Source organism: Pieris napi, chromosome 5, assembly GCF_905475465.1.
Source record: "Pieris napi chromosome 5, ilPieNapi1.2, whole genome shotgun sequence".
In the NCBI taxonomy this organism is placed as follows: Eukaryota; Metazoa; Arthropoda; class Insecta; order Lepidoptera; family Pieridae; genus Pieris; species Pieris napi.
Genome location: NC_062238.1, coordinates 7,645,622 through 7,933,979, shown reverse-complemented (window position 1 = coordinate 7,933,979; position 288,358 = coordinate 7,645,622). Strand labels below are relative to the sequence as shown.

At 32.9% G+C, this 288,358-nt stretch overlaps 20 protein-coding genes, 3 long non-coding RNA genes and 2 other non-coding genes across 45 annotated transcripts; 10 read left to right on the top strand and 15 right to left on the bottom strand.

Annotated features, from left to right (window-relative positions):
• Positions 1–5,613: 5,613 nt before the first annotated feature.
• LOC125049493 lies at positions 5,614–47,079 on the bottom strand. Of its 5 annotated transcripts, none has more exons than XR_007117013.1 (5): positions 46,959–47,079; positions 13,368–13,412; positions 12,936–13,157; positions 12,347–12,513; positions 5,614–7,838 (listed from the first exon to the last, which is right to left on the bottom strand). XR_007117013.1 is itself a non-coding variant. In XM_047648830.1 (2 exons), exon 2 carries the CDS (start codon positions 23,849–23,851, stop codon positions 23,036–23,038), a length of 816 nt encoding a protein of 271 aa, XP_047504786.1. In that variant the 5' UTR covers position 23,852; positions 46,959–47,077; the 3' UTR covers positions 21,168–23,035. The 5 variants fall into 5 exon arrangements, 1 of the variants encoding a protein (XP_047504786.1); XR_007117012.1 differs by having other exon boundaries at positions 12,936–13,117; XR_007117014.1 differs by having other exon boundaries at positions 12,936–13,084.
• A 3,456-nt stretch (positions 47,080–50,535) lies between these two features.
• Positions 50,536–74,523, bottom strand: LOC125049822 (solute carrier family 23 member 2). Of its 2 annotated transcripts, none has more exons than XM_047649286.1 (14): positions 74,505–74,523; positions 73,549–73,606; positions 70,754–70,852; positions 70,192–70,312; positions 64,417–64,650; positions 62,949–63,084; positions 58,954–59,074; positions 58,396–58,537; positions 57,122–57,235; positions 54,284–54,423; positions 53,690–53,837; positions 53,111–53,332; positions 51,662–51,776; positions 50,536–50,736 (listed from the first exon to the last, which is right to left on the bottom strand). In XM_047649286.1, the coding sequence occupies exons 2-14, from the start codon at positions 73,597–73,599 to the stop codon at positions 50,649–50,651; spliced, it is 1,731 nt and encodes a 576-aa protein (XP_047505242.1). In that variant the 5' UTR covers positions 73,600–73,606; positions 74,505–74,523; the 3' UTR covers positions 50,536–50,648. The 2 variants fall into 2 exon arrangements, with proteins under 2 accessions (XP_047505242.1, XP_047505241.1); XM_047649285.1 differs by lacking the exon at positions 74,505–74,523 and adding an exon at positions 74,176–74,316.
• On the top strand, positions 68,017–68,088 carry Trnaa-cgc. Its single transcript has one exon. It is a non-coding gene; the product is annotated as a tRNA-Ala (tRNA).
• A 5,721-nt stretch (positions 74,524–80,244) lies between the features above and the next one.
• LOC125049658 lies at positions 80,245–84,371 on the bottom strand. 3 transcript variants are annotated; one of them, XM_047649053.1, is made up of 6 exons: positions 84,209–84,371; positions 83,935–84,072; positions 83,453–83,547; positions 82,768–83,306; positions 81,663–81,715; positions 80,245–80,438 (listed from the first exon to the last, which is right to left on the bottom strand). In XM_047649053.1, exons 2-6 carry the CDS (start codon positions 84,065–84,067, stop codon positions 80,386–80,388), a joined length of 873 nt encoding a protein of 290 aa, XP_047505009.1. In that variant the 5' UTR covers positions 84,068–84,072; positions 84,209–84,371; the 3' UTR covers positions 80,245–80,385. The 3 variants fall into 3 exon arrangements, with proteins under 3 accessions (XP_047505009.1, XP_047505011.1, XP_047505010.1); XM_047649055.1 differs by having other exon boundaries at positions 80,245–80,435; XM_047649054.1 differs by having other exon boundaries at positions 84,162–84,365.
• Positions 84,372–86,214: 1,843 nt separating this feature from the next.
• Positions 86,215–91,052, bottom strand: LOC125049585 (putative mediator of RNA polymerase II transcription subunit 26). Of its 2 annotated transcripts, none has more exons than XM_047648962.1 (4): positions 90,815–91,052; positions 90,442–90,599; positions 89,713–89,807; positions 86,215–89,230 (listed from the first exon to the last, which is right to left on the bottom strand). In XM_047648962.1, exons 2-4 carry the CDS (start codon positions 90,560–90,562, stop codon positions 88,502–88,504), a joined length of 945 nt encoding a protein of 314 aa, XP_047504918.1. In that variant the 5' UTR covers positions 90,563–90,599; positions 90,815–91,052; the 3' UTR covers positions 86,215–88,501. The 2 variants fall into 2 exon arrangements, with proteins under 2 accessions (XP_047504918.1, XP_047504920.1); XM_047648964.1 differs by having other exon boundaries at positions 90,827–91,052.
• Positions 91,053–93,077: 2,025 nt separating this feature from the next.
• Positions 93,078–94,775, top strand: LOC125049764 (autophagy protein 12-like). The gene is made up of 3 exons (XM_047649211.1): positions 93,078–93,320; positions 93,516–93,652; positions 93,783–94,775. The coding sequence occupies exons 1-3, from the start codon at positions 93,224–93,226 to the stop codon at positions 93,903–93,905; spliced, it is 357 nt and encodes a 118-aa protein (XP_047505167.1). The 5' UTR covers positions 93,078–93,223; the 3' UTR covers positions 93,906–94,775.
• A 1,221-nt stretch (positions 94,776–95,996) lies between these two features.
• On the bottom strand, positions 95,997–99,826 carry LOC125049838. The gene is made up of 2 exons (XR_007117060.1): positions 99,597–99,826; positions 95,997–96,033 (listed from the first exon to the last, which is right to left on the bottom strand). It is a non-coding gene; the product is annotated as an uncharacterized LOC125049838 (long non-coding RNA).
• Positions 96,036–99,585, top strand: LOC125049837 (zinc finger BED domain-containing protein 4-like). Its single transcript, XM_047649305.1, has one exon. It carries the CDS (start codon positions 97,348–97,350, stop codon positions 99,235–99,237), a length of 1,890 nt encoding a protein of 629 aa, XP_047505261.1. The 5' UTR covers positions 96,036–97,347; the 3' UTR covers positions 99,238–99,585.
• On the bottom strand, positions 99,584–99,777 carry LOC125050012. The gene has a single exon (XR_007117093.1). It is a non-coding gene; the product is annotated as a small nucleolar RNA U3 (small nucleolar RNA).
• A 1,052-nt stretch (positions 99,827–100,878) lies between the features above and the next one.
• Positions 100,879–106,804, bottom strand: LOC125049478 (spermatogenesis-associated protein 20). 2 transcript variants are annotated; one of them, XM_047648800.1, is made up of 6 exons: positions 106,542–106,804; positions 104,638–106,257; positions 104,061–104,269; positions 103,142–103,362; positions 102,458–102,572; positions 100,879–101,806 (listed from the first exon to the last, which is right to left on the bottom strand). In XM_047648800.1, the coding sequence occupies exons 1-6, from the start codon at positions 106,685–106,687 to the stop codon at positions 101,676–101,678; spliced, it is 2,442 nt and encodes an 813-aa protein (XP_047504756.1). In that variant the 5' UTR covers positions 106,688–106,804; the 3' UTR covers positions 100,879–101,675. The 2 variants fall into 2 exon arrangements, with proteins under 2 accessions (XP_047504756.1, XP_047504757.1); XM_047648801.1 differs by having other exon boundaries at positions 100,879–101,803.
• Positions 106,805–107,931: 1,127 nt separating this feature from the next.
• LOC125049286 (rhomboid-related protein 3) lies at positions 107,932–197,773 on the top strand. Of its 2 annotated transcripts, XM_047648418.1 has the most exons (10): positions 107,932–108,060; positions 109,709–110,086; positions 110,701–110,724; positions 111,648–111,746; positions 112,196–112,261; positions 192,665–192,777; positions 193,410–193,527; positions 195,250–195,435; positions 195,920–196,192; positions 196,396–197,773. In XM_047648418.1, the coding sequence occupies exons 2-10, from the start codon at positions 109,829–109,831 to the stop codon at positions 196,633–196,635; spliced, it is 1,377 nt and encodes a 458-aa protein (XP_047504374.1). In that variant the 5' UTR covers positions 107,932–108,060; positions 109,709–109,828; the 3' UTR covers positions 196,636–197,773. The 2 variants fall into 2 exon arrangements, with proteins under 2 accessions (XP_047504374.1, XP_047504375.1); XM_047648419.1 differs by lacking the exons at positions 107,932–108,060; positions 109,709–110,086; positions 110,701–110,724; positions 111,648–111,746; positions 112,196–112,261 and adding an exon at positions 189,106–189,342.
• A 38-nt stretch (positions 197,774–197,811) lies between these two features.
• On the bottom strand, positions 197,812–201,576 carry LOC125049287 (CDP-diacylglycerol--glycerol-3-phosphate 3-phosphatidyltransferase, mitochondrial). Of its 2 annotated transcripts, none has more exons than XM_047648420.1 (7): positions 200,858–201,576; positions 200,601–200,759; positions 200,287–200,504; positions 199,847–199,917; positions 199,454–199,549; positions 199,136–199,262; positions 197,812–198,160 (listed from the first exon to the last, which is right to left on the bottom strand). In XM_047648420.1, exons 1-7 carry the CDS (start codon positions 201,432–201,434, stop codon positions 198,035–198,037), a joined length of 1,374 nt encoding a protein of 457 aa, XP_047504376.1. In that variant the 5' UTR covers positions 201,435–201,576; the 3' UTR covers positions 197,812–198,034. The 2 variants fall into 2 exon arrangements, with proteins under 2 accessions (XP_047504376.1, XP_047504377.1); XM_047648421.1 differs by having other exon boundaries at positions 200,607–200,759; positions 200,858–201,572.
• Positions 201,577–202,065: 489 nt separating this feature from the next.
• Positions 202,066–215,702, top strand: LOC125049288 (probable isoaspartyl peptidase/L-asparaginase GA20639). Of its 5 annotated transcripts, none has more exons than XM_047648423.1 (8): positions 202,066–202,266; positions 202,843–203,033; positions 203,678–203,874; positions 204,179–204,292; positions 204,739–204,907; positions 205,116–205,217; positions 205,800–205,965; positions 215,625–215,702. In XM_047648423.1, the coding sequence occupies exons 1-7, from the start codon at positions 202,082–202,084 to the stop codon at positions 205,955–205,957; spliced, it is 1,116 nt and encodes a 371-aa protein (XP_047504379.1). In that variant the 5' UTR covers positions 202,066–202,081; the 3' UTR covers positions 205,958–205,965; positions 215,625–215,702. The 5 variants fall into 5 exon arrangements, with proteins under 5 accessions (XP_047504379.1, XP_047504380.1, XP_047504382.1 ...); XM_047648426.1 differs by lacking the exon at positions 202,066–202,266 and adding an exon at positions 202,490–202,505; XM_047648425.1 differs by lacking the exon at positions 202,066–202,266 and adding an exon at positions 202,513–202,527.
• LOC125049285 lies at positions 205,978–213,250 on the top strand. The gene is made up of 2 exons (XM_047648417.1): positions 205,978–206,800; positions 210,708–213,250. The coding sequence occupies exons 1-2, from the start codon at positions 206,174–206,176 to the stop codon at positions 211,797–211,799; spliced, it is 1,719 nt and encodes a 572-aa protein (XP_047504373.1). The 5' UTR covers positions 205,978–206,173; the 3' UTR covers positions 211,800–213,250.
• Positions 215,703–216,556: 854 nt separating the features above from the next.
• LOC125049716 (E3 ubiquitin-protein ligase SMURF2) lies at positions 216,557–227,064 on the top strand. The gene is made up of 12 exons (XM_047649147.1): positions 216,557–216,756; positions 216,845–216,883; positions 217,463–217,604; positions 217,700–217,800; positions 217,931–218,177; positions 219,385–219,573; positions 219,785–219,903; positions 220,429–220,661; positions 221,790–221,960; positions 223,625–223,864; positions 224,383–224,570; positions 225,010–227,064. The coding sequence occupies exons 1-12, from the start codon at positions 216,702–216,704 to the stop codon at positions 225,656–225,658; spliced, it is 2,373 nt and encodes a 790-aa protein (XP_047505103.1). The 5' UTR covers positions 216,557–216,701; the 3' UTR covers positions 225,659–227,064.
• A 360-nt stretch (positions 227,065–227,424) lies between these two features.
• LOC125049731 lies at positions 227,425–248,236 on the top strand. Its single transcript, XM_047649169.1, has 5 exons — positions 227,425–227,848; positions 233,674–233,811; positions 239,242–239,428; positions 240,793–241,906; positions 247,656–248,236. The coding sequence occupies exons 1-4, from the start codon at positions 227,674–227,676 to the stop codon at positions 240,848–240,850; spliced, it is 558 nt and encodes a 185-aa protein (XP_047505125.1). The 5' UTR covers positions 227,425–227,673; the 3' UTR covers positions 240,851–241,906; positions 247,656–248,236.
• Positions 248,237–249,710: 1,474 nt separating this feature from the next.
• On the bottom strand, positions 249,711–252,558 carry LOC125049727. 2 transcript variants are annotated; one of them, XM_047649165.1, is made up of 6 exons: positions 252,095–252,558; positions 251,743–252,021; positions 251,151–251,256; positions 250,435–250,556; positions 250,063–250,124; positions 249,711–249,875 (listed from the first exon to the last, which is right to left on the bottom strand). In XM_047649165.1, the coding sequence occupies exons 1-6, from the start codon at positions 252,290–252,292 to the stop codon at positions 249,800–249,802; spliced, it is 843 nt and encodes a 280-aa protein (XP_047505121.1). In that variant the 5' UTR covers positions 252,293–252,558; the 3' UTR covers positions 249,711–249,799. The 2 variants fall into 2 exon arrangements, with proteins under 2 accessions (XP_047505121.1, XP_047505122.1); XM_047649166.1 differs by having other exon boundaries at positions 250,441–250,556; positions 252,095–252,553.
• Positions 252,559–253,640: 1,082 nt separating this feature from the next.
• Positions 253,641–255,402, bottom strand: LOC125049723. The gene is made up of 5 exons (XM_047649161.1): positions 255,270–255,402; positions 255,046–255,185; positions 254,488–254,740; positions 254,140–254,375; positions 253,641–254,036 (listed from the first exon to the last, which is right to left on the bottom strand). The coding sequence occupies exons 1-5, from the start codon at positions 255,283–255,285 to the stop codon at positions 253,704–253,706; spliced, it is 978 nt and encodes a 325-aa protein (XP_047505117.1). The 5' UTR covers positions 255,286–255,402; the 3' UTR covers positions 253,641–253,703.
• Positions 255,403–255,828: 426 nt separating this feature from the next.
• Positions 255,829–258,253, top strand: LOC125049718 (probable basic-leucine zipper transcription factor P). Its single transcript, XM_047649152.1, has one exon. It carries the CDS (start codon positions 256,216–256,218, stop codon positions 257,761–257,763), a length of 1,548 nt encoding a protein of 515 aa, XP_047505108.1. The 5' UTR covers positions 255,829–256,215; the 3' UTR covers positions 257,764–258,253.
• Positions 258,241–259,453, bottom strand: LOC125049726. Its single transcript, XM_047649164.1, has 2 exons — positions 259,117–259,453; positions 258,241–258,870 (listed from the first exon to the last, which is right to left on the bottom strand). Exons 1-2 carry the CDS (start codon positions 259,379–259,381, stop codon positions 258,269–258,271), a joined length of 867 nt encoding a protein of 288 aa, XP_047505120.1. The 5' UTR covers positions 259,382–259,453; the 3' UTR covers positions 258,241–258,268.
• A 663-nt stretch (positions 259,454–260,116) lies between these two features.
• Positions 260,117–266,015, bottom strand: LOC125049721 (zinc finger protein 723-like). 2 transcript variants are annotated; one of them, XM_047649156.1, is made up of 8 exons: positions 265,649–266,013; positions 265,382–265,511; positions 265,104–265,236; positions 264,767–264,906; positions 264,179–264,294; positions 263,295–263,496; positions 262,389–262,507; positions 260,117–261,681 (listed from the first exon to the last, which is right to left on the bottom strand). In XM_047649156.1, exons 1-8 carry the CDS (start codon positions 265,720–265,722, stop codon positions 261,522–261,524), a joined length of 1,074 nt encoding a protein of 357 aa, XP_047505112.1. In that variant the 5' UTR covers positions 265,723–266,013; the 3' UTR covers positions 260,117–261,521. The 2 variants fall into 2 exon arrangements, with proteins under 2 accessions (XP_047505112.1, XP_047505113.1); XM_047649157.1 differs by lacking the exons at positions 260,117–261,681; positions 262,389–262,507; positions 264,179–264,294 and having other exon boundaries at positions 263,371–263,496; positions 265,649–266,015.
• Positions 266,016–268,690: 2,675 nt separating this feature from the next.
• Positions 268,691–269,262, bottom strand: LOC125049735. Of its 2 annotated transcripts, none has more exons than XR_007117048.1 (2): positions 268,874–269,262; positions 268,691–268,762 (listed from the first exon to the last, which is right to left on the bottom strand). It is a non-coding gene; the product is annotated as an uncharacterized LOC125049735 (long non-coding RNA). The 2 variants fall into 2 exon arrangements; XR_007117047.1 differs by having other exon boundaries at positions 268,922–269,262.
• A 1,366-nt stretch (positions 269,263–270,628) lies between these two features.
• LOC125049734 lies at positions 270,629–271,109 on the bottom strand. Its single transcript, XR_007117046.1, has 2 exons — positions 270,964–271,109; positions 270,629–270,662 (listed from the first exon to the last, which is right to left on the bottom strand). It is a non-coding gene; the product is annotated as an uncharacterized LOC125049734 (long non-coding RNA).
• Positions 271,110–273,075: 1,966 nt separating this feature from the next.
• On the bottom strand, positions 273,076–276,164 carry LOC125049722 (zinc finger protein 226-like). 2 transcript variants are annotated; one of them, XM_047649158.1, is made up of 8 exons: positions 275,990–276,163; positions 275,668–275,797; positions 275,464–275,596; positions 275,251–275,369; positions 275,016–275,158; positions 274,670–274,868; positions 273,637–273,755; positions 273,076–273,239 (listed from the first exon to the last, which is right to left on the bottom strand). In XM_047649158.1, exons 1-8 carry the CDS (start codon positions 276,064–276,066, stop codon positions 273,107–273,109), a joined length of 1,053 nt encoding a protein of 350 aa, XP_047505114.1. In that variant the 5' UTR covers positions 276,067–276,163; the 3' UTR covers positions 273,076–273,106. The 2 variants fall into 2 exon arrangements, with proteins under 2 accessions (XP_047505114.1, XP_047505116.1); XM_047649160.1 differs by lacking the exon at positions 273,637–273,755 and having other exon boundaries at positions 273,077–273,239; positions 275,990–276,164.
• Positions 276,165–277,407: 1,243 nt separating this feature from the next.
• On the top strand, positions 277,408–282,990 carry LOC125049719 (zinc finger protein 93-like). 2 transcript variants are annotated; one of them, XM_047649154.1, is made up of 11 exons: positions 277,408–277,644; positions 277,729–277,913; positions 278,079–278,211; positions 278,281–278,410; positions 278,738–278,934; positions 279,226–279,404; positions 279,786–279,981; positions 280,111–280,226; positions 280,983–281,218; positions 281,407–281,434; positions 282,529–282,990. In XM_047649154.1, exons 2-11 carry the CDS (start codon positions 277,789–277,791, stop codon positions 282,596–282,598), a joined length of 1,410 nt encoding a protein of 469 aa, XP_047505110.1. In that variant the 5' UTR covers positions 277,408–277,644; positions 277,729–277,788; the 3' UTR covers positions 282,599–282,990. The 2 variants fall into 2 exon arrangements, with proteins under 2 accessions (XP_047505110.1, XP_047505109.1); XM_047649153.1 differs by having other exon boundaries at positions 277,408–277,913.
• Positions 282,991–288,358: the final 5,368 nt, after the last annotated feature.

The following is a 288,358-nucleotide window of genomic DNA, read 5'->3' as shown; positions in this document are numbered from 1 at the left end:
TCAAAATTTAATAATTAGACCTTTAATATACTCTGGAAACCTTTCTATACAAATATATTAATTTACTTTATTTTTTGAAGTCTTGCCTCTTCCCCAAAGGGTAGACAGAATCCACAGACCTCACCGCCAACATATCTCTTTCGCTTCCTGCATTATCACCATACACGTTCTTTAGTTATGCTTGCTTTAGAGCAGCATTTTTCACGATACAGAGTTCGTAATAAGAAACTACAAAGAAGTATAAGTAGATTGTGAAAAGAATGGTGCAATCAAAAATATAGACTACTTCTATAATTTGTCTATACTTTTGAGAGAAAGGAGCTTTATTTCAGTGACATTAGTAATCAGACTTAAAGAGGGACCTTAGTATCATAATATATTTAAAAGTATAAGTAATTTAATTGTATACGTATAAAGTCATTTTACGTTTAATAAGCTTCTTACGTAGAATCAATTTCGGTAAAACTACTGAAAAGATCTATAAGTATTGTGGTAAAACATTTTCGTTGTCCTTTTTACTACCAGGGGTGAATTATTAATAGTAAATAGTTTGCTTAAAAAAAGCTTAGATAAGTTGAATAGAACAATTCGTATTTTGTATTTTTTATTGAATGAAATTTTATATTCCTATTAATAACAATAATATATCAAAAAATATAAACAAGATTTTAATGCGTGTGTAATGTGGTAGTAAGAAAAGGAATCGATTTGTGCGACGTTGCCGCACCGATTTTGTTTGGGTTCTAGCTGTTCGTCGGGCGCCAAACACCGTTTTTAATACCTATAAAAACATAGGTGAATATTCGATGGGATCGATAAAATGTTATGCATATTTTAAGTATTAAGTATTCTAAATTCAAAGCTTCTATTTCTTTTAAAAGCGCGTGCTTATTTGTATGAGATTTTAGGGTGAATGCTATTATAGAATTCAGTAGATACCTACTATGTATTGATTTCGTAAGTACAATATTTCTAATTTAGAGTCTGAGATTAACTACATTGCTTATGTAACACTCAAGTACACGTAGGTAGTAAACACAAACACTTACCAATAAATACCAAATAATTATTTTTTAATTGTATTTTTATTAATTTCAATATGAATTATTTATAAAAATGTTGTTATAGCATAGAAGTGAAATAGATACGTACACAAATTTTCTGTCGATTCAAGAAATAACTGTAAACTATAATTTAAAACAGAATAAATAGAGCTTATTATATATTATTAGTTTTAATAATTAGAATTATATCTACTTTATATTATTAAGTTTGTAAGAATTTTAGTTTAACTTGTCTTTGGTTTAACTTCACTAGGTAGGTTTCCGACGGCAAAGTTTAACATACAAACCACCTACCTTCTACCATAATTTATAAATAAATTACACTTATTTCACATCCTACTTTAGAAATATTAAAAGCTAAAATTATTTTGATTGTAATTCAAATCTTCCTTATAGGTATTATCCCTACAATAGCACTATAAGTAAATTAAAAATAAAAGAAATCTTTTTATTTTTATCTATAAGTAATATAGACAGACAACCGTCTATTCTCTTTATTTTTTTACATGTTTGTAATATAGGAATTTATCGTAGATTTATTTACTGACAAACGAAATCTTCTTAGGGTATAAGTAAAATCCCTAAGCATTAAGGACCGATAGCCTGCCTGATCTACCAGTCCTTAACCAACCTGATTCCTTCCTACGCCAAAATTTAACTACAAAAGAAAGTCGCAGGCGGCAGCAGTTTTCAATTCAATTATGCGTCACCACAGACCAAGAACAAAATCTATTTATATCCTAAATCTGAACAGACAGGACACAGACAGGGAATCTTCAATATGTATATCAATCATTATTTCGTTGTAGAAGTACATTTTTCAGTTAAAATTCTACATATAACATCTACATTGGTTTGTTTATTCATAATTCGGGCATGCAAAAAACGACAACGAAAAGAATACAAAAAAGGAATGTAGTGCAGATGTAAATATGGAATTGAATATTGTGCCCTCTAGCGACATTGATTGACAATATGTAAACTTCTAGAATCTATACAAATAAATACGTCACTGTGTTATTTATTTTTCTATTTTTACTTTGGGTGACATCTTTTGAAGCATCTCTGACTATTAAACAAGAAACATTGTATTTCATCAGCTTTACGTCGCCACAAATTTTGAAGCGACATCTACGGGAAAATAATATAACTAACATTATCTGATCTTGTAGAACTATATTATTAAATACGATGTACGCAACTTAATACCAAAGCTACGCACTAGATGTCGCTGTACACGTTGTAAATAAATTTTATACGCTTGTGATTGATTGATCTCGAAAAATAGGCATTCCCATAACATACGACTAAATTATTTGCTGCCGACTAGCAATAATGAAATTATTATCTAACTATTTTTATAGTAAGGAATAGTAGCTCAATGTATGTATATCATTTTTACACGCAATATTTTTATTTCCCAAAGCTTTTATAGGTACATCGTCTCGTGTTATGACTACATAATAACGTACGGTCCTGTACAACATGTCAGAAGATATATTCTCACATTAATCCATGTTCTTGTCCCATTAAAATTACTAATGAGCTATCGTAGATGTATTTACAAAGTCTATGTTTTATTATGAAAAACATGGCGATTAAAAAGAGTGGCGGAGAGTTTATTGCCAGTTCATTTAATGTATATTTATTTTGACGTTCATAAGTGTCCATTGTGTTACCTACATAAATAAATGATTTTTGACTTTCGTCTGCAAGTAGTCTCTGATATTGATTATGGCAAAAGACTACAAACGCTGATTTGTTGTAAAGCTATCTACCGATACCTATTAAAGATTTCATGATTTGTATCTGAAATATGAACTTTACAAAATACTATTTACACTCGAATGTTTATGAAAACGTGTGAAATAAATTTTAGTAAAACTTAGCAACGATTGTGCCTGTGTGTGTGTGTGTCGCCAACCCACTCTACCGAATTTCTGGTATTTCAATTTTAAAAAGAACATTGTTGGTACTTTAATGGTCTTTGATTAAAACGTTTGAAATAAACTTTCTGAAAATTAATTATATTTTTGAATGAATTACTATTTCATTAGTAAACTGTATATAAAAAATATATATCTCAGATTAGATTTTGTCAATTGGATATTGTGATTTTTTCCTAAATCTTATTTTGTAGGATAGATACGTCGTTTGGGACGAATCCTAGGGGTATATATGCTTATCTCCTACCTCCTATATAGTGTATACCACACCGGAGGTTTTTGAGTGTAACATGCCTTTGCAACGCAGCTTTGTAGGAACTACTCGAAGACTGAATAACAGCGATTTTGGTATGGGTCTAGTCCCACATACCCCTCAACATTTGAGGGCAGGGGATGCACAAATGCATTTATAGCATAGCTATGTCGCGATTTGTTATATATTTTTCGAATTTTTAAGAAAATAAAAGTCACTTTATTCGTCCACATTTATTTAGAGACATCAGTATAAAATATATGAGATATAAAACAGTACAGTCGTAACTTAAACTAAAATATTTAAATATACAAATATAAAATACTTTCCATATATTAAAATTAAATGTCTCTCTGCTGATGAATTGAGAGTTCTTGTTTATAAATAAAATTGTAATTTTGAATTAAATTAAAGTAAATGAAATTATTTATAAACATGTGAAAGTTCACTGTGATAAAATTTGTATTGGATTATTTTCTTTGAAAGATTATTTATTTTTAGCGTTTTACCAAGCTCATAAAAACAATTTAATATATTTTAAATGTAAAGTTTAGAAGAAACTTTATTTTATCACAGTGAATGAGCATATAATATAGTGATAGTAATATTATGTTAATAAAATTGTAGCCACTACAAACTTAAAATATCTTCACACAATAAATCGTAATACATATTCAACATAATATGGATCTATAAAAATATATATATCCATAATAATTTCATACTATAGCGCAAGATATATTTTAAATATAGGTACGAAAGTGAGACAAAGCTTTTGATTTATTAACATAATACATGTACAACATTTACGATTACAATATTACTTAGAAATAACATCGATTAATATAATATAATACATTTGAATAAAAGAAAGTTATAATGGACACAAACGCTTTTAATTAGCTAATAAACAGCGTATATAAAATAATACTGAGAGCCTAATTTCGCTAAAAATATTACCGTACTAAGTAGCCCGCAACATTTTTGTTGATTTAATTCATAAAAATAATATTTTCAGTGAACATTATTTATTTTATCGAGTATAACTTACGTAAATAATAAATAAATTAAACTAAGAAACAGGTGTTTGCCGTTATTGTAGCTTTCTTTTAATTCATTCAGTTAAACAATATATGTACTATAATTTAGTTTACATTAAGACACTTATCTAAGTTATTTTTGGCTATTTAATACACACGGAATGTATGACGACTTACTGACAATTGTCAAAAGATACCTAATTAACATCGAAATTACGGTGTGGGTCATGGGATTATTTCCATTTATATATCATTTGTTGACATTTTAAATCGTTATTCGAATACGCAATATGAAAAAAAATGATGACCGCACAAAGAAAGCATGTTGCGAAGACTTTTAGATGTATACGCAATGCTTTTAATAAAGAATTCAAACACATTTAAGTCGAATATACAATTTGTTAATATTTACAATAAATATGAAGATGCAATAATAAATAATACTTTATTTGCGCTTTGAACAAAACTAAGATTTAATTATCATGAAATCAGCTTGTCAAATTATTAAAAAATGTTTGTAAAATTAATAAAAATCTGCATTTATTTACGCATGACATTAGGTGAGAATAATAAACGAAAGACGTAACGATTGCTCATCAGCCCATTTGGATGTATCGCTTTGTTAAAATACTAAATTACTTTTTGTTGAAAACTTGACATAATAACTATTTGGCCACAAAATTACAACAAGCATCAATGTGATATCCAACGCTTAAATTACTTATAACAATGAAATTCGACTAAACTCCACGAAGGAAAATTTGGCACGGCAATAAAATCTTAAAAGCTCTAGTTATTATATAAGCAATCGTAATAATATCTATGGAATTTAATTTGCTAACCGCTATAAGTTCTAGAAATAATTCAGTCTGAAAAGCGAAAATATTGTGGTTCTTAGAATATACATTTTTATGAGGCCTATTAAAACGGCAAAGTCACACCATCTGTTCCTGAAGTTAATATGGTGAATACTTAGAAGAGTTCCTCGTGAAATTACTGCTTATGTACGTACCGTTACAACGTAATACATATCGTTAATGTAAACAAATAGTTAAAATAATGTAAAGTATTGAAAAACTGAAGTTCTGTGCATAAGCCGAACGAAACGTTTAGGATGTGAACACTACGATCGCTGTAGCCTTTATCATAAAATAAAAAAAAAATCAGTGGCGCTACAACCTTTTTTAGGTCTGGGCCTCAGATTTCTGTATCTGTTCCATGATTATTTATTAATCTAATAGGCAAGTAGGTGATCAGGCTCCTGACGCACGCCGCCGAAGTTTTGGGTCTAAGGCAAACCGGTGTCCTCACGATGTTTTCCTTCACCGTTCGAGCAAATTTTAAATGTGTACATAGAAAAAAGTCGGGGATCGAACCTACGACCTTAGGAATGAGAGTCGCTGAAGCCACTGGGCTAACACTGCTCAGCCTTTAACATAATTCAAATCCTGGTTACGCGTAAAACTGACATTTCGCACACCCCCTTGACCGTATTTTACGTAAGCTTTCAATGGGCAAAGGTCAAAATAATAATGTATATTCTAAGCTATGGCAACTGTATGTATAAGCGTTGGTTAAAGCGAGTATTTGAACTAACACCCATATCTTAGTCTTAAACCTATACACCAATTACAACAACAAGTTAATATATGTCTTCATTCATTTACCTACGTAACTTTATTATTTGGACTGTGAAGCTTCAAAACATACAAAATCGAAACGAACACGAATATAAAAATCGACTCGTTCGCATCGCACACTGTGTTCTTTAATTATTTGATTTTCTTTTAAAATAATGATTATACGCATAATTTAAAAAAGTTTATATGTCTCCCAACAGGAAGGCTTTCCGTGGCTTAGTGAACTTGAACTTTTAGTAAATAAAATAATCTCCACAGTCCAATGAATAATCTTGATGATGATATACAGCGTTCCTTTAATAGTAATGAAATAAGGTTATAGTAACCTCGAATAATATGGTACATTGATAAAGTATGGATCAATTATTGGACCCATATATAAAGAGAATTTGATATATCTTATAAATACTTAAGTTACGGTGTGGGCGAAATAAAAGTGGGTCGTGCTACAAGTGAAAAAAAGAATTCAAAGATTTTTAAATGAGTATCAGAAAGTTATTTTAGAACACTCTTCTCAGTCTCTTATGATTAAAATGCTAGGACTTCCAATTAACAAAATAAGGGGTACATTATGATTCATCTGTTGGGTTATTTGATATAATTAGATTTTTATTTATTTATTAATATATAAATAATTAACATATTTTATATAACTCTGTATCTATTCCTTAAAATTCAAAACATGGCTGCAAACATGTGATGTAAAACTTATGTAAATATATTATTTATAGAGAAAATATAAACCATAGATATTTGTATAAATACATTTTGCTGCTTATGGACTGTGAGAATACTTTATATGGTTTTGAATAATATTTAAATTCAATATACTTTCTCCAATAACGTAGTTAAGCTCATTAACCAACCCGTCCGTGGACGGATGTGACATTTCAGCCATTTTGTATCTGTGATTTTTTTACTGCGACGTTTAACATCTGTTAGTTTTACCTGTCATTAATCTAAAACGTCACATCTCTCCAAAATACCACGAACTGTCAGACGTTAATATGTCAGATATTCTATATTTTGATATGTTAGAAAATATAATAGACAAAAAGTTATCAAATTTGAAAGGATTTTGTAAAATAACACCTACAAAATACATCTCTATAGAACCCACATAGACTAAAAATTCGTTTTAAAACTTTTATGAAAAAATCTCAAAAATAATAAAGGACTAGAAATAGAGTTCCAAAAGGCATATCAAAATACAAACTAAAATTACCGTAGGGTAAGATTACTATTACTTACTATATTTTTTATTTAACATATAACTACTACACATAGAGAATAATTGGTAATATATTATAATGTGAATTACCAAGGTCGATAACATTAATAACACATTTGTCTGTACAGTGTGTTTCTGTGCAATACAATTAAAAACATACAATGTAGAAATTAATAAAATTTCATACTACCCTCTTTTTCTAAACTAAATCAGTCTACACTGTTTCCCTTAGTAGTTTATTTCTGTCAAAATGTGCTTACGCTGTTATGAAAAGAGAAAGTGTTGTTAAAACAGTGTAATTGGACTAATAAAGTTTTTATAAAAAGAGGGTACGTCTCGAAGATATAGTTTATTCATTCAAAGAGATTTAAATTAATCGAAATTCTCGCATATCAGCTCCAATTAACCTTATCGACATTGGCAACTTACAATCTTACAAGAAAGATGGTCAGTTTAAGTGTCGCTGCCGGCTGAGGGTTGCTTGATAAGATCCACTTGCCCCACACTCGCTTGGGTCTTCAATTTGGGTCGGCATTGTGGAGTCTCAACCACGCAAACTCCCCCGTGCTTTTCATGATACGTTCTGGTATCCGCAATTTCAATGCGACGCGGCGAGTGGTACTCAGCTTCGTATCTCTGGTTTTGACAGTGTGCGCAGACGCACCTGGAAGCAATTGGTCTTGATTAATATCTTATTATAAGAAGCACTATCGTAAATGCGGCTATAACGCTCTTTTATCATAATGTGCCTGTGCTGGGTTTGGGTATTTTGATACTGTTAAAAAGACATAAGTAATATGCTGTGCCGATATTTAAGAACTACAGATTATTATTTATTATAATGGAGACCGGTAACCGACTGGTTCCAAACAAGAATCTAAGGCGGAAGTCACAATTTTTGGATGTACAGAAGTCAAAAGTCAAAAATCATTTAGTCATATAGGTAACACACTGTACACTTATGATCGTCAAAAAAGAAATGTATATGAAATGCTTCTAACTTTACATTTAGTGCCAGTTCACAAATCAAGGGCGTAGAATGGAAGAGAAGAACTGGCAATAAACTCTCCGCCACTCTTTTTAATCGCCATGTTTTTTTTTACACAACCTTTGTAAGGAGCTGCAACCATTACACCATGTTCCACATGACATCTTCAGTAATTAATAATAATAACATAAACTAAAAACAAAGACTTGTCCTCATCAGCAGGAGGCATGGTGAAATAGGAGCACGCACTTTCATTCTCGTGGGAACAACACGCAAACACATAGTCGCATACACGAATTCAAGTACGACCAGTCACCACAAGCAGCACCCGTTCACGAGTATGACGCATGGCCAGCCATCAGCCCCCTCGCCAAATTTTAGGGAGAGAGACAACATGCATGGACGCCGCATGGACGCCGTCACTGGCTGAGTTCACACACACTTTTAAATGTATTTTAATTGTAGAATTATCAGTGTACGTATTATTTTGTAGTGCTATCGTTTTAGTAGAAACTCTTAAGATAGAATAATTATGTGAAAAAAACATATTATACAGGTTTATCTACAATGTTCTCGGTGTCTAATATTGATGCTGTTCCCGTCCCCTTTAGTGAGAAAAGCTTCGGAATTTATCAGATAGTCAATTTGCAATTGGTTATAATTATATCCTTAATTGAATCTTATATATTATTAATTTAAGCATGTATTTTGTTTATCTCTAGCTATTTGCCTAATTACAAGTTGTTTTATTTTAAAGATACAATCATATAATTTAATCTAGCTTATAAATACAAAAAAAAAGGAATATAAAAACAATAACAATATATTATTTACCTGTTATTTTTTAACATAATTAATTGTTTTATGTTATAGGAGGCAAACGGGTAGGAGGCTCACCTGATGTTAAGTGATAAACTCGAGAAGGCTCGCAAGTGCGTTGCCGGCCTTTCAATAATTGGTACGCTCTTTAATATTACGTACAAGAACATACTTAAACTGGTCTCAATTAGCACGCAATGATTTTATAGAGTTAATCAAATCAAAATCAAAGAATCGTTTATTTATTTACACGTTTTAACGTCTCTAAAAATATAATTGGGTTGATATTCATATCGTAAAAAACTTCGTGTCCTAAACAATTTTAATTCACTTACCCCCCTTTTCATTAGTGTAATAGCTAGTTTATCATTTTTAATTAAAGTGAGTGTATGATAGCTTAGTTACGATCAAGCAATAAAAATTTATAGACGCAGTTTTATTGGATAAACAAACATACATACATTTGTTGAAAATGCAATATATGTGAATATAATATTGTTACGAAGACGGGTCGACTGCAATGTTTCTTGACTTTTCCACTACTTAAAGAACTTTTCAGCAGGCTGAAATGTGATTTCTGACCGTTTCAGTAGAGGGTCAATCACATATTAGAAAATCGTTATTTACATAATGTTACCCTAGTTTTCAGGAGGCTGAAACAGGTTTTTCTGAAATTTGCACGATATATTTTATCGCAAGCCAAGTAATAATCCATTTCAGAAAAATATTTGATAAAATTACATTAATTTAATGTTTTCTATAGCTAATTGTTATTACGGGCCGGCGCGCCTCAGTGCTCCAGCTCTCCACTGCGCACCGCAGTCCACCCCGAGACACTGACATAGCAATTCGTGCTGGGATACGGCCTTAATGCGTTCTATAAAAATTTGGGACTAAAATATGAAGAAACAGAATCCGGGTCGAGATTCACGTTTGTCACCCAGATTTATAGACCACAAGCCCATGAACAAAAAATACCTGTGAAATGACCCAACCTGAATTACGCTTAGAAGGCTGTTACTATATCTGAAAATAGCTCTGAGCACTATGCCGTCATTTCTGAGCGGTACATGTGAGTACGTGAGTGAATGGACTTTCTCATGTACAATGGGGGAATTTCGACTAATTATTAATGTACGGCTTTGTTATAAGTGTATAGATGATTAAAAATAAATGTCGAAAAACCTAGTGCCGTACAAAAGTGATGGTGCCGGAAGTCGGTGCAAATTTTTAATTCGACGACAGTTGCAGAAGCAATATAGGTCATTTATTACTGTACGGCATTTGTGTCATTCCTTTTGGACACATATACAGATACTTTACCCGTAAACGCCGTACATATTTCCAGCGGAGCGGTCGAAAGCCAAGGGTCGGAACCCTACCCCTACACCCATATACCCTAAGGTCATTGTAAAATGTACGGCAACATGTTCAAAATATTATTTAACACGGACAATAATGTTTTATAATTATGCCGTCCAAATATTATAGTTAATATTTGTGTAATTAAATATTTATCGAAATTTCAGGATTTACCAAGTTCTTACTGCTGTAAGATCAGAGAATAATGTACGGCAACTTGTTTTTTTACATAATGTTACTAAATATTACCGTTGTACATTATAGCCGTTCATTATAAATGGTAACAAATAAAAATATTATGATAAAAAATATATGAAATTTCCGAAATTTAGATGACTTTTCAAATGCTCCTAGAGTAATATGGGGAGTAATATTTTCAAAGATTGTTGTTATTTTATATGTAACAAATATATATAAACAAAAAAAACCAGATGCCGTACATTTTACTCCAGATTATTCTTTACAGCTGATAAAAACTTCGACGACGTTTGAGGTGTCCCTTAAGGTCATTAATAACTGTACATATCTGAGTATACTACCATAAGGCTGTAAAGTATATTTACAGCCTTATCGTACCAGCAGAGAGAGGTAAAGGAAAAATATTTTTAACAAAAATATATATAATACAGGGCGTCCCAAAGTTATGAGACACAAAGGGAAAGTACCTTAAATATCGCAGATAGGGTATTTTACTAAAAGAAGACTTTATGTTATTTATAAAAGTTAGTAATTCTGCATTCAAAGATTTTTTAAAAACTACTTGCCTCGTCTGGAAATCGAACCGGCTTAAATTAAAAAAAAAACACCCTTACTTTTATGATGCCAATCGAAAGAATGGCCAAAACCTAATAACTTTTCTAAAGTAACAGACTCGTAGGGGATTTTTTTAGGCCGAATACGATAGATAATGTTTTTAATTTGATTAAAAAGATACATTCACGCTGTTCCTTTCTTTTAAAATACTATGTTACTTAAGAAGAGTTATTAGTTTTTGGCCATTCTTTCGATTGGCATCATAAAAGTAGGGGTGTTTTTTTTTACATTTAAGTCAGTTCGATTCCCAGACGAGGCAAGTAATTTTTAAAAAATCTTTGAATGCAGAATTAATAACTTTTAAAAATAACATAAAGTCTTCTTTTAGTAAAATACCCTATCTACGATATTTAAGGTACTTTCCCTTCATTTCCCATAACTTTGGGACGCCCTGTATTGGTAGGCGGTGGTAGCGGACTATCGAAAGTGTACGGCATTTATCTTTTATTGAAGATTGTCTAAAGTATTAATAACCTGTGTTATTGCCGTACAGATAAAAGTCACCGGAAAATGACTCTTTTCTGAGAAAAGTAATTTACCCCATACACCTATGTGTTCCACAAAAAATGTACGGCATGCTGGAAAATGTTATCTATTTGTGAAGTACTCTCAATATCATTTAATTTTATGTTGATTCATATCATCATAACCTATATGCTAATCAGACATATGTTGCGACCCTTGGCTTTCGACCGCTCCGCTGGAAATATGTACGGCGTTTACGGGTAAAGTATCTGTATATGTGTCCAAAAGGAATGACACAAATGCCGTACAGTAATAAATGACCTATATTGCTTCTGCAACTGTCGTCGAATTAAAAATTTGCACCGACTTCCGGCACCATCACTTTTGTACGGCACTAGGTTTTTCGACATTTATTTTTAATCATCTATACACTTATAACAAAGCCGTACATTAATAATTAGTCGAAATTCCCCCATTGTACATGAGAAAGTCCATTCACTCACGTACTCACATGTACCGCTCAGAAATGACGGCATAGTGCTCAGAGCTATTTTCAGATATAGTAACAGTCTTCTAAGCGTAATTCACGTTGGGTCATTTCACAGGTATTTTTTGTTCATGGGCTTGTGGTCTATTAACTTAACAACGGCAAAAAGCTTAAATATAATGTTATGAATTCTCTGATGTGCAATAGTTCTCTCAAAAAAGCATATTGAAATGTTCACCTTAATATGGCTCCCAACAATCCAGCACCAAAGAGTAAGCCACCCGATCCCATAAGGAAATAGCGATGCTGTGCAGCCTCTGCACCAGGCGACAACTGAACTAGTCCTACCACCAGGATCACTATGCCCAGAAGAAGAGATCCCACTACTGCGTGAAGGAAAAAGGTCTGAAAATTTAAAATATTTTTACAAAATAACATTTTCCTGATGAGTAGTAACTCTCTAGCTATCCTCTATAGCTATCTAGCTATCCGTAATGACGATTCCTCATTATAGCTTTCAATTTTTTTAAAGATTTAAGCCACTCTCTTATGATTTCTTTATCATAGTAGTAGTATGTTAGTTTTATCATAGTTACCGTTGGACATAATCATCAATGTATGCATGTAGTGTAGCTTTAGCCCAAAGCTCAGAGCGCTCGATTTCCAAGTAAAGAAAATATTTTTTGTAAGGCACATAAGGCTGAAAACCTTGTCGCTTAAATGAAAGGAATATTTTTTTAATACCATGTGAAGAAAAGTTTTTGAGGACAAAGAACATAAAAGTGTATCACATATCTACAGATCCGATCAGAATTATTTTCACTCACCTTCCTACAGAAGTACAACTTGTTGCTGAAGGTGTCCGACGCAGGGCTGGATGGGTCTGCCATCCTGCCCAGCTGCAGAGGAAGCTGCGAGGGGCGCCGCCCCCCGCCTCGCTTCTCCCCCCGGCGCCGCTCATGCCGAACGGCTACTGCTGGCATAGCCCCGATCATTTTTTTTGCTGTACCTAGAATCCATATCCATTCCGATATCTAATATCAGTATTTCTATGGAAACGGTAAGTCAATATAATATATATATTTAATTAATCGTATATTGTAATACTTGCGTAATAAATGCGTTCACTGTAACTGAATACCAGATTGTGCGGAAGGGATTTAGTTCAATCTAATATAGAGCAAAAAAGCAAATCAAATTGTTGTTAATTATTAGCATTGGCTAGGTTTAATAAATTATTCAAGTAATACTTGACTTACACTTCGTGCGTTGATTACTGGGTTGTAAAAGAGACTGGAGCATATCTGAAAAAAAAATAAAAACTCAATCCACACTTTATGAAAACCTAGGTATTTTGTACCAATATTGGTCATACTGGCATTACAGTCAAAATCTGTTATAACGACATCGAAGGGACTACTTACGACCAAATGTGAGTCGTAAAAACCGATAGTTGTAACAACAGATGAAGTTGTTATTAAGAACCTAGTACAATATAATTCAGCCGGGACCTTTGATTTTATTTATTTATACTTCATTCACCATAATATACATAATTATACATAAAAAAAAGTAAGTAGGTTACATAAGTTATTAGGCAACGGGCGGCCTTATCGCTAACGAGCGGTTTCTTCCAGGCAACCCTAATATGGAACAATAGAAAAAAAGAAACACCTTCAGAGGGTACAAGTACAAGATGACGACATCATGTCGTCGTAAACGGTTGACTGTATTATTTAAATGTCGCAGTTTACAAGCATCATACCAAGAATGAATCTCAAATGCCTGAACATGGCGATTGTTTGCTAAGTTACGACTAAGATGCAGAATGAAGAACATTCTTTCCAATTCTTTCAAACCAACCTAGGAGTTTAGACACCTCTCTTTCGGATTCCCGAATAGGTATAACGGAATAAGTATCTACTATTTATCCAGAGCTTGACATGTTTGGTAGTGAGCTGATCAATTTAAAAAAAAAGCATTGTTAAGTGCCTATGTGATTAGGCTAATACGCTGTTTTGCTAGTAATTTTTATAGTATTTTTGAAGTTATCCCTACCTACTTCTTTTAGCGCATTAGGGAAAAATGAAGAGATTAAATCTTTACAATGCGCTCCCTCACCGTCACAAAGAGCCACTCAGGGCCATGTGTAATATATTTTCAAAATCCTTATTAAATGCGCCAAAACTTGTAATACAGGATCACTTTTCGGTAGAGTATTTTTTTCACAGTGGGCTCCGAAGTAAACCAAAAGTTATGATTTGAGAAAATTTAATCGTATAACTTAATATTATCTTCCATAAACCCAAGAAACAACCATAAATAGCATGTCTAACCCAAGGACTCGTCAGTATCAATTTAATAATTATGAAAAAGATGTAGATTTTTTTGAATTTTAATAAGAATTAATAAATAAAGTCAATTTTCTTATAAAAACGCAAAATAAAATATAACTCTGTAGGGGTTGAGCTGAAGGAAAAAAAAAACTCACGCAAAGCCGAGATGTTGAGCTTGTTTGAAAAATGTCAGTGCAAGTAATTTAGAGTTCGTAACATGATGTTCAGTTCAATTAGCGCAGGATGCCGAGAAAATGTGGGAAAAATGTTTGTGTATTTTATCAAAGTGAGTGCTTTTGATAGCTGATAAAATTCTAGGTTTTTTCACGTTCAAAAAGCTAGAGCAAATTTTAATCATAACATTTTAAATATGTTAAAACTCTAAAAGGAATTGTTGCATAGTAAATTAATCTCCACGTTTCTAAAAAAGAATAAAAACGACTCGAAACCTATGAATATGAATTTATATTTACTACAATTTATCATAGCTTTAATTACCACAAATGTTTTTATGCATGTGGGTTCGAATTCAGAATAATATAATATTTTGGCTTTATAAAATTTTAAAAAAGTAAAAAGATTAAGTAAAATCATATCCTGTACAAGGGATTTAAAAAGAGTGGCATAGAGTTTATTGCCAGTTCTCCTCTTCCGTTCTACGCCCTTGATTTGAGAACTGGCAGTAAATGTAAAATTAGAAGCATTTAATATGTATTTCTTTTTCGACGTTCATAAGTGTACATTGTTACCTATATGAATAAATGATTTTAACTTTTGATTATTACCATACCATACTGAATAGTGTCCAACTGGCTTTGTAATATGTTTTTGAATTTAATATATTTGTAAATTATTCTAACAACGTTAAACAGTAACCTAAAAGTTTAAAATGTAGCGTACATACATTAAAATGAGTGATATTTCGTTAAAGGTCAGACTTCTAAACTTAGTTACTAAAGTATAAATGGCGATATCCATTAGTTGAACGAAAAGCTTTTACTACAACGGATAACTTACTGTAGCTTGCTTTAAAAATGTATACATATATATTGTGAAGAGATAGTCATTATGAGCAATTTCAATTTTGATCTAGTTATCTTCAATTTTCAATTTTGGAAACAATCCTTCTAACATAGTAATAACAACTAAGTTTTAGTTGTCAATTAATTTGGTTTCTTAGTATTTCTTCTCCCGCTTAGGCCAGTACTAAGTAGGCTACCACTTTCAATGAATTGAACATTTTAAGGTGCCTTATTATTATTTTTTAATGTTTAAGTTACAGTGATATGTATATTGTGTTATAACTTAGGAAATATAATGAATATTCTAGTCTTATTAATGTTATATTAATTATCGTTTCTTTATCTTTAAGTCTAGCGAGGGGGCCGATGGCTGGCCATGCGTCATACTCGTGAACGGTGCTACTTGTGGTGACTGGTCGTAATTGAATTCGTGTATGCGGTGATGTTAATTATTTCGACTATGTGTATGCGTGTTGTTCCCACGAGAATGTAAGTGCGTGCTCCTATTTCACCAAGCCTCATGCTGATAGGGGACAAGTCTTTGTTTTTAATGTATGTTATTATTATTAATTACTTTTACTATTATTAGATGTCATGTGGAACATGGTGTAATGGTTGCAGCTCCTTACAAACGTTGTGTAAAAAAAAACATGGCGATTCAAATGAGTGGCGGAGAGTTTATTGCCAGTTCTTCTCTTCCGTTTTACGCCCTTGATTTGGGAACTGGCACTAAATGTAAAATAAGAAGCATTAATATGTATTTCTTTACTGACGAGTCATAAGTGTACAATGTGTTACATATATGATTAAATGATTTTTGAATTTTATAGTTAGTATAATTAGCAATAATAGAAGCGTTTATAGAAGTCACAACGCAACTCTCGAAATAAAATAAAAACATAGAAAAACTATGTGAGGTTTATAATACAATTTACACAATACTCCTTTAAAAATAAACCTTCATATTTCATACAAATAACAATAATGTGTGGAAAATATATTCACTTGAGTTGCTTGTGACCAGTAAGTACCGCAAGGGAATATTACGTCATGTCAAATTGCTTTTAGTATCCGCCATGTAAGCGGTAAATTATTGCCTATTCCTGGCTTTTCTGCGATCCTAGTAAAATTATATTTATGGTTATATAACTTTATGTGTTTACTTGAAACGGAAATATAGACTGTATATTTTTTATCTACTTCCGGACTTTGATCACTAAAATAAATCCCATAGTGCCGCTCTACCGACAGCAAAATACACTTTTAATTTCGCTTTATGTGATTTTGCTTTCTGTCCAGACCACATCAACCCCCCAAACTAATTCGTTGTACTAACAAATTAATGTACCTATGACTTTTGTCATTAATTAGATAAAGATAAATAAATATCTGAGCTGAGTTGATCTAGTGGCTACAGCGTCCAACTCTCCCTGAGATCGTAGTTTCGAAGCCCGGCTGTGCATCATGTCAATTAATGCGCATTTAACACTCGCTCATACGGCGAAGAAAAATAGCGGCATGCCTTAGAGTATAAAAAGTTGACGGTGTATTTCAGGCACAGAAGGCCTAACACCTACTTGCCTATTAGAAAAAAGGTTCACAAAACAAATACAACAATCTCAGGCCCAGACTTAAAAACTATAGATCTATGTATCTACAGACTTATTTTTTAAATTATGTTATGTTAGAGAGAATACTCTCTAAAATGATATAATGTTTTATCAGACCACGACAACGTATGAAGACAATAAAACCCACATTACACATATATTATTATTGATGTTATTATCTCAATCTACTATATGATATATTCATAATTTTTAAATGTTCATTCTAGCATACATTAAAAAGAAATATTTCTCTCTTATAAACATCATAATAATATCGTATTTTTACATTTTATTTAACAATCACTTTCGTCGGTAGAAAAGTTTTTATTATCTCCGAGGTATTCAATTGAGCGTCTCTCACTAAATTTAATCTATTAAAGGTAACGTAAGGAAAAGGAGATAGATAGGAAATGTCGTCAACAAACTCGGGAAAATTCTTTGAGATTAATAGAAAACGTTTTTGTAGCTCTAGGACTCGAAACGACAAGAGTAAATTACCGCTCATTCATGGTTCTATCGTATAGAACCATGTTAAGTAATAAAAAGTTTTTTTTGTATCCCTGAATGCATAACAGAATATATAATGCATTTTGTTAAATAAACCCCTTAACCATTTGTTTGTTATTCATTTGTTTAATTAAAAGTTAAACAAGTTTGAAATAAAATACCTTAGTACTTTAATAATTTATTAATAAGTGTAATAAATTGAGTGAAAATGAAATAAATTCTAATTGTGGAATGATGTGAATAATTTGTACTTTTGGGAGAAAGCAACGTCATTTAAGCCATAAAATATTTTATTTTTTTGTTAATCGAGCTTAAATAGCATTTTTTTAAATATAAATAATAAATATCATTAGGTGTGTGGTATCGAAAATATTACAGAAATACTATAATGTGAACTAAAAGTCAATAAAGAAATACTAAGCATAAAATATTTAAATTGTAAATTACGTAACGAATTTGAGCGAGAAAATGAAATGTACTTTGAAAATGTTGAGCGTACATTTTCGCTTATCGCACAATAAATGCCGTAAGCTTTTCAAACTTTGCTCTGGCGCAAATTAAAATGTTCAGGGGACTTTTAATTAATGTTTTTGTTTGAAAATAAATAATATATTTGCAATTGTACTATATAAACAATTGCAAATTCCAATTACTTTTAATAAACTGGGGTTAGCGTTGTTTCCTCCCAAATTGTAATAAAAATATTTATTTTAAAAAACTTATACGAATTACTATTTTAGATAAAAGTCGTATTAATTTATCTTAAAAAAATCTACAAGAAATTGGTCTGTTTCAGAGTAAATTTGATTTATTAAAATTTCAATAAGTCGGAAATCGGATGTTTTAGCTAGGATTAACATTTCAGCGCTTATAAAATTTTAATAAAACATGTTTACCAGTATGTCAAGCATGAGTTAGTACATGCAAATCGTTTATATGTCTAATTATTTTTGAGATTCTACTAGATTTTTGAATATCCGCTATCTACTACTTGGATTTGTAATGGTTAGTCAAATTTGAACTGTAATGTGTCTTGAAAAGTGGTTATACGACGATGTCGTCTAATATGAACTTCTCGTGCTTGACACATTTGAAAAATACATTTCAAAGGTACAAAACTACTTAAAATGATAGTTTTCAAGTTACTTGAAGAGTAAAAAATCAATAAGTTTTTCAACAGTAGTATTAATTTCTTTTGGATAATATTTACGAAGCTAGGAATAAAAAGTATGAATAAATTAACTCTATAAAATAAATGCAATATAGCTTTTAAGTGCAATATTTATATAGGTTTCGATTACTACGAAAATAAACAAAATACATTATTTTAAACTTCAGTATATAACAAAGTAAGGCTTTACAGCCGTGAGAGTTTAAAATAAAATCTTGTTAATGTTAGCCATAGTTCTTGTTTCGAATGATGTTTATAAAATAAGATTTGTTGACTAATCTAATTTAATAAACATATTCACGGCAAGTAGACAGTTGAAAGAACAAATGCAGTTTAAAATAAATGATAAATGACGGATGGAAGCGAATAATGTCTGAAAAACCTTAAATTGTCCTAGAAATAGTAAAGTGCGCATTAAACGCATAAATATAGGCGCAAAAGCGTTCATAAAAAATCTTCACGACATCGAAGCTTCGTAAAAATTCACAACTAACACGTTTTGAGCGTTGCACAACATAAAATTAAAGTTAATTATAACGAAAAGATTTCTTAATTATAAATTTAAATAAAACTTGGTTAACGGATACAAATACGAATTTGTTAAATCATTAACTTAACTCGACGTTTCGTTTGCTATACAGCTGTCGTTACCGCACTTGTTAGTTTAATAAATAAATGATTTAAGTAAATGATGTAGACAATTTGTATTCATATCAAGTAAATACTATTTAGGTGTGTAGTATTAATAAAATTAATGAAATAGATTTGTATTGACGTAAATTATCATGAACTTCGAGATTTTTTTTACAATTAACATAGCTTTTTAGCCTTGACTGTTATTAAAAATCTAATATAACTGCAAATTATACATATATAGGATTAAAAAGCGAAGACGTATCAAGAAAAAAATCTAGTAAAAAGTGCTATTAAGGGCGTATTTACATATCTTAGCAAGTATACAAAATAGTAACGATACCTATTAATACCTAATTATAAAAGTATAGGCACAAGAAATTTCATAATTAACTTTATGTGCGACTAGTCACGTTATTTGTGCATAATTTTACAACTTTGCACTAACACAATTTTTAATGTTTCCCAAAAAATGGTAATTTAAAGATAAATTGTGTCAGTTCAAAGTATCGTTTTGTGCATTACATCTATTTGAATTCGAAACGCGAAGTTACAAGTTTAATCTACTTATTTCATCGCAAAGCGTTAATGATGTAAAATTGAAAAATTTTAGAATTATAATTTTTATATCGCTTGTTTATAAACTGCATATCACATCAGCCATAAGTTTAATAGCAAGCGTTACAATCATATAATTTAACTAGACAAGTTGTACAATTTTGTCAATAGTAGCCATACTTACGAATTTCTTATAACAATTTTTTATAGACATCTTTCAAAACTATTTGAACTTTCAATATCTTTTGTTTCTTAGCCACATGAGTGATTTTATATAAATGTTTAGTTGAGAGCAATGTCCTTCTAAAGTGTTGGTGAATAAGCAACAATTTTCGTATAGATAATTTTATAGTTCACCGCCTTACTGACTTAATATATAAATAATTGCTATAAGCAATTCCCTTTAACTACAAATCCCGACTTCCCAATTTTCTACATGTTATTGTAATTCGTGTGTATATCACCAGTATAAAGTTTCGTGATTATAACTACGATTATATACAAGCTAGCTGGTACTAAGTAGGGCTATAAAATATTTGATTAATATTAAAAATTTTAACTTTCGAAGGAAACGTAAAGAATTTTTACAGTCAGTATTAGATCACAGAATCCAAAGTAGTTTTAAAGTATTGCTTAAAGTTAAATCCGGTTTGTAATTTTTAATATTCATCAAACATTTATCTTAGGGGCCGTCTCCACAAGCGAGAGAATCGCGACGATACAATCGTCCTGCCACGCATTCCTATACAATCTCATAGAACGTGTCTCCACACAGCGATCTTAACGCGGCGATGCGACGGGTGGTTGAGTGCGCGCGAAACGTCATTACATCGCTGCGAGTCTGTCGCTACTGGTGGCGCGCACGTCGCGCACTCGCCACGGAACATGGCGCTCTCGCAGAGAGCGCGCGACGTGCGTGACCATACATCAATAAAAACAATACATCCAAAGTAAACAATTATTTTAGTGGCTGATTTAGACACTACTTATTTCGGTCTCGTCTGGCACCACTGAACTCTAAATGAACACTGAACAAAATAAGAGCACAACGTGTCGTCAAAGAAACGCGGCGATTCCGTTACGAGTCGTTGCGGATACGCTGTGATTCCGTTACGAATCGCGACGATACGCTGGCGGAATAATCGCTCGTTCGTGGAGATTACCCCACGATAAAAACGCGGACTCGTCGCGATTCTCTCGCTTGTGGAGACGGCCCCTTAGATTAGAAATAGTAAAAATAGTGCCAAACACACATACGTGATTTATACTACACTTGCGTAAAATACCATTAATTATCGTAACACCTAGTGTTAAGAACAAGAAAGTTATAAAATTAGCCCATAAGATCCAGATTAACTTACAATATCTTATTTAGTATAAGGCATTTATAATATGTATAGCGGCAGATACAGTAAACGTCAGAAATAAGTCACAGCATTCACACAACATTAAAGGCAAGATAAATTATTAATAATTTAGGAGCTGAACGAAAAAAAAGGCGGGAAGCGGTTGAAGTGGAAAGTTAAAACATGGATTTGAAAAGAAATTGAAATTTACGAAAGACAAATGAAAAAATTGACGAAAGACTAGGCGGTATGGTCGAAAGACTATAGCCTGCGCCATGGGCGGAAAAAAAATTAGGAGCTGAACTTTAATAATTTAATGAAATATATTAAAAATGTTGAAAAACAATTTTATTTGTCTTAAAAAAACAAATTATTCGTATCCCTGTCAATCTAGAATGTTTTGCAAATTCGTTTTAAAACGATGTAACAGGGCAAGAAGGTTCATGTTACACAGTAATTCAAATCAACAGTCATTGTTGTCAAAACTTAAAATTCCATTATACGCTTGTAACAATGATAATAATAGATAAAGTTAGCTCACAATGTTCTTGCCGTAGGCAAAGGCACAACAACAGAGTACAGCATTCCAATTAACATTATATCCATGTACACATTGTCAACGGATTTCATGTATAAATTTTAAATAGTTCAATTAAATTAAAATATTTTGAGCAAAGCATTTCAAAACTTAGGTGATTAAAATTAAATCACAAAATGCGAAACATAGACTAAATAAACATTTGAATATCAGCCTTTTAACTGTTTTAATATTATATTTGTACATAAAAATATACTAGAATGAAAGATCTTATGATAAATACTTTATGGTTTTTTTTATAAACATGTTGAAGACTATAAAACTAAGATACAATTACATAATGCTGGCAACTAGTATTGTTTAAAAAAAACCTTGAAAAAAGAAGGATTTGACAGCGCTATTAATGTACTTCAAACGTTCATTTGACATGATATTATAAGATTAAAGGTTAGGTTAGTAATTATAAATAATAGTTGGGTATTATCTAACCATTATGGCCAGATAATGGGCGTGTACGAAGACACTCGTAGTAATTGCTCGCCGTAGTTTTTGCTACGCTAAGAGCTACGAGGATATACTTTTTCTTAAACCTTTCATTTTAATGTTGTTTAAATTATTTAAACGTAAATTCCTTCATTCTATCAACAAAACATGTTTAAGAAGATTTTTGGCACAAGTTTTGCGTAAAATAATCTTCAAAGAAATTATACGGAATCAGTCTTAACGCAAATTAAAATATATACTAACTACCTACAAATATTTAGATTTTATGAGATCAGTAAATGTTTTAGTTAAGCTTGAGATAATATCAAATCAAAAAGGCAAGAAACTTTTGGATAATGCGAAAATGTTAACACTTTGGTCCATACAAAGATTACAAATATCACTCACACTTAAGTTCAGAAGCTGTCAAGCTTGTTGGCAGCAACGAGGCATTGTTTAACATAAGCAACGGATTTTGTTATAGTTCATAATAAAGAGTTTTAAGTTACTCATAGCTTTCAACGCATTTCATATTGATCCCCAGTTGACAATTCGTTGATACCGAACATTCTATTTTATGGAGAATGCGTGAAAGTATTCATAGTAAGAATTAAATATAAAGGAAACATTTTAACGGGATATCACATGGTTTCCAATAAAATCAAAGACGATTCCATAAAAAAGTAGAATATATGGGATCAACGAACGGTCAAGTTTTGTTATTCATATCTTCGACATGATCATGTAGCGTCCGTCTGATAGGAGTTCCCTCGTGTCAGATGGAGATCCAGGGCTTAGGCTGGGTGCCATAGATGGAGTTGAATAAGTGTCCTTGTTAAATTTCCCAAATCTTCTCTCACTCTCAGAGGCCATTGATGTTTCTTCTTCTACAATTTGCTCCAATGGCAATTCTCGCATCGCATCTCCGTTCAGCGCTAGGGCGTTGACAAACCCGTGCACTCTATCGGGAGGAGGCTCAGTGTAAGTTTCCGTAATAGGCTCTGGTAATACTTCTGTAGCTCGGGCACGTCTAGCATTTTTTGTACGCATTCCACCCGTCTCTGCGTCTCTCTCCAGTCTATGCCCTGATCTCGATCGAGTCAATTGTTTTTGAACGTAGTCTTCTAATGCGTCCTCTTCGCTCTTAGTGAGATATTTGTGAAGAATAATTAAAAATACTCCAATGAATAGAGCAAAAAGTCCAGAACAGACCAATTCGTTAAACCAGCTTACAGATCCGATGTTGCTCCAGGCTGTCACATCATCTGGAAGCCAGCCAGAGGCGACGAGGAAAACTCCCAGGACGAGGAACACGACTCCAAGGTGGAGCATGCCAACAGAAGAGACGACTTCATTGTCGGCGGTCCCGGATTTCTTGTGGCGACGTCGCTCAAGACTGCCTGTGGAGCAGTGGGGAGATGTCACACCGGACTCCGTAGACTGGAGGGAGTAGCGCCTTTCCTTAGCGCGTTGTTGCTCAGCTCGACGCTTCCGCTCGCGGCGGATCGCAAGCGCGGAGTGCAGGCCGACCGCATGCATCCTGCAAGCACGGGCACGGGTGAGCGCTCTGTGAGGGCAGCGCGTGAACAGCGCAGCGGCGGCCGCAGGCGCGGGCCGCACGCCTAGTGGAATCCGCCGACCCGTGCCCGTGCCGTGCCGCGTTTAGGGGCCTCATTCTCTTTCATACTTCCAATAGTACATTATGCTAATCATGTAAAGCGAGGCGTAAAATATGACCAAGAGAATAGGGCCCCAAATGGTGAAAAATCAATAGATCACGAATGTTAAAAATCTTGAACATTCGTCATCATGAATGTAAAAAATACACAAATGTTTAGCAAAGAATATGCATTTAAAAAGACTTTAAGTAAATATGGATGGTATTAAAAGCCCAGACATCGCATGACTGCTTCGATGCACCGGTATAATGAAGAATTTGTTTGCATTTCGTTCATAATCGACATTGTTTACCTAGGCGACAAGATAGTAAGAGAATATATGGGAAATACAGGGTAGATTTTTTAGGAGAACGTCTATATACCTTCTAAAGATAAAACAAAGCTATTAAACGTTTTTTATTAATATATCTTTTATTGTTTCGTCACTTGGCATAAAATGTTTCGTACGGAAATAAAACTAAATTGATTAATAATTATATATTTGGTATCATTAAAGCTATATATTCAACGTTAAATATAGTTAAAAGCTGTCATAACATGGCGTCGCGGCATTTGAACCGTCTAATCGATAATAGGGCCGACGTTTTTGTTCTAACATCGAAGTATGTCTCTTATATACGCGAATATTTTACCACAATTTTAACAGTATTATTTATAAAAATGGAAGAATTTACATTAGATTAAACAAGTATAGATACTAACAACAAAAAAAGTTTTCAAAGTGTCTCCATTCGGTATGGTGCCGACCACAATATAGATCACTGCTGTAGGCCAGCATGACAGAATAGTAAAAAAAGGGATAAATATATAATAACTAAATATACCATAAGTATATATGTAGGTTTATAGTAATAATACTAAAGTAAATAAATAAAGTGCCTACAATTAGGTTTGGCATATTACAAATTGAAGTCAGTTTGAACAACAATTTCATCGGTTAGGTCCAAAGTTAAACAATAAACCTTAGAACAACTGTTTGTTTGAACTAATTCCGCTTTAGCAGCAAATTTGTAGAATGGCAACAGAAACGATGTTATTCCGAAAAGTTTGCATTGATCCATTTGTAATCCATGTTTTTATCTAAATCTTTGATTCTACCTATAAGTTTGTAATCTTAGGAATATATAAAATATGTTAAATTTAAAAGTTTAGAAAAATCATAAATTTGTACTCCCGTAAGCTGAAAAGTTGTCATTTTTTTTATAGAAAATTCACACCAATTGACCTAGTCCCATGCTAAGCTGGTGAAGCTTGTGTTATGGGTACTAGGCAACGGATATACATACATATTATAGATAGATAGACATATAAATACATATTTAAACACCCAAGAGTGTGCTAAGGGCACAACACCAAATGCTCATCACTGCGATGTTCGTCTCAGCCGGGGATCGAACCCGGGACCCATGGATTCGCAGTCAGGGGTACTAACCACTAGACCAATGAGTCGTCAAATATATACCGAATTAATAAATATTAAAAAGATAAGACAGTACCGGGGTCTCTATAGTAATAAAAAAAAAGTAAAAAAATCCTGCCAAAAGACTGCCTTAGGGACCAAATTTAATATAGTGTTTGTTTACACGCATACCTTTGCACGTCTCATTATTCATTCCATATATGACGTTGAAATAAATAAATTAGATATTTTCAATTCAATCGATCTACAGCGCACATTTTTTTATGTCTGTGTTAATTCAAATTTAGATATTTCTAATTTTTTTTTATAATCTGTTATCTGTAATTTTGTAATCTGTTAATTTTTTTATAAAAAAATATTTTTATAATCTGTTTCTTTTAAATGTTCGCTATATTTTAAAGAAGTTAGTAATTCAAACTTTTCATTTCTTTGCTCGTCTTTCTGCACAATGGCCACTAAGTGATCTTAATTAAAAAATGTTGACATTAAAAAGCGGCAAACGCCTCTAGCTATCTCCGTAACGAGCGACTTAAGACTTGCCCTTGTGGCGACGACTATCTTATATGTTCGACACGAAAAAAATTACTTTATTAGACCTTATATAATAAACAAAATTTATGTTTTTGAAGTTGAAGTTAATTACGAGTACTAAGAATATATCAATACTAATATCATAAAGCTGGGGATTGTGTTAGAATGCGCTATTATAAGGAACTACTGGTTGGACGAAAAAAAGAGACTACAATCTCGTAAACAACGTAGACCTAGGGGCCTCATAGCCTAGCGGTCTTATTAAGGCAGCTAGGTGAGGGGTACCGGGTTCGATTCCCGGTTCGAGGGCAAGTTTTAATTTAATTTAAATTTGTTCTCGGCCTTTGTGAGGGTTGTGCGGTACCGGGCGAGTGCTTAAACCGTACATGGAGGACACGGTCGAATTTCTAAAGACAAGCACGAATTATTAAAAATCCTATACTTGACGCTGGCTAATGCACAAATCGTGCCAGAGTAATAAAAAAAACGCAGACATCTTCGACATACAATTCAGTATAAAAATTACGCCGCAATGTCTACGTAAAATGTAACATAGAGGGAAATGCCTTTGTGGCAAATGTGTCATTGTCCTGACGTTTGTTAAACAACTTTTATTTACACGGAGTAGGATACAAGCAGACAATATACTTCCAAAGGTATTATTAATGCGAAAAGGGTAAATTTTTGTTGGAAACGTTATTTAATGGTTCATTCGCAGAACGTTGTATATGTCCATTAATAACAGTTTAAACAATACACTTCTTTGATGTGTGGAATCAAAGTGACTTGTCCCCCGCAAAGCTTTAAGTGGTATTTATTACAAAGAGAAAAACCGATCCAAGATTTGTTTTCCACTTGAGTTTTCTATTGAGCAAGATATATTTATTTACTACTAAAGCTTTCTAATATACTTTACACACACAGACATTGAGGTGCATTAAAAGTGATTTAAAAACATAGGAAAGGAATGTGTCAGTAATACTCTAGGGGCCGCCATTTTGTGACGTAACATGTTTTAATTTCAAAACACGTGCTAAATTTTATGCTTATACAAACTTTTGCTTTTAGCCAATGTTGTATTCTATTGAACGTATTTTCATACATTTTCTCTACAGAGTATAAATAATATCGCCCGCGTTCTATATGTTATATGATCGTTTACAACGCTTTTGTCTACGGGAAAGTCGCGGGAGCAATAGCTATAAATACTATGCTTTTGCTTAAAAATTGTATCGACAATTTAGATATAATCCGCCTAAACGTGTTGAGTATTTAGCGTTAACCCTTCATTGGTACAACAGAGTATATTGACCGTTGAGTTAATCAGATTAAGTTCAGTCGATGAATCATTCGCCGGTACGTTAGTTAGTTAATATCACATGACAGGTGTCACAACCAGGTGCACTGACCATTACCGACTTGGCCCAGTGCCAGAAGTTACTTATGAAACCGCATTATTATATTTTTGCCAAGTATTACCGTAGGCGCTTTGATAGGTTGTCTAACTCAGGTTTTGAGGAAACTATGCATTTCTTTAAAGGAAACAAAATGTGTGTGCCATTTATCATTTAAAAATATATGGATATTTTAATAACGGAGTATATATGGTAGGTAACGTCAAAAAGGTTTTATATAAAAACAAAAAGTTACCATCCTTATCTATCACTATTTAAAAGTCAATTATACTTGTTCTAGGATACTTCAACTACGCTTCTTAAATAGACATTTACATATAGTCCTTATAGTATTTTATTGTATGTACTGTGAAAATAAAAATCTTATAAATGAGTCAGTCAGACCACGAGTCTAGATAAGAAAGTTCCATTTAATTACACTTTAAGAAAGATGACTAGTACTTTGTAAAAGATGTACCCCTTTATGTATGTATTTGTATGTATGTATGTATGTATAACCCTTTTATAGTAAAAGATGTCCATAAAGCCAGGCCAGTAGTATCGGAATGTCCCTAAAATTAATGGCTGTGTTAACAACATTGTATCATATTCATCCCCCTAGCAATTAAGCAATGAATTCATCAACATTATATTTACGGGTCACATTTCATTGCGCAAATAAAAACACGATAAAAATGCAGTAAACGTCGAGAAAATTCCGTATTTGAAGAAATGTTTTATGTAAATGTGAATGTCAGACTCGTACAACTTGATTCGTTTCAAACGTCGCATTTTCTCTCACAAACGTCTTATCAGTTTTATTTAGGCTTAGTGTGACCAGTTTATTATGAGGCTGAAGGTTTTTTGGCCAACTCGTCAAAGATATAGGTTATAGAAACAATTCTTATGATCACAAAATGCATAGTGCATTAGCTAGAGAAAGATAAATGTACTATAACTTACGTATTTACCAGTGTAGCTATAAGTAAGCCAAATCAATGTTTATTAGTAGTAAATTTCAGATAAATACATAAATATATATGCATGAAAATACCCTTCTACAAAATTGAAACGAAATAATTAACAATTAATATTCATAAATGTCCTGACCCATCGCGTTTGATTATTTTTAATAAAATAATAGAAAATGTTTAATGCACTTTTCTTTTTAAAATAAAGTTTGCTTGCTTAGATTTTTTGAAGTTATACTTCTTTAGGCGCGTTATGAAAAATTAATGTGAGTGAAATTTAACGATGCGCGCGCACCGTGACACAAAATTAACAGAATGAAGTTAGTGGCGCATGTTGGCGCCCACGCCGCCTCTGTTCACTGTGTATTTATATCTATATATATAAAAATGAAACCCGTTTTCCGTTGTCACGACATAACATGAAAACGGCTTGACCGATTTGTCTGATTTTTTTTAAATAATATTCCTTGAAGCACGAGGATGGTTCTTACGAAGAGAAAAATTAAAAAAAAAATGAGTGAAAAAGTCTAAAAACATCACTTCTATATTCCCATACAAAATATTCGTAATAATACTTAAAAGTCAATTTGAACTTTAATACCATATCATAAAGTTCAAGTGTTAGTGGAGGGGTTCCGGGAAGGTAAATTTGATTTTTTTGACATAATGTATTTGTTGTCTTATCAACTTTCTTTTTTTTATCTTACTAGCTAGACCGGTGTCCCGAATAGCAGAATAAGTATTTAAAAAAAATAAAGAATCGACTGTTAGGTGGTACGATGTTCGCCAGGCCAGCTAGTTTATAATATTTATCCACATGCTTTGACTTTCTACATTTAAAAGTCGTGTTTTCATTATACAAGTACGAATTTTATATGTGCGTCTAAATTATAATCATAAGTGATTTAAATAAATACTAATTAATATTAGAAAATAATAATAAATATAAATATAATATTAATAAATATTTATTTATTTATTTTTTCAAGTGTAAACTGAACTTTATTAACTATAATGACTCTTTTTCCAGTCTTTGATTATTTAATTGTATTTAATTATTTGCATGCAATCAAAAACTATTTTTAATATTGCCAAAGAAGGCAAGAACGCACCCTTTTTTTCCTTTAGATTGTATTAAATTTTAACAGCCACAATCAAACAATATTTTAAAACTCGTAAGTACAGGACTGACACATTTTGGGAATGTTAAAAAATAAAGCACAAATATAAAACATTAAATACTGTTTGTATGATTTATAAACGTATTGCAACACAAATTGCGGAAATCCGTCTGGACTTGTAACTGGAGCACTGAATCACTTTGATCGTTCTCAATGTGATCGTAATGCAAATATTGTTTAGTAATGAGTTCCTTATTTTTGTTTTACAGCTTATTCCTTAAGTTGATTTGTGCTAACAAAGATTGGAGCTTATGTTGGAATTGTAATTACATAATGGTTGGAGGAAGTGTAGAGCAATGTTTTATATGATTAACTAAATTGTTGACAGCACTACTAACACAGCGGCTATTAAAAACTATTTAATAAACAGTAGCTCAGAGTGAAACAAAATAGGTACATTTACGACGGCACAGCATAATCCCTATCATAACTTTCACTTCACTAAATAACCTTTTATCAAATCCTTGGCTTTGTAAGGCTAAATCTTAATACATAATCACAGAAGCTGTAACTCATACGAATAACGGCAGTCCTAGTCTTATCACTAAAACCCAATTTTCTTACAGTAGACCGATTGATCCAAATATTATTAGAAACTGAATTTATTTCGGGGTTCCCTGATAAAGACATAGGTATAAGACACATCCCATGTTTTGTGAATGTTATTACAAACAGGAAAAATAATTGTAACAAAACAAACATAATATTCCTAGGAATGTGATACTGACATTATATAGCTTTTATATTTACCGAAGTGTTCAACAATTTTCTCGGAAACACGATACAATGTGACAACTCCCATCTCGTACGTATCAAAGTGTACTTCTAATTTCCTGTACTCGATAAAGTAAATGTAGGCAACAGACGCGGCCTGTATATGACCTGAAATAGTTGCTTGCAAACATTTCGAGTGGATGGAGTTTAAGGAATTGGAACACATGAAATGTATTTTTGCCACACAAAGAAAACTAATTAGCATTTACATTTATCGTTCCTTCCTTACATGTATCGTTTCTTCTAGAAGCTTCAAACACATAGTTGTTTCGGTGTGCCCGCTTTTATGGAAGTAATCTCTTCCGGTTTTCCGTTGATTTTCCCCAGTGAAGGCCTATTTATGGTCGCCTAGTGACTCAGACAGATTCTATCTAATTTCTATTTATTTTCCGCAGAATCTTGTTAACATTACAAAAGATGGAATACGTTATTTCTATGTACAGTGCAAACTCTATTGCCCGCCTTCCACTGCGAGCGGAACGGACCCATTACGGACTCCGCGCCGTAATTTTATCCAAAGATACCTTATTACGTTTATATACATAAACGTAGATAAATTCCTTTCAGTTTTATGAAAAAACGAGCAGTAGCCTTATTTGGAACCCCCACGAGACGCAATTATGAGTTTTATTGAATATTTTAATATTATAATGACATGCAATAATAATGTTATCGCAGACCAGTCATGGGCGAGATGTCGGGCTGTGGCGGCGATTTGGCGGGACCAATAATAATCTATTATTAAAGCTAACTTATTGTTATGAAAGAAAACTTTACTATAACAATCTTATATCATATATAAATCTTAACTATGTATAATCTAGAATTTGTCTAATTAATTGAATGTATTATATAATTAAGATATGCTCTTAAATTTTGCATAAAGAATTTATACACGTAGATATTATTAGGGTTTATTACTATAGCTCTAAATAATGAGTCATAAGTCATAATGAAATACCAAAATTATGGACTCTTGATAAATTAATGAGATTTTTGCCTTAGCGTAATTACATTTTCATACCTACGTAAACAAATTCAGGGAATCTTTGTGTTTCCTTTGTGCGTGACCCAATTATGCTTTATTTCATGCGGAAATTTTTAAGAGGTAAAATTATACCTAATGAAAATGCTATAAAACCTTCGAATATTTGGCACAGTTTTCATATTTTAAGAATTTATCAGTTATTTCATAAAGAATTGACAAAAACGGGGGTTTGTTACGGAACGTATCTTGCCTTTTTGCTTGTATAATTATTTTTAACACATTACAGTTAAATAGTAGATAAAAGATATTTGAATTTACCATGAAGTCATCATCATCATTTATTTTCTTTGTTACATCTAAAGTATTGCGGACACTCAAATTTTGTTTACATGATAGCAGTATTAGATGTTTTTAAGGAATAATAGAACGATGCTCTCCATATTATATTCAATGAAAACTGTAAATTGCGCCAAAACCCAACACAACATCGCGCATGCGCTATTGCGGGCTCTGCCACAGATTAGTAAATATTGCAATAAGTGTGTCATGGCGTCGGCCGCCACTACAAATCGTAACTCTAGGAAATACTAACACCTTGCCTGGTATGGTGATTTAAAAATCATTTAAATTAAAACATTTTTTCAGAGTTTGTTCTTAAGTTTTTTATTTAATACTTACAACAAGAGAATAAAGAAATATACAAAAGTAAATTATCTGGCCATAAATCGTAGAGTAACTATAATTTATACATTGTGTCATAGAGCCAAGTATACTTTTTGTCGGTTTAACCTATTTGGCCCAGAAACAATGGGGTTTACTGTTACAAATACAATATTTTATGATCGTGGTTACATTCAGTTGTTAAAAATCTATTTCGGAAATTGTTAGATTGTTAGCTTTAAGCGTGTATTCTAACTGATTGAAATTTTTAATTGATTGGGCCGTAAATCCGTACTCAGTTACTAAGCTAGTTATAATTAAGAAGTACTTAATTAGCGGTTTAAATTTTTCGAAGGTCCAAGATACGTTTTGGGTCACAGAGCCTGTGCAGTGAGTTTGTAACTAATTTTAAGGAATGAGTATAGCCGTTAGATTCTTCATAAAAATCGGTTGTCTGAGAAGTCGGTTTACTGACCATTATCCATTTACCTCCTTCTCTATATCCATACAAAATATCTATTAAACAAATAAAATCAAAATTTCCTTTTAAAAAATGCAACCATTCCATCAGTATTTCTTATGACGTTGTCACGTCAAAAACCTGGTTTTTTGACGACATACAAATTATAAAAACAAAATTCCATGCCATCCCATACTCTAAATATATATACATCAACCAGATCAACTAAATACAAATGTATCGAATGTTTTATTTCCATTGTTGCCATTGTTTCCAAATTTCAAGGTTTATATTCAAATATGTTAGTTTATTTTTATATATCCAGAGCTATTCGCTATTTTGCCAATAGTTAGTCTGTGTTCACCGCAATTTACAGCCAATTCTCACATTTTGTGGAGCGCAATGCAATTAAACCGAAATACGAGTAATAACGCCGATATCAACATGTTCAATAAATAGATATAAGTGTAGTAAACTTTGTTGAACATTTAGGCTCAATAATGGAATATAGATAAAAAATTAAGGCATACTCGAAATATAGTTTTCTTACACAGCGCAGTTTGGTTCGGCAAAGATTTAGTGTCTGTTACGCGATACCTTGGAGGTGAAATAAAAGAAGTCCTAGAGTGTTTTACATAACGATGTAAAATCATGTTAAACCGGGCAGTAAAATCGAATAGTCGTTACAACGGTATAATCGAGAGGTCAGCGGAATGCACGCATCCAGAAATAGTCAGTGCGGAATGACGGAGTGCACGATGTTTACAGCTAACAATGCCGGGGCAACAGTGGTTTACAGGTTATGGACGTTCGACCAGCTTAGATGTAAACGGTGGCACAAAGACAAAGCGATCGTCTGATGATTGACATAGAATTTGATTGGCTCACAGTCCACAAAAAGATGACACATTATATTCACGCTGGTATTCAGTAAAAAGTTATATGATAGCACTAAAATCTGTCAACGACAACTAAAGCATATTTTTCTACTAACTTATTAAGAGATTACTAAGTCCGGTGTTTTTAAACAATAACTATACAACATGCGAGCGATGTAGTTCTAGGTGAAAGCTAAAATATCTGAGTAATTTTTGTCCACTGAAACGAAAGTAGGGAAAGGGAATGTATCTTACCATTAAATACGCAATGCCATTTAATCATTAAATGAAAATTCAATTGTTTGAAACCAGAATAAAATGGCAAACAGGGCATTTCGAGTCTTGTTTATTGGGGCAGGATTATCCGGTCTTTAAACTTATGTAAAACGGATCGTTTAAAATGTTAACGGCTTCGGAAAGACTCGGTTCATTTTAATGTGTGTCGTTGTTTCTAGCTTCTTTGTAGTAATAATGTAATGATTTTGTTTTTTGTTCTTTTTTTTTTCTCTCTGCGGTTATTTGCAATCAGCCCCAAGGCTATGAGCAATTTTTTTCTGTGGTGCTGTCATGTGGAGTGACTTCCCATTGGAAGCATCTACTCGTCTTCTGTCTAGAGCTACTGCCGGTCTTCTAGCTCTAGAATATGGTGACGTTTTAGTCGACTCACATACTGTCTAATGGTGAGTTGGCGAGCAAGTGTATTCGGGTGACAGCTTTACCGCTCTTTGTATTTAGCCAGTCTCCGGATTTCCTCTTTGATTGTTCTCATGTTAAGGTGCTCGTGAACTTCGTTGTTTGTTATGTACCAGGGTACTTTTGCAACTGCTCTTAGGATCTTGTTCTGTTGTCGCTGGAGTATGTTTATGTTCTTTTCTGTTCTAATTTTTAAATCTTTGATTATACAGAAGATAAGATCTGTTAAACAGGTGATTAGAAATAATTGCTTAAGAAAAGTAATTTGTTACTGTCTTGTTTAGAACATTTTAATTTCAACAGAAAATTGATCTAATGACCAGCATGTCAGCGAAACGTCAATGTTGTAATGGATATAAATAGCAACAAAAACTGATGGATTTCATATACACTGGTGTTAATGACCGAATACAAGAGAGCATTTTTTCATAACTATTATAATGTCGGCCAACTGACCAACATAAGTTTACATAATCAACTTTAAATAATCTCTTTTTGAGTTATAAACGTCACTGAATATAATCAGTCAATCTATCAGTTAGTTATTCATGAACAAAGAAAATAGCCAAGCAATGTTTGTTTATATCAATATAAAATATTTATTCTGATACTTTTCTGATAGAAAAAACAATTGTTTCTTATCGTAACAAATGTAATCAGATTTTAAGTTAACAAAAAAATATATAAAAAATGGTGTAGCTATGGACATGGCCGTGTGATGTACGGGAAACGTCTATGTAAATGTATAATCAATAGATTTTGATGACAGCTGATGATTAAAACGTAAACGAACATTGTTACTTTTCTGAGTCGACAGTTATACAAATTGCAAATGTCGATGCGTAGCAAAATAACCTCAAAATGGCGGCGCTTCCCCCTCCACCGCACGCGATGCGTCACCGTTCTCGCTTATCGTAATGAATTTTTTGATCCTTTAGCAATCCAGTAGTTTAATTTAATTTTGGATGAAGACAATAAATTCAAAACTACAACGCAAAAACTGTATTCTCCGATTTTGTTATCATTAGGATTTTTGAATACACCGTACAGGTTGCAAATTATAAAAGTATTCAGGTCAAAAATATTTTTTAAGTATAAATTACTATACTTCTATAATTTCCCACTTAGAAAGTTATAAACCAAGTGTACAGTACACAGTAATACACAGATAACGTAACATACGTTATCTGTGTATTTGTGTTAAGTGTCATCTATCTATTTTTATTAATTTATTACATGGCCAGGGCGTGTCAATTGTCAAGTGTTACCGGCCTGTTGTCAAATTTTGAGATTTCCGCGTTGTAGAAAACTGACAGTAGGAGGACATATGTGAATTAACACTAGCAAGTTTTCTTTCACTATTTAGCTAAAATGCACAGTACTTTAAAATACTTATTTGTCATAAACTAAAGAAACTCATACAATTCGATGAATATTTAAAACGTGACCAATGGGCAATATATTTGAAAACGTCAAATAAAACGTGAATTTACGTGAACATTGATAATGTGAAGAACATCGTAAAGCTGGCTGTCCGTCATTGAACGTAAACAATTTGCGGATCACGTCATACCGGGAATAGACAATGGTGTAACCTGATGAATATAGACATGTTATCTTTGCTTTGAAACACCTTTCCGAGTTCACCTAGAACAAAGTTCTGTTCATTTACGTAGGAAACTAGAGTGAAGGAAATTTTGCAATGTTTGTATTAGTTTGCACTATAATTTAAGTGTGTATACAAGCAAGTCGCGCCTTTGTAGATAAGCGATTGCTCTTCATGTGTGATGGATTTATGACCGCATCTTTATAGTCGCATAATTTGCAATACAAGCAATAAAATAATAATTTATACATCTTTAGTAATTATAATAATTTATCAATTAATAAATAAAGATTTGGCCTAGCTAGCATGGTAATAATGTTTAAAACATGCCTACCAGGGAAGAAGGATTTACAGTAGATTCAACTTTAAAATACGGTTCCATATTTGTGCCGTATGGTATGCGAAATGGCGCAATGTCGTCGACCTAGTTAGTATTGAATAGAAAAATAGCTTTTACACTTCAAAAGAGGCAAAGACTAAAAACTCGTAAAGCCGGATTTGCACTTTGTCACTTTGAGAAGCCGACATGAAATTTCATTGAACGCTCAGAAGAAAATGTTTTTCTCACCAATTCCTAAATAAGCTAACAATTTACAAAAGTGTTATTACAATTCGCCTTCAATAAAAGGTAGGCGCATTTGTTGAAAGTCAATAGTTGGCCTTATCAATAAAGAGTTTTAAATTAAAAAAAAATATTAGTAATAATTTTTGCGTTAATCATGTTAAAACAGTTTTAGTAGGGCTGCGTGAAGTTGGCAGATTGCCGTACTCAGTTATGCAAGAATCGTGAAAACTAACCGTTCGTTACACACCTAGTTAAAACTCGGGTCAACGAACTCTTTAGAACTTTGGCCTAGTTTGGTTTATACTCTAATAAAAGTGTAAGCTTATATTAAAAATTAGGTTCTGTCTGTAATTTTATTTGAATTATAAGAAGATGAGCAGTGTTGGCCTGGTGGCTTCAGCGTGCGACTCTCATCCCTGAGGTCATAGGTTCGATCCCCAGCTGTGCACCAATAGACTTTCTTACTGTGTGGGCATTTAACATTCGCTCGAACGGTGAAGGAAAACATCGTAAAAAACTGGCTTGCCTATCCCCAAAAAGTCGACGGCGTGCGCCAAGAAACAAATGAACACTTTTTGAAACAGCGTAATAAAGGGTACTTTTGGTAGTAGTTGATGGTTTGCGACTGCGATTCAGCAATTAAAAGTGTGTGTGTGTGTTAAGTAATACACACACTTACCGCACACACACCGCCGGCCATGGGCATTTAGAGGTGCTAGAAGGCTCGCAAGTGTTGCCGGCCTTTTATAAATTGGTATGAGCTTGTAAAAAATGTATGCACAGATATTAATACACAATATATATAAATGACTTTAAATGTAAGTTGTTGAAAGTTATTATTGCGGTTAATTATTGATTTGTGTAATTTTCACATTTGTTGAAAAATTGTTTCCATACTAAAATCATCCTTTGTAAATTCACAGCCGGCTGACTCACATCAATCTATCAAAAAATGTTTATGTTACGTATATTTTTAATATCTCACTCGCGCGTTTTAATAAATACAGTGAGTTTATTTAAAAATACATATAAGAATAATGGCTGAAACAGCTAATTACTAGAGCTGTGGATTTTGAATTGAATTACAAAAGAAAAACCAAATCACTATTTCTAATTAATAGTCCTTTTTTATTGACACTTCATTGCAAAAATCAGAACAAATAATAATAATATTTAAAGGGCCTCATAGCCTAGCGGTCTTATTAAGTGGCAGCAGCTAGGTGAGGGGTACCGGGTTCGATTCCCGGTTCGAGGGCAAGTTTTAAATTAATTTAAATTTGTTCTCGGCCTTTGGCAGGGTTGTGCGGTACCGGGCGAGTGCCTAAACCGTACATGGAGGACACGGTCGAATTTCTAAAGACAAGCAAGACATTAAAAAAATCTTATACTTGACGTTGGCTAATGCACAAATCGTGCCAGAGCCATAAAAAAAAATAATAATAATGAAAATTATTTAAAAAAATATGAGTAAAAAATTACTTGTGTACTTTTAATTCTGGCAGCATTTCCCCGCTGTATTGCGATACTTGTTTGTTGAACGAGGAAAGCACCAGCTCTGGGGTCACCGGGTTTATTAGTATGTATGTAAGAATATTGTAAATACTACTGTGTGTTTTAGATACATATAAATAAATAAATTTCTTACGAGTCGACCCAGAACTGCAAAACTAGATATTTTTGTTCCTTTCTGTAAAATTATGCTTACGCTGTGATGAAAGGAGACAGATGCTTAAGTGATTTATACTATATTTTAAGATTTTATTTCTGATATTATTTAGTAAAATCTAAAAGAACCAAAACTAAATGTAAAGGTATAAAACTGATTTGACTTTTACATGTTTAAACCAGCTCACGTCTTGCAAAAAGATCTTGATTAATTAAGATTTTGAAAAAAGAACGCTACAACCTTTCAAGGTCTGGCTTTAGAGGGCTTCAGTTTTTATGAGATCATTTGTTTTTTCTAATAGACAAGTTTTCTAGAAAGCAAAGTCAACTTTTTAGACTCTAAGATAAGCTGGTATTCTATACCGTAGAAGCGAGAATTAAATGCGCACAAAGACAATAAATACAAACAAAAGATTCGTTTATTAGGTTTAAGAATAACTTTATTTCTCATAAGAATTGCATACATAATACTTACTGAGAAACAATATGTAAAACTAAGATTAAAAATTAGAGTGCACAGATGTAGGTACGTATATAAAATAACAAAACAAAACAGAAACAAAAATGTGGGTAGACATAATAAACTTGATCAGTCAACCAAGTAAAACATAAATGTTCGACTTTTTTATATATATAGCAAGTTTATATTGATTATTTTATTATTTTTAGTTTATTGTTCTATTTATATATTTTGGATATATACATGGTTTACAAACAGGGTTTAATTTGTTTTTGTTTAATTTAATTACTAATGTATAATTTAAATTTAGAGGTGTATACTTAATTATTAAATGAATGATTATAGTGTAGTGTTATAAAACTAAATTATAATTTTACAGTGACGGGGTCGTTTGTTTTACTTAAATTTTTGGCTTTTTCGTGGGTTGCTACATAAAAATGGTTGAGAAACGATGCCTTAGTATATCAAGCAAGAAGTTAACATATCACTAAAGACATTCCCCATATAAATGTACTATAAGCCCTAAATAGCAACTCAATTATTTTGTTATTTTCACTCAAGCGCTCATAGTTTCACGCTCTGATACAATTAGATGAATTTTAGCATAGAACATAAAATATCTTACTGGTTATACCGTAGTTAAATCAACTATTAGGTTTTACAAGCTTGGCACAAAAGCCGACATCGTATCCGCGAGTCAACAAACAATACATTGTTAGAATAGTATGGAATCGAAATAGATTCTTTATAGTCCGAGAGCTGTACGCGCCAAATAATCCGTTTACTACGGAAATGCTAGTTTAATCGAGTGTGAAATCCGGTTTAAGAAAACTATGTTAGAATTATAATAAAACTTTATTTGTAAAAGATTTTTAATTACTAAATACTTTTTAAAAGAGACTAGATCATATAATTAATGCCTACAAATTTAAATATACTTTTATAGAAATGCTATGTGCGTGTTTAATACTATTTGAATAATTATTGCTATAGTTAAATTGTACATGTTATGTTAAATATCCTTTTTAGTAAATTAGGTTACGTTTTAATTACTTATTAGTCTTTAGTTGGGCTCGATCGTAATATTAAATGATGTCTGCACAGACAATTTATAAAATAAAAATAAATGGAGTTTTTTTAACATGTTTTTTAGTAAACAATATTGTTGGATAGGTTCCTAAGAAAGCTGTACAATAATTTTTTTACACATTTACTTGACAGGCTTAATTAACAGTTAATCAATTATAAATGTAAAAGCTAAAAAAAGTATATATACTGTATGACTGCTGTCATTCTGTTTTGACAGGACATCCTAACAACATTTCATTAGAATTTAAAACCGATTTGTTTTGCGATAGTCGCTTGTTGAAAAATCTTACTCTTTGTCTATAATATGAAAAACGTAGGTGTACCTATTAATTTATAACTTTCATCTGTCAACACATTGTTTGATCGTGAAGTTTTAAACAATAATTAATTTTGACTGATTACGTTACCGCTAAACAATGCGTAAGACCCGCAACCTTGGAAAAGACATTTCCTTTTTTACAGATTTTTTTACGGCCACGTACCATTGGAGTATCTACAAGTACCTTTATGTGGGTCTAAGCCAGGACTTTTGTTAGGAGCATTAACATTTACATGATGCATTAATCATACTTTGATACCAAAAAGTTACAGAAAAGTGACACGAGATCGCTGTGTGAAATTTGAAGGGAATTTGAACCAAAACCGGACGTCTTTATATAATTCGGTTCGCGTAAAGGCTTTAGGGATTAGTTCTGTAAAACTACCCCATTTTTATCTTCATTATTTATTGTGAATAATTCGATTACTACCAAAACAAAAATCGTATATCAACAATATATAATATTATTATATACTGTACCTACATATGCCGCATTTTTTATATAATTGGCTTCAATCTGACATTTGCGTTATATGTATGTCATTTGTCACAATCATAATAGAATAACATCTATTTATGAATGTTTCACATATTGTTTAATTTTTTAAATGTACCTGTACACACAACTTCAATTTTCATTAAAAATACGTATTTTATTTTAGAGCTTTTCTTAAGGTTTTCGTGTACGTGTTCGTAATTTTTCCGTGATCAGGCGTTCTCGACCATGTACATCAGTCAAGGTAAAATCTATTTATATGCTTAACGGAAATAGTAACAATAAATTTTAACGGGTATCAACATGGATTACAATAAACAAAAGACGATCGTTGCCAAATCGTATTTTATCGTATCATTTGGATTTTAATTAACTATTTGTTTATTTGGGAGTGCGGGTGTTAAATAAATAATGTATTTCTAATGGCGCAAAACGGTTAGATATTAGATTTGTTCCATATGTTTATGCCATCATTAGGTTAAAAAGGGCTTGTTAAACAAATACTACCAAAGAGGTTGCGAAGAAGACTAAAATTGGTATAAAGGTACTGTAACTAAGGATATTTGCGACCTTGAATAATAAATAAATAAATAAAAGAAGGTATCTTTAAAAAGGTTGTATATATCTGCTTCACTTTCGAACTCAATTTACATGTTATCGAATATAAAATTATATAAATTCCGAACTCTTTGGAAAAACAAATTAACCTTAAAGAGGACATATCTCTTTAGCCGCTTTCGCTTTATCATCCCTAAGTACCTATCATGCGCATCTAAAGTGTTATCTCAAGTTCCCAGTAAATGCCCATTTTGGAAGCTTTTAAGATAATTTATTTGGATAGAATTTCAATGCTAGTGTCAAGATTTCAACAAGCGATGACGCTTTCAGACTCCCATTAATTAAAAAAAATTACATTCCATCTTTGATATAGATGGGTTTAACCGATAATCTAAATGCGAAATAGAACGGGAATCATGTTAAGTTAAGATGGTTACCATTCTTTTTATTTGGAAGTAACGTAACTGTGGTTACGATCGTGGTATTTAACCCACTTTAAAATAAGGTCGTCACCGTTTAAACCCCAAAAACTATATTATTATACACATGATTTCAAATAGAAGTTTGTTGGAGTTTGAATATTTAATGTAAGTAATGGCAGGCAACCCTTGTCACATGTGAAGAAAAAGTTTTGACGTGACAACGTCTTATAAATCAATGGAGCCGGCTGCACGCACGAAAAAACATGACTCATGCGGCGTTACCTCGCTCTGAGGCGTTCCATTTAAGGCTTGAAGTGCAAGCGAGAGCGCGAAGCGACAGAGAGGCACAATCGGACTCCGCGCTCTTCAGCGTTCGACATGTCTCTCTCCTACTTGAGTGAGCGATTCGTGACGTTGTCAAGTTCAACTATCGTCAGTAAACCGACTTTACAGACAAGCGATTTTTTTTCGAATACTGGAATGGCTATTTAAATTTTGTATGAAATGATTGTTTTCTATTATGAAATTGTACTTCTCTTCTAGATGCGGACAGTGAAAAAACCCAGAATTTTATAAACTTAATTTATGTTTATTGTATATATTGTAAATGTGTTAAAGCGTGTAATGTAATTGTGTTTCTAATATTTATATATTAACCATGAAGTAAGTGTTTTAAAATAGCCTACAGAGCCCAGTCCCCTCAACATGAAACCGTCCAACATAATACTAGTGTGGTGCAAATATTAACTACTTAGACATAGTTTTTCTGTCCACAAATTTACAATTTATTTACCAAGACACGTGATATTATAATAAACCGTCTATAATTAATATTTTGTAATTATAGACGGTTTATTATAACTAAACTAAAAAAAAATAACAGGTAACCGATGCAAAATGCAGATATGAACCACTGGTATGTACCACTATGTACAGATACAGTAATACTTATAACCATTAAAACGAATTATTCATGTACAATGCAATTTGTTCAATAATCAATATGTGGCTTGTAAATTAATCGTCTATTATCTATGCATGTCTCCGGTAATATAAACCAGTATAAATTGATCAGTATATCATCGATCCGATATTATCAAATTTTAATTATTTTCTGTCTTATGCAAGTGTAAAGCTTAAAAAAAACAGTTTTACTACCCTTATATATGAAAAACTACCACACCAGACATTGTTTTTATATTAAGTTGTTTTAAAATAACTATTTTCTTTTTTATAATGGCGTCATAGTTGTCATAAAATACTCAATTTCCATTTATAGACGAATAAACAATTTCATTGTTAATTTTTTTAAACATTCTAGTTTTTTTTTAATTTAATGAATGTGGCAAAATATTCCATCTGTTATGAAGAAGTGTTCTGTTAACCTACAGTGCACAGACTCTATTTCGTAGGGTACGAAATAGAGTCTATGCAAATGTTGTTGTAAAAGAGGTTACATTGTCTATTCTTATTAAATTGAATTCTATTGAATATTCGATTGAGAAGTGGAAACGGTTTTCACAATAAAATGAAAGTCGCGAACATGCAAAGAGTTTATCAAAGAACGGAGAGAGAGCGAGGGAGTTGTGTTTCCTCTTTAATTGATGTCGTGAAATTCAACAAGATAACGATGTCACGGTAACAATAAACGTGTTTGCGGGTTGTGATTTGTGTTTTGTGATGTTTAGAGATATCAAATGTAAGAGTATTATTCTTTTAAAGAATGGTTTACTATTTTCAAATTGCATTCACATTTTAACAACGAGACTTCCAGCCATAGTGGGTCATAATTACGATTTTTTCCTTTATTGAAATTCAATAAAAAACAGCACCCGTTGACCGTTGAGTCAACCAACGCTTTCGCTTTTTTTTTTATGGCTCTGGCACGATTTGTTGCCAACGTCAAGTATAGGATTTTTATAATTCATTAATTCTTTAGAAATTTGACCGTGTCCTCCATGTACGGTTTAAGCACTCGCCCGGTACCACACAACCCTCCCAAAGGCCGAGAACAAATTTAAATTAAATTAAAACTTGCCCTCGAATCGGGAATCGAACTCGGTACCCCTCACCTAGCTGCCACTTAATAAGACCGCTAGGCTATGAGGCCACTTTCAGGCTACGTTCAGGCCTATTATTCTAAAACGTGATTCGAATAGAAATCTAATATGACCTTTTAAGCCAGTCCTCTATAAAGTAACGTTTTAAGTTAGCGACTTGTCCTATACGCGTTCTATGAAGACTTAAAAGTGAAACATTAAGCTTTTATTTATCGTATGAGTAATTGGTTGAGCTTTCATGTATCAATATGGATGTATTAATTTACAAACACTTGAAGCCGTACGTTGTAGCTACTGCCAACATTATCTACACAATTTATTGCCGTGAATCATTCCCTGATAACGATATGAACATTTTGTTTCCGGGCTAACATTAAATCTTCGTATAACTAATATTTATAAGAGATTTTAGTTGACGCTATTTTTTGGTATACTGTATATTATTCCGTCCACGTAAAGGCTTTACGGATTACTTCAGTAAAACTACCGCATTTTTACCTTCATTATTTCTTGTGAATTATTCGATAAATACCAAACATAAGAAACTTAAAAATATATTAACGATATATATAATATTATTATAAAAAATTACAGTATTTTGATACAGTATATAGTGATAATTCACTGTAATTTTCTAACAGCGATGGATTAGATGGCCACTTTAGAAACCTTAGATGGTATTACGAAGAGTTAACACTCAGTTTGGGAGTAAATTTTGGCTTTTATATCAAATTGCAATTAAACTAAGATATTTAAATATTACTCTTGATAAAAATCTACAGTGTTCTCAGTTGTGCTCCTCGAAAATCATTAAAACAATGTAAAATTGTTATTTTTTTTTAATGGGCCTTATTCATTATTTATTTACACTTCGTTACCTGAAACATACATGTAAAAAGCAGGTTGTATAAGACTAGCATGGAAAATGAAAAATAAATACCTAATGAAGGTAAAGTAGAAGAAGTGCATAAATTATTTACAAAAATACATAAAATTACACGTAACTCTAGAACTCTTCAATACTAAACTTAAATAAAAAAAAAAGTAAAAGCTAATCTTAGAATGAGTAATTATTATTATTTTAAGTAGCTAATTACGATGTAGAAGAGATATGCCTAAAAAGAAGATTCTTGAATTAATTTAAAGACTGAGCTTGTAAGAAGTTCCAAAGCCGGATACTTGTAAATAGAAAAAAATCAGTTTTATAAGTAGGAAAGTTTCAAGAATTAGATTGTCAAGGGAACGCAAATCAAAAACTACGGCCAGAAAGAAACATAAAAGTCCAAATATGAATCTGATGCATACATTTTGTAAACACAACATTACAACTTATCAAGCTGCAAGTTTAATTCTGGATAACACACATAAGAGAATGCGCAAGATAAATTTTAGTAGAAATAGGCAAAAAATACATTCTATTTCATATTCATTATACATACTAGGCTCGAATGATAAAGTAAGGAGCATTAAAAGTGTGTATAAAAAATTCAAACGTGTCAGTGACTGTACAAGTGCGTTGCGTTTTTTAGGATTAACAAAAAAAAATGACTTAACGCGATTAACAACAAAAAAACATGTCATTCCAGAAAAATTATTCACTGTTATTTGCGCCTACATTCACCCGATAAACCCGCGTTATGAATAGATAATTAATTATCTTTAGAACTGTTATGTCAGCTACTTGACCTTTGCAATAAAGTTGTGCTTTCATATTTTATGTAAAGGGGTTTATGTTTTTTTTTTTTTTATGTTAGTGGAATAATACGACTTTTGGACATATTATTAATAAACAATACTTCAGTCTTATAACCACTGATTTGTGTCTTCGAAATTGTGTTTACGCTGTAATTAAAAGAGTCAAATGCCAGTTAAAGTCTTTATTAGACTAGATATATATATATATATATATATATATATTATTTTTTTTTTTTATTCTTAATCCATCTGCGAACAGCCTCTTGGCTTTTATCAGATTTTATGGGAAATGATGGCAATTAGGGATCGCAAATCCAACAATTTTTATTCCCTCCGTAATTTGTAAACTGTCAGACTGCGGCAAGTTTCGCCCGACTGTATATATGAATAAGGGCTAAATGAATAAGATTTTGACAGTTGTGTTACCTGAATTTGGTTTATATATCAAATATATTTGACCAATTCCGTCTTCAACATAAGGGCACACGGGGCCCGTGCCCAGGGCCCCCATTCTCAGGGGGCCCCGAAGGGCCGACAATTTCTCTCTCACATTTATTCACAAAACATTTTTGTCGGGCACATTACACTTTTTTTACAAATCAGTAATCAAAAAAGTTATCAAAAGGTATTTACAAAGCATATACTACGCCATTATATCGATAACTGCGCCTATACCTAGTGTACTAATGAATAAGGATATAATAGAAGACTCAACAGAAATCTGGAAAGAAACCGTTATCGTAATCGTAACCAAAAAACCAGCAGCATTCTAATATCATTAATGACATAATATATCATACTGTATCTGATGATAAATGGTCATAAAAAGTAAATTTTTTTTTATTATAATTAGCTTTTATTTACCAAAAGGGCCCCAAATTCTTGTGTGCCCAATGGCCCCAGCCTAGTTTAAGACGGCCCTGTATTTGACCCATAGTCACGAATTTATTGCGTATTATTACGAGAGTTGTCTCCGTCAGTCACGCAATGCATTTAGCACGATAACCCTGAATTCAATCATTGTAAACCTTTATTTTTTGGAACGAAAGCTCGCCTTGTATAAAAAAGAAGCAAAAACATGTTTCCTCTCGGACCTTGACTCTTGTGAGTGAAAACTGTAAATCGCGAAAAGTGTAAAAGTATTTGGAATTTTGCGGTAGTTATCCCACAAAACATTTATTTTTAGGAATATTTCCCGAAGGTTATGGCTTGAAATGCGGTTTAGATAGATCTTCATTCTAGATCTTAATCTTCAATAAAGATCAACTCAATCTGAGCTGTTTGTAATTGCTAAGTATCTAAAAATAGCAATTATTGTATTAAATCTTCACAGATTGACTGACGTTGTTTAGACTTGGATCGCTATCGACGTAGTTTCATAAGAAATTAACCGACAAATTGTTCACTATTTACACAGGAAATTGTGTAATCTTATATTTTGAATCACCTTTAAAATTGTGAGAAGTGCGATAAGAATTGGTAAATGAATACTAAAACAAAATTCGAATAACAGGGCCCTCTACGTATCTTCGCCATGGCCGCCTTTATCCTTCGTAGATAGCTACGGCGTAGATAGAAACCTTCTATGACAAGTGATTTAGCGATTTAAGGATTTATACCACAGTTATATTAAATTAAAAAAAAGGATCGTTTTGAGGTTTTCATTCTTATACATACGCTACTTTGTTCCTTATAAATTGATTGCAACAATAGTAATTATATTTCATATTAATTGAACTACTAAAGCGTACGATGGGCTCAAATCAAAATAGAGAAAACATTCCTTTGTGTTTTAGTTGACGGTACCGACATGTTCTAATAAAATACATACATTCAGTCAAAAATTCGCAAATGTTGTACTTTTAAGCCACTTTTAAAATAAAATAACTCATGCGAACTGACAAATAACATATCACACGAAACAGAAAGCGTAGAACCGGAAAATTAGCAAAACATAAAACGCAACTGAAAAAGCTAACCGGTAACAAAGCATACCGCAAAATAAACAAAAAAACTTCCTTTTTACCGAAAATAACGTAAAACAAACAACGTAACATCAACAAATCTAAATATAATAATCACCTGAAGACGTGTGTTTAAAGCCAGGCTGGCAGCATGTTACACTGTGCTCACTTCACTTTGCTCACAGTGTGCACGTCCAGTACGTGCGGTGTCAGACCGGGACTGACGGGAAAAGCGGGGAAGCGCGGTTACCTCGCCCCGGTCGATACGGTCCCCGCCCAACAGGTTATGCGTGCGCATTGTAAATATTGCAATGCATTTGCAATGGCGCGTAGTATCATTTATGATGCACAAGAGAATTGTCAATGATGAAGCTTTAGGAGAGATTTTATATGCACTGATTAAATAATTAGAAAATGGGACTGGGTGGGATTAGATTAAATGAAATTTTTCACATTAGAAAATGTTTTTTTTATCCAATAGGAGGCAAACGGGCAGGAGGCACCTGATGTTAAGTGATACCGCCGCCCATGGACACTCACATTGCCAGAAGGCTCGCTAGTGCGTTGCCGGCCTTTCAAGATTTGGTACGCTCTTTTCTTGAAGGACTCGAAGGACTCGAATTTATTCGGAAATACTTCAGTAGTTCCACATAGCGGTGGTGCACAATGGTGATGTTTCAAAAAATCGATATAAGTATATTTGTTTAAATTATTTCCACTAACAAAAAAGCTAAATATATCTATCGAATTCGATCCTTACGGTTCAAAACGTCGTACATTTTTATTTTAAACCGCAAAAAGAGGAAGTACATTTTTTATCTTATGGATTAGTGGGTATGCGCTGATGTATTCGGATCCTTGGATCTCATTCTTGGAACACCAATCATTGTTTCGGGTTTGTTTCAATCATATGTTTGTTAAACAACAACAGTTACAAATATAGGTCGAAAATCGAGACCAATTTATTTATTTAAAAAAAATATTGTCAAACGATCAGACATGTTACGCCATAAAAGGCTACATGAAAGATGCAAACCGTGTTTTGTATCGTAACAGCTTTATATGTAGTCGCTGTATAATTTAATGGGTCGGAACGAAGTAGTTTCAGCTTGATGGATTACCATTACAAAATTAAATTTTTGTTAAGTGATACTATTACATGTTTGTTCTTTGAATAGTGATCCTTGAATTCACATATAATTATTTAACTTATGTAAACAAAATATTGTTAACCTATATTAAAAGAGTAAGTGTGGAGTTTCTTTCCCATTCTTCTGCACACGAAACTACCTTTTGGAAGGGGCAACTAGAATCCTCTTTATATTTTATTTGACGTTCAAAGGTGCCATATTAGGTGGTCTAATTGAAATAAATGATTTGACTTTGATTGCTAGAATTTACACTAAATTATAATTAGGGTACATAGATAGTTCGCAAAGTTTTCTATGACAACAATTTTCATTTTATGAATCAAGTGCTATTTTATTATGTATGTATGGATACATTCTTAGTGCGGCACGTGTAGGTATATTATATGCGTATCGGTATCGGATATTGAAGCAGAATACGTAATCCTATACCTAGATTACCTTGATATATGTGTGTCTACAACTGAACCTTTTTAAGGCACCATTTGTCCTTCAAAAAAAGAGCATACCAATTCTTTAAAGACCGGCAACGCATTCGTGTCCCTACTGGTACTGTTGAGCCAAGTGAATAAAAAAAAATAAGAGTTATTTTTCTCTAAACACAGGCCATATTATTAGCTAATAATATGGCTTCTTAGTAAGTAGTTTGACGAATTTTTTTTAATATTACAGGACGGCAAACAGGCAGGAGGCTCAACTGATTTTAAGGGTTACCGCCGCCCATTGACACTCGTACTGCCAAAAGGCTCGCAAGCGCACTGCCGGCCTATTAAGAATTGGTACGATTTGTTTTCATTATAAAATAAAATAATGTGATGGTGTACTGAAACTGTTTATATTAATATTCTTAAACAATGAGTTCAAATTGGTAGCAAATGTACTATATCTATTCGACTATGTCCATACACGTGTGCTGTTCTATACAGGCTGTAGAGTGTAGATGTATGGGTTTATGTGCCGCAGTTCCAAGAGCAATTTACATTACTCGTGTTTTAACTCTAATACCCGTATGCCTGAATTTGTCTCAAGTATTGTGTAGTGTCATAATATAACTTCAGTTTTTAAGTTAGTTTTATAGAGATTTTATTTAACTTGAAGGATACGTATTTTATATATTTTTCTTATTAATGCTACATTTGCCTGTAAGGGCCCGTTCTAGTATTACGTAAGCTGTTCTTTTATTTAACATTACGTCAATAGTGACTATTTACTTTTTTACACACATTACCCACACATTGTATATGCGTGAACACGACATGCATTTTCGAGGATTCCTACAGAAAATTAATACGTTTAGGTAGTATTATTTTTTAAGCTTTGCTTACTTTAGCTAACAAGGGGGAGATAAATTGCAGTAATTCTGCTTACGTACAGGGCAGGCTGGGGCCATTGGGCACACAAGAATTTGGGGCCCTTTTGGAAAGTAAAAAAAAACTAATTATAATTTTAAAAAAATTAATAAGTATGACCATTTATTATAGGTGATCAAATGCAGTATTATATATTATGTCGAAATTGTCGGTCCTTAGGGGCCCCCTGAGAATGGGGGCCCTGGGCACGGGCCACGTGTGCCCTTATGGTGAACACGGTATTGCTTACGTAATACTTGAACGGCCCCTAGGAACCTTATTATTAAAATTATTTTTTAAAATTACCAATGTATGAGTGTGACCAGCTTTTATTAAAGCAATAAAAATATAAATTATATTGGGTAATTACATAATTTTTTATATAATATAATATTAATAAATTATACTTCCATTTTTTTATATATAGATGCTTAAATATATCTGGCCAATATAAAAAAAATAGCTGGCCCCAAATGGCAGCACAAAGCGCAAAATAAAGAAAACTGGCAAAAGCTGGAAGAGGCCTACACCTGAAGAGGGGTTCCCATACAATAATTAGAATATCAAAAACTGTTAATAATAATACTTAGCATGATAGAAATATAGTCATAATATTTATTCATTTACTAATAGATTTTGTTAAGTTTTGCAAAGGTTTAGAAAACCACATAAAGAAATGTACCTTATTAATTAACTATATTGGGAAATAAAAGGCTTTTTATTTTATTTTATTTATAAATATATCTGTTCCCAATTTTACATTTATACTGACATAGAACAACATTTTCTAAAGCAAAGTGGTTCTTAAACGAGAACTTAAGCTGTGATCAAAAGGCTTTACACTTGAGAGATCTAACCTACATTTACTACGCAGTTATTAATACCTTTTTATATTTATAAGTGTATATAAATTAGTTCTTGATGCATTTTTATAAAAATACAAAAGTGAAGACTGTCTTAGTACAATTTTAATACATTAATAATAATAACATTTTGTTATAATTCTAATTTGTTACAAATTACAATGTGTAATATATTATTTACTTTTATTGCTAAAGTATTACATTGTACATACATACCGTATATTAAATACACATACATATGTATTAAATATATATATATTATGTTTAATATGTCTGAGGAACGAAATTGTATTGATTACCTTGGAGAACATAGATTTTCATATAAATAATACAAATTTTGTGATTTATTTACAAAATTTATTAAAATAAAGGAGATTACGTATTTCATTTACACCTTACGTCACGAACTGGGTTTTAATTTAATCTCCCACAAATCCCCCGATTTCTTTTAGCTTTCCTTCTTACGTTTGAAAATCGCCGAGAATTTTCCATTTTCGTACGTGGGCATAAATGGTATATATGTGGTCCAATTCCATCTGAAAGAAATAAATTATTGATCCAAAGGTTTCTACGACATTTGTATGAATATTAATAAAAATCGCGTTATGAATAACACATTTTCGAGCTGTTGTAGCTTTTGAATGGGTTCATCGTATTTCATTCAATATTTAGTCTGAAAATAAGACGTCTACTAATTCTATATGTGTTTAGCCAATATCGCATATTGTTTGTTTTTAATGAACCTTTAGGCTATTTTGTTGAAAGTAGATGAACCCCTTATTAATAATAAGTGAATTTTTTTACATTGTTTTACTAAAGCATTTCTAATAACTTTTTATACGCAATCAAGAGACAAAGAAAGCTTTAGTTAAAGGTCTTCGATTCTTTTAATAAATAAGTGAAACTTTACGCAACGACTGAGCTGAACTTTTGTTAGCTTCAAGGGGTTGACTCCACAAGGGGTTCTTAAACATGTGACTTGTGGCCTTCCTTTCCTTTATTTTAATGTTCCCTTTTAAAACGAAAGAAAAGTTCGCAATACAATGCGCACGTGATTGGCCAAACGCTTCTGTTGTTTTATGACGCCCTGGTAAAATGGATAACGTGATTGAGCTTATTTCGAATCTTTAAAATCCAAAATTTACTAAAATTAAGTTTTAAAGCAGATTTTATTTGGATAAGATTTTACTGGCATTTTAGTCATCTAAACTATCAAATAAAAATACAAAGAACACAATCGATGGTTACTTTTCTCAACTCTCTATTTCTTATAGTTCCTATAGTTACTAACCTTAGAGTTTTGTACTACGGATTCATTCAACACAGAGGAAAATTCTGATAGATTCATCATTTTATGATGAACACATCCATTATGTCTTGAAATGCATTTACCGTTAACATTTTATGAACTACTCTGAGTATATACTGTAGGACTATGTTCGTGAATGAATGGAGTCTTACCTTCGGATGTAGCTCATGCCAACAGGGAAATCATATGTGTCAGGTCCACTGGAACCAGCCGCTTCCAGAGACATTTCTTTGGCCCATTTATCAAGACCACGTTCTTCACGAGTACCTGATATCATAACATTGTTAATTAGCAACGATAGAAACCCCGCTTAGATGTTGGTATCAATATATTTTTTCTTAGATATAAAAACTGACAAACAATTTCATATTTGCACGTTTTTAAATAGCCTACAAAAAAATCTTATTGTAATAAAAACCCAAATTAGTCGTAGTTTTTGTATTTTTGCCGACTGAATAATTATAAGTTCAAAAAGCCATAAAACGAATGATTAATAATCTTATTTTAATGGCCCAAAACATTGAATTATACAGTATCTTGCTAAAATTACTCGCTTTTGTATAAAATAAAACAAGCAAAAGCCTCCAAAAATATTATCTACGGGAATAAAATCCATTTATTGATGCGCAGAAGTTGATACTTACGCTGTTATAATTTAAATATATAATCGTCTATAATACAGTTAAAAAACAATGCCACAGCTTAGTTGTGTACGTTCGAATCCTGATGGTCCAATAGATAGTTTAAATGTGTGAAATTAACACTTGTATTTACAGTATAGGGAATCATCGAGAGAAACTGAAATGTCGTAGGCGCAAAAAATCGAGGTATATGTGACGCTGAAGGTTGATCACCTACTTTGCTATAGCAAAATTATTATAGAAACGTGCAGTTTGAGCATAATATAGGTATACAGCCATTGCATGATTGTCACTATAGCAAAAACTATTTCCAAATTATAAAGTACTGAAAATGTTATTTAAACGCTTGTGAAATAAAACGTGAGTGTATTTTTAAATAAAAATAATCTTTAAGAACAGAGCAAAGGTCATACTTTGAAGTGACCTTTATATAAGTTATGAACAAAAAATTCTTAAACAAAAGGTTACTTTTGTGACTTCAGGAATACCTTGAAATTATTTTGTTTGTGAATTATTGCAAAATTTACGAATGTGGGTTCTGTACATTTTTTATTAAAAAAATAAATAAATATTAAGTTCATCGCTGCCTACATCTTAAAACATGAAGTATGTGAACCGCAATGCTCTTTTTTGATGTTTTTTATCCTTCAGAAATCGAAAAATTACGGATATAAACGAGAATTCATTTACTACATTATTAATTTATTACATTATTTACATAAATCGACATTTCGAGTGCTTTTTTCAAATTTGTTTTTAATATGGTCTGCGCGCGTATTATTTTTTGACAGCCAGTAACAATTTCATAAAGTATTCATTCAATTTCTTCTAATGTCTCTGGTAATTTATAAAATAACATATACATTCCAAATTCAAATCATTTTTAAGCCCATAAAAGTTATTTTCGTCCATTTTTTGAATTCTCTTTCGGAATAAATGGTTAATCTATACACATCTTACCCGGGATCAAATTATCCAAAAAACATCCAACTACTCCTCCGACCAAGATAGATTTGGACAGCAACACTTGAAGAACAGCATCCAATGCTTCTACTCCCGTATTGATAACACCGCTGTGAGCTGACATCCACCTGGTCAGCACCAGCGGGAAGAATAGGCTGAAGCCAATGATGTATAGGTTCCGGGAACTGTTCAGGTTCACGTACTGAAGAGCTGATAACCCTGGTAATGATTTTGAGGATTGATAGTTTTATATTAAAAAGTATCGTCTGTACATTTCGTTATGAAATTTCCATAATTTTATTTGATAAAATTTCATATAACGCGATAGTAACGCATGAATGATTCAATTCAAACTGAATTGAAAAGCCAAGATTTATCTCTTCATCGTCTAAAATTAGATACTTTTACCTTCTAAAACTGTTTTTAAAAATCGAGATAAAAATGCTTTAACCAATACCGAGTTTTCTATGAGCCAAGTAAAACATTTTAAATACAAAATAACGAATTAATCTTGCTGTTAAGGAAACGTACGAGAAAATTATTTATTATCATTATTTATCAAAAACCTTTATTTACCGAAAGCAGAGATCATTCCAAACATAACGCAGAAGAGACCTCCCACTATCGGCTGAGGTATGATAATGAAGACGGCACCCAATTTCCCGATCACACCCTGAAGGATCATCAGACCAGCTGCCCATTGCACAACGCGACGAGATCCAACCTGCAAGAGAAAATAGTACCTCCATTTAATAATCATTACATATATACAGAATTTATAAACATTATTCCTGAATGAGATTAAATCGCACTGAAGTATTTCCGAACCAATTCGACTAATGATCCTTCAAGGAAATCGCGTACTAATTCTTAAAAGGCCGTCAACGCATTCGCGAGCCCTCTGGCATTGAGAGTGTCCAAGGGCGGCGGTATCACTTCACATCAGATGAGCCTCTTGCCCGTTTGTTCTATAAAAAAATACGTGTAACTCGGAGGCACTTTTTTTACATTTACTGATCAATAAACGCAAGGATCAAACACTTTAATTTTATTTAACAACTAAATTAAATAAAAATAAAAAGTTATAAAGATGATTCTAATAATAAGACGGTCATATTCCCGCAGCACTCCCACGCGTCACTTCTCAAATGTAAAATAAAAATTGCTTACCTTTGTTACGCCAATAGCACCCACGTTTTCTCCGAATGTGTTCGTTCCGTTACCAGAACCCCATAAGCCAGCAAGAACGGTTCCTAAGCCTTCTGTACCCAAACCACGGTTGATAGCATGCAAGGGCGGGGGAGGTGCAGCTGAAATAATTATTATAAAAAAAAATATTATTCTACTCCGTATAACCTGGTCATTTTTAAAATGGAACAATACAAAATCCAACATGCAATGATTTTAATATGTGTATTTTTAATGCCTATCGGGTAAACTTGGCGCGGTAATCAAATGGGACTTCTGAAAACCAGCTCAGGATGGTTTATATCATGTCACTCCCAACTGGACGAATTACTATTGGTCCTAGTAATAAGCCTAGTGAGTACTTCTTTATATTGATTTTATATATTTGTTTTAAAACTTCTAACAAAAATTATTGTTAAAGTTCTGAATTATGCTAAATTCAATATGAATGTGTCGCTCTAACCGAAGCAGCCTTAGAGGCTTAGAAATTAATAATTTCTATATTAAATTCGTATCCGACAGTGCGTCTGTGCTGATGGCGTTAGAAAACAGACAGACGAATAAACAAATACTGGAGTGTCACTATGCACCAGCGTTACCCTACAGTGCATATAAGGACACAGTGTAACTCTCGGCAATGATGCTGCCGAAGAGCTTGCAAGGAAAGGTTCCGGAATGATGCCGGCTGGCCCGTACCCGCTCCTCCTATCACCGTTGGTCGCAAAACGCGGACTGCAGACATTCAAAATGGCACTGCTAGCAGTCAACCTTCTAGAGTTTTAATTTTTCTTGTGGTACCTACTAGTTCACGTATTAAAATGTGGTAATTATGAGACCTTTTTTCCCTACTGGTACTTTTCATCTAAGTATTATACGTATGTTTATAATGAAGTAAAGTTGTCTTTTCTATTTGTTATCGAAGTGAAAAAACAACCATAGCTACTTGAAGTTCATTGTATGTATGTTATTTCTCTTTACAAAAATTAAAAAGATTTTATAGTAAAAATGCTGAGTTCATTTAATACACAATTAATGTTTACAAGGAACTTTACGAAATTCTCTATTTGCACTCACTCATTCTACATCTAAAATTAAAACAATTTCCGCACAAAAAAATCACAATGCATGTGAATGTTGTCTTTGAAAATAGCAGAGTTTAATGGATTTCAAACTGAAAACCCGAGTGAATTTTTGCAACCTCATTGTTGATTAACATATTGTCCTTGTACGTAATTAAAGTTACCGATACTCTATAGGTGAAAGAATATTTAGACAAAACAAATAAGTATTTAATTTTTTAATGCATTTTGAAGGTTAAATCTGTTATATAAGTTTCTTTTGAATTATATTTTAGTAATTTAAAAATAGTTTAAGGCTAGACAGTCTGAGATGAAAGCCAATTTCATATGATCACTCACGTGTATACACATTACACGCCCATACATATCACTCCCACTCAAATTTATAAAAATTCAGTCACTTTTTATTTGGTTATATTTTACTACATATTTGGAGTTCTAAGTTTCTGCTCTTTTATTGTATCTCGGAACAGTCTGGTCACCCACAATACAAGATTGTCCTGTTGTATATAGTGTCCTATGTAACGGAATAAGGTTTAAGTACTAATTATTAGTCTGTGTCCATACTATGTCATGTAGTTGTACTCAAATGATTTGTTCACATGTTTACCAATTAGCTATCGTTAGCACTGAGTGAGAAGATTGACCTTGAGTTTGAGTTGTCGATTTCTTAACCTTGTGAAGATCGTCAAATTAATAAAATAACGTGTGGCACTCGAAGACTGCCACGGTAAAGTTATTGCATAGCGTTTTTATCAACTTATGCAATTATAATTATTTATTTATGCAGTATTTTTTTTTCTTTGATATTAATTTAATCTTCCACTCTGCCAGACTCAGCAGCAGACTAACACGCCTATAAAGTCTGTCTCACTCTCACGCGTACCGGCTGCACCGGCCGCGATTACGCTACGTCACCGATCTCGTCAGAGAGATGTGAATACGCAGTATGCGTTCTATCCCGCTCTAACGCGTATTGGCCGCACCTATATCATCGTGTGTTAGGTTTTTATTAACGAAGCCACTATTCAATGATGACACCCCAAAAAAGCGAAAGCCTAATTATGTATTTTTTTAATAAAAGTGGTTTCGCTATTAGCATTTCAATGCAAATCGCAATAAATCATTATTTATCTGAAATTGACAGAAATTAGTTGAATAACCTGAAAACTACGAGTCGTCGATAAACCGTACTCGTAAAATAAAAGAAATTCATCTTTGATTTAGAAATTAGAAAAACACTAATGAAGACAAATATACGGTTTTTATGGTTATTAATTGACCGTTAATCTACTTTTTTTTTAATTGAAAAGGTTGAAAGACTATATGAAGACATTTCAAAGTTTTTAAAAAAAATCACACGTAAGCCGTCATACATATTCTTAAAAAAAATTCAAAGTCAAAGTCTAAATCGTTTACGCGTATAGGTAACACAATGTTTACTTACGTGCGTGAAAAAAAAATCATATTAAATGCTTCTAATTTTAGATTAACTGCCAGTTCTCAAATCAAGGGCGTAGAACGGAAGAGAAGAACTGCCAATAAACTCCCCGCCACTCTTTTTAATCGCCAAGTTTTTTGTTTAACATAATGTTTGTAAGGAGCTGCAACCATTACACCATGTTCCACATGACTTCTTAATTAATAATAATAAAATAAATAAAAACAAAGATTTGTCCTCTATCAGCAGGAGGCAATTTTATCCTTTAATCAATTTGACCTATTATAAATGAATACTAACCGCACATTCTAGCCGTAGTAGGATAGTAGCTGATGGATTCCACTGTACACGCCAGCACTCCAGCCAGCATGCCCAGAACCCCTGCCACGCTTACTGTTGGTGCTCCCCATTGACCTGCAAAATTTAATATAGGTAGGTACGTTTATCAACTAATAACTAGCAATAATTAATAATTGTTAGCAATTATCGCTTACTTGAATCCAAAATGAGCCCTTTAGTTTGTCCCACACTCATAAATTGTAATAAAGATTCCGATAATGTCCAAAAGGTCAACACATTTATATTAAAATGTTATTTAGATTTCCCTTAAAAAAGCCAAGTTAGTTTTCTGTTAGCTTCACTACCCCTTATTTTAATATTTTAAATATTTTTCAATATTTAAACAAATAAAGCCAGTTGACACCCAAACAAAGAATTTCGATAAACATACATTTGAACATCCCTAGAACAACCAGCATCGAACTAAACTTGTGTCTCGCGCTAATTAATAAGTACTTGTTACGAATCACATTTCTATGACAGATGAACATTGCTCAATAATATTTACCTAGCATTAAAAAAATATGTAGATAAATTAAAATAAATTATTAATTACATATTTATCGTTGTATAGCATTCTACTGATATTCCTAAAGGTTTCTTTAATTAAAATTACCTTCAAATAAATTAGGTGAAAGGTCAAAGCCCGTGCTATGTTTTTAACTTGGTGCCTATTTAAAATAAAATTTAAAAGATTTTAAAGTAATAAGGAAACAATCTTGCTAGATGTAAATCTTAATATATATAAATTACGTGTCACGTTGTTTGTCCGCTATGGACTCCTAAACTAGTGAACCGATTCATTCAATCAAATTTGCACACCGTGTGCGGTTTGATCTAACTTAAAAGATAGGAAAATGTAAGCTACATGTCAATTTATACCCGCAATATTATTTAATTGCAAAATATTTGTTTAGTATTTGATAGTCAAAATTCTAACAGATGGCGCTGTGTTGAAAGTACGTTTCACATAAGCTACAATTTAATGGAATAACCACCAAATAGCATGGTAGATTTTCCTGCTGTTTCCCTTGAATAGTTTACTATTCTGTAATATAACAAAATCTTAGCCAAAGCAACGCTTGGCCGAGTCAGCTAGTATGATATAAATACACGGTAGGTATGACCATATAATATGACCACTACGTGTGTGGGAATTGCGTGATTTCCACGTACGTAGAATCGGTTTACCATCAAATTTCTGACCGCGACAAGTGTAACTTATCAAAGATTACCTGGGTAAGGCACACGGAACCACGGTGCGTCTTCAATGATGTTGATCTTTAGGTCAGTTCGTGCAGGGTGTCCTGCTTCGAAGACATTCGTTGCTGTTAGGATACCACATACAGCCCACATTATCACGATTGTAAGTAACACCTGGAAATAACATATTATAACAATTATTTTATACCCAAATAAAGATAGACAGGCAAGATACACAGATAATAGGTGGACCTTCAAGACAACTGTATGGAAAGGACCAAGAGGAAGAAGAAGAGGTCGCACAAAAGAAAGGTGGATAGAAGAAATAGAAGCGGTAGCAGGAAACGAATGGCCAGATGGAGAGCCATAGACAGAGTCAGTTGGAAAAATCTGGAAGAGGCCGTGAAGGGGTTCCGATCGACGGTACTGAAGGAAGCTAGGATATAGGATAACAAGAAAAAGAAAATAAATGTATAGAAATGTAAAGTAATGTATTATAATTTGTTTTTGTCATGATTGGAAATAAAACGGGCTTTATTATTATTATTATTAAATATAGACGAGGATTGAGTGTGTTTAATATTACTAACCGGAAAGAGTTTGAAAAGTGGAAACCAAATTACTGTCAAGCCTACACTCTTCCTCCACGTCACTGTTGGAATTTTCACTTCACCCATGCATTGTGAAAATATTGTCAGTAATATGAATGTCCTGTAAGTAATAATTATATTTAAATTTAAAACCTTAAAAGAAGCACTAACATACAAATGGTTAGGTCGTTATTATCGTTTACTATACTAATATTAAAAAATTTTGGTCGATACCGTTTATCTCGGAAACAACGGATTAAAATTACATAATATTTTCAGTAAATTTATTGAGAAAAGATAAAATCACGCTAACGCATGTAAAATCGCAGGGTTGCAAATTAAGTTACAAATTAAGTCCACGTTTTTGTGTCTATTTAAATGAATAAGAAACTATAAAAAGGCTGTAAATTTAGTTGTTAATTTAATGTTACTTAAAATTTTAATAATTTGACCATAAACACAATCGCCTGATAGACTGTCAATCAGTCATTAAATTTCTTAGGTGAATTGCAACCTAATGGAAGTCCGTTGGTATATTTCTTATTTTAAAATATGAGGTAATTCATATTTCCTTTCAGCCCGTGTCACTTGATTATTTTGTTTAATCATCCCATCAAACGGCCTTTAGATTAATAATTACTAATTAATTTTTCGATATTGAATCACCCCAGTGTCAATTCAAGTCCCTAGAACGGCTGGGTTGATCTGGGCGCGGTGTCGTTGTCATAGCAACCAGGTCGCGCAAAACAACTCAACAAGTGAGCTGTATCGATCTTATCTGTATTTAGCAAGCTTTAATCAACGGTTTTAAGTGAAATTCCAGAGGTACTATTTCTAATATACAAAATTCAACTCGTGCCACCATTTTATATGGATTTATATTTTATTGCAGCACTGGGGTTTTTGACAAAAGACAAAAGAAAAAATGACATGCAATGACCGCGTACTAATGCTCAAATAGACGACTGCGCACTTATTATATTTCTAGATTGTTACCTATCCGACAACTTGCATAGCCTTAAAAAGGTAAGCTGGTCTTTAAGCATTTGCATTTTATGTGAAGAGTGATGATGATTTCATTAACCATCTCCTAAAATAAGAATAAGAATGATGCAGACGCACCCACGTTTCTAGGCAACGTGTCAGGAAATATAATAATTCATAGAATATATAATCTGCAAACAATTGACAGTTTCAATGTATAAAGTAGATCATACATAATTTAATATTTACATAACCGGTGTGCATTATTTATTCTCGTGATATTAAAATGTTATATTGTAGTCGAACTAATCGATTACTTGTATTGAAGTAATAACAAAATCCATTACAATAAACGGACAATCTTCATACTAATATTATAAGCGGGAAAGATTTTTCTTATGTTTCCAACGAATAAGAATGAGCAGTGTCAGCGTGCGACCCTAATCCACCCCAAAAATCTTTTTTTTTAATTTTTAGACAATTTTTTTATGATCCAACATAAAAAAATACATACAACCCTTAATTTACACCTCTTATCAACCCCTATTTTTAATTTGTTAACTAATCTTATGACTTGAACTGAGAGGTTTATTCCGGAAAATCGAACAGTCTCCGGGGTAAGTAAAATCACATTAACGAGAAACGAATTTCAATTTCCAAATTCGCGTGGGCAGCTAGTAATCTATACAAATATCCTAATCAAAAATAATCTTAATAAAACTAAAAGTATAGTAGGGCCCTCTGGAAATCAATGGTAACAGCAACTTAAAGCTGTCTTGGACCTTATCGGTAAAGAAATGTTTATTATTTTTATTCTATGTTACGTTAATCAATTTTTTTTCTTTTTTATAACGATAGGTCTTACCACTTACTATATTCTATACTAGAAACAAAGACTATCTAGAAACTACATATATCCATTAACATTTCTAACACAGCCTTGCGATTCTGTAACTCACTTTTCGAACTCGCACAGCGGTTTTCACAGCGGCGGTCGCGGTCAAATCAGTCGTAAAGCAGTATTTTCACCATTTGGCATTCTGATAAGGAGGGCGCTTGTAGTTTATTGTTTATAAATATTTATGGGCGAGTTCGAAAATTGAGTTACAGAATCACAAGGCAGTTAACGTATTACACGTTTTAACCGACTATTTGATGTTATAAAAACCTAAAGATATCCTCGAACAATGGACTACAAACTATTCAGGTTTATAATAATAACCCTAATTTTACTAAAATAAAAATGTTCCCATGTTTCCACGATACATCTAATACTGCTAAAACCATGTTTAAATATTATAGGTTATATTTATGTTAAGAATCAAACGAAGCCACTTAAAATCAATTATAGAAAAATAAATTACTAGAACGTTTAAACTAGAGCGGAGTCCGAAAGGTCATGGGTCGTTACCCGTTGCAGTATTGATCTATATCACGTTGCAGTTATATAGGACAGCATGTTCTTATAATGTACTGTTAGAATTTACAATCAAATAACCACCAGTAATATTCGCTTGGAGAAGCACTGGTTTCGGGAAAACATTTCTTTTTTCTGTGTGAAAAGCTTATAAACTAAGTGAGCTAAGAATTTATCCTTACATGTTTCAACTACTGAAACAAATCCGATACGTTTTATTAATTAGAAATTGTTAAATTACGAGTACTATCTAAATAGGAATTTTGTTATTAGTATTATATTATCTTGTTTCCTTTTTTGTGTAAATAGTTGGCGCAAACAAATTAATCTAATATATAAAATTCTCGTGTCACAATGTTCGATCCCATACTCCTCCGAAATGGCTCGACCGATTCTCATGAAATTTTTATTGCATATTCAGTAAGTCTGAGAATCAGCTACTTCAGCTACTACAACATTCAAACCCCTAAGTGACCACCCTAAATAAAATATTTTATATTTTTTCAACAAAATAATATATGTATATATAAAGGTTTCTGTGTAAAAAAAAAATTAATTTATAAATAAACATTCTATAACCATAGAAACATTATTTAATTGATGGCAAGAGCAAATCTTTATTGAATCGCATTTGAAACCTTATTTGGAAATTTCCACCTACTTTCGGAAAATATTCCCAGACTAACCCGTGTAACCTTTAACCTTAACTAGTCTAAATAAACAGAATCGCGCCCTCGTGAATTCTAGCAGTATTAACGAAAATGAATGCTATTTTTGCAAGAATTTGAAACAGAAATCATTAATCAAAGGTCAAATAAATTATTTTGATTTTACCTGCCATATCTTAGAATAGAATGGAATTAATTAAACAGGTATATATATTTTGTTGTATAAGGTTCTACCATAATTTGCATATATAGTTTAAGTATTTTAAAAGGTTTCAAAACCTAATAGGGGTTTTGTCAGTTTTGGCAAACGTATTTAAATAAATTGAATGCTAAGTTGTAATGGTGCATTATGGTAACCCAAATCGGTAGTTATGCTTTGTTTTATTATTAAAAAACTATCAGCTTAGTAATTAGTATCCATTGCTAAAAGTAGCACAGTAATGAAGTATTGTATCAATACGCTGGAGTAACATTAGCGCCTATACAGTAAACTTCAATGAATTAAGTAAAAACTGACAGTAATCATAAAAAAACTACGTCAAAAATCATTATTAAACTCTCGTAATTCTTGAGTATTAATTAATTCGTATTATGTTTTTCTAATTTTCCTATAGCACACAAAAGACCACCTAATAATCTTAGCCGTTAAATCTGAACCGTTTTTGACCCGTCGGAAGCACCAAGCCAACATAGTAAGGCATTTTCCTATAGAAGCGACGATTTATGTATCAGTATAGGAATTCCTCAAATATTGTACGAGTTGCAACCAAACGTTTCCATCAAGTGGAAGTGCGCAGGAAAGAAGCGCCTCCAGAAATAAATTCAAATAGAAACAGTCAGAAATGTGTACCTGCGTCATTAAATAATAATTCTTAGGTACAAGCGCTTCCAGCTTTATTTATATTATTCGTAAGGAGAAGACTTACCCCGCAGCAATGCCCCACTGTTCGGACGCGGCTTCTGCAGCGTGATCGAAGAGAGTCAACCCCACCAGAGCCACGGTTGGGACGATCGTAAGAGGGGTCACGAACCGCAAAAGGGAACCGATTATTCCAAAGTAACCTGCCATCACAACAGAGAAACTAACTAAGTATTAAACCTGTTTTTAAGAGTTTGTGTATTTGTTTAGGTTAATCTCAGGGACTAGAGTTTCGAATTAATTTTTTGTAAGGAGAAAGGCTTAATAACATCACGCTATGCTGTTTGTTTATTATTGACGTTCATAAGTGTTAGTACGAATATTGATATATTTTGACTTGCTACGACCAAGTCAAGGCGGGTGAAACCGGGACACAGCTGTAATATTTAAGAACCAAGGCTATGGAAAAGCTTGCGTTTTATTTTAATGAAAGTTTACACAAAGACAGCAGAATTTTTAGTAAAGTAAGTGAATGGAGAACGATGCAAGCAGTTTGCGATTGTTTTTACGTTCAGAAATTTTTAGTTTTTACTTAGAATGATATATATGCTCTATTAAAGATATTAAAAATCGTTTCAGTTGCTTAGTTTAATAGATCAATCTTTGAAATATGTTAATGACGTAAGTTTTTGAAAGTTATAGTTTCTGGTGTGAATAAAATGTATGCCAGAAAACTAAAAGTATAGTTTATCTTTTTATCGAAAAATTTAGCATAAAGTCCATAAAAAAATTCGAGATTCGTGAAGGAAGTATATATAATATCCGTGTTTGTAAGTTTCTTGTAATGACATAATTATTTTCAGTTCCTTGCAATAAAAAAATATATAAACTGTTGGAATTCTACTGTTACTGTGAAAGAAAGGCAAAGCTAAGTTAAATTGAAATAATAATAATCAATCATTTTCTAGTTTCTCGTTGGTATCACTTTATATAATTCTAAACCAGTTTTTAAATTGGTCAACATAAAATCTCTCTCTCTATCTATTAGCCCCCATTGTGCATAAGGAGCATCCTGTGTATCATCGCATCTCTGAAACACTTTCAATCCAATTGAGGCCCTCATGAAAATGGAAAATTTAAGATGTAGTACTTCTTCATTCATTTACATCTGTAAATTAGAGTATTTGTAATCTAATATATAAAATTCTCGTGTCGCGGTGTTTGTGGTTAAACTCCTCCAAAACGGCTTGATCGATTCTCATGAAATTGTGTGTGCATATTGGGTGTGTCTTAGAATCGGACAACATCTATTTTTAATCCCCCTAAATGTTAAGGGTAGTCCACCCCTTAAATTTTTTTGTTTTTATTATTAGATATTTTTTTCCGTTTTTTTTATGACAGCATTAAAAAATACATACAACCCCTAATTTTTACCCCTCTACGATCAACCCCTATTTTTTATTATAGATGATATACATGGCAAAACGACGTTTGCCGGATCAGCTAGTAATATTATACTACTCCAGAATTTTTACCTCCAATCAGTTGAAACAAAGCAGAGACTGCAATCGCACCAGACAGCTCACACATTCTGCTTGTCCACACGTCTCTTCTCTGTTCCGGTGTCATGGCAGCCAGAACACTTTGCTCTGGACACTTCCAAGTCGGCAGACCAAGGATCGCCAGTGTTGGAACAAGGAAAGATATAGTACCTCCTTGGACGATCGGCAGACGACATCCAAACGTTGCTTGTAACCACGTAATAAGACCTGGAAATATTACTAATAAACATACTGATAGTTTAAATAATTACATAGATAATAAATAATCGTAGATTACACAAATTGTAGGTACATATTATATATTTAGAAGCAAAAACGAACTCCATTCAGTTCTAAACTGATTTTAAGCTGCTTATGGCCGGCCGTGCTAGAACAATAGCGCGTAGCCGAGAGATAGAAGTTTCATTATGAGTATTAATTTATGACAATAATATTACCTAAAACAAAAGAAAATTTCTCTTTATTTATTTCTCTTTTATAGTAAATTATAATAAATCCATATTAATTGACGGCTCATTGGTCTAGTGGTTAGTACCCCTGACTGCGAATCCATGGGTCCCGGGTTCGATCCCCAGCTGAGATAAACGTCGATGTGATGAGCATTTGGTGTTGTGCTTAGGTCTTGGGTGTTTAAATATGTATTTATATGTCTATCTATCTATAATATGTATATATATCTGTTGCCTAGTACCCATAACACAAGCTTAACCAGCTTAGCATGGGACTAGGTCAATTGGTGTGAATTGTCAAAAAAAAAATAGTAATAATAATCAAAACCAGTTGATTTAATATAGTTTTTTCAAAAAATACATATAAGAATGTCTAAAAAATAAATAAATCAGTTCATTAGGCCTAAGTTTATTACAACCTCTTTAGGCCTAAGATTTCTGAATTTGTTTCATGATCATTTTCAACCTAATAGGCAAGTATGTGATCAGCCCTGTGCCTGACATACGCCGTCGACTTTTAGGGTTTAAGACATGTTGGTTTCCTCACGATGTTTTCCTTCACCGTCCGAGCGAATGTTAAATGCGCATATAGAAAGAAAGTCCATTGGTGCACAGCCGGGGATCGAACCTACGACCTCAGGGATAGTCGCACGCTGAGGCCAACACTGCTTATAATGTCTAATGTATTGTCAAATATTGTCTAATAAATGCGGCCCTAATTATGAATGTTCACCCCTTATAGGTTAAAAATTTGAACCAGTTCAACCACGCATTGCGTATGTTCATCAATGAACGGACGCGGTTAATACGAAGTACAAATTTCCTTTAAGTGATGTGACTTTCTAGCCTCTTAGTCTCGGAACTATTTTAATTAAGTTTAAAAGCTATTAGCTTCGTTAGATGTCATCAAAGGGAGAGGTTAATTTTGCTAACGTTTACTTACCTAGCAGGCGAACTGAGTAGTATTTGTTTAATAAGAACTAATTTAAATAAAACCTCTTAGAGGGATACTTCTTAAGGTTTCACGTACATACGTACATGGGTCGTGGTCAGCGATGTGTCAATTAATTAATAAGTAATTATTTCTATCATATATATTTTATTATGTTTATTACTTTTATTATAAGTGAAAATTTATCATTTAAACGACAATGTGGGTCAATGTGTGGCGTAAAATAGATTAAATAAAAGGTTCTAATTGCACTCTTTCCAATCTCAATTTCTCAGCCGAAGTCCAGTAGACCGGCCCAGGTACGACTGGATCAACAGAAGCGGAACAGCCTTGCGATTCTGTAACTCACTTTTCGAACTCTCACAGCTTTACTACTGATTTGAGCGCGACCGCCGCTGCGAAAACCGCTGTGAGAGTTCGAAAAGTGAGTTACAGAATCGCAACGCTGTACAGAGATCGGCTAAGACACATTATTGGCGGAGCCAGCGGATTAAGTGACTTTTTTTTATATTAATCATCAATATCGTTTTAATATAACCGTTGGCGAGCCTACGACAGTTTAATAAAACAGATGCATAAATGTGTCTGATCCTATTCGGACGTCTTACTAATCCTATTTCATAAAATCGTAAAAGTCAAAACAAGAAAAAATTTGTTTTAATGAAACGTGTAAAATCGGGGGTAATATTAAGTTTTAATGCAAAGAATAAAATTAAATATCTTTTAACTACTAAATAAATCTTAGTATAACCCGAGACCGGAGTGTGACAGTATTCTTAACTATATTTTACTTTTTCGTTTAAAATCCAACATTGAGCGACTTGTTTATTTACTCTCTCTATTTAAAATGTTGCGTGACAAAAGTCTGAAAATAAATACGTCTTGAACTAGTTTTAGATAATAAAAATGTAGCATTAACATTTTCAGATATGTTAATGCTACATATTATCTGACAATAATACCGAAAAACAATAAAACGTATCTACCGAGTTGTAGATGCGTGTCCAAGGTTGCTTTCTCTATTAATCTATCCAGGTCATTGCACAAGGGAAGGTGCTACACATATTAGTGACACGGCTTATCGGAGATGATATGCAATTTTCTAAAGCTTGCTTTCAAAATCCTCACCCCAGACGTGTGGTGTTTTATCTAAGAAAAACCGTTCTATTGATTATTGACATTATCAAACGCTTTCTAATGAATATATATTCGTATATATAGATTCATTTATTTGATTTAGATACAAGTGATCTGAAAGGAATATCGTCTCGAACTGACTTTTTTTTATACAGAACTGGACTGTCCAGAAAATGCCTATTTAACCGCCGCTTGACTTCATCCAGCTCTGTGATTTCCCGAGGACCAATCGCTGGATGAAGTAACTTCGCATGTGAACTCAATAATCAATATTGACAGAATATTCAAAATTAAAAAATCATTTAATTATATAGGTAACAAAAGAAATACATATTAATGCTTCTAATTTTACATTTAGTGCCAGTTCTTAAATCAAGGGCGTAGAACGGAAGAGAAGAACTGGCAATAAACTCTCCGCCACTCTTTTTAATCGCCGTGTTTTTTTTTACACAACGTTTGTAAGGAGCTGCAACCATTACACCATGTTCCACATGACATCTTAAGTAATTAATAATGATAACATAAATTTAAAAAAACAAAGACTTGTCTTCTATCAGCAGGAGGCATGGTGAAATAGGAGCACGGACTTACATTCTCGTGGGAACAACACGCAAACACATAGTCGAAATAATTAACATCACCGCATACACGAATTCAAGTACGACCAGTCACCACAAGTAGCACCCGTTGACGAGTATGATAAATACGGTAGCAATATAGGTTTACAATGCAACAGAGTTGCAATCGATACCGTCAGGCTTACTCCGATCCTGCAAGTTTTCCCCGTTGCATAAATTTCGATCCAGGTACACAATTAGTTAGTAATTGCCAATTAGCACTCCCTAACGAGGCCAAATATCAATTAAAATCTAGTTTCAATAGATATCATAGCATTTTCTTCTGTGAAACTGAAATTTATTTTAAAGGCTTTCAAACATTTCAAGAAATGTTTGAAATCACGCTTGTCTTCGTATACTATATGGTCGCGAGTATTTGCCGAAACAACTATACAGCTATTTCGACTATATGGTACCCGGGGGTGTAACTCAGTGGTAGAGTGTCTGCTTCGCATGCTGAAAGTCCTGGGTTCAAATCCCAGCACCTCCAACAACATTTTTTATTACTACATAAATCCTATATAATCTATAAAGACATATTTTGATTTATAAATAAAAAGAAATAATTTAAAAAAGATAAAATTTATAATGACAAGACGAAAGACTCCCAATATCAAGTGAAGAAATCGAGTAAGTCTCAACAATAGCACACGTTAAACAAAGTTCTTTAACATCCTAGTTTTATAACATTTGTATAAGGAATATTAAATGAATGGAAAGTTTAAGAGAGATGTAGTAATGATAAAACGCTCATACGTATTTCGTTCATTAAATCATTTACTCATTATAAAAATATGTATATCCAAAAATGGTTTGTAAGAACTTAGACGAGTAATATGATAGAATATTTATATAAGTACTTATCACCGCTCTATGTACCTTCGTATTAATTACCTTAACATTGTAAACTAATTTTTATGCTTTGTTTATTATCTTAGATTCATAAGTGAAAAACACTACAAAAGCGTTTTAATAATATTTCTGGAAATTCATCACCTCATTTAAATGTCTTGTAAATATATGTCTTGTAGTTATCATGATGTATATTTGCTTAAAGATTATCTTTAACTGTCTTTAAAGATCATAATCCACTTTATGATCAAATGGAAAATGATAAACGTTGCAACATTATAATAGTAAAATGTCAAAAAATATAGAGTAATGTACTGTACGTGTTGATGTATATTATGACTATGAATAAATTATACTATTTTGTAATTAAGTTTACTTATAAAATAATTAACTCTAGACTTTTTTTTTAAGTGAAAACTTCTTTAGCGGCGTTGTACACTTTTTTTGGAATGGGTAAAAAATGTTAAACTCGCGTCAGGACACGTGACCTGATCGAAAATTCGTAAGACGGATGGAGAGTAGACAGCTGGCGCGGCGTAATTAATATAATATAAATTGTCATGTTTGTGTACGATAGCGCAATAAATAAATATTGTATTCTACCACATAAATGATAGTACTTTTATACTGATAATTAAAGCAATTCGTGCAAAATTATTTATGATATTCCAAAATATCATAAAATCACAACGTTAATATTCAAGTTTTCACTTCTACCGGCACTCCCGGAGTGCAACCCGTCGTTTTTTAAATGTTCTGGGACCCCTACATCCTAGCCTATCAGACACGCAATCAGGCAGATATGTGACCGAGTGGCTAAGCAGCAGGGGAGTGTCGAATTCTCCCCTTTCTTAAAAAGGGACATATTATCTTGGAGGGTTAGCGTCTCCCACCGGGCCCGGGCGACGACTACTCCGGAAATATTGTCATAATATTTATGGGCGAGTCGGGGCCCGCTGCCCGGCGCCAGCCGCGTTACCTCTCGTGCTATTTTTGTGAGTGACATATCTGACAATCTTGCCGCAGAATTTTTCCAGCTGCGATCTGTGCTCAAGCAACATGTCGGATAGCCCATCCCGGGAAACCCTCATGCCAGTCTCGAGCTTCAGGTCGCACCTGGCCCTTTCAAAAGTCGCACAGTCAACAAGTAAATGAACCACCGTTTAGTCGGTTCTGTCGTCACAGTCACACGCGGGGCTTGTCTTCAGTTTGAGTCTGTGTAAATAGTGTCCAAAAGCCCCGTGGCCAGTCAGGATCTGCACCATGTGAGGTGGGAAACGCCTTGTCTTGATTTGCTTGTATGCCGTATTTGCATCTTTAAAAAACATTTTTGTGACTGAGGCTGTTTCGCCCCCCACATAGCGCTCGTTCCAGGAGTCTAAAGTCTCTTGACTCTTGTCAGTCGTCGCAAATAGGAAAGCGGATACGCATCGTACCCTATTCGCGTCCCCGTTTCCCCAACCGCCTCCCCCGCGAGAGCGTCTGCCCTCTCATTTTCCGGAGTGGCAACGTGCGCCTTCACCCAAAAGAGTTCAATTACTCTAGACTTTAAATGCTACATTAATCCAGGAAGCTATTAATCCCTCAATACAGTTCACACTACATCACATCAGAAGCCAGCTATATATGTTTTGTTTATTATGTATGGCAATAAATATAATAATCAGCAGTTTAGTCAAATCCTAAGTACTTAGAACATATATCGCGTTTTCTTGTAATTTATAACGGTAATTCCACAAACCTGTCACAAATATCATAGTGGATATGATATTGGATCTGTCAGGGTCAGTGTCCTCCATACAAAGCGCTGGACAGAGGATGAATGGAATTGCTACTATTGCTCCTATCATTGTCAGGTAGTGCTGGAAAATTGAAATATATTTACCTAAAAATGAAATTTAAATACATAATATAAATCAAATACCAACAGCTATAAATTAAAACAGATATTATTGAAATCTCGTAACTAAGGGTAAAATTTCGCGTCTTTTTAGAATATACGAATTCTCTGACAAAGATTGCAAAAACGTTGCTCTTACGCTGTTTCGATGCTTATTTATTTTGATGTTATATACATACTTTCAATAAAGTTTATATTTCGGACGAACTAATGGGGCCACAAATAATATCCAATTATTTTCCAATAAGAAAATGTAAGTTTATACGGAGAAAAGGTTAGTAACTTTTCTAGGTAGGTCAAGCTTTTTCAAGGAAAATTGTTCACTTGGAAAAACTATTATATACCCGGATTAACTTTAATATATTATTAGAAATTTTATCAAATATATATTAAATAGACTTACCTGTAACGCCATAAATATACACAAATACCATGGAGGAATATCGTCGATTCCATAAGTAACATTACCCTTACGTTGCTCTTCGTCTGAGATGGGTAATTCCTGAAAAAAATATTTTTTTTGTTTATTAAAAAATCTCCTTATTTGCGAATAATATATGCGAGTCTACAGTGTAATTAATTTGAATATATATTTTGTTTATAGACGTTTGTGTTTGAAGTGAATACAGTGGGTTAAATTTTCTGTCATAAACCAATTTTAATATAAAAATTATCTCGTAACGCACACTGTGTCTCGCTGATTGCTGAAAAGCGAGAACGTCGAGTTATGTAAATAATGTCATAAATTCGCGTTTACTTAAATTAACCATTACTTTAACCAACACCCTGGCGTACGTAATATTTCCCACATAAGTAATATAAACTCATTATATTTTACACGGAACAAGGCTCGTTATTTTGTTATATACCTTGTATGTTCGCCTTAGTTTAATTGGTAACGCACATGGCCCGGGGGTTCTGGGTTTGATTACGAAGTAATTATTGCGGCCTATAAAGAAAAATCTTTAGTGATACGACGCAGAATGTATCTGCCATGCCCTAACTTCTTCATTCATTCGCTTATAGTCGTTGCGTTTCGTTCGTCGTAAGGTTTTTGTTAACCAACTATGTTGAAGCGGAACAATTGTAGCGCTAATGGATATATCACACCATAAATAATACGTTATACTAACAAATAAACTACAATCAAATAGTGTATTTATAGTAATAAAATGTTAACTCTTAGATCATGTTTAGTCCTGTGTGAATAGGCATTTCTTTATCAATTTGTATTTGGTTAATTAAATAATTAAATTATATGTAATGGTTATGGAATAATTAACGACTACTTTTTGGAAGCATAGGGCATTTTATTGTTATTACGTATTTAGTTTTGGTTAAAGGATCTATGGTTAAATTATTTAAATAAATTTCTAAATTTCTTAAGTAGCTGTTAAATCTCAATTAACGTTAATTAACAGAAATCTTAAGAAAACTCTTTTCGATTTTTCGTGAGATCGTTAATCTTACACTCACAATGTTACTTAAAACAAAAGCAATGTCAACCGGAAATCTCATTTTCCGTAGACAATAAAGTGTGACTTTGTCTATAAACGAAACATAAAAGTAAGTGGCACAATACGCAAGAGACCGCTTAAGGGAACATTGTTTGAGGCGTAGAATATCGTACCATTGATATTCTGATTTTCGAATAATTCTTGTAAATTTTAGCGATGTTCGCTCGAAGACAGTTTGATACAAATAACTTCTGTATTTGGTAAATTTTTCGAATTACGGTTCCACCTTAAAACAGCTCCAATTTTTTCGACATATTTTCATCACTCGGCAAGCTTATTGTTTTTTCTGTTTATTTAGTTGGTTATTATATATTTTTTTAATCTTTTAACAATTCGTTGAGTAGATACACAGGCCTTCACAACACTACAGCTTTTTAAACCGTGGAAGGGAGTACCAGTATATGCAGTGGTTATTAATAAATGTCTATAAAGGATAATTCATATGGTAGGTACTTTACTATGTATCACATCTCTTATTTAGCTGGTGTTATTATTAAGCCTTTATTTATTTCCAACGCAACACATTAAAAATATATAAAATTGAATTTAGAATTATCTATCTATCATACATTAAATAAAGTTTAGAGTAGGACTGGAAGCCCATTTTAGGTATAGCCCTCCTCCAGCTTATGCTATACATCTTTATTTTTCGACACTTTCATCTATTGCTTGCTCGCTACAGCTATGACATCCTTTTACCCGCGTATTTTTACACTCTTTATATTAGCTTCACCTGTATGTATGTACGTATGTATGTCTATAATGTATGTATGTAACCGACTCCTTCGGACTCGATTTTGACACTTTTAACGGACAGATTTAACTCAAACTTTGCGCACCTGTCAAAGATCGATGACAATGCAATAATCCGAAAAAAATATTGAAAAAAATAAAAAAAATTAACTAAAAAATAAATAAAAGTTTAAAAAACTAAAAAACACGCTTTTAAAGCACATCAAACTAAAAAGTGAAAAATAATTCCTAATTTAGGCTGAAAATGGACAAAGAATACTGGTATTATTGTGAAAAAGCGTGGGGCGCTCTGCGTCTATCGAGCAACCCACGCTTTTTTAAACTATTATTTTTGGTCTACCTATTCGCCGTTTACTGCTTGTGCCGGGCCACTTCGCCACTTTATACGTCCACATATCTAGATATCGTGCTAAGTGTCCTGCCGAAAACTATTTCAGTTTCAGGCGTAGTGCGTTCGATAACTTCAATCTAACACCCAAACAAATAAACAACAGACTTTAAGCTCATTCAAAGTTTACAAGATAAACGCATTCTAATTAATAAGTTCCCGCTCAATGTCCCTAAACAATAATGTTCCATAAACAAGCAATAGCAAATAACTACCGAGAACCGAGAATGTAGTTATACGACTTGTGGTTGATTAGATGTAACACTTAGACTACTTTTTCTTTACAAAAAATTAAATATGAACCATATACCACGGAATAATTGTAATCTAGTTATACACAACACATGGGTCCCTAGTGTGGACTAGCGATAGATGAATTTTGTCACAACCATATTTCTGGCACGAATAAATGCTTTTTATTTAATTTATTTTTTAGTGTGCGAAGCAATAATTAGTTCGACTAGACACATAAAGCTTAAATTATAGATTTCAGCAGAAATTTGTCTGGCCCAATCGGGGATTAGGGAACATTCAACTTACCTCCACATTCGTCATAGTCTCCATTCCAATTTGAATATTGTCAGGAATCATTTTTCACCTAAAATCAGGTAATAATTTAATAAGTGTATATTGACATCAAGTAATTAGCTATTCGACGTCATTAGTATTGAAATCAATTATACTATATTGAATTACATAAATCGGTAAAGTGATTAATTAGCATTTACGATGCAGGTATTATATTAGCTACACCAAAATTATTATAAAGAGAGTACTATACAAATTAATAAATATAAAATACATTTCTGATGTCAGTATTTTAATTCGGGTGGTATTTAATTAATGGTACTATTTAGACTAAAACACGATTAAAATAAGATTGTATGTGAATAAGATTTAACGAAGCATAATGAAGAATAATAGGTTTTAGTTTACGTTTAAATAGTTACACTAAAAACCACTTGACTGATTAAAATTACTTTATCTATTACAAATAATAATAATAATTTTACAAATATTTATTTAAAAATAAATAATATTTTACAAATATTTTTAAATTTTTAAAAGATCTATCTACGAGAAAGATATATCTACTTGTAGGTCTATGGAAATAAACATTCAAACAACAAAAAAAACAGGTATCGATAAAAGTTAGTGAACACTCACCTTTTTCTAAAATAATGTCACAAATATGTTTCCTACTACCTATGTATGTAGGGTTTTGTTGGGAACCGAGTGAAAATACTTTTTGACATTGAAATGTGCGCGCGCGTCGCCCGATGTCTTACAATGAACTGAGTTGTAAGTTGTAACATTGAACGGTTGAACAGTGATTGAACAGTTGACATCTCTAATTTACATTATCAGATCATTATATATGTTCTAAACATTATTAGTAATGAAGCTTCTTAAAATATATCAGAATACAAAACTTCGTTAAGTAGGTACCTAAGGATATTTAAAAGCTTATTAACTAACAGCGAAAGAAAGGTTACCCTTGGTGCCATTAGTGATAATATTGGATGAATACGTAATTATCAGCAGTTAGCTAAAGCTTTGAGTGCGTCTCACTAACACAACCTTAAAATTATTATGCTGTAGGTAGTTTTATATGTAAAGCATTATATGTAAGCATTATTATATATATACTACCTACTACGATGTTGTCCCTGTCAAATCAAATGTTTAACTTTGTAAACTAATCTTATTTTAGATAGAACCTTTCAATTCATGAAAGATGTACCTAATATGATGACTATAAGTTTTGAGGAAGCGAGTTGATACTAAATGGTTATTATATATCTATAATTATAATATATTTTCTTAACTTAGTTATTTCATCGTTTCACGTAATTCAATTCGACTAAAAGTATGGCTGCATAACCGTGTATTGATATAGCGGGCTCCCACAGGTAAGTTAAAACATAAAATAAGTATATAATAGGCGCGTATATATTATATCCGCACGTTGCACGTGTTCCACTTAAAAAAGGGGGGCGTGTACTTATTTATGTACGCGCGTAAGAAGTTATACTTCTTTGGCATTATTAAAAATAGTTTTTGATTGCATGCATATAATTAATTACAATTAAATAATCAAAGACTGGAAAAGGAGTCATTATAGTCAATAAAGTTCAGTTTACATTTGAATAATTAAATAAATAAATATTTATTATTATACTCTTACATTAAGTGTAACAAAAATCATATTATTGAAAATATAACCTTACGCTATAATTTGTTTTTAAATTGTCTCAGCTGACTGCTGACTCTGCTAACGCGATTACACGTGAGGCCCAAAAAATGCTGAAGATGCGCGATACACCGACAGTTCACATAAATACACGAGTCCATATTTGAAATTAGGTTATTTATATTATAATTTTCATTTTATTTAATGTAATTGATTATATTTGAAGACTACTCTCTCGTCTTAGTTTCTCACAAACCTACCCTCAAACTTCAAAGTAACAAAGAACATAGAGAAAATCGCAACCTCTGATCGTTCAGGAGTCGGTCTGTTAGCTTAGTGCATATGTCGAGAGAATCAAACATTACAGGAAACGAAAAAAATGTTTCATTTCGTCAATGTTCGTTAAAATATTGTTGTGTTTTTTTGTCCATAGTTTTGGATGGTAAAAAGGACTTATTTATTAATTACATAAATAAGTCATGATTATACCAGTTAACACGTTCACTGCGCCATCATTTTTAAAGAACTTTCAGCTGGTGCTATGGAGACCTAAAAGATCTCGTAACAAGCCTATCCCTGGGTGCGTTTGAGACCTAATCAGTCTCCTAAAAATACACTTTTGAAAATAATTTATATCTTCCAAAAAAACAATGACATATATTTTGAAGTTTTTGTGGGTGAAAGATAGCTAATTGCTTTATATTTTTCTAGGTTCGCTCGCAGTTACGACATTTGAATAAACTACAAATACCAAAAAAAATTAGATATCGATTGTATCTCGTACCGCAACCGAAGATAGTTTAATATGTGTAGTAAGTAGTGATGGGAATAAAATAATATCTCAGTTATCGATTCTAAAAGTTTTATTAATTATGCAAAGTGTTTTTCATTAAAACGTGGTAAGCACATTGATTGCTTGCACATTTCGCGCAAATGGTAACAATTCATTTAGTTTTTTTTTAGAAGCGTCAGTGTTGTTTAACTGCGTGTGCTCCAACAAAAAAGGTTTATCGTTAAATATTTCATAATCAGAATCACTGTCATTATTAGTCAATGGGGGGCAAATTTGAACATTTTCCAAAACAAATATTTTACTGGACGATGCAGCAGTATAATCCGGCGTTGATTTTTTGTTAGAAACCTCACCCATAAAATAGATTTTTTACACTTTTTTCTCACTCAAATCACTCATTGTTTATCAAAAATAATCAACACGCTGGTTTATATGCGAGTGTTGTTTCCAAAACGTGCCCGCGACTTCCTGAATGTCGATTCTAGGACAACACTAAAAATCCCATCCTCCATCTCTTGCGTCTACGAGGCGTACGATTTCACGAGTACCGACATATCTCCTAACGCAAGGAATTAAAACAATTACAGTACTGTGCGTTAGGGACCTAATCCATCTCTAATTTATTTTTTAATGTCCTTGAATTCAGCTTTAAGTAGGAAGCAAATATGTATATTTGTCCTGCTCATCCTTAAAAAACTTTACAAGTTAGATCCTCCCGCAAGGAGTGAAAAAACACGATTATGTTCAACGCACAATACAAAAGTCCTGCAAGAGATCTGATAGATCTCGTAATGCAACGAACGTGTTAAATGACATAAGAGTCGAAGAATAAAAAATAAATGTTTTTTTTTGCAATACGAGTTTATAATTCTACAGCGTCGATACAGGTTGATTAAAGTCACTATTACTATTAATTAGTCACTATTACTATTAATTAGTCACTATTACTATTAATTAGTCACTATTACTACTACTAATGACTAAATATTATATTTTTTGCGATTTTATTAAAGTTTGCCAATATGGTTACACTCCATCGACTATAATTATATGTCTCCACTATATCTGACACTCCTATATCAATTTAAATAAATCAATCAATGGTGCTAGAACCTTTTTTTAGGTCTGGGCCTCAGATTTCTGTATCTGTTTCATGATCATTTGTTAATCTAATAGGCAAGTAGGTGATCAGCCTTCTGGGCTTGACGCACGTCGTCGACTTTTTGGGTCTAAGGTGAGCCGGTTTCCTCACGATGTTTTCCTTCACCATTCGAGCGAATGTTAAATGCGCAGATAGAAAGTTCATCAGTGCACAGCCGGGGATCGAACCTACGACCTCAGGGATGAGAGTCACACGCTGAAGCCACTAGGCCAACACTGCTCTATATCAATTTAAATACACTTTACTTAAGACTACTGCTGGCGAGACTAGTTTTACTCGTTAGAGCTGAATTTTAAATATGAATGAAAATCTTCACGTACCTTACTAGGTATCCGTGTAGTACGTATATGCTGCTTTTAGTTATTTAAAAAAAGTAACACTACTGTTACTCCTGCTATTGTTTTCTAGGCAGAAAACTAAGAGAAACAAGTCTAACTATTACTAGGTTTAGATAAAGGCTGGCTTTTTAGCATTGGATAATCGGAAAATTATAGGCAATTATTAGTTTGAATAATTTTACTATTGAAATTTAAACAGTTAAATACCTATATTTTGAGTTGCTACCTTGGGTACAACAACAAGGTAGCACGGACATTAACAACTGATTACTTAACGTCAATTCGTATGGCAGAAATATAACGAAACGGTGTTAGTTCGAAAATATATTATGTAATGCCATTTTTCATTTGGTCAGTTTTTTTATTTCAGGAGAACTTCCGAATAATGTGCCGATTCTACGTCAGAGAGGGTAGGTAAAAAAATTATAAACATATTTGGATTGAGGTAACATTTAATTCAAATCAAATGGACTTGGAAACATTGGACTATAACAATACTGCTATCAAGCTAATTTTTAAATTGTGTAAGTCATACATATACATTTCTATAACTATTTAGACAATTTTTCCGGTACATTACATAGAACACTTTTAAAATACAGTTTGACACCTGATTCATTTGGTGTGGGCGTTTTTACACTACATGAATATTAATTATATTATCTGTACACATATTTTTTTTATTCACCGAATTTTGAATTAATTTTGAATAAGATGATATTTAGGCTTTGGATTAGATTCCTTACTATCATGAATTTAGTTTTAAAGTTCGGAGAAACTGTAGCATAAGACTCATGCCATTCACATTTTAACACAATAGTGAACCGTTGTGTTTTGTGTTGCATACTCCCACGAGAGGGGTGAACTTTGGCCCGTTCGGGGCATATGCCCCTTCGGGTGGTGTCTATGTTCGCGCCCTGCTGATACAGAGCGGTACGGGGGCGGCCAGTATAGCCCTTGGTGGGGGCTGCAGCGCGCGGTGTCAGAACACAATAGTGAAGGCAGTATTCTTTGGCTATATATTATATTTGAGCTAACTATAGACAAATATTTCGTTTATATCTTGCAAAATAAGTAAATGTCTAACGCGGCAATGACTTAAGTAATAAAGAGGTTTTAGTGCATAAAGCGAACATATTTTGTAAGATTTTTTTCCTGTAAATCTGTAAGAGTTGATACCTATTATTAAAATTACAGAGAGCATTTCTTTTTCAATAGGCTTCAATTATAGCTACTATGATCCAAAGATTCAATCCAATTCTAATAAAAAAAAGGGTGCCTTAAAGCTAAACTTTGTTGTACAAGAATAACGCATCGTAAAAAGTAATATCACGTTTATTTGCGTTACTATTTTTAACATTCATATAATATCAAATAAATAAAAATATTAGAATTACCCTAAGCGGACCGATTTCTATATCGCCCTAATTCGATTTAAATGTTAAATACTTCCCTTTTAAGCAGCGGCGATATAGTATAATGAGTATCACGAACCAACATCATTACTCATACAATAAAATTATTTAAACAAAAGTTACAGGTAAGTGGAATTTGTCTACTTTTGGCTTCGATTCGTTGTATTGAATGAGCGGAGCTATATTATTTTAAAATCTTTTTAAATAAACAAATAGTCGTACTATTTTTTAAAGAACAGAACGATTTCGAGCAAGCTGATGGCCCTGAATGAAGTATCGCTTTGCCTTGAGCACACCAAGCTTCTTGGAGGCTTTCCCTCCACAATCCGGAAGTCGTTCGATAATTAATTTATAAAGAACTATAAAGAACTACTTTCTAGATAAAACGCTATAGGGGCCATCCATAAAGTACGTCACACTGTAATGGGGAGGGAGGGTATCACCGAAGTGTGACATCGTGTGACAAGGGGCATGGGGGGGTCAATACTTTTATGACGTCACATGTTAAAATTTAAAATACTAAAACGCAAAGTTTGGATGAGAATTAAAAATTTTAAAAATTTACGAACTTAATCTATATTTACATTGATATATAAAAAATATAAATATTTTTATCTTTAATTAATATAATTAATCGTTTATTATTTTCTAACTAGTCGTTTGTTTTTTCGGTTTTATGAAATGTTGGACTTTATGTTGATTTTATTAGATTATTATTTAATAAAAATAAGTAAAAAATGAAAATAGCTGTTTTCTCTCGATTATTTTTAAAAACATACATAAATTTAAAAAATGTGTGACGTCACATCAGGAGGGGGGGGGTTATAAAAATGTGACAACCTGTGACAAGGACGGGGGGAGGGGTTCAAAAGTCCTAAAATTCGTGTGACGTACTTTATGGATGGCCCCATATTACAGTTAAAATATATTTATAAAAATTAAGTTTTTCTCTCTTTTAGAACACCGTTTGGAAATGTTTTCCGCCAAATTTATCACAATCAATCGAAATAGATAATTAAAGTATACTACTATGTTAAAACTATGTTAATACCTAGTACTATGAGCAAAATCCTTGGTTAAGAGTTAAGATCACTCGCGTTTGTCAAAATTCAATACGACACTTAGCACTAAATTTTGTTTGAGCCTGAATTAGTTGAAAAAGAATTCTGTATGTATGATTATCTAGAAAAGGGGAAAAAACATTGAATAGCCATTTGATGGTATAGTATGTTTATGATGGCGTGGGTCAGTGTTTCCTTGTCAAATAATTAGGTAAATATTTTTATTTTTGGTACAATTATTTCCATTAAATATATCTATAAGTGCCAACAGAGTCAAACATTACTAGCAACATTGCTTCTTTATTTTTGAAATCTCGTTATTGTAGTAGAATTTCCCACATCTAAAGTAATGCTGTATCAATCTTGCTTTGACGGTTTACGTAATCTTGCACTGTGGGAAATATGTCGTCGTCGCTATCGTTCTTGTTCTTCATCACAAGACTCCTGCACCAAAGGTGGAGAAGCTTCTGGAAAAAAAAAACTAAATATACTAAGGAAAATAGGACCTTTTTACACGCTTTATATTAGCTTCACCTGTATGTATGTATGTAACCGACTCCTTCGGACTCGATTTTGACCCACTTTTAACGGACAGATTTAATTCAAACTTTGTACACTTATAAAGAATCAGCGACAATATAATAATTTCATAGGTTTATCTCGGAAAAAACAATGAAATTTTTTGAACTCCACAAAGCAATACGATTAAATTGAGACACGTATTGCTGCTAGGACTAAAAAGTGTAAAATAAATATAGTTTATAATATGGCGCGCTCTGTGCCATATTTTTCGTCTATCGAGCAACCCACGCTTTTTCACAATAATAATACCAGTATTTTTTGTTCATTACCATTTTCAGCCTAAATTAGGAATTATTTTTCACTTTTTAGTTTGATGTGCTTTAAAAGCGTGTTTTTTAGTTTTTTTTAACTATATTTATTTTTAAATAAATTAATTTCAGTCTGAGCGAAATGAGATCCGGCGTAGCGGTTAATATGAATATGACATTTTTACAACTGTCAAAAATGACAAATGACTTTGTTTCAAAACTTGCGTTGCGTCCGACTCTCATCGAGTTCGATCTAGGTTCTATCCCCGGCTATGCACCAATGGACTTTCTTTCTATGCGCATTTAACATTTACTCGAACGGCGAAGAAAAAAATCGTGAGGAAACCGACATATATCTCATCAGGCACAGGAGGCTGATCGCCTACTTGCTTATTAGATTACCAAATGATCATGAAACAGATACAGAAATCTGAGGCCCAGACCTAAAAAGCGCTTGTAGCGCCATTTAGTTTTTTATTATGTATATAGAGATGTTACAGTCGAACTATAATGACAATACAAATAATAAAGATCGTATATTTATTAATAATAATAATTTAAAAATATTATTCAACATTACTGCATTTGTTTCATTTTATTATAGCCAAATGATAAGTTTATTTGGCTTCCCTCTCGAATTATTATTGCGCCGGGCATCAAGCCTAGGAGACCAGTCAGAACAGTTAGAACAGAGTTACCAATTAAACCATGGAAGGATTTTTTTATAGGGCAGGAGGCTCACCTGATTTAAGAGATACCACGCCACCCATGGACACTCTCAATGCCAGAGGGTTCGCGAGTGCGTTGCCGGCCTTTTAATAAAAACAAAACTTGCCGATAAAATATTAATATAAAAATTACCTCCAGATTTCTCTGTGCAACTTGAGGTCACCAATTCTGCTTCGCGGCGTTTTCTAGAACGTTTATTAAACATAATTTTTTTATTGATATTAGACAAGCCTCAAACTTTAAGTCTATAACTATAAAAATATTTGTGCCTAATACTTTAAACAATGTAACTGCATGTGAAAACGGTGTATTTTTGTTACCATGGTAACCATGTTAACATAAAATACGCATCAATTTTTAATCTAGGGTTTTATTGCAAAATATTTCAATATTGAGCTTGTTTAATTATTCTAAGGAGCAAAATCAAAAGAAAAGGCTGGCCAACAATGGACATTTCTTTTGTGTCTAGCACAGGCTAATAGCCTTACCTTGTTAAGAAAAAATAAATGATCAAAAACCAGTACAGAAAGCCCATGACCAAGAGTATCTATATATAGGTGTTTTTGAAATATTATAATAATAATATTAATGACACAGTAACCTATGATTTAACACTCTAAATTATCTTCTTAATAACTAATTATTTGAAATTCAAGACATTGACGGCTCATTGGTCTAGTGGTTAGTACCCCTGACTGCGAATCCATGGGTCCTGGGTTCGATCCTCGGCTGAGACGAACATCGATGTGATGAGCATTTGGTGTTGTGCTTAGGTCTTGGGTGTTTAAACATGTATTTATATGTCTATCTATCTATAATATGTATGTATATCCGTTGCCTAGTACCCACAACACAAGCTTCACCAGCTTAGCATGGGACTAGGTCAATTGGTGTGAATTGTCCAATCATATATTATTACATTGTGATTCAAAGTAGACTTAGTGTTAAATAAAATGTATTGGATTTGTTGTTTGGGACCACACTCAAACTTAACTTTGATGTTGGAAAAAAGATTGCTACTTTATATCCTATATGTACATACATGTTCTCAATCAAATCAACTATTGCTATTGCTGCACTGCAAATTTTAGTGCTGTGTGATGAATTTATGATGATCAATCAAAAGATAAAAAGGTAGAGAATCACTTTGTAAACCTAGTTTGTCACTATAGTGCATTCCTACAATCACTCTCATTCTCAATAAAGCCTAATTAATTCCTTTTAAGGAAATCCTTACTTTTCCTCTGATTCCTTTATCTTCTTTTCTACCACGGTCCAAATGTCGTATTTTTCTTCCTTTGCCTCATTAAATTCAACAAATTTCTCATAATATGAACTCGCCACTTTTGAAGGAACAAATGTATTGGTTTTAAGTATTTCTGGAGATACTTTTGATGTATGTGGACTTTTATTTGACTTATTTGATACTGTTTTCTTCTTAAACATACTCGATGCCGTACTACTATTATATACAATTGGTTTTAGTCCATTTTGTTTTTTTTCAGTGGTTATACTTTGCTTTATGTTTTCAGTTTTTGATTTATTTTTTAAAGATATGGGTTTGTATTTGCTTTTTTCACTTAGATTTAAAGATTCTTCTTGTGCTTTAATAATGGACTCAATTGCAGCATTACGGTTTTTCTTTTTTGTAATTTTCTGCTCTATTTCTTTATCTGAGGCAACTTCAGAAGATTCAGGCACAAAGACTTTAGATAATGGATTTAGTTTGCTGATTTCAACAGGTTGACTCTCAGGTGTGACGTCATAATCCTTCACCTAGAAAAAATATAGTCTTCAGATAAGTTATAATTTTAGTTTTTATTATAGTGACTATATTGTTTTGATAATATTAAAACCCAATCTAATGCTAAAATGTTTAGTTTTTAGAGAAAAACAATTCAACAATCAATTGTTTAACTTACCATTTCCAGCATTTGCATAATCATTTGTAAATCAGGGCCTTCACTATAGTCTGTTGTTGCACTAGCATCTCTAAATTGGTATTCCAAATCCTTTTCTGTAAAATATTGTAATAAACAATACATGATATATGAATAATAACCATTATAATAAGTATTATTTACCAGTATATTGTCACAGTATTGTGGCAAGTTATAGAATGTTAAAAGTAAAAGCACTCCTCATAAAAATGAGAAGTCTTAAAAGAGAGATATTATAGTAACTGTTTTCTGTATATACAACACTATGGTATTGTTTTTTATTTTTATTAAGTATAGTTATAGTAAGTTTTGGAGAAATACATAAGAATGTCTACTGTATTATTTTCCAGAAGGGGGCAATGAAGGGATAGCTCACTTCTGTGAATTTTGGTCTAATTTATTAATACAGTTTTAGTCCATGTAACTAACTGGTTTTTGTAAGTGCCATTAAATATAATAAATACCATCGTCATACTCTCTTGTGGGTGTTTCGTGGTATAGCAAAGGGTCAGTTATTGCTATAGGAGCTCCTCCTTGAGCTCTGGCAAGATCCCGATAAAGGGCGTCTTTGGATGTCCAGGATTCATTATCGTTCATATTTACTGAAAAATTTAGTATAATATGGAATAGATGATTATGCCCTGTTCATCTTTCATCATAAATAATCGTAATCAGAATAATAACAACTAACAAACTAAAAAGTAGCACTCGCATTCTACGCTGCGCTGAAGTACTCACATTTTATCAAATGTAGAATTTAGAAACTATACAGTAAATGAGTAAACATAAATATTTCAAGAAATTGAAATCGTTAAGCCCCGTTTTTTTGTTGTAAATATTCACTAAATAACACAAAATCAGAGAGTCTCTAGTCTCTACAAGTCTACAGAATTAAAAAGCAAAAATGTCAATCTGACTGATTGCAATAGCTGTAAAAAAATCTACTTGAATTTTGACATATTTGACAGTGATCAAGTAGAGATTGTGACGTGAAATACATTATGGAATACGGGCTTAGCAAATGTATCATTAGTTTTAAGTGTCATACAAAAATAAACCACAGATTAATAATTAAGTATTCATGCTCATTATTCCTTGAATTATTAGATTACATAAAAGCTGTATGGAAATCATAACATTTTGAATGCAAAATTATGGATATAGATAATCTCTATTAAAAGAGCTTTTTCAATATCCCCGACGAAGAAATAGTCGGGATATTATTAATAAAAAAATATTTATGAGAGAAAAAATAATAATAATGGGCTTGCGAGTGATCGGGGATCGTTCATAAATTTAGAACGAAACGAATTCAAAACCTCTGTTCAAAGTCTATATTAAGTATTTTAGTAAAACAAGGATTTTAATCATTATAGCTTTGTGTCATCGTTAAAATTAGCTCACACTTTCTCATGACACAGGTCATGTTTGGGAAAAATAGTTGTATTAAAATCTCTGCAGTAAAAGACTACAAAAAATATAACTTCATTATGGAATATTTTGAGTTTTGAAGTAATAATAACTGGAAAATTTGGCTGAATGAAAGTTGCATCAATGGCAAATGCCTCATAAATAACAGAAACATTTGTTTTAAGACTAAAGTAAGACTGAACAAAGCTGCAGTAAAACTCAAAATAACTTTATTCGTATAGGTAACCAAGTACCCTTATGAACGTCAGCAGAAAATATGTTAAATTGATTCTAAATTTACATTCACTACCAGTTCGCAAGGTGGTAAAGAGAGCCAACAGTGATATTAGTGATATTAGTATATCGCTAAACTCTGATTCTGTTCTAAAAAAGTTCTCCACTGAAAAAGAAACAAATTTGACTCATTTGAGGGCAATAAAAAATAGAATGCTACGTATTTTTTATCTTTTACCTACAAAAAGGTAAATCTAAATATTTTCTTACTCAAGTGAGTAGTCTAGTACAAAAATAACAAATATTTCAATATCATGATATATATAAAAACTATTCATATAATATTCTTCTTTTTAACTTCCTGCTAAGAAAATTTAAATATTTCGAAAGTCTTGTACTGTTAAGATAATTTATTAAATGTATAACATTTTTAATAAAACGTCAACATACAATTTTATAAATTGAATCATAAAAAAAACTAAAACTTGTTAAAACATTTCTATACATTTCACCTTAAACATATGAATTTTAAGAAACAGCACCAATAAACAGCACCTTCACCTAACATTTTTTTTTTTTTTAATAGAGCGCATCGTGCAATCAGTCTTCTGACTATGAGCAGATAAGTTGTAGGATGGTTTGCGGGTGGAGATATTCCTATCTACCATAGTAATATTAGCTCAGTCAATGCTGCTGAGCTCCAAGGTTCTTCGTCTTTTGAGTCGGTTTATATACTCCGGTCCAACTCACCCTGAGTTGAACAGCTAGGTGGTTAGGATGATATTCCAGCCTAGTCTTGTACTTCTGAGCGTATACTTTTATTTCCTCCTTGACTGTAGGTATGCCTAGGTGTTCATGTACTTCAGCGTTTCTTATGAACCAAGGCGAGTTGCTTATTTGTTTAAGGATGTAGTTTTGTGTTCTTTGAATTTTAGTTTTGTTAGAGTCACATGTAGCTCCCCTCAATTGTATCCCGTAGGTCCACACGGGTTTTATAACAGAATTGTAGATAAGGAGTTTGTTGTCGATGGAGAATTTCGAGTTTCTACCCAGTAACCAGTACAGCCTCTTATATTTAATGTTGATCTCACGCCGTTGTGTTTCGATGTGTTTTTGCCATGTCAATCTACGGTCCAAGTGCAGTCCAAGATATTTAACTGTGTCACTCTGAGGTAGTTCCTTTCCTCCTAGGTTTACAGGGGGGCATGTCTTTCTTCGCAGTGTGAATATCACCTGTACTGATTTGCTAGTGTTCACCCTAATTCTCCACCTATCGAACCAGTTGCTTATTTCATCTAGGCTTCGCTGCAGCTTTAACGTGGCTTCTTCGGGTTGTTTACTTGAAGCTAGGATTGCCGTATCGTCTGCATAGGTTGCAATGTTGACTTCAGAGGTACGCGGTAGATCTGAGGTATATATGGTGTACAGCACTGGGCCAAGCACAGATCCTTGAGGTACCCCTGCAAGTATATCATGAAAACCTGATGTACAATCCATCTCTTTCACTTGGAATATTCTATCGGTGATATAAGACTCTAGGATTCCATAGAAAATATGAGGCAGAAGTGACTTGATCTTGCATAAGAGCCCCTTGTGCCATACGCGATCGAATGCTTCTTGAACGTCCAGAAAAGCTGAGGAGCAGTACTCTTTTAGCTCAAGGCTATTGCTTATGAATTTACACACCCTGTGAGTTTGTTCGATAGTGCCGTGTTGTGCTCTAAACCCGAATTGGTGATCTGGAATTATAGAATTTTCATGAATAGCTTGCGAGAGCCGTCGTAGTAGTACCTTCTCCAGTACTTTAGAGACGATCGGGAGAAGACTTATAGGTCGGTAAGATGAGACGTCATGTGGCGATTTCCCGGGCTTATGGACCATAATCACCTGAGAGACCTTCCATAGCGCTGGAAAGTATCCAACACTTATAATCCGGTTGAACAGGGTCGTCAAGTAAGTTATAGCCTTACGAGGTAATTCGGAGAGAACCTTTTTGTCAATGAGGTCAAAACCTGGTGCCTTCCTATTCTCCATTTGTTGTATGGTTCTTTGTACCTCCCTTGGTGTTACTATCTTCAAGGGCAAATACAATTGGAAATCCTGCTGGAGAATGTCATCTATTTCAGCCTCATCCGACCCAGGAGTGGCTTCATTTGGAACAAATACTTTAGCCAGATGGTCAGCAAAAGCATTTGCTTTTTCTAGTTTAGATCTAGCCCACTTGTTTCTATCTAGTTTTATAGGTGGTTTAGGGATGTGGGTTGATTCAGATTTTTGCATGCCTTCCAGAGAGAGTAGTCGGTGTCTGTTGTAGCTGTTAACGACATCAGGTTTTCCTCAATAGTAGCATCTAGATTTTCTTTTATAGCCTGTTTAAGGTGTTTAGCGTAGATGTTTAGTGCTGATATGCCTAACATAAACAATTTAAATAATATTCCATTTTAAGAATTTCGCATAAATAAATTTTTATAAAATCATTTAAAATTAAATAATGAAATCTCGAGAATATGTACAATTAGAGTCTACTGATATTCAACTATTACTGAGTATTTGAATACAATTGTTTGTATTAGTCAAATTTACTGTCATAATTTTACTTATGGTACAATTTCATAAAAAGTTGTTAGCAATTAGCATATAAAATACATTATTTACAAATTTCTTCTAAAAATAATAACATTATTTAATATCAGTCATATTATAATAATATATCATATATCCAAGAGGCCTTCTGAGTAGGTCTATGATTCAGAGTCGAGACCTAGTGTTTAGTATAACAAATCCAAAACTTTTTGTCATACGGGACTTACACTTATAGCTAAGTCTCAACTCTGACACTGTTATGAGAATCTAAAAAAGGGAGCCTACATATATAACATTGATAGTGCAGTCTACTATTTTAAGTGCTACATTATAATGGTACCAAAAATTTACAATAAAAAAATTTGTTTATTGATAACATATGCCAACTTTTCGAAAAGAGAACTACAGTGAAGGTTAAGCCATCAATAATTCATTCACTAATATTGTATACTTATTTTATTTCATTTTAAGTATCAAGACTGTCGAACTATAATGACGTAACAATATTGTCAATCGCAGTATAGTTCTCTTTCCGCGCAGACTCTACCAATGTCAAGGTAGGTAGGTAGGTAGACAATCTTTAATGAGATAATTTTAGTGTTCAGTTTAAAAAACGAAAGACGGAACTATGTTCTTTGACAATGGTTAAAGCAAACTATAGATAATTTTGAGTCTATGAGAGGACTACATACGCTTATCGTATGTCGGTATATTCATTCTGGTTTTTTCTGACCGTCTTTAATTAATCAATTTTTTAAGATGCATTTGTACGAGAGAAAATTAACTAGTATAGTTGTAAGTATATCATAACAAGCTATTGGATGACTTTTTTTTAATTTCTTCATCTTTCGCCTTTAGGTCCCTTTTTAGTTTGGACCATATGTCCATAGATGCTTCCTCTTTCTGCTTTATTCTTTTTGTATATTTTTCAGTTAGTTCATTTGCTATGTTAGTAGGAGAGAAATTGTTAACTTTCAATTCCTCACTAGAGACCGTATTGATTGACATATTGCTTTCAGTCGACTTTGATTTTTTACTAAACATTATGGGTCCTAAATACAAAGTTTTTTTTGGCATTTCCGGTGCTCCATTGAGCCACTTATCGACTATATCAACAGATTTCTTGATAACCTCTTTAGTAGGTGTGTCAGTGCTATCAGTATTTTCTTTCTTCATAAACTCATCTGGTGTCATAAGTTTCACATTTGCAGTTGGTTGTGTGCTTAGTTTTAATATCCCCGCAATAGCGGCATTGCGTTCCCGTCTAGTTTTCTCACAAGTGGTTTTTGTGGTTCCTATTTTAGATATTAGTTTCTTTTTCAATTTTTTCTTTTCTTCATCATTGAGTTTACTTAAGTCTACATTATTACTAATATCACAGTTTTGATCAGTCTTAATCGGAAGTTGGTCAGAATTATCCGATGATGTTTTCTTGGATGTAAACTCAGGCACGTTAGGGTTGAGTTTACTAATAAGGGCTTTTCCATTATTTGTATAATCTAGTTTGTTTCCTGGGTTTTGCTCAGGCTCAACCTAAAAATAAAAGACATCAATGCAAATTAGGTATGAGAATATTATTTTTGAGTACACCAATTTATGTTGTGTACAATTCAAAGTTACTTGTATGATGGAAGAATATATGGTGAAGAAACAGATTTTTCTTTAACCCAAAAAATTATGAAGTGAATAAGGTAAAAAAGTCTGATAAGTAATCTGTTAGAAAAATGATCATTGAAACAAATGCACAAATATTACTTGATAGGTTAGGATATTTGGATGAACACTGGATGTAGGAATTAATAGTAATAGATCACAAAAAAGATAAAAAGTATAGGCTTTATAGATTTTTTTTTATCACATTGTTTCTATAAAGCCTTTTACCATACATTGTACAAATCTTAATAGCAATATGCTTATTAACAACAAATTATATCACGCAATTTGTGGATGATTCCATCTCTCATTTCAAAATTTCTGCAGTTATTATCTAGACAAAAGTAATATGTGGAATTTACCATTCTTAACATTTTAGTAATGCCTAAAAGATCTGGCTGCATTATAGTGGATTCTGCTGTTTGATGATGTTGTTGATTCCATTCACCTTCAACATCTGAAAATACAAATGTAGATAAATACTTATGCTATAAAAATTGTGTAATATTAAAGATAGTTTTAAATTAAATTTACTTAAATCATAAAATTGTTACATTATTTCTATCTATTTATCTATCATTAAAGGTGCTGATGTATGCTATAATATTAAACGATGGAATCATATTGTAAAGCTATTTCTAGATAGTGCATAAGAATTTTATTTGTAACAATCACATTATATCAAAATAAAAGCATACAATCCATACATACTACATATGTTTTGGCTCTATGTAGTCTTTTTTGTTTTTCATAAAATATCTATTTCTTCATCTTAAATTACATGTTTTCATAATATGATAGTTCTTGTGTCTTTACATGGCAAGTTAAAGAGAGTGCTAATATAATTTAACAGAACAAATTTATTTTTATAATAGCAGTAAAGGCAAAATGTAACAAATTGTTGAGAAAAAAGTGCCACATGCAGGTTTAGTGTGAATAATATTCATTATAATAATAATTTCATAGTATGAATCCCTTAGGTTATTGCTTATTTTGTTAATAGAGGTACAAGGTAGGTTTGTCACAAATTGTATTTATATTATAATTTAGTATTATAGACATAATTTTAATAAATTATTGGAAAAACTTACCCTTATATCCTATTGGTGGTTTTTCATTAGATTCCAATGGCTTATCAATTTGAATGGGTATTCTTCCTTGTGCACATATCAAGTCATCATGTATGCTATGTTTGTTCAATAAGAAATCCATTTCAAAGAAAGTTCAATGTAAAATGATTTTTTGTTGTCTGAAAAATAAATACAAAGCTTAAGACAAGGAGTACAAATGCATAAAATTTTACAAGGGAATTAAGGATGAGGCTCAAACTTTGCCTTTTTTTTATATATTTCAGGGAGCAAACGGGCAGGAGGCTCATCTGATATTAAGTGATACCGCCGCCCATGGACTCACATTGCCAGACCTATATTTGCAACCTGTAATATATATAAAAAAAGTAGTTACCAACTGGTTTACCGAAATCGAATCCAACAGTTGGTAGAGTAGAACTTCACTATAACGATCTACTCTTGAAGAGCAAGGTTATCAACCTACAGAGTACAGCCTATAACTTATAGGTTGTACGTTGACGCATTAGACATTAGTGTCAATTGAATTAATATTAACATTACCATCAAATAAAATAAATAATTTAATGAACATGTACTATTATTGTCAACTTTTCACTTGATTTGAGAATGACAATTTACTACTATAGTGTCTATAGTATATGATAGGGGATGATGCTGAATGCTGATTATGCAGGAGTCACGTGGGACCTTGATTGGAAGTTGGAACAACTCCAAGTGATTTTTGCTGCCGGAAATGCGTCTAAGTATTTTAATTTTTTTTTAAAGTTTTGTGTATTGTATTGAAATTTGTAAACAATCCGCCATTTTCTACTTTTCTATTGGTTAATGGTTATAAGAGATGTGACGTTCACTTTAAAAAATCGTGTTTTTAATAAATCGATTGTTAATAATCGTTTCTTTTTATTTATCGATTATTTCCTATTTTTTTATTTTAAAGTTATAGAATAAACAACATTGAAATTATCGATACCTATTTCTTAATTAGTACTTGTATTTCAATGTTTGCAACTTTCTGTATTATTTAATACTTACCAGAATAAAGTGTTTACTGTGTTTATCCAAAAAGTACCCAAAACCGAATCAGACCACGCCACTATCCATGTGGTCTTGTCTGCCCTACCGTTAGAGACTAGAGTGTATATAAAAAATCGGAGCCCGGAGGCGCGGAGGAAGAGCAGCCCCCACCCGCTGTAACAATTAACAAAGCACAGGCATTATGCAGGCCGTAGAAAGTCGAAGCTGCGGAGGCTTGAATAAAATGCCTGTGCTTTGGTACGCAAGGGTGGAGGGGCAGCATTTCCCGTAGCGCCGGAGCTGTCCAAAAAATCTATTATTATTATTGTTCGGTTAGGTTAGGTTAGTATATAATAAAATAATAGTATATTATAATAAAAAAATAGAAAAAAAATCAAAACAAATAATAGAAAAAAAAACGGGTTAGGGTAAGTTAGGTTTGGTTATACATACTTTTATATTTTTTGATTAAAAAAGCTATAAGTAGCCATGGACTACCGAAAAGCGTGAGCGTTAATGTGTATTTCACTGTGTGCGTTTTCCAATTACAGAGCATAATGCGACTCAGTGCCGCATAATGCTGAAGCTTAATTGGAACGTGAATTAGTTTTCAAATGCATCAGCAGATTGCGCTAAGTCAGTGTTGAAAAAAAAATGTTCTGAATAGAGTTAGCAACCTCATTAATGTATAAATAATGTGGATAACAATAATAATTGGTTGAAAACTTTTTACGCTTATTTTAATTATCAAATTATTTCATTAACATTTTTTTACTGAAATAAGAGAAAACCTTTAAAGAATATATGGTTTTAACAAGCTAAATCAACAGTAAAATATAAGTTTCATGTAAGAAGTTTACATCATTTACGTTTTGAGTAATTTTTTTAAATGATTTCTAAAAAAAATTATATACTTTTTCAAAACTATTGCAATGTTTACAAAAGTACTAGTGGACCCGACAGACGTTGTCCTGCATGATATTTCAAGCGATTAGTAAAGCAAAGTATGAAAGTACCGACTGCAGCGCCATCTGGCGGGCTGATTTGTGAATCTAAACCATTCCCAGATCCCCTTGAACACACACAAAAAATTTCATCAAAATCGGTCCAGTCGTTTGAGAGAAGTTCAGTGACATACACACTCACAGAAGAATTATATATATATAAAGATAATCCTGTAAAATAAATTTGTTTACAGATCCGAATTTTAAAATAAAATTGTATTCATATTTTAAATGTGAATTATAAAAAAAGTAACTATTTATACCTTCATCCATACTTATATTTTTTTTTTTTGCAGTTGAAATAACTTTAATTATTTTCAAAATCTACGACGAAACGAAAGCCTTACAAATTTTTCAACAATAAGTAATATTTACTAACGAAAATTTCGATAAATGCCAACTTAATGAAAAACACTGGTCAATTTTCTGTCACTGTGTTGGTATTTATTGCGAGAAGCACGCGAGAGTTTTGAGAGTGCTCAATTGTGCGAACTGCGAAGCGTTGCTGTAGTTGGAACTTGGAACATTCAACGTTGAGCATTATGCCGCATAATGCGCTCTAGTGCTGTAATTGGAAAACGCACAAAGTACTACTGTTAACTGTACTATCATTCTATGATATGGTGATGTTCTGTGGTTGTAATAATTTTTTAAATTTTAATATGTTCAATAAATAAATAATGTAATTAAGAATATCTCAAAATCCAGTAAATTTATGTAAATACAAAAGAATTTTCAGTTAATTAAAGGTGATACTTGTTAGTATGAGCGACGAAAAGGCTGAAGATGTATCTCAGAGCGATTCTCAAGTAGAAAATACCAAAGAAAATGGTGATGCTTCTAAAACTGATAAAGTTAAAGGTATAGCGCCTATGTATGATGCTTAAATATTTTGTTTCTATTAGTTGAGCTGCTAAGGCTAAGCTGGTCATCTCGATATTTAACCCCAGGCCTATATTTTAAGTGTACCAATAGAGACTACAAAATAGCCTTTGATTATACATTAATATCTGTTTAGTATTTTAATCCTGTTAAAATAGCATGATAACTTTCCAGTGGACATACTTCTGAAAGCGACAGGAAATGCCCCCATTATGAAAAAGAAAAAATGGGCAGTTGATGCAGAGAAACCAATTGGTTGGATTGTTGAATTTGTGAGAAAGTATTTAAAATTAGAAGCTGATGAAAAACTAGTAAGTTATCCTTAATAATTATTCTAGGCTGATATATCTTTATTCAAATGCATCTATTATTCCAATTGTGTACCTAATTTGTGTAACATGAACTTTAACTAAGTTTTATACTTTATTAATTCCTTTTCAGTTCCTGTATGTTAACCAAACATTTGCACCATCCCCAGACCAAATAATAAAAAATCTATATGAGTGTTTTGGAACAGATGGCAAATTAGTGTTACACTACTGTAAAAGCCAAGCTTGGGGATGATCATATTAAATTTGTTGATTTTGGAACAAGGAATTAACTAAGAAAATTTATCCAATCAAAAATAAAATTCCAAAATAAAACTGCATCACATGGTTAGGTTTTAAATTAATTTACTTGGCTACAAATCTATGTTTGTTATAATATATGCATTACTTATTATAATATGCATATTCTCAAAGTATGTTAGCAAAACACATATATCTGCTTTATCTGCATCTGTTCAATAGTGTATAATGTAGTAGATAATCTTTGTTAGTCTTGATAACAAAATAAAAGCATTTTTAGTATTTTTGTTTTAAATAAAGCAAGTTACATTTTAATTTGGTAAATTTTAAATGTGTGCGGCTCAAGTAAATAAAAGACGACATGTTTAATCTCATCCTTGTAAACCATTTGGTGCTTGAGATTGTTCAGATACTCGAAATAATTATGTCCATAATATCAATCAGCTCCTTGTACTTAAATAATAAAAAGATTCAATTGGGCAAAAACTGTACCTATGTTCAGATCAGCATTCTATGTTCATGGTTCAAACATTTTTCTTTAAATAATATTTTTTTGTTTGTATCAATACTACCTTCATAGTTTTGTAAGAAAGTCAAGTCCTGTGTATGTTTGTTTTAACATGGTAGCCATCGAAGCTCCTAAAAAACCAATGACAAACAAAAATATGTCTGGACATACCCCATAGGTTACAGAACTAGAAATAGTGAAAAAATACACAATATTTGTTTTTGTATATTATATATAAGTGATGGGCGAAAATTACATTAAAAACCATAGTTATAATGAATATAAGCTGGTCATTAGGTAAGAAAAGTTTTATATCATTGAAAATGTATTTAAAATAATAAAAAATTTTGTACAATAGTCTTTATTTATTTAAATATTGCTTTTCATTTTTGATTACCACACTAATATTGTTAGGTTGTTTGATTTGGTAAATTGTCTAAAGAAATTAGAAAATAATAAAGTTAAATTTGAACTTGCCATTTTGGTTATAAGAACTCTTTTGAGTAGAAGACTTAAATAAATATTATATTAAGTTGAAATTTTGGTTTGAGAAGCAAAGGTTATTTCGATTTTGAATGTCAGTTTATATTTGGTTCAATTTGTTGTTTGGGTTTGTGTGTTTATCGGGCCTTTAAAAAAAATTATATATCCCTTAATAATTCCCTCAATCAAATTTACCCCCTAAAAAACCTGAGCATCGTGGTTCCCTCGAAATTTGGGGGGAAAACACCCAAGTGGGCATCACTGAAAGCTGAACATTACCTAAATAGTTGTCTATTCCAGTAATGGACAGTTCCAGTGTTGTCACTTGTGTTAGAAGTACTTAGGTAATTGAGCGTAGCGTATCCCACGGACGCTCAAGTTATATTGAATATTATATCACTTTAAAAAGATGTTAAATAGTAAATTAAATAATCGTAAAAACTAAAAAGTTAAAGGTAAGGAAAGAGAAACTATTAAACTATAAATGCTTTAATTCTTCATTTATTAGATTTATATGAGTTTACTGTTTAGTGTTTAGTCATTAGTGTTTACAGTGCCGTTCTAAAATCGGTTGATTTAATACTAAATACTATTCAATATTTATAATAACTGATCCAAATCGCAACGCGACCCCAATCAGTTATTCCAAAAATTATTTTATGTCTCTTTTTTAAAAGTATTCCTAATACTGACTTGGTTCATTCATAATTTTGCTTATGTATTGCAGCGAAGTTCAAATGCTACCGCGTTTTTATATTTTTGAATTTATAAAGCGCCATCTCTGATCAGTTGCGTCCATCTATTAAGAGTTTCGAGTTGCGACCAGCCGAGCCAGCGATATTTTTATTTGAGATGAGAGCAAGATTTGGAGGAATCACACACCACACTAACATTTTCTCCCACCTCAGACCTCAGTCTTTTTGCTTATTTCTCTTCGAAGCATTTTTGATAAGTTCGCGTTTTTTTCTTTTTGTACATTTACAAAATTTAATTTATAACCATAGGTCAAAAGAAGGTGGCGTTGATTGAAGACTGAAGTTGAACTAAAATGTGAAATAACTTTATTATACGTTACTAATTCGTAATTATTATACATATATATTTAAAAAAACCACTCAGACAGCGACAGTACCTAGGAGTGAGACGTATTTACCATACCAGGTTTGTAAACCAGGGCTTTGCTTCGAAGGACGGCGCCCTGGTACGGGAAGGAAATACTTGCAAGTATGAAAGTATTTGCTGTGCTATCGGGCGAGAAAATACTTGCATAGGAAATCGATCCATCTTATTATACAAATAAGAAGCAGAATCGTATTTGCAACAAAAAATACGTGAAACTTGCAAGTATTTTTTTCACTGAGACCATTATGGTCTTTATTCTTAAAGTGACACGAGTCAATTTCCTATGCAAGTATTTTAGTATTTTGGCGGCGCCGATAAAGCCGCGAGAAATACTTGCAAAAACTAAAGTATTTGCTGTGCTATCGGGCACAGGGCTAAAAAATACTTGCATAGGAAATCGATCCATCTTATTATATAAATAAGAAGCAGAATCGTATTTGCAACAAAAAATACGTGAAACTTGCAAGTATTTTTTTCACTGAGACGATTATGGTCTTTATTCTTAAAGTAACACGAGTCAATTTCCTATGCAAGTATTTTAGTATTTTGCCGTGAGCCCTTCGTTTACAAATAACCGTCATATACTGATCAAAATAAGGAACATAATTGTATTAACATTCAATAATCGTAACTTTACTCTTTCTTTTGACTAGTTCACGCTATTCATTCTTATGTCTATACACAAAAGACACATAATTGCGTGTACAAAAGTATTGTTTTAAAAAATATACTTATGTGCCACTTAAAGTTTGTTTATTTCAAGTAATAGTTTAGTTTCCGTTTTTTTATTTTTTGTCAGTTGTGATTTGAGTGCGAGCTTGTTACGTCAACGACTAACCGTGACCTAAATTACAAGCAATTTTTCGGGAGTTTATTGATTTTAAAGTCAATTTTCGATTTATTATATAATATAAATTAGTGAGTGTATAAATGTATAAAACTGTTATTTTTTTAATACTGTGTTTAGTTTAGTTTCGCGAGTTTAAAGGACCGACAATTTTTGAACTCGAAATAGGTAATAGAGTGTAAATAAAACTGTGATTTCGTCATTAGATAATAGTTAAGTTACAAATATTTTTTCCGAAGTTTATTGAATTTAAAGACAATTTTCGAACTATTAATAGTGAGTGTATAGATGTATAAAACTGTTATTTTTTTAATTCTGTGTTTAGTTTAGTTTCGCGAGTTTAATGGACAGACGATTTTTGAACTCTAAATAGGTAATAGAGTGTAAATAAAACTGTGTTTTCGTTATTAGATAATAGTTAAAATACATAGTTAGATAGGTAGAAACTTGTGCTAAATAATAATATAGTCACAAACCATGGCTCCAAAGAAAAGTTTGGCTTGGGATCATTTTGTGGACAAAGGTGAAAATAAAGCTGAATGCAAAATGTGCAAAGTCATTATCTCATACAAATCAGGAGTGTCAAACCTTACCAAGCATGTACAAAGAAAACATATTTCCGTTAACTTAGTGAGAAGGGAACAACAAGTGGATCGTCAAGAAGAACAAGAGGTACAGGCGCATACTTCACAAACTGCACAAATTACGGCAGTCAATACTGCTATACAAACTATCGCATCTAATACGATAAGGTCCAATCCGAACCCATCCAGTATTACAGCATTCCTTCGGCGCGATTGTCAAAAAATAAAAAAACAAATTGATGATCATTTAATGAATTTGTTCATATGGGACTTACAGCCTTTTTCAATAGTAGAAGACAAAGGATTTCGCGAATTAATAAATTTTGCTTTCCCAAATTATACAATACCATCACGAAAGTATTTCGCCAATAATTTATTGCCGGGGCTATATGAAGAAATAAAGATAAATACAAAAACAGCTTTAAATGAAGATGCAAAAAGTGTATGTTTAACGACCGATATGTGGACGTCACGAAATAATGATTCTTACCTAGCCGTTACGGGTCATTACGTAGATAAAAATTTTATCCTTCAGTCGGTTTTACTGGAATGTAAAGTATTTGAGAGCAGTCACACGGCACTTCATATAGCACAAGAATTAAGAAATGTGGCTCAAGATTGGAACATTTTAGATAAGGTCCTCCTTGTAGTGTCGGACAACGGGGCTAATATAAAAAATGCCATACTTCAATTAGAATGGAGACATTTTGGCTGTTATGCACACACACTTAACCTAGCAGTACAAAAAGTGTTATCCCACTCAAACGTAAATAGCATAATAGGCAAAGTAAAAGCCATAGTATCCTACTTCAAAAGAAGTAATTTAGCCTGGAATAAATTAAAAAAGTACCAGGAGCAGGCCAATAAAGTAGTGAAGAGGCCAATTCAAGATGTCGCTACAAGGTGGAACTCCACATTTTACATGATAGAGAGGTTTGTCGAACTGAAAGACGAAATCAAATGTGCTTTGAGTAATTTAGACACTGGCAATTTGATTAATCTTACTACATATGAATGGGACATTTGCCAGTCTTTGGTAGTAGTGTTACAACCATGTGAAGAAGTGACAAGAGAGATGAGCGGACAGAAGTATGTTAGTGGAAGCTCGGTTATCCCCTTAACGATTGGTCTTACCAACGCTCTCAAAGAAATCGCAAGTCAGACATATCGGCAAGAAAATAATATTGACATTTTTCCTGATGAAGTGGAAATGTGTCGACAGGATCTGCTTTCAGAAATAGGCACGCGGTTTTCTAATTTGGAACAAAGCCGAACTTATACCGTCGCTATGTTTTTAGACCCGAGATACAAGTTATACTTTGAGAACGAAAATGTTGCAGACAGCACTAAAAAGTATATTGTGGGCTTAGTAACCGCGATGATAAATGAAAATGAAAAAAATCAGTCTTCAGCATCCACTTCTAATATATCAGATAGCCAGGGGAAAAAATCTAACAGCCTATTATGGAAACACTATAATAAACAAATGCACAATGTGCGGCCAGCTGGCACAGCCAATAGCAGAGCCATAATTGAGACGCAAAAATATTTAGATGACACAGTTTTGTCTCCAGACACAAATCCTTTGGAATGGTGGCGAATAAATCAGCAAATATATCCAAATTTAGCCAAACTAGCCAAAATTAAATTAAATGCAATGGCTTCTAGCGTGCCTTGCGAACGTCTATTTTCAGTAGCAGGGAACATATTGACGGAAAGGAGATCCCGACTCGGGAGTCGAAAATTAGAGCAATTGTTGTTTCTCCAACAAAATAAAAAATGATGATTGAGAATTCTATATATATATATATATATAATAAAAAAAAGTTGTACATATATAAAATGAAATGAAATCTTTTAACTACGCCTGCTAATACTATATTTCACAACTAGCTGATAAATGACCGTAACACTATTAGTAGCAGACAGTCCTAAGCCTGTGATTAACAAAACAAAGTAGGAAGGAAAGATTTCATTTATAAAAAGCCGTGCAAGATTGTGGTACACACACTGTACGATACGATTGCCACCAAATACTTTCAAGTATTTTTATACCTGGTTTTCGTACCTGGTATTTTTACATACTCGTACTTGGAAGCCCTGGTATTGAATTTTGCAAGTATGTCTCATCCCTAACAGTACCCCACGCTTTTCCGCAAGCAGAAAAGTGAACGATCATCGAGGGCTAATGACATACGTCACTGCCCGCCTCACGCTCAGGATACCGCGCCACGTCTCCTCATCATGGCTGGAAATTTCCCACGTATTGTGAGAAGTTGCGTGAAGAGCTTACTATAGAAATGATCCTATGAAGTAAGGTCTTAAAGAAATATCCTTTCGCGGATGTTAAGTACTATTTGCGATATACTTCAATAGCGTGTTTTACAAACAGCTATGTTGGTTAAGCGACATCTAGGATTCGCGTAATAAAGCTAACATGCGCACGGCGCACGCGCATGGGCATCGCTGTTTGTTCGCGACATCTAGTGAACCATTTTGTTACTACTCATATATACTACTATTTTATTATGAAGGACGAAAGGGTATGGGGTAGCGCCCTAATAGAGCTTAGGGGGCAATATTATTTTAAGTGTAGGTTTGGAAATACTGGAAATCATTTAAATTAATTGGAATGCTCCACAGAATAAATATAAAGTATACGTCTTTTTAGTTTTAGCAGACACAATATTTAAGCTCAAAAAGAAAAAAATAGCAAGGATAATGTAAAAACTACTAGAAAAATAATAAACGAACTTACAGGTTATATGTTAAAAGTTATAGGGAATTTAATAAGACCGGGAACCGAGGTAACTTCTACCTTTTAAGTTTTTAAAAAATGTATCTACCACTGAATACAACCAAATCCCTGGATTCTTCTGTTGCTGCGATTTTATTACTAGAAAAAAATGTGCCTAAATGTGTTAAATTAAATTGTTCAGTGTTAAATTTCAATTTAAAAAATAGTATAGTGTATATTATGGGGTAGTATGGGTTTTAATTTCCGTTATTGACGTAATAAGCTCTGAATTGGCTGTAATTTTTAAACAGATGTATCGATTGTGGAGTCTTTCCGGAACAAATGAAATTAAGAAAGATTACACCATTGTTCAAGGCAGGTAGCGAGTCTGATCCGTCAAACTTTAGACCTGTATCAGTGCTCACCGCGTTAAGCAAAAATTTTGAAAAGATAATGCTAGACTAACTTTCTGTACAATTTAATAAAAATACACTTTTTGATAATAAACAGTATGGTTTTACTAAGGGTCGCTCCACAATCGATGAAGGTGTGTTGTTGATTTCAGACTTTGTTTTAATTCTATAGTAGTCAAGTATGTTTTCATCAATGTCGTTAATGTGGCCAGATATATAAATAACGACGTGACGGAAAGGAAACAACCCTACTGGATTAAAATGCCGATTTTCATGGTAATAACTTTATTAATTTTAATTAAAAATAACAATACATAATAATTTACTATATTCTATCACAAATTCAGACCTATCGTTTCCACTTGGTGGCCATCTTTTCACTGGTAAAAAAGAAAATATTAATAACAGATCTTTTCTATTATTTAACACTACCGTAAGCACCAATTAGCATTAGAAAGTAAAAAAAAGTATAAAGCGGACATTGCAAAAACTCCTATACTATAATCTATGTTCCAGACTACCGAATAACATTTTTTATGACACTAAACACTAATTATTTTCATCAGAAAACAAAAATTGTTCTGGTTGTGTAATACCCGCTCTATTATATAATATTTTCTCTCGCAGTATTATTAATGTTCGCAAAACTGAATTAGACGCTGCATTGCAGGGTAACAAATAAATAAAGAAAAACATTAATACTATAATTGACTATTTAATAGATTACTCGAAATATTCACGATTAAATTATTCGTTAATATTTACGTGAAGCGATAGAAAAGTACAGTTATCAGCAGCATAGACTAGAATTTCCTTAGATATAAAGCTAATTAATTAAACGTTTAGTTAAGAATTAACAAGCTGCAAAATACTAACACCACTCCAAATTTGAGATTTCTAAAACTAGGAGTCAAACTTTTTACGACTTTTGATTTGACACAGCAGATTTTACCAAAAACTTTACATATATAAATCTCGGTTTGTCCAGTCCAGAAGTATATTTTAAAAGGACTAATATTGAGCAGTCATTTTCAATGACTTACATATGGAGATAGCCGGAAAATAAAGGGATTATTGTAGCATTGCGGGTTCGTCAAGTAAGGTCTCGAGTTGTTTGACGTCGGTGACAGGCAAGGAGCACGCGTAACGTCGGCAAACGTACGCGCAAGGCACGTCCACGTTGCGACTGCGACTCAACACTGCTAATGAAATGTATTAAAATATAAATTATTAAACGATTTCAATAAAATACAACATTCATTCATATTTAATACAGAAATTGGAAACAGACGACGCCAATATGTGTATTCTAATATAAATAACTTTATATTTATATGTTTAATATTAATTCGTGTTTTTAATATTATTCTTAAATTCGAAAGGCGCCGACCTTTCATTGCATTCTCCCAACTATTTAGTTCATCATTATAATTGTTATTGAGAGATTCAAACGGGCACCGGTTTGATTTCCAGCGTAGTTGTTTCAGATTGGTTAAAACGGTTGATTAACTACGTACTTTAAAATTTAACAAAGAGACGTAGAAGTGTCCTGTGATTGGGTTAGGAGACTATACAATGCGACTAAAAAAACCGCCGCTACAATCTTTCAGGTCTGGGCCTCAGATTTCTGTATTTGTCGTTTTCTCTAATAGGCAACTAGGTCAGCCTTCCGTGCCTGACATACGCCGTTGACTTTTCCTTCACTGTACGAGGGGGTATTAAATGCGCACATAGATAGAAAGTTTATATTGCACAGCCGTGGATCGACACTTCAGCGATGATGATTTAGATTTTAGGCCGTTTTCAATAAAAATATTATTTATTTTAGTTTTATCTGTTAATTTTCATTATACCTGGTGTTTCATTGGGATCGTTGAGAGCGAGCACGCGGCCCGGCAACAGACGCGAACGCACAACACGCACTAACTCCAACGTACGGGGGTCTGAACGTCGACCTGATATCAACACCTGGAATAAAATAATTAATACTTAAATTGACGTTCCTCTAAGTATGATTAACGAACGAAACTCACACTGTTAACAAAACATTTCGCACAAACAAGTTGTATTTAGATTTATCTTTTTTTATAATATAACTAGCAGATAGGCCAAGCGTTGCTGTGGCTAAGGTTTTTGTTCTATTACATAGTAGTAAACTATTCAAGGGAAACGGTAGGAGAACACTAGTCATGGGGACCATTTTTTGGTGGTAATGCCATTAAATTGTAACTTATTTGATACGTTGGTACTTTCAACACAGCGCCATCTGTTAGAATTGGAACTATCAAATAATAAACAAATATTTTGCAATAAAATAATATTGCGGGTATAAATTAAGATGTAAGCTATCCTATCTTTTAAGTTGGATCAAACTACACACAGTGTGCAAAATTGAATGAAATCGGTTCGGTAGTTTAGGAGTCCATAGCGGACAAACAACGAAACACGTAATTTATATATATTAAGATTTTAAAATCAGTAAGAATTCTATGTATAATTAGTATATAACTGTTATCCAGAAATTGCCAAAATTATACCTGAGTTGGAGAATCATTATACAGCATCAACGCGGATACCATCTCAGGCAGGGCGTTAGGCGTATCATTCAGTCGTTGTGAAAAAGCCAAAAGCAATTTCTTTGCCATATCCCGTTCCTTCTGGCCGCCCTCCGGCGCCGGACTCTTGTCCGCGTATACCGCAAGCCGTAACAAATTGTGACAGGCCACACTGTTACCTGCCGGCTCTGCACTATCCTGATCTATACAATGTTGTATTTTTTTAAATTAATCGACTTCAAATGTCTGTCCACGTTATTTACCTACACCATTATAGACAAAATAATATATTAGTGCTTAAGCATGCGCATTTAACACGGTGAAGGGGGGGGGGAAACCCTGCATGCCTTAGACCCAAAAGGACGAAGGCGTAGATCAGGCATAGAAGGCTGATCGCTTGCCATTAAAAAACAACAACAATCTGAGACCAAGAAAAAGGGATTTAGTATTTTTTTTTAATATTATGTACCCGTAAAATACTTGGATGCCTTCTGAATCGAATGATGAAACTCGGACAGTTACCTAAGCTGGAATACACCTAATTAGGGACATGGTTATCTGGACACAAATACAGATATGAAATCTAGGACATGTGCTTGGAAGCCTAATACTCATACTCAAAAATATTCCAACAATATCACATGCATAGGTCAAACTGATAACCTGGTTTTGAAGTCGAATCAAAATTAACTATAGTAATTGGCAGTTCTAAATAAAGCATTCATCCAGGTGTACTGCAAGGTCTTAGCCTCTTGATTGATTTAAGCAAGGAACAATTATTGATCAATGAACCAAATGTTTTCAATCGTTTATGTACCTAAGAGCATTAATTGGCGTTATATGACATGACATTTGTTACATATGCATATGACTCTCGTCTTTAAATTTGTGTTACAAATACCTTCTTTTAATCTTATTATAACACTATCATCTTCATCGGAGCATGTGTAGTATCCACCAACATCGGAGTCCCAGAATAAATCGTTTTGTTTCTGCTGCAAATCCCTTGCCCACTTCAGCCATTCCATATCGAGAGATGCTTCATATAAATCAAGCAAACCGCGGATAAGGAACGCATAATCGTCCAAAAATCCTTTTATTGGCACTTCTCTAAAATATATAAAAACAACAAAAAAAAATTACTGAATAAACTGGTTTAATTATCACAATATCAATATTATTATTTAAAGCATGTCTTCATTCAATTCAACTATTTTATTATTAAAATAGTTTCTATTAAACACCTTTTATTCTGATAAGAATGCTTTCACTCAAATAATTGAGTAAATGATATAAAAAAATGCATCTAAGAGTTCAGAGATTGTCTTATTAAGATAATTTTTTCTCTAGCTGATTTTGCTATACTAATAAAATATAAAGAAAAACATAAAGTATATCTACAAAGGAGGTTTGTAGACATTTTATACTATTTTACATTTATAAATTAAATAATTGGTATAATTCAGTCTGTAACTTACCCACAAGTGATGCTTCCATCTTCTTCTTTATAACAAGAATGTAATAGACTTTTGCTTTCCATGCAATAAAAGTTCTGTTTAATAAAATTTGCAGTTTTTATAGCATCATCCACATAACTCTTATCTTCTAAGCCCTGACCAGCTCTTGCCAACCCAGATATCATTAACCCATTCCAAGAACATATTAATTTAGTATCCAAATGAGGTCTTGGTCTTTTCTGTTGGACTTCATAGAGTATTTCTCGACAAGTTGATATAACATTCCTAAATTGCACTTTCGTCAAGCCAAATTTTTCCATTGTGTCTTCCTCACCTCCATATACAATAAGAACATTTTTATTATCAAACTCTCCTTTGTTCCCTACATCTGGAGAAACATTTCCATCCTCTTCCACGTTGTAGTAATGACAAAATATGTCCAAATATGAATTATCTGCAATTAATTTGTCCGAGAGTAGATTTTTTAGTTCATCGTACTCCCAGACATAGAAAGCTCCTTCATCTTTATGTTGTGCACCAAAGGATGGGTAAGAGTCTGCATCTTCAGCACTGTAATAACCACCATGCTCATGCCTTAGATCGGTGTTGACATACTTAATGATATCACGAACAACATCTGCAAAGAACTCATCTTTTGTGGCAAGATAGGCATCAGTATATGCAACAGCTAATTGAGCTTGATCATACAACATTTTCTCAAAATGAGGCACTTGCCAGTGGTTATCAGTAGAATATCTTGAAAATCCACTAGAAATATGATCATGAATACCACCTTTAGCCATTTTAGTTAAAGTGTGAAGGCACATATTTAAGCACTCTTTACCTTTTGGGTCATATTTGTCTCTAGCATAATAATGAAAGAGAAAGTTGAATGCTGGTACATGGGGAAATTTTGGTGCTGTGCCAAATCCACCAAACTCAGGCTCATACATAGAAATATATTTCTCTACACACCTCATCCATGTTGCTTCACCAGGTAGGGAAGTATTAATATCTAGTTTTGTTGCATTCTTTATGTGTTCTATTACACTATCACCCATGTCCATTAACATTTTACTGTTTTGCCTCCATTTATTTGCCATTATACGTAAGAGTGTTTTAAAACCTGGATAACCAAAGCGATCTTCAGGTGGATAATAAGTGCCGCCTTTAATTGGTTTAAGTTCTGGTGTCAAAAAAACACTCATAGGCCAACCCCCTGAGCCTGTTGTGGCCATAACAAAAAGCATGTAAAGACGATCAAGATCTGGCCTTTCTTCACGATCAAGCTTAATATTTATGAAATTATCATTCATTATTTTAGCTATATCTTCATTTTCAAAAGACTCTTTTTCCATCACATGGCACCAATGACATGTAGAGTAGCCAACAGAGAGAAAAATAAGCTTATTTTGTTGTTTTGCTTTATCAAGAGCTTCTTGGCACCAAGGATACCAATTTACAGGGTTATTAGCATGCTGTAATAAGTATGGAGATTTTTCATTTCCTAGTTTATTTGTGAATTTTGGCTTATCTGGAAGGTTTAGTTCCGCAGTTGGAGCTGACATTTTAATAATATTATCACAAAGTCCTCTTAAATTGTTTGGTGGGTTTAAATTATTATTGAACAATGTTGATATCCTAAAGTAGAAAAATATTAGAATTAAATAAATCAATACACATTGTTTTAAGCTAATCACTGCAAAATTTTGTCTCATACAAAAAATGTCATTACTGACAAATTCAAACAGACCATAATATTAAAGACGCTTTATAATTCAACCAATAAAGGTTTTTTTTAACTTTTATTGCTATTTGACAGTAATGGGTAAAGAGTTTTATTAATTTATTTTAAAAGGAGATTATCTCAATCATATACTAATATTAATTAAATAATGAAAGTTATATCTACCATTACTACGTACCTTATAGTCCAGCAGAAATCCCTTTGATTACAGATGTGATTTGGTAAAAATATTTCTTTATTATTATGCGTAGTACCAAAATTCTTCAGCTTACTATCATTTAAAGATAACCGTCGCAACAACGAGGTAGCGCGATTATAAGGCATAATATTTATGTTTTATAGGAAATTAAGTTATTTCGCATAATAAAATACTGAGTGCATATTATTATTTATTATTATTATGATTTCGGACTTGAGTTTTGACAAATTAAATTGAAATCCTAGTAGGTATGTCAAATGCAGACTTGGCAGTTTACTTTTTTGACTTTGACGGAGGATGACAGTCGTTGTGCGATTTCTTGTTACTTTTGTGTTATTATTTTTAGTTATTGTAAAAGATCTAGATGAGAGAACCATTATTTTGGGACATTGGCCATATCCATTTTTGAAATCATTATTCATCTTTATGTGCAAACATTAATGTTCCTGCGAAATTTTGCGTATCTAGGGTCCATGATAGCCCTAGGGCCTGCGCCCTTAACTTCCAGTAGCGGTAGCGATAACAATCCCGATGTTTTAATATGAAATTATGATGTAGTTCTCTCAATATCTGAAGCGCTGATGTCGCAACCTTGGGATCGCCCGGTACAAATACTGAAATATTAATATTAAAGTTGAGATCGCAATCGCTATCACTATTAAACGGATACTGAATACTGATATAAAACAGCTTTTCTTATAGGTTCTGTAAAAAATATCAAAATCGGTCAATTTACATTAGAAACACATAAACGTGTTTATTGCGGTTTTATTCATTAAATGTTTAACTTTGACTTGTTGCATTAACTTTAGAATAATAATATGGGAAGTTTTCTTACATTAAACGCTCTATGATAGGTGTAAGCAAAGACTATATTTTTATAAATATGATGTACTTGAGTAGACCTTATAACATAATATAAAAATCAAATGTGAAATTTTGAAATGGTAATTGAAAATATGACTTAAATGCAATTATTACGTCATTCAACTTTGCTATTATAATAATTTAAGGCGCCTTTAAGTAAATGTAAAGTATATAATCCAATTTTATCTTATTCAAAAAATATAACCTTAGGAAAATTAAGAGGAACAATAAATAATAGGAATGGCTTTCTTTTGTACTCTTATTTTATTAAAATCGGATCGAGCTTCAAAATTATGTATTTAACAGTTTTATTAACTCTCTCAAGCGACCATAATACTGCATAACTGTCAATGAAATTTTCTAAGATAACAAGTTCATTACCAGTAGAATTCCTATATTCTATCAAACTCATGGGTATTGCACTATTTCATATGCACCCTTCGTTGCTAAGACAACGCATGCGCCAGATTCTGGACGCTATCCTTGTACTTTCACTGGTACAGTGTTTTGACGTATGCTGCATGTTCAGCTACAATTAATGAGTTCTTGACACGAAATGTCGTGTTGCCTATTAAAAGAAATGAAATATCGTGTAAATCGTCCCTTATGATAGTGATGTAATATAAGAACGGTGAGTGGTGATTTTGAACCATAATTTTGAGGTTGTATGCATGCTTTATAAATGTAAACAATATACGACAATCTAAATTGCCCTATTTTGCCCGAACACTAGTTTCCAGGTAATATTTTATGCATCCTACACGGAATGATTATTTAGGTCACCTTGGCTAATTTGAATTAAAATGGTCAATCATCTGTGAACCTGCAATCAACGTCTCAGTTTGCATATTAGTTTCAATCTATTTAGAGGTCGTTGTATAGTACTAAAAAAATGCTTACTTTTTTAGATTATATTGATAACATAATAGGGATTTTCGATTTTCGATAACCGCACGTGTTAAAGTGCATGTCAGCGGATGTGAATGAAACTGCGACGTTGCTATGGCAACGGGCTGAGGGTTGAAGCCCTTTTGTACCAATACACCCTACAAGGAATAGTGATAACGTTAATAAGATTACAATTGTATTCCGCACCGCTCATAATTAGCTAATCACCTACAACCTTCTAATCAGAAACACTAAGTCGTTGTTTTTTTAATTTTATAATTACTCTTTGGATTTCACGTTAGAAGATATAACATTTTAAAAATTCAAGTAAATACCGTAAAACGTAATGCAATATCTTTTTACAAGAATTTTACCCCTTGTTTTAATAAATGAAAAGTGTTTGTACTATATTAGTATAATCTATATATATAAAAGAAAGTCGTGTTTGTTACAACACTTATAACTCGAGAACGGTTGGACCGATTGCCATGGTTTTTGATTTGTTGGATTTGTTTCCGTCCCGAATAGCACAATAAGCAATAAAATATCGGATAAGTTATCGAATAACAATAAACAAATTAATTAATTTTACGAATGCAAAAACCATATGGTGCCATCTGTTGACAAAACTACGCATCATTTTACGTCGAATTCCTGTCAGTTCAAGAAATTCCGATCTTGAGGTGAATGAGGAGATGCATAACCATGCTTTGATCCTGATCAAAAGATGTTGGATATTAGAAAGTGCTTAACATGCAGTATCGCCATATTGACGCTAGAGAGAAGATGCCTAATGTGTAAAACTGCCATTCTTCTTTCGCAATGGCAAGCAATAAAACATTTCTGTATTTGCAAAAAAGTTGTATTAATGTAACACTTAACATTAATGAAATCCTAAAATAAGTTAAATTAAAGTAACAACGATATTATAAGGTTGTAGGGCGGAACGAAGTTAGCCAGGTCAGCTAGTATGACTATATTCAGTAATATTTATGGTCAGTCCAATTATTCCCATAAATTACATACGTTTGTAAACTAACATTAGACTGAACATGAGTTATAAGACGTTTTATCTTTATACGCAGACGAAGGCAGACACTGATTAAAAGATTTAATAAAATTACAAGGATTAATACTTTTTTCATACTAAGTACACCACATGTCAAAGACGTTAGCCTCAAAACTATTGACCGCCGTAGTTTACTTGTTAATACGTATGTACGTATAATCTGGAGGTGCGTTTTCGATGAAACAATCATTGTGATTATTATGTTAATTATATATTTAGTAACATATCCAAAAGCTTCACTTGTAGTATTTAAAAAAAATGATTTTTCAAGTAGCTAAACTACCTTCTAGGAATCTATCAAACCAAATATTTTTCTTTTCAGGTGCCAGAAGTCAATCACGTGCCTTAGTTTCCCATTCCAAATTTAAATTGACCAATTTAATCTGTCCAAGCTTGAGATGCGGTAATTTGTAAACTATTATGTGGTGTGAATGTTTCTAAGATGTCTATATGGGTGGGCAGTGGCTGCGGTGGCGGCGAGGTTTGCGCCCCCCCAGCCGCCACTGTCCTGTCTGCGAATACCTCAATGGAGTCTGGCATTGAGGCTGGGGTACTCCCGACAGTTACTGGCTCTCTGGCCTCCGCCCGGGATTCGCTTGGTTCATTGTCACGGGCGGCCGAACACCTCTATGACACGGATCACACGGACCTTGGTAGCGAGCTCGATGAGGCTGAAATACGACGGGAGTTGATGCACGATGTAAGTGGTTTTGACCTTTAAGGCCCTATCCCAGCACGAATTGCTGTGTCAGTGTCTCGGGGTGGACTGCGGTGCGCAGTGGAGAGCTGGAGCGCGCCGGCCCGTAATAATAATTAGTTATGTAAAACATTAAATTAATGTAATTTTATCAATTGATTTTTTTCTGAATGAATTACTTGGCTTGCGATAAAATATATCGTGTAAATTTCAAAATCATGTTCTATATAGATTTTCGTCATAAAATGAATTCAAAGTGTCAAAAATTGGCTATGTTTGGATTTTTTTCTATCGAGCGAAGTTATTTAAATCGCGTATCGGTCTTTCAAAAGGGATACATAAACTACTCAACTCCACCATATATTTTTTCCATTTGCCCTACTTCAAGAAACGATGGCGAAAAATGGAAAGAAACTGTACTTTTTTGGAGTTTGGCGACCAGATAGGTCCTTAACGTATGATTACGTTACCGTCCATCATAGTAGAGTAGTTATGACGGCCGTTGAAACTTATATTTTGTACACAAATAATTCAAACGTAATAACAAGCTACAAGACGCATACACTTATTGTAAAGTTTTATTCGTTCTACATTTTATTATTTATTCCTTGTTACAGAAATGGCGGCTGCTTTTCGATCGGGTAAGTTTAAAACACACAGACATTTAGCACCAAAATGGAACTGGACTTACGTTTTAGGCGGATATTTTCATAAGTGATAATAAGAAAGGCTCTTATTGGAATCGATCGAGGTGTAATAAAGTTATTAAAATCGTTTATATCCAAAATTAGAGGTTCCTTTTGAATTAGAGCAACAGGCCACATAAAATCTATTTTTCAATTACCTATGTTTTGGCGAAACTTTGCAACATACAAATAATACGGTATCACCCTTATTATATATAGGATAGGTTATTAATAGGGTTTGCGATAACATTCTAACGATGTCGTAAATTTAAGTAATTTATAATAATATATTATGTATTATAGAATTATTTATAATGTATATTTATTACAACCGTTTAATAATAATTTTCGTATTAGAAAATATAATTAACGATGCTGTTAATAATTAATAATTTTGTCACACGTTTATTCGGGCGTGGTTTTCCTACAGACTTCAATCTTGCTTTTCCTGTCTCCCGGCTACTTGACAATCGTTGCACATGTACCTTGAATACATCAAAAAACTGACTTTTACGACAAAGAAACAAATTTCCAGAAATTCCTATTTTGACTTGATTAAAATGTACAGAAGCAGAAACAAAAAGTTTTATTAGATAAAAGTGTGTCGGTAGCGCCGGAGATCAAACGGTGTGTCGTCACGTAGAGGACATTGAGATGTGCCACTGCGCAGATAGGGGCGCTTCATATTTTTTGTCATCTCCTTTTTGGAACTGAAATTATCACAATAATACACATAATAACAAACTCTCGGAATAGCGGGTGATTATGGCGTCACGGGTGCGCCTTTGAAATCACAATTTGGTTTTTGTACGGGACCGTGTCAAATCTCGTAGGTGTGAATTTTATACTAATGGTTTGTTTATTATTTTCTTATGCAGTTCGATCCGGAGGGTTTTGGTGAGATCCCGTGGCCAGATTTCCTTCAGACCCTTCAACATCCCGATTTTATAGCGCAGGTGCCGCATCACAAACGTGAGGTAAATAATAAATCTTACTTAAAGTAAGTCTGCTTTATAGTAAGAAATCATTGCCTCCAGTTAACTTACCTATTAGTTACATATGGTAAACGAAAAAACGTTCCTGACTGTAATCTAATACTTATTGGTAGGCGTGCTAAGAAAAATGCTACTGGCTGTAAAAGTGATTACGGAATTCGATGTCTATGGACAATACTTTACATATGACCTAAGGCATGAAAGCCTAAAATGAAAGTTAAATTCAGAAGTGATTTATTCATAATTAAACAGTAAAAGTGTGATCTCACGGTCATATTAATATCGATTTTTTACATAATATACGTTGTTCATTAAAGTATCATCGTAAACAATCAAATACTGAGTGTTTTTGTTATTAAAAATAAAATCATTTGTTTAATAATCATTCGGATATCGGGAAATTTTCGCGTCTAATTACATTTTTTTTTCAGATCCTGTTGGATAAAGCAAAAAGTTCGAGCAGCCCGTCCATTACTTTTCAAGAATTTGTTAATTTGGTAAGTGGATAAAGTATAAACAATCATTAGTTTAACAACGTTATCAATTATTTACGTACCTAATAAGTTATGTCATTAATATCGGTAAATATTCAACCTTAAAAAGAATCTTTTTTTTTTTAGATTACTCTTGATAGGTATACTAGTTACTCCTTTAAGATTTATTTATAATATAAGGTACCTATGCCATTAATATCGGTAAGTATGTATCAACCTTTAAAAAATCTTAAATTTTTTTGAGATTACTTTTGATATACTAGTTACTCCTTTGATATTTATTTATAGCACGAAAATAATATTAAAAGTATATGGAAAATTTATTGTTATTTAAATAAAATAAAAGCGGAAAATTAACACAATATTTTCTCCTTGTACTACAAAAAATCAGAACTGTAATATAAACTCCATTTCTATAACATTTTATATTAAAATAATACTAGAATCTGAAGTATTTTGATATTAGTCCTACATACCTATATCGCCGTGGCGCTGAAAAGTACAAGACAACTAAATTAAGATGCAACGCCGATTACAAACAGTCGCAAACCTATATCGACCCAAGTCCAAAACAGATACTAAGGAAAAACAACTTTGTTACAACTCGTCCAAGGATCTAAGGACAATTACTAAACGAAAAAGTTCTAAATAAAGCCGAGAGGACCCACATTCTTATCGTTTCTGTCTGTCGCCTCGAAACCCGATAAAGTCCAATTCGATTTATTAGGTGGACATTTATTTTTATATGGTTAAATATATTATCTTAAATACGTATTAAGGCTGAGCTCACTCACCCTGTTTTTTGCGTTTTGTTGTTCACGATTTTTATGTGTGCTTCATTTGTATTTAACTAATTGCAGTCAAGGTTTATATGTCAAAAATTAGGCATATGATAAATAAAGACTAGTTTATGACGCCTATCAAACTAAGCTTTTTAATCAATAAATATCGTTTTAACACAAAGTTCTCTCCTAATTAATTTAAATATTAAAAAGACTAACAAAAATTTGCATAAGGAATCTTAAGAAGCAGTTAATTACGTCAACCAAAAGCGGTGTCGTGAATTATTACCTCATTTTTAAATTAAGTTATTGCTTCAAAGGGGCCATTTTTTGCGCTAATTTTTTGCGGCTGCCCATAAAATGTAAGGCGATTTATTCACTCTAATTGAAGTATCTTTTTAATATTATCGTTATCAGACATACCAAATTAAATATATTTATTATAAATAAAGGTATTTATGTCTAAATGCCGAGTTGCTTATCTTAGTTGTTATAATTAATTAGTCAAATTTTATATGGTTGGCTTCATAAGGTTTTATTCTCTAAACTATAATAAACAATGATTTCTTATGCGTAGTCTTTAATGCCGTCAAAAAAAAACAATAATCTATGAGAACCGAACCTAAGAGATATTATTACTATACTTTGCGTTACCAACTAGGCCTCGAAGGCTGTCAGGATTCAGGTCACTAGATTATTATTATAAATATTCAGTATGGCCAGAGTGGCTACAATATAGAAGTTGGCGACTTTACAAGTAAGAAGTCCGTCTGCCCCTCTTTATCGCCTATGTTTCGCGTATTGTGTATGCGCGTAAATCAAAATTAAATTCAACGAGTCAAGGGGACAGTGTTGGTTCGTGGGCGTCTGTGATGCGGCATTCTTATGCTAATCCGGGCGAACCACATTCGATCGGGGTGGGCCAAATTGTTATTTATATTGTCACCCATGTTTTTTTGTACGTTTTAACTCCTTACCAAATTACTGACATCATATCCATATTATTGTATGATACGTCAACTTATGAATATAAATTGAAAACAAAATGCAATTTTTATATATAGCGTATTGATCTGCGCCTTGTGTTATACTAGCAATACTTAAATATTTATATTTTAGCCATTTTAAATTGTTACGTTTCCCTCTTCAATTAAACACCAGTAATTGTTCTTACCATTGCAGTCATTTGATGAATGAGTTATAATTAAAAATGAATGGCGAAGCTTTTAGGGAAATTGTCTGTTTGAAAGGAAAGTAATTTCCTGGCAGGAAGTTCACACAATTTGAGTTGAAGCGGATTTGCAACGACAATAATTATATTACTCGCATTATTAACAAAGATCTCTTATCTGTAACCATATTTTTAGTGTATTATTCATACCATCCTACGTCTCATCTACACTTTAGACTCGCCTTAGCTTTGCGACTCAAACTCAATTTAAGAGGAAGGGATTCCTCTTAAATTACTTTTGATTAAGAAGCTGTAAAATAAGTTTATACCTACAAACTCCGTGAAACTGGCGGTAATAAAGGATAAGTTCTTTATGAAATGTTTAAACGTTAACATAATTACCAAATAAGTTTTAAAACATTTAATGTATGTATGGATATTTCAAATATGTAGGTATAAGAAGCGTTCCTGTCACAAAAAACTCTTGTGAGACGCCGCAGTCCCTTAATCAATTTATGGGGCGCTAACTGGTACACGGAAAATGTATTAAAGCTCGCTGTGGGAACCCCACGATACACAATGAATAATCATAATATTATGTATAACATTTTATATAATTTTGACTAATTGCAACATTTGTTGCCTTTCGTGTTTACTTATTAGTAATTTACTATTCATTTTTTTAAATCCTTTCGAATGATGTCTGCGTAAAATCGAAATGTAAATATTTATCAAAATCATGTCACTAATTGTTATAATACAATTAATTATAAGCAATGAACTTGGTATTAAGTGTCACTTACCTATACTTAAAAATATATAAAAACTCCAATTAAAACTATAAGTAAATAAGCATTCAAATTGCCGTTTTAAAATGGATTTTACGGTGCACACAAATCTACATACGGAACAAAAACAATTACTTAATAAAACACACCTCAATCAAAATTAATAGTTTTACGCATTAATCTCTCTATCTTCCCTCGCTAACAAAACAACGTGTCTGGTCTCTAAGGTAATGGAAGCAATCATTTCAGATAAGATAACTCTAATGTGAGAAAAGGTAGACGTTCGGCTCGGATCGTTAATTTAATTTGATATAATAAAAGTTATATTCATCATTTATCACTTTCGACAAATTTATTTTTAAACACCCTTGCGCTTATCTTTTACGCTAGGGCTACACCCTTAGATTATATATGCAAATGAGTGTTTAAGATAGAGAAGAAAGCATATAAATATAGTATAGTAGTTGATCACTCTGGTCTTAGAAAATTACTAATAAAGTAACAGGAATGGCTAAAATTGGCCATAGTATGTAACCTATTTTTGGGTCCGCGAAGAATCGGGTTAATAGGTATTCCTATAGGCGTTTCTCTTGTAAGCCATCATTATGCACGCGACGAAAGTCTGGTGTAAAAATAATCTGATCATTTACCTGTATCCGAGCTGGACGCGGCATCAGTCTTATCTTTAAAAATGGTAAATAAATTATAAAATAAAATTGATGTAACGCCCAATTTGAAGTACCTAATTCGTTAGCAGGTCCTGTCGCAGGGCACATTCCTTCGTCGAGTAGGTTTTCGTGTTCTGTCTGATTGTCCGTCCGTAACTCACCCCGTATCGGTGCCATCTAAATTGAGATTTTATTGACAATTACTGTTCTATCGTTGCGATCTTGGCGCCCGCTCGTAGATAGCCGCCCAATTCGATCAGTTATTGATGGTGTGATTTCATCTCGGACTCAAAACGTTTTACCGCACTTTTTAATATATTAAAGCGTTTTGGAAAACAGTTTCAGACTAAAAGCTTTATCGAATCTGTTATTAACGTCAAAACTGTTTTCTTTTTAATTAATTTAGGAACTTAATTGCGCTTATGTATGTTAAATAATAATTGGCACTTAACGAAAAAGGAAAATACAATTGATACTTAAGGTTAAATGGTGAAACTTAATTTTGTACTGGACTTTTTACAAGATGATTTGTCATACCTTAACGCTAGACTTTACTATATTAATAGACGAGTGAGTATATAACGTATGCATCTATAAATAATGCTAAAGGAGTGTAGTTTTATTTAAATATCCAAAAATACATCTACAACAATCTTATCCCTTATGAAACCAAATTTATCACAGGCTTTTTCTAATATCAAGTATAGTATTACAACGCAATTATCGCAATTCTAAAATTCTACAATTTTACAATAATGCGATGGTTAAATTTATATTAAATTGCGAAAATTTATATTAAACTCGTGGAAATAAGAAATTGTATAAAAACAAGTAAAAATTATGTGAGCGAAGTTCATGCGAAATCCTTTTGAAGTCATCAGGGAGCGATGATTTGAATTGAACAAAAAGGTTGTATATCACGGAAGGCCGTGAGGGACAAATGAAGGGAGGTCACCGTGCCGAATCGTGAGGGTTGATGCTTTGGTAATCGTATTTTTTCGTCAACAGACCACACCGCGGTGGATTTACACTAATTTCACGCATACTGCTTTCTCACGCACCTGTCCCTTTTGATAAATATGTACAAATTGTTTTTATGTTTATCGTCTCAACATTTCCTGCTGCAATTACTTCCTACATAAAAATATTTATTTGTGTACTGAGGTTGATGCCTGCGTAAAAGAAAGCTTGTTTTTTTTTTTTTGACAATTCCCACCAATTGACCTGGTCCCATGCTAAGCTGGTGAAGCTTGTGTAATGGGTACTACGGATATACATACATACTATAGATAGATAGACATATAAATACATATTTAAACACCCAAGACCTAAGCACAACACCAAATTCTCATCACATCGATGTTTGTCTCAGCCGGGGAACGAACCCGGGACCCATGGTTTCGGAGTCAGGGGTACTAACCACTAGACCAATGAGTGATTATAACTTAATATTTATTTCATTATTATTTGTGACTAATGTATTGATGGACAATACATTTTTCCATACGCGATCAATTCCTGGCCTTGATGACCTTGGGACTTGAATGTTAAATTCTACGTAACTTTAAGATAGTTTTATAATATGACATGCTACTTAATTACTATAGATTTATAATATTATAGTCAAAATTACTCAACCTACATCTTAAGGAAGCGCTGTTACTCCCGTATATAAACAAATTGATTTCGACATACTGGAGTCATAAGTCTCGTCTGAATATCAACCTAAGTGTAATAATATATGCTTTGTTCAGTATTTTTATTATGGTCACTAAAATTTTGTATTACTTAAGATTAAGGATTCTGCACTTCTCGCACACATGTTTCTTTTTATTTATTTTTTTAAGTTTTTCTCTTAACTAGGGTTGCCTGGAAGAGATCGCTTATTAGCGATAAGGCCGCCCGTTGCATCCCTTATAATTTTTATGTATTGTGTTTCTTTCATTTGCAACGAAGTGTAAATAAATAAAATTGTACTCTTCCAGTCAATTGTAGTCTATAGTAAGAAACCCGAATAAATATTTTTAATTAATATACAATCGCACTTTCTCAGTCTAGTATAAAACTAGACTAATTTTTAAAGGTTGTATTCAAAATAATAACGTTAAATCTGTGTTGAATAATTGTATGGAACATCGGGATGAACATAAAATGTTTGACACTTACGAAACCCATGAACATGTTGTATTGGTTTTTTTCGACAATGTTCTAATGTTGTCCTCTGCTATTCAGAGACAAATACAACAAATTAAAAACCATTAAAATCGGTCTAGCCGCTCTCGTTTTATAAATTTTCGATCCAACCCGATTGTTTTATTTATCAAGATTGTCTTTGACTGTGTTTGTGCGAAATTTATATTCCCATAAAAAATTGCACACATTTTTAATAAAAAAAATATGTTCGGAGCGCGTAATAATATCTCGATAAAAGTCAATTCGTAGATAAACAATCGGTAGTCCATTTGTATAATTAGAGCCGTAGTCGTATTCAAATAAGTTATTGTGTCCATTAACCTTGAAGCATATAAGGTTATCGAATGACCTCCATAATGAAGCCTTCATGTATTACATAATTATTTGATCGTTTAGCACGGGAAAGCCAGTTTCACTACCGCATGACAGAGGCAAGAGGAAGTGGATTGCGGATACTTGAACAATACAATTACTTAGTGGTGAATGAACTCGCGATTATTGTGGAGGTGTCGCTCGTAAAGATTCCTAAAAAGGGCTGAATGATGTTGCCTTGGTGACATCAGGCCTTGTATTTAGGCTTGTTTTGTAATATGCTTTTTTAGTTTTTTGCAACTTTAAGTACACAATGGGTTTAATTTATAAAAGTTGATTATATTAGCGTAAATGTAATGTTTTGTTTTATTTTATTATGAACGAACTACACTTGACTAATAAGGACAAAGCTTTTGATAGTTTTAGTACGTTTATAAATAAGGTTCTAAGGACGAGGATATTTACAACATAATCATTATAATTTTTAATAATAATTTGGATACAACTAAAGTAATAGTATTTTGTTCTATGTTTATCACGTTTGTTTGCACTCAATAATATCGGAGCGTGAAAACAAGAAGTTGATCGGCGCGTATAAATTAGCGGATAATCGACCGACTTCACCTGTCAATGCCCACGCGCACGCTGGCTGCCGCCAATACTATCTCGAATTTCTTACTTTGCATACTTGCTGCTACTATCGGATTCACAGCTTTTAATTTAACCTCTTCACAAAGTCCCTGTCCTTCCCTGATTTCCTTTCTTCTTCAGGGACATAGGCATCGTATATCTGGTATGGTGAAGGCAATTTCCGCCGCTATACAGAGCTTTTTGTCAATAGAAGTAACATTTATTTTTATAGTATTCGAACGCAATAAATAACGAATAAACAAATTTTATTAAATTAGGGTAATCAAACCCTAAACTGTGTGAGAAATTCTCAAATTAATTTTAAAAAATCATATGTATCGTCGTAAGCAGCATAAGTTGATTCAAGGGATTCTTTGATCACACGTATTTTTGTATCTGTGATAATGATTCGGGTTTGGAGGTGTAGAGGCTTCTTTATCAACTGTGAACAGTTTTGTTTTGTTTTGTTGCCACTACTGCGTAGTCAATAGCGAAATAAAATACTACAAACCATGCACTATTTTGAGGCGAGAACTTGTAAATAGAACCAATTCGTCCTGTTTCTTTTTATCGCAGCTTCGATGTAAACAAACGTACTTAACGCTTTCAAATGTCCGCATATTCTAATAGTTTACAAACCCATATCCTGTGAAGAAAGCAGAGATTCGTGAAACGTTTACGATTAAGAGATAAGACAAGGGCGATGCCAGACGCGTTCTGGGCTAAATATTTACAATGACTCTGAGGAAACATAAATAGTATTCGTCTGAGCTGACAGAGTTCGTTAGTATTGTTAATTGGATTCGTCATACCGCCCCAGGCAGACGGTTTGGGAATACAAAACTAAATTCCGAAAATGCTGGCAATCACAAACGTCCATAAACAAATACTGTATCGAAATGTATTAATACTGTGTTGAGTTACTGAATTTCCAATTGTACTTCGGTTTGAATTTGAGCGGCAAAATTTTACCATTTTATTAGCTGTCTTTTTTTCTTTTTTTTTTTAATCTATTTATTAGCCGGATACAAAGTCATTGGCACTTATTAGCTGTCACTGTCATGATATTGCCATGTAACTAGTTTATAAAGTTTGATACTTTTTCGTTGTAATTTAGAAATGAGCTTAACGTTTTTATCTGCATTAACAAAAATTAATTTATTTTAGACTTTATATTTATTTTTATTTCTAAATAAATCGTTCTTGCAAAAATCCCATGAAAAGTATTTACGTCATACTAAAATTAAGTCGTTTATATGGTTAAGGGTATGTTCCGATATACACTGCGAGTACTGTATAGTGCTCCCACTGTTCAAAAATTTGTTCCGCTATGGACTGCAGTATACAGCCGCAGCGTCCTAGGAAATATATGACGTCACAAATCCCCGCTATACTTCTACTGCGAGCACTGGCGTTTTCGAGGTAAGGTACTCGCAGTGCTTTGATCACGTGATCAATCAAAACCACTTGAATGCCTAACGGCTGATATAACTTACAGTTTAATAACAAACATTTAAAATTCTAACTTACTTTCTTTGTAGTATTAATTCAATTGACAGTTAATATTAATATAGATTTTTTTAATGCGATAATACTCCAATAATAGTTTTTCTTGTTGAATTGAAAAACTTTGATGCACTCATTTGAAAACTGTGTCGAAAAACGAAGCTGACTAGTATACTGGACTGCGTTCCGTTTTAAATTGTAACCAGTATAGCTGGCTATAGAGAAACGGTTTCACAGTATACTAAATTGACGGTACTCTGTACAGTGGTCGCAGTGTATATCGGAACATACCCTTAGTTTGACGCAATTAAGCTTTAATCTATGGCTTTTGTACTATAATTTCAGTGTTGCCAACTCGGACTCCACAGTCCGTGGTCACACATCAGCTGCTTCTTAGGGTGAGATCTATAGAGCGCACTTAGACTTTGCTCAGACTTAACTATAACCATTCTTTACTTTTTTAAAGGATAATAAAGAAGGTATTGCATGAAATGAAACATCAATTTCTGTCTTAGCTTGAGCTTAGCTTAATCTCACCGTTAAAATGTCTATAAATATACTAAATCATAGTTTAACCTTAGTGTTTTTCGTAAGTAAAGTCTGAGCAAAGTCCAAGTGCGCACTATAGATCTCACCCTTAGTTTCCCACACTGCACCATTTATTACACAACCATCAAAATTATCTCTACTATCATAAAATTATGATTATATGTATAACTTTTATTAAACTTTACTAAATAATATTCAGTATAATATTTTTTTAGGCCATAAAAGTTTTTGCATTTAAGTGTCGGTTATTAAACTATGTCATTAATAATATTTTAATTTTTGTTTGTAATACGTACATAATTTTATTTTAAAATAAGGAATTCAATTATATATACAATTTCACATAGTTCTTTATAAATTATTACAGCTGAATTTGTTTCAATTGCCTTAGTCTTTTAGTATCAAGTAGTAAGTCCATTGACCCCACTCTAGTAAGCATAAATGTTAAAAACTACATGATGTATGCAAAAGGTCAAATTTATCAAGTGACATTGTAAAAAAATATTGGTTGTTTGTAAAGTAGGTTTACGATCGAGATGTTTACGTGATAACGTCTTATTGGTGATATAAGTTTTTGGGAAGTAAGGAATTAATGAAGATAACAATTTTTTCAAATTTTAAATTACATCTATCGTTTTATTCACACTTTTGATGATAAATTTCGGGTGTAAAATGACAAGTTTACTTATTCGACTATGATATACATTTTTCTTCATACATTCACGGAATGACTGGCAGCGCTCGAGATGAGACGGGAGATCGGTCCGTCTCTCTCTCGTTATACCTGCGATCGCGCTCGTGAGGTTTTGGTGTGACACAAGTTTCTGAACATGTCACCCGACTAAAACGATTTTAAAGACGTTATCACGTCAAAAACATGTTATTCATCAGTTTTCTTCCTACCCATATAGCCCGTTGAAACATATATACAGTGTAAACATATTTGACAAGAAGATTAACGAGATTCGTTTGTTGTTGAGGTAACAGGTAGCGAATAGGTAGTGCGAAGAATGTATTTGTGCAGCGAGTTAGCGTGCTAGACCTGGCCCTTCCCACGCCCACCTCTCTTCATCCGAGATTATATACGCTATTGTTCTGAAATGTAAATATTCTAGATCTTAATCACGTCTGGGATGCACGTGAAACTTTCAAATAGCGTTTCTTGCTATACATAGAAACATGCAGTAGGTATACGACTTTGTTGGTGCCGGAGACAGCTCCGAGTAATCTACGGATTTATTAGTAATTAATCAATCTAGTGGCGCTATAACAATATGACTTGACTAAGATTGCATCCTTTTTTATAGTTTTTTAATTATATCTTTAGTAGGTTAGTCTTCTGTAATATAGATATAAATAACTTACGTACTAACTACTAACTGAAGTGGGACTGATCTTAAATGAAAACAAAGTATTGCTAATCTGTGGCAATTCACATTAAATATGTTCATGCACTAATACAATATATGTTTTTCGCATGATTACATCATTCCTTTAATATTATTTTTATGTCAGTCAAAAACAACCTGCAACCTTTCTGTCAAGACATTTTTATCATGGTCCTTAATTTTCTAGAATAGGATTAAATTATACTTTATACCAGTACTTAAAAATAATATTATAAAAAAAATTAAGATTCTTTGGTGGGGGTGGGTGGGGGGCGGCGTTGGTAGTCTTAAACCTCACCGCGTATCACCATGTGGGAGGGAGGGGTTAAAAAATATTAAAAAAACATCACGTGATTAATGGACATTGGTAAGAGCATTGGTAATCGCGTATAAAGAATGAATAATCCGTGCCGTGATTCGAACGCACGACCTCGACGTTGAAAGAAGCAGACTTAATCCACTAAGCCAACATTACTTTACGAAATAGCAAGATATTATTTGTCAAATATTCCGTAGTGTTTAGACGATTAGTAAGATAATACAAAAAAAGCATTGATAAAACCATGGGTATGTTCATATGTGATGCTCATGACTGGGAATAGAAATGCAGGTGATTACAGAATTTCACTTTCGATTTCATGTGTGAAATAAAAATATATAAAGGAAAGCAGAGTATAGCTAAATTGCACTGAATGAAATAAATAGAAATCTTAAACAAAGTTCCTCTATGTTCTATCATTAGACCAGAGTAATTACCAGCGCAAACGGAACTAACCATTCATCGCAACCACACAAGTTGTTCCTCGTACTAATCCGCCATTACTGAGAAAATGTCACAAATATAAGCCGACCGGACATAGTATTGTTGCATCCTCTGATGCGATGTTTACCTTACATTAACCGCTATAGAGTAAGTTGTCTTTGTTCGAAATCTGCAAGGAATAAAGGCTTATTGCAATCGTTTTGAATAAGCACCGTCGAATGTGTTAAAATTTCCTTTTTTACTCTAATACTATACAATTTAATAGGGATTATTTCAAATATTTAGCCGACGTCGAAACTTACAAAACTCAATAAAAGAATTTTTCTAAGGCTTTCTCGTTTTTTATGGGTGTTTAATTTCTTATCAGAGTGACATCTTTTTAGTATAACAATTGACTCATTGGTCTAGTGGTTAGTACCCCTGACTGCGGATCCATGGGTCCCGGGTTCGATCCCCGGCTGAGACCAACATCGATATGATAAGCATTTGGTTGTGCTTAGGTCTTGGGTGTTTAAATATGTATTTATATGTCTATCTATCTATAATATGTATGTATATCCGTTGCCTAGTACCCATAATACAAGCTTCACCAGCTTAGCATGGGACTAGGTCAATTGGTGTGAATTGTCCAATCTAAAAAAAAAAAGAAAATAATTGTGAATAAACATTATACATCTACGTCCCACAATATTTATAGTCCATTAAGGACAGATTAATACAAATTGGTACATGTAGAAAATGGGCAAATATTGGTTAATTTATTTAATAAATGACATCATAGCACGTTTCAGTTTGGGATGTGGGCTGACAATAGGACAACGGTGGGCGGACGCCAAAATCTGAACCTACGCTACCAAGTTTTTGCCTTTACTGCATACTGACCCCTTAACTTTCCAGGTCATAGCATCACTTAATACGGAAACATGTAAGCTGGGCCGTTTACTAACCATTTATCTCTTAACGATGTATAGGATTTGTAAAATGTTTCCGAAATATCGAACTACGGATTGAAGCTATAAGCAAAACTGTAGAACGATAATACAACTTATATAAAATTTGGTATTACTGAGATTTTTCCAGATAAGGTACGTAAACACACCTAGGATAATTTCCTTTAATGAAGGAATCAATCACCAAAAAGCTACAATAAGTAATTGATCGAGCTTATAATTCACACGTTCGATTAACGTAAACAGATTTACGAAGCTCCGTTTATTATAAATATATACTGTAGGTGTCAGTAATCACGGGCCATAATTCATTCTCTTAAGTGTCCATACTTATCAGATATTCAAGAGATTGTGACGTTATTACTAATATCACAGTAGTAGAGCCGAGGAGCAGTTGCCAGGGCTACCCTGGGGGCTTTGTCGGCGCTCCCCCGCTGCTCGCGTCTACCACTTACGTGAAAAATTACACAAACAGAACCTACCTGCATGAATTACTCACCACTACATCTTCAACTCTAAACGCCTCCACATAAAGTCCATTTTCACGTGCCAAAGTATGGTGGTTAAGGTAATTAATGTGTTAGGTAGGTTTATGTGTCACCCATACATAAACGTACCGTCCACTACATCTCAATAAAGAGCGATCGCAGCGCGTCGAGCGGTCCCGGTGGCCTGCAGTGATATATCACTGTGAAGGCCAATAAATAAGGGTCCAACGCTAGCAAAGACGGCTATTTAGTAATTTTCTGCTTTTTCATTCGAAATTTGAATGCTCAAAACAAATATAAAACCAGCGGCGTTCCTATATTTATATAAAGCATTTATTGAAATTATAACTGGCTAGTGATAAATATGAGATTAACCTTTTACATACTGTAAGTTTTAGTTTAATTTTGAAATCAATAATCTATTAGAATCACAGTAGTCTCAAGGCGAGTCGTAGAAATACTTCTGTTTCATTGGTATGAATCGGATCGAGTATTTTGATTTTTAAATTTAAATTTAAAAATCAATTCGTCACCGATCAGTGTGATTTACCGGCGAAACATCGTGACAGGTGCACGGGATCGATCCGGTGCAATCGATATAAATTCGATATTATGTCGATAAAAACTAAACATTGAGACATCTAATACTATGAGTTTAGTCACGTTGATTACCTAAAAATCGATTAGACAAGTCGTGAACAAGAACCGTGTCAGCCGTGTGAATGTTTTAAGATCTAAATACATTGGTATGTTTGTGGTATCCCAGTTCTGTTAGTTGATATACCTAGTTACTTTTGATACCCGTAAATAATTCTGAAGAACATAAGAAAATATTTTTTGAAACTTTAGGCACATTAGGGTAATTTTTTGGATGAAACGCAATAATAATAATATTAGCGTCACGAAGATGTGCAGCGTTTTTGTTGAAGAAAGGGGAGACCGATTGAGAGAGAGTGAGAAGGGCGAATTACCTTATAGAAATTCTATTTTTAAAATTATAATTTCGTAAAGAGAACTTATGAAATATTAGTATTTTATATTTTATGCAAAATAATTTATTGAAATCGCAAATGACGAATTGTAAAATGCCACGTGTTTTTATTATCGAAGAAAAAAATTAAATTTATAATTTGTATTTCGACACTTTTAATATTTTAATCACAATTAAATTCATTAAATTTCCAACATATCTTCCTTTTTCCCTCCCGCTAAGGCTCGGAAATCTAAAATTTTAGATTTGTATAAATATGAACTGAGATTCACTTCTGACATGGGTACTTTGTACGCAAGCACTTTTTTAATTTAAGAATATTTACACAAGTTAAAATATACCGGATACTATAAAAAAACCCATGCATGTAGTAATGGTAATTAATAAGGCTTTTTCCGGTTATGTTTAAAATCCGTTACATATAATATAAACTTGAAAGTGCCCTTTGGAATTTACCATGAATCCAAGGACTTTGCAAAGCGTAAATATAATTTTAACTTACTCACTGTGTTCACATCATTGTTATAAAAAGCCGCACTAAAGCTCTTCGTTAATATAATATAGGATATAAACGCGAATTTATGACATTACATTTCCATAACTTTATGTTAGAATTACACGTGTGAACCAAAGACAGTAAATATTAAGACATAACATTTACTTTTTTTAATGAAAAAGTTAATACGTGACATCAACCATCAGTAGCATTTTACATAGATAATAGAGAATTTTAATATTAAAAATGTATAATTTTTGTTGTAAAGTGACTTGACATTTATCTTAATATACACTTTATTTATGAGACTATAATGCATTGAGAGATCAGTGATAATTTTCTATTTTCATTTATGAATACAAGATAATTTTTTTATTTGCTTTATATTAATTATAGCAAGGCGATTTGGGGTACAATTCGCGTTCTTTTTTTATATCGTCAACAAAAAAAATTATTGTTATATAGTATTGTCTTTGATTAACATAACTCATTTAAATAAAATACTGTTTTGACCGGATTGAAGTTATGTATTATTATAAATTTACAACTATTTAACATAATTTTAAATTTATCCGACGTTTCGCGTGCTTTACAGCGTGCGTGGTCACGCACAAACGTGGTAAATTTATAATAATACATAACTTCAATCCGGTCAAAACAGTATTTTATTATTGTTATATTTTCTTTAGATTTTTGCATTTCTTGTACTCTACCCTCTGTAGGTGTTTCTTTTTCATTGTTCCACATTAGGGTTGCCTGGAAGAAATCGCTTGTTAGCGATAAGGCCGCCCGTCGCCTTATTTCTTTTGTAACCTGCTTTTTTATTTTTGTTATGTGTATGTTTTTGAATAAGATAATAAAGTATAAATACATAAAATTTTACGACGAAACTTAGTCCCAATTACAAGTAACTAACTAAGATAAATTGTATCTAAATGTTTACTTTAAGAGTATTTCATTTTTCAATAAAAAAATGTAATGTAATTTTTTTTATGTCAACCTTAATCTATTTATTACAAGGATTAAGTAGATAGTTAATAGGCCCACAAAGCTTTATTCGTACGATGATTGTCGATGGAAATACTAGGTTATTCCTGTCTCATTTTATAATTGTTCCCAGAATACAACTAACGTCCTGAAGTCTCGCGGGCAATCGTATTAATGACCTGTTTAAACAAACCTCTTTGTCACTCTCTCTTACTGGAATAAAACTGAAACTGTTGCAACACATGCTATTTAATACGTTTTCTGTTAGACCCGTTACCGGACGATCGTAAAGTAAGAGAGCAATGGACAACAAGTGTTAACTAACTGAGTAGATAATAGAAGAATTTTCATTCACTAATTTAAATTACTTGTAAGCGACGTATCCTGTTGTCTGATTTCCTGGCGTTATTTCTACCATTCGGATAAATTAGTCATCCGTTTAATACTTTGATGTTATGATTGGCGCGATGTGTTATGATATTGACGGGGTTTTAATATCATCGAGATAGGTAATTCTGAAGGTATTTTATGGGCTTGGTAGCCAACTATGAATCATGTTCGAAAATAAATTCTCGCGACATTTTGCAAGGCCGGTCTTCGACCTGACTTAAATGAATGTATTTGTCGCGGCATTAGGCGCGTTGAAGTGCTTATAATCTGTTACCAAAATTAAATGCGTAATTATTTATTAGCGGACGTCCCGCCCTCTGTATTATAACTTTTTTACGTTTTAACGTTAATATCCAACTTTTTTAATGCGTTATCCAGACAGTAACGTTTTAGGTTATTAATTTGTGTAATCGGTGATATGAAGTTTTCCCAATAGATGATCATTTCTAATTCGTTATGTTTTTTATTTATTTATGTGCATCTATGCGTCCCTGGTAACGCAAATAATGAATTATACTTATCATAAGGTATACCATACCTATTACCTTTTGATAAGTAGGTACACTTTACCTACGTGTACAAGAGGTGAAAGCAATTTTAATTTAGAAAAATGCTTGTTTCAAATTTTTTTAAGAATTGCTATTCTAGAAATATTTAAACAACGAAAGCCCTTTGTCGCATTAGATAACTTAATAGAATTGGTATTGTAGCCTACATTACTTTGTTAAGATTTGCCCTTAAGTACGAGTAGGTCAATATGATTCATGTAGAATTTAAGTAACAGGTGCGCTAGCCCAGCGAACAGGAGATCCGGTTCCGAAATATAATATTTGTTACTTAGGCTATTTGCATTGCTATTCTGTCTTATCGATAATGTTTGTTATTAGAGCACACCGTGGCTTAGTAGCTATATGGCGTTAATCTAATCTTAGAATTCCCAACAAACCAACACATTTTCAGAGAATTTTTAAACCTTTTTTAAAGAAATAAGATACAAATTAGGTTTACTACTATTGTATTGAACTGTCAAACCATACCAAAATTATTTAACCATATTTATAACTATGTATAGACCTTTATATAAATAAGCGTCAGTATTTATAAAAAGGTCTTTATTTAATTCTTGTGTTTCCTTTTCTTTCTTGTTCATGAATCTGTAACATTAGCTTTTAAGTTTGTTATGAATATATTTTTTCTGTATTACTTTAGATTAAGGTTCTATAATTTGTTTATATATCATTTGGTTCTGCACTTCCCGCACTCAACATGTTTCTTTTTTTAGTTTTTCTCTTTAACTAGGGTTGCCTGAAAGAGATCGCTTATTAGAAATAAGGCCGCCCGTTGCATCCCTTATAATTTTTATGTATTGTGTTATTTGTGTTTCTTTTATTTTTATTGCAACGAAGTGTAAATAAATAAATAAATAAAATAAATAAATATTTACATTTACAACCAGTCCCCAAATCAAGCGTTGTACCTACGAATAGAATTATTTAACTTAAATACGTGACATTAAAATAATAAAAACAATTAAACGTTATAATTATGTAATAAATCTTACCTAATTGGCTTTTGTTTTTGTATTTTAACATACTATGTGAATTAAATTTTTAGATAGATTGTTTTTTATTAATGAGTTTTTTCTATACTTTTCTGAGGCGTAGTGTAGATTGTATGGACCTTACTCTTTAAGATTGAAAGATCTACAGTATGATCTTTCAATCTTCTTTCTTCTTTTAAAGCTACAATGACCGCCCTTGTAGCTTCTTCTCTTGGGTAAATGAGATTCATTTTTAATGTACATATATTAAAAGAAAATAGTAGTATTATGGTTTAGAACTTCAACTAATTTACGTTCTCCAAATCGTCGGGTGCAGAATGTCATGAACTATTGAACGAAACAAAAGAGCATTTAAATGCATTTTTATGCTTCCGTTATAATTTATTTTTGTCATTATATACAAGTTAACAAATATTGTATCGGAGTGATTATGAAACAAGGCATCTAACTGGTCCCAAGATAAGGAAAACAAATAATAAATTTCATTTAACTCCAATGCATTGTTCACCACAAAGAGCTAGAGTAGATGATTGCTCAATTATGGAGACCTCCTTAGTAGATGTCTGTGGTGGACCTTCTATGATAAAATCAACCTTGTGTTATCATAAATAAAAGCTAATTTGGTGAATTAAAGTCGTAATGTCAGTCGGCTTAACACAAAAGGTGGTTCCATTCCGCGCTTTGTCATTAAGGTACGATCAAACATTATATTTAGTGATCGCCGACAAGTTAACTGGGGTTTTTCATCCATTTTATAATTTATTTTGGATTTCGAGTTGCGATCCGCCCCGACTGCACTCGAATACTAATTTTGTATTAAACTTAAACTGAAATTTACCTATACTATATTTTCTAATAGAAATGTTATAGGCAATTTATATGTGAAATTTCTTTTTGACAATTGATCTTCAAACCTGAAAATGTTCGTGATTAAGCTACGTAGTGGATAAACTTTCTTATTAATTTGATATAATATTTCTAAATGATTTTTCTCCGCTAATTAGACACAATTGAGTTAACATTATATTAAAAACACTATAAGTCGGGTCTATAGTTTTATAAACATACATACGTCTTCCAAAACATCTTCTAAGTCATTTGTATTATATGTATAGATTATTTATAACCTGTAGGAACGTGCCGCAAAGCAAATATTAAAGAGTCGAAATCCCATAACGATGAGCGATGACCACCTCGTTATATTTTTTGCAATATTAGCACTTTGTTTTTTATTCTTTTTCACACAGCCGCCATAATTAAAGCTAATTGCTATATAAAATTAGTATTTAATTTGCTAATTTACTTTTTTGTTGATTTTTCACATAAATTATGACATAAAAACAAATTTATTTAGAGTAATATTTAAAGTATTTAATTAAATGGCAGGCACATTTTTGCATTTGTTTCATTTGTCTAAATTGATTTTTCAGGTTTCTGTACTAACCTATCCCAAATATAACAGATTTATATAGAAAAGACCAAATATGCATTAAAATAACGAAAAATATAAGCAATCTGGAACGTTTTATCTGTCCAATTTCAATTGGTACGTTATAACGTTTCATAATTTCAAGTATTTCTGGTGGTAATAACGTTTCATAATTTCAAGTATTTTCCTAAACTTCATATATACGGTTAGGATTCTCACGCTACGATTATGATAAACCTAATTAAAAATTCATGAAGTGGTAAATCATTACCATTGTAATTTCATCAAAAATAATTAAAGCATATACGTAAAATTTGTTATAAAATGCAGAACAGTTACGGAGGTCAATAAACTTAATTATCATAATGAAAAATCGCTTCTGAATTGTCTCACGGGATTTATATGCACATGAAAGTTTATTACAATATTGTATTGTTACTATATGAACAGTTTTAACTAAGTGGCTTGCCATTCTCAACCTTCATGCGTTTCAACCATGGCTGTGCACTAATTTCTTTCTATGTGAAATAATTATGTGATTTACGCATGATCGACATCTTAAAGTTAACTTTGTCATTTATTTTTATAGTACAAGGGGGAACCGGGTAGAAGGCTCTTCTGGTGTTAAGTAAGCCCATGGACACTCAATGCCAGAGGGCTTTGAGTGTCCATGGGCGCTAGTGCGTTTCCGGACTTTTAAGAATCGGTACGCTCTTTTCTTCTATGACCCTATGTCGAATTGGTTAGGAAATACTTCAATGGTAGCTGGTTCCTCAGTGGTGGTGCGCGGTAAAACTGTCTTAAAAAATGCTCAGTTGTGGAACGACGGACTGCTGAACGAATGCAGAATACGAATTTCCTCTCGTATCACCCCGAAGTTCGATGATGAAACTCAACTGCAGGTTATCCGAACAACTAATAACATTCGTCAAACAAGTTTTATTTCTAGGTTTCTCGTTTAAAGACAATATAAATTATTCAAATTGTTGCAAAATGCAGTTTCGTTTGCGTTATGGTCTGTTACTGTGACCGGACAGTTACAACGAAATCTGCATAAAATTGCGTAGTGCGTGCTGTCCGTAGAGTAAAATACCGTAATCGGTTTGTTAGTTCCACCACATGCCACCGGGATTCTCTGGTCACTGCTCTGCTGTCACGGTTGAAGGATTAATTGTCAACAAGCTTGCTAACCACAGACGAAATACATTAACTGCGATCGTTCTGAATTCAAACAACCTGGATTTTATTGTAATTTTAAGTTAAGACTTAAAAACTTATTTTTTTAATGAATTCTTTTTTATAGAGTATTAAACTTTCATGCTTAAATTTTGGCACTGAGTACACAGATTAGCACCCTGGAATATGGTTCATTTAAGGTACGATTGTATTTTAATAAAATGGCGCCACTAATAAATCTTCAAGGGACAGTTACTTGAAATATGTGTTTCCTTACTTATCGACATATCAAAGAAGGTAAAATCTTCAAAGGTCGTTATTTTATTAATAGAGCAAGTACTATTTGCAAAGCGTTTCTTGTTTAAATCTATTAATCAAACAGCTAATAAATGCTTTTCAATACGTACTCGTACTGAATTGTGTACACAAATACTGTACGCGAGTTGGGCATCAATTGGCCGCATAACGCAGCTGATTTATTCCGACAGTTATTGCTTCCAAAATTGCAATTTGTAAACATTTTGAAATCAACAATGGCATAACAAAAGAGAACCCGGATCTAGGATCTCTACCTGCTTCCGAAAGCGCAAAAAACTCAATGCGACGTGTCACAAAAAGCTGCCCTGTATTTAGCGATGATGTTACATCGTCCGGAATACGGATTATTGGTTTTCTGGCTTAATATTAGAAGACTCTATTGAACTTGGTTCGCAGTAACAATTGACGATCTAGTTAACATTGTTCGATGCGAAATTGACCGTCGACCTGATTATGTGTTGGAATATGGGTCAGTGTTAGATCGTAGGAGTCGGAAATTGGAGACAGGATGAGGGTAATGAGAGATATTACTCGCCTACGCTAATGTTAACCACTTATAAACGGCTGCGTCACAAGATTCGCAACTAGACGATTTAAACTTTCCATAGTCCAATATCGTCGAAAAAAAATGTGTGCGTGTACTAGGTGTACACACGTAAGTGAAACTTCTTTATGACCTTATTTTTCGAAAAATGATCTACTATATGCAACTTTACAGAAATTGGTTAAATAAAGTTAAATTAGATAAAGTTTAACAAAAGGCTTTTATTATCATAGACATGAATACAAATTCAATTACATATTTCATTTTAACTTATTACTGTACTACTATGTAGTACTAAGATTATTACAGAATTTCATTAATTGTAATAGAATTATTAGTATTACTATCATTGTTATCGTTATTATATATTTTTGTTACTAATGGCTTCGAATCTCTTCGGATCAACCGTGGTAGGGACAAGAAAAAGATGGCGCGTAACCGAAAAATGTGACAAATGTGTGTAAATTTTTTTCCAACCCCGATAAAGAAGTTTGACTTCAAAAAGCAACATGGCGCGTAACCTGCTACAAAATTTCTCCCATACGTCGATAAAGAAGTTTCACTTCAAAAGATGGCGCGTAACGGAAAAATGTGACGCGTAACGAAAAAATGTTACACTCAATTTTTTTCCAACCCCGATAAAGAAGTTTCACTTCAATAAAAATATTTAGAATCACGCGCGAATACGAAATATTGTATGAGTGAAAGTATATCTTTTGATAGGTCTTAACTACCGTCTACTTTTATATAATGAGCGTTAATTTGTTCATAATCATAATGTTGATCTTCTTAATGGAGTCTGAATCAATCTGAAACTAAAACCATTTTTTACAATTATTAAAAAATTACCCAAATAAAAAAAATAAGTCTAATTGCACTGTTATAACAGAGGTAGTCTGTCTCATTTTACCACAGCATAAATTGATAGACAGAGACGAAATTTAAATTTAAAAATTAAACTGATTTCGTTTTTGAATAAGAAAATCAAATTTAACGCACGCATCGACAAGCAACAATGTTTCATAAAAGTCGTAACGAAGTATAATAAGCTATTATAAGTCGAGAACTCATTAATATTGCAAGTGGTAAGAAAAGAAAGCATTCCTTACACGGCGCGGGCGCAGGCGCGTGCTGCAATGAGGAAATGCTTCGGATGTCCACTAAATGACTGGGCCCCAACACATGTATAAGTCATGAAGCAAGTGAATTCAACGGAATGACGCACCGTCCATCTTAATCACGTCACCATTTCATTTGATAAACCGTGCTACGATCAAATACAATTTCAAAGTAAATTACTTATAAACTAAATTTGTCGTAATGTCCTAGCAGCTTGCGACTCTCAACCCAGAGATTGTGTGTTCGAATTCTTACTGCGGGGCCGATCACTATAGAGTAAGGGGGTCTTTGATTTTCTTATTTGGTGATTATGTCAACAGTAATTATTTACTTTTTTACACATACTACCCACAAATTGTCTATGCTTGAAAACGACATGAATTTTCGAGGATTCCTACAAAAAACTAATACGTTTATGTACCTACTATTATTTTTGAGAGCTTTGCTTACTTTTGCTGACAAGAGGCAGGGGGGGGGGGATAAATTGCAGTAAATCTGCCTACGTAATACTTGGATGGCCCCTGTGCTGTGGATTTTTCTTTTAACCATTTTCATAAAAATATAAATACAGGTTGTCAATACGACGTGCAATTTGTTTTATTTTGCAATTTACGCTAGCCTATATATGTAAAGGCAAAGATGGTAACCGGCAAATCTTAGACACTAAAACCAACTGTGGTAAGCATAAGTATGTATGCTAGAAGAAGAAGATTCTATAAAAGAAGAAGATCCAGGTGCAATCTGAACCGAAGAACCGAGGGTTGTAGTGCCACATTATTATTCATAACGAATTTAAAACATATAAATTGTGATTTGATTGCACCGTGCTTTCATTTGTTCAATGTAAAAGTGAGTTTGGCATCTACTATATATATATATATATATATTATCTACGCGTTTGCACTAATCCGATGTAGTAGTTCAATGCATTGTACAATTATTTATTAAGAACTTTTAATAACTTAATCCTATAAGATTTAATTAGATTGTTCTATTACTATTATGATGGATAGGTACGTATGAGTACGTCTGTATGAGATAAGGTTAAACGGCCTTATTATAAAACATGGACTATAGTTAGTAATAGTAGGTATTTGTTAACATTTTATTTGTATGGAAATAAAACTTTAATCCACGTTTAATAATTCTCACCAAACATATGTTAAAAAGAAAAATGACTTTTTTCTCAGTAATTAGGTCCAGTAATCCCTACTTTTAAATATTCATCAAGTGAAAATTAAGAACAATATATTTTTGTCACCGTTTCCGTTGTAGACTTCCATAACTTTGTTTGGGCTAAGAATAATTTTTAAGAAATACTTTTAACAAGGATATATCCATCACCGCAGCGTTAAAATTAATCTTGTCTTCCTTTGGCAACTGGACGCTTTGATAGAACATATAAAATATTTCTTTCACTTTTAATACCAGCACTATGAAAATATACACGTACGTGTAAAGGACGTGAACCTAACAAATAAAGCAACCACTTTTTATACTATATATTGTACCTAAGCTTTGTAACAGTACATAATATGATTTATCTTTTATAATTGACAGAATCCAACTTTACAATGTTTGTTTTTAATTACTTACTGTTAATGTCTTGTGTCGTATCTGTATTTTTATGGAATAAAATACAGTTATATTATTATTAAATTTAAAATGACGATGTTTTTATCATACATGAATGTCAGAAATAAAAGCAGTGTTGACCTAGTGGCTTCAGCGTCTCATACCTGAAGTCATACGTTGGTCTCAAATCCAAAATCAACGACATGTATGAGACAGAATACTGATCTCCTAGTTGTCTATGAAATAATCAAAAGTATGAATGCAATCTATCGCCAAGATCCATGCACGGTTGTAGCGGCACATTATTTATCATAATCTTTAATTATGTGTTTTCCTATTAATTGTCGCAATTTTTTTATTAATTTAGTTCCACATTATTATTATATCTTAACAGTTACTAGTAATGCGATGTAACTAAACAATACTACCTACACCGATAATACTACAATTAAAAAGTATATATCTAGATCTTATAACTAATAATATAGCAAGCAACTCTTGTGAACTCAGCCAGTGTACAAACAAATAGGTCTACATCTATAGACATCTTATTTATTGTATGGCTCGCATGAGTGGCGCCTTGCTAACCAAGTTGAAGTGTGCGCGCGGTACATCCAAAAGTTGAGTCTTCCGCCCAAGGTTCTAGCTTGGTGCACTTGGTACCCCTAGTCTCTCCATTATATTATCCAGATTATGAACCCGACCCGTAAGTATCCTAAATAAATTCAGTGTAAAGCAAGCTCTCTCAAAGCGCTGATCATAAAGTCATGTTAGGTATATAAAGCCTTGCTCGGTTGGACTATCCAACACAAAGATTATGTTTCAATTTGAGCCGAGCAAATTAGCGCGTTTAACCAAAGAAACAATCTCTTCGGCGTTATTAGATTGGTAACATAACATTACAAATTTATTTTTGTGACTAACATAATATAATGATTAGACAACAATATTTCTATTAGGAACTAGCTGCTCCCGCGCACTTCGTTTCGCCTTAAAGCGTCTACACACGGCCCTATAATCAGTGGCGATATCGGGACAATGGTGGTGGGGATGAAATCGGCTCGTAGTTCGAATCTCATTAGGGTACGATTTGCCTACACACGAGGCGATCTAGGAAGCGATTAAGGGTGCTCCACACCACTTCCCAGAAGTCTGCCTCTGATTTTAGTAGACGTACCGTGTGTAGACGCTTTTAATATGATTTTTTACTTAGCCTACCTTTTTAATAGTAACCAACATATGGAACATTTTGCTATGCTACCCTATAGAGACTGTTCGGTTTTCCAGAATAAAAAACTAAGTACTAAATAACATTATTGTTCCAATATTCTAAAACTTCCTCTGAGTTATCAAGGAATAAAACAAAATAAAATTACTCGAATTGGTCCAGCCGGCTTAGCAACATATTTTGCGATTCATTATATACCTAGATTAGACTTTTCTATGAAGAGCATGAATGAAAGTTCTGTCAAGATTATGTGAATTAAGGCTGTACAGCTGAAATTAAGAATATCAAATATGAATAGGAGAATGTTCTAATTGAATTATGTTATGGATTCAAGGTATTCGACGGCGCCACTGGTTATTGAATAATGAGGCAATCATGCGGTGTCCTGGCTGAATCAATTGATTGATTGTATGATTGCTCGTTGTCATAGTTACGCCGCGTGCCGTATCCTCACAATTTAAAGTCATGAGTAATAGACGTAATTTGATATTTTTTTCAAAATACAACATCTATTTAGTATCAAACAAGAATTATTGGAGCACTCTTTTTGGATGCTCCAATAATCATGGACGGTCTTTTTGATACCCTGACTGAAGAAAATACCGTTACCATAGTTACCATAATTTACATGGAAAAAGCATCGTTACCATGACAACTGTTTCTGGTACATGGTAACGATGTTTTTTCCATTCCATGTTTTAAATTCACATTAAAAAGAAGGTAATTTCGTGATTTTCCTCAAAAATATTACATTAAATCTAAGATTGTAAAGCGTATTCTTTGTCACTTGTGAGTTCAGCTACAAATAGCTATTGAATCTTTTGTCCTTATCTTCTCAATGTAAATAAACGTGACAAAACATTCTAAAACTATTTGCGGTTACAAATAAGACCGATGCACAACACTATTCGAGCAACCCTAAGCAACACACGATGACATAGCTCATACATTTATCACTATACAATGTTATTACTTATTAGTAATCCTGACCTTTATTTAGGGCTTGGCCGCCGAGACCATCATTATTCAGCGATTGTTTACTACGTGTAAATTATTTATAGATTATATTAGATACCGATCAGATTCTAATTTAAGTCTGAGAATCACGATCGTGCCGTGGTTACGCAAGCGTATTGCACTAATCTTACTGTTTATTACCAATATTGCTATAATTTTGCCTTCTTGTTTCGTTATTATACTCATTATCACAGGCGCCAGGTATATGAGTAATATGTTGGCAACAAGTTCAATTTTTAGCATAAAAACCAAGGTTAAAATAAAATAAATCAGTGGTGCTACAAGCTTTTTAGGTTTAGGCCTCAGATTTCTGTATCTGTTTCATGATCATTTGTCAATTGAATAGGCAAGTAGGTGATGAGTCTCCAGTGACTGAAACACGCCGTCGGATTTTTGGGTTGCCTTAGGGCAAGCCGGTTTCTTCACGATGTCTCCCTCCCACCGTTCGAGCGAATGTTAAACGCGCATATAGACAGAAAGTCCATTGGTGCATGGCCGGGAATCCAACCTACGACCTCAGGGATGAGAGTCGCACGCTGAAGGCACTATGCTAACACTGCTCACTGAAAGAATCAGAGGTTACATAGGATTATTCTACCTGAAATTCTTGATACTTATTTGAGGTATATTAAACCAAGAACATAATTATTGCGTACTATTGTTTTAGTGTAACAGGTGAAAGAATTAAATAGGACCTTGATAAAAAGCAGCGTATCATTTCTACACATTCATACAGCAAAAAATATTTGTGCATTGGAATATTGCAAATTCATACGTCTTGTTGCGAATTTCGTGTTTTTCAGTTTTTTATGAATAAGCTAGTTGCTAATTTGTAAGCGGTAGGATCAAAGGCATTAAGTGAGGTAATTGAGTGGTTCGCTATTTAACACCGTTAGCAATCATCACGGTCTTTTGTTCTTCGTAACAACTTAAAACAATTATATAAACACATAGCTTAACGACTAAAAAACGTCACAAACATCTGTTTAAGTTTTAATGAAAGTGTGTGTACGCCAAATAGTCTAGAAGTCCAAATCTGACACTGTTAAAATAAAATAAAAACAAATTAATTTCCTAATCTCGTAAAAATAAATAAATCACTGGCGCTACAATGTTTTTAAATCATTTGTTAATTTAAAACACTTAATTACCTAACTACCAACTTAATTTCCACCCTATGACAGATGTCTAAGTCTAAGAGCGGTTTCCTCGCGATGTTTTTATTCACCTTTCGAGCGAATGTTAAATACGCACGTAGGAAGAAAGTCCATCGCTGCAGAGCCGGGGATCAAACCTACGACCTCAGGGATGAGAGTGGCACGCTGAAGCCATTAGGCCAACACGGCTCTCTCAAATATCCTAAATTACTATATATTAAATCGTATCGATTAAAATAAATTAATACATAAAACAATTTTTTACCGGATTTAAGTTATGTATTTACAATTGTTTTTCATTGTGTGACTGAAGACAAAAGGTGTTGAATGTCAAAAAGTGTCACAGCTGTAGAAAAAGTTGCATTATCTGAATTTGTTTCCCCGGAGTTGGTATCGACTACGATTACTGGTAGTAGTGACCACGCACGCTGTAAAGCACGCGAAACGTCGGTTAAAATTATGAAAAATAATTGTAAATACATAACTTAAATCCGGTAAAAAATTGTTTTATTATCAAATGTGTGAAAGTTATGTCAATAAAAGACAATACTAAATTAATTCATATTGACTACGAATATTTGAAATAAAAATGAATCTCCTTCTGTTTATTTGCCGTCACAGTTTCCCATAAACTTTGAAAAATATACGTATTGGTTGTACGCGGTAAACTGTCAGCGCAAACAAGTGGTCAAATCTTTTAAGTAGGCAGTCGGTAAATATTTTTGTTAATAATTTAGTGTGTTTCCCACGATCGGTAATGGAGAAGCCCTGGTTACAGATCACACCCTCCGGTTAGGGTTATGTTTGAACAGTGATCCGTTGATATTTTTCCTGGTAAAACTTTCATTAATTTATCATTTTTTATAGTTGAAATTGAGGTCCGTGTGCCAATAGACTCGATTTCATTTTTTTAAAGAATTTTTGGAGTGGGACTCGATTTGAAATCATTGAGAATAGACAAATTGTGAATTAAAATGAAAATTTTTGACAGATCATGAAAAGATATTTAGTCTGTGTCACGTTCTGAAAGTAGAATCAATATTTCATATTATTACATTTAGTACTTGCTTCTTATGCTTTGACGTGCTAGATCACGACAAAATGTGTAGATCGTCACAACATCTTATAAGTCAAAGGGCAAATGCAATTTAAAATCGCTATCCTGTCTCCACTGTATATATGTATTCCACAACCAATCGATTTTATATTATAGTTTGAAATATTATATAACACGATTTATCACGTGCAAGTTGAAATATAGTGACATCATACAAAACCCAGATGACACCAGGACAATGGATCACGTATTAACAGCTCAGAAAATCATTTATCACTTATATTAAACGTATTTACATACAAAATTATTTCTCCATTATACATTTGTAAACACGGAAGTCTATATATGATAGATAAGACTCTTTCACGAAAAATCAATTTATTTTATTTATTACGCACATAATGTGATATGTTCACCTGTTTGGTCTACGGAATTGTTTTTTAATGCTACTAGATTGGTACTTAATTCTTCGCCTATTACGTGTTGTGAAGGACTGAATCGGTACGGTCAAATTTGACTGTTAGGTCAAAGACGTATATTGAAGACCAAATATGGTCATTAGCAAATTTCCTTTGGTCATACGTTTAATGCCACTTCTGAAGGCCCTGAGTGTGATATTATATATTTTTTATAGGAATATAGTATTTTAAATCCGAATCTCTCTCGCAACCGCGGCTTTGTCGTTGAGCGGAGTGGCGAATCTCAGTCGGCACAAAAACTCGGTCAATGGACCAATTAACAATAGAAGTAGAAAACAAAAGAAACCGTTGACGCAATAATATACAAACTAGAGATTTCAACGTTTATTAACAGTTGAATGTTTTGGTTGTGTGAATAAGATTATACTTGATAATGGATAGAATAATGTAAAGATTATGAAAAAACAAAACCAGTGGCGCTACAACCGCTTACATTTATGTATCTGGATTTTGATATCTAATAGGTGAACAGCGTTCTGAGTCTCACACACGTCGTCGACTTTTTAGGTCCAGGGCATGCCGGTATCCTCGCGATGTTTTCTTTCACTGTACGAGCAAGAGTTAATTGCGCGCATAGACAGAAAGTCCATTGGTGCATACCCGGGGATCGAACCTACGACAACACTGCTCTTAAGAATTTTAAATAAATATGAGAATTCATATGACGTACATCACCGTCAATATATCTGTTAAAAATGATCAAGATAATTTTGGTTATTTTTAAAGGGATCTTGGAAAACGTGGTAATTGGTTGACCTAATTTTATGACACGAAAACGCAGGCGCCTAGGCTTAGGACGAAGGACTTTACATAAGATTTAATTATAACTTAACAACTCATCAAGACCATATTTACTATAAGTTTTATTTTATATTATATGTGCAATGTGCTACATGCACATTGTAGCACATTGCACATATAACATATAACACAATTTATATGATATTTCGACTACCTTTCAGAAGGATAATTTCTTTGTGAATTATATTTTCTTCGGTGACCCACATTTCTTTTACGATTAGGAAACTATAAATAAATGTATTAAAAACTGTAGTTTTATAGTATCTTAAAAATTTGATTTGGATTTGTTTCGTGCTTCTTTTTAGATTTTTGAAAATGAAATATTTTGTATTATAAATAAATTGTTATCCTTATTCAATATTATATTATTAATAGTAAATAATTTAATTAATCCCAGAATGACAATTTTACCATTTTGCAAATGCATAACCGTTCTTCCGAGACCTATTTAAAAGTTTAATCTTACTCAGCCACAGCGACCTACATTTCAGTTAACTCTTACTTCAGTAATTTATTTCGCCTAATTGGCAAACCTAATGCAGTTAAAATGTTAACTGTGTTAGTGCATTGTCTAACATGCTCGAAATCGATCAAGGTAATATTTGTTCGCACGCAACTCTCCGAATACCTCATGTTTACACAAGGGTGTTAATTTTATTCAAGTATTTTCGTAAGTAGTTGTAATTATTGAGAATGTGTGTGTTTCATTTCAATTGACCAATAATATTAATTCCTATATATCTGTAATGTTAAATAAATTAATATATCAAAGGACTAGAACTAAGTTTAATACCTGCTTAGTTAAAGTCTGACAAAAGTTATAAGTGATTGTAGTGTTGGTTTATTTGGTGTAAAACCTTTTTAAAGGTACATATATTGTTTATAGATGAATGATTGTTTTCCTTTTACTGTTTTGGTGTAATGGTTGCATCTCCTTACAAACATTGTGTAAAACATTAAACTTGGCGATTAAAAAGAGTGGCCGAGAGTTTATTGCCAGTTCTTCTCTTCTGTTTTACGCCCTTGATTTGAGAACTGGCAGTAAATGTAAAATTAGAAGCATTTAATGTATATTTCTTTTTTTTGACGTTCATAAGAGTACATTGTTACCTACATTAATAAATGATTTTTGACTTTTGTCTTTTTTACTGGTTTAAGGAAGCATTCTTATACCTTCATGAATCCTGTGGGCCTTTATTTTACCAGATTTTATCTATGGAAAACGTATATAAATCTTTATTACTAATGACATAAATATTCCTTAACTTAATAAGTGACTGTACGGATGTGGACTATATGTACATATTTGGTATTGTAAATATTAAATTCAAAAATGATATTTCATGGTTACCGATAAATAACATTTAATGAAAGTACATTACTAGAAGTATTTCGTATCTTATACTTCCCAATTGTTTATTTAACTGTCACTTGTTTATGTACTAAGTTTTTGTGAGAATTGAATAAAGATTATTATTATTTATTAAACATGTGTCCACGATAGTAATAGAATCCAACAAATTCACACTTTCAATTTCAAAAACATGTGATGTGGTATCATTGACCGCGAAATGAATCAGCCTCATCCTCGGCTTCCGACGGATATCCTTCGACTTCAATGGATGCACTCTAAAATACTATGAATGAAACACAAAGAGCGTCGTACCAAAATGAAAAAGCCGATGCGCGTGCGCTGCGTACATAAACCTTGACGAATTGTTTCGTACGACTGTCAGATTCACTAAACAGGTTCACTTTAGGCACCTTATTGACTTACAAATACTTTGAAATTAATTAACAGAAGGATTTAGAATGCATACACATTGGGTTTATTCACATGAATTTAGTATGCGATGATTAATTGGCTGATTGAACAAAACCCGTGACGGAAGTCATTGAAAGTGACAAATTCCATAATTCATATTCAATGAATCAACACATAAAATAATTAAACGAACTATACAGGGCGTCCCAAATATCCTTAAATATCGTAGATAGATAAAAAAATAACCAAATACGAAAGATAATGTTTTTAATTTGATTACAATGATTAATTTCATGTTAAATTTTATGTTACTTAAGAAGAGTTGTTAGTTTTGGGCCATTCTTTCGCTTGGCATCATAAAAGTAGGGGTGTTATTTTTTACATTTAAGTCGGTTCGATTCCTAGACGAGGCAAGTAATTTTTAGAATATCTTTGAATGCAGAATTACCAACTTTTAAAAATAACATAAAGTCTTCTTTCAGTAACATACCCTATCAATGATATTTAAGGTACTTTCCCTTCATGTCCCATAACTTTGGGACGCCCCTGTATAGAGGTATTACCTACAATATCTTTAAACTCTTAAATAACTTTTAAAGCAGTGGGAATAGGGCCTAATATCCTATGCACTTATCAGATAATAACGTGATACCTGTGCGGATATTGTAATGAGCGGTCGCCGGAAGGCCGTGCGGAGAATGGAACGGACATGAATGACGTCGATACGCTCATTACGATATTATTATTATGTCATATCGTGCGCCTGATTAAGCAAATAAAAACCAGTTTAAACCAGAATTAAAGATGAACCTGTGTGTACGGCATACTTTATCGCAGGCAGTAATTGCTCCAATTCACGAACGCTTATGTCGTAACTCGTAGGAATATTTCTATTATATAACCAAGCATATTGTATATTTTCTGGGTAGTTTAAACAAAAACACCGCGATTTTACAAACATTTTACGTTACGCACTAAGGAATCTGCTATTTGTGATTATAAACGTTCATTCAACGACAATCTGTCATTCATGTCGTTGTTTACATTTCACAAGCGTGTAGAATAGAACAATAGCGGCAGTAAACGAAACGTAACGGGGGTCTCCTGGCGTTTAGTGTTTACAATAGATACGGAACGTGAGAATGTTGTTCTAAACCAACTTTATCCCGAAGGAAGGTGAGCCTACGTGCCCATTACAAAGCCGGCACACGACAGAGCTTGCCTGCATTGTGTGGGCGGCCTGCAAAGGTGTAATAAACAACAGCTATTAGCCACACTGCTAGTTTTAAGCCCCAAAACTCAGTAACAATCACGTTACTTTTAGGCAAGAAATAATTATATGAGTTAATTGTTCCGAGCGTGGGAAAGAATTTCGAAATTTCGCCTTTTTTATTATACTTCCTGTTGCCTAAAGCTACGAATCGTATGTATGTTGACCTCGTCCGAACGATTATATGCAAATGTTGGTGTGATAATATTTTGCTACGTGACCACAATAAGTGATCATTAGATAAAGGTTCGTCATCAATGAGGCCCGGTTCCTGTGAATCGGTACTCCAGAAGCTTTGGCACGCGGCTTCCGCCGGACATGGCTGAACTTCCGCGCTTCTATTGTACTCTCCCCTTCATCATTAACTACATTAACCTCAGCAATATGCCCATTAACAATGGCTTTTGTGTTTAAACACAAATTATAGAGGTGCTCATAGACTTAAAAAAGCTTATAATGCAATACATCCATACTGCATACAGAACAACAACATAAGCCTTTAGTTAACGTGAGTTCCTACCACACATATAGAAAAAACTTCTTTTACGTTTATTAGTCATTATATTATGGATATATGTACTATGTATTTTTAAAATCACATAAAAACGCACACACACACCGCCGTACATTATACATTCCCACACACACATCTCGTTATTAGTCCATTGTCTTTGGTAGTACATAATCTGTGTCGTACGTATGGTGTAATCCGTTTTGGCTAGGTATATGTTTTATATAAATTTACAAATATTAGCTTTTTTTAAATGGAATTTTAATAAACTATAAAATATCTCAATAACAAAATAATTTACATAATGCGTGGTCGGCGAAAGACTGTACATGGAAATGTATATTATGACAAAAAATAAATATGAAATAATAATCAGCACTTACAATGAAATTAAGTAATAAAAAAATTGTGGTTAACCATTTGGACTAGAATATATAAAACTCAGTTTTATATCGCGCAGCCCGGACATACAACGACCAATATTTAAGCCTTGACCTGTTTAAGCTGTCGCGGAATATGGTTAAAAGGAGTATTAAGAATATCCATAGCGCAAAATCACCTGCATCATAAGCATACCCCACATACACACCTTCACGTACTTACACTCACTCTTACACCATCACACAACACAGCCAAATTAGGTATTATTTAGTTGAATGTATTGAATATTTTTTTTCTTTGTTTGATTTTGTAAATTTTTTAACCTTTTTGTAGTAAAATGTATTATGTATTCCATCTCTGGCTATATTTTCAGTGTAACTGTTTGTTAATATATATAATTTATGTTAGCTGTAGGATTACGAAATAAATAAATATATATTCTACGTAATGCTTTTAGTACGTAATTGGTAATAATATTATCCCATTCGCTTTATCCTATTGATATTATGTGTGTTGATTTTTGTTTAATTTAACACGTAATTTGAAGAAAATGTATTCGCGAGCAAACTTTTGTCTGACGCAAAGAATATACAGTGCACTTAAGTCGTAAATACGTATTTTTTAATTATGACAGGATGTATCAATACTGCTAATTGATGTTAAGCGCTTCTTTAAATGGTTGTTAAAACTAACTGCATTGGTCGTTAAGTGAAGTGATAACCGCCCAATTTATGTCGCCTTAATTTGCGATAATTATTGATTATTTTAAAGCATCCTTTTGGTTTAGTACTGTATTTATTTTAACTAATATATATTATAATAACGTCCTAAGACTTTTGCTTTAGTTAAAACCGATGGATGAGATCTTTTTGTCAAAAAAAAAAAAGAAACACGTTATGGAAACCTGAATAAATTTTATAATATGTATACCTCATTTTAATATGTATAATAATACATTTTTGTATGAACTTATGTGTCTGCCAACAGGATAATACAGATTGGATAATGTAAATTTTGAAGGTAAATTCATCTGACGTGATACCGCGGGGTCTTTGGAAGGGCGGCAGGTGCGCGGACGCACGTGCGACGCAGCTTTGCCACCCCAAATTGTGGATTAAGCAAATATAATTAAGTAGCTTTCAAATTTAGATCTTAAAATATCTTTTGATCTTTATGACGTATTCAGAGCTGCTCAAATATTCGTGGATTATTTTTTTAATGATTGGTTAGCTGGCGGGTCAATGTACTAAAATGCAATAGTTACGCTAAAGCACTCACCTTACGGTAAATGACAGAAAAGTGGGTTTGATAGTATTGGTGTACATATTTGCTAAGTGTTAAAAGGGTTCTAGTAAGATTTAGAGCCTAGTTCGTAATTAGTTATAAGCTGATCACAGTTTTATTTTCCGGTACATATTAAAATTTTGAAATAAAAGAAAGAGGTTTTATTTTATTACACAGCATACATAAAAAGAGAAATGCGTAAATACAATTAATCAAATGTGGGCCCAACTCAGCTTTAAGTTGGTGTCCGATTTTCAGTGTATTTTCAGATTTCTTTTTTTTTTACACGCTTTATATTAGCTTCACCTGTATGTATGTATGTATGTATGTACGTATGTATGTATGTAACTGACTCCTTCGGACTCGATTTTGACCCACTTTTAACGGACAGATTTAATTCAAACTTTGCGCACCTGTCAAAGATCGATGACAATGCAATAATCCGAAAAAAAAAATGTTTTAACTAAAAATAAAAAATAAATTTTAGTTAAAAAAAACTAAAAAACACGCTTTTAAAGCACATCAAACTAAAAAGTGAAAAATAATTCCTAATTTAAAACCAGTATTTTTTGTTCATTACCATTTTCAGCCTAAATTAGGAATTATTTAACAATATTTTTCACATTGAACCTATGGAGCACTTCCAAATTCTTGTTCTGAAACTATAATCAATTTTATAAAATATTTCCGTATAAATAAATGTGCCATTGTCATTTTAATACTTTATATATATGAAAAGTGTGTCATTAAAATTATCCAACAATTCTGAAGTTTATCAAACGGTCCCTTAAGCACCGTTACAAACATGTGAGAGACATAATGCCGACTGCTGCAATTCAAAGTCACCTACCGTAACAGAGAAACAATTGTCAGAATATCATGTCATATGACACTGGTCTCAAACCATGACCAGTGCTTTTCTGGTGACAGCACACGAAACATGTTCCAGAACCCGTAATTTTTCCAGTTCTGCAGAGCTGTCTTCAATAATTTGGTGTTCATTATCATTTGTATTTAAATTCCTGTTATACATAGTCTTAATTCAATATTTCTCGATTTAATTTTTTTTGTTTATTAGTAATAATTACGTGTTTGCCTCTTAAAGTATGTGCAATTTGTTTTTAATGTAGTTTCCTTTATTCGTTTCTAGATGTAGGTTTTTACTGTCATGCCCGTTGGCAGACCTTTTTTTAAACAATTTAATAAACCTCACGTGAGACTATTTATCACTAAAAACTCACCTAGTTTGTACATGTAATGATATTGTATGTTTTAAGATGCTGTTGCTTCTGTATATGGTTTTTGTAGTTTTTCTGTAAGATTATCGGCAAAAAATTTAAGACCCGAAATCCTTATGTTTCGTAGTCCCGACAAATGTGCCAGAAAGATTGGCCGAATAAATTTGATATTAGGAGCTATTGTAGATTTCAATATTTAGGTAATTTCATTTTATGAATAATTATTATTAAAGAAATCGTACTTTTTTCAGAAAATGTCATACAATTTGAAGCCACTATGTATAAGAGCAGTGTTCTACAAAATATTCCATATTATCGTTGATCAATATACGCCCTGTTCGACACAGTTAAGCCCTCGATTTTTATTCTTTGTCCGTGAAACATCCCCTGACCTCGGAAGTATGCCTGACTTCGACCCTTGCCATTGGTGGTTAAGATTGTCCTAGACAACACAATATTTTATTTTTTTTAATAATAAATTCCGTCCAAACAATTCGATTCAATGGCTATGGAACCTAGAACAAAAGTCTGCATTCTTGGGGTTGAAAATACCAATTGAAATGTACCCTTAAGTAAAAAGCCACAATCAGCCGGAAACGGAAGGCGGGTTTCGCGATCTTGGAAAAATTCGGCTGGCAGCTGCTCATGTGCCAGCTGTTTGTGTCATCTAATGTAATAGGTAATTTCCGCCTTCGCCAATATGTCCTATGCTAAATGGCACTCGACACACGTATAAGTATTTATTCTGTCGTGCGCCAAACGGATTCTTCGTTTATTTAAAGGTAAAGTGAAACCCTATGTATAGCGGATACATTTTAAATTATATTCATAAGGTTAAATGAATGAGGATGTTTACAATTAGACGCTTTTTATAAAGGAAACTTCTAGGTCTGATTGAAAATGGGTATGGATATTTATTTTTACTTTATTTTATAATATTATCGAAAAAAATGCGTAGTAAAATTTTGTATAAACGCGTTATAGTAATGGTGATATTAATTTGTAAAATACATAAATAATTCTTAAATTTGTAATAAAACGACATGCATTTTTTAAAAATATCTATAGGTAAATTTTTTATAGGGGTACTAGTGGACCCGACAGACGTTGTCCTGCATGATATTTCAAGCGATTAGTAAAGCAAAGTATGAAAGTACCGACTGCAGCGCCATCTGGCGCGCTGATTTGTGAATCTAAACCATTCCCAGATCCCCTTGAACACACACAAAAAATTTCATCAAAATCGGTCCAGTTGCTTGAGAGAAGTTCAGTGACATACACACTCACAGAAGAATTATATATATAAAGATTTTTTAAGTAACACTTATTAATAGTAGTATATATTAGTAGTATTAGTATTATATTGATATGAATAATAATATATATACTATATTTTTAAAAAAAACCCATAGATAGGTTACGGAAATTATGCACGCGTTGCACGTGCGACGTTATATTTGGAACAAATTAAAATAGTTTTGATAAAAAAGTATTATTTTTAGTTATGAGGGTGCGAACACTTCTTCGGAGTTTTATCATTTTAAATCTTTTTTTTTCTGACAGAAATTTAAGGAAACATATATACTAAGTATGTAAACAAAAGAACGACCCTACTAAGAAGAAGAGTACGACTGAAGAAGATGATGTAACGAAAAAAAAACTTGTACCTTCAACGATTATAGTTATGATAACGCAGAGATTATAATGAAATACGTAAGACTAGGCTGTATAGTGTATGGGCGAAAAACTTCAGCCTTCCCTTTGATCGAATAAAAAAACAGGCGAAATGTAATTTTTTCATTCTAAATTCTAATTTACAAAAGTGTAAAATGACCTACACGTATATTACGAAACAAACAACTATTATTGGTATCAAAACAAGTGAAATCAACGTGATGTGAAAACCAAAACACTATGAAAAACAAACACATATTGTACGTTATACAATCGACTACAACTATTTTATTGTACCTATATACAAATTCTGTAGTAGGTAGGTAAATGCTGCGTAGGTAATCAAATGGCTCGTCCATCCTCATTAAAATAGCTAAGAAGAGGAAATTAAATAAAGCCCCACGATTTATGAATACTGTTCTAGAAACTTGACAATTTGTAATTAGATCTTTTCTGATTAAGTATATGGCTAATTATTTTAAACTAAATAAATATACATCCCTTTTTCATCAAGAAAGGTATTAGACTTAACAATATAATGTGCAGGCACTGGAGGGTTGGAAAGGTGGAGAGTCACTGTTAGAGGCCTAAAAATACTTTGTTTGCTAGTACAGATGCTGAAGTCATAGAAGTGAACCGTCTGTACTCAGTGAGCGGGAAATTGGGAATTCTCATCAACAAAGCCAAAATCAAAATAATTCTGAGTCAATATGACTATATTTAGGGTCAAATATATCCAATACAGGAGGCACGAAAGGCGAAATTAGACGGTGCATTGGAATTTGAAAGTCGGCCATGACGCTTCTAGAAAAGATATGGAAATATCGAAGTGTATTAAATAAGACAAAAGTATACTTTGTCTTTCCCATTTTTTTCTCTGTCGCCGAATCATGAACAATAAAAATGGCTAGACGCCACATCGACGTCATAATGTGGTGATGACAACGGATGCTGCGCCAGCACCTTAAAAACCTTAGATTAGCAGTAAAATTGAGGGAAAAAGATCCAACACGATGGTCTCATTAGGAATGAGACAAAACCTGGACAATAAGGTCTCTAACGCCATTCACCTAGTTGGCCATCGTCAGAGATGGTTGTAGCAGTTAAGTAATCCATAACGGGGTCGGAAGAATCACAACGGTCAGCAAGTAAGCAAGCGATCGGAGGAGGAAGAAATATACCATACCATAATGTTAACTTTTTTGTGTCTTAAAGCAAATGGTTTAACAGTCATAAGTCCAAAATCTTATTTTACAGATATGTAAATGTTGTAAATGTCGTTATATGTGTATAAATAACCTCTTAGGACACTTGCGCCTTACAAGAATTTTTTTATAAAATAGTGGGGCGAGAGAAAGGCGAGAGGATAGCCATAAAAGACAGTTACCGCAGCACATGGACATTCTGGATGGATTTTCATGAGCTTCATTCAATCATGGATTTTAATGGGTGCGTTGCCCGTCTTCGGATGAGTAAGATCTCTTTTTATCTGTATCTTCCAGGGAAGACCTACACTGGGAGCCGATTCCACAGTTCGCTAAAGAGAATGCCTAGTGAAGTGAACGGTGAAAGACTTCCAGCCAAGGTGGCTGGTAATAAAAAATGTATAGTATAATATTAGTAAATTTTCTTCTCAAATTTAGATTAAAGAAGCTTAGAGTTTAGGAAGAAGAAGAACCAAAATTTTTTTATGCTTCTACGTTAGCATGAACTGAAGGAATGCCAGTAAGTCATTCACCCCGTACCCAAATGAAAATAATTATAGTTCAATTGCGCGTAAATAATTTTCAGCAGCTTTCATACAGCTGTTATTGAAGCCCTTCGTGTTTAATTTAAACGACAAAAAGCACGAGTCCAATTTCTTTTGTCAAACCCACTTCCGTTTTATGGAAAAGTATTACATATAAATACGTATGCTGTTTATAGATATACTCAAACTCCAGTACAAATTGTTTATTTTTATATTTTCGATCCAGCGGTCGTAATCGTTCACGATATGATACAGGCTAAGATATACTTATAAGAAACTATTTGTTCTCTTGAAATGGGAGAGTTTTCCATTCCTAATGCAACATTTTTCTATGCCTTCTAGTTGAACTGATTTATAAACGTATAGTCCAAGATATCTTTTACTTTCTAATCACGCATGCAAAGTCTCACATATCACCGAATTAATAATTAAAAGTACATAGTTATAAGTTTCACATTTAGATTTAATATACCGAATAAATCATTAAAATCTCGTGATTAAAAATTCCGTGTTATTTATTATTCTGAAACATCTGGTGCACTCTTAAGTGTGAATCTTTGAAGCTCTGACACCACTTCAGTAACATACAGGTCACAGAACAGCTGTTTCTTTGAAACATTTCTTCAGAAACATTCGTTTTTAACTACTTTTGTTTTTCATTCCGCATTGCACTGTTAACAATTGAATGCAGATTTTTTACCGGATTTCATTTGTTTATTTCAGCTTTATGAATTGGTCAGTTCTATCAATTAAAAGGAAATTTTTCTATTTTAATAGTACAATAAAATAAATTATTATTAATCTTATAATTATAAATTTTTTATCGATACAATTACATAAAGAGTCGATTGTTATAATTTTATTTCTATCTATATAATTGCATATGCTCACATTTGAATATATGTATTTACAGTTACACAGTACATATATACATAGATTCTGCATGTCTCGCGCCACAAAACGGTAGCTTATCTGTCAATTTCAATTGTCAGCACCAAAACGTCTCTAATAACACAGATTAGCGATAAAAGCTCGAACAGTAGTATGTAATCTTATTACGATAGTTTAAAATAACACTTAGCGCCTTACTGCAATGATCCATTGTATTTGCCTTGTAATCCTATTGTCCGGGGTTCCTAGCGAAACTGGCTTATCTCGCTTATCTATTTTATCGTAACCGAGAAAAGCAAATTATGTAATACGATAGAGGTATCTGCTGATCTATTTATGATGTTTATCGGATTTTGTGCTTGTAAACCTCGTACGTATATTCTTCTATAACTTCCCTTGAAAATATATTACATTTTATTAGCTTAATTTTTGGATTTAAAAAATTTAAGTGCGCTTAATCTATAGTTGGATGAAGAGAAATTTTATCTATAATTACTAAGAAAGATGAGTGTGGAGAAAGAGAGTGAGAGTGTTGGCCTAGTGGCTTCAGCGTCCGACTCTCATCCCTGAGGTCGTAGGTTTGATTCCCGGCTGTGCACTTATGATCTTTCTTTGTGCTCGAACTGTTGAGGTCAGGAAACCGGCTTGCCTTAGACCCAAAACGTCCTACTTGCCTATTTATCATGAAACAGATTCAGATATCTGAGGCCCTAAAAAGGTTGATTATTTTTAATAATTAAGAAAACGTTTATTAAATAAACAAGTCCTTTTGATCTATTGACTTACGACGAAATTCTGACATATTTGTTCTAATAGTTCGCGCTTCATACATTATTCAAACAAATAAATTTGGTATTGGTCTCCAATATTCGTTCCAAAGATGTCGTGTCCATCATATACATCAAAATTTGGACGTGCATTCATGCTTTTAAATATGAGCACTTACATTGTATTTCAAATCAATTATTCACTTTATGCTCGGCCCAGTTTGATAAACATCTGTTTGCAGGCAAGGACGGTAAGGTGTCTATAACTATTGATAAATGAAATTTAACACCCGGATATTATTTCTAGTTATAATTTTGGAAGAGTCCATCTGGAATTATGTGTTTTTTTTAATTTAAGATTCCTCTAATATATGTGTTTAAAAAAAAGGGTGCGTGTACTTATGTGCGCGCGTAAGAAGTTATACTTCTTTGGCATTATTAAAAATAGTTTTTGATTGCATGCAAATAATTAATTACAATTAAATAATCAAAGAAAAGGAGTCATTATAGTCAATAAAGTTCAGTTTACATTTGAAAAATTAAATAAATAAATATTTATTCACCTACTTGCCTATTAGATTTAAAGCTGATCATGAAACAGATTCAGAAATCTGAGGCCAAGACCTAAAGAGGTTGTGGCGCCACTGATTATATTACGTACATAGTACATACATCGTAGGACCGAACGCGGCAGAACACATCTAGTATTTATTATTAAATACTATAAAAACTAAAAGGCACAAAGTTAAACTTTGTGATATGATCCCGAGGGACTTTGCCTTTAGGGAACGTTAAACGCTTTTAGGCGTAAGGGTGTATCAATATGGAGCATTAGCCGGGTGTTAATATATTTTTTCTAAGACATGTGTTACTACTACTGGCAATTTGCAAGGTGTTGCTGACGGCCGGCGCCACTACAGTGATTTGACATTATTATTTAGTTCTTATACACACGCCACACATTATGCTCTCCGTATTACTTGTTTATTGGTTTAAAAAAAAATGCATATATTACTGCGATTTTTTTGCTTTATCCGGTCTTATAACTTAGAGTTAAAAAGTTTCGTAATGTGGCATGAACATTTCTGCGTCAAATTAATTCATAGTTCAAAATTAAAATCTTCAACGGATATAAACGCACATATTACGTTATTTTAATACTGTTTCGAGTGCTTTACAACAATCATGATTAATGAGTTCAAGTTAAATAGGCTACCAGTATTTTGTTCATTGCTAAATGAATGTAATTTTGCCAGTAATCAAATTCTAGGTTTCATTGCTCGGAGTATACTCTCAATTTTGTATAGGTACAAAATATTTAGTATAAACTAATTCTTACAACTATATACCACGGGAATATTAAATTATGTAACAATCATTGGTTTTGGAATTGACTATGTGTGATAAAATAAACACATATAAAAATGTAACTCTTATACTACATTACGTGACGTACAAAGTAAGAGGCTATACTGTAGTATTTTTAGGTTCATAAAGCAAATTGGGGTTAACGTAATTTATTGTAGTCGAGAAAATATGTTTGGCATTGAATAAATCCCATGACGCAGCGTTAGTAGAGTGGAAGTAATGAATAATAGAAATAGGAAAATCTCATATCGAAATATTATGGAAGAAAGTGATTGCCGTTGAATATCTTAAGGTTATTGCAGTCGATAGCAAGTGAAAAGTATTCAAAATTTCAAAAATTCAAGAATTTAATATTATTTATTCATTTAGGTATCACAATGTACACTTATGAACGGTGATTTAGAAATACATGTTAAATGCTTCTAATTTTACATTTACCGCCAGTTCTCAAATCAAGAGCTTAGAACTTTCTGCCACTCTTTCTAATCACCAAGTTTTTAGGTTTACAAAGTTTTGTAAGATGCTACAACCATTACACCATCTTCCACATGACATCTTAAGTAATTAATTATTTTAAAAAAATACAAAGATTTAGGTAGTAGGCATGGTGAAATGGGAGCACGCACTTTTCTAAGGCGACAGGCGAGGTTTTATTGTAAAAAGATTTCTTTTTGAATATAGGTTATAGTGTTAGTATTCAATACTGTAATGAATTGCAATATAAACGATTCTTTACTCAATTACTATATAATATCCAACTACTGTAGTTTACAATAAATTTTAGTTACTTCAAATACAGGAAAAAAAAAGCTTTAAATTTTCCGTAAGGAATTAATTTATCTTTCAATATAATTTTAAATATAACTATATTTTGGTCGTATAGCTAGCTAGATAATTGAGAAAGACATAGTGCTTAACTAGCATCAGTTATAATTATTTAATACAACAGTTAATATTATTTAATATTTTATTCACATAAATTTTATGTAAAAAAATATATGTCAGGAAATTTAGTAGCAGCTATTCATTTGCAAACCTTCGTATAAAGCAAAACTTGTACTCTCATCCAATTACACACTAAAATAACTCTATTATAGTCCTAGTTAAGTAAAATTAATGTAATTGTAGGGTAATCCATGTAACGACCACTTTAAAAGCTATTCAGGACCGGAATAAAGGAATAGGGAATGTCAAATTTGAATGGGACACGTCACACGAGCAATTAAAGTTAATCGCGACCAAACACGAATGTTTACAAAAGCTTTTAAAAATAATTAGGGCACTAGTTATTTTGTTTTCAATCATTTATCAACAATTAAAAACTTAGAACTTGAATTATTTAGAGAAAAATTCACGGAAAAACCTAAAAAGTTTTCATTACGGAAAACCGAACAGTCTCTGGGGTAGCATAGCAAAATGTTCCATGTTGGTATGGACTAAAAAGGTAGGCTAAGTAAAATCACATTAAGGGGAAACGAAGTTCGCAGGGGCAGCATCAAATGCCAACAATCCGACTGAAAATAGCAAGTATCTCCCTGCATTAAAAAGTAAGTAAAGCGCTGAGTAAAAAGCTTATAAATAAACTAGGTAGACTTTAAAAATAATAATAATTAACTTTGATTATTGAACATTTTCACAGTTCGCAACTCGTGTATAAAAATTTGATATGTTGTTCTAGAAGTCCGATTCTTTATGCGTGATGTTTAACTTATATAGTTCAATAAATCTATTTTTCTAGACGACACATTCCCCGCAGACGGCCGCCTGGCGCCGACTTGGCTGACATCTAAAGTCTTAAGCAAACGTTTTAAGCTTCCACTACTTGTGATAATGCTCTATAAAATGGATAGGACATCAATTATGGGTTGATTGATCTTTTTAGTTTGTTTCTTAAAACATAATTTGGAATGATATACACACTATTGCAAAAATAATTACAGTACATTTAATACGTTGTGCATATGACGGCCTTATTTATAAGCATTTTGCTCTAGGCTACGACGTTATACGTATGTTTGGTAATATATATTTTATTCATTGGAGGTACCTTTGATGTTCGCGATTAACGCATCAATAAATCATGGCGTGCCCAACTAAGTCAATTTAATATAACATTATAATATATTTTTGAATAGTTACTGATATAAAAATATAACGCTAGCAAAAACGTTGCCAAAGCTACTACAATTTCTATTATATATCTTGTTTAATCTAATTGAACAACAAATATTGTTGTACAAAATATGTGTGGTTGATCAACCGGAAACCTGACAAAAGCGGAAGAAGTCGCGTCAAGCCCTCTCCCCTCCGAATTTATTGCAATCCGATACTACACACTTATAGGGGAAGTGAATATCGCTAGCGTAGAAATATTTAAATCACTGTCTACGGAATTTTTGTTTAAAAACGCTGCATCTAGTTACAGTAAATATTATGCGCAATATTTGTGTTCTTGTTAACAGAAGGTCTGTTAATAAGATTGAATATGCTATTAAATATTAATGTGTAGTATAAAAGAGGACATAGTGACCATATGAAAATTATACTTAGGTGTGTTTTGTTTTTTTTTTATTCAAAGTGGCATTTGTGTTTGGATGAGCTTATAAGCTTAACAACAAGGACACAGAACACAGAAGGATAAAGATGCAAGGAAGAAGTGGCTATCTGATGCATTTTTCGTTCCTTGTATCTTTGTAGTTTGTCACATAGACGAAAGTTCTTAATTTTAAATTGTAACAATAAGTTTTTTAATTGTTATAAATTATATTGAGCAAGTGATGACATTAATTTAACAAATGTTTGACGTCCAATATAACCTGGAGTCGCAGTTCCGAATACTTAGGTAGTTTGGGCATGTAGACAATATGAATGAGAAGCTGCTTACGAGTAGGATATACAGGGAAACTGTGGATGGTGAGGTTGGATCGGGCAGGCCTTGTCTTACATTCCTGGAGAAAATCCAGGACGTAGGTACGATAAATGAGCACGCATGGTGAATGTCATTAAAGATGATAAAGCAAGACAGGTATGTCAGGATCTTAGCCAGTGGAGATCCGTGATCTCTGTCTTCCCCTTCAGGAAAGAGCCGTATATGGAGAAATAAATAAAAAGAATGTTCTTTAGTTTGTTTGATTCGGTTCGAATTAAAATATTAGTGAGTTATTTACGTTATCACATCACGTGACGACTAAATTAACGTATAAAAGTATTATATACAACTTTTTCAATACAGTTAATTAATTCTCGTAGTGTATGCAATCTTTGAACAGTTTATGGGTTGTTTTTCATTATCGTATATAGTAACAAACTGTATACTTATCTACGCTAATCACGCCTTGAAAGTTCACATTACGGGTATCGCGACACGAAATAAGAAAATAGTTTGCATGTTCAGACGCAAGTGGTTTACTGAATATATTTCTATAGGTCTAAATATGACGGCCTGCGTGTTCGACGGTCAACGCCTTGCGGTCGATAGGCTTAGAATTTAGTAATGAACATTAATGTCGCAAATGTGACCCACAAATTTATTGGATATCCTAAAAATTTCAAATGCAAGCAATACAGTGCCTACCATGCCTAAACATAGCCTGGCATGTTTACTTTACATATAATTTTGTAATTCATTTTAATAAAAGATTTTACCTACACTTAAATTGTATCTATATCAATACTTGTCAGATATTTGAATTTGGAATACCGAAGAGCGATGACGCGACAGTGCAGATAACATTTGTAGATATAAATGTGGAGACTAGACTATTGACAACCCTTCAAACGTACAAAATCTTATTCGGGTTCATTTTATAGGCCTTGGGTAAGCCACCCATCTTTGAGATATAGGTACTAGAACTTCATAGGCGACTATTTATAGTTAACCTAAGATTCAAAGTCGCTGAGACCTGAATCGAAAGACTTAATTGGTAGTAGAACTAGATCGCACCACAGTTTTTAACACATTACCATTTGAGAGATGTTTGTGGTTTTAGCCCTAAAGTTCATCACTAAAAAATACGAAAATAAAGTCGACATTTTCCACAAGTATTTTTAAATGCATCGTCAAGCAATGCAGCAAAATATAACCCAAGCCTAAGTATTGCATAACGTTTGCAGGCATATTATGCCGCATGTTTTTCATGGAAAATTGCCGTATAAATTACCTTTGAAACGAACGGTTTGTGATTCATATTATTACCATATTCAATTGCTTTAATTGGGGTAAGGAAATTCTTTTCTTCAATTCACTAGTAGGTTTCTGTTAATTATACGTATGGCTTATGTTAGATTGTTTTGATAAATTAAGTAGGTAAAGGTCTGTCGTATCTTAGGAAACCATATGTCGTAGAAACCTTACCCTGTAACTTCCAATAGGGATACCGACGGTGATCCCGATATCAATAATGAGTTTATGCATCGCGCGTTCTGATGGTTGCACCAGCGCTCACAACTAAGCATACGTCGCATACAAAAACGTTAATAATGAAAAAACGTTTCAAATTTGTTAATAGTGTTTACTATGTTCTTTTTTTTATTCAAACTTAATGTTTGTTCTTGTTACTCTCGACTTACATTGCAAATAAACAAACGAGACAAAGAATTCTTTACCTTTATATGTAATTATTTATTTATGTAATTTTAAAGCTTTAAAAGTACAAGCTGACAATTTACAATTAAACATACATGTTTTACGATAATTACAATGGCGGTTACATAAATATTTCGGATAAGATATAAGGACATGCGGGCTATCAATTATTTGATAACAGTACATATTTTAGACTATGAATACACGAAAAAATATAACTATCCTTAAGAAAATGTCTATAATTATTAATATTGTCTGTGAATTTAGGCCGTAACCATGAATAGGTAGATTTTTGTTCACAAGTTGCTGCCTTCACGAAAACCTACTACTACATCAATATTTTTTTATGGCTTTTATTTGTGCCAACTGAGCACAAGGTACTTCGCCAGTGTCGAGTAAATGGAGAAGGCACGAAGGAGATTGATCGGTGAAAATAATTATTAAAAAAAGTTGAAATTCGATTGTTAGTTTTAAGACAGCATACAACTTACATCTATATAACATAGAAATTATAATTAAGCTACATGACATCGGAAACATAGACAAATAAGACATTCAATTTACAGAGTGTCTCTAATATTTGTTGCGCTTTATAATCTATGGCCAAATACAGAAGGAAAGTATTAGTCATAGTGTAGGTGTATTGGCAATATTAATTCATGTACAATAGACATCTTTTATTCAATGTATGCATAACAGATTATTGCCATTTCTATAGGTGAAAGCTTTTGAATCGTGGGAGACGTCGAAAGAAAGTAAATAGATTATTACCAAGATGCTATTACAATTATCAGATTTCTAGCACCGTTTTTTGACATCGTTTACAATACAGAAGAATCGTGTTTACAAAAAGAGAAATTTTAACGCAGAAATTAAGTCGGCACGATTTGCAATACTTATCTAATTTAATGATAATAAAGTAATCGCTAAAGTAATATTAAAGGTGTTTATGATAATATTTGTGTATCTATTTTAGTCTTACTATTATTTAATGTATCAATTATTATGGAAAGTAATAGGAAAATTATTGCCCCACCTAAAATCAATGAGGTTTCAAAGTATCCAATATCAAGTATACCTTTGTGCATAAACGTAATATCTATATAATATAAGTAAACAAATACTTGGAAAGTTTTTTAAATCGGCAATTTTAATAGGAATACGAAAATGTTGAAACGTTTGTTATACCTTATTAACTAGATTTTATACTTAATAAAGTCATAGCTTCTATAGAAATATCTCATTTAGCGATGCTTATATTAATGGATTTAAAATATGATGATTTTTCTTAAAAAAATAAAATATGCAACCACGCGTCTTTTGTTCACATTCTTTTCTTTAAGTATATTGACATGAGTTTCAAAATTATATATATAAAAAGCTTGAGTGTTATGTGTAGTGAATATGAGTAAACACCTGCGTATAACAATTTGGGCTGGAGAAGGAATCGTTCTTATACATTCCGCATTGCGTGCTGTGTAAAAAGTAAAATCCTGCGCATCTCGATACTGCGACAGGAAACTGTTAAAAAACTAGTAATGACGAGAAAATGTATTGAATATCAATGTACTGTGCCCACCTGCGCATGCGGTCCTGCAAGTGCTGAATGGACGACGCGTGCGCACAACCACCGCAAGAAATACTATGTTATGTCCACCGCAGACAGGGAACTTAAATTCTTACAATATTTTTACAAGATATATTCAAAATTAATTTGCGTTAACATCTTCTTTTCTAGTGTTTTCTCCTAAATTATTGTAACCGTATATGTTGGTTTTAAATTTAATAAGCAAGCATGCATGACAAATACTTCAACTACAGGTGTATCAAACATTTGTGCTTAGTGTTTTTGAGTTCCTTATCGAACTGTTTATAATAAATGAATGAGTTGCTATTCATTGAGTCAATGCTCGACTGTTATTGATAAACAATATCTGTAGACGGCAAATTTCTGATCAAATCCTGGGGCGTGAGACAAAATCACTTTTCGACCATCTTGACCAATTAACGCCGAACTAATTTGTATGAAAATGGTCACGTGACAAAACGTGAGCTAATGTCATTCCAATACGTTTTAAAAATTCGTTTGGAGTTAGTGGGTCACGTCTGTCGAAAAGTGATACTGTACTAAGCCCCTGGGATCAGTCTGAGTGAGTTTTATACGAAAATGTTGAATACCTATTTAAGTTACTGCTGTCCGTTTTTGATTCACGTGTCTTCGCTGAACTTTAACGTGTATAAGTAGAATATTGTGAAATGGTCAATGAGCTTTATAATTGACTTGCGAGCTTTCTGTTAGTTTCATGATGTTCATTATTCGGAGTTTAATTGTATAATGAGGTAGCAGTAATTTAAGGGCTATTTAATCACAGCATAAAAAACATGTCAAACATTTTTCTGTTTTGCTGTTGTTTCTATATTTCTTTACGATTTTTTGTCCATTTCCAAGTCAGTGCTTCTAGAAGTTTCGATAATGTTTCCTCGAGAACAAAAAACTTAGAGCTTCTGGGTTATAATATATAACTATATATTATATTATAGTTTGGTTTATACTAGCTAGGAAAATTATGGTTATATGTATTTGTATTTACACGTATATCGTCATAACTTCGAATAACCAAATCAAAATTATGTTATCACAATTCTCTCAAATTTTACTTTAACTGAAGTGACTATCAACATAAAAGTTACGATAAATTATATTTTATCTTATTACAATCAATGTAGGGACAAGAGAACAGTTAACCTCGTCATGCTTTCTTCACATTGTAATTTAACTTAAGAATTTAACATATTCAAAAGGTATAAAACGGCTCTAATGAGAACTTTGAATGTTAATCAAAATAAGCGCATTAATTTTCTTAATTGTCAAGATCAAGATATCTGCGACTAAGTAGGCTAAGTATGAAGTTTAAATTTTATATATAGTACGTGAAGTTTGACAGGAAAAATATAAAACTATGTACCTTCACAAAGAATAAAACTAACAGACTTATTATAAAACAAAACACTTAGACAATTCAGAAAGCCAAAACAGATTACATAGATAAAAAATATATACGAAACAGAAAACACACAAGTACATTAATAGACAAAACTATATAAAGAAAACTGAAATTTAACATTTAAAACAACAAATAATACTTAATATTTCAAATCACTGCTTAAACAAAATCAGAGTCTTCCCGCCTTTTCAAATACTTTCTCACATCTTCTTTGATGAGGTGGAAAATATCAATATCCTCATAATTGGTGTCATAGTTAGATAAAACCCGAAATATTGGCGAATTATGCAGGTAATTCGAGTTCGTACGAGGCACATGGAACAATTTTTTGTGTCTTGTCGCATAAGGAGGAGGAATTTTAAGAGAAATTAACGACAGCAAACAGAGGCTATCTATCCGCCCATTAAGAATAGCGTGTAAAAAAAGCAAGTCTTGCTGACTTCGCCGACATTCTAATGAGTCTAAATTAAAATATGTTGTTTTAGAACTTATACGTATTCATAAATATATGTATAAAGCGTTAAAACTTCTATAGCTACAGATTTAATTCAAAAGCCTTTCATTAGTAACATACATTAACATATCAAAAATTAGAAAACACAATCGTCATAGTACCGCGGTCCGTGGGATAGCTTCAGTGAATACGTGTGAACTCACCTCCACAATAGACCCTGCCTGATAGAAGCTTGATTTAGAAGACATATTACATTGAACAATGCTAAATAGTCTGGCGTAATCGTACAATGATTACAAATGGAGGCGGTCGTATGGGAACGGATTGCTTTAATATGTATGTTTGTATTACTTTGTAAGTTTCTTTATTTATTCTGACTTGCCTTTGTAGATATATAAAAATGTAATGGACTAAACGTTGCAAGTTAATTTGTAAATAAAACATGTTGTTTTGTCCGAGAAGTGCAATTTCGTCTTTTCTTTATTGGACATTATAAAAAGCATTATATATATTAAAATGGTATTTTATTTTTTTAGTTTAATTTATAACTATAAAGTATAATGTTAAATTTATGTGCCGTATTGTTTAATTCCCGTTTAAAACAAGGGTTACCAGAATTTTTACAACAACAGCCTTGATTTTAGAGGTTGTGATTTTAATATGTAACACTTTTAAAGCTAGTGTGTAAAAAAATGTTTATAAAACTATTGTACTAAATTTAAGTTTATAAACCAATTAACTAAGTTAAGTACCAGCATTGATATTCTGTAGTCAATAGTGATAGTAATGCTTACAGCGACTGTAGTTAATAACAATAAATGTAGTTGAAACAGTTTCATGAAGACAATATGATATGCAAAATTACGAATTATTTTTAATAAAATTTACACAAGTGTAAACAAAGAAAATGTTGAAGGGTAATGTAGGCACCGCAAGAGTACCGCATGTAAAAAGCGTGTCACGTGATTAAACAATTATACATCATAGATTTTCTATATCCGACCCTATGGTTTAAACATGGCGGGAGCCAAAACAGGACACAAAGGCTGGATCCACACTATAAGATCGGTCACGAAAATAATATCAAATGAAAAACAATACCGTAACTAGACTGTTACGGATTGTGTGTGCAGCCTATGTATTGTACAAAACTCGACTATTTGTGTTGTTTTAATCATTTTCTCTAAGAGTGTCTGTCTTTTGGTGACGAGGAAATACAGTCCATGGTAAAATTTCTTAAAATCGATTAACACAAAAACTTCAAAAGCTAATTCTTGAAAATTAACAAAGTGTTAGTTTTTTATAGACTCTATTTACGCAAGTATGACACATTCGCAATGTTAAATATGTCTGCGAGGTCCCGGTAGAACCTTTTGTGAAATGTTCCGTTGTTTTAACATTTAATTGGTACTACGCTGTTTATGCAGCTCACATAGAGAACGCCAAACATGGGGATATTCATGAGCATTATGGCAGGATAACGTTAATTTATTTATTGGTAAGTAATCTTACAGCTACACATATCCATATTATAAAAGAAAATACTTAGACAATATACAAAGCCAAAACAAAATATACGAAACAGTAAACATAAGTCAATGACTTAATTTATTATACATTTATTTTATTTTATTTATTATTACAATTACTTAATGTTTAATTACAGTTTTCTTTTTTTATCTATTCATGTACATAAACATAAAATTTTATGTATTCATGTACATGTACATAAAACTGTAATTAAACATTAAACAATGGACACCTTATTTTAAAGAAAAAACTAAATTGTTACTACTGCGGAATATGCTCAAAGCCGTCCCGCTTCTTAAAATATTTTCTCACATCCTCTTTGGTAAGGTGGAAAATGTCAACATCTTAATAAATTATATTGTAGTTAGCTAAAACGCATTTAAATATCTGAATTCGATATAATAGGGAAATATTATTGTAAAGTCTGGAATTGAGGAAAGACGACTCATTGGTCTAGTGGTTAGTACCCCTGACTGCGAAGCCATGGGTCCCGGGTTCGATCCCCGGCTGAGACGAACATCGATGTGATGAGCATTTGGTGTTGTGCTTAGGTCTTGGGTGTTTAAATATGTATTTATATGTCTATCTATCTATGTATGTACATCCGTTGCCTAGTACCCATAACACAAGCTTCACCAGCTTAGCATGGGACTAGGTCAATTGGTGTGAATTGTCTTTAAAAAAAAAAAAATAATAATCTAAAAAAATACTTGTAAAATGTAAACCTCCTATATCAGGTTATAAAAATAGTAATAATAAGATCGACTAAAAATATACCCGAATATCTTTATTAGTAACAGCGCGTTAGTAACATTATTATTTACAATTGTTAATCGAAATATGACCCACAGAATGACTTCACCAATCTCAGATATAGCACAAACATATTTATTTTCACCCCACTTTCCGCGTTCTTTATTACAAATAAAATATAAAGCAATGAGGACATTTATTGTCCTTGGTATAATTTAGACATCAGAGGATCCTTGCCTTTATCCTCACTATTAATGCACCGCCCACAAAAATATTCAATAAATTGTCGTTACTAAGCTGATACGGATCTTGCTTTCATTGTTAAACATTCAAATTGAATATTCTAAATAAAACCTTTGAGAACTTATTTTATGAGCTGCATGCTAAGGAAAAAAGAATGAGTAAATTAACAAACAGTTGTAAATATTTCTTAAAACCTTAATTAAATTAAGCGTCACGTTGTTTGTCCGCTATGAACTCCTAAACTACTTAACCGATTTCAATCAAATTTGCACACCGTGTGCGTTTGATCTAACTTAAAAGATAGGACAGCTTCCATATATACATAATTCTACTGTACGTGTGTATGTGACTGAACTCCTCTTAAACAGCTGGACCGATTTGAATGATTTTTTTTGTATGCGTTTTGGTGGAGCCCAATCTATATCGACAGATGGCGTTGCAGTCGGCACTTTCGTACTTTGTTTAATATACTATCGCTTGAAATATCATGCAGGACAACGTCTGTCGTGTCCTCTAGTGTTATATATAATTGTTATTTGTAAGTAATCGGATCACAATATCAGTACAGTAGGAGATTAAACAATTATAAACAATAGAGGTTATAACAATTAAGTCCTGAATTCGTCTAATAGCGAGCTCATGAGAATAACATAAGGTAAGGGAAGAATATTGTATGACCATTGGAAAAGGTCTGAAGTTGTACGCAATTAGAGTAAGATGAATTAACGAAAAGTTGTCACTCAAATATTTCTTACTCGCTGGCCTGGCGAACATCGTACCGCCTAACAGTCGATTCTTTATTTTTTTAAGATACTTATTCTGCTATTCGGGACACCGGTCTAGCTAAGATAAAAAAAAATAAAGTTGATAAGACAACAAATAGATTATGTCAAAAAATTAAAATTTTCCTTCCCGGAACCCCTCCACTAACACTTGAACTTTATGATATGGTATTAAAGTTCAAATTGACTTTTAAGTATTATTACGAATATTATGTATGGGAATATAGAAAAGTGTTGTTTTTAGGCTTTTACACTCTATTTTTTAATTTTTCTCTCCGTAAGAACCATCCTCGTCCTTCAAAGAATATTATAAAAAAAGAATTGGCCAAATCGGTCAAGCCGTTCTCATGTTATGTCGTGACAACGGAAAACGGGTTTCATTTTTATATATATAGATTATCATTACTGGACAGCAAATTTTAAAATCCTGAAAAATTTGAACTTGAATTGAACTTATTTGGACAATTGCTCATTTGTGGCGTGTCACACGCAAACACTCGCTTTGCTTTACTAATTGCACATTTAAACGATGACATTCTTAAAATATTATTACGTATGATAAGGTTTATCTTTTACCGCCATTTTGTATCTTATGAGCATTCCCTAATTCGGATTGTTTTACGGTGTTTCGAATTTGCACAAATTTCGAGTATTATAAACAAGTACAGTGTAAACTCTTTATAACGACAAATTTCAATGGACAGAGCATTTTGTTTCGTTTTAGGGAGTGAATAGAAAAAAAACAATTGCAATAATTTATAATTTTATTACTATCAATAGGTAAATTATTCTAAACACATAACCCTTTTCTTTTCCTGGCCATCTTGACAGTTTCAAAGTTTGTTTACGACTGATAATACACGATAGGTGACGGTCGCGGTGGTGCGTTTAGTAACTGAGGCCAAAATTCTACATGCAATGTAATCTAAGACTAACGGCACACGGTTTAATGCAATTCACAATAACAAAGACTCATAAGTTTAGTTTTGTAAGCTGATTATAAAAACAATTACACTTGAGTATTAGGCTGTCTAAATATGAAAATATTTCTTCGTTACAGAGAAAGTCTGTTGCGTTATAAAGAACGAATTAATGTATGCGTTTTGTGTTAAACCAAACAAATGTAACTATTTTATGTTATAGAGTGGCTATGGGAGCGTTCAAGTATTACGTCACGCAATTTTTGGAGATTATTGACACCCCCCCCCCCCCCGTATCGCGCCGTAACGTTTTTCTGTACCCAAGTATAGTAAAATGCTTCGTGATCACTTAGTGACTCTTTATAACTTAAAGTTAGCATTATGTGGTGTTAAGTACTGGAAAGTCGAAAATGATATTAACAATAACGCGTAATTCAATGCCCGCCCCGCATCGTAACGCTCTACAAAAGACCCCCTCCACCCAAAGATCGTTACGTAATACTTGGACGCTCCCTATTCGTTACAACGAATGACTTTATAAAGAATTTACACTGTAATTATGAATAATATATGACGTCTATATAGGGCATAGTAATCCTATAATTATAAGATTATTTTTTTCTACCACTTTTGTATATATCTTTTGAAATGGTCGCAAAATTTAACTCTAGCCGAGTACATCGAACAAGTATCGCACAGCGGACGCTGAACCAAGAATGCGTCCGTCAAAGACATGTAAGTTTCTAAATTTAAATCAGACGAAACATTTAAAATTGTTTACCCGTGACCTACAAGCTACAGTGTTTCATGAACGCTATATAATTAAATATCCAAACCTTATGTATAAGGATATTAAAGTAAAAATAAGTTATAAAAGTCTTTGCATTTTGACATAATTAAACAAATCTAGGGAATCTGAATCCTTGAATTGAAGGTAGACGCAATCGAAATAATTTAAATAAACATAAACAGCGAAATAATATTGACGCGTCAAACTATGTTACGAGATTTTTTGTAACGGCCCGTAATGTAACAAATATTTGTATACTGTATCAATATGTTTATTACAATATCCTTATATGGTTACTTTAAGACAAGCTAAGCAAAGCTTTAAACAGACTAAAGTTTTACATATTTATGACATCTTCAAAGAACTCATCTCCATACAGATCACAAGAGTCTAAAAGCATGTTAAACAGTTTCCTAAAAGAGTAAAGCAAAGGCAACACGAAGCGCCATCGCAAAGAGAAGTATAAAGAGTCGGCGACGCGGATGTTACCGGATTTAGAAAGGAACTCCCGCGCACATAGCCCTCGTGTTGCGAATTGTCTGAACTAATTCTGTCCTTTGAGCGCTTAATGGACGGAACACTCTAAAAGCCCACATTTCTTAAGTCATTGCAAAACTGCAAGTTAGAATTGTGTTTGTCAACTAATTTATTTGAAAAGCATAAAAAACGTCAGTTTACGATTACAGTTTTAGTAACAAATGAATCTGTTATACTGTAATATAATTATTAAACATTCTTACTTATATAAAAATATCTATATCTAATTACTCGTGATTAGCATTACTATTATTTATTTAAAATGTAATCAATCAAAATCAAAATCAAAATACGTTTATTCAATTTAGATGCTTCTTAGAGCATGCTTATGAATGTCAACAACGTTTACAAAATTCACGAAGAGCAGGACTACGCCATCATAATAATAATACATTCTTATAAGGAATTACATATTTATTCGAGCTGAACCTACAACCTATTTTTAATAACGTTGATTAAAATATTAACATAACAATGTCAGATTACAAATGAGTTATATTAAATGATGCAGTTTTGTTTCAACTAAACACGAGTTGTTACCTTTATGTTAAATATGGTGAAACATTATCAACGAATATAAGCGGTATTTAAGTAGCATTTTAACGATGCTGAAAATAGCTTGTAAATTGCATCTTTAATTATGCAGGTGATATCTTTGTCCTTGGAGGCACGTGTCCCTTCGGCCTTGTGACCTATTGCGTGGCCTTGCAGATGTCGTCTGCAGGTGAAATAATACTTGCTGTTATTGTACAGTGTATTACGCTATTTGCAGTAGAAGTTCACGAATAGATCATTCAAACTCAAACTCAAACTCAAACTCAAAATATCTTTATTCAAGTAGGTAACCAAGTACACTTTTGAATCGTCAAGTTAAATTAATCGTAAATTTACATTTACTACCAGTTCGCAAGTAAAGGGCGTAGAGCGGGTAAGAAGAACTGGCAAGAAACTTTCCGCCACTCTTTTTAATCGCCAAGTTTTGTCATACAAATTCTTATTTAAATCTGAATTTAATGTTACATCATACTTATGCAAATAAATACAATTTAAAGCATTTATCACGCTTTTACAATTACAAAACGGTCCCGTCAGCTGGCGCTAACAGTAATTTCTGATCCAATGACTTTTAACACCTCAGTCAACCCGTGACCGTGTAAGTTTCAAAACACGCTAACGTCGAAACTGTTTTATAATTTCAAAAAGTATACATCTTTACAACTGTAAAATATTTTCCATTCTTAGGAGTAGTTTTTCATACTTAGTTAGCCTAGCTTGTATCCACTAGAATGGACCAATTTTTTTGAATACAATGTAAATTTTTTTTTAAAGACAATTCACACTAATTAACCTAGTCCCATGCTAAGCTGGTGAAGCTTGTGTTATGGGTACTAGGCAACGGATATACATACATATTATAGATAGAGAGACATATAAATACATATTTAAACACCCAAGACCTAAGCACAACACCAAATGCTCATCACATCGATGTTCGTCTCAGCCGGGGATCGAACCCGGGACCCATGGTTTTGCAGTCAGGGGTACTAACCACTAGACCAATGAGCCGTCTTAGTCGTTGTCTATTCACTGCCTTTAATGCCCCAAAGGATAATGTGCAATTAGACGCGTATATTTTTGTATGACATCTTTGGCACATAAATATATAAAATTCTTAAGTAAAACTTATTGTTTGTATAGACCTCAATGACGTGCATTTTTACTTGAAGCCGAAGATAAGGGATCTCGTCGCGTGTCAGCAAATCGTATCATGTTCAAGAAAATACAGATTGACAGTTTTGATTACGTTAAATTGCATTCTTATTAACTAGGTGATAAGGTTTATATTTGTGTTTCAACTGATGCTTGTCTGCGAAGTGTGCTTCGGCGGTGTTTGAAACAAGGTGTTTGTATGAGATAATGGTTATCGCATGGGAACCTCAAACAGGCAAGCCTATCCGCGTGCCGCAGCCACCGCCGCGCCTGCGCAACTTGCGCCACGTTCGGGAAATACCACTTAGATAACGTAGAGATAAATCCCAGTACAAAGATCTATCTTGTCGCTCCTTGGATCAATGGATAAATTAACGCTGTCATTTAGATATAACACATATCACGCGTAAATAAATATAAATAGCTAACGGGATGTCTGATTTTAATTAATAAATCTTAATACCAAATGCACTTAAAAAGTTTACGTTCACACATTTTCGAAGAACACAAAACCTATCTTAATATTACGTAATAGAATGATTTGGCTAAGATTATTAGAATCATACAATGAAAGCTTAGACACTATGTTTATGTGTTCAACGTTGACGGGTTCTTATAACGTTTTCATATTCCATGAGTTAATATCAGAGGATATGATCATGAGTTAGTAGTTGCACTGATAGAATTAATTAGACGAGCATCGGAACTGCATAGTTTTGTATGCAACGCGGTGATTGGTTCATCCGTTACCATAGCGACGCAGTTCAACAAACGAGCCTATGATTAACACCTCATTTTCTCATAGCCCACGCTTCCTTTCTTAACAATAGTACTGTTTTTTAAATCTTCCTAAAATTATGAATTATAATCGCGTTTAATATTTTTTTTATAAATATGGTCTAGCCGCAGTTTGGGTTTGCTGTGGCACAATATACTAATACATACTATAAAATATACTACTCTAATATCATTATTCTGACTCCAATGACGAATCAGAATAAAGTGTACCTAGACTTTTTACACGCTTTATATTAGCTTCACCTGTATGTATGTATGTATGTAACCGACTCCTTCGGACTCGATTTTGACCCACTTTAAACGGACAGATTTTATTCAAATTTTGCGCACCTGTCAAAGATCGATGACAATGCAATAATTCGAAAAAAAAAATTAAAAAAATTAACTAAAAAATAAATAATAGTTAAAAAAAACTAAAAAACACGCTTTTAAAGCACATCAAACTAAAAAGTGAAAAATGAAGGTGGGGCGCTCTGTGCCATATTTTTCGTCTATAGAGCAACCCACGCTTTTTCACAATAATACCAGTATTTTTTGTTCATTACCATTTTCAGCCTAAATTAGGAATTATTTTTCACTTTTTAGTTTGATGTGCTTTAAAAGCGTGTTTTTTAGTTTTTTTTAACTATTATTTATTAACTTAATCATTCTCTTTTTAAAAACTTTTAGAATCGTAGAAACGTTATAAGCATGGGATTTTTATTTATATTCACCGGCCATTTGTACTTGTATTCGATGTAAATTATATTCAAATGTATTGAAGAAATATTCTTAAATTTTGCTCTACTTAAAATAGCATTAATGTTCTATAAAAAAATTGTATTTGCTGATTACACGACCAGAGCGGGTTCTCATTAAGTACCTAAGGAGGCATGTTTGAAGAGGAATCCTGCCGGTTATCGGCCGACACTTGCACGTGGAATGCAACAATCGACAGGCCACAGGTGCGTAGCCACCTGCCGAATGCCGGCGTATCGATACGAATGATCGAAACTTTGTTTATCGATAAGCTTGTTAACAATTGTACCTTTATTTCGCAAAAACTGATTTTTTAAGCTCACGATTGGAAGATGCTTATTTGAAATGCCGTGGATATGAGATGCGGTAGAGATGGAAGTAAAATACAATTTTCAAATCAAAAATTAGAAGTAATTTAACAGTTTACTCATAATCATAATTAATACAATACACATTGTACACTATCTAACTCGCCATAGCGCTGCAAGAAAGAATCCTGATTATTATTATATTACTACAATTTCCTTAAATCGGACAATGCATATTTTAAAGCAAGTTTAATCTACTTGATAAGATACATGTTATATTGTTTGATCGACCTATATACATACTTACTATATTTTATCAATGTCTTCGGATCAGAATCACATTTTTACATTACTTGAAAAAATGCGCTGAATAATTTGAATTACCTGTTTTTTTACCGATATAAAATACATTTAACTAATATTTACTGACTAAATCATTTTAATTGAGAGTTCATTGGAACAGAATGGACTTTGTATATTTTTTAAAATACACACCTACACTAACCGTATAAGTAGCGATTGAACAATTAATACAAATGGATCTGTCATTTCCTAATGCGATATCATGTCAGACATTCTCGGGTCAATAAGCGAAAAAGGCTTGTCTGGGATCGCCCCCGCGCTAACGGCTCATCTTTGTGATCTATGAACACGTTTGTTAAGTAGGTTCCAATGAACAGAACTTTTTTATGTAAGACATCTATCAAAATTAAAAAATCATCTAATTTTTATCAAGTATTTTATTAATGCACCTGATCTTAGTGTGTAATATAAACTAGATATTTGTAGTTTCAATATATTTTATGAAGGGTTTAGTTACTTATTTTTTATTAATCAAGCTCTACGTAGAAGTAATTATCGATGGGAAAGTACCGACTTAGATCTACATTTAATGTTTCATAGAACTTTGACGCTTGTCTTCTCATCTTATAACCACATAATCGTGAAGATCAACTATTAAAAGACACAAAAAATATAGAATTAGATTTAAAAAGCATCTTTTAATTTACTTAGCTACCAAACTGTAATTTTATACTCGCGCTTATAATAAAGGTTGTGAAAGATCAAGGTATCTGTTATCTGATATTTATGAATCTGAGCTAATTTTAATGGAGAGGTCGTTGCTAACCTGCGCCGGCGCCGCCCGTGAGAATAACTCTGGCGAGTCGACCGTGACCACGATTAGCTTAACCGAACTGTACTGGATATCGAACGAATCGATTCACGAAACCGTATTACAATCGCTAACTTGGCAAAAAATTGCTTTATCATAGCCAAATACTTGGAACTGGAGCGGGAAGGAATTTGGTAAAATATTAGCTACGCCTTAATTCTGTCACTAGAGGTCGCTAATTATGGAGCACGGTATTTAGCTTCGCTTAGCTGCTGAATTGGGTTTTTCTATAAAAATGACTCGGATAACAGTTGTTTCACAATTATAAATACAACTATTTTTATAATGTACAGCGTAATACAATAATCCCTTCTGTAATGTTCATTTGAAGTTTCGAAACTACTGGGGCATGGTACGGATATTTTTCTGTGTCTGGGTCATTAATTATAGGCGAGGAGGGTGACGACTCATTGGTCTAGTGGTCAGTACCCCTGACTGCGAATCCGTGGGTCCCGGGTTCGATCCCCGGCTTAGACAAACATCGATGTGATGAGCATTTGGTGTTGTGCTGAGGTCTTGGGTGTTTAAATATGTATTTATATGTCTATTTATCTATAATATGTATGTATATCCGTTGCCTAGTACCCATAACACAAGCTTCACCAGCTTAGCATGGGACTAGGTCAATTGGTGTGAATTGTCTTTAAAAAAAAAGGGTGATATGTCCTATGTGTTTTGCTGTGATAATACCTTCAAACTCAGCGTAAATTTATTTACGTTGCGCACAGTACTACTGAAACTCCATAAAACTTACCCAGACTGACGAACAACCAAGTCATTCTAGAGTATACTTACTTAGGTAACTTAAGGTCAATGTCAAATTCTGTTGAAGTTTTAAGCATAATTTAAAAAATACTCAGCAGTAGCGAGCAGGCGTGGCGCCACGCGGCCCGTCAGTAGTTTAGAACAGTTAAGGGTTAAGCTTATTAAAACCACTCAGGCACGAGCCCTGAGGCTCTGCGTATATCACATTCCAATATAAATTAGTTTCGGACGGACCAGCTCAAAATAACTAATGGCCTACCATAATTATCCTTTTATTATAAAGTGTTAGTGTATGCAGCTTTATCTGGTTTAAAAAATGTAGACCCCTATATTATTTTCAGACGAGTAGAACTGAAATTTGTGAAAAATTTATTCATCGCGTGATCAACAACCATATGCCATTACAAGACTTCGCATATGGCATACATGCATACCAATGTCTCGCACATGAGGGGTCAACAGTAGCGGTTATAGTATTAGAAGGAAATTACGTTTAAGATAAATCACTTAAGCAAAGTTAAATAAAGAAGTAAACCTTACTTGTACTATCGGAATTTACGATTGATAATTGAAGAGTGTAAGATGCGGTTTGTGGTGCCTCGCCACGCGCACGCGATCTGCGCCAAAAGTTTGGTCCAAGTCATGTTCGTACTGTTATACATCGTAATAATATATTATTTCCAAATAGGAAATAACACAATAGTTTTATTTTTTGTTTAGAATAATATTATCTTAATCATATGTTACATTTAAAATCACTGAGGTTTGTATAATTGTAATAGCAGTACTGTTTAGGAGCGCGACAAATGCATATAAAATAGTTCTTTAATTTACTTTATATTTTACTCAACGTTAGGCTATCTAATAACTGACTGAATTATATATACACAGTATTTTACATGTGAACGATACATAGTTCTGATATTCTGAAAGTTAAATATATAAATCGATATAATACATATATGTATTTATGCACGTTTACTTAAAAATTATTAAGCGTATTTAATGTTGAAAATCAAAATCATATTAATACATATAAATACATATTAAATGCTTCTAATTTTACATTTACTGCCAGTTCTCAAATCAAGGGCGAATAACGGAAGAGAAGAACTGGCAATAAACTCTCCGCCACTCTTTTTAATCGCCAAGTTTTATGTTTTACACAATGTTTCTAAGGACATGCAACCATTACACCAAAACAGTAAAAGGAAAATAATAATTGATCTGTAAACAATATACCTTTAAAAAGGTTTTACACCAAATAAACCTACACTACAATCACTTATAACTTACAAACACACTAGACAGTAAGCGTTTCGTTAAGAACTTGCAATTTTAGTATTCACCCTGAGGGTATGGCAAAATTGCAAGAAGTTTAAGTTGTAATTGTGAATTTTTGACCGCATCCAACTTGGAATACATATTCATTTAATCCCAGTATACTAGAGTGCTGTGCTACGTGCTACGTGCAATACGTAGCATTCGTAGACCGTACTTCACACGTAACATCTGTCCATGAAAATGTAAATATTTATTCACATGTCCTTGTTTCTCTTAACTATGAACCAATTTTTATCGCTTTTAATTTTTCAACCAAAAACAAAACTTATACATCAAAATACAGTATCAATTAATAAACATATGAAAAACCTAAAATTACCGAGCTAAATTTAAAGAAAAAAATAAAAACAATGCAACGTTTAACAATGTTTTAAAAAGGGAAGGATTCAGGCAATCAAAAGTAAGAAAGGTGATATTATAAATGATCATAAATAAAATGAAAATTAAATCAGTGGCGCTACAACCTCTGTAGGTCTTGGCTTCAAATTTCTGAATCTATTTCATGATCATTTTTAAATCTAATAGACAAGTAAGTGATCAGCCTCCAGTACCTGACACACGCCGTCGACTTTTTAGGTCTAAGACATGTCGGTTTCCTCACGATGTTTCCTTCACCGTTCGAGCAAATGTTAAATGCGCACATAGAAAGAAAGTCCATTGGTGCACAGCCGGGGATCGAACCTACGATCTCAGGTATGAGAGTCACACCCTGAAGCCACTAGGCCAACACTGCTCTAAATGATTATATGTACGTAAAAAAACTATATCGAATGTTTTTTAAGTGTTAAATTAAAATGTAAAAAAAACCTTTTCTTTCGCAAAAATTTAAATAAGTTTAAATTGAAATATATAGGTACAGATATAAATGATATTATGACAGTACTTCATAGGCGTTTATTTGAAAATCGGCTGGTATATAGCACCTGTTGCCTAATTCACCATTATCGTGTAAAGAGAAAGGGTCTTCCCACGAGGACCTCCCCGGTGCGCATACATTACAACACGCATTGTCGTAGACCGCGGCGCCGCCTCTGCCCACCCGCAAGCCTCGCCTTACACTTTAGGGTTACCATACTTAGGTTTATTCCTATTTCTGTACAAATTACCCATATATAAGGATAAAGGCTCCTTTGATCCACGTGAAATTGCGTCTGTTTATATTCCACTACACAGTTATTCAGCGACTATAGTGAGAATAAACAATACGAAAAACTTCGAATGTATTTTGTCAGTTATAATATTGGCCAAATGCGGAACAAAATCTGTAAGTGATTCGTATACAACGTCAGAATTATAGTTAAACGCACAGTTGTGGGACTTTTGTGTTTTACATATGGTAACCCTTTTCACGCCTAACTGAATTTGGTTTTAATTACAAAAGGCGTAAAAGTTACCTAATCGATTATTTATTATTGCCAATAAAAATTATAGTTATTGTTTCATCATAATGTTTACACGGTACCTTTCTTTGGCGCCGCTTGTAATGCATTATATTATTTAATGTCTTTTACCTTCGAAGCTGTATCGAATTTTGAATTGGCCTAGTTGATTTTTAGAAAAACGTTCTCGTATCAACCAACAACCTTTAATTCAAGAGTTGCTTTTAATATTTCAGTAGTTTTGACATAGATGCTTGTTTTTACAATGTCTTTTAACCATTTGGTAATTTTTTATGCTCACGAGTTGAAAGCAAGAAATCTGCTTACTATTTTAGCTACATTCGTTATAATTTTATTCCTCATAAAAGAGTTATGTAAAATGGTGTTAATTTTATATAATTTCAATAGGGCTCGACCGCATCATCAGAATCAACATTAGCATGTTAATGAAGGGGTGTGGCTGGCGTGATTCCATACAAATCACGTCCCGTGTCTCCCACGCGGTCCCGATGTGATATATGCATTTTTTAATAACCAATTTCATTGTCCACTTACACCTTTTCATCCAACAATATTATTTTGTTTTCATGATGACGTATTCCTACATTTGAAGCACAGTTTCGCGGTTTGGCGCATCAACACATTTAGTATTGGGTTCCCGGTTCGAACAATACAACATTAGTGTGTTATGTTTCTAGATATATAACTAGAAAAAGAGATATAGTATCAGTTATCTGTTTGTTGCTGTCACGTGACTGAGTTCAGCTACACGCTTAGCCAAAAGTTGTTTAGACTTGTGCGGACAGCAGGGCGTAAGAAAGGATTGTTTGAGGGCTATTAACATAGTAACGAAGGGGCGTGTCTTGACAGTAACTCACGCCTGCCCAAAATAAATAATTTAGCTAAGGAATGTGCCCCTATAATTAACCTCAATTCCACCGCATACAGGTGTATCTTTAAGGATATCGCAAAGTGTGCGCCAGTTAAATATATTAAACGGGCTTGTTAACTTTATTAAACAATGTGTCGAAGCATAAACCTTCGTGTTTTTTAAAGCTGTACTTATAGTGTTAAAAGCCGAGACGAGAGATTATCAATTAAATAATAAATACCTTATATTTTATTGACAATGCTATTCTAAGCTAAAAACAACAATTTAGGTTTCGAAAGAACTTTTAAAACACGTTTATACTATGGATTTATAAATAACAAACCTATAACTTACTATGTTTATTAGTAGAGTTTCATTTCATGAGTTTTAAGGTACAGAAAACGTTTAATACACATTTAACGTATACGTGTTAAACGTATAACACAATTTTTATATGTTGTGTTATACGTGTAACTACTATTAGGCTACTTTACTTTTAGTTATTTTAAAACTAACATACTACTGATCTCTCTATCCTTATCCCTCTCTCTATGAAGAGACTTAATCTTCTATGGAGAGTATAAGAGTTGTTGATGATCCGTTTTAACTTTCTTTTTCATTCTTTTTTTTTCTATAGAACGGGGGAGCAATCGAGCAGGAGGCTCACCTGATGTTAAGTGATACCGCCCCCCATGGACATCTTAATGCCTAACTATTGTAATATATATATGTAATAACTCGAAATATTCATGCGCAAAAGTCTACCTCAGTCGCTTCACAAGTCATTTTCTTTTGCGAACTAGTGTACTGTGGAATCGACTCCCGACCCCCAAAAAGGGCATGCTCCTCCGTCAAATGCTGGCAACGCACCCACTAAAATAGATTTTTGGCCATCCCGTACGCCATTAAGGGTCTTTTGCTACCTAAAAAAAACTTTACGCTATTGAGTTTATTGAATATCAAGTCGAAATATAGTAGTTTTCGTGGTGTTGCAAAGGGTTGCTTATACGTTCTTGAGTGATTTACATCGGTTTAATTAAAATGATCTTAACTGAACGTTGGAATACTTTTACATTGTCTCTAATTTACACCCGCCGACCAATCAAGTATTGGAATAAAAAGGCGATGGAATTTGCTTTTAGTTTTCGCAGTGAGGAATTTTAATTGGTTATAAGTGTTTTGGGAAGCACTGATAAGTGAGATCACTGATTGTTCTTAGCATCTAGCAGGCGCCTTTTAAGCTTTCACATTATGTATTAAACCCTAATGTTATAAATTGTTTAAATAATCCCTCGTAAAATTGGCAAAAACGTATTGAAATTAACTAACGACCTGTTTTAATCAAACTGATAGTTACATTTACAGTAATACTTAAGTTATAACCTGGTAACTTAGATTATAAAGGGTTAAATCCAATTCCTTTGGTAGCAATTTCTTCAGTTAAAGATATATTTTTGTAAAGTACAGCCGTGCGATTCTGTTAATCCGTGAGTTCACCTCGCACTAACAACGCTCCCTTCGTCACTCACGTCATCTCATGGTATTCTGTTAAGCAATTTCACATTACGTCTTGACAAGCGGAGGGAGCTTGTAGTTTATTGTTTATCAGAATGCCAAATCGTAAAATGACTGCTTCACAACTGATTTGAGCGCGACCGCCGCTGCGCAAACCGCTGTGTGAGTTCGAAAAGTGAGTTACAATATCGCAAGGCAGATAATAAGGATGAGCGGTTATATATGTAATACCTAGCTCATGCTGGACATACATTATATCGCATGCTTTTCAGTTCACATATTTATAGTTCGTAAGTATTCTGACAGCATCAGTTCAACTATAAAGCTACTCTGTTTGCCTGTTAAAAGTGTACAATCAGTTTCTTTTGTTATTTTTGTGTGTTACTAGATGTAAGGTTATATTGTAATGCCTGTTGGCAAACCTTTTTTAAATAAATAAAGATATCCATTAATCAAGGGCAAAGTTAATTAGAAAAGACATGTGATTGATGAATTTGATCAAACAAATGAGAGTGGTTATAAATAAATGTCGTATTTGTCGAGTCGCGGCCGCGGAGTTGTAATGTGGGTGGGTTCTACATTTGTCACCGTTTACCAGAAGCTATGTTTTGATATACGTATTTGAAGAATAAACTGGAATTGATATTATAATTTACTATAAAGCAAAACATTAAATAACCTACAAACAGACATCGATTATGTGCGATTTAATAATTAAAAAAGTTTTAAGTCGGAATAATAATATTTAAATGAATTAAGTATAAAAATAAAATAAATAAAAAAAATAAAATATGTTTATTATGGAACATAAGATACATGTATCACTTATTCGACGTCATTAAATTCGAATTTGTAGGCATCCCTACTCATCGGCAAAGAAGACAGAGGGTGTAGGCCGAGAGAAAATGCCGGCGTAAAAAAACTCTCGGTACTCTTTTAAAATAGCAAATCATCAAACAACACTTATTTTAAAACAAATATCGCAAATTTATTAGAGGTAGCCTGTCTAGCACTAGTCCCAGGCCCTTTTATCAACTAGATAATCGTTGACTTTATAGTAAGCCTTTTTACACAGCTTTTCTTTAATACATTTCTTAAATTTACTGAAAGGCAGAGATAAAATAGCTTCTGGGATTTTATTAAAGAAGAGTATCCCTTTCCCCAAAAAAGAATTACTAACTTTATACTAGGATATAACAATATGTAACGGTGGATTAACTAAAAACTGGTTAAGGTGAAAGTATAGTTACAGAGTACATCTAAGTCTAGAACAATTGATTCGATTTTGTACTATTGATAGAAATTATACGAGACCAATAAAGCCTTTGTAACGGATACTGGACCATAACTGTTCCTAAGCACTTGAAACGTCGAGTTTTATAATAATTTATAGTTAAAGAGATGTGTAACTTGCATTAGTCAAAAACAAATAAAAGTAACGCTAAGCGCATATGTATGTACACTGTAGGTATCGGATAGTGAGCCGTGTTGGCCTAGTGGCTTCAGCGTGCAACTCTCACCCCTGAGGTTGTAGGTTCGATCCCCGGCTGTGCACCAATGGACTTTCTTAATAGACTGAAAACATCGTGAGGAAACCGACTTGAATTAAACCCAAAAAAGTATACGGCACAGGAGGCTGATCACCTACTTGCTAGACAAAAAATCATGAAACAGCTTCAGAAATCTGAGGCCCAGACCCAAAAAAGGTTTTAGCGCCACTGGCTTATTATTTGTTTTTATAGGGACTCATAAACGTTTATATACTTATTTCCCAGAGGGATAGTTGTCACCTCCAAAGTTTAGTAACTTCCACATAGCGAGTACCACGGTGGCCGTTATCTTGGCAGCCATCGGGTTCTATGCAAATGTAGTTTTTGCGTTCCAATTGAAGAGCAAAGCGAACTTGCATGTGCTCTGGGTGGCCATAATATGCATATTATATGTGACATGATATAACAAAATCTATTCTTTTATAACTAAATAATAATTACATTTAATAGGTCACGTTATCATCGTCGAATCTATGTATACGTATTGCTTGCAATATTTAAAATTTAGTATTAGTTTTAGGAACGAAAATGTATTTCTTATAACGAAAGTTCCGAACTTATATGTCTTGGAACAGTAGGTAATTCATTTTAATTATTTGTTTCGATTTGTAACTTTTAGTAATCCTCACTCTGCCGGCTGTGTGAGATTTTTGCAGGCTTTGCACTGAAAACTTCACCGTTATTGCTGGCATAATAAAATCCTGGTTAATCTGGTATAATCTGGTTAATCTCGATACATTTCTTCATATTCGTATTAAGTTTATTGAAGTGATAATATTTATTTGAAAAACTGTTTACCACTTTTTCGGTAACTTATAACCTAAGTAGATAATTGCTCACGAAATTATTGTACAATAAACGTCACTAATTGTATACATAAAGGACAACGAAGAGCTCCAGAACAACAACTAGTTTACATATTATAATATTCAAAATTGCTCTCAACGACTGAGTCATCCTCTAAGAGAATTGTGTTTTCTTAAGGCACAGTTTTATCATTCCAAGTAATATAATTTATTTATCTATATCATTTGCATGTAAATATTAAGAGCCAAGCAATATATTTTTATGTGATATAATATGTTTGTCGACAATTATTTCATATTTGAAGATCGTCCAATCGCTAAGTGTAGTAAGATTCTCGTGTTAATTTGCTAGTCAATATTCAAAGAATACGCGGTTGAGCCTGAATTTGAGGCTATTCTTATATAAAGGCCTTTTAAACTTGAAAAATGGCTAAGATATTTCATTGTTTCACGCTATAAAGTAAAAGTAAAAAATCATTTAATCATATAGGTAACATAATGTACACTTATGACTTGTCAGTAAAGAAATACATATTAATGCTTCTAATTTTACATTTACTACCAGCTCTCAAATCAAGGGCGTAGAACGGGAGAGAAGAACTGGCAATAAACTCTCCGCCACTCTTTTTAATCGCCATTTTTTTGTATTACAAAATGTTTGTAAGGAGCTGCAACCATTATAATTCGAGTTATTGAAGATAAATTAAACAATATTCATCCTCGTCTTATTAATTAATATTGGCAAGATTTTAATATATCCATGTCCTTGTTCCAATAGTAGTAAATATTACAAAATGTATATAGTATGGTAACACGTCGCCTTAAGACAATATTTTTTGCGCGGCACATCTCGATGCGACAGCGACACGACAATAAATTAGATGCGTTGAAATGTTTGTGTTGTAGCCCCGTGGCCGCCGCCGGCGCGCGCGCATACATTAGCGCACAATACCGCGGGGGGCACCCATTGTGTCCCACACTTCACACAACACCCCTCCCACCCCCTACCGGCCTCCCCTAATGAACGATTCAATACCAAGACCTGCAATTATGAGATAAAATCGAGACATGTGTGGTCAAAAACCACGTCGAAATAAGCCTCTTAACGCACTTACCGGAACAGAGAAATGTTCGGATGTACGATTAGGGTAGCGCACGTCCGTAATTTAAGGTTTCTGCGGGTTCTGCGCCGACTAATGACCAGATAATTGGGCGGCAGGTGCGCGTGAGGGCTGCACGCTAAACGCACACGCCATCCGACGGATCGATCATCGAAAACCTTCAACCGAACTGCATTTCCACAGCAAATAATAGGTTCACATGTAATGTATTCGTATTGTGGCTTTAAAACGCAAATCTAAATTATAATGCAAATGAAGGTACAATGAAGACGTCATAGCGGTATCTGGATGAGAACAGTTGCACACCATCAACTTTCCAATGGGGTGAATTCGTGACAGCTGTCTTATGAGCTACAGTTTTTCAGAATTTTTTACCGTAGAAAAAATCAACATTCATATGCACATTTTTAGTATACATAAAGTACTTATTTGTATTATATTGAACGGTTTAATTAAAAAAAATACATAACAATGTAGTTTCAATAGCTATCGAACAGAAAGTGTTGTTTTTAGTCCCAAATTAAATTCAGATCCATAGACACTCTAGCCCAAATTTTCAAGAGAAGAGTAATCTCTGTTATAGACGTATTTTTCCTCTTTTCTTATATACTACTATATTTCATTAATTGGATTCTTCTTTATATACTATACATTCGTATGTTTCTCATTACTAAAATAGTATATTTCATCTGAAACTACATGAAATGCAAGCTGTTAGGGTACAAAGTATCTTTTTTGAGACCACCTGGTACGCAACCCGCGCCAGTCCCGGACAAAAACTTAAAGAAAAAACGTCATAATATTTGAATATTGATACAAAAAACAATTAAGGCAGCCGCGCGTCACCTGTCGTGGGCACGAGATACACATTTGCATAGAAACTTATAAAAACACAATGCCGTAGATAACATCTACCAATTTCTATTTCTATTTAAAAAACTTTGACTTTGCGCTTTATATCTTTTAGTGTTATCCCTTTACAGATATCAAACATCAATGGCTTCGAAATATCACTTAAATTAATGGGAAAAGTCTATGGTATAACTTAATAGTTGACAAAGTTACAAAAAGTACCCTATTATATATTCCTGCATAACAAATAACCTAAATTCTATTAGAGTTTTATGAAGTGGCAGAACAACCTTAATATGTATTAGTTTTCTTTATAGGTATATAATTGAATAATAATAACACAGCCCGCGTGTTTTCATGGGTTCCCGTTGAAATTGTTTCAAGTCCAAAGACATCCTATTAATAAATACCCCTTCACACTCTAATTACCGGCGGAACGGGACATATTTTATTATAAATGAATGCAGTGATTTGTACAAAACATACAATAGGTGACACATCTTTTGTGTAATAGAAAGCTAATCAAGAAAATGTCTGTGTAAATATCAGCGTGCGTCTATTGTCTTCGCAGACAATTCTGTTATGAATTTTCCAACGCTGAGTTCATAGATCAGAGGTATATTAGATATAATAATATCCAAATGAAATATCACTCAAATTAATAGGAAAAGTCTAATAATTAATATAATAATATCCATAATATAATAATAATATAATATGTATTTATAATATCCATATTTAATTTTTCGTATACATAGAATCATTGTCTTAGATATGAGATTTTGTATCACACCTAAATATAGCATGCCTCTTTACAGTTTATTATTTTCTGAGTTAAAAAAAACTACCGAGTACTTTGAACGAACAACTTAATATTAATATATAAGATTGATATGTTACAATATAGATATTTTTTTATAAATTTAAAGTCCTGTTCTATTCTAATCAGACCAGTTAAACTCCTGAACATTAAATGAATCGAAAGCTCCAAGGAATATTTTTTTATTTTATGATTTTAATTGAATAACGCTATAGATCTGTACTTTCAATAGGTAGTAGTAGTACTTTTAATTTGTAGCAGTCCTAAGAGCCATTACTATAATAATATGTAATAGTATCGATGAACTGGCTTTTATATCAACGAATAGCAAAGCAAGCAATATTTGCAGTGTGATATATAGGTATAGATTAACATTTTTAACAGTAAACATTTAGTTCCTTTTTTGTAATACGTGAAAGATAAAAAAATATTAATTAATTTACATAATTTTATGTTCACGAATAACTGCGACGTTATGACGCAATGCAGAAAGAAAAAATAATATATTTTTTTTTCATCAATCAAGTTCACGATAGATAATGTGCATTTTTGAAGAAAAAGAGAAGCCGTAACTGCGTAAGCGCACGCATTACAATCGGTAGCCTCGCCGTAGGCGCTCGTGCCATTCGCGTTCCAATTTTGAATGCAAATCATTTCTAAAAATTAACCTTACAACAACCTACTTAATTGGGGATTTTGACCGATCGCGTGCCAACTTAAAACCCTTAGGATGAAAAGCTTTTTTAACCTCGATATAAAATATATCAAAACAAGGTCTATAAACACCGGAAGCTTCCGCTATTCATTATAAATTCTATATAAACTGAAACACGAAATAAATATATTTAAAATGTCTATATATTAATGTCTGCTGATAAGCATACCAAACGTGGAATTAGAGTGTCAACTTACAGGAGAGAATATACTTACTTGTAATAGATTAGGTTAGCATATAAACTAATTGTATATTACACCAGTAAAAAAGTATAACAGTAGCCAAGAAACAGAAGAATTATTAGACAGAAACATAATTACTAATTAAGATTATACAACAGAGAAGTATTTTAAATAAGAGATGTTAATCCGTCCATGAAAATATACATATTATATTTATACATATAAGTATCGCAATACAGCGACGAAAAGCTGCCAGCGTTAAAAGCCACAGGGACCAAACTTTTTAAATTCGTTTTAATTTTCCATTCCATCCGTTTTAAACTATTATTATATAGTTTAAAAATATTGTAAGTACTGTATATTTGTGTGTTGCAAATAAAAAAGTACTAAATATTACTAGGTAAAAAATATATTACGAGAGATACCATCTACTAATTATCAGCATTATAAATTGCCGTAACTCGGTTAATTAAAATTCACACGTATAAGTTTCCAATATCAATAGCTGCAGTAAAAACTGAATTTCTAATTCCAATTTTAATATACCATTCGTTGAAATCATTATTTATGTATGTCTACTGAAGCGAGACGTTAGAGTAACACGTCATAAAATCAGATGCGTAGCATGTTTACGCTTACTAGGTAAATTATATTCATATCGTGGTGTTAAAAAATCTAAAATTATTATTATTAATTTTTTTTCATGTATTCTTTATTAGTTTAGTTTTTTTGTTCCTGTTTAGTTTCTTTTTCTAAACAACTAAATGTAATACATGTATTTTTGCACTTCTTGCCTATCTTATATAATTTAATACTTTTTTTTTCTCACAGTGGTTGCCTGGAAGAGATCGCTCGAAAGCGATAAGGCCGCCAGTTGCTCTCCTTTTTATTTAATTATGTCAATTGTTCTATATTAATGTATATGCAACGAAGTGTTAATAAATAAATAAAATAAATTAATTAATTCATACATATATTTGCTTTGTTGTTTTAAGTTTCCTATTTGTGGAAAGAGCCTAAGTGTAGCTGATTGCATTAAACGCCTCCTAATGGGGCACAGATCATGCGTCTATTTTATGGGTTTAATAGACAAGGGGAAAATGGCTAGAATAATGTTTGATAGTTTTATACACCTGTGAATATTTTTATCATTCTAATACTGGTTGACATGAATATCGCACGCAACAGTATTGAGCGTATTGACCGGGATCACCGTCTGGTAACAGTATCTCAAGTTCGGCCGAGCAAGGCCGGTCAGTCACACTGGCGATCTATCGCGTAACATTGTGTAACGTATGACTCACTAGCAAATGTGAATCACTTTCACATCTTACAACCTTCGGTGACCTACTAACTTCAATTTCGGTTCGAATCATCCGAACTATTATTCCGGTCTTTTATTTCAGAAATCAAGTCATCATAGCAAACACAACACACAATATCGATTGTTAAAGTAATAGACCAGAAGTTGTGTCATTATTATTTATTAGTTTTACAAATATTATTATTATTTTCTACTGAGTATTATTACATTACTTTTATTTCTTTATGACTGAGGCGCAAACTAGCTGCTGTGGTCTCTGGCAGAATGACCAGCGCTGTAGAACATTCTGCTCCTCAGCATAATGCTGAGCCAGGGCCAATTACAACCACAGCACACACGCATTACACACTTGAAACGGACCGAATGGATAAAGGGGAAAAAAATGTTTGATACCTTTCATTATATTTTTTTCTTTGATAATTGTTATTTTGTGTGTTTTTGTTAGAAATAAATGTCATGTCTATATAATTACTTCTTAAAAAAACATTAATTTATTTATCTATTTCGATTGACAACGAAAAAGTTGATGTTCTGATCATGAAATATCATTTATGTATTTGTAACGTAATTCATAAGTCGACAAGTCGAATTAGAATATTATACCAACCGATTACAATATGAACAAAAAACTTTAAACAATACATCTGAACGGTAAAAAACAACCCAGACATAGTTTCAATCAAAAACACTTGTAAAAATATCGATTTCTTTGAGGAAGGCCCAATTTGTTGGTGCTAATAAATCACTTGGTAAAAGCGCCGACCGATCTCAATCGATTTGTCTAAATTAACTCGGCAGCCTGTTTTGATACGCTTAAAAAACCGCAACTGGCGTCATGAAGGCATGCTTGGAGAGCCAAAGGTTAGTTTTAAAAACGTACGAATCATTAGAACACTTCATTGTTCATATAGAAAACTCAATCTAACCCGTTCATTAATACAAATTTAATCGATCTACTTACAATGTTTTAACTAACACACCATCGGCCACATGCAACATATTTTTTTTAAATTGATACATAAAGTAACTTAGGACTTCTAAGATAAATTGGTTTGCACCCACACTATGTCTGTCAAATAATAATATTCATAACAGCATCGACCATATATAATTTCTGTGAATTAGGGGGTGTGTTATTATCAAATTTTAACTTTTATAACAGAATGATTCTTTCAACGATTTGTGCTCTTATAAATAAATCTATTTTATAACTGGTTATCACATAAGTAATAAATAGATTATCTGGTATAATATTATAATAATAAGAAGACTTACAACATTAATTTTCCATAACCCAAGCTTATCCAATTTAAAACTTAGTATATAATATCCCACTCCTACATAATTTTATTTATTATAACATTATTTACGAAAGCGTATATCTAGAATTGCGATGTTAGTAGTAAATAATTTTATCTATAAAGTTTAGTCTTACTATTTTTAATATACTTGCGTGTAATTTATCGGTCAGTTTCAAAGTGGTAGTTCAGTCTACCTAGTTCTGGTCCCACGATTTGCAAATGGGCTATCAACATACCTATGCGACTCTAAAATCAATAGCATTTTTTTCTAATATAAGATATTTTATGCATACACAAAGCCCTTTTGACAATGTGGCCTATCCATGTTTTATATGTACAGCTTTCTTCGGAAATTTCTTCTAAACAAAATCTATTGCGGTATAACTTACCCCAGAACAAAGTTAAAAAATGCCTATAGTGACTAGCTGTTTTAAGTGGATTTTTTGTTACTGGCACCCCCACGCCATATGTTAGGACGTTTACCGGTTCAGTTAACGACCTTTATCACGAGATAATTATTACTTTTTTTCAATCAGTTACTTTCTATATAAAACGAACGTACCGTATTAGAAGGTCATCTATTATCCTTTCAGGATTAAACCGCTGAACCTATTTCGATGTTTATATCTGGTACCGGGTACGGTATCAGATAAATGCATTGTTTATATGTAGTAAGTTGAACAGCAGTATTATTTTCCTCCCGGAATCCATATCCATATTGTGGTGATCATGAAGTATTTGAATGGCATATTCCTTTCAACCAATCAGCGCGCGAGGTGCGTACCGTTTCACAATTTGACGATTTCACTTCGATAGATTATAATCTACCGAATAATATGCATACGTTAAATTGTAAGCAGTACCTTGAGTTCACAATATTTCGACAGTTTATAATCTCGCGAGATAGATTACAATCTAACGGTATTTACAATTTTTCGTTAACATATATATACGAGAGGTTTTGCGGAACTTTTCAAGAGGAATTCTTTATGGAGGATAAATAATATTATTATGTAAATGTAATATCAGCGTATGTAATCAAATATATTCAGAACATTTATTTAGAAACACGACAACCATTTTGTATGATGACATATTTCAGGCAATCTAATGTCCAAATACAAAGTGAGTGCGTTGCCGGCCCTTTAAGATTAAAGGTCTTTTTACAATCCTATGGATTTTTCTTGTAATTTTTAAACTGACTGATTTGGTTTTATTTTATAGTTGTATTCGTGCCTTCAGGTAAAAATAACCTATGTATGAAAATTTGCCAATATTAGTTAGCGCTTTATATTGTGATACACGGTTAACGTTACGACTTCTTAAACACATACATATATGTAAATACTCCTATCTGCAAATAAACAAAGGAACTCGCGTTCACAAAAAAGTGGCATCAACCGATTCTGAAGTCATTAGTAGCAGCGCTTCAACAAATGACCGACTATTTGTGCTGACACCATATTGCTATAAATATTGTACAAATTAACAGACCTCCTGTCGACCACCTGCCCCTTGCAATCCCCTGATACAAATTGCAACTAACCGTGAAATGTCATTAAAGAATGGTCCAAAATGCGTCGGCATCTGTCAATAAGTAGTTTATTAGCCTGCATTAGATAATAATTCTTTGACACGATCCATTCTATCATATATGCCTATGTTATTCCCTTCTTTCCTTAAGGTGTGATGCGTAGAATTTACCACTTCATGAATATACATCTAAATATTAAAATTCGAATGGCATCGTCAATTTTAGGAAAGCTAGAAAAATATAAAGTTACGGGCATTTCAAGCAAATTGGTTTGTTATAGCAAAATAATGTTCGCCTGAACTTAGGTAAGACTTTATTTTAATATGAACGAAAATTTCGAAGTAAAAGTTGCATTTATTATTCAGTCATCTTAGGCAAAACATATGGAAATGATTAAGGCCATTACCGTAAGCCAAAACAGATGTTAAATCATAGGTAAAAGTAATTCTAAGTAAACCTTTTGTCTTGCATTAACATCTGGCAATGTTGTCTGCAATTTTTATTTTACCTGGTAATATCGCAACTTAAAGTATCTTCTAAAAAACTAAACTAAAATATGACAACGGTTTCGCTTGTATGTTTGGTCATAAAATATGAACTAAGTACATATATTACACGTAAAATCATTTACCTACATCACCGTTTGATCGTGTATAATAAACACCTTAAATAAATAATAGATGCGTGCGACAATATTCTATTATTGCTATTCTAAAAACGAAACGATTATAAAGGAGTGTTAGAGTTTCTTTGTATATAGAAGAAGAATATAACAATACTTCTTGAAAGAAACTTACAACAACCTTTTTCAACATATAATATTATAAATTATCAAATTCGCAATTCTTTAATTGCTTTTGATACATGTAATATTACTGTTTACGTATTTCACCCTGTCAGCGTAGTTGAAGCAGTCGTCTAAAAAAGGCCCGTTCGATTTAGAACCCCTGAAAGAAAAAAAAATAAGAAAAAACCAAGTCCGGTGTCGGGGCGCGAAGTCGGAACAAAACTTGACGACTTGAAATTCGAATAATTTTCAACTCAGTCTGCGGCGAACGTTCGTGTGGGGAGGTTGTGTCGCTTCTAACTTTGAACGGTTAGAATACAATCGCGTGTTCAATGTCGAGTGAAAGATATAAACAAATCGAAGATTATTAATAAAAATCTACCTCAAATAGTATTAAAGTGAAGTTATACAAGTATATTAGACGTCTGCATATAAATTTCATTGACTACTAAGTGTTGTTCAGTTTAATTGAAACATGGGTAAGTACCTCTTAAAACATCAAAAAAAAACTCTTTACTTTAAATATATTCTTAACTTACTAACTAAATATACGTTATAGTTTTGATTACAATAATAATATTCTTAATTCATATACCTTTGAACTGTTGTAACACTGAACAGGAAACTTAACCTAATATTTAGGTTATTGTTTATTAATTAACAAAATTAAACTGACTACGCTATATTACATCTGTAAAAATCATCACAAACACCTATATATTTGTATGTCCAATAATGGTCATAATCAATACGAGCAAAATCTGAAAACAATAAAAAAAACCTTATTCCTGTAGGTATCAAATCATATGTCAATTGTCATTTACTGTTCATAGGGTTTTTTGTAGGTGCCAATAATAGTTTTAATCCTTTTGCTGTGGTAATTTTAATTACACATACCATTTTAGGATAAAGAGTAGGTGTCCTATGTAATTAATAATATTTTTATAAGAACCAAAACATTTTCAATAAAAGTGATAAGTTTTCTAGGTATATTCTGATAACTATTTAAATAATGATTTAAATTAAAGGGAATGCCCTTAAAGGCCCTCAAGATTCTGTAGACTAGATTATTTATATTTTTAAGGATGTAGAAGGAAAAATATCCATTTCATATTGTTTACGAACTAGTCGAAACATGTTTCGTCTGACACACGCCAAACATTCAAACTGACCTAGTATACAATATACATATAATACGTATACATAGGTACACCTATGATCTGACAACATATTTTACTTATTCATAATTGTAATAAAAACCTTATTAATATGACGTTAAATTGATGCAGCCTGTAACAAAATGGAGTCTTAATGGAGTATTTTTTTTAAGTCAAGTTATAATAAATATATGAAAATGGATTTTTAGAATAGCAATAGGATAGATGTAGCAACTTTCGCATTTATAAAATAGTGCATAAAGAATTGAAAAGATGCGACATAATGATTATATCTAGAGATAGAAGTTTCTACGTGAGAACTCTCCCAGAGTTTACTATGGTATAATGCCATTTTAAATGTAGTATTAACAAATTCAAGATCTAGCTATGAGTACATTACTTTTCTACAAGTTTTTATAATACACATAAAAGACTTTTTAAATAATATTTAAAAATATATTATATTTACTAAAATTAATGAAATAAAACATAAAATCAAATCTTCTCTGAATGAACTTTACAAAAAGATCAATTATGTTTCCATTCATACTACAAGTATGAATCTATGCCAGCACCTACGCTCATAATTCTCCAATAACTAAACCCACTGTCTTTCAACATTCTGTTGTGTAAACCATTGAATGTAGATATTCATGAATAGGTTCTAATAAATAAAGGTAAAATATTGAATATGTTTCATCATTGCTATTAGCTACCCATCCTACAAGTAAATAAATAGATATTATAACTAATGCGTAGAGCGAAGTATAATAGAGAAATAAGGCAAACATAAAACTAGTTTACTAGTTTGTCAATTAATTTACAAAAAGCTTTATAAGCCATAAATAATCGCTTATTATAATGATTATCGCATCGCGTAGGCTCGCGCGCATGTTTGATGGGCAATAGGAATAGAGCCTAGTTAGTGGTTCCGGATATATATCGGACGTGTCGGATGTCGGGCTGACTCACACGGCCCATGGCGCCCACGTCGGTCGCACCGCGCCCACTGGCGCCCGGCCCGCGCAGAATCTGCGAAAAGTTTATGGACTTATCGTTAAACAACTCATTTATATACGGCACTAGCCAGCTAAGCTATAAATTAAAATGTTTAATATACTGTCAAACTACTTGTTTCCCAATCAATTCACTTAAAGTATCAAAACGACGGCGTCGCATAATCTTTCCCTAATAATGCTATCCTTAATATATTACTACTGTGGGATTATATGCAATTATCACAAATTATAAGTATTTTAAACTGCATTTGTACATCTATAAACATGTCTCCTCGTTTTGTGATATATAGTCGCTAGGACAGATATAGCTGGCGTCTGCGCCCCGTCTACGCTATTTGAGTTTTGGCATTGGCAATAGCCGTCTCGTGGGAAACAAGAGTTGAACGACTGCGGGGACAATGCGATGGTCTAATGGATAGTCGCAGCCAAGTCGTTGGGTGCTTACTACCTACAACCACCACCCACCTTCGACCTCAAACTACTAGCCATTAAAATACCTCAACGTTGCCCCATAAGTCATGACAAAAAATTGTAGGTTTTTAAAACTCACTACAGACTAACGGATTTTTTTTAATATTATAAAAACAATTCGATTACAATTAAAAAGGTATATATTTACGAAGTAATTATTTCACTTTTAGATCCCAAAAACTATTAGTAGTATAGTTTTAAAAATTTAATATTCTGTTAAATGTATATAATAATTAAATATACAGTACTCTAGGGCTTGTTATTTGTGTAGTTGACCTAAGTTTTTCATCGATTCAGCCGGCGGCCGTCGCATGGGGTGGCGGCCGCCGGTCGATAGCAATGGGTTTATAGTACACGGATGTATAACACTGAAACGAACTGATTCAGCTTTTTTGACTCATCTCAAGATCTAAATCGACCTCAGTAATGTATTCAAATAAATTTAGAACGTCAAATCAGTAGTCAGTTACTTATGTTGAGATTTCATTAAGCGATTTGAGAGTTGAGAAATTGAGAGTAAATTAATATTGTAAATATTATGTTAGTGTTATATTAAAAACCCTTGATTACGGCATGTTTAATTTTGAATGCAAAGAACACTACTACTTAACGATAATGCATTTTTTTTAATTTATTAAAATTCCAAGCGATCAATTTAATAAATCACTTTCCGGATACTTTTTACTAAAACTATACACAGTTAATAAATGTATTTATAATACATAATATCATTTGGACATTTTCCTTCCTACTCGTACGTTACTCAATAGGTTCAATTTAAAGGAGAATAGAGCTATTTTATTTAATTGATTAAATCTTGATAGATACAATTTTCTAGTGCCTAACCCGTATCGATACTGGAACCGAGCCAGCCTCGATTTGTGCCGCGACACATCAATCCACCTCGCGACGTTATATTGCCTATCACCATGTTCTTGCCAAATCCACCAAACGATTTTACAATGACTTTCAATGTTCTATTAGAAAAGTTCTCACAATTAACGTTTACATGTTAATTTCAAGTAATTATTTTTTCATGGGAAAGATCTTGCATTATAACAACAAAAATTGGGTTAATCGGTGAAAATTTTACATCAACGGTTATTTTGCTTAATTATAAATGTATTAATATTAATAGACGATTTTTGTTACAGATGAGTGGCAAAAGAACTCGTAGTTATAGATGCGCAGTACATCAAAGAGACCGAGAGGTCAGCTCCGAGAACGACTTCCATCTTCTTCTTGAGGACCCCACTCTATTCGCCAGGTAAAAACGAAATTTAATTTGTTTTAAACGAGATCTAGGCAATTAAAACGCTAATTTCGGCGCGTGTGCTACGGATTCGAAATTTGAAATAACTTTAAACTTTATACAGCTTAGACAATATAATTGGCAATTGTTTTTAAGATGTGTCATTATTCGTGACAACGTTTGTCATTTCTATGTAACCTTTATTTACTAACGTCACCGTCCCATTACAATGTCGGGACCGCAAAATTCTCGTAAAATGATTTAGTAAATATTCTAATATCACCCAATAGTTACAAAATTTTCAGTGTTTCATGTGAGTTGAAAGAGATCGCTAAATTTTTTATGTTCCTTTCTCGTGTCAGAGTGACATGTGCTGTGCTATACCGCAATAAAAACTGTTGATAAATTGCTCCAATACGCCGATATGCGTTAAGAATAACGTGAAAGTATAGAATTACGGCATTTCGTTGCACGCATAGTTACCGGACACAACAAAATACGTTTATTGTAAAACAAGGAAATAACTTAGCCAGGTAACGTATAAACTATTATGATCAAATCTTCATATTTTCGAGGCTAATTCGAATGGCCTCGTTTGCCTAATCAATTTCTCCAAAATACCAGCTAATAAATATTTATATTTCCAGGATGGTGCATTTAGTAGCAATGGAAGTGCTCCCCGAAGAGCGGGATCGCAAGTATTACCAAGAGAGGTATACGTGCTGCCCACCACCACTGTTTATCATCTGCGTTACTCTATTAGAGGTTAGTATCTTTTATTCTCGTAGTCATAATATCTTCGCTTTGGGCAAGTTCCTAATTTTCACATAGGTGTATATTATTGATATAAAAGTCTACGAAAGTTACAATATTATATTGTATTAACTATGGGATCGTTCAAGTATTACGTAACGAGTTTTGGGAGGGGGGGGGGGTCCTTTTGTAAAACGTTACGATGCGGGGCGGGGATTGAATTACGCGTTATTGTTAATATTATTTTCGACTTACACTACATAATAGTAACTAAAGAGTCACTAGGTGGTCACGAAACGTTTTACTATACTCGAGTACAGTACCTACTGTACTTGGGTACTGAAAAACGTTTCGGCGAGTTACATGGGGGAGGGGGGTCAATAATCTCCAAAAATTGCGTTACGTAATACTTGAACGCTCCCTATATTATTTTATTTCGATCATTAATAATAAAAAATGGAGTAAGATTCCATAAAATGGACCAATACTGAAAGTATCGATTTGATTTGGCGGAGCTTAAAAGAAAATCACTTTCGTTCTGTGACGTTTCTATCGTATTTATAGACGCAAATATTGTATTTGCCGTTAGGACGAAACTCATCACTTTCTCAACACCGTTCTATCCCCGCTCCAGTTACGTTGGCTAATTAAAAAGTGTAATTGCGGATTTCACATCCGCACAAACAAGAGCTTTACGTGAATCATAACAATTACATTGATGCGCGTGCGCAAGCCGTCACACATTGATTCACCGCTACACAAGCGATTCCTCATATTCTCTACGGTATAGATAAAGAGGTACTCTACCGTTTTCCTATTTGAAAATATTAAACAGCAGTCTGATTATTGAAATGTTATTAGTAATTAAAGTTTTTAATTTTGTACTTTTAAGATTATGAAATATGCCATAAATATGTATATGTATGTCTAAAATATGTGCCAAGGAAAGAACGACGTAAACGAAATCGTATACACATCGTAGTAATACATAAATGTACTAGTGGGGAGTTACGCTATGTAATTGTTTTGAATGCCACAATATGCGAGTATTCATTTCAAGAAAGTCATTAAAGAGAACATTTCTAAGTTTTTGCATGTAATGTAGAAATTGCAAACTAGTTGTTACAATAACAGTTATTCCCGTTAAGAATGCATTTTGTTACCTCTTCTATTCTAATGTATCCGGTATTGGAGAAACCTTTAACAAATTTACGTGCGTAGCAAATAGAAGACGATTTTTCGTGATTTCCCATAGATTTCGGTTTATAGGCATATTTGTTAACCTAAATAAATAACTTTAACAATTTGTTTTAAATTAAACTATTATTTTAGATAAAGATAAGTGGCCGTTCAAGTATTACGTATGCAATTTATCCCCCCTCCTCTTGTCAGCAAAAGTAAAATAATAGTATATACAAAAACGTCTTAATTTTTTGTAAGAATCCTCAAAAATGCATTTCGTTTCAATGTGTAAAAAAGTAAATACATAATTACTGTTGACGTAATCACCAAATAATAAAATCAAACACCCCCCCTCCCCCTATAGTGCTTTCGTAATACTTGAACAGCCCCAAACTCAATTTTTTTTCATAAGAAAATGTCCGCTCTTTTCTTTACGAGGCCACACATCTTAAGTTTTTTTTAAATCCCCTTGCGATGCTCTATTTTTTTGTGAATCCTAAATTGCTGAACTCTATACGTTTTATAAAAGGTATAAATGTTTTTATGTTTCAGCTGGGCGTATTCGCGTGGTACTCATGGGGTTCAGGAGGCGTGGCTGCAGCGGCTGGTCCCGTGCCCGTCGACTCTCCCCTGGTGTACCGCCCGGACAGACGCCGCGAACTTTGGAGGTTCTTCACCTACAGTGTCGTACACGCGGGCTGGCTTCATCTTGCATTCAACCTCCTTGTACAACTTGCGGTATGTATTAATGGCGATTCTTTGGCTAAATTTATTTAAAAATGTAAAATGAAACGCCTTTAGGTCCAAACTCTATGAAATTCACCTAGTACCTGGTAGAAATTAGGCCGATTCTATGTATAGAAATGAAGCCTTTTTACAATAGATACAGATTTATGATAGAGTATTGTTTAACACCTACTAGGGCTTCCTTATATCAATACGTAATCCGTCACAAAGCACGCAATGTTTTAAGTATTATACATCATTGTATAGAGATAATTAATACGAATCTGTAATTTATTACGTTGTACTTTAAATGTAGATATGTTGCAAATATAAATATAAAAGGCGTAATTGGTTATCGAAATGCACGAAACCTATTACCTATAGATTTTATTTATAATCTTATAGTTTTAATTTCATTTATTTCTTATAAGAGATTATAAGAATAGCATATTTGGAAATTCATTTTTAATTAGTATTAATACAATTTTTATTCCAGGTGGGTTTGCCGTTAGAAATGGTTCATGGCGCAGCGCGTTGTGGGGCCGTTTACTTAGCGGGTGTCCTCGGTGGCTCTTTGGCCGCTTCAGTACTAGACCCCGACGTGTGCCTCGCGGGAGCTTCTGGTGGTGTTTACGCATTATTGGCTGCTCACTTGGCAAACGCCTTGTTGAATTTCCACACTATGCGCTATGGCGCTGTGCGATTGGTAGCCGCGCTGGCGGTTGCCTCGTGTGATGTCGGCTTTGCCGTTCACGCTAGATATACTAAAGTGAGAACTTTAATGACATATGTACGATTTTGAACCTAAGGTCTAAATAAATTTTACTTTCTTTAAACAAGGAAGCTGAAGATAATTTTTTTCAATTGCAACGTTTATTGAACACTAAACTCTCTAAAAACAGCATATTGTGAATATTTTCTTTTAGAAATTTAAAAAAAATTTTTTTTTTTAAATTATATTTTTTGTTTTAGGAAGCGCCACCCGTATCTTACGCGGCACACGTAGCAGGTGCTCTAGCAGGATTGACCATTGGTCTGCTGGTCCTGAAGCACGCTCAACAGCGTCTATGGGAACGCTTGCTGTGGTGGGCGGCACTCGGAGCTTACGCGGCTTGTACACTTTTCGCCGTCCTATACAATATATTCAGCGGGCCCGTAGATGAACTGCACTACATGCCTCCGGACCCCCCACCCGATGTCGCTGGCTTTTGATCACACAATACTCAGAATGGCGCAAACGATTTCCCGTCCATATTAAGAATAAATTAATTTAAGGGCATCTAATTAGAGATGCGTCTAATCGTACCGAAAGATATGTAACTTTTGATTGTGTATTAGAGAATGAGTGTTTAGGATGGGATGGCTTCGTTTGCGCCAGTTTCGTCGCGGTACCGGTGACCGGTCACAAACGCCTAGTCAATTTACCTTAGTGTGATACGATACGAGGGGTGCTGCTGTCCAGCTCTCACGCACCGTCATTGTTTTCGCTGATGCAAGTTAACACTTGTTGAGCTATTTTTATAGTAGGTAATTGCAGTTTTGTTTCTCCAAAGCCCCCTCGCGATACTTAAGTGTTAAGTAGTCCTAATTATATATAGGTGAACTATTTTTGTACCTATCAGCGTCCGTAGTATTAGGTCGAAGGCGTTACCGCATATGTTCCCACGTGGCGTGGCGACCGAGCTAGATTCGATACAATACGAGGATAATCTGGCCGGCGCCATTTGTCAACCCATCACACCAAAGATTAGAATAAAATGGCGTCCGTACTCCGCTGGTGAAGTTACGTTCTACGTATATTTGCTATTGTCCAATTTAATTGCTCAGAATTTATCAAGTGATATTAACATTTGATTGCTCAATTGCAATGTTTTCGATGTTTACGCTCAATAGTGAGTTTTTTGTTTTGTGGGATCAATCATTACTTTATAAGTTAAGGCGGGCGACTGAGCAGATACTTATGTGTTACTCAGAAATTTAATTTTTTTTCAACTACTGAATATTTTCATTGTTTTGAAATAAGCCAGTTTATAGTCAAGATCCAATAATAACTGTTGATAAAGAAGTCGCCCGTCTAGCAATGTTCGTGTACCGGCGTGGTATGCTTTTAATAACTCGCTTCACAAGTACATAGATTTATTATTAATGTGCCTGATTCCTATTATTATAAAATTGTATAATTTTAATTGTATTGTAATCAAATAATGTCAGAAACCGACTGATTTTGTATAAATTATTGCAGAATGTTTTTGTTTAATTTATTTTAATATTATTTTAAGTGCGAATTGAAATAATTATAATTATGTGATTATAAAATAAGAATACGCATTATAAGTGAATGATGAATGAACACGATTTTTATTTTGTCTTCCCACAATAAAACACACGTTCTAAATAATAACTTTATAAAAACAATCAAAATAAACTCATTCATAAGCGTCATCAGTTTGTGAGACAATAAACAGCTCAAAAATAATACTATTAAGCTAAAAACCAGGTTTCAATATAACTGGAATATAGACAGAAATATGTCCAACAATTATGCCTAAAGATTACATTATCTTAAAGTTGAACCAGGCCTTCCAAGCCAAGATTTCCGAGTTGATGGTAACTAGAAGTATGTCCGAAAAAGCCCAACAGTGGCTCGTACCCAAAGGGGCACCTGCCTCTCTTGTAGGCTATTACTGCATTCTGTTGCGTAATTATGCAGCTTCGAACATTCATCATGAAGTCGTTTCTAAAAAAAATACATAATTAACACTGAAAACATTCTTACAAATTCATGCAGCATATCTGTTCACTTATATTTACATAATTGTTGTTACATCGGGACTAGAATCAAGACTTCTAGGATAATTAATGTGATTGAGGGAAATACTACACTATGGTCCATATTCCAATTCCTATCACAATCTCGTCTTGACTGCTGTCAAATATGTCAAACGTCATACAGAAAGAATTGTTTGACAGCTCTTAAAACAAGATTTAAACGTTCTAGAATATGGGTCTCAGCTCTGTGTACAATCCATATACAATATAATGCTCACAAAAACCAATATACAAACAAAGATCGGGGCCTCATAGCCTAGCGGTCTTATTAAGTGGCAGCTAGGTGAGGGGTACCGGGTTCGATTCCCGGTTCGAGGGCAAGTTTTAAATTTGTTCTCGGCCTTTGGGAGGGTTGTGCTGTACCGGGCGAGTGCCTTAACCGTACATGGAGGACACGGTCGAATTTCTTAAGACAAGCACGAATTTTCTAAAGAAAGCACGAAAGACAAGCACAAAAAAAAAAAACAAAGATTTAATTTATTTCAAAACAATTTTTCTCTATGTTCGTCACTCATGGGCCTATGCCTTTGTAAGTTGCCATGAAAAAGTTTTACTATAAGGGTAAAATGCAGAGTCGAGAATTACTGCGAACTATGACTCCCGTATGTCAAAATCCAATACGTTTTTAACGTACTAATGTCACTAGAAAATATGCTCTCGAATAACCAATAATAGTCCATAAGATATACTGGACTTTCATTAAAACGTAGTCTGTGCGAAAAGAGATCCGGCATGCCGCTTACGCGAACTACGATTCCAATTTTGAATATGAAGTATCAAGATTACTGTCGAATAATGTCAGTGTTGTCAACATAAAGGAAATTGAGCACGGCTGAAACGACGTTCCTCCTTCCGCACAGACAACCAAAGACTTTGGAAATACCTGCAAATCTGTAGATGAAGTAAAAATAGCCGCTTGGGCTTCTAAATCTCGTTTAACACTGCGTTCGCCGAGATTCGCTGAGCCCACAATCGTTAACCAGGGAAATTCTTTACCAGGAGGATAATACCTAAAATATCACAATAGTTTCGGTCAACTAGTTTCAAGTTCACCAAGTTTTTATATGTATCCTATGTCGAAATTGAAGTCGACGTAGGATACGTATAAGAATCGGTTGTGCCATTTCAGAGGATATGGGTACATTGTGAGAATTTTATATATATATTAGATTAATATGCCTCAAACCAAATATATACTAACCAAAGTCCCTTTGCATGGAATGTCCACCCTTGCCTTTCATATTCCAAAATCCGTACTCTGCTTATTTGATTATATTCTATAACTTGTTGCCAAAATCTGAAATTAATATATATTATAAATATAAAAACAATTCAATTGGGAAATTTAATTTATGTGTGATAATCAAGTCAGAATCCAAAATTGGTTTACAATTAAAGTATTAAAAATCAAAATACATTCTATAATATAATATCATAGTTTAAAAACATTTTGTTATATTATAAACAGTAATCATTGTTCCAAGAGTTCACCTTTCCTATTACTGGTAGAGTTACCCTCTTAACTAGACATAGAAACTGACTGAGATACATCTATAACAGTTACATAATGGAAAGAAAAAAATATTCAACATACTCTCTAGCTATTAGTGAATAAGCATGAGGAATGCCTCCAGCAGGTCCAGCTGCGCCCATAAATCCATTTGCCTGAGAATTAAAGTTTGAATGATTGATACTAATTATTTACTTATGCCCTGTTCTCAATTCACAGACAGTATGTTCAACCAAACAGAGATAAAAGCTCTCAAAAAAATAAAATTTGCAATTGCAATAAATAAATTAAACCTCTATATTAAAAATAAAATAGTGGTGCAGCTTTACAACCTTTTAGGGTCTTGGGATTAGATTTCCAAAAAGCTATTTCATAGCCCTTTGTTTTTTCTACTAGGCAAGTAGATGATCAGCCGCCTGTGCCTAACACACACCATCAACTTTGGCGTGTCTCACAATGTCTACATTAACAAATTACTAGTGAATGTTAAAAATTAGTATAAAATTTAATTAAAATAAACTTACATTTGGATGTGCCATCAGTAAACTAATGTTTGATTTGCAATTTTGTAACAAAGTCTTAGAATATTTTTCTGTCAAGTTGAAGTATCCTGTAGCTAGCCTTACAAAACCACCCTTTGGAACAGTTTCAAGCATAGTACAAGTTGCTTGCTCATCTAGATTAATGTTAAATTCACCCATTTGTATTAATGGAAAAATCCATGTATCATTTTCTTGTAAATCTATAAAGAAAAGTTACTTTTTCTAGCAAATATTTGTATATATATATGTTATCATACTCATAAATAGTAAAAGATGTTTGGACAGAAAATATTTACCATTACCTAGAGACAATAATTTAGAATTCTGTTGTTCTTTCCACTTATTGATCAATTTATTGACATTTTGATTAAGATTCTTTACCACAACCTCTTTTGAAGATTTATCAATTTCTGAAGAGACCTTCCCAGTCAGTTTACTAAATTTTGTTACCTCATCTAAAAATTATAAAAAACATTATTTTTTTAACATAAAGTTCATCTAGATATATTTTATTAGAATAAAATTTAACAAATAAAACTTACAATTTTCATACCTATAAGTTCACAATAAAAGTTAGCTAAATCTTCATCTTCTATTTCAATATATCTATCCTGTCTCTTCTCGAAATAGTCATTAGAACAATTTGCACCACTTAAAATAACAGAATTATCTGATATATATAATTTCATATGCTGTAGACCCACAATTTCATTGTATCGTGAGGGCAGTACTTTCGACCAAGAGCCTTGTAACCGAGGAGTTTGGTATAGAGCCAACTTGCATCTATCGGTTAACCCATTAGTAAAATCAGTAAATAAACTTAAAGAATTAACTTCACCTCGTGTTCCTCTTTGGTAGTCCAGTAAAACATTTAATTTAACATTATCATTATTTTTAATATTCTCAATTGTCAATCCCAATAATTTTCTTTCCAATTCACCGGTACCGATGTACAAACTAGCTATTGATATTCTACGTTTTGCGAATCTAAATCTTTCCGATAGCGTTTCATAGAATTGTTTTGGGTTTGTTATTATATTAATTTTTGACGCACTTACAGGAAAACATGGAGAATCTTTAAATATCCAGTTGAAAGACTGTAATTCGGGAGGTCGGAAGCGCAGACTCATTTTAGTTAACGAACTTTTAGTGTAGCTAGATATCAATTATTAAAATTCAAAACATGGTTCACTTTATATGTAATATAAATATTGATAGAAAATTTGTGACAATCAAAATTGAATTTTTGAAATTCAAGTTTTTAAATTTTCTGAAGTGAAACCTGACAGATGACTGGCAAAACGATTGTTATCATCATATTATAGATCTCCCCTGAACCCTATACATCTGTGGTTTGGTTCACTCAGGTGGATACAGATTACAGAATAGAGATTTTAAAATGTGAAGTACTCTACAAGTACAAAACCGACAAAAAAATATAAACTAAAATATGACATATAAAATAAAGTGTAAAATATTTGGAAAGAATGAAAAAATCACTAATCTGTACTATTAATAAACTTATTTTCAATTTTCCAGTTCGTACTCGATTAATCGCACCATATTGAATTATTAGAAGAATTAAATCGACCTTCGGGCCGGATCATAGAATAAATACTTTGACTAAAATAATCTGCCATCGATCGCCCAACCTCAGTAGGTCCTGTCGTCTGTGAATATATTATCATATAATATGCGGGTAGTTTCAAAATATAAAAATGCATTGTGTTTATGAATTTGCTAATTGATTTGTTGATACCTATTTTTTGGATCATAAATGCTAAATCTATTTAGAGAATACACCTTTGTTAATAAATATGGCTATTCTAAAATTTACCCATGGCAACGATTTTTAGTTATTACTTATACCCTAACAATAATGTTAAAAGTCAGAATTGTAACAATAATATTATGTTTATATCTGAGTACAGTATATTTTGTGGGAACAATATTTGCATCTGTGTAAGTTTAACAATTACAGTAATTTCTCTAATTTGTATTTAAAGTTAGAAATTTTACTTTAGAGCATTTAGCAGCTTAAAGCTACTGTTAGATTACAGTGGTTTATATAATATACCTATGACCTGTACTACCTCTCATACTAATTGAAGATTTATATATCAAAATATACAACAACACCAGGTGGCAACATTTCAGTTGCACATTGTGAGCGAAACCAGTAAATAAAACAATAAAAGGGGGTATTCATACTTCGATACTTCTGTAAGACTTGTTATTTTATACAGTATCACTTATTTTGAGAATCTCCAACAATGTAATAATCATCATAATAATATAAAATGTTTACTTAAGAAAATTACACTCACTGTAGGGACCTGTATTTATGATAAGATAGAAGTCTATAAACATTTGTTAGTTGATTGATAAGACAGAATGATAAACTCAACTATGTGCAACAATAATATGAGTTAGTCAAATCTGAATTACCTGTTCAGACAGGTTTCCTTTTAAGGTTTTGTAATTTGGATCACTGATAAATTTTACACAAAATATATATAATATATATTTAATTTGTAGAACAATGGAGCCAATCATCATAGTTCACGGCGGTGCTGGTAATATACCAGAGAGTAGAGTACAAGGCAAACTAGATGGTGTTAGAGTTGCTGTGAAAGCTGGAAATAAAATATTGAAAGAGGGAGGCACCGCCTTGGATGCTGTTGAGGCTGCTGTGGTTTCCATGGAGAAGGATGAATATTTTAATGCAGGTGAATATCTCCTTTGGTAATCTTAAAATCAATGTCTTATACTTATATATGAGTGATCTGTTACCAGTTATTCCTCAAATAGTTAAATAGGGTATATAATTTGACAAAGATTATTTTTATTTCCATAATAAGTTCAGAGTAAGTAACACTAATAAAACACAGTTCTAGTCACACTATACATATAATACTTATTGTGCTTATTTACCAAATGTTTTTTTATTATGTTACTTTCAAATATGTAGTGACTGTATTGACAGATTTTCTTCCTAAATGCCTCTTCAAACCTGAGCGATATTCGCTGCCACTGTAAGTAGACGTACATACCGCGTGAATACTACTCACTCCGCAAGCGGGGTTGACATAACATTAGTTCTCCTGGGCTTGAGCGAAACTCGTCCAAAATTCTGCCCTGTGTGGATATATTAACGGCTTTATATTGACCCACTCTACTTCCTGTACCGTAGACGGTAGCGACTACCGCTTAGATTTACACAGGTCCTTAAGTTTGACTCCCGTACGTAACAAAGTATAGGATTTTGAATTCCGGGAATCCGAAGGTCATAATTCGCTGCATTAGGTGACAATTTAAGAATTGTAAATATTTCAAAGGCAATAAAGGTTAACCCAACACAATGCTTTTACAGGCTACGGCTCGGTATTAAACCTACGTGGTGAAGTAGAAATGGAGGCAAGTATTATGAGTGGAAAGAACCTTGATGTGGGTGCTGTAACACTAATTAAAGACTTTGAACACCCAATTAGCATTGCCCACAAAGTTTTATGTGATTCACCCCACTCTTTGCTTGGTGCAGAGGGAGCTAAAATATTTGCTCTAGAGAAGGTAATATTTATTCATCATGTAATTAACACTAACAATTTAAACGAACTTACAGTTACGATTTTTTGAAATGAAACTTCTTTAGGCATTGCACATGCACATGAGAATGCGCGCATGAAATGCAATATTTTTAAAGTTTAAGATTTACCATGTGTATTTCCGTTAAAATAATTTAATATCAATCAATAAGTTACGCGCCATTTAATATCAATATCAATCAATAAGTTACGCGCCATTTAATATCAATATCAATCAATAAGTTACGCGCCAAAATTATTAAAATGTTTTTGTTTTGTTTGTTGTTTAGGGATTTCAAACAGTGCCACCAGAATCACTTATCAGTGAAAACGCAAAACACGCACTCGAAGAGTTCTTGAAACACGGTGAATTTGGTAGAACCGAAATAGGTTTAAAGAATCAGGTAAGTATCAAAAGTAAACATGGTCATGCGTTCGAATTACAGCTGATGATAGATTTTTCTACGTGCGCAAGAACGGTACTCGTACGGTGATGGAAATTATTGTAGAAATCGGCATTTCTAAGGCTTAAAAATCGAACATGTGTTAGGCACAGAAGGATCATCACCTAGCAACAATGACTACTCTGAAATCTATCTGCCCCTTTTCTCATTTGGACTTAATACATACATATTCATTATTGATGGGATTTCTACTAGGTCTTGCTTAAATTGGAGAAAGTTTGTATACCTAAGGACACTACCTAAGCATTTGGGTGTTAACTTATTTGATGTGTATGGGTTAGGTAAGTTTGAAATATAAGCATTCGCACCTTTTAGTTTAAAAAAATTAATACCTTAAAAACGTTAATATTAATCTTGTACAAAACTTATAGTTAAAACTGTTCTAGGGAGGAGTGGGAACAGTAGGTGCAGTTGCAATTGATCGTAATGGGGATATAGTGGTCGCTACTAGCACGGGAGGAATGAGTGGGAAAGCAGTCGGCCGAATTGGAGACACGCCACAGATAGGTAGCGGCACATATGCTGATAATCATGTTGGAGGTGTTTCTACTACTGGTAAGAATATGTATTTAATTTAACGTAACGTAACTTTTTGACGTAAAGGAGTTATTAATTACCAAAATACTAGAAAACTAAAATCGAAATACGGTTTATTTACCTTAAGGTCCATTAGAAACACGCACACTAGACCTAGACCCACTCTGCTCGCTACTATTCAGTATTTTAAATTTTCTAATATACTGGCTCTATTTTCGCGTTTCAGGTCACGGGGAATCGATATTGAAGTACTGTTTGGCTCACAGTATTATTAAACTCATGGAGACCGGTATTGATACAAACACTGCTACTAAGACTGCTGTTGATGGCGAGTGAATTTTATAACAGTTACAGTTACTTTAGACTTAAACATTGCATGAGCCATACAGATCTGTTAAATACCATGACCATTATTAGCAATATTATTTCATTATTACTTTTATTTCATTGCTTTATTTTAAGGGACATTTCACAAATTTAGTTAAGCTTTGTGGTCATGGTAAATCAAACTTTATAATAAAATCGTAAATTTTTTTGGAGTTCTTTAAACTGACAATTCCAGACAAGTCCATAGTCTTCAAGTAAAGTAGCGATTTGCGATAGCACGCATTTGAGATTGTATATTATATAGTGGTCTTGTAATTGAGGCACCGACTAACCGCTTAAGCACTCTTGCGTCTATTTTATTGATAAATTTTCTAGGCAAATGTGATTCATGATACACAAATCGATTTATATTATAATTAACCTTGTACCTTCTAAACTAAATAAAGAGCGATTGTACCTATATCCTTATATAATACCTTTATTCATGTATTGTGTTTCATTACAAATCAATTAATTAATTAATTACAATTCAACACGTTTTATCAGTGGTAATATTAATTATTTGAAAAATATTTTCTTGAAGGTATGACGAATCGTTTAAACAACACAGCAGGGGCGATAACTCTTTCGAAGAATGGAGATGTAGGAATACACTTCAGTTCCGTGAGAATGGCGTGGGCATACATTAAAAATAATAAACTTATCTATGGAATTGAACATAATCAACGACTTGAAGACTAGCATGAAGAATGATTATTTGAAAAAAAAAGCGCGGGAAACTTCGTTCATGGTAGACGTATTTTTCACGGTGTTGAATATTTAATTTAATTTTACTAGTTAAAACGCAGAGGATAAGCTGGTAGTTTTAATTTTTGTATTATATGTAATCTTTATATCATATTTGTGTATAGTGTCATCGTGTAGTCGGTAAGTTTTTGTAATTTCTGTAAATATTGTATGAACAAGCCCCCCGATCTAGGTCGGGGGGATGATGGCCTTGTTGGCTTGAATCTCCCTGTGGGATCAAATGTATCTGTTGGTTCACAAGATGAATTTGACAAAATGGATACCGATTGTTCGGTATCATCTCAAACAGGTGAAGGAAGTCGTAAACGAACACGTTATTTGCGCCTTTGTCGGCAATGTACGAAAATTAAGAAAAAGAAAGGTAGTGGCTCTAGCGGTGATTACTGTCAGTGCGAAAGCTTATGCAATGTAGAAGATGAGTCAATTTTAATTAAAAAGGTTACTTCAAAACCTATATCTCAATCCACGTCATCTCCACACTTGCAAAATAATAATAATTCACATAGCACATCCTCTCGACCATCAACATCTTACACGGAAAATTCAAATATCTCTCAAGACTCTAACGCGGGAAATTTAAACAACACCACAACTTCAGTAACCAATACGGACCCCCGTTCGATTGGCCGTGCTGAATATGTTTCTACCGATGTTTCCCCTTATTTTATACATGTTCAACGTATTCAAAGTTCACCTGACGATGGGACTATTCTCCATCCAATAACATTTGGCAATTTTTTAAAGCAGAAAAAATTTAATAATATTATTCCCGGAAGTGTAAAGCGCAACGGCGGATCCAGGGGGGGGGTCATGGGGGTCATGACCCCCCCCTGAGCAGGACTTATGTGGACCACTAATTGAACATAATGATTTTATATATATAAATTTGTCACCATACAGATTATATGTTAATACATACCTTCAATATTTAATTAATTTAATATAATATAATAACTTTGTATGATGGCAAACGTTTGGGAATGAACGCATCGAAAATTTGAATTTTCCGCGCCACACTTGCGCGCGCTTGTCGCTATGAAACGTCTAGCTAGACCTTACCTTAATCGGAATCGGAAAGACTAAACTTCAACATATCATAACATAGTCTTATTTTAAATTGTGACATCAATATAGTATCCTAATATAGGAAAATTGGATACACTACCCTGTCAGCGAAGCGACAGCAGAAAGGTCTTTCTCTACGTTGCGCAGAATTAAATCGTGGCTAAGATCTTCAATGGTTGAAGATCGCCTAACCGGACTATGGTCCAAGATCCCAGGGCCGCCAGACATCACGTATTTTCTGACGGATGAAATGTGGACGATTGGGTAGTGTAAGTATGTACTATGATCGTATGCCTACCTGCTAGCTTGGTCAAACGGCCAATTTCCAGGTATCAGGTAATTAAGGTACACAAAAACATTACTTACTTCACGTAAATTCTCATGGCTGATTTTTATATATGTTTTCGAGTGTATAGTTAAAAATAAATTGTCAATACTCCCAGACACTTTCCGTCGGCCATATTGCTTAACAGACGCTTTAAGGGTCTCAAAATAATTAGTCAACTTCACGTAAATTCTGACGCTCCATTTTTATATATGTTCATCCGACAACTATTTTAAAAGCTTTGACAAGAAGACAGACCGATCCAAGGGGCCAATCATCCCCTAAACTAAATTTTAATATCTCTATGAGTGAGAGAGCATTATCTACGCGCATGAGACTGAGTGAGACCGACTGCGCTGTTAAAGCCATGAAAATTACTTGAAAAATTATTATTATTCAAAAAGGGCAAGCAAAAGCCGTTTAATATTTTGAAGAAAAATGAAGAGTACCAACAAAGCATTTCACCGTTTTGGTACGTTGGATTTTGTTGGTGATGAAGATGAAGAAGAACGTGTATTCAACATAATACAAAAATTTATCTGTGATGTTTACAATTTTCCTGGAATAATTGATGTAGATGCTGCCAGACTACAGTTGTTTATCATTTACATACATGATATCTGATATAAATGAAGAATTCAATCGAAAGAATTTAAGAAACTTCGATGCCTGTAACTTACCACCTTGTAAAAGTGAGCTTTGGCAACAGTTTCGACGGGCTAGCTTTGGAACAATGCAAGTATGAAGATAATAAATATTTTCAACCCCGAAAACAATGGCTGGACACTACAAGATGGTAAATATGATTTTCATTGGTTCGATGGAGATCAATTACCGGGTTTTGTCAGTGAGTCGCTGGAAGAACAATCAGGTAAATTATTTTCGTTTCTCATATTATTTGTATCTTTTTAGTTTTTTCAGACCTTCATTGTTTAACTTGTTTTTTACAGAGGAAGAAAATAAGGATAATGCTGATGATGACGATCACGATTTAGATATTCAATTTCAAGATTGATATTTGATGATGATGATAATGAAGATTAAAAGCCACTGTTAAGAAATATTGAAGAATTAATATTTTTCCACTTTGTTTCCAAATTTCCAATAAATAATTAATTTAAAAAATTGCTGCTATTTAAATATAAGTGGTATTTTTAAAAAATATTTTTTAGTTCTAATTAATAAATTGAAAAAAAAAAAATGTCGGCTAACTTTAGTATTATTTATTATGTGTCAATTTTTTTCTTATTTTTGTTGCTACAATTTACTGGTCAACAAAAGTTCTAAAAATTATAAAATATCTGTTCAAGTAATTTTCATGGCTTTAACAGCGCAGTCGGTCTCACTCAGTCTCATGCGCGTAGATAATGCTCTCTCACTCATAGAGATATTAAAATTTAGTTTAGGGGATGATTGGCCCCTTGGATCGGTCTGTCTTCTTGTCAAAGCTTTTAAAATAGTTGTCGGATGAACATATATAAAAATGGAGCGTCAGAATTTACGTGAAGTTGACTAATTATTTTGAGACCCTTAAAGCGTCTGTTAAGCAATATGGCCGACGGAAAGTGTCTGGGAGTATTGACAATTTATTTTTAACTATACACTCGAAAACATATATAAAAATCAGCCATGAGAATTTACGTGAAGTAAGTAATGTTTTTGTGTACCTTGATTACCTGATACCTGGAAATTGGCCGTTTGACCAAGCTAGCAGGTAGGCATACGATCATAGTACATACTAACACTACCCAATCGTCCACATTTCATCCGTCAGAAAATACGTGATGTCTGGCGGCCCTGGGATCTTGCTCTACTAGCACTTCTCCACGTTCATGAAAACGTACCCGTTGACGTAAATGACGTAATAACGCGTTTCGGGAAAAATTGATTTAGTTATTAAAATATATGTATTTTGTCTGTTTCTATTTTGTTTGATGGAATCCCTTGTCGTACCATCTCTTCACTTTTGCGAAGTTTAGCGTAATACCCCTCGACATACCTCTAGCTGTTATGACAAATCATTCACCACGGTTATGTAATATAAAAAGGCTGCCTCATTCCGTACGTGACGTCAGACCGAGCTAAGCTCGCCAAAACAGCCCGAGCTGAGCTGTAAAGGCCCTAAAGGCCAACAGCGAGATTCCACTTTAAAAAAAACGTGATAGTGTTTCTCTGGATGTCTTCTAGAGAAGATGGTAATATGTACGTGTATACAGGTTGCTCCAACTAGTGACGTCAATAATTTTTTTTTAGATTCCTCACACCTGGGGGTATACGAAAATACCCCATGTATGTTCCGCGATTTTTTGTAGTTTTCGAGTTATACATTTTTGTGTTTTTTGAATGTTTTCTGCCAGCGAGGTTTCAAAAATTTATATCTTTTTTTGTTGTAGGTATTTTGCAGTTTTTTTTTCTGTTAAATGATTGCCTTAAATGCCCCAGCTTCTTTAAATTAGTTAAAGCTACTTAAAAAAAGGTTTTAAAGTTAGAAGTTTAGTTTTTAGCTGGATTTGCCCAAACTTGGTCTTTTTTTGTTGTAATCGGTGGATTTTTTTGGTGGATAGGCTAAAAATCATTGAAGCATTAAAAATGTTTTTTTTTTCGACTTTTATTTTTCTTATGGCAAATGAAACTTTACGATCAATTTTTTACTAATTTTAATACCCGTAAAAAAGTAGCTCGTGTAATTCTTACAATCATTTTGGTCTTACCACTCAAAATTCAAAATGTTATTCGAAATGATTATTGCTAGTTGTAAAATTACCTGATTTTTAATAACAAATAAAAAACACAATTTACTGAAGAAATACTATTTCTAATATATAAAATTCTCGTGTCGCGGTGTTTCGACACTCGAGATTTTTTATTTAAACAACATTTAAGACAATCATTTCACAGAAAAAAAACTGCAAAATACCTACAACAAAAAAAGATAGGAATTTTTGAAACCTCGCTGGCAGAAAGCATTAAAAAAACACAAAAAAAATTTAACTCGAAAACTACAAAAAATCGCGGAACATACATGGGGTATTTTCGTATGCCCCCAGGTGTGAGGAATCTAAAAAATAATTATTGACGTCACTAGTTGGACCAACCTGTATGTACACAATATTATGTGTTAAGTTTTTCAAGTGTACAATAAAGAATAAATATTTTTAAGTGCAATACTTACGTACATTAATAAAATACCTACTTTTTACTTGTATCTATTGTTATCAAAATTAAATTATAAAGTTCTTGACTTGACCACGACTATGTGACCCCCTCCTGGCACCAAAGCTGGATCCGCCCTTGGTAAAGCGTATAGGAAGAAACAGGTGCGTAGTTGGCTTTTCCGATTATAAAGACGCCAATAATTTTCTTAACTGCAATCTTTTGGAAACGAAAAAGTTAAAAGCCTTCATTCCCACTTTCAGCGTAACAAGAATGGGTCTAGTTCGCGGGGTCCCTGTAGATTGGAGTGTAGAGGAAGTTCAACAAAATGTATCCGTACCTATAGGCTGCGGCAAAATACTTAAAATAAGACGTTTGAATCGCAAGGTAAAAATTAATGACTCGGTTTCTTGGAAACCCTCTGAATCAGTTGTATTAACATTTGATGGGCAAGTTTTACCAAAAAGGATTTTCATGTGTTATAATGCTCTTCCAGTAGAAATATATATTTATCCTACCATACAATGCTATAAATGCTGCCGTTATGGTCATACCAAAGTTCAATGTCGTTCTAAGACTCCAATATGTTATAACTGTGGAGGTCAACATGCAGGTGTATCATGTGACAGGTCAGATAAAGATCCTCTGTACTGTGTAATGTGTGAAGTCGAAGGGTCCCATTCAGCGATAGATAAGTCATGTCCAGAATTTGTGAGACAGACAGAAATCAAAGTTAAAATGGCTCAGAGCTGCATGTCTTATGCCGAAGCCAGTAAATATTTTTCTTCTATTAAGCCTTCATACGCAGATGCATTAAGTTCAACAATTCCGGAAGTACCAAAACCCGTAAATCCTTCCGCAGCGAAGTCTGTATCTCGTGATAATTCTACTAATGCCTCAAATAAAAAGACAATATTCTTAAAACCTCGCTCTCCTCGTAAACCACAACATGGTTATGATCGTGTTGCTCATTATAATGTTTTAAAAGATTTCCAAGTTCCAGAGCCTAAAAATGGCAGTGCTCTGGTTGGACACAAAAATAAAGAAGAAGAAAAATCTGATGTATTAGAAATGATACTAGCATTATTAACTAGTTTAATAAACTCAAACTTATTGAAACCGTCCCACGTTGCCTCTATTAATGAAAAAATTAAATCAGTTAATGTTATTAAAAATAATGGATTCCAAGATAATTCAATGGAATTGCAGGAGTGTTGTTCCAAAGAAACATGATTTGATATATTTGATAAATAAACATTCTCCCGTTGTTGTTGCGTTATCTGAAACGTGGTTGAAGCCAGGGTACCTATTAAGGATCCCAGGATATACCTGCTTGCGTGATGATAGATTTGATGGCCATGGTGGCGTAGCGTTACTTGTCAGGAACTCAATTAATTTTTCTGAAATAGCGTTTTCTTCATTAATCTCTAATGATGCCATTAATATTGTCGGCATAAAAATTGATAATATTTCTATAGTTTCCATTTACCTAGCTCGTTCCTCTTTTGTTATTCTCAATAGCGTTAATAATTTACTTTCTTCACTTAGTCGTCCATTCCTTCTATTGGGTGACTTTAACTCTCATCACCAAATGTTTGGTTGTGGCACTACTGACTCCAATGGTGTATGTTTAGTTGAAATATTAGATTTACATAATTTGTGTTTACTTAATACTGGCTCACCAACCAGACGTACAAAGCCTAATGAAAAGCTTAGCGCGGTTGACTTATCAATTTGTACTCCAGATCTTGCTTCTTCTCGTTCTTGGTACACTTCATCATCTACTTTTGGCAGTGATCATTTCCCGATTATCATATCCTCACCTATTAGACGCTCTCCTTATCAAAAACGACAACCTCGTGTGAAATATAAATTAAATAATGCTGATTGGCTTGCATTTAAAATCCTTGTCGAATCTAAAATGATTTGCCTGAATTAGTTAGCGGTGGTGAGACCAATTCCTCTAAAGCTTTGGCTACATGTTTAATAGAATCTGCCGATCAGATTTTTTCTGTCAAACGAAATCCGTCTAATAAGATTCCTTTTCCTCCATGGTGGGATAGAGAATGTATGGTTGCTGTAAGCAGAAGAAAGGAAGCTGAGAGAGTCTATGCTGAGGACATGTCCAATGAAAATTTAGATATTCTCAATGAAGTTATTAGTACCACACGTAAATTCCTCAGAGATAAAAAGCAGGCAGGCTGGAAAAATTTTTGTACTTCTTTATCTCCTTCTACGTGCCCTTCAGAAGTTTGGACAAGTATTAAACGTTTTCGATCTGCTTTCAAAGAATCTTTATCATCGTCTTCACTTCCCCCTTTTTTAACAAATGCCTTTTTAGACAGATTAGCTCCTCCATCAGCTGCTGAATCGATCTACTTTCCTTTGGAATCGTCTTTGATAGATGACACTTCCTCTTTAAACTCTCCTTTTTCATTACATGAATTGAAAGGTGTGCTTTCACATGTTAAAGATTCATCTCCTGGTCAGGATGGTATTATGTACTCATTTTTATCTCATCTTGGTGATACTGCCTTAATGTATTTTTTAAATTTAATAAACTCCGTCATGGTCACAGGTAATATTCCTGAAACATGGAAGTCTCAAGAAGTTATAGCGATTAAAAAACCTAACAAACCTACCAATGATGTTGCCTCATATAGACCTATTGCGTTGTCCTCCGTTTTAACAAAAATTGCTGAACATCTTGTGAAGAATCGTTTGGAATGGTTTATAGAAAACAATAATTTAATAGCCAATAGTCAATACGGTTTTCGGAAGTCAAAATCTACAATAGACAATTTAGCTATATTGACCACAGATATTCGCATAGCTTTTTCGCGTGATGAAGATATTGTTGCTGCCTTTTTGGACATCTCTGCCGCCTATGATAATGTGAACATTTCTATTCTACAACGCAAATTATTAGAGCTACAGGTTCCTACGTTATTAATACGTTTTATCATCAATTTACTATCATGCAGATACATATCATTAATCGTTCAGAAAGATGGTAATATTACCGAGTTAAAGCGTACAGTTTTTAAAGGCCTTCCCCAAGGTTCGGTACTAAGCCCACTTTTATATAATATTTACACGTATGATTTAGAATTATCTATAAATTCCCATATAAATGTGCTACAATATGCAGATGATCTTCTTTTTTATTCCGTTGATAAATCTGTGGTTAAGGCTTGCAATTCCATGTCTAGTTCACTTAATTGTCTTAATATCTGGTTAGTTAAAAATGGCCTAGATCTATCAGTTTCCAAAAGTTCTATAGTCGTATTTTCCAAAAAACGCACAACTCCTATAATAAATGTGACCTTCAATGGTCAATCTTTGCCACTCCAAACAAAAATTAAATTTTTAGGAGTTATATTGGATTCAAAATTGTCTGGACTTGCCCATTATGAACATGTTGTTATGAAATGTGCACAGCTGCTTAACATCATGAAATGCCTTTCAGGTGTATGGTGGGGTGCTCATCCGTTTTCTATGAAACTTGTGTATAACGCTCTTATAAGATCTGTTTTAGATTATGGCACATTTCTCTTAGATGGAGGAAGTGTCTTGGGAAGTAAAAAACTTGATGTCATTCAGTCAAAAGCTTTGAGAATTGTGACAGGAGTAATGAAATCAAGCCCATCCAATGCTTTACAAGTAGAATGCTGCGATCCTCCTTTAAAATTAAGAAGGCAATTTTTAAGTGATCGATTCTTGTTCAAATCTATGCAGTTTTCTAACCACCCTCTACATGGAAGGCTGCATGAATTGAACAATATTATTTATACATCCCGTTACTGGCGTCACAAATCATTACCATGTCTAATAATAAGCTTTCGTAAATTTTTAACATTACACAGCCGCATTCATCGATCTCCATCATTACCCATATTTATGACACAATTCAATTCTTTAATTCTTGATCCGGATATAAGATATAATATAGGCGTCCGTAAGCAAGATATTCTGGAAACAAATATTCGTTTCATGAGTAGCGTTGAGGAACAAAATTGGGAAGGTTGGGATTATATTTTTACAGATGCCTCTAAAATCTCTGTTGATGATTGTGTTGGAGTTGGTCTAATTCATTGGCAACATAAAATAATTCAAAAGATTAAACTTCCTCCTGAATCCTCGGTTTTTACTGGAGAGTGTTTTGCTCTTTTAAAAGCTTTAGAACTAGTTATTTTATTAAAATCTAAAAGTACAATCATATTTTCAGACTCAAAAAGTGCACTACAATCTCTTGAAAAATTTCCTTTCCAAATGAGACTTTGTTATCCTATTATTTGCGAAATACGTGATAAGCTTTTAATATGTTCTCAAAGAAATTACACCGTTATCTTTGCATGGATTCCAAGTCACAGTGGAATTAAAGGAAACGAGAAAGCCGATGAGCTTGCTAAAGAAGCTATAAAGGATGGAGACATAGTCCCATACATTAATTATTGTCATGATTTAGCTGCTCTTCCGAAAACCCATCTTTGGGAGTCATGGAATGATGTTTGGTTGAGAAGCAGCAAGTTCAAAGGCAAACATTATGCTGAAATTCAACCCAGGATCCCCAGTAGACCATGGTTCTTTGAGGTTAAAAGTTCTAAAACTGTCACTTCTATCATTTCCAGAATGCGTTTAGGACATGTTTGTACACCTCATCATTTAGCAAGGCTTCGTATTATTGATAGTAATATTTGTGAGTGTGGAGAAGATATTGGTGACCTTGACCATATTTTCTTTTCTTGTTCCCAATATGACCGTACCTTCTTTCTGAATTCTTTACAATCACTTCATGTTCCGTTTCCGACTAAAATCTCCTGCCTTTTGCTTTATCCTTTATTGTATTATAATGTATTATCTTCTTTCATAATCTATAATAATATTAAGTTGTAATATGTTTATGTACATATTTTATTTTTAACCAGCTTATCCCTTTATTTCCTTCTGATGTCTTTGTTTATTTTTTTTCGCGTGTAGTTTCCCAACCTTTTACTTGAAACTGGCATAAAGTTGAAGCTGTTGCCATAATATTAAAAAAAAAAAAAAAAAAAAAAAATGATTATTTAAGGAAAAGGTTGTATATGACCTAAAATGTATTAATATGATTGATGTAACAATATAATATACCTAACAATTTTATTATTATTTGCGTATTATTTAAGTATGTGCTTACATTTCACAAAAACTCTACAAACCAAAGCGTTGAATAAGTTCTCGTACTCATACATCTTTTACACATATACATAAGTACAAAAATTTATTTCACTAAAAATTTCAATTAGTTTCTCAATGTTTCTGGTTGGAAGGAACGCTTTCCTTTGTTAGTAAAAATGCAGGCCACATACCGCGGTGAAACACTGACGAAGGTCCTCTGAAATTATATCTGACTACTTAAATTAGCTTTACTTGGTGACGTTTGATTAAAGTCTGCTTATTATTATCCTCATACAAATTCGTTAAGCGTTAGCGGGTCACGACTCACGCCTAGCTTGTCTAAAGTTAATTTTTTAAGCCCCTGTACAGTACCGCATACTTGCCTTGGCCGGCGGTTGGCATTTGGCACTACCGGTACCGTGAACCGTCGCCATTTTGAAATGTCAGATCAGTTGTTCCTAAGTTTGTGTAATTTTTTTTTTCGCGTGTAGTTTCCCAACCTTTTACTTGAAACTGGCATAAAGTTGAATAATATTAAAAAAAAAAAGTTTGTGTCATCGTTTATTTAAGCCTATAACTGTATTTTCTAGATACTGGTATAGAGTTAATTAAGACATTTCAACAATTATTATTAAGTTAGACTGCATGACTTCAAATTATTCCCCTTATAATGGTTAATTTTTATTTACTGGCAATACTAATATCCATGACAGCGAAGTTTTTACCATCCAAGAAAAGTATAGGCATGACTTGTCGCAAAATATACTCTGTTATTTGTTACCTGTGCGATAAGTATAGAAATCTGAAAGTTGACATTCTCGTTTATCAATTGTCTAAACATCAAAAATCAAGAGTGAATTACGATTTACGAATAAATTAAAAATGGTGGCTTAATAATAACTTAGGAATTGAAACGAAATATTATTTTTACAGAAGAAGAAATCAAAAAATTGTGATGTTAAGTTTATAAAAAATATAATGTCAACTCCAGTTTCGAATCGTAAATATGGAGCGCAAAAAATACGACTTACGAGTAAGTGATCACACCTTTCACTTATGTATTCCTAAAGTTAATTTTTCTTATAGTATGTGTATAAAATTAATAATAATTTTATTTTTAGTTCTGTGTGCCAGAAACCTAGTTCGGCGTGACTTATTTCGTAAGTTTACTCATACATAATTATATTTGTTAGCCTTATGTACAAACACAAATTTAGCAACTGTTAGGATATTCACTAATGTAATCGCAGATGATTATGAATTCTAATTAATGTTAACATCGCAGGATATCGCTTCTTTTTAATTTGTTGATCCTTAAACTTACATAGAATAGGAAACCTTCTTGGTTTAGAAATGATTTGATTTATATATATTTACAACTTTCATATTATGTTGATACAAAAACTATTTTATATATAAAACATGCCTCATTCTCCAAGAAATCTTATTTATTGTGCAAAAATTTAATAGTTAATACATGTAATATTCAGGCAGTGCAACAATGTACAATTTTTTACACACAATATTACTATTCTGCATAGTTAAGAAAACTATGTATTTATGTTTGGTAAATGTATGGTATTAAACATTCCATGTAAATAGATAAAGATACAAGAAAACAAACATTTCATAGAAGTGATGACTTTGTTAACAAATGATTGTTCATTGATGACTGCTTTTCTGTATCCTATATTTCTAAGAAAATGTATCATACAATAAGAGAATGTATTTGTATACAGGACTGCCAGATCCTTTTGCAAAAATTTCTGTGGATGGTAGTGGCCAAGTGTATTCAACAAATGCAGTAAAAGCTACATTAGATCCTAAATGGAATACACATTATGACTTATATTTAACTAAAGGTGATGGAATTACTATAAGGTGCGTCAAAATGAGTATAATAATGTTTATAGAATATCTCATATTATGTTCTTAAATATTTTAAAGTATATCATCAAATTATTGGTTAATTACAGTATTTGGAATCAACGAAAAGTACATAAACGACAAGGATCTGGGTTCTTAGGTTGTGTGCGAATTCAACCGTCCACTGTTCATAAATTAAAAGATACAGGATGTAAGTTTTCACTCATTTGAATTATATTTTTAGCATTGCATACAGGATTTTTATATTATAAAGAAGATGAAAAGGTTATAGTATCTTAACTTGACATACACATAATATGAGTTTTTAATATTTATTTTAGATCAATGTCTCGAATTATGTGAAGACAGCTCTGGAGAAACATGTGGAGTAAAGGGCCAAGTAATTGTGTCACTGTTGTCAAGAGATAGTACAAGAGGTGAACCAGCCTCAGCTGCTGGAGAAGGTTCTCCATTGGCTGTGGTTGGACCAGCAGGAGAGGTCAGGGCCCCTCGGGAACCACCTGTAAACAATGTTACAAATTCTCCACTTCCCCCTCATTGGGAGGAACGGCTTACTTCAAGTGGACGGTATGTGTTAGTTAAAATACAAATAATCTGTGGTGTAACAACCTTTTGGTCTCAAATTTTATCTGTTACTTAAAAAATACATCACCTTAAACATAATGAACATCTAAGGTATTATTTATATAAAAGCTTAGTGTTAAGCTTTTAGCTAATACAGTTTTTATTTAAACTTACATTTTCGCATTAAATGAGTACCACAGAAGAAGTGAGGGAACAAGTGTCTATAAATAGCAACTACATGTTGTTTACTAAAATAAAAATGATATATTGAATTAGAATATTTTTACATCATACTGGAATAAATTATAATAATGCAATGTACTTATATCAAGCATCAATTACGACATTAATCAGTTCAAAATGGCCCGAATTACAAAAAAAATTATTCACAATTGATATATGTATTTTAAATTATGATTTACCGAAAGTGTCTTGTAAAGTTGCATCAGATGTATTATAGAATCTACCTTAATGTTTATTTAATAGTTGTTAGTACACATCAACCAATTAATTCATATTACACTTCAAATATCATATAGCAAAGAATATTTGTTTTTATGTTAATAGTAATTGTATTGCACCTTTCAACATGGGTATGAATTTTTGTAATAATGAGTAATAATAACATCCCAACTGTACTAACCCTTAACCCAATAATAAATAGTTTTTAATGATCTAGTATCATTTATAATATTCAAATGATTGTACTTATTGAACCAGCTGTGGCTCACCTAGTTACTAAAACTATTTTATATTCTATGTGCAGTATAAACGTCAACCTCTTTAAAATATCAAAATAATTCGACTTTGGTTAGTTTGCGTTGTTGTCTATACTATATATTTAATAATAATATGCTTGGACAATACACACCAATTGACCTAGTCCCATGCTAAGCTGGTGAAGCTTGTGTTATGGGTACTAGGCAACGGATATACATACATATTATAGATAGATAGACATATAAATACATATTTACACACCCAAGAACGAAGCACAACACCAAATGCTCATCACATCGATGTTCGTCTCAGCCGGGGATCGAACCCGGGACCCATGGATCGCAGTCAGGGGTACTAACCACTAGACCAATGAGTCGTCGAATGCAACGTTTATTTCCATAGGAACTCTATAAAGACACAACGCGTAGTACCTTTTACGTCGCTATATGGGGTTAATACATAATATAACTAGATTTAATATAAATTCCAGCCCATATTACGTGAACCATGCGTTACGTCGTACGCAATGGGAGCGGCCGAGCTCTGAAGCTACCAGTCCGCAGGTCTCCCCTCCGTCGTCCCCCACACCTATGAGCCCAGTTTCCCCAGTAACACCTGTATCACCTGCTTCGCCTATATCAGACACTGACGTCAGCCATGGAAATTCCATATCATTAAGGTAAAATAACATATCATTACGGCAATTGTCATTCGTAAATTGAATCACATAAACTTCCGCGCTATTACAATGGCCTTGATGCCATAGTCATGTTTTGAGAATTGAATAATTTAACTTTTAACAATGAAATGTGAATTTTATACACAAAATATTTGACAGTGTAGAAATATTGATATGAAATGTATTGATACTAAAGAAATATAACTTACAGGCCCGAGCCTCAACCACAAACAGCGGTGCGGTCACGACCGCCTGCACAGCAGTCTTCCCCAACAGCTTCCAATTCTACATCAGCACCAGTAGCAGCTACTGACCTTCCACCTGGCTATGGTAAGGATATTCATAGAAATGTAACAAATATAAACTTTATAGGAGCTAAATGGGTTTAGGTATATTTTTGTAAGAAAATTAAAAAATTAAATTAAAGCATTATTCTTCTAACAAAACAAAGCTTTAAAACAATTTTTTAATTATTAAAGTACAATGTGTCCCGACCAAGGAGGTTTCAATTCAATTTAAGTACACATAATCTGTGGTGAGCGCGCTGGTTCCGAGCCAATAGACCAATAACAGACTTGTTTCTTTTATATTGCATTTTATTTAATGTAGCTACCTATAGCCATGAGATTAAATAAAGTAGTGTATGCAACTGCATATAATTAGGTATTATAAAACAGTTGCATAAACTACTATAATAATATTATTAAAAAAGTGCGTTGGTTCTTTATATATAGGTTCTAAAATTAGAACAGATTTTTAATTCCTACGAATAAAATGTGATTTGGAATGTGGGTCCATCCCATATTTAAAAAAAATTGTTAGCTCCTTTGCAATTACTATCAATTTCAATTACAGAAATGCGTACCACGGCCCAAGGCCAGGTATACTTCTACAACAGTATGACTGGGGCATCTACCTGGCATGATCCCCGAGTGCCCCAACACTTACGGCATTGTGCGGCGGCCGCTGGGCCCTTGCCCCCAGGATGGGAGATGAGACACTCCCCTTCAGGTCGACCATACTTCGTGGACCATAATAAGAGGACCACCCAGTTTACAGACCCACGACTCGCTTTGTCTGCGCGATTGGTAAGTACCAATTACTACCTTATTTGAAGTGGATTTAATTAATTACTACCAAAGATTGTTAGTCTTGGTAAGAAAAATTTAATGTTGCTGTTCTTGTTTTCGAATTAACCCTGTATGAAATTAATGTTTCTAGATAACACTTTTTAATATATAAATACGATTTTTTTTATACATGTGTCTTTACTAAGACATCATGGAACATTACAATCTAGCCTAACTTAAGACTAATAAGTAATTTAAGTCTAACCTAATTTACTAATAAGAATTAACGACGATTAAATGCCAAAATGTTTATAAATAATATAATTAATTCGCGTTTTAATTCGTTAAATAATGGTTATATGAGACAAGAATTTCATATCGGGCCAAATTCAAACTTTAAATGTTTGTGCATAAATACACCTTAACACAAAGTCAAAAAGTAAAATCATATATTTCAATTAGGCCTATTAAAAAGACACTTTTGAAAGTCAAAATTACAAGTTAAAAATTTACAAAAAATGGTTGTCTGTAAATTCGTTACGTTCGTACGGACGATAGTTTATCGTGACACAACATAACAAAACATTGATGAAATTGCATACTTAAGTCTTCGAGTGGAAGAGAGATTGCTGCGGCGCAATAGTAAAATGATCGTAACGGGACAATGGGTCATGCTTTTTCGTGCGAGCAGCCGGCGTTTATTTATTTTATTAGACGTAAAAAAAACTTAATTTTTTGTAGATATATGGTGCTCACATATTCAAATATTGCAACTATACATTTTACATGATTCTTTATAAAAATAAACTATTTGTCTAGTTTGTACCATCATGTACACATGTACACAAAGCTGTATAGGCAGTAATAGCAACTAATAGTAATAAAATCTTACTACTGGAACTTGTACCGATTAAACACAAATATTAATATATAAACAAATTAATACAGAATTGTTAAAGACTAAATTAAGACTACGAAGTTCTGCATAAAAAACATTTAAGTAAACTTACGTGATATTCCAAAAAATGTAAAAGTATGCATAATCTATGTAATTTTTATTTACAATTAAATTAATATAACAGCCAGTAGTATTTTTTTAATTTTGTTAATAACGGGATTTATTATTTTATTTTATTTACGTTTCAGACACCTCCACTAGAAGCCCCCACGAACCCGGTCCCTACCCCGTCAAGTGCAAGTGAACCCGCGGACGCTGACGCCTTACCAAAGTACAAGCGGGACCTCGCAGCTAAAGCTAGAGTACTAAGGGCGGAATTGCAGGCGTTGCAACCGCAAACTGGACATTGTAGGATCGAGGTAAAGTGTAAAAAACTTATTGAATTTTGACATACACGAGTCATAGACCGCGTTAAGTCTCGTACTATTCTCAATCATAAGTAACATAAGTACCAAATATTTATTATAATAATCTTAATATATATAAATTACGTGTCACGTTGATTGTCCGCGATGGACTCCTAAACTACCGAACCGATATCAATCAAATTTGCACACCTTGTGTAGTTTGATCCAACTTAAAAGATGGGATAGTTTACATCTCAATTTATACCCGTAATATTATTTTATTGCAAAATATTTATTTATTATATGATATTCACAATTCTAACAGATGGCGCTGTGTTGAAAGTACCAACGTTTCACATAAGTTACAATTTAATGACATAACCACCAAAAAAGCATGGCGGTCACCATGAATGGTGTTCTCCTACCGTTTCCCTTTACTACGTACTACTATATAATATAACAAAAAACTTAGCCACAGCAACGCTTGGCCGAGTCTGCTAGTAATAATTTATTTATTGCAAGAATATGGTACAAAAATGTGTAAGGTGGTACAAACGTAAGTACGCATATTCTGCCACACACAATGGCGCGCAAATTTTAAAGGAATTTTACAATATTAGTCATATGTATCGTACATATCATACTTTATTAAATTTATATCAACTACAGTGTCTCACGCAAATAATCATTTATTGAATAGTAAATTTTTTCCAAAAGTAATACACCAAGTCGCTTTTTAAAGGTTCTAGTCGGAATATATTTTAACTTTTTGGTAAATTATTGTAAACGTTAATTGCCATACAAAAGATATTTTTTTTAAGGGAGCGTTCAAGTATTAAGTAACGAATTTTGGGAGGGGGGGGGGCTCCTTTTGTAAAACGTTACGATGCGGGGCGGGGATTAAATTACGCGTTATTGTTCTTTTTTTTTCGACTTACACCACATAATAGTAACTAAAGAGGCACAAGGTGGTCACGAAACGTTTTACTATACTTGGGTACAGTACTGTACTTGGGTACTGAAAAACGTTAAATCCAAAAATTGCTTTACGTAATACTTGAACGCTCCCTAAACAGTTCAGATTGATTTTTGGCACAGCCAATTTCTCTCCATGTCTACTTCTTACTTCGACTTCTACATTCGACTAAAAATATGTGTGTATATAGTAGCGTCAATTTAATATATCAAATTTCACAATTGAATGAATCGATCTGAACTTCAAACGTATGTAAATCGAATTCAGTTATTATGAAAAATGCTGCTACTATAATAGTAAAACAAAAATTCTTTCCATATGGACCACGCTTTATACAGTTAATAATGCGCAGTGCCTCACACAGTCTATAATATGTAGCGACACCTTACGGCTACCGTAATCGTGATGACGTCATACTCTGAATCGCGGTAATAACCTTTAAGTATAAATACAACCTTAGATATTGGGACCTTCGACCTGGTCAGAGGTTAGACAGGTCATCCTTCCCAAAATATGTAGGAATATAATATATAGACTTCACTATATTGTTGTAGTGATTCCTTTGTTTATTCTTTCTATATTTTATTGGAACAAGATATAAATTATGATTTTTATGAAAAACGTAAGCTTCACGCCTCCAAAAATTAGCCGCCGTAATTTGTCGGACATTCAATATTATTAAATAAATTTTCCCTTTTAGGTTTCTCGAAACGAAGTGCTAGAAGAATCTTACCGATTAGTAATGAAGTTACGCGGAAAAGAATTACGAAAACGGCTATTAGTCAAGTTTCGAGGTGAAGAGGGTTTGGATTATGGAGGTGTTGCACGGGAATGGCTGCATTTATTGGGAAGGGAATTGTTTAACCCTCACTATGGACTGTTCCAATATGCAAATGCGGGAGATGACCGATATGCGTTGCAGATTAATGCGGATTCTGGGGTATGTTTTTTTTTTTTAAATTAATAAACGAAAAACACTTATGTGTGTGTACAGACACACATAAGTTTTTTTATATAACGGTAACGCAATATTTCGTTGTTTTAACAATTATATTTAATATTCGGGTATTTATGACACCCACTTCTTAGTTTTTATGCGTGTTGTTCCCACGAGAATGTAAGTGCGTGCTCCTATTTCACCATGACTCCTGCTGATAGAGGACAAGTCTTTGTTTTTTTTTAAATTTATGTTATTATAATTAATAACTTAATATGTCATGTGGAACATGGTGTAATGGTTGCAGCTGCTTACAAACGTTGTGTAAAAAAAATGGCGATTAAAAAGAGTGGCGGAGAGTTTATTGTCAGTTCTTCTCTTTCGTTCTACGCCCTTGATTTGAGAACTGGCAGTAAATGTAAAATTAGAAGCATTAATATTTATTTCTTTACTGACGAGTCATGAAAATCTGAAATGATTTTTTACTTTACTTGCTTACTTATGCGTTCATTATCTTTCAGGTAAATCCTGAGCACCTTTCCTATTTCCATTTCGCGGGTCGTATACTCGGCGTTGCCCTATTTCATGGGCATCAATTAGATGCTGCCTTTACCGCGCCCTTCTATAAGCAGCTGTTGGGAAGAGCTATCACCTTAAGGGATATCCGGGATGTTGATCCAGAATTACATCGATCGCTTTCTTGGATGTTGTAAGTATTTTAGGAAATTCTTATTTATAGTATGTTTAGAGGTCAATTTTTTTATTTTAACAAGTAGCTCATCTAGCTGACCCGCAAACGTCGTTTTTCTATGTATATTATTTCTAGGAAACATTTTTATTAGTTCAATAAAAATAACTATCTACAACAATAAAACAAACTATCTAATACAAAATTAGGGTTTGTACGTATTTTTGTATGCTGTATCATTAAAAAAAAAAATGTCAAAAAAAAAAAAATTTGGGGTGGACACCGCTTTCACATTAGGGGTATGAAAAATAAATAGCAGCCGATTCTCAGACCTACTGAATATGCATATAAAATTTGATAAAAATCGGTCAAGCCGTTTCGGAGGAGTATGGTAACTAACATTGTGACACGAGAATTTTATATATAAGATTATACTATCTAATAATTTTTAATTTTTCAGGGAAAATAGCATATCAGGCGTTATAGATACAACATTCTCCGTGGAATGTTCGTCTTTCGGGGCCGTAAGAAGTGTCGAACTCCGTCCAGGGGGAACCAACGAACAGGTCACGGACACCAACAAACGCGACTACGTGCGCCTATACGTTGCCCACCGCTTCACGCGTGGAGCGGAACGCCAATGGCTGGCTTTGCAAAGAGGTTTAGCTGATATAATCCCTCCACAGCTCCTGAGACCATTATCCCCTAGAGACCTACAGCCCCTTCTAGCCGGGAGGGCCGATTTAGACCCGGCGGACTGGAAACGTCACACCCGTCTTAAACACGTGAACCCAGACGCGCCAATCGTCAATTGGTTCTGGGAAATAGTTGAGGAGTTTGACGCAGAAATGAGGGCACGGTTACTCCAATTCGTCACAGGGTCCAGACGGGTCCCGCTAGCTGGCTTCAGAGCCCTACAAGGGTCGACTGGGGCGGCAGCGCCACGCCTGTTTACCCTACACCTAGTGGCGGATGCCGCCCCAGACTCGCTTCCAAAAGCACATACATGCTTTAACCGCCTGGATCTACCGTCTTACCCCACTAAAGAAAAACTACACGATAAGCTAACTCAGGCTGTTCTAGAAACAGCCGGATTTGCAGTTGAATAACCGAATTTACAATTGGAGATATATAGAGACTGAAAGATTTATTTGACATGACAAAAATTTTAATAATGACGTTTTTGATTTAAGCTTTACCGAATTAAACTGAAGGTTTGCTGATACAGGATGTTTATAATTTAATATGATAGGGCTGTTCAAAGTCAGTGAATATCGTCTTATAAAAAAGTATCAATAGCAGTACAAAATAATTTAACTTAAATTACATCTTGAGCTCTTCCATTTAGATAGAGAATTGTACAAAGCAGCCTAAAATACCATATTATTCATCTGCAATAATTGCCTAATATAAAGTTCAGCGGTTTATTTAAATAATTTAAGAATAACATTGCTAATGTGCACAATTTAAACTAATTTTTACATGCTCAAATAAGTATACAGTATACATCCAACCCTGTTTTTAGGATTAAGATGAAAAATTACCTTATTTAGAGGATCACAATTATTTAACCGAATTCAAATATAGTTGAAATATATTGTCAAATTATTCAATTATATTTAACAAGTTGACCATTAGATCAGTATTACTTTATGTGCTTAGAAGTTGTACTTATTTACTAATTATTATAAATATTTTATTTGTCTTAGTCTACCAGTCATAATATTTTGATTATGACATTTGACCATTAATATACGCTTAATAAGAGCAATTCTGTTTCCTGATGAATTTTACTTCCTAATTCTACCTTCCTACCTTTATCTGCTTTTGCTTAGGTGGGAAAAAGAGCGTTAAACTTGTGCACAAATAATTATTGTATCCCTAATAAGGGTTGCTAGATATATCCCCTTATACTTAGAAACTAAAAAGTCTGTTTTAGCTTAACTAACTCTACTTGTTCAACATGTTATACCGGTGATGTTTGAAGAGATACAGCAGTTTAATATAACTGATTTAGTATTTATTAATAAGGGGATTAGTATATAGCATTTGTCATGACAAATTTGTGTCAAATAATTTGTCTAACTCATTTATTGGTCATTAAATATTTTCCAGAACATGTTAAATAAAAATTGTTGGTCAAAATTATGTTATAGTTTTGTATATTTAAAAAATGTATTATTTTGTAAATAAGTTTTAATTTAGTACAAAGCACAGTACGATCTGTTAATGTTCAATCAAATGTAAGCATACTAGGGGTGCCTTATGTTTAATTTGTACAGTATATTTAAAAAAAACAATTTATTCCATTTTTTATCAATAAGTTGACTATTAATGAATGTGGGGAGTCAGTTTACATGCTTCTAACAATATTTATAACAAGGATGAGTGCCTTTCTGTTTTAATTTAGTATAGTAATAATATTTAGTAATGTATGACTGTTAGTGATATGAAATGATTTAATAGATAGTTTAAACGTAGTTTGTAATGGAAAATATAATATTTTTGCACGATATCATCCTCGTTTTATTCTAGGCTATAAGTACATTTAAGTAGCTGTTAATTTTTACTGGGCTCATGTAAGTAAGTGGTGTATGTCACTTTAGGTCAGTGTGACCGGTGACCGGTGTTCTTTTCTATCAAAAGACTTTATCCTGCAACTTGCAAGCCAAAATGAACTGTACAAGGCATGTGCTGATTCTATCTCAAGAGCAAAATCGGGCAGAAATTACCAAAAGATTTATGATTTTAATCTTATGGTAATCTCTGCTCGATAATAAGTTTCTATAGTCAATGGCCAATACGCTCGTCAAATGTCAACGGTTGAGTGAAATGTCACAATGTGAATTGTGTTGGAATTTAAAACGAAACTTGAAATGTCAATTATTGACGTTATCCGCGGGCGGTAGGACGCTGTTCAGTGCTGCGTCGATGTATAATATTTTTTAAACAAAAACGTTTAATAATTCATTGACGCCGAGCCTATTTAATACTAGACGTATTAACAAACATTTCACAAACTAGACTCATTGTTGAGTTCGGTGATTTCTCAGTACTAGTTATTCTTGTGATGTTTGTGGTAGAGTGAAGTGTTCTTGTGAAGATTATAACGAAAACAGCCACCATGCCGACGAGTGCCGTGTATCAACCGACCACTGTAACTTATGAGCAACAACCAACAGACCAGCGTTGGAATTGCCCTATCAGCTATTTCTCACGGAGGGTGACAAGTAGTCTGAACCGGGCGGTCTGTATCAGGCTAGCATTGTGTCTTCTAGGCAGCACACTCTTCATTATTGGTAAGTTAAATATTACTTACAAGATTGTCTAAAATCAAAAGTTGATTTAAAAATCCTATTAGAATAATGTTATCATGTATTCTTAAGAAATAAGTTTCATATTAAGTTTGGTGCAACTATGCCAGAATAATTTGTTTTTTTATAATTTTCTATTAAAACTTTAATACTCTACTTTCAGTCTGGCGACTGATATGGCTATCAGGAACGTGTCCAACAAGACACGTTAATTCTTTCTGCCATTTGATTCTAAAATTAACTGCCATTTTTAACACTTAATTCAAAAGTCAAAAACTACATTTTCCTGCTTGCTAGTTGGATAATAATTTAATGAGGAAGGTAAAAGTTTTTGTCTACACTATTTATTACCCTTCTCAAAGTTATAATGTGCACTAGATTACAGTTCCTGCACACATACTTTGTGGCATGATGATGAAAACAAAAGTGTAAATCTCTTATATTAATGTAATAATAAAATAAAGAATTTAGGAGGTTCTAGAATTTATTAAACACTATATTCTGTAACATTATCTTATGTTGTGGTTTAGTCTAAGTCTGGTTGACCACATCTAATAAAGTAATTTGATACATAATATGAGGTGATTTATAATATTAAATTTGTTCTTTGATATATACATTATTATTTGTAACCATCTGGTTCCACATTTTGTAATGACAAGTCCAATATTAGGGTAGTAGGACTCCTTTCTCCGCGATTAGACTCGTAAGTTCAATATTATAAAAGGAGAATATTGTTTCGCAGAATCTAGGTCGTTCAGTTTACATACCATCTACATTTTCATTAAGTAGTAAGCACTATTTATTTACTTGACAAATCTTAGTCTGACCATTAGAATTAGCTAATGTTTACAAGTTTCCACCAAGTGATCTATTGACAATTATTAATATCATATTAACACACATTAGTTCCCTAATTAAAACATTATTGTGATTAAAGCTAATGATATTACTTTTTACAATTGACAATTACATAAAATATATTAAGAAACAGTTTATTAACAATACATAATTTACAAAATTACAATTTTTAGATTTTTGTTTAATAATCACCATTTATATCTGATGTAAAAATATGTTGGAGAAGCTTTTAGTAAAGGGGAAACTTATAAATTAGAATTAAAAAATTCAATATATGTAATAAGAAATTAAAAGGGTTTATTAATTTTTTTTCACCTTAATTATGTCATAATGATATTAATAAAATTGTTTTATAGAGTCAATAAACCATATTCACACAAACAGTTTATGAATATATGCTCAATAGGTCCTATTGAGGACCTATGAGCCTATTGAGGACTTATTGATTGATGGACCTATTGAGCGTCTAAATGCGGAAACTGAGTCCACAAACCATAACCATATATGGTCCTTTATTGTTTTCATTATATTTTCAAACAATACTCTACATAATTAAAATGGTCATCTAAATAATTGCTACTGGAAAATTAATACAAAGCCAGTAATGTCATCACTCATCAATATTCTTTGTACATACATAAACATAAAAAAATAATGTGAATTTGATAACCTCTTCCTTCTGTTTTTTTTTCACATTGGTTGAAAATTATGGCTTTACCAATAATTCAATTATGTAATCTTCCAACTATCTGATTTGGGTACATCATTGACTTTGTTAAAATATAGCCTGCTGGATAATTTAGAAAAAAACAGGTCCTGCTAGGGTTAAATTTCACGACACCTACTGCACTGATTTTGTCTATATATAGGTATATATGAAACTACCATAATCTAAGGTAAAAAAAAAAGTAAAAAAAATCATTTAATCTTGTAGGTAACGTAATGTACACTTATGACTCATCAGTGAAGAAATACATATTAATGCTTCTAATTTTAAATTTACTGCCAGTTCTCAAATCAAGGGCGTAGAATGGAAGAGAAGAACTGGCAATAAACTCTCCGCCACTCTTTTTAATCGCCATTTTTTTTACACAACGTCTGTAAGCAGCTGCAACCATTAGACCATGTTCCACAGTTTGATTTGTCATAGTTTGCTGGTTTTAATATAACCAGCCCTTTTAATATTAGCTTTTAGTCGAATTTACTTTTTAGCCTCTGCCGAGCTATTCCCCTGATTATTATCTGTATAGTTTTGGAACTTAAAGCATTCTAGAATATGAAATACTTTTAATTTTACCATAAAGAAGGATATAAGTTACTCATGCGCAACTTTATGCCATAAGTGACGTCATAGCTCCGGAATAATCTGAAAATGCTTTCTATTGTTCATATATTTAGGATTTGAATATTATTTTTCACTACGGATATCTTGCCACACAATGATGTAGTAATATTTTATTATGCGAATAAATTATCCTTGTGGATGTAAAACTGGAAGTAAGAGGTACTGTATGGACTACGGAAACGTGACGCAGCGGACGAGTTGGATGACCTTCTCGTATTCAGTGATTGGTATGACTATACGAAAGCTACGCCGAGGCTGGTTTAACTTATAAGAATCGGTTAAATAGGCTATGAAATTATGAATAAGGGAGCGTTCAAGTATTACGTAACGAATTTTTTTTTCCTTTTGTAAAACGTTACGACGGGACGGGGATTGAATTACGCGTTATTCTTAATATTATTTTTTACTTACACCACATAATAGTAACTAAAGAGTCAGTAGGTGGTCACGAAACGTTTTAGTAGACTTGGGAACAGTACTATACTGGGGTTCCGAAAAACGTTACGGCGAGTTACATGGGGGGGGGGTCAATAATCTTCAAAAATTGCGTTACGTAATACTTGAACGCTCCCTAAGACTAAAATATATATTTTCAGGAGTTGTAGTGACTTCATGTAACGATATTTTTTTACATCATGTTGCATCACATTTAGTAACAATAAGTTACCTCAAACGTAGTAGTAAATTGTGTTAAAATTTATATTACCATAAAACTTAACGAAGACTCTCGACCACCTACTTACTACCCGCTCCAATACGACACGAAATCTCCAATGCTTACAATGATAAAATTATTACAAAAACAATTCTTTAAATTTTATTTTATTTCAAATATAAATTTAATAGCTAATCAAACCTAAAAAATATTTATTGTAATAACGTTTTTCTAATTATCTACCCACTTACTTTTTGTAGTGGAAAATTTCAAAAATAATGTAAGTAATGAAATGACGTATCTTAAATACCAATTAAAATTTTTCCTGCTATTACTTTTGACTTATTCTATTGTTTAGTCATTTTTCTGCTTCTATAAAGCTTTTTTCTTAACTCGCTGTAACGCGGAAGTGACCTCGGCGCACGATTTTTTATTCCCTAACGACCCTTTAATGTTTTGCTTCGAAGTTCACAGTATGTGCCAACATTTTGTTCCTTGCGTCACGAATGTCGCATTTATAAGCGACCTCGAAAAAGGCTGAAGATCTTCGAATTCGGTTATGTTGTTCTCAAAATACTTGTTTGCCGAATTAAAATGTGTAATTGTGTAAATAAAAAAAGCATGAACTTCAAAGCGTAATTTATCTATAATATGTATTAATACCAGTTTGCGACTTATGTATTCATTAAACTAGTTTTTCTACGAGACACAGGTATGAATCATAGCATTTACCTTGAGTAAAACTCGTATGCGGTCGTCGGGGTCAATCCGTCGGAAAGATCGATCCCAATCCATTAAGCATAGCGTTCCATTTTCCATCTTCCGACTAGGTCATATACTGACCTGGCGTCGTTTTGTACAAAATATTAACTTGGAGTAATAATCTTACTACTGCACATAGTTGGCACTATGCGTTAAGGCCGATTTACATTATCTTAGTGTTTAGCAGAGTGCTTTAGGATAGTACCTACTTTAGTTGAAACATGTAAACACTACTTGCTTTAGTAAACGCTACGCTAAAGAACTTGCCTTTCAAGTTGTACTAAAGCACTCTCCTAAACACTAAGATAATGTAAATCGGCCTTTATACATAGGCGTTGTTATGAATTTAATAACTATGAAAATTGGGCACTACCGTGTTCGATTTACGCTAAAATCAATAATTATTTACGATTTCAAGGAATTCGGTATGTAATTGTATAGGACTTAATAAACAAATATATTAATCACTCATGTTGAACAAATTAATGATATGTAAATACTATGGTAATTTAAAAAAAAGTGTGCCCCTGTCAAGCTGATTCCCGGGTGGTATCTTCAGTGTTTTTGGTAATATGAGCCTGAACTCTGAGTGAAGTATGATTCTGAATGGAGAAAAGATCCACAATTGTTACTATAAATCTTTACTAATTATTAAGCTGAATAGTACGTTTGGATGGAACATACTATACTCAGGTTCACAGTAGTAAACCAGTGAAACGAATTGAAGAATTGAGGGGTATAAGAGCAAAGGCGCTTCAGTCCAACATAGCTTTTTTTATCTGGTCATACTAAATTGTAGCCCTCGAAAGCAGCGACAATAAGTTACCATTAATTATTATTCTGCTGATGTAACCGCAGAATCAAAATAAACTGACGCTTGATGTGAGCGAGAGATAGATAGATTTTCACAAAAGTTTTGTATTCATGGAAACCAACCGATGCGGATTATTGTTTGTCAATAAGCAATGGGCCCAAAAACGACATATGCTAACTTTAATGTTAATACAGAAGTTAGTTTGCATTTCCAAAAGACATAAATGGCATTTAACAAAAATATGCTTATTTTTCTATGATAAGGACATAATCATAGAACTACTAGCAAACTCGGCGAACTCCGTTTCGCCACCAGATGGCTTCGTTTTATGTAACATTTCGTTTGGTGATCCCGCTTTTCTGTTGAAACTTTTCCTGAATTTTTTTTTTCCTTTGCTATAAACCTCATGGAGCCCGAGACCTTTCCAACGAATGCAAAACCGTGGAAATCGGTTCGTGCGATCTGGAGTTATAGCGTCAGGAAGGAAAACCCGACTTATTTTTATATAGTAGATATATAAATTGTGATATCTTTTATACAAAATATTCTTTTCTCTATTTCCCTTAGGTGAAGTTTTAGTAATACCTCAACTACTTCAGTTTTGTTTATTAATTATTCATTACGCCATGAGGCTTGCTCACACCGTCAAGGTGAATTGACTTGTGTAATGTATTTTTAGATTTTACTATGTACGGACAAACTCAATAGTAATTCTAATGTTTCCTTAATTTTATGTCAGGCTGTCATTTTAAATGATGCCGCCGGACCCTTGCCCCCAGAATATTTTTTTCACAAACTCAGGTTCGTGTAGAGCTCCCTAACTATTTTTCTCATAGACCACAATTTTTCTGTTTCCGACGGACAGCAATATTTCAAACATATTTCCAGTCGACAATAAAATTTGGAGATTAGATCTAACCATGGAAATTTGGGGTGCACTTCCAACCACGTATTTAAAAAATGATTTCATCCAACTTTACATTTTTGACAGACTTGACATTTTTTTTTTAAATAGAACTGAACTGATTAAATTTTAAAGTAGTAAAAAAGAAAAATAGTATATTTTCTTTTGTTGTATTTTTTCTTTTTTTATAATTTAAGGGGAAGGCTTACTAATCGTGTACCCCCAATTTTTTGGTCTTGCCAACGTTGCTTGGACCACTTTGGGAATCAAAGTTGTACAGATTATATAAACACAAGCCGTTGGTTTAGTCGATAAAGCACGACGAAATTGTTTTTTAATATTTATCTAAGAATATCCGTACACGGTCCACCACAATAACAACATAAAACCTAGACTTGCAAAAACCAATCCGTCTCGGGTACTACCAAGTACGTAGATTATATTTTTTTAATACTAATTATCCTTTCAGGTCTAGCGCTACTAATTGCGGGGGGTATGCAATATTCAAGCTCGCCTGCACCCACGCCGACGCCACAAGACGCGGATAACGGTATTGGCGCACTCATCGCAGGCGGCGTCATACTTTGTCTGGGCTTATTATTCGCAGGTAAATATAAAAGGAAAATATCTCTAACAAAGTACAATATACATATAAGAAACTAGCCGTTTCGCGCCCGCTTTGCTGGACGAATTAAAATAAATTTTATGTTTCATTATTTTATTTTTTTTCATATTTTTATTATTCTTCTTTTTAACTTCCCGCTAAGAAAATTGAAATATTTCGAAAATCGAGTTTTTAACAGATGTTGACGTTTAGAGGTTCTAGGAAGCCTCCCCGAATGTTTCCGCGGTGAAGTCCGTATGGATAAATTTTCATAAAAGTAAAACAGCAATAAAAAAATGAAGGAACGTTAGAATTCGCCAAAATTCGAAAAAATAAATAGCCATAAACCATCTAGGAAAAATTTCGCATCGAATGGTGGTAGTTTCATGTCGATACGATCAGCGGTTTAGGCGTGATTGAGCCTCAAACGAAGACCATTTTCATTATATATATATAGATACTCGGAAAAGATGTATAAAGAATGATTATGCTAAGCCTAAGAGCTTTGTGCTTCAAAGTTATATATCCTGATTCCGAGATAATCCGATGAGGTTCTAAACAGCAGACACAACGCACGATCATAACAACTCTCAGCTACACTCACGAATACATGTGCATACACACCCATTCACACACTCATACGTAATGTCGTATAAGATATAGTTGTAACACTAAAATTACTTCTTTTTTAAAACCGTTTTAAACATGTCTCAACGGAGTAATTGTTATCTACAACACAGAGACTCCCTAGTATGGGGGCTAGCGATATATGAATTTTGTCACAACCCTTTTGTCATAAATAAAGTTTTTATAATTTCATGATTAATACAAAACTGCGTAATATTTACACAAATAAAAGCGTTAAAAAGAAGTTTCTCAATTCATTTAAGTCTTCGCTCACTGTTTGTTATATCAGATTCTTCAGATTCTTCTGAGCATCACATGAAGCGATTCGGTAATATAAAACAACATTTGGTTTGATTAAAGCCAGCGATTTCTTTAATAATAATAATATTTAAATTCCGAAACTGTGATTTTATATACATATGAGCATTTATTTTCACTCCAGTATATCTCGGAGTTCGGTGTGCCTCTCGGCAAAGGCCTCCTCTAACTCTTTCCACTGTTCTCTATCTTTTGCGACTCTTCTCCAGTTGTAGCCTGCTGTTGGTTTCAATTCGTCCTCCCATCTCTTGCGTGGTAGACCGCTTCTTCGTTTTCCGTCTCTAGTGTACCTTTCCGTCACTATTTTGCTCCATTTTTCATGGGAGCTCCGTAGCATATGACCCGTTCATCTCCATTTTATTTGGTCAATCTTAGTGAGAATGCCTGTCACACCTGTTCTAGTTCTTATCTACGTCTGTCTTTATTTGTTTATCGAATTTTCTTATGCTCAGCATGCTTCTTTCCATGGCTCTTTGGCAGCGTGCTAGCATATCCCTGTGCTGGTTAGATAGTGCCCAAGTTCCGCAGCCATAGGTAAGGCAGGGATTTCTTTACTCAAAACTAAATAAGTCGTGATACGTACTTCGTATCTACCGTATTTATGCCACTGACGTATCTTGTTTTTGTTACTACCACGCTAAGTGCTAATTGACCGCGACTATGAATTTATAGTCTAAATCCTGATTTCACTGATTATATGGAACGGAACTCGTTTTGCCGATGTTGAATTTAGTTCAATGATTAGTCAGAGGTTTATTGAGCTGTTTTTATATGACTGTTTTTCAATTATAGAACTTGAAACGTAACTGGCAAAATTCATTTAAATTTAAGTAGCGGGAACTTAATATTATACCTAATATATATTATATATTTCCATTCTTCACACATTATTTATTCGATTATAGTTGTGTTTACAAACAATGTTTGTGATAACACTAAGTTTGTGTTTTCAAAAAATTCATTTATTCAAATTGGTAACTATGTATACTTATAAACGTCAATATTAAAAACAATTACTACTATAATTAAATTTATATTACTACCAGTTCCCAAACCAAGGGTCTAGAGCGGGCGAGAAGAACTGGCAAGAAAGTCTCCGCCACTCTTTTTAATCGCCAAGTTTTTGGACTTTTAATGCTCTCTTCATTCCCTATATTAATATCCACGACATTTTAGTAGAGACAATATATAAGCGTCATTCGAGATAATTTTGTATCATAAAATCATTATTAAGAGATATCATTCGCCCTTCGCCAACCCGTCAGTTGAACATTGCCAATTATGTTAATATAACTTAAATTATTTCCTTTATAAACATGGGATTCCGTTTTTCATGGATATGTACTCAAAAACCTTTTGAGGCTGTCAACCACTGACCTCGACCTTAGCGTGACATGTTCAAGTGACATTTGCAAACTGTCCAATCTTTTAAATGCATGTTTTTGTTTTGTGAAGCTACAAATAACTGTGATTATTTTTCCGACCCAAATATCGGCCAATAGAATTGCACCATTCGACGTCACGTGGTACAACCTACATGGTATTATACTGAAAATTTTTTGTGAAAATTTTCTCTGGTCGTTGCTTCAAGAAAAGTATTAAGTAGTTGTTTTATTCATTATGAAATTCTTATTTGTTAACTGTACATTTCGTCTCATGGTGCAATTGTATTGGCCGACATTTGGGTCGGAAAAATAATCCCACGAATACCACACGAGCTTCAAAATTATCGGGCATTTCCCTCAAGGTTCCCTGCAAACAAATATAGTCGACTATAGTCGTCATGACGACTATATTAATTGTTTGCAACGAACCTATCGGGAAATATCCGATAATTTTGAAGCTCTTGTGGTATTATAAGTGATAAATTTTTGTGCGGTCTTTTTTTATAATTAATCAAACTAAATGTACCACTTTCTTTGCAAATAAAAACTTATTATTATTTTAAAAAAAAACACATTATTGACATATAGGTACGTATACGAAGTTTGATTATGGCACTATAACATTCAACGCGATTTGATATACTACTCGTGACATTAAAATTATGCTTGCTAATTACAACTTCCAGTCGTCCGTGACACGTGAATTTATATCTAAATTCATTTTTCTTATACATGATTTTTTATGCAAGTAAAAATATAAAAAACACGATAAGTGTTTACTGGGAAAATTTATTCGGAACATTTAAGTGAGTGTCAAAACCGTTAAAATAAATACTGACCAATGTATGCGATAAGTAATGACTAATTTTCAAAATAAGAAAATTGGAATTCGTTTTTAAAAATACTACATCCATACATATTAAAGAAGGTAAGATTTTATATGTAATGTCTAGACATGTCACACCTAGAACGTACAAAAAAGTGTGTAGTCTAGAACCCGTTCTTGAATCAACAGTAGCCGTTCAAATAGCATTTGAACTTATGTAATCCTTATTTCACTCCTACACTATCCACATACAACCCATATAATGCAGTAATCGTTAACTAGTACTGGTCTTGACCAAGTATGAAATCTATTTTAAATAATGGCCGTGTTATTTTAAAGCGGTTTGCTACGCATTTAGTTATTCATTGTTGAATCTGTGACCGTACGTCGAACGTGCTTTGTGAACACGATCGTGTCTCAACGGAAGTGAAAAATGTATGGGCGGAAGGCCGATCATTATCTCTATCCGATACAATTATTTTATATGTTTAAAAACATGATGACTAACAAGATATTGTAATCTTGTTTCTTTTCTACTACGCGTAATGCAGTAATAACGGTAATACACAACGTTTGTGATAGTATATTCAAGGAACATATTGACAGTAGTATTAGCGCAATGGTAATGCGTGCAACCCATCCTGAGGCCCTTTCTCCACTGCTCCGGTCCGGCGTCGGATACCGGAATGAGTCATGATAAAAATATCGGAAGGCCGGACTGCGCTTCTCCACTGTATCCGATCGGACAATAATCGATACTTGTGTATTTATAATGCAACACTTATATTAACTAAAACCCATATACTTAATTTTATAAATAAAACGTTCTAAATTCTGAATATTTTATTGCCCTGGCTAGTTTATTACTTTTTTTTATATTTTCTATCTTGAAATATTATAATCTACTTAATAAATAATTCACTAATACTATGGTATAAAAATATAAATAAATAGCAAAATAATTTGGTTTGGTCCAGGTTATCCAGATTCCTTCAAATTAAAGAAACTATAAATAAACCTGTGAATAATAATTTATAACCTCTTGGATATACTTGCACCGATAAAACACCGCGTTCCGATCTAGCAAGTTATCGGATTGTTAAAAACCGGATGCCGGAGTAGTGGAGAAGCACGTTAGTACTGTTGTGAGTTTCTAAATCGGATCGGTAATTAACGTTTGCCGGACCGGAGCAGTGGAGAAACGGCCTTAAGGTCCCGAGTCGAAACCCGTCTGTGCACCAACACGTCGCAGAAAATAATACTAAGTTTTTCCCCATTGGGAGGTCATGGCACTTCATACAATAACATGTCGAGGTTGTAAAGTCCCATGTCACCTTACTAAGTAGGTAGAGTTCAAAACTATGTTTTTCGAAGTGAAACTTCTTTAGGCGCATGAGTGTGAAATTTTTATGGATGAAAGGCTATAATAATATTAGCGTTACGAAAATGTGCAGCGTATTTGTCGAAGAAAAGAAGAGAGCGATTGAGAGAGAGCGAGAAAGGACGAACGTAGCATGAAGATATTCTATTTTTAAAATAAAAATTTCGTAAAGAGAATTTATGAATTATTAGTATTTTTTTTTCTTTCTTTTTCTATTCACAAATATTATACCTATTGTACCTGCCTACCTACCTGTTGTATACCTAATACAACAAATACATGGAGTGGTCATATACTGGTACATGGTCATCTATTGGGGGCTTTTACCTTAGAATTAATTTACAAAGAAGTTTCACTTTTGACATGTGTACTTTGTACGCAGGCACTTTTTTACTATGAATAAAGCACTACTCAGCATGTGCCTTGGAGCTAAGAAGGCAGGCTTTTGCAATATTCTATGCATACGATTACATGTAGGAGTAAATGCGTGGGGTGGCGTAGGTTTATTATGTAGGGCACTAAATAAAGTAGTAGGCAGATAATCGAACGCAAATGCGAAAAATTCTTCAAATTAATATGTATCATAAACATATACAGAGTAATATCGAATCCCTTGACCATCTGCTTGTAAAAAGAAGTCTATGTTTTCCAAATACAGTTTACATTACGTGTATAGAAGAATATATATGAAGTATCCAGTATTAAGAAGAGCCAAGCTTTGTTAATCAATTTTATTGTATTTAAGTCAAATCACGATAATTCAAATCATGTTTAAAAATTAAAGGTCTCTTTATCATGCTCCATTCTCGGGTAACAATAGCGAGTTTTGTTTCACAAACTCTTTGTTTATATTCTGTGGGTCGTCGAAGAGTAACCAATTATGTTTATTATTTCAGGTGTAGGTGGTTGGGCATGGTCTGCTCGTTGGGGCGGTGGTAAGGAGGCACCGGCTGGTGGAGCGGCAGCACTTACCGCCCTCAACCCATCAACTGATCCCTTGGTAGCAGCTCAGTACGCACCTGTGAGAGACGCACCGCCCGCACCTGATGATGAGATGCGCAATCTTATGGATAACAAGGAATGGTAAGAAATAAGAATATGCCATACTGTGTCCGTAATGAGCATTCAATGTAAAAGTATGAAGCCCTTCATGCGATTGTCGCTCGTTCAATCGACTGCACCGATTATGGTACTAGCCTACAGAACTATGTCGAGTGTAAAACGCTCGAGCTTGGCTACCAACGAATATTACTTTGATAATAATATATACACAATTTTAGTTAAGAAAATAGAAGATTCGGTGCTAAGAAATAGAGTAGAGTCAAAACAACATATGTGCCTAAATCGCAATTCGTTTTAAAACTTTTTAAACGCTTCTAGACTTCAAATGTTCTAAATTGTTATATGTTTACTGATAAATATGTAAGTTGTTTAAAAAATATATGTTAAGTTATTATAGTATACAAATAAATTTCATCCCTTAACACTTCGGTTGGAAAACATCTTGTACAACATAAACGAAGCACCCATTTTACACAGTAAAATGAATATCTGGGTCGGGTCACCTTACAAGATTAACTTAAACGATATATCCAATTATATTTTTCATTGACTACTAGCTTATAAGTGTCTAAGATATTTCGTTTATGGTGTTCCCGATGCAACGAGATAAGAGAAAGTGGTATCATTATAATGTAATTTTCGTGGTGATACCGGTCGTGTCGGAAATATTATATTCATACTCGTTATGTAAGATTGTAAGTTGTAGCTTAATCATTTATTGATACCTTTATAAGTAACATTTCAACAGCTTGAGACTCAAAGTTAAAAACCCTCCCATATTTGACCACTTATATCAGAAAATTGTTACAATTTTCAAACCAACCAAAAAGGTCATCTTTTCGACTTTCGTGTTTTTTTTTAAATTAGGTATGAGCGGCCTGTCGCCGAGCCTTTTGAAGCCGGTTAGACTTTTTTTTTTACATTTTGGAAATTATCCTTGAGTGAGTATTAACTATTACACACTCAAGGATAATGTAGCATTGTAATGGTGAAGGAATTTATGAAATTTTTGTTTTGATTCGTTACGATCACACAAATCCTTTCTCTTTATAGACGAGTTTCATATAAGTCACGAGTTTGTTATAAGAACGACAAATAGTTCATCAAGCAAGTATGCCGTAGTTTACAATTTACATAAGCCATTGTTATAACATGTTAAGTGATATTTCAAGGAATTATGGTCATTAAGGAATCCTAGAATTTTAATTACCCTTAGAAGAGAAAGTTACCGTTCTGGGGTCAAATCATTGAACCCATTTTGTTTAATTATGGTGAACTGCAATTTGATGTTGTTGTTGTTAAATTTAAAATTTCTTGAAAACCGGAAATAAAAGTATCGTATTAACGGAGGTTGAACCGTTTTAATTAATTTTCTTATTTTTCAGTTTAAGCAGTGCCGAAGAGAGCGACAAGATGTTGGATGGGCGGCCGTCCGTAGCATAAATTTGATGTTATAACTAAAAATAACAGATTTCTGTATTACGTCCCCCTAATCAAGACTTTTAAATTACGTTTAGAGAACCAATTCACATAACGAATATGAATTTATTCATTTAAATAACATATTCCAATGCATTATTGCAACGTCGACTTAAAATGGTTCACATTTTCTTTCTATGGTAATAGACCGTAGCAATTAAGTTAGATATATGCATTTTTCGGTACAAAATAGAAAATTTTATTTTTATTTTAACATTTTTAATTGTATTTATTCGAAATCTTCATGAGCTGCTCTGTAAAATTTATTTCCAATTATTTACACAATATTTCAGTAATTCATTCTACTTATACAAATTTTCAATAATTCATTCTACTAATGACGTCATTGGTATTGAGTTACAGAGTGAGCCTGGTCGATATAACGGCCCGTTTACTGTGTCTTTTATGTTCAGTTTAAAACGGACCGTTAAGTCGGTAAACATCCTCCTAAGTTTTCATCGTTCATTAAAATCGTGATCTAACACGTGGCCAAATTGTCGTCCAGAATAAGATAGATCTTCTAAGCATTTCTTGTCTAGATTTAAGAATTAGACTAACTATAGGTCACTATTTAAAATGGACATACAATATTCTTGGTAACATTTAACGTAGGTAAAAATGTATTTACTATATCCTATTATTTTCGTACGTATATAAGGTAACATTTTTGTACTATCAACTATATATTGCTCCACGCTTAATGCAATATGGTTAGTTTCCTTAATTATTTTCGTTGTTCTTTTTTTTACGGAATAACTTTGGTAAATATCAACTTATTACCACGAATTATATATGTTTATTTTTAATATTTATTAGCTGATAGTACAAGCAATATTAAGCATTGCAATTATATTTCGAGCTTTATATAATCCAAATTCTATTTTAAATATGGTCTTGCAAATCATATGTGAGACGTTCAACGCGCCGGCGCTTATTCTCATCTTCATATTTACTGTTTGTAATGTTTTTATTCTTAAATTTGATAGTCTGTGCGCAAAGAGAACCGTCGTGGGATTAGAGGTTTTTTTTTTTTTTTTTTTAATATTATGGCAACAGCTTCAACTTTATGCCAGTTTCAAGTAAAAGGTTGGGAAACTACACGCGAAAAAAAATAAACAAAGACATCAGAAGGAAATAAAGGGATAAGCTGGTTAAAAATAAAATATGTACATAAACATATTACATCTTAATATTATTATAGATTATGAAAGAAGATAATACATTATAATACAATAAAGGATAAAGCAAAAGGCAGGAGATTTTAGTCGGAAACGGAACATGAAGTGATTGTAAAGAATTCAGAAAGGAGGTACGGTCATATTGGGAACAAGAAAAGAAAATATGGTCAAGGTCACCAATATCTTCTCCACACTCACAAATATTACTATCAATAATACGAAGCCTTGCTAAATGATGAGGTGTACAAACATGTCCTAAACGCATTCTGGAAATGATAGAAGTGACAGTTTTAGAACTTTTAATCTCAAAGAACCATGGTCTACTGGGGATCCTGGGTTGAATTTCAGCATAATGTTTGCCTTTGAACTTGCTGCTTCTCAACCAAACATCATTCCATGACTCCCAAAGATGGGTTTTCGGGAGAGCAGCTAAATCATGACAATAATTAATGTATGGGACTATGTCTCCATCCTTTATAGCTTCTTTAGCAAGCTCATCGGCTTTCTCGTTTCCTTTAATTCCACTGTGACTTGGAATCCATGCAAAGATAACGGTGTAATTTCTTTGAGAACATATTAAAAGCTTATCACGTATTTCGCAAATAATAGGATAACAAAGTTTCATTTGGAAAGGAAATTTTTCAAGAGATTGTAGTGCACTTTTTGAGTCTGAAAATATGATTGTACTTTTAGATTTTAATAAAATAACTAGTTCTAAAGCTTTTAAAAGAGCAAAACACTCTCCAGTAAAAACCGAGGATTCAGGAGGAAGTTTAATCTTTTGAATTATTTTATGTTGCCAATGAATTAGACCAACTCCAACACAATCATCAACAGAGATTTTAGAGGCATCTGTAAAAATATAATCCCAACCTTCCCAATTTTGTTCCTCAACGCTACTCATGAAACGAATATTTGTTTCCAGAATATCTTGCTTACGGACGCCTATATTATATCTTATATCCGGATCAAGAATTAAAGAATTGAATTGTGTCATAAATATGGGTAATGATGGAGATCGATGAATGCGGCTGTGTAATGTTAAAAATTTACGAAAGCTTATTATTAGACATGGTAATGATTTGTGACGCCAGTAACGGGATGTATAAATAATATTGTTCAATTCATGCAGCCTTCCATGTAGAGGGTGGTTAGAAAACTGCATAGATTTGAACAAGAATCGATCACTTAAAAATTGCCTTCTTAATTTTAAAGGAGGATCGCAGCATTCTACTTGTAAAGCATTGGATGGGCTTGATTTCATTACTCCTGTCACAATTCTCAAAGCTTTTGACTGAATGACATCAAGTTTTTTACTTCCCAAGACACTTCCTCCATCTAAGAGAAAGGTGCCATAATCTAAAACAGATCTTATAAGAGCGTTATACACAAGTTTCATAGAAAACGGATGAGCACCCCACCATACACCTGAAAGGCATTTCATGATGTTAAGCAGCTGTGCACATTTCATAACAACATGTTCATAATGGGCAAGTCCAGACAATTTTGAATCCAATATAACTCCTAAAAATTTAATTTTTGTTTGGAGTGGCAAAGATTGACCATTGAAGGTCACATTTATTATAGGAGTTGTGCGTTTTTTGGAAAATACGACTATAGAACTTTTGGAAACTGATAGATCTAGGCCATTTTTAACTAACCAGATATTAAGACAATTAAGTGAACTAGACATGGAATTGCAAGCCTTAACCACAGATTTATCAACGGAATAAAAAAGAAGATCATCTGCATATTGTAGCACATTTATATGGGAATTTATAGATAATTCTAAATCATACGTGTAAATATTATATAAAAGTGGGCTTAGTACCGAACCTTGGGGAAGGCCTTTAAAAACTGTACGCTTTAACTCGGTAATATTACCATCTTTCTGAACGATTAATGATATGTATCTGCATGATAGTAAATTGATGATAAAACGTATTAATAACGTAGGAACCTGTAGCTCTAATAATTTGCGTTGTAGAATAGAAATGTTCACATTATCATAGGCGGCAGAGATGTCCAAAAAGGCAGCAACAATATCTTCATCACGCGAAAAAGCTATGCGAATATCTGTGGTCAATATGGCTAAATTGTCTATTGTAGATTTTGACTTCCGAAAACCGTATTGACTATTGGCTATTAAATTATTGTTTTCTATAAACCATTCCAAACGATTCTTCACAAGATGTTCAGCAATTTTAGTTAAAACGGAGGACAACGCAATAGGTCTATATGAGGCAACATCATTGGTAGGTTTGTTAGGTTTTTTAATCGCTATAACTTCTTGAGACTTCCATGTTTCAGGAATATTACCTGTGACCATGACGGAGTTTATTAAATTTAAAAAATACATTAAGGCAGTATCACCAAGATGAGATAAAAATGAGTACATAATACCATCCTGACCAGGAGATGAATCTTTAACATGTGAAAGCACACCTTTCAATTCATGTAATGAAAAAGGAGAGTTTAAAGAGGAAGTGTCATCTATCAAAGACGATTCCAAAGGAAAGTAGATCGATTCAGCAGCTGATGGAGGAGCTAATCTGTCTAAAAAGGCATTTGTTAAAAAAGGGGGAAGTGAAGACGATGATAAAGATTCTTTGAAAGCAGATCGAAAACGTTTAATACTTGTCCAAACTTCTGAAGGGCACGTAGAAGGAGATAAAGAAGTACAAAAAAAATTCCAGCCTGCCTGCTTTTTATCTCTGAGGAATTTACGTGTGGTACTAATAACTTCATTGAGAATATCTAAATTTTCATTGGACATGTCCTCAGCATAGACTCTCTCAGCTTCCTTTCTTCTGCTTACAGCAACCATACATTCTCTATCCCACCATGGAGGAAAAGGAATCTTATTAGACGGATTTCGTTTGACAGAAAAAATCTGATCGGCAGATTCTATTAAACATGTAGCCAAAGCTTTAGAGGAATTGGTCTCACCACCGCTAACTAATTCAGGCAAATCATTTATTTTAGATTCGACAAGGATTTTAAATGCAAGCCAATCAGCATTATTTAATTTATATTTCACACGAGGTTGTCGTTTTTGATAAGGAGAGCGTCTAATAGGTGAGGATATGATAATCGGGAAATGATCACTGCCAAAAGTAGATGATGAAGTGTACCAAGAACGAGAAGAAGCAAGATCTGGAGTACAAATTGATAAGTCAACCGCGCTAAGCTTTTCATTAGGCTTTGTACGTCTGGTTGGTGAGCCAGTATTAAGTAAACACAAATTATGTAAATCTAATATTTCAACTAAACGTACACCATTGGAGTCAGTAGTGCCACAACCAAACATTTGGTGATGAGAGTTAAAGTCACCCAATAGAAGGAATGGACGATTAAGTGAAGAAAGTAAATTATTAACGCTATTGAGAATAACAAAAGAGGAACGAGCTAGGTAAATGGAAACTATAGAAATATTATCAATTTTTATGCCGACAATATTAATGGCATCATTAGAGATTAATGAAGAAAACGCTATTTCAGAAAAATTAATTGAGTTCCTGACAAGTAACGCTACGCCACCATGGCCATCAAATCTATCATCACGCAAGCAGGTATATCCTGGGATCCTTAATAGGTACCCTGGCTTCAACCACGTTTCAGATAACGCAACAACAACGGGAGAATGTTTATTTATCAAATATATCAAATCATGTTTCTTTGGAACAACACTCCTGCAATTCCATTGAATTATCTTGGAATCCATTATTTTTAATAACATTAACTGATTTAATTTTTTCATTAATAGAGGCAACGTGGGACGGTTTCAATAAGTTTGAGTTTATTAAACTAGTTAATAATGCTAGTATCATTTCTAATACATCAGATTTTTCTTCTTCTTTATTTTTGTGTCCAACCAGAGCACTGCCATTTTTAGGCTCTGGAACTTGGAAATCTTTTAAAACATTATAATGAGCAACACGATCATAACCATGTTGTGGTTTACGAGGAGAGCGAGGTTTTAAGAATATTGTCTTTTTATTTGAGGCATTAGTAGAATTATCACGAGATACAGACTTCGATGCGGAAGAATATACGGGTTTTGGTACTTCCGGAATTGTTGAACTTAATGCATCTGCGTATGAAGGCTTAATAGAAGAAAAATATTTACTGGCTTCGGCATAAGACATGCAGCTCTGAGCCATTTTAACTTTGATTTCTGTCTGTCTCACAAATTCTGGACATGACTTATCTATCGCTGAATGGGACCCTTCGACTTCACACATTACACAGTACAGAGGATCTTTATCTGACCTGTCACATGATACACCTGCATGTTGACCTCCACAGTTATAACATATTGGAGTCTTAGAACGACATTGAACTTTGGTATGACCATAACGGCAGCATTTATAGCATTGTATGGTAGGATAAATATATATTTCTACTGGAAGAGCATTATAACACATGAAAATCCTTTTTGGTAAAACTTGCCCATCAAATGTTAATACAACTGATTCAGAGGGTTTCCAAGAAACCGAGTCATTAATTTTTACCTTGCGATTCAAACGTCTTATTTTAAGTATTTTGCCGCAGCCTATAGGTACGGATACATTTTGTTGAACTTCCTCTACACTCCAATCTACAGGGACCCCGCGAACTAGACCCATTCTTGTTACGCTGAAAGTGGGAATGAAGGCTTTTAACTTTTTCGTTTCCAAAAGATTGCAGTTAAGAAAATTATTGGCGTCTTTATAATCGGAAAAGCCAACTACGCACCTGTTTCTTCCTATACGCTTTACACTTCCGGGAATAATATTATTAAATTTGTTCTGCTTTAAAAAATTGCCAAATGTTATTGGATGGAGAATAGTCCCATCGTCAGGTGAACTTTGAATACGTTGAACATGTATAAAATAAGGGGAAACATCGGTAGAAACATATTCAGCACGGCCAATCGAACGGGGGTCCGTATTGGTTACTGAAGTTGTGGTGTTGTTTAAATTTCCCGCGTTAGAGTCTTGAGAGATATTTGAATTTTCCGTGTAAGATGTTGATGGTCGAGAGGATGTGCTATGTGAATTATTATTATTTTGCAAGTGTGGAGATGACGTGGATTGAGATATAGGTTTTGAAGTAACCTTTTTAATTAAAATTGACTCATCTTCTACATTGCATAAGCTTTCGCACTGACAGTAATCACCGCTAGAACCACTACCTTTCTTTTTCTTAATTTTCGTACATTGGCGACAAAGGCGCAAATAACGTGTTCGTTTACGACTTCCTTCACCTGTTTGAGATGATACCGAACAATCGGTATCCATTTTGTCAAATTCATCTTGTGAACCAACAGATACATTTGATCCCACAGGGAGATTCAAGCCAACAAGGCCATCATCCCCCCGACCTAGATCGGGGGGCTTGTTCATACAATATTTACAGAAATTACAAAAACTTACCGACTACACGATGACACTATACACAAATATGATATAAAGATTACATATAATACAAAAATTAAAACTACCAGCTTATCCTCTGCGTTTTAACTAGTAAAATTAAATTAAATATTCAACACCGTGAAAAATACGTCTACCATGAACGAAGTTTCCCGCGCTTTTTTCGGATTAGAGGTTGCAGCAATGCTAAATAACTTTTTGCTATGTTAACAACTATTACGTTCGACAATAAATTTGATACTTAATAGGTATGAATAAATAAAATGACGCATAGCAAATGAATTTTTTTTTCGATTCATTTCTTTTATCTTTCCGCGCAGACTTAAGTGTTATGTGAGTATTTATTTTATTAGAACCGTCCTTTTAGATATAAGTCATACTTATAATTAGCCGTGGTTTATTTTGCTAAATACCAAGGTAGTTAGAGGTTGTGTAAGTGAAATTTTGAATTTAATGTAATTTTTTTGATATTATCTGTGGGATCTAAATGTCAAATCGTTATTCAAGTTAGGAGATATAATATCAATTTAAAATCGGTATTTAAATAACTTGTGGCGATTTTGTAAGAGATAAGCTGTAGTAAGCAGGTGTAAGCTCTCTTTATGTTCTGCAATATTTAATAATGTGCAATCAGACATCACACAATATTTATAATATATTATTTTATTTACATGTACTTGTATAATCTAGTTTTGTTACGTTATGTACTTAAATGTTCAATCTTCAGCTTAATAAAGTATTTTAAGTGTATAAAATATATGTTTTTATTAAAATCCTACTCTCCTAACTACTCCTAATTCATACTAATACTTCCTGGTAGTATTAGAAAGTCTGGCGTATTGCTCGATCCGACGTATCGCGCTGACTCAGGATTTTACTTTTTGTAAGTTAGGGATATCTAGCAGCAGTGTTGCCCTAGGGGCTTAAGAAGCTTCTTTTTTTAGTTGCTGAAATGCATTTTTATTTAGGCCTGTTTTAAAATTAACTCGTGCTATGAATGTAGTTGAACGTCATTGAAGATGGCAACACAATATTTTTTTGGAGACACCTATATATGCTATCAGACTAAATAAACTACCAACAAAACTGTTGTTGTGCAAGCGCCGTTACCTTGGGGTCTAGCCATATTACTACCGAAAAGTATTCTACATACACTACCGCTTTTGCGTAATTGTATTGTCGGAAACGCTTTGTTCGCAGGCAAGAGACAAGTTACTACCGCGAAATCGACAGCGTAGCTTCGAGCTACTGTTCCCCCATTCCTAATGTCACATTTATAAACCTATTAAAATTTAAAAGTGAAAGCTTCACAATATTATTTTAATTAAATATGAAATAGCAAGCTGCAAAATGGACATAAGAATGCGAGCAAGGTCGGAACAATTTTCGATTTTAGTGGAATTTATAGAAAGGTCCAAAGCGGCATAATATATGAATTTAATTTGCATGATAAAATTAACTATGGTTTGTTTCATGTTCTCTTAGAAATTTAAGGTTATAAATAAATAAAATATTTTGAACCCGCATAATCGCGATATAGGTACAATAATTAGTAGTACTCATACTTTTATTACTGACAGCGCTTTTCATTTTATTCCATTCCCAAATTATGTCATCGACTACTTAGCCTTTAAAGCATTTGAAAGCATCTTAAATATTATTTTCTGGATCTGGTTATTTTGTAAGTTAATGACTGACTATTCTTTCTTGTCTAATACTACATTCCCTAAGGGTCTTTTGTGCCTACTTTCTATCTTTCAATTTGATTTTCGGTTCACTCATCCGAGGATTTCCATGTTCCTTGGTATATATCCATATCTGAGAACATTACTTTTCACTACCAGATAAATAGTCGGCTGTCGCAAGACTGATGTATTACGCCGTTACCATTTGAATTCGCATAGAGGCTATATCTTCGAATGCTAGATCTGAATATATCTTCTCTTCCTACTTGAGCATTGAAGTCTCTCACGATGAGCTTTGTATCAAATTTCGAAACACTATCGTACTAATTCGAGATCGTCTCAAAATCCATATTTTTTCCTGAATCAGGTTTCAAGATCGTTAGTTCGTATCATATTCCTATGGAGATATTGATATTGTACGTAGCATTTTACGTGGACAGATTAGCTACGCTATACTACTACAAGTGAGTGTACTGTGCGCACAAACAATTCGTCTCGAAATAATAATTTTCTTGGCCGGAACATTTCTAATAAAATGACATGATATTTCAAATTTATTTTTATTAAGGTAAATACTTAGAAAAAGTACAGTTACACATGGCATAGTGATAAATAATATAAAAATACAACTAATCAGTCTCTGTTTGTGCGACGCCACCAAGGAACTCCTAAAATTTCATCCTCTTGGGATATTGATGAAGTAGTAGGTCTGAAAAAATTAATGTTAACAGTAAACATACACGTCGAGTGAAAATTTCTTCAAGTTTTTCGAAGGCGGGTATAAAGTTGGACTACACTAATTATTTAAACATAAATTAAATAGTTAATTGAACATAAATATCCAGAGGTGAACTTATTAGGCTAAAAAAGTTATTTAATAGTTGATTTTATATTACCTATAAATTTGACTACGAGGTATTGTGGACGGTATTAAGGGAAAAGCCGGTGCAGGTACTTCCTGAAATAAATATATAAATTGCAAAACAAAAGTATTTACATCCTTATTACATTTGATTCAACTGTAATAAGTGCCAAGATTGCTTCAGTTAAATGGTCTATTCAGAACAAATAATCAGCGAAACATGCAATTGTGTGCCCACTACACACACACATTTTTAAGCATCTATCAAATGAGTAAAAAGACTTAAGTTACCATTCATAATATTAGTCCCTGGACTGCTTTTTTAGTTATAAAGCCGATTTATATTATATAATTTAAAAATATAATCTAATTCTAAGCAGCTGTTATTTTATATGTATGTACAAACATAAACCTGAATTGACTGCATGGGAATGTGCATGTTAGTCCTTAGTTTCCGCTGTCTTATCTCTCTTCGAACACAACATTGTACTCCAAGTAACACTCCACAGACACAAGATGATAGGCAGCCTGCAAATTGTTGCTGATGTATAATCTATATGTTGTCTGATCATAGAATTCATCGTATGAGGCAAGAAAAATTTGCCCATATTACGGCAAATGCTAGTGAAATTGTTGATACTGATCTATGTATGGTTTGACAGTGAATTATTGCTGATGAAAAAATAAAACTAGTCAAAATCTTAAAGACAGGTAGATTTGAAGGTTTAGGCAGGAGTAGAAATTGAAATGGAAGTCAAGACTAATAGTGATATACTATTACTACCTCCTCAATCCTCAATCAGAATTCTATTGTACATAGCTAAATAAATAAATAAATAAATAATAGATAGAATTAAAGAAATAGGTTATCTAACTCATTTGAAGTATCAGATCAAGTAATTATCTAAAATTATCAAGGCTACCAATAGAATACAATCAATGTACACATATACTTTTACGGTTTTTAGTGTTTTGTCAAAAATATTTGAATGTAGTTTTGATCATTAATATTATTACAAGTTTTACAGCAACTAGGGTGCATTTCCTTTGGATGCAATTGAAAAATTCCACCAAAATATATTTTGCATAATTTACTTTGAGACTTCAATTATAAAAACTCACCAATATATACTAGAACTCCTAGGTCGCCATTACGATTTGTTCTTCTTAAGACTATACCAGCAATACACAATGAAATGCCAGTCAGAATACCCACTACAAAGATAACCTAGAAGAAATATAACCATAACTTGTTCTACTTTATCAGAGTATCATTGGCATACATTAGCATAATATAGTTAGCACTAATACACCAATGAGACAGTGTATTAGTCATTACTATATGCTTAAATAATAAAAGTAATTCATTAAAAAAAAAAATTATAAAATGGGGAAAACATGCTGGTGGCATACCAGATGTTAAATAGCACCGCACACAAACACTCACTCTGCCAGAAGGCTCACAAGTGTTCATTCTTTCAAGAATAAGTACTTGTAGGACCTAAAGCCCTATAAAAACCCTCACCAACAGCTAGTTCCACATCATGGTTTGCACAACACAAAATGTCTTAGGAAATGGTTCATATGTGGAATGAGAGATAACATGAACAGAATCAGTTAGAATTCTGGCTGGACATACAAGGATGAAATTTAGCTACAGCTATTAATCCATACAGTTCCAAGCACTGTGTAATATGGGAAATATTAGTTATACCTGTAAAATATAATAGCAAACATATTCGAATCCAGGGCAATGTCCACCGCATGCTCCAATAATTGGCACTTCTGGGCTGGCTGATGGCAGTGAAGGTATCTGTTCCATTACTTGATTTAGCTCTTGTGGGTGTAGAGAAAATGAAGAGGCACATGTTGGAAATGTGTAGGTACTTGTTGGTAACATCATATCCCCTCTTCTTATGTTACTCCACATGCCAGTTCCATATGGGGTATGATAAACTGGTGAAGGAAGCCCAGTCTCTTTGTATTGAGGTACCTAGAAGTAATTTAATTGCAAAGTTATTGTATAAAAAAGATATAAACATAAGAAATTTTTTAGATTGTCTTACATGGTAGAGGTGTTCAGGTGTGGATCGATCAGTAGTTTGACCTACAGCTGGCGTGTTTACATCTTCCGCCCATGGGAATTTTGCTCTAAGTCTCGATGCTGTCGCAAACTGTTGTTCACTACGAGGAACTACCGTTGTTTGATAAGGATGTACATTTCGAGACGAGATAATCGTACCAAACTGCGATGTTTGCTTCATCTTATAATATTAGGGTAACGTGTTTGATACTGTAAATGTGTAAAAGCCAACACTCCATGTGATTCTAAGATCTATAGATTCCATTAAAATAGATATTTAATAACACACATGAATGAGGCAAATTATATTTGTAGTAGAACATAATTAATATAATATTATCACATATTATTTATTTATTTAAGCATCTAAAACACCATTACACCAGACTCCAGAGGAAATCCTAAAAACATTATTATTATCACAGACTAGAAATTATGCTGTATCCTGACAGATATGAGATTCGTATATATTTGTAATTAGAATCTGGTTACCCTTAAGCAGTGTTACCAGATCACCTTATGAACAAAAGTAAGATAGTAAAATACAATAGTAGAGAACTAGAGAACATACACCATGATTACCGCTATTCATTTCTTAAAATTTACTTTATTCATGTCTAATCAATAAGGTCTACGTCCATCTGTTCGTTCTTTATTTACAATTTATTATTATATTATACCTTCACGTTTCATGCATTCATTCGTCTCCTTTTATTTCGAGGGGATAGGGGTTAGTTTGTAGTTTCGTATACAGAGTACAAAAGTGAGTAGAGGACAAATCTGGCATGTCCAGGGTCGGAATATTCAAAAACAATTTAAACGGTCTGCCTAAACTGTGACACCTAGCGGCTTTAAGTCAAGAACTGGTGGCAATTAGGTAAAGTGAATGTTTTACTCTAAAAACCAAGAAAGAAGATCACCGCCATACTTGGCTAAAGTTGCCGTCTGCGGACCGTTATCGCTGAAATTTGGCATGACGCGTTTTATACAGTCGGGCAGCACATCAGTGTATCGGAGATTGGTCTCCATTTCCAAGTTTCATAATACGAAAGAATCGACGGTCCACCCATACTGAATACAGGGAAGGTGCTTGAACAAACTTTGATCAGCTGCTTAGGGCGGTAATATAGAGCCGTAGCTTAGTATTACATTTTTTAAATTTACGAATTTTGCCTTGTTTGTGCCCACAGTACACTCACTTGTAGTAGTACAGCGTAGCTAATCTGTCCACGTAAAATGCTACGTACAATATCAATATCTCCATAGTAATATGCTACGAACTAACGATCTTGGAACCTGATTCAGGAAAAAATATCTATCTCTCTTTTTTGGATCCTACAGCGCACTTTCAAAATAGGGTGTTCGCAAATGGCAACACTAAACGGACTTCATAGTTCATTTAAAATTTTCATAATTATTGCATGTATAAAGATTTAATAGAGGTACAAACTAAAAACTACAAAACGTGAGAAAGCAAGAGTGTTTATCTAATAACTACTAAAGATCGTAAATGATATAAAACAGCAACATAATAAAAAAAGTTTATTTTATCTGCATATTTACAAGTTTTAAATATATTTTTCACACTATAATCAAATATAAAAATTTTCATCACATTTATATTTTTCTTTATAAAATTCATATTTTTCTTTGAATGGTGGCTCAAGAGTATTTGTGCACCTAGGATTTGAGTGGGGACCAACTAATATTTCATAATAACTTTCATAGGCTTCTTTATCACTATAGGTAAAGTAACAAGCACGACGCGTTGGTGCTACTTTACCTGGTATTATATGACCATTCTGTTTAACACGACCAATATACATTGTCTCTCGCTCATAATCTGTGAATCCTGCAGCAATAGCTCCAGCTGGTATAATTGATTTTTTTGTTGGTACCCAGGCACAATCGTGACCACAGAGAATCTAGAAACAATAAAAATCTGTTATATTCCCTTTTGTATATTATACTCACTAGCTCAAGGGAAAAAAGCTAAAATGTATAATATAAAAATCTACTTATATTCACCTCAAATACTGTTTTTAATTGTGAATGTCCTTCCCATCCTATAAATCCACTTTTCATGGATGGTACAAACTTTCCAGGCGTTAATGAACCCTCATGCGGTGCTCTCATTATATAAAGAAATTCATTTTCATATCCACCTATTACTGCACCATATGGCAATTTACCATCATATGGCACCCAATATGGCTTACCACCTATAATTGGTTTTAAAACAGGTCTCTCAATTCTAGGTGGTACTGCAAAATACAAATATTTAAACAAAAATATTTTATATTCAATTGATTTATATGTTATCTTGGTTATCAAACTAAGAAAGTTTAAGAAACTTTTCTTTTTAAAGAAACTTACATAGTAACTTCCATTGTAAAGTATTTTTCTGGTTACAACCAAAAAATGTGACATACTTTAAATTATGTTTTGTAATTTCTTTGGTAAATATTAATTCTGATTCCCCAAATTTGCTCAATTCAATTTTACTACCATACCAAGTCAGGCAAAACTTATGAAATTTATCCTCTTCCAAGATTCCAGGTGTTGATGTTTCAACAATTACTTGATTCAATTCGTTAACTCCAGTCTTACCTTCTTTGTCTATAAAAACCTGAATGGTAAAAAAAAACAACATAGTGATACAATAAACATGTACAAAAAGTACTTTTATAATATTATCAGTGGCAGAGCACACCATTCAGTCTTTAGGGTATTTAGTTTCATAACATAAACAATGTGAATATAATGATCACACAATATTTTGTACCAAATACTTTAACACCTTTTTTATAAGATACTTTTAGTGTTTTACATTTTGCTTCTTTGATAAAATAGTTATGTTTATTAAATGTATATTAAAATATGAAGTCTTTTTAACATATTGTGTTGTTAGTGAAACTAGATTGTTATAAATACCCAATGGTCTATATTGAAGAATCCAATTTCATCGGCTAACCCAACCATAGCATATCCTGAATTTCCTTTAACAGAAAATATCACAGATTTACTGGTAAACTTATAGAATCTTCTTTGGTGGTTTCGTATTGTAGAAATTTCTATAAAACATTTCAGTTGTTATATATGTTTGAAGACCAAAACCAAAATCATGATATTATATTTTATTGATAAAAATGTATCACCAATAATTTCACCCATTTTGTCACGAATTCTAAGTTGATCTTATTTATGTTTATACTTTATTATATCAATTCACAGATGAATTTGAGTATAGCAATTAGATAATGTATGTTTATTGTTTTCCTTACAGTTCACAGATTACATATATGTAAGTAATCCTTGCTAATGGCTATTGCAATTTGCAATATTTTGTTTTTCAATGAATTTATATACAAAAAAATGTATATCTACTTGAACTAAAACGAGAATTAAACATTTTCGTTTTAGTTCAGGGGCTGTACTTAGTGGTGCTTATGGCATGAAATCTAGCTTCAAATTTTAATCCTATAAAAATTTTGAGCCTTCTCATAATTTTATTCTATGATAACAACCTTGGCATACGCGCTGCCAGGTCATAAAATCTCAAAAAAAAAAAAATGGCATACGCGTAAAACTTCAATTTTAAATTGACAACATTATTTGACAGCTCTTGGAACCACAGATTTATTTACAAGTCAGATAGACTAGCATAATTAATGGAATGGAAATACATTTAGTATTAGGTTTATAGGTTAGATAGTTATTAGTTATATGTTTACAACTTGATACATCTTGAGTTGTATCATTTGTGTTTGTGTAGATAACATTCTTTAATCTTTTGAATAAAAAAAGAAACGGAATGCCGCTTGCGTAGATCAAATATTATAAGTATAACTTCATAGTATATAATAGAGGTCTACTTCAATGTTCTCTACATTGAAGTTAAGAATAATTTTTATAGAAATATGAACAAGTTTGTGATTAAAAAAATGTAATTTGGGTGTCGAAACTTTAAAAAAAAAAATTAAACAATGCGGATTCAACTACTATTTAATTGAGATTAATTACTTACATCCTTGATCCTTATACAATGAAAAGCTCTACTAGGATCTAGATATCGAATAATTCTTATCTTAACCCAAGCTGACAATGAGAACAATGGTTGGTAACGGATCCTTGAAAAGTGATGTGTCAAATGCAATGGATGATTCTGAGAATTCAATTCCAGCCGCAAGCAATTTTTGTCGGGACTTCATTAAAGGCCGATGTAACCGTGAAAACTGTAGATTTTTTCACGAAATTCCACCAAAAACTCATCTTAAGGAATTGTTTAAATTTTGCCACGATTTCCAGAATAAAGGATGCTTTCGAACTAATTGCAAATTTTTACATTGTACTGCAGCAATAGAAGAGCAATTTTACACTACTGGCTTATTTCCTCGTGACCAAAACAATTTACCAATTTGCCAAGCCTTTAATAATGGAAGTTGTTCAAATACTGAATGCAAGTTTTTACATATACCTCAAGAGAAATCTAATGACATAGGCCTAATTTGTAATAGATCAGTACCACCACCAATGTTTGATAGACCTCCACCATATTTAAGAGATGATACTTTACCACCAGAGGCTAAATTAAGAAGATATGCATTTCAGGATACAGGGCTTGATAATAAAGTACTACATACATCAAGCATTTGTTCAAACTGTGAGCAATTAAACCATAGGGTTAAGTTATTGCATGACAATATAAGTGTTTTGCTTAAGAGAGTAGCTGATTTAACAGAGAAAAATATTCAGCTGACATCTATGAATGAGTTTTTATTAGAACAAACAAACTCTGTTAGGAGTGACCAACCTTGTGTTATAACTTCAAGACATGGAGCTTCCGCTCCAGTTTCATTAGCAACTGTGAGTGTAACACCTGTAGTAAGCTTAGCTGGTGCTCTACCAACATTGGTTCCAGCAGCTGCAACACCAAATCTCACTTTAGCACCAGCTGCTTCCCAAGCCCAATTGCTTACACCTGCTCCACAAATTCTTACAGTTAGTACAACTCAACAGTTAATGGGAAATTCAGGGGCTCTTATTGTAACAAGTGCTGGTGCCCAACAATTAATGCAAGTAAGTGATTCAGGAACTCTTATGGGTGGCGGGCAAACTGTTGTGGCTGTGACTCCTGCTCAACTTACATTGGCCCCCCCTACTCAGCAGTTATTGAGTAGTGGACCACAGACTGCAGTGCAGCACATTGTACAGACCTCAGCTCTACAACCTCAATTGCCTCAACATCAAGCCTCTCAATATGCACAGCAATCAGTGCGACATTTAGCTGCTGCTCAACAGTCAGCTCAACATGTTGCAGCTCAGCAATCTGCACAGTTGGCAGCACAACAGTCTGCACAGCTGGCAGCACAGCAGTCTGCACAGCTAGCAGCTCAACAGTCAGTCCAACATTTAGCCCAGCAGTCAGCTCAGCATCTCGCTGCTCAGCAGTCAGCTCAACAGTTAGCAGCAGCTGCACAGCAATCAGCCCAACAGATTGTGGCACAACAATCTCAGCAGCCGCAATTAGTGCATCAGAATTCAACACAGCAAATTACAATATCTAGTACAAGTCAACCTATGGCTTTGCCAAATTCTCAGGCACAGACAATTACATTCCCAATCATATCCCAAAGTATTTTACCCCATTGAAGCCCTACGGTCCAGTAATTATCATATTTGAAAAACTTAAATTAGGACTACATGTAACAACTAATATATGTCTATAGAATGTGAATTTATAGTATATTTGTAGGTCATTATGTGTATCTTATGTGTTGTGGTAGCCTGTAAGAACTTATACAATATCTCGTCAAAATAGTCTACAGTTGTTAAATTTATAATACTGTGTTCATACTTTAAAAAGACTTTGCTATACATACATAAGGAACCACAACATTGAAAGTGTCTAAACCACTGAACACAATCTAATTCTAATTTGGTATTTCTTCTATTTATTTAAATAATGACTATTAATTACAGAATATTGTTCTTAAAACATATTTTAAGTGATCCAGTTATAGACTCTGTCCCTATAACATCTGTAAATTTTACTTTAGGTAAACCCGCATTACATGATTGTAATTAAGTAGGTAGAATTTAATGTAATTTATTATTAATTAAAAGTGATTGTCTTTTAAAATAGAATTTTTATTAATCATGTATTATTGCTATGATAACATTCAGCATTCTTATTGTCATATTTGATTAATTTACCATAAGTTCCAAGCACTAAATTACTAGAATAATCAAATGCAATAGCAGTTACATTCCCGGGGACATTATCTACGTTCTTCAGAGCGCCCGTATCATTTTCATGGAGGTACAATAACGTTTCACTGGCGACATACACTGTGTTTTTATGGAAAGAGATTTGCGCAAGTCCATCATATGTAAGATTTCCAATGAGTATTGGAAATGATAAATTCGATTTTAGAACGAACAGTTTTTCTTCTCTGATGAAATAAAAATTATTTTTATCGTCAATTGCAACTTCATTTAGGGCTTCCAAAGTTTTGAATCTAATTTTTTTTTCGCCCGACAGTAAATACATCTGTTCTATACCATCAGGACTTTCTGTTATATATTTGTTACCATCTTTATCCACGAATAATTCGTTTGGCTTTATATTCGGAGAGGATATAAGTTTTGTATCTTCGGAATCATAATTGTAGGCAAAAATTCCTTTGCCCGTGCCAAAATATACCATGGAGTTTTTATTATCCACAGCAATAGAATAACATTGTCCAAGGGGAAGACCTACAACAAAAAGATACTAGTCAGTTCATGTACCTAAATAGAAAACGTTGATCAAAGATACGTTAAAATTGGTCTAGTGGTTAAGGCATAAAATTAAAAAAAAAAAAACAATTTTTCTTCATGTGTTCACGGACATTTGAAACCAATCGCCAGGAGGTGAATGCAATTAATTTTTTTCTTTGGTTTGAGTCAACAAACATTATATACACCTTGACAATCTTACTTCTAGTACCTATGTAGTCTTACCTTCAATTCTTTCAGGGACAGTTGAATTTGCTTTTATCATTTTCGCCTGAAAAAAGTATCCATCTAGATTTCTGCCCGATTCAATGAAAAATAAATTTCCAAATTTATCGTAATGTGTTTCCGTTGGAAATGCGTCTCCTATGTTATAAACTTTCGAAGTGTTATAATGGTCCTTGTCAATGGTTAAATCAGATCCACATCCATGATTTGGTAAATCAAAAGTATGTGTTTGTACAAACCATAAGAATATCAAGAGTACCCTCATTTCTTTTCTCTTCTTAATCACAGTCTTTGCACATGAGTTACTTGTTAGCCAATGAATCAAATAATACTTTGTAAATATATTTGAAGCAAAGAATGAAGTGAATGTCCCTATAAATTGCCATTAAGATAAGTTAATAGGTAAACACTACCGGGGAAGTTGACACAATAAAAATATTAAATACTAGTACTCCGCCATGTCTTCGCACAGACAAATAAATCTGCGTTACAAAAAATGTTTTTAAGCGACTAACTATCCCTATACATTTATTAATTCAACGGAAATCAGATTTAACATTTCCTAAATATATTAACTACGCCATGATACACAAATTATATTGTTTAGTATTTTGGATACGGCCCTTTGTGTATTGCGATACAACTATTTAGATAATATAAATTTTCGGTAACATTTTCATTTGAACTATTATTTAGTAAGACCTAGAACCAGGGAAATTTTCCAAGAAATTCGTGACGATATTACCATTAGTATAATTTTATATGAGATTATTCTATCTCTATCATTGACAAGTTTCGTAGCGAGGGTACGGCTATTACGAAAATAGGTTACGTGGTCATTTTCGTAAGGACCTTTTAACTTTTTTTAGGAATCAAGTATAAAATAGTGCAGCTTTATATAGAAGGAAAGAACTTTTAAAATCAGTTAAGTAGATACAAACAAATATACAAAATCAAATAACTTCTTTTAAACATTAAATAAACACATTAATAAAAACAATATGGTCAATAATCTTCAATTTATTAATACATTATCAGACAACGTTACAGAGTTGCGTTATCATCATTATTATAGGGCATAATGTTGTAAATTTAAAAAAGTGCAATATATAAAAACAATCATTAATACGAGAAATAATGATTTTATACGATCTATTTAATTTGTAATTTCTAGGGTTTAATATTATTGTTGTTTAAAATTTGTAATGTCATGTTATTCACGTATTTTTAATGTTGTTTTTAAACTTATAAATGAACAATGAAAGACAAACGGAACGACGATAATACAAAACATTTGAAATTTGAAACGCGTTTAATAACTCTAATGACTAATTTATATATTATTAAAAAAGTGATGTTTCTGAATTCAAACTTTCGATACAATTTAAGAATTCAGATCGTAAACTTTTCGTGTAACACGCACATACCATTCCATTCGTTTGATGAGGAACAATATTGATATACACATTTTTTGGTCATTTAGAAAGACAATGTCAAAGTTTTACCAGTTTTTATGAGGCTTTTTGTTAAATTAAAAGTAGAGAATATCTGAGAAATTCACATGTTAAACAAATTTATCTACACCTAAAGCGGCAAATTTTTTAATAGGTATCAGATGTACAATCAATTAAGTATAAAAAAATCAAATTAGAACGCCATACTAAAAGTACGAACACTTTTTTTTTAATTTAACTTTAACGCATATATTATATGCTATTTTATTTATGTACTTACTTCATAAAAACTACATCAGTATGATTGCTTTCTTAACTTCTATTTGACTAAAGTACCTACTTGTGTGTATTTTTATGATGTGTTGTACAGTCTTTCTTTTCTTTCTTTCTGTTTGTGTGTCTCTTCATCATAGCGTCAACACCATTTGACAGAAACACACCAGAGTTCTTAGTGAATGATGCAATTAGTGGGCATAGTGATGCAAAAACTGGGTAGTTTTTATGAATAAGGGGATCGAGATTTATAAAAAAAAGGTTAACATTATTAACATTACATATTATATTAATTAATTCCCTCTTGATTTTACCTAAACAAGCACGACCATTTCTGTCTGCAAAATAATTTTGTTTATTTAGGTTAGTTACTAAACGAAATGATTACTATCAAACGCATAAATATCATTGGTAACCTTTTCAAGCTATTACAACAATAATATACATTAAAAGTCTTGTTTTTTTATTAAAATAAATATATTTCAGATACACTTTCAACTTATATAATCCAAGATAAATTAAGATCGTGTTATCTATACTATCCTCATCATTCCAAATCATAATTATCATGAAATAGATTTCAATATTAACTTAGATTGAAATATTGTTTTAGAATATGGACCCTTTTAAATACTCTTAGATAAATCTTATAAAACTTAAAGTAGGTAATCAGTTCTTTTAATTGGATAAATGTAAGTAATTATCGAGAGGCATATCTTCACATGCGTCATTATCAATAGGATTTTCTTCAGTTTGACATTGGAGGTACGACGGCAGGCGACCGTGTCTTTCGCCCTTAATTTTATGAACTTTATGTCGATGCCCTTGGAGTATTTTCCTAAAAATATAGGTTATATAACGTTCCTCCATTGGAAAGACAAAAATTTATATTTCATGAAAATTCAATAATTATTTGTTATAAAGGCAATCGAGTTAAGAAAAAATTCACAGTCTCGAATTCCAGACACGTCCAACAAACGAACTAACAGACTAGTACGGGAGGTAGCGACGTTTTCGTGAAAGAATTTTAGGTCAGCTGATTTTGTGATATGTCGTCCTTCTTGCACTTTCGAGTTTCGAGACTTTTTCATTTTAATTCAAGGCTTAACAATCGAATTAATGTCTGGAAAATTAATTTTTAATTTTTCTTAACTTTAAATAACATAAATTACAGACATTATAAAATACTTTGAAATTTTTATAAAAAAAAAACTTAAAATCGCGTCTGGCACATAGTTAGATTTGTCAAAAATGTCGACTTATTTAAAAATGAAAAATTCAAAATTACGCTTCTAAAAATGCTTATAAAATCCAGGATTATTACCTGGACAGGTAGGATGCGCAATAATGAACGCAACCGCTACCGCCAGCCAGATAGCCCAGACTCTAACCGAAAGTGCAAGAAGGACGACATATCGCAAAAGCAGCTGACCTAAAATTCTTTCTTTTCCAACGTTGCTAGCTCCCGTACTAGACCGTGTATATAAAAGTCAAACCCTATTTCACAAATAATTTGAACTTTCTAAATATAAGCTAAAAACTTACTTAGTATTAAACTTCTTAAAGCAAATATCGCATTCAGCAGTCCCTTGTCTCAAATGTATGTCTTTGATGTGCTTGTTCATACAATGTTTTGTCGAAAAAGCTTTCTCACAGTATGAACACTGAAATTAAATTCAACAATCAAGACATGACACATTTTAATTATTAAAAAATGTGTTTTGCATAAACAAATAAGGAATGTAGAATAATAAAAGCACCGAAAGGTCCGCTAATATCCAGAGACACAAGGTGTTTTAGACAAGTATTGTTACAGACACTATATGAAACCCTCTGCCCATTTAAGTATTTCTGAACCGATTCCTTAGTCAGAGGACCCTTGTCCTTCAAGAAAAATGTGTATTCTTAAAGGTCAACGCACATGCGATCTGTTTGGCAGTGTGTCTATGGACGGAGGTACCACTTAAAATTAGATGCGCCTCTTGTCCGCCCCCTGTTCTATTAAACAAATAACTAACATCGATCATGTGTCGAAGGACAGTTATCCGAACGTTTAAGATATATATGTGTCTGTGTCGGGTAATTACTTGACACAAACACGTACAGACTATAAGATATGAACCGCACAGACAAAATATTCCTGCGAACATGTCAAATGTCTTTTAACGTTTTTTTTTTCGGTCCTCAGCGTATTGCGTGCGGCATCGTGATCGTAGACTTAAAATGACGAATACAATGAAATGGGTTTAAAATGGTGACATTGGTTCTATTACAATATTTGAATATTGAAATAAAATAAAATAGATAACCTATTTTAATAAATTTAAAATTATCTAAAATAATTATACATAACTTCAATGCGGTAAAAAAGTGTTTTCTTTAAATGTGTAAAAGTTATGTCAATAAAAGACAATACTAATTTCTTATTCTTACATTAATTGTTTAAATTACCTTATGCGGTCGAATTTTACTATGGACGTGTTGTATGTGTTTGGCCAAATTACTAGAGGTGGTTGTAGCTTTGGGACATTGAGTACATTTATATGGCTTATCTTTTAAATGGCTACGTTTGTGCACTCTTAGTAAATCGACCGTCCTCCCTCTATACGGACAAACATCACACTTAAATGGGAACACGTTGACATGTGTGCTTCTGTAAATACAAAATTATGATTATGTATAGTATTTAATATTTGTCTAAAAAATTATGTAAAGTTTCTCACTGAATACTGCTGTTTATAACTTGAAATGGTTAAACTCAAACTCAAAATATCTTTATTCATGTAGGTAAACAAGTACACTTATGAATTGTCAGAAAGAAGTTAAATTAAGTAGTAGTAAGAAGAACTGGCAAGAAACTTTCCGCCACTCTTTTTAATCGCCAAGTATTGTCATACAAATTGTTTGAAATGGAGCAAATCAATCCCAAGGATTAAAATCATTTAAGTATTCGTCAAATTTATAAAAAGCTTTATTGCTTAATTTTCAATAAGAGAATAATATGAGGTATGCAAATAATATTCGTGAGTATCATGTTAACCAAAGACAATGTTAAATACGTATCTACATATTAAGAGTGACGAAAACAAGTTTTATGAATTATATTTTAGTCTGCGGTGTACGCAATGGAAGGTGATAATAAAAACAGAATATTTCTTTAAAAATAAATAGAAATTTGTTTATATTTAATCCCAGCCACTTAAGCAACTAGAGCGAGAGCGATAGAAAGCTCTATGGGCGTTAAGTTTTTTTTTTTAAAGAATCAATTACTGTTATATCCCAGAGTTAAACGCCATGAACGTTAAACTACGTCAGAGGAAGCAGTGAAAACTTACTTGTGATTTAAAAGATTTGCCTTAGTCTTTGTTACTTTTCCACAGATATCACATAAAAATGTTTTCTTCTCCCCATTCACATTTTTACATTGTCTGACGTGTAAATTAAATAATTTCTAAAAGAATTTAAATTAAACATAGTATTTTCATTGAAATTGTAACTTCAATTTAACCCTATTTAAAAATATACAATAAGAAATGTTGTATGTGTATTTTTACTTTAATTACAAAAATTGCATAGGAATTTAATTTTCTTAGTTATATTATAATATATGAGCTATGTGCGCACTCTAACCTGAGCCAACTCTGTAACTTCCAACAATGCCTCAATAATAAGTTTTGTACTATGAGGTCTCAAGGTTGCGACTTCAGCGAAATATCACATCAGTGAGTATGAAAACATCGCTGTCGCTATTGGAAGTTACAGAGTAAGGGCGCTGCTCAAAGTATGGTTAAGGAAATCTTCCTTTCTATGGTACAAAAAATAACAGTGTATGGCAGAAAAGTTAAGAAGACAATCAAATGAACGAGTTACTATTGACTAGTTTTATTAAACATATTAATAAACCTTAAAAGAAATAAACTTACCGCATTTAAAAACTGTTTGTTGCATGTAGAACATTGCCAAAGGTCCAATTCATCATCAGAATTTGCAGGCGATGGTATGTACACGTCTTCTTCTTCACAGGTTGTAGGAAAACTTTCTTTTTCATTACAAGCTATTTGCTCTATAAAAATAAATGGTTCTCTATAATATAACTAAACTATGTTTAATGCTTTGAATTCAGTTGCACATTCTATCTAAAGTATCTCTTCCAAAAGTTAATGATTACCTATTCGTAATACATGTCTTGGAGGTGCATAGTACTTTAGTTAATAAGTGTTCTGTGAATGTTATTTTACTATTATGGTATAACTACACTACCTGTTTTAATGGACACTTCAACTTCAAGCCTCTTATTATTTTTTTGACACATCTCCCGAAACAGAATACAGCTCTTTAAAAGTTGATAACAATTTTGACAAATGTGTTTTGAATGATCATCAAACTTACTAATCTGAAAAATAATATAATTTATCATAATGAAAACAAACAGTTAAATATTTTTTAATTTAACTTTGGAACACATATCCTTAGTTATGCTTGGCACATGATATTGATGAATGTACCAAGATATTTAAATTGCTAAAATATATACTTACCATAACACCAGATATTTTCTCAACTTCTTCGGATATATTAATTTTATTAGAATTATCAAAAATTTGAATGTCAGCCCTCATTTTATTACATATTCGACAATGCTCATATGATTTCTTTCTTTTTGAGATACTGTAATTAAACACGTTATGTTATTAAAGGGTTTCTACCTTAATGTAATACATTCATTTACGATTCAAGACACTGAGCGACAAACAATATTAAGCTTTCTTTTATAATTTGTTTAGAAATTAAATAAATATACTTACACCTTGTTTACTTTTTTTTTCTTTTGAGTTGCATTAGCAAACAACACAGATTTTAAAAAGAGAAGTGAAGTCATAACTTGTTATAATTCAATTTTATTATACTAAAATAATTGCTTCAAAATTTAAATTGAGTTAAAGACATTCTATAAAAAAATATTACACAAGTAAATAAATACAATGTTACACAAGCTTCAATTAAATTCTACGCGATTCGTCCTTCTGATTAATATAGAAAGTGTATGGCACAACGATTATTTATTTTTAATACAACACTTTTATTTAATTAGCAAAGTATTTTCATTTTGGAATACCTAAACGTAAAAGTAAATAAGTAACGGGAGTCCATAGACTATAGAACAGAATATAGATAGCTCATAGTAGATATAGTTCTGGGGGTCTAGCCAAGATGGCTTAACAGTAGTGTATGTAGAAAGTCGAAAACTAAATTTGTATGAAAATGACAGCCCGTGTCGACAGTCGGTAGCCTAGGCCCTAAAGGCGTGAGTCGGGATACAATAAGCGACGCCATGACAGTGCTACGAAAAGACACACATTAACGCTTACGCTATTCGGTAGCCAACGGCCAATTAATGTTTCGGCAGTGTAGAAAAAACGGCGTTTCTCCGCCATGTTTTAGCGTGATCTCAAAAGCTGCTGTTTGCAATAATTCAGTACAACTATTGCCATCTTTAATCGCTACCGTTTTAAAAACATGTCTTATTTTGGACGTTTTAACGAAATGATTTTAATTTGTTATCTGTTTTTTTTAACTTTCTCGTGTTTAGAGTTTTAGTTTTTCAATGAATCAATGCGAGGATAACTTAATAGACACAGATAAATATGAAAATATCAAGAAAATCAGCAAATTAGTAGAGGTAAATCCTAGTTATATTGGATATCTTTTATTGATATTTATATTGCATGTAAGTTCATGAAATTGTTCTTTAATTTGAAAAATATATATATGTACCATTTAATATTGCATATATTATATAATCACAAAGAAAAATGATTGTACATTTTATTTGTATATTTCAGATGAGAAAGCAGTCACTAATGAACATAATTAGAAGTTCTAAATACATTTTATTGTAATTATAATAGAAGCTGATAATGATATAATATTGATTTAAATTAATCAAATGAAGTGGATTTATACTTTATGAACTTTGGAAATATAAAATCTAGTGAGCAATACTAAGTAATGGTAAGCAGATATTTTCTTTAATTATTTACTAAGTCAATATACTAGAGATATCTATTATAATATTGTTAATGAATGAGAAGTTTGAATTCAAGTCCCTTGGGAGTTACTGACATTGTTTGGTTATTAAAAACTTTAATTGACAATAAGCAGCAAAGTGACAAATTAAGTATATTTTTAAGTTTAGAATTAAGTAAAGAGTTTTAATATTAAAGTTACCTATTGAACAAACCTTGGACCGATCTTAGTTTAGTTTGTCAGTTTTCTATTTGATCAAAGTACTAACTAAAATATTTTCTTTTCAGAAAAAGAGAAGCTAATAATTACAACTTAAAATATTTAAAAAAACCACAAATGGACAAGTTTTACTAAAGTCTTATCTTTTAATTAATTTTAGTGTTAGGTATATTATGTACCTGAAAATGGGGAATGAAGCATTTTATGAATAATGTAAAAAATAAGACAAGTGGAGTATGAAATAATGGTTGGTTAAGTAACATTACCTCATGAACAGGAAACAGTAACTGAAACTATGTTCTTCCACATTTAATCTTAATAAGTTCAGCAGTTTGAATGTCAATGAGATATTATTATAAACAAACTGGATTTGTAGATTTTGGGAAGAATTATATCTTTAAAATACCTAACTATTATTATTTACAATTGTTGTCTTAAGGAAACAATCAGGATGTATTCATAGTAACTGTAGGTATCATAGTAATTTTATGAAATCATCACAACATCTAACGTTAGGTTTTATGAATTGAACAATTTTTTGTATATAACAGCACACAAACAAGATACCTATTGACTGCTGCAAATTAACACTTACATTTATTAGTTAATTATCTACATATAAAAATATGAATAATTGAATACATCTACATTAGGTAGTAATGCATTGAATTTGGTGCACCTGTGTGTGTTCAGTAGTAATGTCTGTATTGTTTAATAAGTTGTTACATATGCTTATTTTTCTATGTAGACTGCACTATGTTAAGGAAGATATTTGGTGCCTTATTTTAATAAAAAATAACCATAACTGAAATATTTTTATTTTGCTACCTATTTTTTTAATATTTCTAACTATTAGTAGGTACGGGTCATTCATATATGCATTATCTGTATATTCTTGTAAAGTAAACTAATATTATTAACCACTTTACACTGGCTTTTCCTACTAAAGAAGACAGGTAAATTACCAAAAATAAAACTGACAAATACATAACATACAATGTTTATTCATTTCTTACTTAAACAGATTTTGCATTTACATATTCACTAGTAGCAAATCACTGATATAACCAAAAGTTTATTGACATAAATATTAACTTAAAATCAGCATCAAACTTAAATTTATATCTAAGATGTTGGAGCATCAATATGGAATCAAAGGTTGAGTAAGGGTTATAATTTCATACCAGACTAAGTTTCTATTTTATAATTTTTATTAATCCCTCTTTTCATTTCATTGAGTACTTGCTGCTTTTCAATTTTCACTTTCTAAAAGTATAAATTTATTATAAACAATCAACCTTTATGACTCTAACTTAAACTGAAATTGTTTGTTAGACATAAACAGAGATAATTCCAACTAGTAGTAATCACTAATAAAATCTACACTTATATATAAATCTGCTTACAAATTGACATTAAAAATGTTCAAACACAAACACCAAACCTAATTAAAGCTTAAATCAAACTCTAATTTCAGTGTTCACACTAGTCTACGTTTTTTTTCTATTGTTTTTTAATTCCTTGGACTATCCTTCTATTCCTTATCAACTTCTAGTAAACCTTATTTTCACTCTTTATTTATCAATCCACAGTACTATTTCTATTGTTTCTTCTAAGCGGTAACAAAATATGTTGCTTCTTCATTTTGCAGATTAGTTGTGAGGTTCCTAATCCTAAAAATATCAAAGTATGAGTACTAATAATTATTATATATCGCGATTATGCAATTTCAAAATATTGTATTTATTTGTAGCCTTAAATTTCTGAGAAAACATGAAACAAACCATAATTAATTTAAACATGCAATTAAAATTCATATATTGACTTTGCACCTTCCGTAAATTCCACTTAAATCGAAAATTGTTCCGACCTTGCTGACATTCTAATGTCCCTTTTGCAGCTTCCAATAATTGGAATTTGCAATTATTGCAAATTTACAATAATATTGTAGTTTTAACTTTTATTTGTTTATAAAAGTGACATTAGGAATACATTTAATCCAGAGACAATATGACGGAATAAGGTGCTACGAACGGCAGCTCGCATCTACGGTGTCGACTTAGCGGTAATGTATCGACATGCCTCTTGGCTACGAACGAAGCGTTTTCGACAGTACAATTACGCAAAAGCGGTAGTGTATGTAGAATACTTTTCGACACCAATATGGCTAGACCCCCTGGACTGCGTTCCGTTTTAAATTGTAACCAGGGGGTCTAGCCAAGATGGCTTAACAGTAGTGTATGTAGAAAGTCGAAAACTAAATTTGTATGAAAATGACAGCCCGTGTCGACAGTCGGTAGCCTAGGCCCTAAAGGCGTGAGTCGGGATACAATAAGCGACGCCATGACAGTGCTACGAAAAGACACACATTAACGCTTACGCTATTCGGTAGCCAACGGCCAATTAATGTTTCGGCAGTGTAGAAAAAACGGCGTTTCTCCGCCATGTTTTAGCGTGATCTCAAAAGCTGCTGTTTGCAATAATTCAGTACAACTATTGCCATCTTTAATCGCTACCGTTTTAAAAACATGTCTTATTTTGGACGTTTTAACGAAATGATTTTAATTTGTTATCTGTTTTTTTTAACTTTCTCGTGTTTAGAGTTTTAGTTTTTCAATGAATCAATGCGAGGATAACTTAATAGACACAGATAAATATGAAAATATCAAGAAAATCAGCAAATTAGTAGAGGTAAATCCTAGTTATATTGGATATCTTTTATTGATATTTATATTGCATGTAAGTTCATGAAATTGTTCTTTAATTTGAAAAATATATATATGTACCATTTAATATTGCATATATTATATAATCACAAAGAAAAATGATTGTACATTTTATTTGTATATTTCAGATGAGAAAGCAGTCACTAATGAACATAATTAGAAGTTCTAAATACATTTTATTGTAATTATAATAGAAGCTGATAATGATATAATATTGATTTAAATTAATCAAATGAAGTGGATTTATACTTTATGAACTTTGGAAATATAAAATCTAGTGAGCAATACTAAGTAATGGTAAGCAGATATTTTCTTTAATTATTTACTAAGTCAATATACTAGAGATATCTATTATAATATTGTTAATGAATGAGAAGTTTGAATTCAAGTCCCTTGGGAGTTACTGACATTGTAGATGTATTCATATTTATATATGTAGATAATTAACTAATAAATGTAAGTGTTAGTTTGCAGCAATGTCAATATCTTGTTTGTATGCTGTTATATACAAAAAATTGTTCAATTCATAAAACCTAACGTTAGATATTGTGATAATTTCATAAAATTACTATGATACCTACAGTTACTATGAATACATCCTGGGCGATTAAAAAATAGTGATTGTTTCCTTAACACAACAATTGTAAATAATAATAGTTATTGTAAAGATATAATTCTTCCCAAAATCTACAAATGCAGTTTGTTTATAATAATGTCTCATTAACATTCAAACTGCTGTACTTATTAAGTTTAAATGTAGAAGAACATAGTTTCAGTTACTGTTTCCTGTTCTTGAGGTAATGTTACTTAACCAACCATTATTTCATACTCCATAGCTTCTCTTTTTCTGAAAAGAAAATATTTTAGTTAGTACTTTGATCAAATAGAAAACTGACAAACTAAACTGTAAGATCGGTCCAAGGTTTGTTCAATAGGTAACTTTAGTATTAAAACTCTTTACTTAATTCTAAACTTAAAAATATACTTAATTTGTCACTGCTGCTTATTGTCAATTAAAGTTCTTAATAACCAAACAATGTCAGTAACTCCCAAAGGACTTGAATTCAAACTTCTCATTCATTAACAATATTATAATAACTTCTCTAGTATATTAACTTAGTAAATAATTAAAGAAAATATCTGCTTACCATTCCTTAGTATTGCTCACTAGATTTTATATTTCCAAAGTTCATGAAGTATAAATCCACTTTATTTGATTAATATAATCAATATTATATCATTAGCTTCTATTATAATTACAATAAAATATATTTAGAACTTCTAATTATGTTCATTAGTGACTGCTTTATCATCTGAAATATACAAATAAAATGTACAATAATTTTACTTAAAGAACAATTTCATGAACTTACATGCAATATAAATATCAATAAGAGATATCCAATATAACTAGGATTTACCTCTACTAATTTGCTGATTTTCTTGATATTTTCATATTTACCTGTGTCTATTATGTTATCCTCGCATTGATTCATAGAAAAACTAAAACTCTTAACTTAAAAATATGAACTCTAGTTTAAATTATTATAATTACACGAGAACGTTAAAAAAAGACAGATAACAAATTAAAACCATTTCGTTAAAACGTCCAAAATATGACATGTTTTTAAAACGGTAGCCATCAAAGATGGCAATAGTTGTACTTAATTATTGCAAACAGCAGCTTTTGAGATCACGCTAAAACATGGCGGAGAAACGTCGTTTTTTCTACACTGCCGAAACATTAATTGGCCGTTGGCTACCGAATAGCGTAAGCGTTAATGTGTGTCTTTTCGTAGCACTGTCATGGCGTCGCTTATTGTATCCCGACTCACGCCTTTAGGGCCTAGGCTACCGACTGTCGACACGAGCTGTCATTTTCATACAAATTTAGTTTTCGACTTTCTACATACACTACTGTTAAGCCATCTTGGCTAGACCCCCAGTATACTAGTCAGCTTCGTTTTTCGACACAGTTTTCAAATGATTGCATCAAAGTTTTTCAATTCAACAAGAAAAACTATTATTGGAGTATTATCGCATTAAAAAAATCTATATTAATATTAACTGTCAATTGAATTAATACTACAAAGAAAGTAAGTATTTTTTAATTAGAAAAAGTCTGTTTATCATAACTCAACTTATATTAACTTTCATTAATTAGTCCAAGCTAATTCTTTAATTAGAATTTTAAATGTTTGTTATTAAACTGTAAGTTATATCAGCCGTTAGGCATTCAAGTGGTTTTGATTGATCACGTGATCAAAGCACTGCGAGTACCTTACCTCGAAAACGCCAGTGCTCGCAGTAGAAGTATAGCGGGGATTTGTGACGTCATATATTTCCCTAGGACGCTGCGGCTGTATACTGGCAGTCCATAACGGAACGAATTTTTGAACAGTGGGAGCACTATACAGTACTCGCAGTGTATATCGGAACATACCCTAAAACTTCTAAGCGGCAGGCGCTAATAAACTATAGAGTAGTATGGTTTCAGTCTACTGACGCTTAACTTTAATATAAAGGCCGATTTACATTATCTTAGTGTTTAGGAGAGTGCTTTAGTACAACTTGAAAGGCAAGTTCTTTAGCGTAGCGTTTACTAAAGCAAGTAGCGTTTACATGTTTCAACTAAAGTACTATCCTAAAGCACTCTCCTAAACACTAATGATAATGTAAATCGGCCTTAAGGAAGACCAAATAGACATTAGTCTACTTAGTAGGATGAAACCCATTGGAATTTGGAAAAGGAGAATATTCGGAAAGAGGAAGGGGTCACCCCCCTTTTTAAGGGTAAAACACGGTTTATCTCGATTTCCGGCAAAACAAAGTCCTATGGAAAAAAGTCAAATGGCAAAGTTGTAGATAATAAAAAGATTTGTATTTATACTTTTTTCACATAACCTCAAAATTTATGTGAAAAATTAAAAAAAAAAAACATTTTTTTGTTTTTTAATTATAATCTTTAACAAATTTAGTTCTTGCATTTGTAACTTTATTTAAATTAAAAGAGTAATAACATCTTGTCTTTATTGGCGACCATTTTTAATTGTATGGCCGTGTACATCGGTTTTAAAGAAATAATGAAAAAAAATATTTCTTAGGTGACCGTTTTGTTTGGAACGGAGTTTATAAATGTACAAGGACTTCTTTTCACAAACAATTTACTTATATATCTTGACATTCTAATTACACACGAAATTTCTAAAGCTTCAAGCGAGATTTTGCAGACTTCTGTAGCAGGTACCTTCTGTCTTCTGAGTTCTGTTCACATTCAGTCAAATTTACTTATTACATGACATCCGCGTTAACCACATCTTTATTTCTTTCTTCATTTTGGTAGCGCAAGTAATCTGGTACACGACCTCTTGGGTGTCCCGTTTTTATTTTGTGAACTTTTCTAAGGTGCTTGCGTAAATAATGTCTGAAAAATAAATACAATTTGTAAAAGTTTACTAACGTTACGCACTTTCCATCAAGTTACGAATTATAGAATTTAAATTGTAGTCAAAATTTTGTTCTCTTAAATAGGCTCAGTAAGTCTTTGTGGTGCTTTTTTATAAATAAGACTGGGTTACACATTTTAAAACACAAAAGACGCAACGCGCGATCGATTCGTCTGTGATTTGTTAACGGCACAATTAGTTCAATATGTAAAGCGTATTGTATATCCGTTTAAATTTGATTTGAAATAAAACGAGATATAAATTAGTTGAACATTTGAATGTAAAGTAATTAAACTGTTTATTAAAAAGTATCGATGGAAAAATATCATGGAACATGCATACCACTGAGTTTGTATTATATTAAAATATCTGTACCTTATTTTAAAAGTTTTACAACAAATATCACATGGGAAAGGCTCTTGATTTAAATGCATATCTTCGATGTGTTTTGTAAGGTCATGCTTCGACGATGTTATCTTCTCACAATAAGGACACTAAAGAGATAGAATATACTATTTAAAAAAAATATATTGACTAACTAAGTTATGCATGTTGGTTGTTCTTGTTCTTTCAAAACAGGTTGAACCCTCTTGTGGTGGTACATAGGAGGAGACAACTTTCTATCACTAGTTTGTCACGTGAAGAACACACGTCTACAAAACATCTATTCTATACCTTTTTTTATAGTAGGTAAATCTTGATGTATAGAATACGAAAAGCAAGTCATAATTATTGAAGTGAAACTTCTTTAGGCGCATGAGGGTAATAATAATATTAGCGTCACAAAGATGTGCAGCGTTTTTGTCGAAGAAAATGGAGCTATTGAGACCGGTTGGAAAGAGTCAGAAGGGCGAATGACCATATAGAAATTCTATTTTTAAAATTAAAATTTCGTTAATTTATGAAATATTATGTACATATTAAGACATATGGAAAGGATGAAGGGGAAAGAGAACCGCCTTAGAATAAGGTGGATAGAAGATATAGAAGCAAATGGAGAAAGAATGTCATGGCAAAGAGAGCTTTGGAAAAAGCTGGAGGAAGACCTAAGAAAGGGTGCCGATCATGGAACTGAATGAAGTTGCGATTATAAGTAATAAGAGCAGAACAATTTTGCCCTAATCCTATGAATGTAACTGGTAGAACTGGTTACATGTGTCCAGGAACACCTAGGCACATTTATCAAATGTTACTTTAGCAATAAATATAGTGTGTGTAGTAATCAAAATATAAAACGTGGTGGGACACAACGTCTGCCCGAAGTCGCCAGGGGTATAGGATTTTAGAGAATTTCAAAGCAAAACCTTGGCACATACACAAACCAAGGGAGTTGGACATTACAAATCGAAATTTTATTTTCTAATTAGAAGATTTGCTAACCATGCATTACACATAAATAAGTAGGTACCTTGTATTGAATACTGCTGTGCCGACGATCCATATGCTTTTTTAAGTTTCCATGTGTGGTAGTTCTTTGAGGGCATTGAGTACACTTAAAAGGTTTGACTTTTAAATGAATTCTTTTATGCACTTTTAATAGTTCCACTGTTCTACCTCTGTATGGACAAGTGTCACATAGGTATGGAAAACTATTGCTATGGCTTTTTCTGTAAATTATAAAATAATATATGAGTATTAATAATATTGAAATAAAAAAATATCTTGTGGTTCTATCTTATATCTAAGAAAATTAAAAAAATCAAGAAATTTGAGAAAATCCTCGAGTTTTTTAAATTTTTTGTATAAAAACGTACAAATGAAGCGTTAGTTGTCCAACACAAGCTATAGTTTTGCCACAGACTTCACATAATGCTCTCTCATTTTTCTCTACCTTAAAATCTAATTCTGCATTTTCATAATTTTTATTGCATTCTGTACAGTGTATGTCATATGAAATCTGGAAAATAATATGAAAAAAACTTAGTTGTTTTTTATTTGCTCTTGCCTGAGTCCACAAAAAAATGAATCAAAAGTATAAGTAAATGTAACCATGTCTAAAAATTCTTTATTGCAAGAGGAACAAAGCCATGTATCTACTTCATCATCAGAGTGATTTGGTTGTGTTTCCTGTTCAAACACCTGCTCCTGATCAGTTTTCATAATAAGTTCTAAAAATAATGACATTTAACATGTAACAGATAAGTTAGAATATAGAATAATAATGATAAAGGAGACACAACATAACATTTTTAAATAGCTTACCTTTCCGGTTTGATAGCCTTTTTAAACAGTTTTGGTTGTTTCTGAGACATAGCTCCCGAAAGAATATTGATCCTTTAAGTAGATTGAAGCAATTTTCACAGATATATTTTGAATATTTGTCAATTTTATGCATCTAAAAATTGTACTTTGAAATTAGTGCAATTTAATACCACCAGGTGAATATGCTTTTTATAAAAAACTTACAAAAACTCCTGTGATGTGCATAACTTCTTTGGAAATATTTATATGACTTGTATCATCAAAAATAGGAATATTAGCATTTCCTTGGTTACATATTCGACACACGTCAGAAAGTGTTGAATCTTCTGATACACTGCAATCAGTTTTATTTTAGATTACACGCTTATTTAACTTTAAATTAACTTAATCAATTTTACTATGTTCAAACTATTTACATTATTAATTTCTTGAATGATACTTTTTCAGTTTTTTTATTGAAATTTCAGTATAAAATTTATTTATTAATACGAGTTTAGCTAAAGCAACAAATAAACTTTTAACTTACGATTGTAATATATTTGTCATACTTTTTTCCATAGCGTCTACAAATGATCTTGACTTTAACATTAAAAAAGAAGCCATGGGGTTTAATAAATAGATTGAATAATTTCTCTAATTGTTTTCAAAATAATAATAGTTTTTGTTAAAACAACAACAAGGGCTAAGAACTTTTGACCACAGATTGGATATTAGTATGTAGGACTTAGGAGTATACTACTTTAGACTCTGTGCGTTTTCCAATTACAGCACTAGAGCGCATTATGCGGCATAATGCTCTACGTTGAATGTTCCAACTACAGCAACGCTTCGCACAATAGAGCACTCTCAAAACGAATGCTCTCGCGTGCTTCTCGTAATAAATACCAACACAGTGACAGAAAATTGACCAGTTTTTTTCTTTAAGTTGGCATTTATCGAAATTTTCTTAGTAAATATTATTTATTGTTGAAAAATTTGTTTCGTCGTAAATTTTGAAAATAATTAAAGTTATTTCAAACTACTAAAAAAAATATATATAAGTATGGATGAAGGTATAAATAGTTACTTTTTTTATATTACACATTTAAAATATGAATAAATTTTATTTTAAAATTCGGATCTGTAAACAAATTTATTTTACAGGATTATACTCTTGTAAACATTGCAATGGTTTTGAAAAAGTATATATTTTTTTTAGAAATCATTTTAAAAAAATTGCTCAACACGTAAATGATGTAAACTTCTTACATGAAACTATATACTTTACTGTTAATTTAGCTTGTTAAAACCTTATATTCTTTAAAGGTTTTCTCTTATTTCAGTAAAAAAAATGTTAATGAAATATTTTATTATAATAAGCGTAAAAAGTTTTGAACCAATTATTATTGTTAAACACATTATTTATACATTAATGAGGTTGCTAAATGCTAACTCTATTCAGAACATTTTTTTTTCAACACTGACTTAGCGCACTCTGCTGATGTATTTGAAAACTAATTCACGTTCCAATTTAGCTTCAGCATTATGCGGCATTGTGCGGCACTGAGTCGCATAATGCTCTGTAATTGGAAAACGCACTCTCTCTACTATTTAGAGTTTAAAATTTATTGTGTGTAAAAAAAGCAACTTTATTAAGGCTATTTTTTATTATTTATGTGACTATTTCTGCCGACACCACAAAGATAAAGTAAAATAAATAGAAATGTATATTGTAAAGCTTATCTGTGACCACTGACAAAATATTATATTGTAGGGATGCGATTACCCGAGACTCGAGAGTCGCGTATACTTGATTGACTCGATAGTGGATTTTCAGGCGACCATACGATCTGACTGGTAGTTGGTACATCGATTCGCCTCTTTAAATCCCAAAGATCATGAATCGCGATACAATTTATGTCAAATCTGAAACTTTGTGTTTTAACTTTTAAATGTAATGAAATTTTTATTAGGAGTGTAGTTAAATTTTAATTATTAGTTGTGCAAATTCTAATAGATCAAAAATCCAATTGAAAATTAACATACATTAGTACTTTATATTGTTTCCGTTGTTTAATCCTTAAAACTATATACTTTCTCTTGCTTTTTGGATGTGGATTTAATATAGTTCGAATCGTCACTTAAATCTAATTTGACTCTAAGTCAACTAGATCGTATGCCCACGATCCGATCTGCAAAAAGGTCACCGATTCTATTTCTTGAGTCCATCCCTAACTGTGATCAAAAGTCAAAACAAATTACAAAACATCTCAATTCTCGTTTTAGCTTGGCTTGTATCTACAAATGTTTTCTTTTATTAATCACACAGTATTGACAAAATAAATCATGATGAATGTATTTCTAACAAAAAAGATGGTATCAAAGTTAAGCACAGTATCTTATCCTGTCACAAATAAAATTTCTGATGATGGGAGCTTGAATGACCATTGGTACAAACTGTTTTCAGACAGGTAAACTATCTCTTCCTTTGATATAAAACAAATTTAGTACATCATTACTTTAACAATTAAAATAACTCCTTAAAAAAATACCATAATATCCAAAGATAGATGAAAAAACTTTTATAACTAATTGTTACTCAGAGATATGTTAGATATGTTTTTTGTAAATTCTAGGCAACTGCCACAACGGCTTTCAAAGGAAATGATATGTAGAGTTTGTGGACGAAATGGTTGTACACCACTTAGTGAACACATTTCAGATTATGATAATATTATGGGAGCAATAAGCAGCATTGGCAATGTAGCGGTGTGTATAAAAAATACAAAATAGTTATATTGCTTATATAACTCTTTAATAAATATAATTAAATTTCAGATTAGCACTGATGATTCTTTACCTAAATACATATGTACTGAATGTTTAGAATCTCTTAAGGTAGCTATCAATTTTAGAAAGAACTGTGAGGTTGCAGACAGAAAATTTAAGAAGATATTGAATCCCATGGGTAAATACATCTTTAAATTAGATAACAAGCCTTAGCCTTTATTTAATATTAAGGCTCAAGTAGTACATGACTTCAGTAAGTAAAGAAACATTTGTTATTCATGATACTTAATTGGATAATTCCTGAATGTATTATCATAACATAAAACAAGTTATATTAAATATAACTTGTTTTATGTTAGTATGAAGAAGGTATAAGAGTGGTATGCAAATTTATAGTATTTTTTCATGCCAGGCAAGTTGCAAACCCACAAACTGGACCAACTATCACTTTATTTTACAATCCTTGTAAGGCTATGGAGTTGTAGCATAATTATATTTTTTTCAGGAGATCCATCTTTACACTCATATCCATACTCAAAACATGACTTCCAATTAATACTTCACCATTTTAAGAAGAAAAGATTAAAACATGAAGAGGCTCAGGAATTGGAAAGAAAGAAAAAGGAGAGATTACAACAAAAGCAACAGCCAAAGAAAAAGGAGATAAAATGTTCTTCCTGTGATATGGCATTTACTTCAAGGGTATGTATTAAATTAACTGCTTGAAGATACACAAATAATGAGTCATAAACATGATACATTGATCATCATTAAAAAGGGGTAAACAACATAAACTTTACACAAAGATTGTGTACAGTTTATTTTTTACCATAGCAAATGAAGGTTTCCTTGCGATATTTTGTGATGTGTGAAATGTTGATTGCATAGAAAAATGCCATTGCTGTACAACTGGAGTTGAGTTGAGATGAGTTCAGCCCCAAGGTTGAGAACTGCACGGTGAACTAGGCTAATGCTGCTTTAAACTTCTTTCAGGATGGTTTAATAGCCCACAGACAAGTGAAACAATGTATGCTCCGAGCATGTGATGTTTGTGGTCAGCTTGTCTATAGTATCGCGAAGCACATGCGTCATTTTCACAAAGAGGTCATTTCACATAAGTGTCCAACTTGTGGTAAGGAGTTTCCTGTTATTGCAAGACTGAAAAATCATATGTGAGTTACTTTAATTATTATTGTAGAATTTGCTGACGGCACCGCAGTCTCACGTTTAGTTTCATTAATCTATGGCCAGACTGATAGGGACAAAATTAATAGCTATTGGGAGCTCAAAGTTTATTATAGGTGTTTTTTTTTCAAGATTTTTCTTGATAATATCAAATAAACGAAAATGACATACTTGTTTGACAATCGAAAGCAACTTAATTAATGAACTATATCCATCGTATATTAAATAATAGGACTATATTATATAAAATTTCTGCTCATCCTGAAATTCAAAAAAGAGAAAGGCAAAACATCCTCGTGTTAATTTTTTTTAACGTACTTTTTTAAATTATTTATTTCAAATAGAATTGTATGTCCGTATGTTCTCAGGCTTGTCCATACAAACACATTCAATTTCTTCTGTGATCTGTGCCCTTACAAATGCAAGTACAAGTACTATCTAGTGATGCATATGCGCACACACACGGGCGAGAAGCCATACAAGTGTACATCGTGTCCCGCCACATTCGTTAACCCGTCAAATTTGAACAAACATAAACTAACACACCAGGAAAAACAGTTTAAGGTGAGTTAAAGAAAATATTTTTAATATGTTTTAGCGTCTTTCTTTTGTTGTTGTTATTTCATATCATATTTAGAAAATAAATTAGTTTTTTGATAATCTAAAGGAAATAATGTTTTATATTTTTTGCAGTGCATTATGTGCGACAAAGCATTCCGAACAAATGCAGGATTGCGCGAACATCACGACGCAACACATATGAACATAAAACATGCTTGCAATTTCTGTGGAAGGGATTTCTGCTATAAGTACGTATTATTGAGTATTATAAGTATTACTATATTAATAAAATGAAAATTTGCCAAAAACTAAAGCTAGAGATAGGGCCTCTCTTGTCTATACTCCGATTCGGCCAAATCTAATCTGTGATATTTGTTGTTAGTTAGGAGCTGTCAAAATGTTTTTCCCTATGACAGTTTTGAGATGATCAATATGTGATATAGCTAAAATCAATCGAAGAAAGATAAGTCAGTGTCTATTATTACTTTTTGCCATGAGGAGTTTATTTTCTGTATTACTTTTTCTATGCTAATTGCATATGTGGCCGCGCATTTACTAATATATTTAATCACAATTTATCTTATTAAACCATTTGTGTGATTATTTATATTTAAACAAACATCCATCCTTGAAAAACTATTTCATGTAACTCTATTTCGCGTTAAACTCCCAAAACTACAATATAACGATATCTCTATAAATTGGCACAAAATGAGCCTAACGTAAAGTTTACACTGTAAGCTAATATCGATGTAGGTAGTCTGTACGGAAAGTACCGGAGTGTCAGATATGCGAATTAATAAAATTCTTGTTTGCTTCACGTAATCTAGGTAATATAGGTTTAATTTTGTCATATTAAGTATTGAGGTACTGCTGAACTAAAATAACAATGTTGCCAACATAAAAATAAAGTCTGGCCACTTTCCGCACAGATTATTATGCAACATTTGCATTAACATTAAACGTCTGTGGCATATTATGACACTAACATACTATTGAATTAGGTCAGACCTCCGCAAACACGAAATACGAACACACAACAGAACGAAGAGAGATTATATAGGTGGCGAGCCGTCCTACAAACAAGTTGAAAGAATGCAAAAAGTAGACGTGGAAATGGACAAATGGCGACAGGATATGGTTCCTCAGCCAATTGAAACATATATAGAACAGAAGCAGGACTATTTACCGCAACAAATATATTACACTGATGTTAACGGGATTCTGCAGCCAGGAATACGTGAGTAAAATTCATGTACTCATACTAAAATGTGCCAATCGCGACATTTTAACATCTATGGAATGCAGACGATAATTACTAGCGGTACGCGTGCGTGTCTTTTGTCTATTATTTGTTGAGGTTTGATCTTATTTAAATTGAATTTGGGTAACTTTTGTGTTAAAAATAACTTATGTTTATTGTTTCAGCTCAACAACAAACCGTTCAGCTAACATTGTGAGTAGCCTAAATTTCTTCCGTATTTTTGCTTAGGGAGCGTTCAAGACCCCCCCCTCCATGTATCGCGCCGTAACGTTTTTCTGTACCCAAGTATAGTAAAATGTTTCGTGATCACTTAGTGACTAAAGTTAACCTAAAAGTTACCATTATCTGGTGTAAAGCACTGGAAAGTCGAAAATAATATTAACAATAACGCGTGATTAAATCCCCGCCCCGCATCGTAACGTTTTACAAAGAGACCCCCTTCCCCCCCAAAATTCGTTACGTAATACCTGAACGCTCCCTTATATATGATGAATCCCCCAATAGGAGAGAGATCAGATTAAACACTTTTATGTCAAGTAGGTGATCAGATACAAGTCTAGTACCAGTTAGTCTAGGTACAAGTTTCGTGTCGCTGAAAATCGAAGCCATTGACGACGTATTAACTAAATCCGTTCGTTTATTTAATAATTAGATAAAAATGTTTTCAACTACCTATACTATTGTAGTATTTTTAATTAGAACAGGTAAACTGACGTTTACGGTGTTGTCAGTTTTTAATGAAATAAATATAGTGTTGTGACAAAATGAATGATTGAAAAAACTCCATTACAAAAAAAATTAAACTCGAATTAATAATCGGTGATGTCACTAGTCGCCGCGCCGCGCTTTGTAATAAGCCGTCAAAAACTGATTGTAGTTACATACTACTAGTACCTAACTTAATAAGAGCACTTTTATACAATTTTAAAATAGAAATAATAATATTCTTTTATAGTTTGAAATGATTAACTATTCACACTCATTGTTCATTCATCTGTTTGAACAAGAACTGAACGTATCAATATTACTTTAAATATAAATAAAAAAATATAAAGTGACATTAGCTACTGTCAGTTGGCTTCGTCTAATTAAAAATACGACTATAGAATAACAAAAATCTATTTGCCTCAATTTTACTTGAATTAAAAAAAAACGTTCTATCTGCATGATTACGAGACAGTGACGTTTTTAATACCTTTATTAAAAAAATATCTTAGTTGTAAAAACTATAATATGTTTTTACTCTTTGTGTACAACCTTTGTTGTTATATGATTTTCTTTTTCAGACCGGAACTGGATATGAAAAAGGACGAAGTTAAAGTTTATGGGGCACAGCAATCTTTGGGATATTTTTAAAATTAAATTACGTGAATAATCGATGCAGGAAAACAATTTTTTTAAGTCACTAAAAGCTAGCAACAAGGGAGAAAACGTAATTTAAGTGAATTGTAAACTGCCACTAATATATCTACATAGGCATTTATATTTTAGTCATTGTCGAAATCGTTGGAGCTTAAGTTGAGTGACAATATTTGTTACCATGGTTACGATTTTTCGTATAAAATATTAGATACCCATGGTAACTATTACTCGTTGACCTGCAATTAACCTGCTAACGTGTTTATGTCGGTCGTTCTATAATAGTTTTTTACCGGTTTATTTATTACTATGTGACACAGAACTTTATCAACGTAGATCAAACCTCCCTACTTCGGCGGCTTAACTTTAATTCATAATTTATGCCTCACGAATAAGGGGGCGTCCATAAATTACGTGAGGTGTTTTTTTAAATTTTCTGTACCTCCCTCCCCCCCTGGTGAGATATCGTGAGATTTTATTCAACCCCCTCCCCCATCCCCCAATCTAACGTGAGATTTTTCAAAATGTGTAAACGCGTTGGATTGTTACTGTAAAAAGAAAAAAAATTTGCTTCGTGCTTTTATTTACGACTATAACAAAATAAGTGAAATGTTGCGCGTTTAGGTATGGATTAAGCGGGAAGTTCCAGAGATAGCCTTTAGGGTCAACCGTTTCCCTAATTTTTTTTTAATTAGAAAAAAAATTGCGTGATATTTGCCGAGACCCCCCCTCTCTCCAACGTAAGATTAAATGGGATTTGACTCGACCCCCTCCCCCCCTTAAACACCTCACGTAATTTATGGACGCCCCCTAAAGCAATTAATAGTTTGAGGTGGTAAATTTATCTTTATCTCTGGTTTGCAATTTTCTTATATAGATGAGTTTTCATTATGAATGAGTATTGTTTATTAACATAAACAAAAGATGAAGGCTGAGGCCACCACTTCTGTCACAATTGTATAATAATCAAATCTTATTAAAATGTGATTAACATTATATTGTATATCTTGCTTATATATGTAAGAATAAACTGTGCATCAGAATCAATATTTATTTTATTTTATTAACTATAGAAATGAAAAGATCTAATGGTCTTTATAAAAACGGTGTCTATTATCCATAACGCATTTGTTCATATATATTAATAAAAATGAATCGCAAAATATAAAGCACGCGAAATGTCGGATAAAATTTATAATAATACATAGCTTCGATCCATTAAAAAAGTGTTTTCTTTAAATTTACTATTTTTGAGTACTTAGGTTTTTATTCCTGGAATTCGAACAGTCTCTATGAGGTAGCATAGCAAATTGTTCCATACTTGGTGTAGCAACTAAAGGGTAGGCTAAGGAAAAATATCATATTAAGGCGAAACGAAGTTCACGGAGGCAGCTACTTTAAAATAAATTTAGATTTCATTGGCTTTGACAAGAATCGATTATCGTAAAAGAAGCGAAGCAAAAAGAACTTTCTTCTATGTGGAATGAGGATTAAGTTCAGAATTTATTATTTACAAAATATATTCTGGGAAACAAATAGGTCGCTAAGGCAGTAAATCCGCTCTCACGGGTTAAATTGAATCACTGAACACCTATCTGCGAGGCGTGGGTTAATACATACTTTATTTCTCATAGGATCTTGTCAATACAGCCATAAAATCATAACGGATGTTCACACGGAAGTCACGTTCAATAGATTATAATGATAAATTCAATTTATTTCAACTCTTTTATTTCAAAATTCTGTCAGTTGCACAGGTATTTAACAAGATAAGTATTAATGTTACGTGTATACCGTGTATATATGAGGAATATTTTACTTAAAACTGTAAACTACCAATTACAATAACAACATTATATTTTATTGATTTTACAATATTCTTTGAAATTTTTTATTCATGTAGAACATAGATATAATTAAACAATGTAAGTTACGCAAACACAACTTCGAACACAATAGATGTATGCGATATAGTCAATGCGCCACCGGGATTGTCTCTGGCACATACGATACCAAAGAGATTTCATTAAGCCAGCTTACCGAACGCGTGAAATAGTGCTTGTTAGTTTTATGGCTTAGGATTTCGAACTGTAATCCTGTTACGAACTGTAATAAATAGTTAGTGAAAAATGGGTACCTACGTAAAAACCACAACATGTATTGCCTAGACATGCCTTAGGCTATAGGGGTATATGTTTAACATAATATGTCTGTGTTGTCCAAATGCGTAATTAAAAAAAAGCTATGACGGTCTCGCATGCGGCAATCGCTGGACGGGGTGCGGTGAAAAGGCCTAGCTGTTACCCGCTCTTGCCTATTAGCGAATAGTGGGACACGAACTTTTTGTGAGAAATGGGTAGGTTAGTAGACTTCCCCGGGTATAATTAGGAACAAGAGGTCGAGGTTTGGCGTATACGTTATTCATTATTACCATAACAAATTATTTAGCTGGCCTGTTAATTAGTGTTTATTTGTATTAACATAAAAACTAAATAAATTTTTTAATAATTAAATAAACATTTGTTTTATATAAACTTCGAACTTTTACTAGAGACTAAAATAGGATGAAATTACCTAAGCCGAGAGTGGTGACATTCCCCTGGGTAATTCGGAACATGTTAGTGCAAAGCAAAGTCAGCAGTAAAAATGCGAGACGTGATTACTAATCCAAATTAATATTCATAATCTGAGAAAGCAGTGGTGTGGCAACTATCGTATAAATCTTATTAAAGTTTACCGGCACCTGGGACTGCTCGGCCCTGGGGGCCCATATTGTTACCGTGTTAATTACTAGCTTACAAATTAGGCTTTAAACCTTTAAGGGCCTATATGGTCGCCTAACTCCAAAAAAGTACATTGTTTCTTTCCATTTTTCGTTATCATTTCTTGAAGTAGGGAGAATGGAAAAAATATATGGTGGAGTTAAGTAGTTTATGTATCCATTTTGAAAGATCGATACACGATTTAAATAACTTCGCTCGATAGAAAAAAAACCCAAACATAGCCAATTTTTGACACTTTGAATTCATTTTATGACGAAAATGTATATACAACATGATTTTGAAATTTACACGATATATTTTATCGCAAGCCAAGTAATCCATTTCAAAAAAAAAATTGTTAAAATTACATTAATTTAATGTTTTACATAGTTAATTGTTATTACGGGCCGGCGCGCCTCAGTGCTCCAGCTCTCAACTGCGCCCCGCAGTCCATACCGAGACACTGACACAGCAATTCGTGCTGGGACCTTAATTCTAGAAATGCATAAAATACGTATTCTTCTTAGTTTTAGGGGAAATATAATTCTAATGCAGTGTTAGCCTAGTGGCTTCAGCGTGCGACTCATCGCTAAGGTCGTAGGTTCGATCACCGGCTGTGCAATGGATTTTCTTTCAATGTGTACCTTTAACATTCGCTCGAACGGTGAAGGAAAACATCGTGAGGTAACCGAGATGTCTTAGACCCAAAAAGTCGACGGCGTGTGTCAGGCACAGGAGGCTGATCACCTACTTGCCTATTAGATTGAAAAAATGATCATGAAACAGATTCAGAAATCTGAGCCCAGACCTAAAGAGGTTGCAGCGCCACTGATTTTTATTTATTTTTTTATAATTCTAAAATATAAGTTGGCATAATTTAAAAAAAAATACTACCTATTGAATATTATCTATACTTACCAACAATATTCAACTTGCAAATGGTTATTTATTTCTAACTGACAATGTCAACATTCGGATTCACTGTTGAATTATTTAATCCAGAAAGGTTTAAGCCAAAATTCGCAATCTATGTCATATTACATTTTGAAAGTACTGTGAAAACTGCAGCTTTTGTAAACATTACATGTCAATAATTATAATTATACGACTAACCTGTAGGTGATAATATATTAAACATTAATTGTTTCGGATTGGTAGGCATAGTACTGACACCTTACCTAAAAGTATGTAAAAAATAACAGAATTTTAAAATATGTATAGGTAATGTATATAGGGCATTTGAGCCCTCCCAACCTAATTAATATAAACGTATCTTGATTGAAGTTAATTTGGTCTGTTGTGCAAATCGTAATTTAAGTAAGATATATTTAGTCTAATATATCTTTCGTACCCCGAACACATGCTATTATCTCAAATAACGGCTCGTGTAATTTATAGCCTAGCCGCGCAACCTTCACTGTTTGTCATTGTCTGATAAAACTAATAGGGATAACATATCAACTGGAATCGACACAATTGGAAAGAATATCTAAACTATTGCGACACGTATCTATATAAAATAAATTGGTTAGCGGATTTGAAGGTAACTTTTTTAAATTATCTAATCCTATGTTGAAACATTCAGCAAGGGACCGCAGTGGTTTGTGAAAAACATCGCAGTATGTTTTTATAAATTTTAATTTGCTGGTATGTTACGATCTAATATTTACATTCTTTTAAAGTATACTCTCTAAAAGTACTGCGTTCTTTAAGAGCGGCGCTAAAAAACATTAGTAAGAAATGTTTCATTAATTCGTTGTATTGTATCATATGTTTAGATAAATTGTTGGAAAAAAGTATGCAGTTTGCGAAAATTAATAGCGGAGCTTTTATACAAGTTCTCTTCTAAGGTCCAGGAATATTCAAACCTTTAAATATTTCTAAAATAAATATATATAATATATAATTTTCGATCAAAAATAATTGAGTCATATAGCACGCGGTAATATGTACATCGCTTAGGTAAATCAATGTACATATTTATGTTCATAATATGTATTTTAAAGTATCCTATTACTCTTTAATTAAGTAAATTAACGCCATTCAATGCGTACTAACCCGGCACAATAATTGTAACACTGGCATTCGAACCCAGAACCTCTAAGATAAGGCATGAAATATTTTATGGAATGTATGTTTATAAGCTAATAATTAACCACCCTTATTTCTGTTTCATAGATAAGATACACCACTTACATAATATCTGATTATTTTGAATGAAAATCGGGTCGGAAGTTGTGGGTGTTGCGTTGTTCAATGTTTCCGTATGAATCTCAAACAGTTTGAAATAGAATATATTAACGTAATACATATGTAGTAAACATACATTTTGCGTTGCAACGTTGACCTTTCTTAAATTAATTATTAAAAAAGGCCATTGGCGCTACAACGTTTGCCCATATATAATAAGACAGTTAGCGCACAGCCGGGGTTCGAACCTACGCCCTTCTTCAGCGTGCGACTTTCGTCTAGGAATGACAATAGGCTATAACTGCTCTATGTTTAAGGATAATTATATTATCATGGTAAATTGTACTGGTGGTGGTCAGTTAAGGGTTTTCAATGCACAAAAACTCAAACCTTAAATTTGTGTCTTGTTGTTAAAACCTTTGAGTATCACTTTCACACACATACATAATGTTTAAATAAATGTTTGTAAACACATCACAGCGTAAACAATATTTGTCAGAAAGAGATAGAGTAATTATCTCATTCACTAATTGAGGGGCAGTAATATTCTAGATGTTGTTGTGCAAGTGCGAAATCGTAACGAGAAAACTTACCCTCGCATTTGTAACATTAGTCGAGTTTAAAGTAATTAAATTCGGTGCGAACGTGCGAAACTTACTAAGTGTCTTTTGAAGTAAAGAAAAAGTTAATGTTGATCTTTGGCGACACGCCAACATGGACGTTATTAGCTGTAACAAGGTAAAACTGTAACATAAACTTAAGTTTTTAAATCCAGTTACAACCCATAAATCCGTAAAGCATTTAT

Coding starts and splice junctions, on each gene's coding strand:
- LOC125049493 (XM_047648830.1), bottom strand. CDS start 23,851: ATGCATGCGGTCGGCCTGCACTCCGCGCTTGCGATCCGCCGCGAGCGG.
- LOC125049822 (XM_047649286.1), bottom strand. CDS start 73,599: ATGATTCCTGACAATATTCAAATTGGAATGGAGACTATGACGAATGTG. Junction 64,651..70,191: donor CACTATGATATTTGTGACAG/GTTTGTGGAATT, acceptor TAATATTTCCAG/GTCTTATTACGTGGTTACAA. Junction 57,236..58,395: donor GTTCCGTGTGCCTTACCCAG/GTAATCTTTGAT, acceptor TAAATTTTGCAG/GTCAATGGGGAGCACCAACA.
- LOC125049658 (XM_047649053.1), bottom strand. CDS start 84,067: ATGAACGATAATGAATCCTGGACATCCAAAGACGCCCTTTATCGGGAT. Junction 81,716..82,767: donor ATAAAGGAATCAGAGGAAAA/GTAAGGATTTCC, acceptor TAAACGTTCTAG/AAAACGCCGCGAAGCAGAAT. Junction 80,439..81,662: donor TTGCACAGAGAAATCTGGAG/GTAATTTTTATA, acceptor TTTTTTTTCCAG/AAGCTTCTCCACCTTTGGTG.
- LOC125049585 (XM_047648962.1), bottom strand. CDS start 90,562: ATGGATTTCTTATTGAACAAACATAGCATACATGATGACTTGATATGT. Junction 89,808..90,441: donor ACCACCAATAGGATATAAGG/GTAAGTTTTTCC, acceptor TTGTATTTTCAG/ATGTTGAAGGTGAATGGAAT. Junction 89,231..89,712: donor TTACTAAAATGTTAAGAATG/GTAAATTCCACA, acceptor TTTTATTTTTAG/GTTGAGCCTGAGCAAAACCC.
- LOC125049764 (XM_047649211.1), top strand. CDS start 93,224: ATGAGCGACGAAAAGGCTGAAGATGTATCTCAGAGCGATTCTCAAGTA. Junction 93,321..93,515: donor TAAAACTGATAAAGTTAAAG/GTATAGCGCCTA, acceptor ATAACTTTCCAG/TGGACATACTTCTGAAAGCG. Junction 93,653..93,782: donor TAGAAGCTGATGAAAAACTA/GTAAGTTATCCT, acceptor ATTCCTTTTCAG/TTCCTGTATGTTAACCAAAC.
- LOC125049837 (XM_047649305.1), top strand. CDS start 97,348: ATGGCTCCAAAGAAAAGTTTGGCTTGGGATCATTTTGTGGACAAAGGT.
- LOC125049478 (XM_047648800.1), bottom strand. CDS start 106,687: ATGCCTTATAATCGCGCTACCTCGTTGTTGCGACGGTTATCTTTAAAT. Junction 104,270..104,637: donor GATGGAAGCATCACTTGTGG/GTAAGTTACAGA, acceptor TATATATTTTAG/AGAAGTGCCAATAAAAGGAT. Junction 101,807..102,457: donor CGATCCCAATGAAACACCAG/GTATAATGAAAA, acceptor ACATTTCATTAG/CAGTGTTGAGTCGCAGTCGC.
- LOC125049286 (XM_047648418.1), top strand. CDS start 109,829: ATGTCTATATGGGTGGGCAGTGGCTGCGGTGGCGGCGAGGTTTGCGCC. Junction 193,528..195,249: donor TCTGCGTTACTCTATTAGAG/GTTAGTATCTTT, acceptor TTTATGTTTCAG/CTGGGCGTATTCGCGTGGTA. Junction 196,193..196,395: donor TTCACGCTAGATATACTAAA/GTGAGAACTTTA, acceptor TTTTTGTTTTAG/GAAGCGCCACCCGTATCTTA.
- LOC125049287 (XM_047648420.1), bottom strand. CDS start 201,434: ATGAGTCTGCGCTTCCGACCTCCCGAATTACAGTCTTTCAACTGGATA. Junction 199,550..199,846: donor TATTCACTAATAGCTAGAGA/GTATGTTGAATA, acceptor TATTAATTTCAG/ATTTTGGCAACAAGTTATAG. Junction 199,263..199,453: donor TTCCATGCAAAGGGACTTTG/GTTAGTATATAT, acceptor GTGATATTTTAG/GTATTATCCTCCTGGTAAAG.
- LOC125049288 (XM_047648423.1), top strand. CDS start 202,082: ATGCTAAATCTATTTAGAGAATACACCTTTGTTAATAAATATGGCTAT. Junction 203,034..203,677: donor GGATGAATATTTTAATGCAG/GTGAATATCTCC, acceptor ATGCTTTTACAG/GCTACGGCTCGGTATTAAAC. Junction 205,218..205,799: donor TACTAAGACTGCTGTTGATG/GCGAGTGAATTT, acceptor ATTTTCTTGAAG/GTATGACGAATCGTTTAAAC.
- LOC125049285 (XM_047648417.1), top strand. CDS start 206,174: ATGAACAAGCCCCCCGATCTAGGTCGGGGGGATGATGGCCTTGTTGGC. Junction 206,801..210,707: donor ATAATATTATTCCCGGAAGT/GTAAAGCGCAAC, acceptor GATCCGCCCTTG/GTAAAGCGTATAGGAAGAAA.
- LOC125049716 (XM_047649147.1), top strand. CDS start 216,702: ATGTCAACTCCAGTTTCGAATCGTAAATATGGAGCGCAAAAAATACGA. Junction 217,801..217,930: donor TAAATTAAAAGATACAGGAT/GTAAGTTTTCAC, acceptor TATTTATTTTAG/ATCAATGTCTCGAATTATGT. Junction 221,961..223,624: donor CTGGACATTGTAGGATCGAG/GTAAAGTGTAAA, acceptor TTTCCCTTTTAG/GTTTCTCGAAACGAAGTGCT.
- LOC125049731 (XM_047649169.1), top strand. CDS start 227,674: ATGCCGACGAGTGCCGTGTATCAACCGACCACTGTAACTTATGAGCAA. Junction 227,849..233,673: donor CAGCACACTCTTCATTATTG/GTAAGTTAAATA, acceptor TTATCCTTTCAG/GTCTAGCGCTACTAATTGCG. Junction 239,429..240,792: donor CTTATGGATAACAAGGAATG/GTAAGAAATAAG, acceptor CTTATTTTTCAG/TTTAAGCAGTGCCGAAGAGA.
- LOC125049727 (XM_047649165.1), bottom strand. CDS start 252,292: ATGAAGCAAACATCGCAGTTTGGTACGATTATCTCGTCTCGAAATGTA. Junction 252,022..252,094: donor CACCTGAACACCTCTACCAT/GTAAGACAATCT, acceptor AATTACTTCTAG/GTACCTCAATACAAAGAGAC. Junction 249,876..250,062: donor CCTCGTAGTCAAATTTATAG/GTAATATAAAAT, acceptor TAATTTTTTCAG/ACCTACTACTTCATCAATAT.
- LOC125049723 (XM_047649161.1), bottom strand. Junction 254,376..254,487: donor TTTACAATGGAAGTTACTAT/GTAAGTTTCTTT, acceptor TGTATTTTGCAG/TACCACCTAGAATTGAGAGA. Junction 254,037..254,139: donor AATTAAAAACAGTATTTGAG/GTGAATATAAGT, acceptor TATTGTTTCTAG/ATTCTCTGTGGTCACGATTG.
- LOC125049718 (XM_047649152.1), top strand. CDS start 256,216: ATGAGAACAATGGTTGGTAACGGATCCTTGAAAAGTGATGTGTCAAAT.
- LOC125049726 (XM_047649164.1), bottom strand. CDS start 259,381: ATGAGGGTACTCTTGATATTCTTATGGTTTGTACAAACACATACTTTT. Junction 258,871..259,116: donor TGTCCCTGAAAGAATTGAAG/GTAAGACTACAT, acceptor TTTTTGTTGTAG/GTCTTCCCCTTGGACAATGT.
- LOC125049721 (XM_047649156.1), bottom strand. CDS start 265,722: ATGACTTCACTTCTCTTTTTAAAATCTGTGTTGTTTGCTAATGCAACT. Junction 265,512..265,648: donor AAAAAAAAAGTAAACAAGGT/GTAAGTATATTT, acceptor GTTTAATTACAG/TATCTCAAAAAGAAAGAAAT. Junction 263,497..264,178: donor GCAAATCTTTTAAATCACAA/GTAAGTTTTCAC, acceptor TTGTATTTACAG/AAGCACACATGTCAACGTGT.
- LOC125049722 (XM_047649158.1), bottom strand. CDS start 276,066: ATGGCTTCTTTTTTAATGTTAAAGTCAAGATCATTTGTAGACGCTATG. Junction 275,798..275,989: donor ATGACAAATATATTACAATC/GTAAGTTAAAAG, acceptor AACTGATTGCAG/TGTATCAGAAGATTCAACAC. Junction 273,240..273,636: donor TGTAAAACTTTTAAAATAAG/GTACAGATATTT, acceptor TTTATTTTTCAG/ACATTATTTACGCAAGCACC.
- LOC125049719 (XM_047649154.1), top strand. CDS start 277,789: ATGATGAATGTATTTCTAACAAAAAAGATGGTATCAAAGTTAAGCACA. Junction 277,914..278,078: donor TACAAACTGTTTTCAGACAG/GTAAACTATCTC, acceptor TGTAAATTCTAG/GCAACTGCCACAACGGCTTT. Junction 278,212..278,280: donor GCAGCATTGGCAATGTAGCG/GTGTGTATAAAA, acceptor ATTAAATTTCAG/ATTAGCACTGATGATTCTTT.